The sequence below is a fragment of the Coturnix japonica genome, unplaced genomic scaffold, assembly GCF_054131305.1.
Source record: "Coturnix japonica strain WE unplaced genomic scaffold, WE-NBRP24 Scf045, whole genome shotgun sequence".
Classification (NCBI taxonomy): Eukaryota; Metazoa; Chordata; class Aves; order Galliformes; family Phasianidae; genus Coturnix; species Coturnix japonica.
In genome coordinates this window covers 849,742-1,120,161 of record NW_028188948.1, presented here as the reverse complement: position 1 = coordinate 1,120,161, position 270,420 = coordinate 849,742, and the positions used below count along the sequence as shown (strand labels likewise).

The 270,420-nt window shown below is 43.0% G+C and overlaps 10 protein-coding genes, 4 long non-coding RNA genes and 1 pseudogene across 32 annotated transcripts; 5 read left to right on the top strand and 10 right to left on the bottom strand.

The window, feature by feature from the left end:
- Positions 1-5,397: 5,397 nt before the first annotated feature.
- On the bottom strand, positions 5,398-11,618 carry LOC146752439 (obscurin-like protein 1). Its single transcript, XM_085531876.1, has 4 exons — positions 11,260-11,618; positions 9,343-9,615; positions 7,017-7,292; positions 5,398-5,402 (listed from the first exon to the last, which is right to left on the bottom strand). Exons 1-4 carry the CDS (start codon positions 11,417-11,419, stop codon positions 5,398-5,400), a joined length of 714 nt encoding a protein of 237 aa, XP_085388002.1. The 5' UTR covers positions 11,420-11,618.
- Positions 11,619-12,237: 619 nt separating this feature from the next.
- On the bottom strand, positions 12,238-25,354 carry LOC146752437 (uncharacterized). 7 transcript variants are annotated; one of them, XR_014940637.1, is made up of 9 exons: positions 25,259-25,354; positions 22,042-22,205; positions 21,516-21,647; positions 19,364-19,477; positions 17,852-18,084; positions 17,701-17,777; positions 17,122-17,277; positions 12,653-12,955; positions 12,238-12,458 (listed from the first exon to the last, which is right to left on the bottom strand). It is a non-coding gene; the product is annotated as an uncharacterized LOC146752437 (long non-coding RNA). The 7 variants fall into 7 exon arrangements; XR_014940639.1 differs by having other exon boundaries at positions 17,701-17,756; XR_014940638.1 differs by lacking the exon at positions 17,701-17,777 and having other exon boundaries at positions 19,290-19,477.
- On the top strand, positions 20,740-23,270 carry LOC146752438 (uncharacterized). 5 transcript variants are annotated; one of them, XM_085531900.1, is made up of 5 exons: positions 20,748-21,544; positions 21,628-21,696; positions 21,808-21,879; positions 21,984-22,052; positions 22,161-23,270. In XM_085531900.1, the coding sequence occupies exons 1-5, from the start codon at positions 20,959-20,961 to the stop codon at positions 22,730-22,732; spliced, it is 1,368 nt and encodes a 455-aa protein (XP_085388026.1). In that variant the 5' UTR covers positions 20,748-20,958; the 3' UTR covers positions 22,733-23,270. The 5 variants fall into 5 exon arrangements, with proteins under 5 accessions (XP_085388027.1, XP_085388024.1, XP_085388023.1 ...); XM_085531899.1 differs by having other exon boundaries at positions 21,625-21,696; XM_085531898.1 differs by having other exon boundaries at positions 20,747-21,544; positions 21,628-21,879.
- Positions 25,355-30,642: 5,288 nt separating the features above from the next.
- On the bottom strand, positions 30,643-94,656 carry LOC146752435 (nuclear pore complex protein Nup153-like). Of its 2 annotated transcripts, XM_085531861.1 has the most exons (6): positions 94,136-94,656; positions 35,583-35,913; positions 33,688-34,056; positions 32,111-32,374; positions 31,400-31,559; positions 30,643-30,856 (listed from the first exon to the last, which is right to left on the bottom strand). In XM_085531861.1, exons 2-6 carry the CDS (start codon positions 35,671-35,673, stop codon positions 30,772-30,774), a joined length of 969 nt encoding a protein of 322 aa, XP_085387987.1. In that variant the 5' UTR covers positions 35,674-35,913; positions 94,136-94,656; the 3' UTR covers positions 30,643-30,771. The 2 variants fall into 2 exon arrangements, with proteins under 2 accessions (XP_085387987.1, XP_085387986.1); XM_085531860.1 differs by lacking the exon at positions 94,136-94,656 and having other exon boundaries at positions 35,583-41,885.
- Positions 50,461-51,784, top strand: LOC146752436 (uncharacterized). Its single transcript, XM_085531892.1, has 2 exons — positions 50,461-50,542; positions 50,727-51,784. Exon 2 carries the CDS (start codon positions 50,819-50,821, stop codon positions 51,674-51,676), a length of 858 nt encoding a protein of 285 aa, XP_085388018.1. The 5' UTR covers positions 50,461-50,542; positions 50,727-50,818; the 3' UTR covers positions 51,677-51,784.
- A 645-nt stretch (positions 94,657-95,301) lies between the features above and the next one.
- Positions 95,302-131,700, bottom strand: LOC146752434 (uncharacterized). Of its 2 annotated transcripts, none has more exons than XR_014940625.1 (3): positions 131,183-131,700; positions 100,356-100,466; positions 95,302-95,734 (listed from the first exon to the last, which is right to left on the bottom strand). It is a non-coding gene; the product is annotated as an uncharacterized LOC146752434 (long non-coding RNA). The 2 variants fall into 2 exon arrangements; XR_014940626.1 differs by lacking the exon at positions 131,183-131,700 and adding an exon at positions 116,683-116,788.
- Positions 131,701-132,936: 1,236 nt separating this feature from the next.
- Positions 132,937-253,223, top strand: LOC146752429 (kinesin-like protein KIF20B; annotated as a pseudogene).
- Positions 148,263-166,980, bottom strand: LOC146752433 (pre-mRNA cleavage complex 2 protein Pcf11-like). 6 transcript variants are annotated; one of them, XM_085531907.1, is made up of 16 exons: positions 166,727-166,980; positions 163,399-163,524; positions 161,110-161,298; positions 160,501-160,692; positions 158,494-159,602; positions 158,033-158,222; positions 157,306-157,945; positions 155,500-156,812; positions 154,471-154,558; positions 153,678-153,800; positions 153,045-153,150; positions 152,564-152,747; positions 152,043-152,165; positions 151,452-151,544; positions 150,744-150,779; positions 148,263-150,045 (listed from the first exon to the last, which is right to left on the bottom strand). In XM_085531907.1, the coding sequence occupies exons 1-16, from the start codon at positions 166,913-166,915 to the stop codon at positions 149,920-149,922; spliced, it is 4,827 nt and encodes a 1,608-aa protein (XP_085388033.1). In that variant the 5' UTR covers positions 166,916-166,980; the 3' UTR covers positions 148,263-149,919. The 6 variants fall into 6 exon arrangements, with proteins under 6 accessions (XP_085388033.1, XP_085388032.1, XP_085388031.1 ...); XM_085531906.1 differs by having other exon boundaries at positions 148,266-150,129; positions 153,045-153,147; positions 166,727-166,979; XM_085531905.1 differs by having other exon boundaries at positions 148,267-150,129; positions 166,727-166,978.
- Positions 173,364-177,037, bottom strand: LOC146752432 (kinesin-like protein KIF20B). The gene is made up of 4 exons (XM_085531859.1): positions 176,822-177,037; positions 175,967-176,093; positions 175,287-175,429; positions 173,364-174,272 (listed from the first exon to the last, which is right to left on the bottom strand). Exons 1-4 carry the CDS (start codon positions 176,879-176,881, stop codon positions 174,192-174,194), a joined length of 411 nt encoding a protein of 136 aa, XP_085387985.1. The 5' UTR covers positions 176,882-177,037; the 3' UTR covers positions 173,364-174,191.
- Positions 182,842-185,332, bottom strand: LOC146752431 (uncharacterized). Its single transcript, XR_014940633.1, has 3 exons — positions 185,053-185,332; positions 183,802-184,068; positions 182,842-183,167 (listed from the first exon to the last, which is right to left on the bottom strand). It is a non-coding gene; the product is annotated as an uncharacterized LOC146752431 (long non-coding RNA).
- Positions 206,507-234,939, bottom strand: LOC146752430 (AF4/FMR2 family member 4-like). Of its 2 annotated transcripts, XM_085531857.1 has the most exons (20): positions 234,159-234,939; positions 232,844-232,888; positions 231,815-231,901; positions 227,262-227,298; positions 225,529-225,577; positions 224,199-224,219; positions 223,592-223,646; positions 222,544-222,581; positions 222,042-222,204; positions 220,591-221,526; positions 219,822-219,910; positions 218,493-218,730; positions 216,520-216,617; positions 215,884-215,947; positions 215,599-215,735; positions 215,125-215,196; positions 214,003-214,096; positions 213,445-213,488; positions 212,386-212,606; positions 206,507-211,809 (listed from the first exon to the last, which is right to left on the bottom strand). In XM_085531857.1, the coding sequence occupies exons 1-20, from the start codon at positions 234,909-234,911 to the stop codon at positions 211,691-211,693; spliced, it is 3,360 nt and encodes a 1,119-aa protein (XP_085387983.1). In that variant the 5' UTR covers positions 234,912-234,939; the 3' UTR covers positions 206,507-211,690. The 2 variants fall into 2 exon arrangements, with proteins under 2 accessions (XP_085387983.1, XP_085387984.1); XM_085531858.1 differs by lacking the exons at positions 231,815-231,901; positions 232,844-232,888; positions 234,159-234,939 and adding an exon at positions 229,155-229,377.
- A 1,087-nt stretch (positions 253,224-254,310) lies between the features above and the next one.
- Positions 254,311-259,625, top strand: LOC146752428 (kinesin-like protein KIF20B). Its single transcript, XM_085531856.1, has 4 exons — positions 254,311-254,498; positions 256,942-258,145; positions 258,586-258,724; positions 259,455-259,625. The coding sequence occupies exons 2-4, from the start codon at positions 256,998-257,000 to the stop codon at positions 259,608-259,610; spliced, it is 1,443 nt and encodes a 480-aa protein (XP_085387982.1). The 5' UTR covers positions 254,311-254,498; positions 256,942-256,997; the 3' UTR covers positions 259,611-259,625.
- Positions 259,626-260,563: 938 nt separating this feature from the next.
- LOC146752427 (myosin-binding protein C, fast-type-like) lies at positions 260,564-262,431 on the top strand. The gene is made up of 3 exons (XM_085531875.1): positions 260,564-260,897; positions 261,108-261,334; positions 262,169-262,431. The coding sequence occupies exons 1-2, from the start codon at positions 260,564-260,566 to the stop codon at positions 261,281-261,283; spliced, it is 510 nt and encodes a 169-aa protein (XP_085388001.1). The 3' UTR covers positions 261,284-261,334; positions 262,169-262,431.
- A 3,670-nt stretch (positions 262,432-266,101) lies between these two features.
- On the bottom strand, positions 266,102-268,104 carry LOC146752426 (uncharacterized). Its single transcript, XM_085531874.1, has 4 exons — positions 268,086-268,104; positions 267,892-267,978; positions 267,579-267,647; positions 266,102-267,487 (listed from the first exon to the last, which is right to left on the bottom strand). Exons 1-4 carry the CDS (start codon positions 268,102-268,104, stop codon positions 266,340-266,342), a joined length of 1,323 nt encoding a protein of 440 aa, XP_085388000.1. The 3' UTR covers positions 266,102-266,339.
- A 16-nt stretch (positions 268,105-268,120) lies between these two features.
- On the bottom strand, positions 268,121-269,073 carry LOC146752425 (uncharacterized). The gene is made up of 3 exons (XR_014940624.1): positions 268,922-269,073; positions 268,546-268,636; positions 268,121-268,294 (listed from the first exon to the last, which is right to left on the bottom strand). It is a non-coding gene; the product is annotated as an uncharacterized LOC146752425 (long non-coding RNA).
- Between the last annotated feature and the right edge of the window lie 1,347 nt (positions 269,074-270,420).

The following is a 270,420-nucleotide window of genomic DNA, read 5'->3' as shown; positions in this document are numbered from 1 at the left end:
CAATCAAGTATAGGGGAAAAACCTCAGCACAGCAACTGGATCACTGTATAATAGAAACTAGATTTTACTTTACTGATCTCTGCTGTATTTCAGACAACACCTGTCTTACCTGTGACATGAATCTTGAAGGTGAGTTTCTGGCCAGCAGCCTCGCAGCTGTACTCCCCTGCATCTTTCTTCTCCACCTGGCTCACCACCAGCCGACGCTGTTTGCCCTCTGACTCCACCCTGAACTTCTTGCTCGAGGTGATCAGTTTCCCCTCCTTGTACCACTTCACCTCCGTCTTCTCCTGGGCCACCTCGCAGCTCAGTGTGGCATTTTCTGTTGGTTCAGCCTTTACCTCCTTCTGCACCTTCTCCTTGTTGATAAAAGCATCTGCTTCTGGAATTGAAGGCAAATGGGCACATTTAAGACATGAATCTTTTCTACACAGCCTTCCCCAAATGCCCAAATTAGTCTTTGGACTGTACCGTTGAGGACAGCTTTCCCACTCACATTTCCTGACAGTGCTATGAACTGAATGCCAACATCTGAACTATATCAATTGCCAGTGAAGAACTTCCTCCCTGCCAGACCAAAACAGCTTAGATAGCCCTAAACTTGTTTTCATTTCCACCAGTATCATGTTCCAAAATCTTCAAAAATTAAAAAACACCCCTTTCCCCACTGTCCAGCAGCACACCAGCATACGCAGTCATTGAAAAGTCTGTTTCATACAAGGGGACAGGCATTAAATTGTCCAAACAAGCTGACAGCTGTAAGTTGCTTTGCCAGCAAAAGCCAGGTGAGGGGTCAAGGTTAAATTCTGTTTGTGATTAAGTCATAGTGAGGAAATGTATTTTTCTCACCTACTTATTTCTGAAAACAATTCTAATATCTCCTGAGTTTTCAGAGGCAGTAATAAAATGGTTTCCCCTATGGAATCATAGAACGGTTTGGGTATAGAAGGAAGCTTTAAAGATCATCCAGTCCAACCTCTTGCCGTGGTCAGGGACATCATTCACTAAATGAGGCTGCCCAGGGTCCCCATCCAGCCTGGCCTTGGACACTCCAATGATGAGTCACCCACAACCTTCACTGGACAATCTGTTCCAGTGTATCACCACCCTCATCATAAAGAACTTTTCTCATGTCCAAACTGAGTCTACCCTCTTCACTTTTGAAACCATTGCCCCTTCTTATGTTGCTACAGACCCTGGTAAAAAGCCTTTTTCCACTTTCTTATCAGACTCTCTTCATAAATAGAACGCCTGTCTTCCTCCATTTTGGAATGAAAAGCACCAGCTTGAAGCCTTTCTATTTTTAAGCATTTCTTTTGTACCTGCTATAGAGAAGAAAACAAAAGAAAATACTGGAAAACCTTTTTAGTTGCAGGTTTCTTTAATTTAATAGAAACCACCAATGCCGCCGTCTAGCATTGTGACCAAATGCTGTCTCTGAGACTATTTAGGAAGAAGCATTTGCAGGGGTGTGCTTGTGCCCTGAAGATATCTTTAATATTCTTTAATTTCCCCTGAAATTATTGACTTCTCATTTTGCTATCATTGCATCTACTTGAGATCCCCAGGGAAATTCCCAAATTATTTCCAGCCTGTCTTAAGCTGAGGCTACCCAAGTCCTCTGTGTTCATAGCTTCAGAAGGCAAACAGGAATGTACACAAATTAAACAGAATTTAAGCACCGTCTACATCACTGAATGCTGGGGTTGAATGTGTCAAACCACTTAACTTTCCCCTCCTTCTTTGTTGGGGGGTTCAATACAGTCGAAACAATTTCTCTCATCTGTGACATGAATCTTGAAGGTGAGTTTCTGGCCAGCAGCCTCGCAGCTGTACTCCCCTGCACCTTTCTTCTCCACCTGGCTCACCACCAGCCGACGCTGTTTGCCCTCTGACTCCACCTTGAACATCTTGCTCGAGGTGATCAGTTTCCCCTCCTTGTACCACTTCACCTCCGTCTTCTCCTGGGCCACCTCGCAGCTCAGCGTGGCATTTTCTGTTGGTGCTGCCTTCACCTCCTTCTGCACCTTCTGCTTGTTGATAAAGGCATCCTCTGCTTCTGGAATTGAACTGGAAAACATTGGGTAAAATATACATTAGATATGAGCAACTTGTGACTGGAAGACATTAAAAGTTGCTTCTATGTTGTATTGGACCATTTCCTGGAGCAACTCTGCTTCACAGTGTTTATCACACATTATAATACATCCTCAGCACAGTCCCTATGGTCATCCCATCCCTCTGGGTAGTCTTTACTATCAGCTTGGACTCCTAATTTTCAGATTTCTTCTAATGAAGACAATGACAGATCTTCATCTGTCTGTCTTTTTGATATTGCTCCACTCTGCACTGGATATCAGCCAAGTACAGCTCAATTATGAAGACCTCAAAATCAGGAAACCATAGAAATTTAAGAGCAGAAAACCATCTTTTGACTCTACCCTTTGGTAATGATATAGCCCTTAATATGGTGAATATTTGGCCTACATTAGATTTTGTAGCTCAGTTTTATGCATAAAGCATGGTTTTGTACTCTCAGCAACCCCTGATTCTTCAGAGAACTGGCTGAGGTCATCTCCTCTTAATACCTAACACATATAGAAGAAAGTGTTTAAAGCCCACCTTACCCTTTGTGTCAACAAATGGAGTTAGCATCAGAAAGATATCAAGTGTAATTAGTTAGGCATACACACTTCAGTTAAAGTGATTCAGTTTATCACTTTGCTAAGTGGGATCGATTGATACATTGAATCTTTTATTGATTACTTTAATCACTGTTTTATCTGATTCTCCTTTTACCAACAACTGGTTGCTGAGAGCGTTCATGCTAGTTCCTATTTGAGGCGTGGGAGAACAGATAAACCCTAAATAAATGGGCTTCCATTTCTATTCCATGGTTTGCCCTACAAAAGGCTGTAGAAGTGCAGAATATTTCTGACGCACTTACATCATGGACTTCTCTAGTGCTAGCCAGCTTCTAACAGCAGAGCAATTTTGAATAAGCTTCCTATGCTTGTTTGGGTCCCAGGAAAGATCCCAGGGTCCTGATGCTGATACCAAGACAGAGGCTCCAAGCATGAATGCAGGACTAGCAGTTGTGAGGGGGATTGACATTGTCTTTTATTTGCAGTGGAGAAATGGAAGACCACTCATTCAGATCATTCATGCAAGCATATTCAGGCATACCCAGCTCAGGTGACCGGGAAGGCTCCTGCTCCCCAGCAGTCATGGCAAACCCTTCCATGACCTGTCCCCTATCTCCTTCCTCCCCGCTGTCACTCTGTGAAGCCTTCTGCTGCCATCCCTTTCCCTTCCTTCATGACTTTCTCCTCTGCATGCTGTCTGAATTCTGAGTGGCAGCAGCTGCCCAGGACGGTAAGTTCAGCTCAAGTTCCTGTGCTGCTGACCGTTGCAGTATGTGCAATCCCAGGATTCACACCACAGCTCTACCACCCGCACTGCAGTCCACTGAAGGCGAGGGAGCAGGGCAGCAAGCCAATGCAAGAATGCAGTTGATACACTCTACATTTGATCTCCCTGCTTGTATTGACTGCAGAAGCATCATTCTCTCTGCCCATCTTCAACAGCCCCTGTTTTGACTGATGATTTTCAGAGAAGGTTCAAGTTGGATGTTAAGAAAAACTTCTTCTGAAGAGGAGTGGTGATGTGGTGGCACAGCTTTGCAGGGAGGTGGTGGGGTCACCATCCCTGGGAGTGTTCAATAACCATGGAGATGTGGCACTGAGGGACGTGGGCAGTGTGCATGGTGGGATGGGGTGAGGCTGGATGTGGGGATCTTTGTGGTCTTTTCCAACCACAATGATTTGATGAAGATCAGAAGGGTTGCTTATTAGCAAGACAACAAACATGGCCTAGACCAAACAGGTGATGCAAAACTTCTCACAAATGCAATGGAGCTTTGGCCCACTTCAAATAAGGATTTCAGCATGCACCACAAATACTGAGATAATGAGATGGCAGAATCAGCCCTTTTTACTCTAGTTTTCTATAGGTTTCCAAGGTGTGCAGCACTTGTTTCTTTTAAGCAAGAAGGTCTAATCTGCATCCCATAATGCTCAACACTCAGCACCTAACATTCAACATGTCCTTAAAATGGGATTGTTCTGTGCTACCAGTGGAACCCTGGCGTAGAGGAACCCTGAAAATCTTTCTGAGTGCAATGGTAAGAGGAGAAATTAAGACTCAGGAAGCCATTGCACTTTGGGAGAAGCTAGTAAGATGAGGATTTCTGTAGTGAAAGAGCCAACCACTCCAAGAGTACTCATAATCCCTCCTGACTTTCACACCACATCATTTTGCAGTGAGGGCTGGACTTGCACGTCATGTTACAGTGGTACACATGAGAAATACAGCAACAGTAGCTAGGCAAGCACTCTCCACGTATGGCAGAGGAGGAGGTATTACATTACCCTGTGTAGCCATGAGCTCATCCGGCCTGAAAGAGAACAGAAAACCTTTGGTTTCTGAGGCAAACAGCTAATAATAGCCCTCAGCTAGCAAAATTCAAGTGTAAAAGCACTACGTTTCTGGGTTTTTTCCCTACACCTCTGCAATAAGATGTGGACTGGCTTTGGCTGCTGAGGATTAACTTGGTAGATTCCAGCTGTTTCCATAGTCTTTCTGTCATCGTTCATATTTCATTTTCTCTGACAGATACCTCCCAAATCTACCCTGTCTGTAATCCACTCTTTGCTGAAACTGCCAGTTTCCTGAGCCAAAAGCATGAGCTACACAACTCACGGAACAGATCCAAAGGCCCCAGAATCACATCCACGGGGTGTGGGAACAGTAAGAGCTGATGGTTTAGAGTCTACACCACAGGCAGCAGCAAAACTGTCTACTACAGGAGCAGAGATATATTGCACACCAGGGACTGAAGGAGCAGAATGCCCCAAGATGGAGAGAGCAAAGACTGCAACCTTTACAAGGGAACAGAACGCAAGCTATGCCCTGCAAGGACACCAGGTCTGTGTGAGCAGAAAGGCAGTAGACTCCCAGTACAGTTGCTCCTCCACATAGCTGACCAAATGCCAAACCTTGACCAGGATTAAGCTCCAATGTGTTCACTGCCATAGGAAAGAAGAGGAGAAAACAGATTCCCTGTCCTGATCAGCTCAGAATACAAGACAAGAACTGTAAAGTTAACAGAGAACAAGCTGACTTATGAGCAAAAACCAGCAGAGTGCAGCTACAAATAAAACAGAAGACAAACCCTCGTCATCAGCCAGCTCACTAATGGTCACTCAGAATGCAGCTGATGTGCTCAAGGCTATCTGGAGTCTAAGTTAAAATTTACCAGATCTTGTGCAAAATATACTGACACCAGAGCAATCTCTACTGCAGCTGGAGTGAGAGATCTGCCTCCGTGCTAAACCCTCAGACTAATGAGAAACGTACAATTAGAAAGGTATCAATGGATTCATGACTGGTCATTACATTTACAGAACATGGAACGAATGGTCGTCAACGTGGGATTCAACAAGCCAAAGGCAAGTGCAATGCCTCTGACTAAAAGTTCTTAGGACACCAACAACCAAACCTCAGTGCAGCCACAGTAGAGAACTGTAACTACTACTGTTGAAATATCAACTGGTAGAGCAGTGTTGCACATTGTACAAATCACAGTTGGACATCCATGGACAGCTCATTATAAAAGTAGTCGTTGGGGAAGAGCTGGATGAAACACTGTTAAAAACAAATAATCATTTTAGCTGCACGTTTGTAAGCATTTCTTTTCATCCTCCCCAAAACAGTTTCATGGCAGAATAAAGAGGACACATTCACACAGACGTTTCCACATCCAGACTATGGAATAATCAAAGAATATCAACCAAAATGTGTTTCCTACCAGTTACATGAATCTTGAAGGTGAGTTTCTGGCCAGCAGCCTCGCAGCTGTACTCCCCTGCATCTTTCTTCTCCACCTGGCTCACCACCAGCCGACGCTGTTTGCCCTCTGACTGCACCTTGAACTTCTTGCTCGAGGTGATCAGTTTCCCCTCCTTGTACCACTTCACCTCCGTCTTCTCCTGGGCCACCTCGCAGCTCAGCGTGGCATTTTGAGTCAGTACAGCCTTCACCTCCTTTTGTACCTTGTCCTTGTTTGTAAACACGTCTTCTTTCTCTGCAGGGACATCACAACAGTCACACCGTTTTGCTGTAGTCTGCTGCAGAGCTTACTCCAGTTCCCCGTTTTCACTATACTTGCCCTTCACAGAGAGCATCGTGATGCCTCATTAAGACAGGAAAATACTTTCCCCTCTATTTTGCCTTGGGAAATGATAAGCATATCATTTCATATCACATCATATCACATCATATCACAAAGCTAAACATTTCTCAGTCTGATAGCAGATTTGGACATGAGATTTAGAACACCTGCATGCACTGCTGAACCTCCTCCCTTCTCTTTTTTTCTTCTCATGTCTCTATACATTTCCAGTAAATCAGAAGGGAATGGCCCTCTAGAACAGGTTGCCCAAGGAGACTGTGGATGCTCCATCCCTGCAGGCATTCAAGGCCAGGCTGGATGTGGTTCTGGGCAGCCTGGGCTGCTGCTTGGCAACCCTGCACATAGGAAGAAGGGGGTTGGAACTGGATGAGCACTGTGGGGCTTTGCAACCCAGGCCATTTATGAGTCTGATTAGTGGCATTTTCCACCTAATTGTGTCATTAAAATTTTGTAACCAGATCTCTTCAAACACCTCCCCTTTTCTCACTCCTTGCATGCCTGGTGTGCTCTTGCACTGTAACCCTGCAGACACCAGCTGACTACAAGAGCTGCACAAGTTACCCTCCTTGCCTATTGTTTGTTGCAGTAATTCATTCCTGGATGGAAAAGCACATGTAGAAAAGTGTTGCTATGACACTAGATGACAAAGAAAGTCCTATAGCCAAAATGTTTTGCACCAGAGAGGCTGTCAGTTGATCCTCCAAATGCAAGACACACCAAATGAAGCGTTCCTTTATCTCTGGGATTCCAAGCATTTTCTCACCTCTGACTTTCACTTGGAATGTTGCTTTGTCATCTTTTGTTTCACAGCTGTAGCTCCCTTGGTCTTTCAGGGTCACATTTTTGACCATGAGCTTGAGGTGCGTCCCCTGGGAAATGATGGTTGTCCTCTGGTCCTGCTTCACCTCTGTTTGATCTTTCTTCCATACGACAGCTCCGCTTGCAGCTGACACCTCACACACCAGCTCCAGGTCTTCAGAAGGACTGACTGATATTTCTGGAGTTGTTTTGGGCTTGTTGACAGAATTAATGGCTTCATCTGAAGAAAAAAGAGAAAGTGGTTTACATCCTGACTCAGGCTTACTCAGCACAGCATTAAGATACAGTTAGAGCTGATTGTAATGTCTCTGCTCTTTACATTTGGGTGATTGAGTTTCACCTCTGGAGGTACTCACATACAAACGTCTGTTTGATTCTCCTCTGTAAGGAAAGAGTAAGTTCTATGCAGACAGTTCTTATTTCTTTTAATCAATTCTGTATTCTGCACATGTTCTTCTGAAGCTAAAATGAAGGCAGCTAAGTAACGTGTTTGCAATACATGATCAAACCTATTTAACACCTTGTCTCTAAGCTAACAAGCAGCGTTTGATGAGCACATCAGTATTTCATGCCCTTCATTCCATCCAGACAGAACCTGCCTGAGGAGCAAGCTGATGGCTGTTAGCTACAGGCAGACCTAGCTTAGTATTGCATTTCTTAGAGCAACAGCTGTTGCTTTCATTCACTGAATATACCAAGGCCAATTGCTATGCCAGGCACATTTATGGCATCAGTGAACAAATAATTCGTTAAAAATTGTAATAGACAGGAGCCATCTATTCTTTTAAAACTAGGTGACCAAAGAAGAACAGTCCCTCTAGAGTCAAGCTGTGAAGAACTAATAGCACCAACCAATATCACATACATAGATTACTTCCCTGCCCTAAGACCATCTTGTGACCATTTGGTGCTATTAATTAAGCCCTCTTGATGGCTTTTTTGTCTGAGCCATGTGACATTTTGTGATAGGAGTTACTGCTAGTGTTCCCTTAACCCTACACCAAAGTAGGAGGTATCCATTCTCAGGGAATCATGCAGGCTTCCTCTGTATTTGATGCTCAGAGACAGCCCCAGAACTTTTAAAATCTTAGCTTAGCTCTCATCCAATAATGTTCATCAAACAGTGCAACTTGTCCTTTGGGGATGCCTTTGTTCTGCATCAACCAGTTCCAACGGAGTCTTCTTGGCTTGTTTTAGATCAGTTTTTCAACAGATAAAGCCAGGGTCTTTGAATTACAAAGTGAAATTGCAGAATGCATGATTCTCAACCAAACAGAACGGGAGGTGGGATGCAGGGTGAATACCTGAGCCAACACCACCTGCAAGCAATCCTTCAATATCTTAGGAATCTCTAGCCATCCCAAATCCAGTGTTGTGCTTGATCTATCATCTCTGCTGAGTTTTTAGCTAGCTGATGGTGAGCATCATGGTGGTGATGGGTGAGCAGTCAGACTAGAGGGTCTTAATCAACCTTAAGGATCCTCTGATCAGAGGAACGTGAATGTGCTGTTAAAGGTCACAAGCGCTGCGCTGCAGCATGAGCATACACAGCGAAAGGCTTTCAGTAGAGCTTCAGTTCATAAATGAGGACTGGGTTATGGAAAATTGGCTCAAGATATAAACCAGAAAACAGATCTTAACGCCAGGTTCTGTGAATGCAGCCAGCTGAATTTCACAGATATTGAATTTCAATGACAATTTCTTGTGTTATTTTACCCTCCAGCTCCACCCTGAACAGGAACATGTCAGTGACAAGCATTACTCCTCCAGGCTTGACCTGACAGTGCTTTACTTGTACTATGAGCTAATGGCTGTGCTTACAGCACCTCAGGGAGACACCTCAGAGATCAGAACATCCTTTGGGTACAGCAGGAGACACTCAACTCTCCAAATGTGGAGTTTAATTTGTCCAAAGAGGAGACAGGATTCCCATGCTAATAACTTAGGACCATTTCAGTCATAGGTTTAAAGATGATGTAAGCGCTGAGGCAATTCATGAACTAGAAGAATGAAGCCCAGATGTCAGGGCTCAAGTCGTGACTCCAGCCTCAGCTGGAGCTAAGGCTGTCCTGAATTCATCACAACACAGTTACATTATTTGCTCATCCTGTGGATTTGCATAGGGACAACAGTAAGATCAGAATTGCTTCAATAGAGCTATGCAATCTTTGTCCTAAATACTGGAAACCCACAGCGTTGGACAAATAAAATGAATTAAGTCTGAAGTGCTTTACATGGATTGTGATCCTGTGTTTGCCTCACAAACTTACCTGAGACATTCCAATCAAAAATCAGAGTGTCATCTCCAATTTTGCAGATGTATGTTCCCTCGTCTACTTTCGTTACAACTGAAGCCACAAGCTTATGCAGTTTCCCTTTATCTTCCATTGTGAATTTCTTAGTGGTTGTGATTTCTTTGCCATTTTTGTACCACTTCACCATGACATTGGCTTCAGAGGTCTCAGAAACAAATTCAGCTTGTTTTCCAGCAACGGCCCTGATAACTCCTCCAGTTGTCTCTTTGATTACAAAGTTTGCCAGTGCTGAAACAAAATATGAAGACACAAAATACATATGATGGTAAAGAACTGCAGGGACATTGGTGACCATGAGGCATTCATTTATCATAAGACCAAACGTACACGTTTAATCCTAGTTCTAATTGCTAGATTCTAATTCAGAAGCTGGCAAATTGGCAGCTTTTATAAACCACGTACCAGATTACCTTATCTCCACAAGTTGAAGGACATACACTGGACAGGGGACAGAGCCAAAGGAAGAAGCCCAAGGCTTCAAGAAAATGTCTAAAATAGGAAAACTGAGGAAAGAATTGGAACAAGCAAACTAGAAGGAAATCAATGGAGGGGGTATCTATTACTGCACTGTAACCCCCTGGCAAACAAATCGAGCCTAAAAGATAGAGATATCACTTAGGACTGAAAAGAAAAACAGAATTCCTTTATGGAAATTAATTGGAGTGCAAAAGTTAGATGACAAAACTGGCCCCTATTAACACACAGTGGAATAATTGACTTCAAAGATTCAAAATCTCACCACTGTCTTAGCCAAAAGTATAAGCCTAAGGCCACGGTCCTATTTTACTGAGGGTAATTGAGCTTGTTTTCCAACTTCTTGTTAACATATCATTTCAAAACAGCGCACACAACTGAGTTGGGTCTGTTGAGACAGCACAGTCAGAGCTGCTAAAATCAAAGTCTGGATTATGCATGGATTTGTTCTGCAGTTCCAAGAACACGCATGTATAATACAAATTCAACAACGTTCTACAGAATGCCTGTATTTAGGAGCTCGAGAGCCAGCTGATGGACACTGGGATGACTGAGATCCTGTCAATACATTTAACTCCATCCTATCATACAGTCAAATTTCATTCATTTTTTCAGGAACTGTCTCTTATCATTGTAGTCCCCTCACCACTGCTGCATGTGAGCCCAGCCACACAAAAGCAGCTGCTGGTTTTCACTGCAGATACTGCAGTAAGGAGGAACAGCCTCCGGACTGGACCAGCTGAGTGTGGCCCTACCAGGATTTGCTCCAAAGGTCTTATTACCAGTAGTGCTTCCTGATGAAATACATGGGGGTCCTCCTTTGATTCCAACCCCAACCCACCCCACCATGTCCCCTGATAACATCCATCAGGGCCACATCTCGACAGCTCCTGAACACCTCCAGGGATCCCACCACCTCCCTGGGCAGCCTGTGCCAGTTAATTCTGTGGGCAGACCTGCCAGTATGAAATATTATGCTAACATGACAAAGAGAGAGAAGAAAAGCAAAATTAAGACTAGCTGACAAGCCTTGGCAGGAAGTTTTGCTCTCCATCAATTTAGGCCCTGTGACTCTTCACAGGTGTTTTCTACATTTTGGGTCACTGCTACAAAAAGAGCTGTTGACATAATCTCTTGTGGCCACCCTGACAGAAGAGCAGGAAGGCTGGGATGCTCTTTTTCCTATCTTTCCCTTCATTTCCTCTATATCTTAGGGACGAATCACAGCACAGAACACAGAAATCAAATGGCTCTACAAAGCAGATTGGCCAGTTCAAGTCAAAACAGCCACTGAAAACACCCCAGATGCTGTCTGACAACAGCTGGACTGTCGGGGAGTCAGGTGAATGCAGTCTGCTGGCCCTGGGCCGGAAGAGGACAGCCCAGACTGTCACATACCTTTCACTGAAAGCTGATAGAGCATTTTATCCCCCTCACAGATGCACTGACAACTTCCAGCATCATCCATGGAGTCATTGTGAATTTTCAGGGTGTGTTTCTTCCCCACAATGTGCAGTTCATATTTTTCACTGGCCTTGAGATCCTTCCCATCCTTCATCCACTCCACAGTAGCGCCTGTGTCTGAAAGCTCAGCCTGCAGTTTGGCTTCCTCACGCAGCCGAGCGCAGATCTTTTCTACATCTTTGCTCTTCTTGGTAAATCTCACTGCAGCACCTGTCAGGAGCAAAGGCCTCGTTATTTCAATTGATATCAGGCTAACGTGGTCAGTGTTTGCTGCAACATCTCTGAAAAAGTATCACCTTCTGTTCCTGCACTCATCATTGTGTCAGTGCTGAGCAATTCAAGATATTTCATTTGGTCTTCTTGCCAGATTTACTAAGTAAAAAACAACCAAACATCTCCTTCTACTGATTAAGAATGCTCTAAACATGCTTCTGCAGAGGTTTCCACCCAATGACAAACAGGTCCTCCCATAATGAATGTTTATTTGTTCTATTTTGTCATGCAAAGCTGATTGATAGAGATATTATTGGAATGATTGCTCCCCTACTTCTAAACTATTCCAGTGCAATCAGAAAGGCTGTCTGAACCTGGAGCTGAAAGTACTGCTCTATGGTGATGCAGTGGTAAACCTGCTGACTGAATGCACTGGCCAATAGCTGTGAACTGCAGACATTCATCAGCTGGATTGAAGCAATCTGGTTCACATACCAAGCAGCTGGGTAGACTGGCTTACCCTACACTCAGTGCTATCATGTTTAGGTCATTACCAGGACTCACGTCAGTCCATGGGATGCAATTTCAGGTATTTGGTACAGTCAGTGAATGCCTGCAGCCCCAGTTCTAATCATCAGATCACAGCAACTATGCCTTGACTGTAAGAGGAAAGGAGAAGGATCAAAGCAAATACCTCTCACTCTCATCTTGCTGCTGACATCAACATTTTTGGCAACAAATTTCACTTCTGCTCCATCATCGTTCTTAGTGACGTTCTTTATCATTAGGCTGTGAGTAGTTTGGGTTCTCTTGATGATCCAGGTCTCGCTTTCCTGTAAGACTTTACCACTGAGGTACCAAGTGCCGCAACACGTTGTTGTAAGGTCAATAGTAAACATGGCATAAGGATATTCATGTCTCTGTCACAGAAACATAACTCGTATCACTCTAGTGGTAGCTGGAGGTTGATATAAGATAGGAGAACTACGAATAAAGGAAAGCCTTTGGTGTGTTAATGCACTACTATCCTTAAAGTCAAAGGAAACACCTTTAGGGAACCAACACAGCTGCTCAGCACACACTGACCCATTTCCATTGGGGTTTTTGTGCTTACCAAGGTGCACGCTCCCTGGGAATTCCAGAGACGGGCTCTGTCCATGTGCATTGACTGCAGACACTCGGAACTGATCATCAGCCTCTTCAGACAGATTGCTCACCGTGAACTCTGGGACGGGGACATGAGTCTCGTGGCACCTCACCCAGGTGAAGCCAGTTAGTTTCTTGCATTCCACGACGTAGCCATCGACAGGAATGGGGCGGTGCATCTTCGGAGGGGACCATGCCAGCATCACTGAGGTTTCTGTTTTATTTTTCACCACGGGGTCAGTTGGGGGCTGGGTGGGAGGTTTTCTGGGAGCTGAACAGAAATAAATACAGAAATATTAGCATAAGGTCATGTAGGCTGGAAAAGACCTTCAAGATCAGCAGACTCAACTTTCAGCATGACCTACTGAGTCCCACCATTAACTACTGTGGTACCTGAGGACATACATGACAAGCTTATTCCTGCAGGTATTTGCATAGTGAATATATTCACCCTCTGGCTGCTTTGGAACATTTTAGAGGTTAAAATCCCATCAGACTTTTTCACTGTGTGCAGCCACTGATACAGGCAGGAGGCTGGGAATTACCTGATGGGCTCTAGTTGCAGACTACTGACACATTAAAGGATTGATTTCATTTCATTTTGGCCATCAGAAAGTTTGGTGTCTGGTTTGAGTCAACAATCTAGACTCTAATTATAATCATATGGAGAACAGTGCATTTAGGAGACCTCATCTCATCTTAATAAACCTGAATGAAATCACAGAATCATAGGATCACAGGAGGGCTTGGATTGGAAGAAACCTTAACGATCATTGAGTTCTAAACACCCTGCCATGGGCTGGCTGCCCACTAACCAGCTCAGGCTGCCCATCACCCATCCAACCTCGCCTTCAACACCAAGGACAGGCACCCACAGCTTCTCTGGGCAGCCTGAAATGGAAGCAATGAGCCACATGTTGAAGATACTCAAATATTCATGACTGTAGAGAGAGCCAAATACTCCATACATATTGCCTGACTGGTAAATGGTATTAAAATGCCAACAACAGACTCATCCAGCTGATTGAAAATGGTGTGAACATGGCGTACAGGATTCTTCCAGCAGCTAGTTAGATCTGCAAAGAGTAAAAATAGGAAATCTCAATGCGATACAATTTTCCCTCATAACATAAATAGACACATAACTGTTTTGGGGTGCACTGTTACCAGCCTGTCAGTTGCTGTTGGTCAGTGCTAGATGCCAAAGGTCCCACTAACATGGCATGAAGCCGAAAGCTAGACGCTGGAATCAGATCTCCTGACCTTACCATCAGAAATTGAGATGTCATATTTTGCTCAGAGGTGCCTGCTTGTAGGAGGGACAGCTTCCAAGCTTTTTCTGCTCCAGGAACCAGCTTGAGCTCCAGAATTTAAACAGCAGTCAGAAATTAAACTGAGCTTTGTCACCTCCATCAAATAGAAGGAGTGGTTGGGTGGTACAGCTTTCCAAATAACTTAGAAACTGTCACAACAATCAGATGCCTACCTTTAATTTTTAACTTGTTAATACATAGAGCTTAATAGCATCAGAATGCTGCAAGCACTTCAGATAACACGACAGCTGTAAACCCTTCTTTAAGGATTCCTTTGTTTAACCACTGAGTAACTGTAATTCAGTGGTGCTGGTGGGAGAAGGGAAGTCCTAATCTTCCCAGATGGTGAATAGAGCTGATGTTCACATGCAGACTGGTGCTGCAGCAGAGCCAGAAACCACTCATTTGGGAAACACAGCACCAAGAAATTAATGTGAATAGCTTCATAAAATCAGGCAGCTTCACCCAAATTTCATGGCAGGTCCATTATTCTTCCTATTTTCAGGAAGAAATGTTTTCCCTTATTCTTGTAGTTTTATTTTCTTTTCCTTTCCAGCAAGCAGCTTTGTAGCTTACAAATTGTTTTCTAATCACCTCCTGGTGTGGACAAATCACTAACCCTGTGTAAAACATCAAACAACCTCCCTGGGCAGCCTGTTCCAGGGCCTAACCATTCTCCTAGTGAAGAACTTCCCCCTAACATCCAACCTAAATCTTCCCTCCTTCAACTTAAAACCATTTCCCCTAGTCCTGCTATTGTCAGCCCTTTCCAAGAGTTTACTCCCCTCCTGGGAGTAAGTTCCCTTCAGGTATTGAAAGGCTGCAATGAGGTCACCCCGCAGCCTTCTCTTCTCCAGGCTGAACAAACCCAACTCCCTCAGCCTGTCCTCATAGGGGAGGTGCTCCAGCCCCCTGATCATCTTCGTGGCCCTCCTCTGGACCCTTTCCAAAATCTCCATGTCTTTCTTGTACTGAGGGCTCCACACCTGGACACGGTACAACAGATGGGGCCTCACAAGAGCAGAGTAGAGAGGGACAATCACCTCCCTATCCCTGCTGACCACCCCTCTCCTGATGGAGCCCAGGATCCCATTTGCTTTCCGGGCTGCCAGAGCGCACTGCTGGCTCATGTTAAGTTTCTCATCCATCAGGACCCCTAGGTCTTTTTCTGCCGAGCTGCTCTCAAGGACAACTCCTCCCAGCCTGTACAGGTGCCTGGGGTTCTTCCGGCCCAAGTGCAAAACCTTGCACTTTGCCGTGTTGAACCTCATTAGGTTCACCCGAGCCCAGCTTTCCAGCCTGTCAAGGTCCCTCTGAATGGCATCCCTTCCTTCCACCGTATCGACCACACCACTCAGCTTGGTGTCATCAGCAAACTTGCTGAGGGTGCACTCCATTCCCTCATCGATGTCATTAATAAAGATGTTAAAGAGCATCGGTCCCAAGACAGACCCTTGGGGGACACCGCTCGTTACCGGCCTCCACCTGGACATTGAGCCATTGACCACCACCCTCTGTCTGCAGCCTTTCAACCAATTGCTTATCCATCGAGTTGTCCACCCATCAAATCCACCTCCCTCCAATTTGGAGATGAGGATGTGATGGGGGACCATGTCAAAGGCCTTGCTCAGGTCCAGGTAAATGACATCGGTCGCCTTCCCTTCGTCCACCAACACCGTCACTCCATCATAGAAGGCCACAAGATTAGTTAAGCATGACCTTCCCCTGGTGAAGCCATGCTGGCTGTCTCGGATCACATGCTCATTCCTTATGTGATCAAGCATGTTGTCCAGGAGGATCTGTTCCACCATCTTCCCAGGCACGGAGGTGAGAGTCACCGGCCTGTAGTTACCCGGGTCCTCCCTGCTCCCCTTCTTGTAAATGGGAGTGACGTGACCCTTCCTCCAATCATCCGGGACCTCACCTGACAGCCACGACTTCTCAAATATGATGGAGAGCGGCTCAGCAACCACCTCAGCCAGCTCCTTCAGGACCCTGGGATGCACGCCATCTGGCCCCATAGACTTGTACTCATTCAGTCTAAGGAGGCACTCTCGGACTTGCTCTACCCTTACAGTGGGGAGGGATTTACCTCCTTGGTCCCCACATTGAGGTTTGGGGATGCAGGGCTTAGGGACGTGAAAAAGACTAGAATCCTGGCAACCAGTGAAGACCGAGGTGAAGAACTCATTCAGCACCTCAGCTTTCTCTTCATCTGTTGAAGCCAGTTCTCCTTTTAAATTAACCAAAGTAGGTACGCCCATTTTGGCCTGTCTCTTCTGGCCAATGTACCTGTAAAAGGTTTTCTTATTGTTTTTCACGTCCCTCACCAAGTTCAGTTCTGCCTGCGCCTTGGCTTCCCTGATCCCACGTCTGCAAGTCCGGACGGCATCCCTGTATTCTTCCCAGGTGACACGGCCTTGTTTACAGAGCTTGTACGCAAAGCCAAAATCTCAGATTACTTTTGGAGTTATCAGATCGCATGTGCAAACACTCATTGGTCAGGTCCTGTAGAGGTAACTGATTACCTCCTTAGACAGGTTTGATGTTTTACACAGGTTTCCATGCAATGCAGAGATACATTGTGTTGAGGCCAACACCAGGGCCTACAAACCCTTCACAGAATGAAGGAAAGCAGTAAAACTCCCGAACACCGCACTGATTTCCAAGCCTTGGTACCCCCAGAGAGATGGAAGGGAGGGCTTTCAGTATAGCATTGTATCATCTGTTATAAGTCATTAACTGAAATTTCAATATCTGACATAGACATTAAAACATTTTAAATGAGGAGTGTGCATCTCTGTAGGAAAAACAAAGATACAGTATTACACATAAAATACAAGATAAATCACCAGCAGCAATAATAAAAGACAGGCTGAAACGCTCAAGTTGACACTGAACATGACACTTCTTCAAAACAATGGCTCTGTTTTATAAATGACAAATTAGCCATTGCACCTGTCTGCTGGGATTAATACCAACTTGGTAACTGTTGTTCTGCGTTCATTACTATATCCAAAGTCTTTGCAAAACAGGCTGTCTTGTTCTACTCTCAAAATAAAATCAGTCAATCTATACATGAATCTGAAAACATATGAACCAGAGCAATTCCAAGTCCCTTTACCTTCAAACACTTATCCTGGATGTTGGTTCTTCCACTGGACTAAGGCTACACACCGTCCTGTCTTTCTTCTTGTCTTTTGAGTACGCTAAGGTGCTCATCTGAGATCCAGTCCATAAGAAGAGTCAGGAGTCCATAAACTTCAGAGTTCAGTGGTAGCTGTAATATATTCACATATATTCACAAAGCTATTTCAGCTTTCAACTTGATGATCTTATAAACCTCTAGCCTCGCTCCTATTTAGAAATGCTCTACCAGAAACATAAAGCCCATTTTTACAAAGCTTTTATGTGTCTCAAACCCTTACTGCAACAAAACATTCACAGCCAAAACCAACTAGCTGTACACAATCTATGGGAATCAATTCAGAAGCTGTCTAAAGGCTTGCTTCATATATTCCCAAACTGAAGAATTCTTATGTTGTATTTTTCTGCATAAGAGTACAAGCAAAATGGTGGGCAATCCTGCTGAAAACAATGCCATGCCTCCAATCCTTCCCACACCTACCATCCTCACAACCTAAAACTCTCAATGGGGAATTACTTTTCACTTCTTTCAACTCAGACATTTCATTTAACATACCATGCAAACTAAATTTAGCCTCTGAAAAGTTCAGCCGGCTGTGGCAGTGTGTCTTTCTGCAAAAGAAAACACAAAAGCTACTGGGACTTGGAACTACTTTGTATATCAAGATCAGAAGGAACTGAGAAGTTTTCAAGTAAAAAGAACTTACTTTTCCAGATTGCTTTTTCCAGACTGCTTTTCCAGCAGTGACAACAAGCGCAGGCAGCCCGGAGGACATCGCAGACATTGATGATCTGCTGGCATGCATCAATGATGATGAGTTTGGGCACAGCAGAGCTGGCAAGGGATGCTGGGGTGGCTTCAGCAAGACAAGAGCTCCTCCAGTCTGAAGATCTCCATCACCATCGCTGCTGTCAACAACTCTGCTGCCTTGTTTTCTTCCTGGCTAGGAGAGATGGTCATGCACTGAGCAAAGGCTGTGTTGATCTGGGGACACTGGGCAGTACTGCTGACACTGGGAGGTTCACTGGGGAGCAATGGGAGGCTATTGAAAACTGCAGACAGCACTGAGGTGACACTGAGGTTGCACAAGGACAGTCTAGACAATACAAGGAGGCAGTGGGAGCTTATTGGGGAATGGCAAAGAGCACCAGGGGGCACTGGAGAGCTTTGGACAGCACTTGCCATGAGGGAGGAGGTTCAGACAGTACCCAGGTGGCACATTCTAACCTCATTCATTTCCTGCTCTCCAGCATCTCACCCCTGACCCCACGGTGCTTGGCTCTGCCCAGGGAGATATGTTCCGTTCATTCCCACCCTGATGCCGTCACTCAGTGGCACATTTGTCACCAACAGGCTCGCCGTGGGTCCTGAGGAGGGCTGGGGGTGTCCTATGAAAGCAACCCCAGTGACAGACCTGGTCCTGAGCCCTGGAACACACGGATCCTGGAAAACTACCTTTAATGCTGCCAACGTCAGCTTTATCTCATCCCCTTGGGACTCCATTTGGGGGCTTTGTGGGAGCTAACCGCTTCCCCTGTTTCAAGCTGGTGCTACCCCTTGCTTGTTGATGCTTTGTGCACTGGCAAACACGCCCATAAAGGCTAAAGCAACGCTGCACCCTCACTTTAAGTCAGACATAGTTCAACCAGTTCAAATATTCCCAGAAGCAGAAATACAAAGTAGAAATCCTTTGCTAAGCAAGCACACGTCTACCTGCCTTTGCTTCACAAGCACCTTCCTTTCCCCGACCTCGGAAGATGTCTGCTCTTTCATTCTTAGCAATGCCCCTGTACACAATTGAAAGCCAAAAGGGAGAGTCCACGCCACATCTGTGGTCTCAGCAGAGTTCACAGTTACCTCAAATGCACAGAGAACCTACAAAAGTGTCACAGAAGCTCCAACAAGGAAGGAAAACAAATCCAGGACACAGCAGAGGGCTCCCAGCTCTCCGTAGGTGACACCTGCTGCGTGGGCACAGGATGCACAGGAATTGCACCTCACCTCTCCCCCATTTCTACAGGCATTGAGAGGTATTGCAGAAAGGCACCGTAAGGCTGGTGGAGAAGACTGGCTGTACATGAGATTTCTCACTTCCCTGGTGCTACAGCACTGCTTATCTAGATGACGAATATCTGTCTACAGACCTGTCTAAACATCTCTCCTCAGAGACTTGCCCAAGAGGCCAGAGCCATTATTCCTGCGTGGCAGACAGACTCACAGAACAGCAGGCTTCTCTTCACGGCACATCACGTGGACACAAACAGGCTGCTGCTGCAAGGAAGGGAATTTCTCCTGAGCGTCTCACCACAGATGCTTCCTCTGCTCTGCTTTCCTGCAAAGACACGAGGATGAAAGCATCAGTTCCTCCGTGCAACGAATGGCAGCAACTCCAAAAAATCCCCCATTCAAAGACAGTTCCCAGAGACGCACAATGGAGTCCTGCACAGTTAACACAAGCTTTCGCTGCGGCCTTTGGAGAAACAAGCAGCCTTGGTGGTCCTGGTTCCCGAGGGCTCCATTTGATCACCTTTCGGGCACAGTGTGAGAGCTTCTCTCCTACAAATCTATGCCCCGAGTACCTTTCTCCACCCCAAAACTAATTCCGACATAGAGCTGCGGTGCAGGCATTGGATGCTGACCAGAACAGGAGAAGAGCAGGGAATGGGAAGAGTGGATACAGGTAAGACAGAACTAAAGGAGCAGAAAAGCAGAAGAGAGGAATGAGAAAGGATGCAGGTAAGAAAGAAGAGCAGCAGACAAAAAGGGCAACACAGGAAAGGACCAGAGACAGGCAAGGCAGAAAAACCACAGGAAGAGGAGAAGAGCAGAAGAAAAAGGAGAGGGTGAAGGTAAGGAAGACGTGCAGACAAGGAGAAGAGCAGAAAGGGAGATGAGTGGATACAGGTAAGGCAGGAAGGCAGAAGTGGAGAGGAGCTGAAGAGGAGAAGAGTGAATGGCTGCATGGCAGAAGGACGGAAGACGGGAAGAGAGGACAGCGGTCAGTGAGAAGTGCAGAAGAGGAGAAGAGCAGAAGGGAGGAAGAGAGGGCAGAAGAGCAGAGAAGGAAAAGCAGCCTGGAGCAGAAGAGCAGAGAGTGGTCAGAAGAGAAGAACAGTAGAGAATGAGAGGTGCAAAGAGGATGCAGTGAAGTGGGAAGAGCAGATGAGAAGAACAGGAGAGGATGCGGGTAAGAAAGAAAAGCAGAAGAGGAGTAGACGTGCAAGAGAGGAGTGAGAATCCAAGGAAAGAAAAAGAGCAGAAGAGCTGAAGAGGAGAGGAGAAGAGTCAGGGAGAAGAGCTGAAGGTTGGATGGTGGATGAGGAAAGGGAAGCAGCCAAGAGGGAAGAGCAGCAAAGACAGTGCTGAGTGTTCTGCCCCAAGATACGTTGGAAGCCAGGAGAAAAGGTCCACGCTCTCAGGTTAGAGATGGGACGGGAAGGATGTTTGGGTCTGACAAATGGAACCATGGCAAGCCTGGGGGAAAGGGGCTGAGCCCAACGGTCACAGAAGCCCCGTTGGGGGAGGGGCTCCCCTAACTGCCACTCTCCAGCTGTCATGGCAGGTAAGGCAGCAGGCTCCCCCTGCTCCTGTGCTTCAGCTGGCCCCAGATGAAGCCCCAGATCCCAGCTGAAGCCCCACATGCCACCCTTGTGAGCCACATCTCAGCCCAGCAGCCCAGCAGCCCAGATCTCAGCCCAGTGCCCCTTCTGGCCTTTCCCCACAGAGAGAATCCCTCGAGGAGCGCTGACGGTGCCTCTGACACCTGAAGCCACTTTTCCACAAGCCACTGTGCCGCCACCGGACCCCGCCTGGATGCAGCCCACCATCCGCGGACCGATGCCGGTACCACCCCAACCCCTCCCTGTCCCCAGTGCCACCCACCTGGTGCCTCAGGCCTCTGTCTGGCCTGGGGTACCAGGTGTCTGGGGACAGGCAGCACAGCAGCTCCCACCTGGGGGGCTGCCCCCAACTGCGGGGCTGCACTCACCGCTGCTGCAGCTGCTGCCTGGGGGGCTGCACCCACCGATGGCTCCCCCCGCTGCCCCTGCTCACTGCTGGGGACATCCCCTGCTGGCAGGGACGCTGCTGCCCCAGCAGCCCATGGGGCTGTGGCCTGGGGCCGTGCCCCATGCAGAGCCCCCGCAGCCCGCAGGCACCTGCCTGCCGCAGGCCCCCGGCCGCCCCGGCCCCCCGCCACTTCTTTTGCAGGTACCAGCACTGCAGCAGCACGTGCTCCCCGTGCCCTGCACCCTGCCCGCCAGCTGGGAGCTGCCCATGGAGCCCTTGCAAGACGCCGTGCTGCTCATGGAGGACCAGGGGCACCCAGCGCCAACCGACGTCTGCCCCCATCCCAACACGGCTCCGCTCACCTGCAGCGCTGCCACACCGCAATCAGGCCGTGAGTTCAGAGGCTGCACAGCGGCTGGCTGTGGGAAAGCTGCCGGCATTGCCCCACTGGGGATCTTCTGGCTTTTCCAGCAGGGACAACAAGCACAGGCACCCTGCAGGACACAGCAGACATGGATCATCTGCTGGCATGGATCGACCACGGTGAGTTTGTTGGCAGCAGAGCTGGCCAGGCTTGGTGGCACCCAGTGCTCCCAGCTGTGGGAGAGCTGCCAGCATTGCCCCACTGGGCAATGGATTTTCTTCCTTCCCCAGAAGTCACATCCGAGACGGCCATTCAAGACGACAGCGCAGACTTTGACCAGCTGCTGACATGGATCAGCCAGGGTGAGTTTGGGGGCAGCAGAGCTGCTGGGGGGGTGTCTGCACTGAGTGGCCGAGTGGGAAAGCTGGCACTGCCCCACTGGGGATTTTCTTCCATCCTTTTCCAGAAGAGACACCCAACAGCAACAGATGTGAGAACGACATGGAAATGGACAGTTTCCTCACCTGGATTCTTGGTGAGTTTGTGGCTTACAGAGGTGATTGACGGGTGGCTGTCTGCACCCAGCAGGTGTGGGAAGGCTGCCATCATCCTTCTGCTCTGGGGGATGCTCTTGCTTTTTCAGAAGCGACGAGTGCTCTGGAGGTCCCCCAGCACAACCAGGGCCTGCCTGCAGTCACAAGAGAGGGGACCAAAGAGAATAAGAACAACACAGAGCACCCTGACTCCCTGGGGGCCAGCAGGGAGCTCAGCAAAGAGCCCGATCCTGAATCAGGGCTCCTTGCAAACCCGCTCTGGCGGCAGCCAGCATCGCCTGAGCTGCCTGAGCCGACCCCCCTGGCTGCCCCCGCACCTCCGTCGCCCCGCACCGCACATCTGATGGAAGAGGCGCGGCGGAGGCAGCCCCGGGTGCATCTCAGACGCCTGGCACTGCCACCCGGGTGCATCTCCTGCCGGCTGGCAGACAAGGACAAGCAGCACGGGGACAGCAGCCAGCCGGCCAAGCACCCCGTGCCTCCTCTGATGCAAACTGGACAGCTCATGGAGGAGGCACGGCGAAGGCAGCCCCGAGTGCTTCTCACCCGCCTGGCACTGCCCACCCCCCTGGCGGCCCCCGCACCTCCGTCGCCCAGCACTGCACACCTGATGGAGGAGGCATGGCGGAGGCAGCCCCGGGTGCTGCTCAGCCGCCTTTGACTGCCACCCGGCTGCATCTCCTGCCAAATGGCAGACAAGCAGCACAGGGACAGCAGCCAGCCGGCCAAGTGCCCAGCACCCACCTGCACCACCACAAGAGGCCAGAGCAGCGGGCACAAGCAGCACACTGGCAGCCAGTGTCCCCGCCACAACCAGGAAGCCACCGCGCTGCCAGCACGTTCCAGGCCACAACCACCGGCGCTAGGCGGAGCAGCCTGTGTCAGCACGGCGGCCAGCAGGAGGACTCGGTGCCCATCACACCCCAACAGCGGCTCCAGCGGGAGCAGACCAGGAAACCGGCCCACTTGATGGAGCAGGAGACGTGGCCGTAGCCGACCAAGGCGCTTCCCTGTAGCCCTGGGCTCCTGGCCGGCCCCCACTACACCCAGAGAGCAGCGGCAGTGTTCCAGGGGCACCAGCACCAGCCCCAGCCCTACCCCTCCCAAACTGGGCTGTCCACAAACGGCATCTTGGACTGGGACACTGTGGGGCTCTGAAGCTGATGGACCGACAAAGCGTTGCACTGTCAAAGCTCCGGGCTGGGAAATGCTGGGGGGGGGGTGGGAAATGGTTGGGGGGGGAAGGGGTGGGAATTCTTGGGGTGGCCAATATTAGGGTGGGAATTGGGGGTGGCTGGTGGGTGGGAATTGGGGGTGGGGAATTTTTGGGGTGGGGGAGTGGTTGGGGGGCGGGAGTTTGGGGTGGGAATTCGTGGGAATTGGCGGTGGGACCTTTTTGGGGTGGGCAATGAAATGGCTGTACTCTGCTACTGGTGGGGTGGGAATCTGGGGGGCCGTTGTAATACCAGAAGAATTTTACAGAGCAGCAGCCATGCATCAAGAGAAGGGCTTCACAGAGCAGCAGCTGTGGAGGGAGAAACAGCATGAGAACCAAGGACACCTCTAGGAAAAGAATGAGTAGCTCGCGGCTTTCAAGGGGGGTCTTTGAAGGGGGGTTGTTATTGCAGTAGCTTTCCTCCAATTGGTGTGTATGGTTTTAAACGCCCTCGTCTGTCTGCTATAAAAGCATGGCTTTTCGGGCAGTCGATGGACGCAGCCATATTTAACCATATTGCTGTCTGGCTGTTTGTCCTAGCACGCTGACCTTTTGCCTTCAGGTTCACCAACTACTGTCTCAGGAACCAGAGTTATTAGGCATTATCCAGGTTATCGTGTGCTTCTACTAATTTAATAGATTGGATGTGAATCCAATGGGGTCTGATGTTACCAATGGTGCTGGAATCTGCGGCAATAATCATTGAATGTATTAGTAATGCTCGGTTATGATGCTATTACCTCTCTTATATCCAACTAATTTGGATTTTTCAAATATGACCACGCATCACTTGAGAGGAAGGCGCACGCTCATAGAACTGAATGGGAGAGTTGATTTCATTTTCCAAGCAGGTGTTCCACTTGGGCTCTGTATCACGCACTGGCCATGCGGATATGGAGTACAACTGGAAGAAATCCTTCAGATCCTGAATGCAGGAGAGAATGTGTGGTGGGTGAGAGAGGAAAGGTGCACTTTGAAGCAGGGGACGCCCTGCTGGCACTGCCTGTCGCATCCACCACCAACATGGTTTGCTCTTTATCCTGCTCCACAGCTGCTGCTCTGTCAAGTCCTTCTCTTGATCCATGGCTGCTGCCATTCTTCTTGGATTACAACAGGGGGCTGGGAGGTTTTTTTGCACAGGGAGGGACCTATTGGTGGGAGGGAGCGGGGGGGGCGAGAAGTTGATTGGGGGTGGGAGTTTGAGGGGGTGGGATCAGAAAGGATTGTTAGGGTGGGAAATGGTTGGGAATATTGTCATTTCTTTACTGTTTGGTATGTTCAATTATTAAATGCCTTGCATTCACTTTGCTACACCTCTGCTTGCAGCTGCTAGTTCAGTTACAAAGCCCACCAGGCCCCCAGGCCCACCTTCAGGGCAATGTGAAAGGGCAGCAGAAAGGGCAGTGTCCCAGATCTGCCACCACCATTGGACCCATCCCTCCCCTCCTCAGTCAGTTCTGCGTGGGAATGGAGGGATGAGAAAGGGGGATGGACGGGAATTCTGGGAGAGCTGAGTGGCTCAGCCTGGAGTGGAGGAGGCTCACTGCCATCCCAGACACAGCCATCAGTCCCCAGGTGCAGAGAGGACTGAGCCAGGCTGCACCCTGCAGCACCCAGCAGCAGGATCCCAGTCTGAGGCCTGCCTAGGTCGTGTGGCTGCGCTGCAGGCTGAGCTATGGAGAAAGCCCCACTTGGAGATTTCTTCGCTCCCTGAATGTTCCCCCCTTTCTCCATCTTGCTCTGCTCCATCCCCAGCCGCAGCCCGGCGTCCCCGACATGTTGCTGTGCTTGCAGAGCTGGACTTGGCCCTTGACCTGTACAGGCCCCTGTCCCCACCTGTCGGATATCCACCTTGCCTTCTCACCCCTCTCTCTAGATCCAGTTCATGCCCCATCTATCTCACCTCCATGTCCCACCTACGTCCTCTCTACGTCTTTTGGTCTCCCCCAAACCACCCTCACGGTGCCTTACCTCCTGGCAGCCTCAGGGAAGGAGCACCCGGTGCCCTGAGCCCACAGGCCCAGCCCTGCACAGCACTGCACACAGCACTGTCATGGCGGCGCCCGGTGCTGCCGCACAGCATCCTGGGAGTGGTAGTTCCTGCGGGGCCTGCAGCTCCCAGCAGGCCCTGCAGCTCCCAGCAGGCCCGGGCGAGGGCAGAGGGGAGCAGTGCTGTCAGCCGGGAGCTCGCCCAGAGAGCCCGATGTTCGGAGCACTTCACACCAGGAACTTTGGACTCGGCTGCTTCTGTCCACAACGTCCCTGAGCTGCTCAGGAAGCACAACTGTCTCACCCTCTGAGAGCTGGGCTGTGCAAAGGAGGCTGCAGTTGCAGGCTCAGCTCTGCCCTGTTCCAGCAATGCACTTCCTTACAACTGGAGCACTGTCACGCTTGCTTCTTGCTTCAACGGAGCAATCGCCCACCGCTTTGCACACCTCTGTGCTCGTGCAAATGGCCACCACCCCATCCCTGCACACACACACACACACACACACACACACATGTACCACCCCATCCTTGCACACACACACACACACACACACACACACACACACACACACACGTACCACCCCATCCTTGCACACACACACACACACACGTACCACCCCATCCCTGCACACACACACACACACACACATGTACCACCCCATCCTTGCACACACACACACACACACACACACACACGTACCACCCCATCCTTGCACACACACACACACACACACACGTACCACCCCATCCTTGCACACACACACACACACACACACATACCACCCCATCCTTGCACACACACACACACACACGTACCACCTCATCCTTGCACACCCTCCCACATGCATGCACTAATGGACTCACCCATGCACACCCACATGTGTGCAACCCCAGCACTGTCCGCAGCTCCGTGCACGCTCATTTGTGCATGAAGATGTGCACAGCCTTGCTCACAGCCATGTGCATACACACAGGTGGGCAAGAACACACAGTCCACTGGCGTCCCTCTGTCTGTGTCTCACCGGCTGTGTCACCAGAAGAGAATTCAACACTCAAGAATGAAGAACTCACATCTGGCTCCAAGGAATGTAACTCTCCTGTCTCCCAGGGATCTCCACTGTCTCACCTGGTCATGAGCGTCCCTCACAGGCAGCCAGAAAAGCAAGCAGAGGCTGAGACCAAGAAACCCCTCCCTGACGTGCAGCTCTCTGACAGTTTCTCTTTACACAGAGTGCTGGCCGCAGCCGTGTGCATTATCAAATGCACTTGTATGGGCAGTTGGTGTCTAGACGTGAAGGAGACTTGCTAATTGCCCTGCTGACATATAGGGACAGAAAGAAAATTTCAAGGGGGAGCTGGAGCATGTATATAAAGGATGTACGGACCTACAGTTAAGGATGTGGATTTGCATCTGAGTCCGTGCCTGCAGACGATGCAAGCGCTATGCATTGTCACCCAATGGAAATGATCAAACAGCTGCTTTGAAACAGACTGTCTGTAGGGCTCAGGAAGTGTGGCCTTCCAAGGTACTTCAGGTGTCCCAAAGAACAGAGGCAAGCAGTGATGATTCCTTTCTCTCTTGATTCCAATACTTGTAGGTAGAGCGCTTGAGAAAGACTTTGGAGGCTTTCCTCAGCCTCTACCTTTCCTTGTACCTTTACAAAAGCAGACTGTCTAAAAACAAGAAGACTGGACACACATTTTGGGTTTGGTTATTTTTATTAGAAGTTTTTTAATATTATAATATATATAATATAATATTATTTATTATTGTATTTATTATATTATATATATTATGTATATAATGTATATTATGTATATTATAATATATATATTATATAATCATATATTATAATATATATAATATATAAATAATATATCGTATATAAATTTTGTAAAGTTCTTTTGGTGTTTTTGGTGTTTTTGGTTGTTTTTTGTTGTTTTAGTCCAGTCCAGTGTAATAAATTCTCAGTCTTACAAGGGATGAATTTTTAAGGCCTTCCTGCTGATGGACCACACTCCACTTGAACATCAAGTGGAGCATGAGGTAGCCTTCATCCAGAAAGGTGGAATCTTGATGGGATGTTGCTGTCTTATGGAGAGGAATCTCGGCGTCCCCCAGGCTGAGCCAACACACGGACACAGATTTCTGGATGGTGACCATCACTTTCTGCCCCTGCTCCTGCTGCCTGGTCTCTCTTCGTCATCGGTATCCAGCAGGAGATCATGAAGCCCTGGAGGCACGGTGGTATCCAGGTCATCATCTGAAACTTCTTCCACCAGATTGGAAGGGACCAGTCCTCTTGTGCCATCCGTCAGCTCTCCCAGAAACCAGCCATCCTCATCCATGTCTCCACAGATGTAAACGTATTGTCCAGGTGTCAGTGGAAGCTCGTTTTCTGGGCCCTCATTAGGGCCCTCATAAGGATTTTGTAGCTGTGATGAGCTAAGAATCTTCGTTTTGGTGGTGATGGTCTGCGAAGATGTAGATGCAGACTGCCACTGGCCACACTTCGGACTCCCCCGGCTTTTCCTGGGGATCGGGGCATTCCTGTTTGGGATTTCTGTGCGGCCTCAGCTTTTTCCCCATCTCCTGGAGCTGTGTGCATTTTTCCTCCAGACGCTTGCTGAGCGCTCCAAGCTTGATGTCAGCCTGCTGGAGGTCTCTCAGCATGTGGTTCTGGGCCTTCAGGGCCTGGCAGTGCCTCTCCAGGTTGCTCAGGGCTTGTTGGAGGTAGCTGCACTGCTCCAGCAGCTTGCTGCTTGTGCTGCCTGGGAACCCCAGGTCTTCCTTGGCCGTCTCATTCTCCTTTTCCAGATGCTGTCCCTGAAGCTGGTTGACGTCCTCTCCCTTCTCTGTGGCCTCTTTGGATGTGGAAGAGGCCTCCTTGAGCTGCCGGACTCTTTCCAACAGCTGCTGAGTACGGAGGCAGAGCATACGCATCTTGTCCTTGAGCCGCTCTACCTTCTCCCACATCTGCTGAGAGCTTCTGCTCCTCAGCAGGCAGCACTTCTCTCCAAGGAGGCTGCACTGTCTATGCAGCTCCTTCAGCGTACTCAGCAGGTGGGTGTTCTGCTCCTGCTGCTCTCTGTGCTCAGGTGGGCAGGCCTCTTGTTGCTCTGCAGCCTCCTTTTCCAAATGCTTTCCCTGCAGCTGGTTGACCTCCTCTGCCTTCTCTGTGGTGTCTTTGGATGCAGAAGAGGCCTCCTTGAGCTGCCAGACTATTTCCAGCAGCTGCTGGGTACGGAGGCAGAGCGTACGCATCTTGTCCTTGAGCCACTCCACCTCCTCCCATATCTGCTGAGAGCTTCTGCTCTTCTCTTCAAGGAGGCTGCACCGTCTCTGCAGCTCCTTCAGCTTACTCAGCAGATGGGTGTTCTGCTCCTGCTGCTCCCTGCGCTCAGGTGGGCAGGCCTCTTGTTGCTCTGTAGCCTGAACACCCACCTCTGCTACAGCCCGATGGCAGGCCCTGGCCCTGTTGAAGAAGACGCGTGGCTGCCCCTCCACGTGCTCCAGGATGTACTGCAGGAAGTGTCTTCTCTGCTCCTGCAGCTCACACTGGAGGCGCTTGCTCTCCACGGCCTGCTCTGCACGGGACTTCCAGCAGAGCTGCCGCTGGACTTCCTGCTGCATTCTGCGGTCCGCTCTGCTGCTGTCGCTCCTCAGCAGCGCCTCCGCCAGCTGCCGCTGCAGTTGCCATGCCTGGCGGATGGTGTTGTTGCGCCGCTTCTGCAGCAGCTCCGTCATCTGGCGCAGCTGGGCCTCCTTCTCCTGCAGCAGTTGGCAGATCTCTGCTTGCCACTGCCTCAGGCTCTGCTCCTGCAGGCGCTGCAGCTTTGACACCCGCACCCGCTCCCACTTGGAGCGCAGTTTGTCGGCCAGCAGCTGCCGCTCCCGCTCTGCCGCCTCCTGCCGCTCACGTCTCTCAGCAGCGCAGCGGCGCTGCAGCTCCTGGGAGCGGAGCCACTCGCCCTCCAGCTGGACCTGCAGTGCCTTCAGCTCCTGCCTCTTCTCCTCCCGCTGCGCAGGGCAGGTGGGGGGCTGTGCCGGGCCCTGGCGGGGAGAGGGCCGGCTGCCCGGGAGCCCCAGGTCTTCCTTGGCTGTCTCTGGCACCTAGAACCAGAAAATCATAGAATAACAGAATGGTTTGTGTAGGAAGGGACCTTCAAGACTCTCCCGTTCCAAGCCCATGCCAAGGGCAGGGACAACTTCCACTAGGTCAGGTTGCCCAAAGGTGCGTCCAGCCTGGCCTGGGGCACTGCCAGGCGTGTGGCAACCACAGCCTCTCTGGGCAGCCTGTGCCAGCACCTCTGCCCCCTCATGGTGTCCTGTCTTCTTATATCTCATCCAGATCTCCCCTCTTCTACTTTCAGGGCATTGTCCTTTGTTGTATCACTACCCTCCCTTACAACCAGTACATCTCCAGCTTTCCCCAGTTCTCCTTCAGGCACTGGAGGGCCGCTCTGTGGTTTCTCCAGAGCCTCCCCTCCCCAGGCTGAACAATCCCCACTCTCTCAGTGTGTCATCTCACCTGGACGTGAGCGTCCTTCACGGCAAGTCGACTGGAGCCCTGCTCTGCACGGTGGCGGCGCAGAGCTCCCTCTTTTTCCTGGGAGCAGGACATTGCGTTACGGAGCACGTCTGCCCAGCTCCCCACGATGTAATAGGTGAAGAGCCTCCTCTCCAGCTCCAGCTGACGCTGGAGGTGGCGGATGCAGGCAGGCTGCTCACCATCCGTCTCCCATCGCAGCTTGCTGAGGACGTCCTGCAGCTGGGCATGGGCCGCCTCGCTGCTGGGGGGGTTCCTTAGCACCTTGGCCAGCTGCTGCTGCAGCTCCCAAGCCTGGCGCAGGGCTGCATCGCAATCACGCTGCAGCAGCTCCTTTGTCGCGCGCAGCTCGGCCTCCTTCCAGAGCAGCAGCTGACGGGTCCCCGTCGCCCGCTGCCGCTGCACCCACTCCTTCAGCTGCTGCTCTTCCTGGGCCTGCTGCTTCTCCCAGGCACAGCGCAGTTGGTCGGTCAGCAGCTGCCGCTCCCGCTCTGCCGCCTTCTGCAGTTCACATCTCTCGGCAGCCCAGCGGCACTGCAGCTCCTGGCAGTGGAGCCGCTCGCCCTCCAGCTGGGCCTGCAGCACCTCCAGCTCCCAGCTGTTCTCCTCCTGCTGCACAGGATGAGCTCACATAGTGGTGCAGATGAAGAGGTATTGTACAAGCCATTCACTGTGCGGGCTATATTCATCTCTATAGCCGAACCATGCCAAGTCAGTGAAAGAAGTAACTTGCTGGATTCTAAAATAGTTTTGCTTGAGAACGGTGCTGTTGCCAACTCTAGTTGTTACAAAATGAACTACACCAGAGAGAGAAGGAAAGGGCAGCAAAGTTTTATATTTGTTTAGGCAGATCTGACTTCAGCTAACCCAGCACGAGGTACGATCCCAACAACTGAACAATGCAGGGCAGCAGCTGCTTTGAAAGTTGCTTTACCAATCTGCCGATTACTTTTTACGTCTAATTGCAGTCTTTATCTTCCGACCGGGAACTGAAGATCCGGAGGCAGAGAAAATATTTTTTCCATTAGTCCTATGAATAGAAACCGGTAGCACAGAGTTAGGACAACGCAGAGTTAGCGCAACGACACATCATCAGTAGGGTAAAACTAACCTGTCTCACGACGGTCTAAACCCAGCTGACGTTCCCTACTGTTAGCTGACAGTTCAGTAGCAGCACTGAGCAGATATTCCAGAACAACTGTTTTATCATCTGGCTGCTCACTGCTCAGCAGCTGGCAACAGACAACGTATGATGAACGGGAAGAGAGTTCCAGAAACCAAAAGCAATGAAATCTCTCTCATTCAGCAGGTAAGCAGCAGCGTAACAGCTCAATTCAGATCTTATTTTTCAAGAACACTTCTCATGGCTGCATGATATTTCTGAGAGCTGTGCTGCTATAAAGCCATCGTTGACTACTTAGCCAGTCACACTAACAGAGCGAGGAGAGATGCTGTCCTTAGACATAAATTCCGAAGTACATCTGAGCACCTCACAATTTAACATCAGTAGAGGCTGCCTGCGCTCTGCAGATAGTACCAAAAGCTCAAGTGAAAATCTGATTTGGTCTCTTACCCCACTGTAAACGTTGCAGGTTGGCTGAATGAAAATCCTGAAGAGCCGGAAGGTTGTACTGATGCTGCCGGTGCAGGAGGATTTGCACCAAAAGTAAATACTTCTGGGTTACTCGTGAAGTTGAAATTAGAAGTACTACTCCCAAACTGGAATACGGGACCTGAGAAAGACAGGGTAGAAGGAGAAGGGAATAAGAAAGTTGAAATTTGAGTTTGTTCTTTCCAGGAAAGTCCTCCCCTCCTTCCTCCCACCACCTCTAACATACATTGCTTAGACCTTGCTCAAGGCGGCACAGCTTGGGGTGGGAGGGAGGTTTACCAGAAATGCTAAGTTACAACAGGAACAACACCTAGACAACATCATTTGTTTCAGTAGAGCATCATAAAGAGATTTTTAGACTGCTGGCAAATTGCTAAGGAACTGTCTGCTGCTACCTGTACTGCCATTAGTCTATGGCTGCATGCACACAATATACAACAATGTACAACCTATTGGTGAAGGTAGTGTACCTCTCCGGCAGTAAGGAATCAGATGCAAAATACTTAACCCTGTGTCTACTCCCTCTATGGAGGGCAATTCTTACAGTAGAGTATGTACAAAAGGCAGAAGTAATTTCATTCACTAAACTTCAGCTGCACTTCATGGAAACCAACTCACTGACTAACCAAGCTCTCTTTGAGACCTGAAACGAAAAGGATGGTCAACACTCACCAGCATTGGAGGCGCCGAAGCCAAAACCTGGCTGTTGGCTCGATTGCTGTCCAAACACAGTACTGCTTGTCACAGAGCCGAAGGCAGGAGGCGCAGGCTGAGAGCCAGATGAAAACAGTGATGTCAACAAAGATCCAAAGCTGGGAGCATTTGGCTGGCCAGGGCCCTGGCTCTGGCCAAATGCTGGTAGCTGACTGGCACCAAATGCTGGTCCAGCAGCAGGCGCTGAAGACCCAGACCCAAAGACAAATGTAGAGGATGACCCTAAAGGAAAAGAAGAGAAATTTCAGTATGTGCTGAGTTGTTTTGTTTGTTACAGAGCTTTATGTTTGCAGCCAAGTAGGTAAAACAACAAACAGCACCTCATTCATGATAGGAATCCTACCTTTTCTTGTAAGTTACATGAAAAACAGCATACTTAAAGGAGTCAGACAACGCACACCTCAAACACGGGTTGTCTAGACTCAAATTACTGTTAGCCATTCAGGCTCTAGAAGCAGGCTCCCACAAATAGCACAGGCTAATTTGTATTACTAAGATTATTTATACCACGGGTAAAGAACACTCACTCACTTATTTGTATTATTTTAAGCGTTCAAAACACAGCTCCTGATCTACTAGAATGAGGAGAACGCCAATCTTTCCTCTCATAAGCAACTGCACCCCTTCCTCATCCAAATGTTTACAATTATCAATTTCTGGAGACCACATCAGGCTTGCAGGGACCTAACTGAGCTACCAGAATAATTCTGTCTCTCCATATAATAGCAAACAAGCTCATTCAATTAGCTGCTTTGGTTCTGCATGGCCAGCAGAAATAATGAGAAAAAAATACAGGACTGAGCTGTGACTTCAAACATACACACTTCTGCTGAGCAAAAAGAGACCTTCTAAATAGCGCTATTAATCTAAATGCAATTTAAGCAGACGTCACGCAACGTAAAAATACCAACTGCTGCAACGTAACTCGGAATGGCTGATTGTTTTTCCAGGAAGGAAAACAGAAGTTAAGACGGACTAAAAGGCATTCCAGTACTTTTATGAAGATTTGAAGATTATGAAGACCAAGAAAATGAAGGACTGGCTATCGTGCTCATTAGAAGTCACGCTTTACAAAGCAGCAGCTGCATATATCAATACTGTGTTTGTAATATACACTTGTGAAGGGTGGATAGTACAAATCTTGATGTTATTTACAACGCTTGAAGAGTTTTAGGTATGGGAGAGAAAAATTCAAGTTAAAACTAACTTTTAACCTTCAGCACTGGATGGATACTGAGAAGAGGGAAATTCATTCTCACAATGACAAGTTCCTATGCAAATGAAAGCCAGTAAAGGATTATCCAATGCACAAAATATCACCACAGCCAGTTGATCCCTAAACTGTATTTCCCAGACTGCCTCAAAACTTGACCTGAGCCCCAAGCAATAGCACTGTTTATATATTGTTGGATGTAAATATTCACTACTTTTCTCAATTTCCACGCATTTTCCCTACCTGTTCTCCAGGAAACACTCTTTCCCTGCTCCACTTTTGTGATCTAAGTGCAAAAACAAAAGCACCTGCTTAAATGTACCTGTTGAACTCGATGTGGCCGTGGCTCCAAAGGTAAAGCCAGAACTTGCTGCATTGCTACTGTTGGCTCCTGAACCGAAGACAAATGGATTAACTGCTGCACCAGTGGTGGAAGATGTTGTGGTGGGTTTGTTTTCTTGAGAGAAGCCAAATGACTGAGATGCTGTAGATTCTGCAGAATTGCCAAAAGCGGTGCTGCTCACAGTGTTGCTGGCTTGCCCAAACACAAAGGGAGTGGGAACTGGTGCAGGGTTGGAGGAAGAAGTGACGCTGCCAAACAGGCTGCTGCTGTTGGCTGAAGTGGAAGGTACAGCTGCGCTGGAGGAACTAGAGCTCAAGAAGCTGAAGGATGGCTTTGCTGTTCTTTGATCTGAGAGGGAGAACAGAACATAAAACACTGCAAGACGGCAAACCAAGCGCAACAGAGAGACCCTGTTCCAGCCACTGTACAAGGAGAAATGCTGGACGATGTCTCAACTATTATCCAGCTACTGTGGATTACATAAAATCCAGGTTTAATACACTGATCGCTGCCATGTGCAATTAAAGGAATGGGAGAATTGTGAAGAATGATGACACCACCACAGTTCTAGGCTTTAGTAGTTACGGACACCAAGCACTGGCTATAACAACTGGAACCAGAATGAACCAGTACATCTCAGCTCCTCAAACAAAACTATTCTTCAGATGCTCTGAGAAGAACAACATGCATTACCTGCAACACTTCTGTAGTTTGCTAAATAACACAGCAAAAAAAAAACAACCCACAGTGGTACAGCTGCTTTTGTAGCCTCTCCTGAAATTACAGCCCTGTGCCTACAGCCCTAAAGCTGGCTAAGCCCATCATCCTGCAGCCTCACTCTTTTGGCTTAAGCTCACTGTAATTCAGTACTTTCAAGACCTGCTTTTGGGAGCCACAGAGAACAGCCCCCTGTTACAGAACTGTCACAAAGTACTGAGTGCAATTTTACATTTAAAGTTATCTTTTAAAGTATGCAGTTCTTCAGCTTTCCCTAAGCTTCTGCTCTCTCATTATTACACCTGACCCTGTTCTTGATTTCCCACTGCTGTTTTTCCAGAAGTTACGGACCCTTTTCATCTATGCCACTTTTAAGGGACTCTCTACTGTGCTGAAGAAGGCTCGTTAAAATCTCATTTTTACACAAGGTGTTTCATCAAATTTCCATGGTTAAATCAAACTCCAGAACTTCAACTCAATCATAAGAACCATAACCCCATGCGTTGCTTTTATTCTCTCTGTTCCTTCCCTTATAACTTCCAAAGTTAGTAGAAGTGAGTAATGAACGCTGTTCTGCAAACCATGGCTGATAAGTCATGAAATCAGAATCAGAATTCTTCCACATGGCAATTGTTACTAAAATCTTTCAGCCCGCTCTTTCAGAAGGTTAAAGATGCACAAAACTGTGTAGTACCTATTAAGCAATTTCCACACCTTCATGGCAGTAAATTGCAGCAGCACAGCTGCAAGAACACATGAATGAGACACCTCCTCACATCCCCTTTCACTATGAAAACCATCGCATGAGGCCTCTGTCACCACGCTAAAGACTGTACCACCAACTATGCTGCTAGCACAGAAACCATACAAACCATCCATGCTCATGTGGGATGCAATACAGGTTCCTTAATGTGTGACAATATGTATATATTTTTTGTCTAAACCTAGTCTTAAAACTCACTGAAATCAAAACAGGAATTCTACTAATTGTCTATACGTCAACAACTGGAACACAAATCACACTGCACAGAGTAATTAAGCTTTTTCTAAAGCTCCAGTACATGAACCCAGCAACTCCTACAGATTCTGTAACTTATGACTTCAGAGATACCATCTGAGGGACTTAGACAACTGAAGACAAAAGATATTCTGCTTACCTGAAGTATTGGCTTGGGCCCCAAATGAAAAAGTTGGCTTTGCCTGCTCAGTTTCTTTCTCCGATGGTTTAACAAAGCTGAAGTTGAACATAGGTTTTGCTGTGCTTTCTTCTTTGGTACATTCAGGCTGCCCAACGGAAAAGACAGGTTGTGCCTTTGACTCTTCATTCTCAACTTTCTTCCCAAACAGTAACGGAGGAGCAGAACTGACAGAATCCTGTTTCTCTTCTGTCCTTCCCAAAACAAACTGCGAGGCAGGAGCCGACTCCGCGTTACCAAAAGAGAAGCCTCTCTTTGATGCAGGAGTTTCGTCCTTTTTCTCATCTGATTTCTTAAATGCAAAAGAAGCTGATGCAACTTCATTTTCTGCCACAGTTCCAAAACCAAACCAGACATTTGCAAGTCTAAGACTGACAATCAAAAAACTGCATTTTTCTCTCCAAACTGCAATACAACTCTGACTTACTCAACTCAGTATGAACTAACACCAGTTAATTTCATGAGCACCACAGAAGTTAACTTGCAAAAGAGCAGATACAGACTCATACAGGAAAGCATTTATAGCATACAACATAGATTCACCTTGTTCATCACTGATGTTGAAACAGTGCTTGGTGACGATGAGACAGTACTGCTAGTCAGAAAACTAAAGTTGAATGGAGCCAGAGATGCAGTACTGATGGGTAGGGATATTTTTGGGAGTACCGGTCCCTCCACTTCCTAGAGTTGTAAAGTAAAATTTTTCTCTTTTACAAAACATGTTACTTTCTCATCCTGCTCCGCTCTGATTCGCTACAACAGCGAATTTGGAACAAATATAACATTTAAAGTATTGTGTACTGAACCCACACAACAAAACACAAAATACCTACAAAGAAAACTACAGATGAAAGAACATTTACTCTGGTAAATCCAGCCTATTCCACATGTAAGGATGCAAATCATATATCAGTACATCTTAAAAACAACAGCGTTTGTTCTTGCCTTTTAAGCTATTTGATAACCAAGACTGAATGAGTTAGGGTTTAAATGAGAACTGCCAATCTAATCACAGGCTGCACAGAAGCACCAAGATCTAAATAGAAATGAATGACTAAGCAGAGGGATAAATTGGTACTACAGACATTCAAGCGTATCCTACGACTTACAAGTGTTTCACTATTATGGTCTGAAAAGTTAATGGAACTTAGCTATTTTTATCTGCATCACTATTTTATTTGAATTACATAAACATACTCCATTGTTTATGATTTCTTTATATTGCATCAGCTAAAAGACCAACATAAAGACTGACACTAAAGATACAGTCATAGGCAGCTCAGATAACATCCAATCAGAAAAATAATCTTGAATATTTGTGGCTACAGTTTGATAAAATAGATCTTTTCCCCTTAAAACAGGAAAAAAAACCTTTCACTACAAGTTCAGTAAGTATCAGCAATCCTAAGTCATCATTAGCAGACATGCAGAACACCATTTTCTAATTCTCTTTTGGACTCCTGGCCCGTACAAGACTTAAACAGGAAAGAATAAATTCAATAAACTTTGTTTACATACTTGACACTTGTTTCAAGTATCGCTGCATTATAGAAACCATACAAACCTCCACCAAAACATTCCTACTCTTTGGATACCTTGAAAATTGTAATACCAGGCAGAGGAGAGACATGGTTAAGCAGATAAATCAGCATATTCTTTCATATAATTTAAACTATAGAAATGAAATTGCAGTGAAATTCATGGCTTCCATAGCAGTTGTTACAAGATTTCCTCTTCTTGTATGGTATTCATGGGAAAAAGAAAGAAAGGAAAAAAAAAAAATAGTGTGTTATTAAAAGCAATGGGAGATTTAGTTGAGCAGTGAAAATATTTAGTTCAGCATCTTGTTATGCTACACACTATTTTTGAGTTCCCTCTAATCATTTCCTATGGTGGAACATAATGAAGAACTGGGCCCCCTACTTAACATATTTCCCATTGCTACCAAGGTAAAAGGTCACCAATACACAGGAATGTTCACCTAACAACATGAGTCATGCAAATATCATCCTTTACCTGAAGGCAAATTCCTGCCCCTTAATATTTAAATCCCATCTAGCTTTCACTGATTTCTAAACATCACATCCTTCAAATATTCAGAACACACTGAGGGACAAAAGGTCCCTCTCTTTTTTCCTTCCCCTGTCTAATAGGATTTTTCACTTATTTTACCAAAGCAAAATGTTGGCAGAGAAAAAAAAGTCAATTAAAACAAGTTCCCTCCTTTGGCAAAGATGTTCACACTAAAGACAGAGCTGAAGACAGCCACTACTATATCTGACTTTAGAGACCTCAACTCTACTGAGACATCTTGTCTAGTACATGGTGCATTTAATGCATAATAGCAGTATATAATGCACTCAAGCTCACTAACCAAGGGACCATGTAAAATCCACTCTCCTCCACCCTTAGCTAACAACTATTCAGTAAGGACAAAGTAATTCTTAAATCTGCATTCTCCTCCCACTTTGTCATGGCCGTAGTTGATGCCACTGTCTCCTTGGAATTCACAGCTCAAAAATTTCTCTTTAAGACTGGTGCCCTTTCTCTCTCTTCTGAAGAAATGAGACAAGTAGGTTTGATTGTTTTTAAATCGCTGCCAAGTGGTACAACTTTTCAGATGACCTTCTTGGAACAGGACCAATATGGGAAGTTGGTTCAGAGCCTTGTCAGGGTAGTCTGCTCTTAGACAGGTGAGGGAGAGCAACGAATGAGTTGAATTCCAAAGAAATATTCCATTTACCTATATTTGTCCCCAGAAGCTCTGTTCTTGTTCTGACACTGTTAGAAACAAACAATAATACAGCCACAGAAGCCTGCTGGCATAAACACATCAGATGGAGAGCAGAATCAAGCCCACTGAATCTTTTATTGCAGTCACTGAGATGATACAGCTACATGGCAGTGCTATAGCTATCAGCTGCAACAAAGCTACCTGGAACACAGTCATTTTTCATAAAACATTCTCTATCCAAACAGTGGAAGAAAATAGGAACAAAGAACCATTTCTTCCAGATCAGCAGAACTTCGCTTCTACCAGGTCTGAACCACAGTGCAAGTCTGCTTTCACAGACACAAAGGTTAGTCCACAAAATACTAGTCCAGTTTCTAAGGCAGAGACAAAGCTTGCAGTGGTGATAGAGTGTTTAACTTGGGTTTCCAGTATGGTAGCACCACAAAGGTCCAAAGGCTTTTGGCCCTGAAGACCTTTTACTCCATTTTGAGTATAACATACAGAAATCCTTCCTTTAGACTTAACACCAAAACTTTGGAGAGCTCCAAATAGTTCGGGGAATAACAAAACCCAGCAAAGAAAAGTCAGGCCAATTACAAGCACGCCTTGCTCACTGTAGATTCAACCAAGTGCTTGGATCAGATCAAGAAAAAGCAGAACGATACACTTTTCCCCGATACTTCTGTCTGCTCATTCCCTCTCTGCCCTGGAGCAGTCAATTACGCATTAAGAGAGCACAGCAAAGACACCACTCTCAGCTGTAACTGCTTTTGCAAGGCCACATCTTCTGTCTCAGAAATCCCAGGCCACAGTCTGCTAATTGCTAACAGGCTGAAGAGAGCTTTGCAACCCCTTAATGATAATAACCCTGACAAGCCAAAGAACAAGGCCGACAATGAAAGGAAAGAGACCTAAGTGTCACTCGTTTCCTTGCAGAGGCATTGCCAAGGAGAAAGTGTTTAAGAATTTGCAAATGCAACTGAGCAGTACAGCTTGCAGAGGTGTTGGAGAGTGTTCACAGTCAGCCTAAGGCATGGTGGCAGCACCCAGGCAGGCATGGAGGACATGGGGACAGCACCACTGTGCTACGTGGGGCTCTTACACCTCATCCTGAGATTGCTCTAAGGGTCAGCACCACTCATTCCTGCCTTATCCCTGTTTCTGACCACATTTTGCTTTGGTTGTGATGGCTTTGGGATCCTTTGACTGACTTCCAATTGTTTTTCGGCCACTCCATATCTGACATTTTGACTCCTCAGATGTTTGATTTTGGCTTGTATGTTCTGCAATGCCCTATTCCTACATCCACCCTCACTGTGCTTTCCTGTGTTTCTTTGAGTCCTAATCAGGAGGCTGTCTGAACTGATAAATGCCCCCCAAGGCATGGTCCCAGCTGCAGGAATACAGTTCTGCAACCTTTTACTTTTATGTTTCAGCTGCATCCTATTCTGTCTCAACTCAATTTATAAGCCAGTGTTCATGGAACACCTGTGGAATTTCTGAAGTGCATTTACATGTGATTGTTGGCTTGTACTTCAGGCAACAGAAGCAAATAAAAACTGAAATTCATTGCAATGACCTAGAGGTACAGGAAAGCAGACCTTGAGTCTTAATCACTTGAACACGCCATGAATGACTTAACAAATTAATATTAAAAACTGTAGGAAATACAAATCCTTCTCAAAATAATGTTCTAAACAGCAGAGAGTGGTAAAGAAGAGTATTTATGCTTCTGTTCTACACAATTAATATTATTTACTACTTCAAAAGAAAATTACTGACAAAGCTGGCTACAACATAAACATAATCTAAATTTGTTGTCAGCTAATAGAGGCCATGTGCGCCATCACCTGGATGTGAGAAAATGATCAATTTTCCTGTTACTTCTGACTACAATGTCTCAGCAAGATACAGAAAATAAGAAGTTTTCCTGCCTTGTCCTTCTCCTTCAGAGCATTTTCATTTAGTTCATATTCACATTGTTTAAAAACAGAGCAAACTCACGCTGGTCATGCTGGAACCACTTAACCACTCTAGTGTTTTACTGGAGCCTATTCTCCCTCTGCATTGGAGACTTCTGAGCTATAGGGAAGCTGGAAGAAGATTCAAAACACTGAACAAAAACAGATGGTTGAGAATGGTGTGCTAGAATAACTCCCAAACACAAACACATAGGAGAAAAGTCATGTTAGGTTTAAAAAGAGAGAATACTAACCAGGTCCCAGAAAAGTCTGAAAAGCTGTATTATGTTTTTAAGTATAAGAAACAATAATTCACCAAACTTTCCAGACATAATTTGATGATGCTTCTGTCTCAGGTGCAGAGAGAAGAAGAATTTGTTTAAAGTGTGCCAAATAATTCACCATGATATTAAGTTATGCCATCTGGAAATGGGATATAGAACTCAGATTTCTCTCAAGATCAGATTTAGAGAAAGCATCTCATACTTTGATAGGCCATTTAAAAGCAAACATCTTACAGCCAACCCCAGATGCTTTCTCTATTTGTATCAAGTGCTTATTAAAGCTCCTCATCATAAGTAGGTTTTTGTTTTCCAGTCTTTTTATTTCCAAGGGCAAACACAGATGGTGCACAGCAGCATAATGCAGGAAGGACTCAGGCTGAGAATGAGCAGCAGTGTGGCAGAGGGCTGTCCCACGTGGGGTGAAGCTCAGGCCTTGCAAGCAGGAAGATTTCTGGTCATGCAGCATTTGCTAATAAGCAAATGTCCTGTAAGCACAGTCTCGTGGCTTCAAGGTACTGCAGTTTTTCCTCAGAGTCCAATAAAGACCCATCAGGGATAAGCAGCATCAAAGAAAATTCTAGTTAAATAATAGTGAAAAATGTGGATCAGAACTGAAACTGGGGCCCATAAAGGATATGGAATACTCATCCTTGGAGATTTTTAAAACTTGATTAGACAAGAATTCCAGTAACCTGGTTTAGCTTTGAAGCGTACCCTCCTTTGAGCAAGGCATTGGACCAGAGGACCCAAAGGTCCCTTCCAACCTGAATTATTCAATACAGCTAAACGGCACTAGCTGTACTGATGCAGAGCATTGGGAAAAGACAGGCAGGTAAGATTTGCAAAATCTGTCAGCCTCAAGATATCAAACTTACACTTGCAGGGCAAAGCAACAATGGAAGTAAGTTTCATCATCCTTCCCCAGCAACAGCAGTATCACAGGTATCCCACTGATCCTCCTCCCCAGCCTCTGACTCATCCATAGCATGCTCTTTATGGCAGGGCTGAAGTAAGAAAATCCATTTCCCTATACCCTTTCTCTGCTCTTTCCTCCAGTACCTCCCCAGCAAAATTTTCACATTCCCACTGCGTTCACCTGAGCTCTGAATGCCTAACAAGAAATGCAAAAGCATCTAGCAATCATAATAGGTGTTAAAATCCTGCACGTTGTTTTTACCTGGTGTAACAAGCAACCATGAGGCATTATGCAACTGACCCAATTTGAGGCATTTAACATACCAAGGCTTAGCAAAGAGTGCCTGCTACAATCTACAGATTCTGTTCCCGATGAAAATCAGTAACCCTGTTACTGGAGGCAGAGCCAGACCCTACACGTCAGTGCCGCCTATCCATATTTCTAAATAAGTTGTGCAGGAAACATATTAGTTTCTAATCTTGGTGCTTCAGTGCCTAAATGAGCCTCATCACCATAGCAACAGATGGCTTCACAATCTTTAATGCCTTTATTTTCACAAGTCCTCTGAGAAATAGAGGAGGACAGCTGTCCCCATTTCACAACTGTGTAACTGCCAGGCAAAGAGGCAAAGTAATTTGCCCCAAATCCTGCAGGAAATGTATGGAGAGCAGGATGTCAGGGCATCAGGTTTCCCAGCCTTCCTACACATGCTCCAACCTACCCCATCCTTACTGCTAAAAGTACTTCCTACATCTATGGATACAGGAGCATGGCCTTTAAAAAAATGGCTTTTCTATTTGAAAGCTTGGGTCTCCTAAAAGGCTGGCCTGTCTCTGCAGGGAGATGACCTACAGAGGAGGTCCAAAGGGCAGTGGAAAATGGACTTGGCCAATTCATTAAGCCGGAAAGCAGTGATGCCATGTGTAAATCTCACAAGTTTCATAGCGTTTTAAGAGGCTGCTAAGGGTTCTAATTCTGTAATTCCTTTCTGTTGTATTTGGCAAGCATCTGGCTTTTACTCTGTCCACAGTGTGCACTCCAGGGAACAACACATTAAGGAAGCCAGCAAAACCAATACTTGTCCAGTTGTTCTGGATGTGTCAGATCACAGCAGATTTTCCCAGGCAGGCGCAAACTCTGCAGAAAGCCATATCTCCCCTTCCAATGTCATCTGAACTTGTATTTTGTTTTAATTCAGTCTATTCTCCTTCCCAGGCATAAAACTTAAATTTCCAAATTTGGGATATTCTGATCATGTCCTTCTATGTTGAGCTGTTTCAGCACAATTCATTGCCCAATCAAGATAGGTTTCTAAACCCATTTTACGTTGTTCTGTTTCCTCTCAAAGTTCAGACATTCTCTTGATTCTCTTATTTATAATGGCTTATAGGTAAAACAAATTTAACTCATGCAATTTGTACCTCTATTTTATGAGGGGAAAAAAAAAAAAAAAGAAGAAGAAGAAGAAGAAGAAGAAGAAGAAGAAAAGAAGTAAGACAAGGTTCATTTATCAATATAATCTTTTTCGTTTACAATTAGCATCGGAGTTGTATACAAAACATCTCAGCCCTAAAATGCCTCTACTTATCACAGCAGTCTACACTGTTTATATTTATGAGGCAATTTGCACAAATGCCTTCAGATTGATGCGGCATTTATATTTATTTCATTTTTCTACTTCTGGTATTTTGTGTTCCTCTTCCCTTTATATTGCCTTTTTGAGAAACCTGCTTCATTCATCTCTCAGGAAGAACTGCTTTAAGAGAGGCAGATGGGAGCACCTATAAAGTGAAATATCGAAACTGTCTCTACATGACATAAGCGTCCTCCTGGTACTGCTGAATATTACAGCTTTTAAAAGTCATGTTTTACTTTGGAAATAGAAGCAATTACTTTTAATTGTAGTTCTCAGCATGAAAAACTTGGAAAAGGGATGTTTTTCTCCTCTTCAAGTCAGATCCTTATATTAAAAACAGAAACACTTCAGCACACACTGAGAAACAGGCCATAGTTACCCTAGGAATATACAGCAGCAGCACCGTTAAGCATGACTGCATTAAAAAGATATGTTAAGTGTGAAGTTGCCTTAGGTTTATCTTGGCTGTCTTAACTCTGATGAGATTAGAGTTGCAGAAGCAAATGCAAACTGCCTGTCCCTGTTTTACTACAATAAACTTGGAGCTTCTTTAAACTACCAAAACATGTCAGTGCTTCACTGTATTGCCCTGTTCTGAATGTTATAACTTGGTTCTTCAGTTATGGAGAAGGAGTTGAAAACCACGACAGATGCTTTAAACTAAAGATGGATTGCAGAGCTACACCACTCAAGACAACTGATGCTAGGAACAGAGTTCAGCTCAGGCTACGCAATTGACCTCTTCAGTTCAAATATGCTGTGATGAAGTCTATCAAGCAGTCTGCTACCAAAGAAAAAAAGTCAAGGCAGCACAGAGGACAACACGAGGATGCTGTGGCAAAAATAGACATAGAAACCAAAGGATTCATGTCTATGGTGTGGAACAGTTAAACAAATGGACTTCTTGATGGATGTCCCAGCAATGGGGATTAGTGTTGCTTTTGTAACACTAAACTGAAGGTTTAGTTCAAAGGTTGAACGTCCACATGCTCATATACAGAAAGTGTAAAAATGACCTGTCTCCCTTCATAGGGGTGGAAATTAAACAGCATTAACTAGTAACTACTTACTGTGGCATCACACACCATCGAAGAGAGAAAATAGAAGTACTTTAAAACATATGAGGCGCATAACAATTTGATGAACAGGCAAATTCAGCAGTCTTTGCCTGAAGTTGAACAAAACAGGTTTCACGTGTCAGTTTGCATTTATGGTTACTATCAACAGCTATTGGCAAGGATTAGGTCACCAAAAGTAATTTAGATGATAGAGCACGGCTAGAGTGGCATACTCCCAATCCATTTTCATTCCGTGTATTAAAACAAACTTCCCTTAGATTTCTACTTGCATTTCTCTGAAACAGTCTCACTAGAAGATAGCACAATTGAATTAACAACTGCTTATATCAAATGCATTTTTCTTGCATGTTCTACCTGCCCAGAGGTATGTCTGAAAGTGGACCAGAGTTTAATGGAGATGAATTTAAAGAGCACCTAGAGACAAGCAACCACTAGTCACCATTATCCTTCATTTAAATAGGTATTGGAAAACAGTATCAAAATAAATTGCTTATTTGAAAGACCTTGGAATCAGTTTCCTATCCGTATTCCGTACTATTTAATTAAGGAACAATACCATTAAAGTGTGGGTTGTCACCCTCCGACACTGTGTTCAACAGAAAATTGAAAACCAGAATGCCTGCCTACGCTGTTGAAACCCAGTGTCAAACACATTAGAGATTTGCTGATTTATAAAGCAACAGACAGAGAAAAACAAAAAATAATACAATTGGAAGCCTTAGAAACTATCCTATTTCATGAAAATAGTTCTGTGTATCTCAATAAAGAGAAACAATTGTTGTAAAAAGAGATAGTGTCTCAAGAGGTTGCCCTCATTTATATGAGATTGTCATCACAGACGCATTTTATGAAGGAGTAGACAATTTATTCTCACAAACACACAAAGAAAGGATATACGTGGCACTCAGTCTGCCCTCTTGTCTGAATGGGACTGGGAGCATACTTCCAGTATAAGTGGTACAAATATTTCAGCTTTATTACATCTGCTGCTTAGCAATCGGGGAGGTAAAAATCCATGCTTCTTTGGCTTCAGAGTGACTTCGCATGCTGAACTGCCTTCAGTTCTAGTTAGTAGATAGCAAATTTTGCTTTATGTTAATAAAATGGACAGAGTTTTAAGACAAGTAAGACACATGAAGTAAAGGAACTCATCTATAAGGGAGAATTAAGAGCCTCCATAACCTGTCCAAACCACTGGATGACACACTTTTGCTTCATCTGCACTTCCATGCCAGAAACCACTTTGTTAGTCTGCCCTTCTGCTTCTATCTGTCACACAGCAACAAAATGCAATGGAATATTGGTGGGAATTTTCATTCTCTACTGCCGTACCACCACCATCTGCCTCTAATGTTGTAGGCCAACAAAGTAGGAAGCATTATTTTTGAAGCAGACCTCATATTTCACCAATGTGGATGAATTATCATTAGTTTTGTTCAAAATTAATTTTAGGTGGAATATATGCAGCAAAATAAGAAACCTTTTCCTCTGATGAGAACCTTCCTGTGAACTCCAGAAGCATGAAGCTCAGACTGAGCTTCCCTGTGTCGATGGATCAGCACGAGTTCCATACAGAGCAATTTCATACACTGCTGCATCAGATCTCTTAGAAACAGTACACTTGATATCTTAAGTATTTCTTGATAGTGATTCGTATTAGGCAGTAGAACATCCTCCTGAGAAAAGATAAGGCAGCCTTATTGTTGAGAGCATATCAAACCAGGAGAGCACAATACTAGAAACCATAGTCCAGAGAATAAAACCTGTAACGGCCTTGTTGATGACTGAATAAGGCTATTCCATCTTTAATATCTCCAGCGATGCACAAGCCCTTAGGAAAGCAAAACGGATTCATATCTAACAAGTCACAATATTAAATTCATATTTTGGAGGAAAGAAAAAAAAAAAAAAAAAGGGAATTCTTCTTGCTATCCTAAAGATAAAATGAGGTCTATCTAACTACTAGCACTACTGTGGGACTTTAGGACTAAATTTTAAACAATCTGCCATTCTAATATAAAATATGAACAAAACTACTGAATGCTAATTTTTTCTGAACTAATACTTGACATATTTCTCCTTCCTTTATTCACATTTTTCTTCTCCTTCTTTTCCACTGTAAGTGGACTCACATAAATACTGTTCCATTACCTAAATTCCCAGTCCAAATTACAGCAGTTATTCCTCTAAGGAATTGCTGAGTTCTGAATAATAAGATCTTAGTGAGCTTTCAGCAAGAAACCAGAGAACAAGGTGCTCCTCTAAAGCAATATCAGAATTGATTTCTTTACATATGTCAGAAACAACTGGAAAGAAAATGTATTAAGTACAGCACTGTCAGCCACAATCGACTGAAAGCCTGAAAGACTGGGGGAAAGAAATTGCTAATCCAGGACCCTCAGAGTCTTCTTGACGCCTACTTTTCACAGAAGATCCAGCTGTTCTAGAATTCAAGCTGACCAAAGCTTTCAGAAAGAAGACTGCGAAAAACTGTGGCCAACCCAATATTCAGAAATATGGAACAAACAGATGCCAAGAACCCAATCTACCCTTTTCAGAAAACATGCCAAATATCGTTCTCTACTTTCCTGTATTCCCTCCTGTATAAACTTGCTTTTTTTATTTTTATTTTTTTTTAAGAAGGATAAAGAAATGGTTATATAAAAGCACACAGAAAATGGCTTAATTTAAAGAAAAGCTGTGCTCTAAAAGACCAGGAATACTTCACTTATGCTTGTAGAAAAGCATCATAAGCTACTCAAGTAACTCCCAGACCATTTAATTTCAGTAAAAATCACCTGAAGGAAAAACCTGTGAATGAATATCATGATTCCTAGCAGAAACAGCTGGCTTTACACCAGAGCTAAGCCCTCCATCTCCATCCACTACATAGAGTGAAGCAAGACCAAGGAATGCAGATCATGCCCAGAAAACAACCTCAAAATACAAGCGTGAAATAACCACAGCCTATGCCATTTCCTCCCCTTACTTCAATCTTTTACCAACTTCTGATAAATTAAATTAATTTTAAAAAGCAAGAGAAGTTAAAGCATCGGAATGAACATACTGAGTTGATCTCTCTCTTCCCAGATGTACTGGTTGCTACCAATTTCCCGTGAACTTATCTATGTTAGCCAAATAGGCACCTGAATAGCAACAGGTTCTCCTTATGCCACAGCAAAATGAGAGTGCAGAGTGCATAAAACTGTTATTAAATGGAGCCAGAATCTGTCAAACAGTCCTTAGATAAGTGACTCAAGAGGAAAAATGATTTGGGACAAAGGCTATGCCTTTTTTGTTACTGTTGTTCCAAAACACTTTCCTTGTGGGTATTAACAGTTCAACGTGAGTTCCTCCTGTTTCAATCCTTAGCTGTTTTTTTCTTCCTTTTGAAGTTTTGCCCAATCACTTATAATAATAATGAATAATTTACTAAAAGAAAATCAAAGAAAACATAAGTCTGTCTTAATATTGGCATGTCAAATGATGTTTAACAGTTTTAAAGAAATCTAAGGGACTCCTAGAAATAAAGTATAAACTCAAAGGGCATTTGATGGAAACTTCAAGAACAACTTGTGAGTGGTTTTTTCATGTTTTGTATTTGCACCTATGTGGCATATTAACTTGGTACCAGCCTGCACATGCAGACCCCAGAAAATTATGCATGAATGCTCTGTGTCCTATCATTTATAGGGAGCAAGTTCCAAACACACTGCCTACTTTTTTCCTTGTCAAATGGCATACACAAGAGGCAGTGTTTACCATATTTATAACACAATGTTCAGGTTTGTAAGGCTTAAATCCTACCTGTGGCAGCAAAATTTTTCTGTGCTCAAGTTACTCATGTCCCCTCGTTAACTCTTTACTACAATTGGTGCCTCATGGCAGACAAGCAAAAATCTAAATTCCTGCATTAAGGTGTCATAAATCACAGTGTGGCAGACTCAGATTACACCAGGATTCATGCAGGCTTTTAAAAAATTGCATAGTCAGAATGAGCAAGCTAACTGCTGGGAGGTTAAAAACCATGGCATCTCTTTGCGGCAGCTTTTCCTCTTCTGGTCTGTGTCCGGACAGCTTCTTAAAGCTGATCGCACATTCATGTGTTCAAAACTAATAGTGACAAAAGCAAAAAGATAAACAAAGAGACATAGCAAGTTCTCTTAAAGCATTCTGAATTCATAAAAAATTAAGGTGATAAACAAGAAGTACAAAGATCATGCTCCTTTAAAATAAGAAGGCTCATCACGAAAGAAAACTCAAACGACAGTCACCTCACAACAGAAATATCCTGGTTTTCAATGTTTCTTTAACTATTCAAGCGCTCCAACAGCCAATAAGATCAAAACACAATGTATTTTTAGTAAGGTACCCAAATTTGACGTATTTCATAACAAAAACTCTCAGAGAGCATTCTTGTTCTTCTATGTCAGCTACTGCATTTGCATCAGTTTAAGGGCAAAGTTCTTCTAGTTCAGAAGAGAGCAAGCAGTGCGTCATAGAATGGCTCAGGTTGGAAAGGACCTTAAAGAAAATCCAGTTCTAATTCTCCTTAATATTCTTAATATTTTTTTCCCCACTGAAAAGGACCGTGCTTAGTAGAAAAAGGTTTAGATACCAGTCCCATGAGGTCCTTCGACAGTGCTAGTACTTATTTTTCTCCTTCACAAGGTCATTTAAATTTCAAACATTAATTGACGTGGTCCTTCATGTCAAAAGAAAACAAACTTGTTGTCACTCAGTCCATAGGTTTCAGATTACTTCTCAATGAAACATCTTCTTAGACATTTTATATACATTCACCCAAAATGGTACATGAAAAGAGGTAGATGTTCCTATCTTCAAGGAGCTTAATTCATCTTGCATTTTATACCCCTCTGGACAGGAATTAAATAAAAAATACCCAAAAAGAAGCATAGAACTTTCATATGACACGGGAGGAAGAAGGCCCAAAATGAAATTATACTCCAAATAGAACAGAAATACAAGCAAGCACTAGCGAGGGGACAGTTCATCTTTTTGCAGTAGAATTTTCACCTTCAGCCAGGAATTGCTGCCCCTGAGCCTTCAAAGCTAGCTGAAAGAGAGAAGCCTCAAAACCACTTGCTGGGAGACAGCATCAATTCAGCCACAACTCAAATAGGACAGTCCTTATGCAAGTCACAAGGCAAGTCTGATACTCAGTAGCACTTTGAAAGCAGTAACAAAACATCCATTCACTTATGTGGGTGCCATTTTCTACATAGTGCCAGTACAGCATTCAATTGGGCGATATTCTGTGACAGTAGATATGCTCTCCATACAAGTGAAGGTGTAAGAATCATAAAGTACCTTTGTCTGGAGATCAGCTAGAGCTGAACTGTTGTTGGTAATGCACTACATTTTCTCCACTGAGTGCTAATAACTTGATGTATGTGCATTTGACTTCTGTTTTGTATCTCTTCCAAAACAGAAAAACAAGACAATGGATGTAAGAAGTAACTTTTTTACTCTAAGATAAATCTACTCCAAGATGGCTTATGAAAATGGCTAAAGCACAGTGTTATGTACAGGAATAAAATTTATATACTTACTAATAAAAACATCACTTTACTAAAAAACAGAAAAAAAAAATATTTTTAATCTTCCATAATAAAAAACCATGTAACTTTCCTTTACACCAGCAGCATATGTCCAACTAAATACTTGGATAGAAAATTGTTTCTTATTTTACCTTCTTCAAACTACTTGATATAAAAATCTTAAAACAGATTCCATACACTGGCAGTGAAAATTCATTAACAAAGGTTTCCCTCAGCATCTAAATCAGAGTGATCTTGGGTAACACAAAATCATAGATTCATGAAGGCCGAAAAAGATCTCCAAGATCACCAACTTCAAGAGACAGAGGGAAGCAGGAAATTTTATTGAATAATAAAACGTGCAGCACGTGAGGCTGGCGCATAGTGATGAGCAAGCAGTGGATGACGGCGTCGCTGTGGGACGGGTGGTGATGTCCCCCAGTGAAGGCGAGGCCCAGCAACACGGCCAAGCCCTGGTCTGTGACACCTCCGTGCGATGGATTGTGACTGCTTGGCCCACACTGCTCCAATGCGGGCGCAGCAGCCCAGCCCAGCAGTTCGTGCCTGGCCTCCAACCGAGCGAGTGTGCGAGGACTGGAGTGTGGACAGGGCGAGTTTTGGAGCTGGAACGTGATCTGGGTGTTGCTTGCGCAGCACTCAGCCGCCGTCCCAGAGCCTCTTGAGCTGTACCCCGACCCTGCTGGTTGCAGGCGTCTGGGACATCTAGGAGAGGAGCGTGCAGCAGCGCAGGTGGGCAGCGTGGCAATGCCTAACGCCAGAAGCTGGGGGTGCTTCTTGAGGGCCCCTCCCCAGGCCGGCCTATGCCCGTGGGGACATGGCCTCCGCAGTGGCAGGAGGGGAACAGGGACCGGGAGGGTTTGCTGATGAGAGACTGGGACAGTGAGTGACCGTGGCCTCTCTCTGTCTTTTGCAGTTGGTGACACCGTCTTTCTGCCTGCTGCAGCACCTGTGAGGGGAGCAGCTTCCCGACCTCAGCTCTCCCCAGCCCACCGAACAGCCCGGGCCATGGATGCAACATCCGACTGGACCTGCCCCATCTGTGGGCAAGTACGGGAGGATGTGGCTTACGTGACCCCCTGCCAGCACCAGCTGTGCTACGGCTGTGCCGTCTGGTGGGCACAGAAGAAACCGAGTTGTGCCGTATGCGGGCACAAAGTCGCCACCATCCGATACTCGGTGAGGTCGGACGAGGATTACCTGGAGTGTGCTGTCCCGCAGCCCGCAGCGCACTCAGGTGACGGCCTGCAGGACGAGCAGGGGCCTGCAGAGCCGGTGCTCATCCCAGCTGAGCACAACTTCCCAGCCGAGGTCTGGGCTGCCTTCTTCCAGCAACATCCGGAAGACCTCGGACCCCTGCTCCGATGGCTGCAGGGAGAGATCCATGAGGTGTCCAGCGACGACTGGTGGGAAGTCTACGTGGCACAGTGCACCACCGTGAACTTCCTGTGCCAGCACGGGCTGGACCAGGAGGCCTTGGTGCAGGCGCTGCAGATGACCACCAGTGGTGACGTGGTGCCCTTCGTCAGAAGGCTCATCGGCATCGCTGCAGCCCTGTACGGCCCCACCATCCGCCACCAGCTGGACCACCAGGACACCCGTGCTGCTGGAGGGAGGGAGGACAGTCCTGCAGCCAGCACCATCACCAGCACCTCCCATCAGGAGCCTCCTGCCTCGGGCCCAGGCCGCTCCACCAGCACCGCAGGGCCCAGCACGGAGCCAGGGCAGGCGGCCACAGCGGGTCCCTCTTCCCAGGGCAGCGACCGCTCGTCTGGGGGGCCCCGGCGCCCCCCGAAGAGGAAGGCCCGCAGCAGCCCCCAGGACTCTGCGCCGCCCTGCAAGAGGCGGCCCCGGCGGCGGCACTAGGCCGGCACCGCAATGCCGTCACAGCACGGCTCCGGCGGGCCGGGAGCCCAACATCTGCCTCTCGGCCTGCTGCTTATAATACCTAATAAACATCCCTTAAAACTTAGAACAAAAAGTCTCTGTGTTTTTGACAAGACTGCTGGCGTTGCTGTTCCTACCCATGCTGCCCATGCTGCTTTCTCCATATTTCTGTCCTTATAGATAGAGGGTGTTAAATTTCATCTTTGAAATTTATGACCGTAAATCAGCACTCCTGATATTACTAATAAAAGAGACAAAGACCCTAATAAGCAGAAGATGGACCGATTATGATTGCATGTGATGACACTGCGTGATGACATCACAAAATCAGACCCCATCCCAAACCATCCCACTGTGAGTAATGCAGGAACTCATCAGAGGAAGGAAAACACATGGAACACTAAAGAATCAAACTCCAATCCAATAGCAGCACATAGCCTTGAGTGATACCCTTGATTTTTGAAACATTTAAGTTACATCATGATCTTTTTTTACTTGAATCCCCCGATTTTTTTAAAATGGAGAACAGCTTCATATGTGATACCTCAATTTGCTTTTAAAAAAACTCCAAATAGCACGAGGCTCCTGTGGCTGTTCAAGGGAACACAGGAAAAATGAGAATTAATCTCGTATTATTCAATGAAGTGAAACACCGTAGCAAGCACACCTGTAATAGACTTTCTGCCCAGTTCAGCAGCCCAACCAGCTTCAACAGGGATGAGGTGCCAACCATGGCAGAAGAGCTGCATCTATTCCACCTTCATTGTGGATCATGCATCATCTGGTGAGGAACTGGCAGAGCCTACGGCAGGGCCCTGTGGCATCAGCCCATCTGGGGGGGACCCAGTGAGCCTCCCACAGGAAGGCCAGTAACTACTAGGATCTGCCATCACCAAGGAAGACTCCACCCCACCAGCAGCAGCAATACAACAGTGGTGGAGCTGGCAAGACTGTGGCTGTGTGGCAGCTGGGACACAAATCAGCTCCCATGGACTCCTGTCATTGCTGTCCACTTCCACCATGGAAATCAAGCAGAAACAGAGATGCAGAATCGTGTTGGTGCTGCCAACAGCATAGTGGTCATTGCCTCCCTACCCCAAATGCTTTCTCCCCTTTTTCCTGCTGCTGTGCCACTGTTACATTTCAGGCAGGATCCCCGTGGGTCTCAGTGAAGGGAAGAGCAAATTTCTGCAACTGAGGAGAAAAATCACCAGGCTCTTTCATAGATGGTGCCAACCATCTGGACAGTAAGTCAGAGTTCTGCTGGACACTAGGCAGAACCAGCAGGGAGCCCTGGCCACTAAGGTGAATGGTGTCCTGGGCTACATGAGGGCAAGTGCTGCCAGCAAGTGAAAGGTGGTGATCCTGCCCCTCTGCTCAGCTCCCAAATGCTGCACCTAGAGTTAGGCAGCCTAGCACATGATGGGATAAAGATGCCAAATTCTGTGATGTCTCTTTGTGGATCTAGTTCAGCTTTACAGAAAGAAAAGGCCACAAGCGTAAAAACGAATCAAGTTGGCCTAATTTTATTATGAACTTGCATCAAGAGTGGGAGCAAGACAAGAAAAAGCCACCAAGAAAATGTAAGGAAATAGATTCTGGTAAAATACACTTTTCTTTTTGATATCTGCAACATATGCATGTAGTGCAGAGCCAACAAAATCCATCAAATTCAGCAATGGCTGCATACATGACCATGCATATGTTGATTCACAAAATAAATAAGAAATCCTAGTTCAATTCTGCATCTGATGACGGTACTCATATTAGCAAACAACTCTCTGGATACCGAAAATAGATTATTTCCTTCCTCACATAGCCACCTTGGATATTTGAAAAACATTACCACATCCCACCCTGTCACCTTCCCTCTATGCTGAGAAATTGCTTCATTCAGGTGTGTCTTTCCCACTTTGATTATTCTCTTCTGTGAGCTCTCTATAGTTTGTTCACATCTTTCTTTAGCGTGATATCCAAAACTGAGTAAACCACACCAGGTGAAGAGTTTGGCAGTATCTCAGGTTCTCAGCAAAGCAATTACTTCCCATTTCTGCATCCTAGAATTATCTTCTTTTGTTTGTTTGCTTTGTGTGGGGAGGTGACTTTACAAGCTTCCCCTTCCTATTGGTCTGTTTTCCAAAATGCTTATCAGTCTTATCAGTTTGCATAGATCAGCAACTGCAAAGTGCACAGCTGTAAAGAGTATTTTTCCTACTTTCTCTTGAAACTTTGAGACATTTACTTTAACTGTACAGCTACATGATCTTTCAATGTATTCTCATGCACATTTCTCCCTTTCATTCTCAACATGCAATATGTGGATTACTTTATTATTTCACAGATTTCAGCTGACCAATACCACTTGCAGTAAAAGAATCTCCTTACATGTACATACATAGATACTTATACCTATGTACACTCCACATATATGACGCATACAAGTTTTCACATTTATGTATACACGCACTTAGATATTGTGAATGCACCCCTATTCCATACCTTGTATTTGCTTATTATATTATTGCATTGCTGACAGCTCAAATGCAATATTCTTTCCAAAAATTCGCTCGCAAGGGCAATTACACAAGACATTATTTGGAGTCCTGAAGGAGGAAAGGAATAGAGTTAAATATGCTTGAGAAATACATCCATGAAAATAATCAAGCCTGGATTTTTCCATGACAGAAGGCATGCTTAACACAAGGAAGAGTGCAGAGGCTGACATAAATTCGCCCCTAAAGGCCACTTTAAACTCCTTGCTCACTTTCAGACTAGGACTCCTGTGGAAGTTACGTTTCCTCTGGGCTCAGTGATGGCCCTCTGCACGAAGGGAAGTTCAGCCACCTAGGATGACCCCTGTACCACTGCAATCACACCATGCTGTAGAAGCAGCCCAAAGGAGAAAGTCCAAGATATGCATCAGTGGGATTGTTGGGAAAGCAGACCTAACTTAATGTCACTTTGTATAAGAATGAAAATAAAAGGTCTTTCTTATACGTGGTAGCAAAAAGAGAATACAAAAGGGTCCTGTACACTTCAGACACTCATCAGCAGCATGGGGTAAGTGGTTCAGGGCTGCTCTTCCTGGTTTAGAACTGAGGCTCCCTCTCCAGGCATATTTACAGCCAGAGAGAAGAGCTGTAAAGAAACCACCAAATCACTTCTGTTTTGACAAAAATAAACTACCAGAAACTTTCAAACAGCTTTGTTGTATCTTTTCCTTCAATTGCTGCATGCGTCAACAGGAAGACTTATCTCCTCAACTGGGTATTGGATTAAGCTCATATAAGCAGAAATAAAAGAGGAAATCATAATCATGTGAGGCCTAAAATACTTGGCCTCCTGGTCTCTGGAAAGACAAGTCCCATTTATCAACAGGAGGCAGTTTTATAACCCGGAACAAACTTAGGTCAGTGGTAATATTTGTAGGCATGTACCCACACAGCAATAAAAAGGTTAAAATACTTCAGTGGTGCGGCTATAAGAACTCCAACAATTTTCATTTCCCTGGCCTTTCCTTAGAAAGATTCTGGGAGATGTACCCCCTGGAGTATAAATTAAGGAATAAAATCTCTAAGCTTGTACAAGCACTCTCTGGATATTATTGGTACAAGATAGAAGAGGAAACAAGTAATGTTCAAGAGTAAAAACAATGCTGTGGTTAATCAAACTGGGGTGGGGAGGGGAAGAATCCTTCTTGTCTTCAGTATAACTGTGGCATTTACTTTTTTTTTAATGTGAAATATGTCTTCCCCACAAGAGACTTAGGATTGACAATTATAAGAGGAAAAAGAATGTTTTAACACTTTATATTCTTATAAATCAGTGTTTGTCTGTGATGTTAAACCCCTCCTGCCTTATGAATCACCAGCCTTACAGGTAGAGCAGAGCATTCCAGCAGAACCCCAGACTCATCTTAAATTGGACCATAAACCCATTCATGCATCAACTGTATGGAAAATGTCCTCACATAAAGCAAATGAATGGAATAACACTCATTCAGTCATCACAAAGAGGAACTTGATGCATTTAAAATGACAAGCTAACAGAGCCATCAGCAGCCAAAACTAAGAAGCTTAGTTTCTACAAAGTTTTGATCCAAAGCACAGCTCTGCACTCTGTGTGCATTTTCCAAGGATTTTTGCTTTGTGGGAGCACGCACAAGACCCATCTTCTTCAATGAGACACCTCTGCTCAAGAAACTAATGTCAACTCATTCTTTTTTATTATTCTACCTCTCCATCAGTTAATTGGGTCAGGAGGTAGTTAGGAGGGAGAGAGGAAGAAAAAGACATAGCAGCAAGTGCAGCACAAGCGCACGGTTTTCATTTAGTTTTCAGTGATCTTCTACAGGAAAAAGAAGAATTGTAATCACTGTCCTTACTTAGCAAACCACAGAAAACTGAGGAACCATGGTCTGAGCTAACATTATACATTCAGTTCACCAGGTTCACTTAGGAAGACCAGAAAAAGTCTCCTGTACGCTGAAAATAGTAAACAGCTGAGCCCACACGATTACTTTCCCTCTTTCTTGCCTTTCTATGCCTTTCATATCATTCATGGAATATCATTTCCATTCCTGCAAAACCAGCTGGGCTTTGTGCAGCATCAGCAGCAGCTCAAGCAGACAGAGGAAAATCAGCCTTGTTAACAGCACAGGACCAAGGCAAATCTTGGTTTTCATTTGCTCATAAAACACCTGAGATTCACTCTGCAAAGAGAGGCGGAAATCTCAGGGAGCAAACTGTGGGGTCCTATCACCAGGGGAAAATGTATCCTTTTACAATTCATGGGATCTGAACAGATGTCCAGAAAATTAACTTACTAATGTTGTTGGACCCATAGCTGGTTCTTTCACCTCCCTGCAGTCCTACTTTTGCCGTGCCTCTGTGTTTGCCTGGGTAAGGCACTTTGCTTTCCATCTGCAAAGCATCAGTCCCATGCAGTCCCTGCCAGGCTGAAGCCCTTGCTGTTGTTTCTCGCTACATGAAAAGAGTGGCTGGATCCAGAAGACAGAAAATGGAGCAAAAACACCTGCGTGTGCTGTGTGCCAAACCAAACTGCAACAGAACTTCATTAAAAGTTTTCAGCCTGAAAGGTAACTCCCATTTTACCACAGTGTCAAGAAACATTTTTTCAGTAGGACCACAGTCACAGTACCAGGCACATGGCTCAGTGAAACAACAAAATCCCATTGGATTTTGCTGCTTCCCTTGCTTTTTCATTTTTTTAACCACTTTTATGTTCAATGTGTCTACTCTAAAGGGCAGAGATTTGAAACAGTTGGTTCTATGTCCTACTTATTAGAGTCCTTTAAGTTACACAGTATGCACAGTGAGCTTAATTATGAGACAATGATAGGAAATTAAATTTTTCCAAAGAGCAGTAGATGTTAAAAATGAAAATGTGATGTTTAATTTGCAAATGGACTAAAAATGTGAATTATTAATGGAAGAAGTAACTCAACTTATAGTGGTCTCAAAGATAATGGCTCTATTATTTTTTAAAACCGATATACTATTAGTCCTGCATTGGCTAATAAATAAAAATAAGCAGCAAGACCAGCAAAACCACTAACAACCTCCCATTACAGGAAGGAATGCTGCAAAAATAAGATGCATAGGCAAGGATGATAAATACCAGCGTAAGGGAGCATGCACTTTGTGTAGACCTCCACGTTTAGAAGAAACTCTGAACAGTATGGACACCTGTGATATTCTCACCCCAGACAATTAATCAGACCAATGTACTTCAAGAGAAAAATTGACCAGATGTGAAGGGGTCTGGAGCACCAGCCAAAACTGAGAGATTCTACGTACCCAGCAACAGTGTTTGTGCTCACTGGGTCATTCTTGCCAAAAGTTGGAGTGCAAAAGAGCTTCTAATACTAGCAAATAAAAGTTGGTTCACCATAGAGTAAAAAAATATATATATAACAATGACTGGGGAATCTTTGTTGAAGCTGAACATCCTGGCCTCCTTCCCTGTGTTCCACTGGAAAAAGATTGTTTGTTATCAGAATGCCTTTATAAGAAGAGTCATAAATTCATTACAACCATGCAAGAAATATCTCTATCACATCACTGTCTGTAAGCTAATTGTACAATACTCCATTCATGTTAAACACAAGGAAGACAAACCAAGAAAACACTGAAATAGCTTCAAAAAAGAAACAGAAACCCAGTCGCGCCGCTATGCGGTAGAAATTCCTTCAAATCTGATAAGGTACTAAAATCTCTGATAAAAACAGTAATGGCCAGAAGGGTGACAGAATTTCTGATGCACCTGTCACAGTGCACTGAGACATGAGCAAACTACAACCCTGCTCAGTTTAAGACTCTTGGGAAGCAGATCACAGGATAAAAATCCAAGTACATAACGTCTTTTTGTTACTGTTGTCAATCAGACTGCATCTTTTAAAAAGTACATGTAGCTGGTCACAGAACAATTATATCCAATTTTATTAAAATAAAGAGAAAATGCTCCTCAGAATAACACTATCTATAAGCTCTTCAAAAAGTAGTAACATAATTCAAGGAAATACGACTTTTACTATCTTCCCTTCAGAGAAAACCAATGTAGATGTTACTGCTTACTTTGTCCTCGATAAGGAAAACTATGAAAGCACAGAATCATTAAATGCCTTGTGTTAGAAGGGACATCAAGGATCACCAACTTCCAACGCCCCACTGCAGGCAGGGTTGCCAGCCACTAGATGCTGGTAAACGCTTCAGCATCACCGAATAGGTTTCACACATAAAATTCTTTCCAAAAATTTCCCAGAATTTCCAAGGGGAAAGCACTGGAAGTGTCTGCACCAATACTGGCAGAGTTTGATTTCAGTAAATTAAAATGTTTCTCCTCCCTCTGTGCTCACACTCTAATAAAACACATCTGGAAAATAGTGAAAATATTCAGAGAAGCAAAATTTTCTTTGATTATGATGATTCATTGAAAGCGAAATCAAATCTGTTATTAGCCATTAGAGTCTAAACGCTATGATGAATGTCTGGGATTTACATGGCACTTTGCATCTTCAGAGTACTGTAATTAATTACTCTTACACTGTGAGGCATTGTTTTCACACAAGGCTCTCTCCAAGACCAACTAGATGTTAATTATAAGGGCCCCTCTCCTCAGATGGCATAATACAGTAAGACTCTGTTCATGTACCTAACACTGATATCAAACAGTGCTCTACTGAACCCTGCAATGACATAGCAGCACTTCTGATGCTTTTTATTAAAATCTCCCTCTAAATATGTTTTAAAGGGTTTTCTTTCTTTTTTTAATAAGAGAAAGCTCCAGAGGGAGCCCATGCACAAAGAATATATACATAAAATAGCTTCCAGACTAATAGTAAAACTGTGTGCAGAAAGTTCTTCAAATCTATTGTTGAGGTTTCAAGGCAATCTATATAGGGAACTATAAATTCCAATATATGGAATAATGCTCCAAAGAACTTTTACAAAAACAGGGCTTAACATTGTTTTATTTAGTGCACGTATGTCAATAAACAGAAAGAAAAAACACTACAGAGTTGTAATGGAAAGAATCTCTAATATCAAAGATATTAAATCTCAGATAGAGAAGAGCTCAGGATAGCCTGTGGTTAGTTACTCATGGGAGATGAGAGACATCTAAAAGAAATATTAAAATAACAGTAAGAGATTGGGGGCTGAAGAGGAATGGCTATATTGCAGCACCCCAGGACAAGTATCCAGAAAGCCATCCAGCCAGAAAGCCATCCAACAACAGCCTGCCACAGAATACATCAAGGTAATCAGGTGCACAATGGACTGCTTTTCCACCTCGCCTCTGTCAAGAACTGTTCCATGAAATATATCTTACATTCTGTTCTCACATATACACAATTCATCAGCTTTCTCTGGAACTCCTCTTTCTTCTCTAGCCCTTTCTGACACTGCAGATTAGGCCCTCTCCTAAGGCCTCTTCCTCTCTGTTTCAGTCCCCATGGAATTAAAGAACCAAACCCCTCTACTAGCATTTCACTTTAAGTCTACAGAGAATTTGAGCCAGTTTGGAGACTTAATAAAAAGGTTAACCCAAAGGAGAAAGTGCAAGAAGAGTAAAACAGTGAAGACGAAGATATTTCAGACAATGCCACAATGACATTCCTCTAAGGACTGGTGTTGAGAAGGAGCATCTCATTCCCTTCTCCTCCAGCACTTGCATAACATTTCTCATCTTAATCATTGTGAACCTTCACATCTTCATTTTACAGCCAGGAAAACCCAAAGCTAGAGGTTCAGTAAATGAGTTGTCCCAGATTAGAACACACGTCAGGGAACAAATCAGAAGAACTCCACAGTTACTCTCTCTAGATCCCAGCCTGAGCATTGTTGATCTTAGTGAAATTTGGGCTCTTTCTCTTCAAAATATCCACTATTGCTTTGCTTTGGCTAGAAACTACAAATCCTCCAGCAACTAGTCTTAAGACAATTTACCATATGGGTTCCCTTCTGATATTAAGCGTTCTTCTAGCCCCAAACTCTCCAGTGGACTTCAGTTTACAGTTACTGTGGAGTATCAGGCAGCAAGGGCAATAGCAACAGTTCCTCAATGGACATCGATTTTAGCATGCTCTTTGCTAAGAGCAGAGATGCACAAACATACAGATGAACTAAAATAATGCTATTGCTTTGTCTCGTTTGGAAGGGCTACAGGGAAAAAGAAAAAACTACCCGAGTGAAGAATGGAAATATTTGCTATGTTTGACAGGGGAAGCATGATTAAAAAGCACTGACGCTGAAATAATGACTAAACTCTATCAAGACTAACACACACACCAGCTCATACCACAAGTACGTACCACAATTTGTAATGTGGGTAAGAATATATAAAAGCCATCCTGTCTCAAGGCACACCTTATAACTTGTGGCTATTACCATTAAAAAGACATTTCCCAGAATATCTCACAAGACTCAAAGAGGTAGAGTTGCCTATCAATGCATCTCTGGAAATGGGCAGGAATTTAGCCCTGCCAGCAGACGCCCCTACATAACCATCACTTCTCTGCTTGCTTGCTCAGTACTCTCTTGAAATTCCCACCCTACACGAACTTCATTAAGAGTACTTCAACCAGGTGTAGCTTGGGTCAGAACATATTGGGATCCTCCCTTGTGCCTAATTCAGTGGCAGATGAGAGCACTGTCCCTGTAACTCAGGCCTGAAAGGGTCTTGTGGTCTTTCTGTCAGGTTTCAGAAACACACTGCAGAAAATGAACTTAACAGCCCCATTCAAACATGTGAGGTCCCAGGCAGATCAGCAGCAGTGAGGTGAGTCTGGCCCTCCTGGGATCGTTTCAGTGCCCCTCACCTCAAGGCAGCACCTACTGCATTATCCATGAGGTGCCAGCATGAACATCAGAAACAATGTAATACAACTTTCTGATCATAGAATCACAATGTTGGGAAGGACCTACAAGATCATCTAGTCCAACTGTCCTCCCATTACCATTGCTACCACAAGCTACTAAACCATATCTCATAGCTCCTCATCCAGACGCCTCTTGAACACTGCCAGGGACGGCGACTCCATCACCTCCCTGAGCAGCCATTCCAGTGCCTGACCACTCTTTCAGATAAAAAGTTCCGTCTTATGTCCAGTCTAAACCTCCTCTGGTACAACTTATGGCCATTTCCTTGGGTCCTGTTTGTTGCCTGGGAGAAGAGGCCAAGCCCCTCCTCATCACAACCTCCCTTCACAATGAAACCTTCAGGCTGGAATCAGATAACCCCCCTCTCAGAGACAGGCTCCCAGGTCTGCATATAAGAGAAGAGATGCTCTGCAATTTGATATTCCCCCAATCAATGACATTTACATGCCTTTATTCACAGACTCCTTCTGATTGTTTTTTTATAGCCCGCACCAGTACCCATAAAACCCCCAGCTGAACGCTGATCATCATTTATCTTCCCTTTCGCTCTGCCAAACACCAGACGTAATTTCTTAGTCAAAAGATAACCTGCTTCTCTTTTTTTAATTTTTTCCCTTCATTTCTACATTGTTTCTGAACACCTGTGCTTTATGTTGTACTGCAAAACATCAGGCAATTAAAAACTTAGAGAACAAGTGAAAACAAAGCTGTCTGTATACAGAGAATTATACATTAGACAGTAATGGCTACACTGCAGCCATGAGCTAAGACATTAATTTACACGTGTATTCAGCGCTAAAAATTGTTGGGATTTTTTATGTTTAGACTTTAAATTCCAAAGTAAAGAAATTCAAAAGTGAAGTACCCATGGCAACCTTAATTCTATTCATCTTACCCTCGGATGCAGCATTTGTTCAGCAATTACATACTCCTGAGTAAAGCTGTGCCTCCCAGATGATGGTAAAGCAAGGTTAAAGAATTCTCAAAATTAATAAAGTCCTCCCATACACTTGTAAGATTTACAGCTAGGGGCATTCTAAACATTAAAAAGGAAGAAGAACTTTCTTAGTCTTGTGTAGGAAAAACATGTTAATTGCCATCAAATAATTTTCATCTCCACTACACTTTTACTTTTCTTATTCCTTTTCACATTGCCCTCGGTCTCTCAGTGTGAGAAAGAAGCAGCATCTTAGTCATCACAGCACTGGACGCTGGGTTTCTGCGTCTTGGTATGTGCTCCAGTGAGAGCTGAAAAGCAGCATTTGCCATGATCGTTAGGGGATTTTTCCTAACTTCCCCCACTGAATGTTTTTATAATGATTTGTTTAAGTGAGTCAAGTATCATGAGGATGTTTAAGATACAGAGAACCACATCATAAATTCACAGGAATTTTACTATTTATTTCTAGCCTAGTTTTCTAATAGTAGTGTGCTGATATATTCATGCTGTCTGTCCAGCAAATGTGCAAACTGCAAGTCCTCCCCTATCATTTGAGTTCAGTAGCTAACTTCACCCGAATTTGAAAGGGGAGGGTATAGCCTCTAACATAACTGAGTTCTTACAAGTTTAGTGGATGCGTAGGCAGAGTAGAGAAGACAGAAATCAGCACAGCCAGCAACACTCCAGAAGAGAGACAAGCAGAGCAGAGCCGTCTCCCATTCTGCTTTACAGCAGCCAGGTGGCATTAACATACTGACAATGCAAGGCTGCAGGTCAGCCATGGGGTTACTGCAGTAGTGCGGGCAGGAGGGACAAATCACGGGTTTTCCTATTGGCAACATTCTCCAACGCTGCCAATAAGCAAGATTTTTCAGCCATACTGTTTCCTCAGAAAAGTCTAATGCCTCAGCGGATTGAGGTGTTCTCAGCTAAGGGGCACCGTGCTTGATGGAAAGATTTATGTAGCCACACAACAAAGAGCAGCAGAATGAGAATGTTAGGGCAGCTGATACACTTCGAGAAGGGGCTACAGATTACAGAGTTACTGCAGCATTCATCCCAGCAGACACACAAGGCAGCAAGAGGAGACCACTACTCCAAATACACTGCTAAGGCTGAACAAAGAGTTGTATTACTCAAAAAAAAAGTGCATTACTAATATCACAATCATATTAGATAAAAAATAAAATAACAGGATTTTCACTTCTCCCTGCTGGGAAAAAAAAAAAAAAGAAAGAAAAAGAAAAAAAAAAAAAAGAAAGAATAATATTCAGCATTAACTCTGACAATGACAAAATGCATTGGTAATAATTAACATAGTCCTCATTGTAACTTTAGTGACAGTGTGGGAAGTTGCAACTGAAAAATACTCCTCAGCCACCCAATATTCCACAGGACTCTGATCACAGTTTGGGGCACATAGCAGCACTGCTCCAGAGTCTCAAGGAGCTCTTAGATGGCCCAGTTCCTTGAGAAAGAGCATCTGATACTGAGAAGTATTTTGTGGAGATCTTACACATGTAAAGAAATTTCAGTCGTGCTCAGAATCTAGATAGGTCACATCTACATCTGTCTTCTACAGTCAAAGCTACAAGCTCTTTCTGTGGGCGGAAAGAGCTATGAGCAGCCCTCACTATACACCAAAGAGTAAATGAGACCAAGGAGTACACAGAGAGAAACCCATCTCCCTTGCTTCAGCCCAGTGCCACTCAACAATTCTGAGCAAAGGTGTCTTCCAAGAGGACTGCAGGTAGGAAGCAAAGCAAATGAAGTTCTGTATACTCGGACACATTTCTCTCCTAATAACAAATATTTGAGGCCACAAATGCCCATCTCTTCCCCATCCCTTTATCCTCATGATGGGTTCCCACCTAGTGGGACCAGGCTGTGCTACTCTAAATTCTGCTTCAGCCCCCTCAGGCCCAAGAATTGTTCCTCTTGGATGAGAGGGACATTTCCCTCCTGAGCCTTCCCCAGCCTCCTCTCAGCAGCAGCTAAATCCTACTATTGGCCCAAGGTCAAGAAGGACCTGCTGGGGATCTGTTGTGCTAACAGGAGGCTGCTGGACCATTATCCTTGTGATGTGAGGGACTTCCTTGCCTTTAAAAGCCATGCAGAGCCCGGAGACTGCTCGCAGCCTCAATAAGATGGGTAGTTGTGTGGGCTGTTTCACTGGAGTAACCAAGGAGAGGCACCGGAAACCTGATGCAGGAGAGTAAACCAAAAAGCATGGAGATCCTTCTGAAGGTAGACAGGTCAGCTAGGAAGGGCATACAGCAGAGGAGGGTGGAAGGCAGCAGCAGGGAGAAACTTAGAGGGCCAAAGCCAGGATAGGATGCAGAGCATTAAATGTTCAATGGAGTTTCAATTTGAAACCCCCACTTCCCATTGTGGTTTCTTCAGCCATGCCCAGAGGTTGTCCATCAGTTGCTTCTCAGGACAGGGTACATAAGCACTCTCCAGGCACACAAGAAAATGAGTTTCTCTCACAAAACACAGAGTCCATTACTCTCCAGCAAACGCATAAGACTCAGAAAACGCTACCTTGGCTCTGTTAGCAAGTTTATCAGTTTCAGCTCTCACAGAAGCCACACCATTCACATGAGCAGCAGTGCCATTCTCAGACATTTTGTTCTCATTTGAAAAGGGTGATGCTACAGGCAGCTCCAGCTGATGACAGTTGCCAAGCTCTGCGTGCATCACACCTGTGTTCTGAAAGAAGCAGCACTTTCCCCAAACAGGTGAAGAGAGGGAAGCTCACACATCTTCTCTGCTAGCCATCTAGCTGTTAGTGTAGCTGCAGCCCATTCCTCTAAAGTTCCAGTAAAGAAAGCATGTTGAGAGATGTCCTACAGATGAGGCAGCACCGAAGGGGGCCGCCTTGATTAAACCAGGTTGTTCTGCTGAGAGTCCTCAACGCACGCTCTTGGTTATGGCTGTTAGAGCTGCAGCAGGGTGACATGAATTGCCTTTTATCTAATTGGAAAACTCCCACAGAGTTTAGAAGTACTCATTTAGACAGGCAAATCAATAAAGGAAATGGTAAGTGTGAGAATATAGTGAGACTATAGAGTCTATGTGGGTCCTGTATGCTTCTGCTTTAAAAAGGTTAACTCTTGCCTTCAAGAGTTTACTGCAATGCCAGCACTTGGAAAACAGCAAAATGGGTAGGTTCTACCCAAAATTTCAGTGAGTAAGTTGGTGGCTGTATATAAGGGCAAGACAACAAGTTTTCTGTTAGAGACCAGAAATTCAAGAAGAGTCACAGAAATTCAGAAGACACTGCAGAGAAGGAGGGAGAGAGGGAAAACTAATCTTAAATGTTACAGCTCTGAGGCTGGCAATGAGATCAGAAGTTTTATTAAAAGGAAAAGGGAGCAAAACCTGATTTGCAAAATAGTAAGGGCTAGAGCTGCATTTCTACGGAGTTCTGCTGTCACAAGGAACATTGGGATAAGGGAAATGAGCAGAGAAATTACTCCTGCTTTCTCACCTAAGAGCTTTCCTTGTCCTTTCACATCCACCTTCATCAGGGGCTCTGCAAATCCCCACCCACAGAGCCGCTCCAAGACTTCAAAACCATTAAGAATAGTTATTTAGTTGCTTAAAAACTCTAGGTTTCAAGGAAAATCACAAGAAAAAGCCCACAGTTCTTACAGTTGCTTGGTTTAGAATTAGTTTTGTTTTTCTTATTTCTCTCTGGCATTCCTTCTCCTAAATCTCCAATCACTTTCACAACAGGCTTATGCTGAGTAGCTTCAGGTAGCTGAGGAAAAAAAAAAAAACAACCTGTTTAGCAATGTAAGTTATCTCTTCTCCCACCAATGCTAATAGGAGTTTTGTGCATAAATCAGGCACACACTGATGGGAGGAGAGATCGTGAAATCTATGTCTGTTTTTTTATCCACTGCAGTGAGGGTTTTATTCTCCTCTAATTTACACCAAAATATTGGTCTCAGGAGGAATACTTCTGACACACCTGGTATAAGACAGAGGAGAACTAGGCCCATGGGGTGATAGCAGATAATTCAACATCTTCATCCAGCGACAAAAGGCAAGTATATTAGAGTACCACAGACTGACTCATAGTGGCTTCTTAGAAGCCAACAGCATGGGATAGGCTGGGATTCATGGTCCAGCCTCATCCATCCTTGCCTTACCATCCCTCTTCTCCACTACAGTCTGGCAACCACACGTTCAGCCCTTCCACACATCACAGACATACAGATAGCCTGGTACTGCCTCACTGGAGGACAACTGGTTAGAGAAAAGGTCTGAGAGGGAGTAGACAGGACTGACAACCACTTCAGACTGAGTATGAAACCTCTGCTAATAACCACTGCATGAGGCACGATTCCACAGAGCTCACTGTGTATTTTTCAGTATAGGACTACTAAAACAGGACATCCCTTGCTTCCTTCTTGCTCCTACTTAGAAACATCAAGAAAGTCTTCATGCAGTGACCTCTCCAAGCCAGTTCTAGGGAAAGAGAGTGCACAAAACAAATGTAACACTGACCATTTTTATCTGGCAAAATTCTGATGCCTCTGGACTGCCAATAGCATCTTTTAACATTGGCTTTCATGATGCCCTCCAAAATATCTGGTAGGTCAGAAGGCAGTCACCTCTGCCAAACACATATCAGGGTTTGCAGCATAGGTCACTGAGGCCAGTATTTCTTTTTCCCTAATGTGGGTAACTGGAGGCAGAACAAATGTCTTAAGAGAGAAATATCATGACCAAGAGAGCCTAATGGAATACAACTACAGCTGGGATGATCAGGAGCTTCCTAATTGGCATATAAGTGCACAAAAGTAATCTTTTGGGGAGAAGGACTACTTTCATAACAGTAGACCTACTAAAGATTGTGAGAAAACACTCTGTTTTTTAAATATATATGTATATTATCAGGATTTTATGTAAGGTTTTATATATGTATACGATATATGATAGCTTGAATTCCTTTGTTCATGTTTTCTTTAAAGCCAAAGTTTTATTGATCAGCATTAACAAGCAAAAATAAACAGCCTCTTTAAAAAAAATAAAAAGGTACTTTTTATTGTACTTATGTTCAGTTGGAGAAGGAAACACATAATAAAATTAATTGATTTTTCATGAGTTTCGTTTCTTACTGACAAAGTGCGTATTTTAATAAGGACTTTATCTCCCCTTCCTTGATCCTACACTGAAGTCATGATCCCGTACTTTGGACATCAGTCTGTTGCCATGGAAATGATCATAATATCGCTCAAAAAAATGAAGTATTATGATTTCACTGCAGGATCAAGGAGAGATAAAATGATAGGCTGCAAGGGATCAAGTCTTCAAGCTGCAAAAGCCTTAGTTACTAACAAAAAGAACATTTACCGAAAACGTCCAATGTAAATTCCCTTACATCTTGCAATGTTCAAAAATTATTTTTCCCCCTATTTATTTTTTAAAGCACTAATTTCAGAGATCATAAGCACTCCGTTTCTCTTCTTTTGATCTGCGGTCCCACCCTCAATTTGAAATGCACCTTTTCTATGAATGGATCCTGGTCATCTTTCATTCCATTCCTATTCAGTGCCCACATAGAACCTTCCCACCCAATGTGTTGTACCACATTATTACTTAAAGGACTGACATTTTATTCAGAAAAATTAATGCAATTGAAAACAATCATTTAGTTCGGGTGATGTGTGTGATGGGAAAGGTTGGCACATGCCAGATCTTACTTCGAAATGGAAACAGTACATGGCTAGCGTAACACAGATATCATTAAGTTCCCTCTAAACCTCAAAGCACATACTTTTAGACACAAAGTATTCCCAGTACTGTAATTTACCTCTAAGGAGGTAAAATGAACCCTCCTGTTCATTTTCACCATCTGCCACAGCACTTCTTCGTAGTTGTTAAGAACAATGTTAGATCTTTTCCGAGAAGTTCAGGGAGCCAACCCGAGAACACACTCTTCAGAGATGTCCAGGCCACTTTCAGATGTCACACAAATCCAAAGGTCCAGACTTTGAGGCCTTCTCTTGTATCAAACACTTACTGAAACCTGAAGCTTCGTCCCCAAAGGCCTGCACAGATGAATTAAAAACTCAGAATAAGTTTTCAAAGTCTCAAATTTTAATGGCTCACAAGGGGACCTGCAGGAAGGTAGGTTCTACTGTACTTCACTGATGTCATTCCCGATAGGAGCAACAACATCACAAGGGCAACAAACACACTTTGAAAGACTCCAGAAGAGAGTTGTGACCTTAATAATTTGCTTTCAGGCCTTATCTGTTTTGACGAGCTCTGTTCTAGTGACCACTTTGAAGGGTTGCCAAGAGCCAGAGAAGGGAAGAGAACAGGTGCTGCTAACAGAATTCAACTTTAGACTTTGAGCTTTAACAAGCATGACTTTCTCCCAAAATCTGTCAGCTTTGGCAGCTCTCTTAAGAGCTCCTTTCCACATATCCCACATCAAACAGTTTCCCCTACAACCCTGTCACAAGAAGAAAATAGGATTTGTAGTGGTAACAGACAATACAAAAGGTGCTGGAAGAAAGATTAGGGAGAAAGGAGGAAAAGAAATGGTTGAGATAAGAGTGTTCTCCTTCATGGGTTCTCTCATTTTCTTTGGGATGGAAAAAAAAGTCTTTATTTTGAACCCCAACATAAACACTTAAACATAAGCATAAACAAGCTTATGAGCTTGTGATTGCTTCTGAATTCACACGAATACAGCTTGAGTTTCTCAACATTACTAAATCTTCCAAGTGAGAAAGCCTAGAGCATCTGTATTACATACCAAAAGACTATTCACTCCCATTAAGAAATCACTGATTTTTTCTGCCTCCAGATGTGTTTTAAGCTGCTGGGAAGCCTCAGAATTGAGCAGATTAATGCATTCTAAATGTCATTTGACAAAGGGCACTGCCGCCAATGGTTCATTCACACTGTACGGATTTAATTATCTAAATGAAGTACACTCCAAGAAGTGCACGTTGGGCTTTTTTTGTTCTTTGCAGTTGTGTTTTATTGTTGTTTTTTCTGTTATCTTTTAAAACAAAAAAACACTCCACTTCAGTTTGTATTTTTCCATTCTAATTGAAATTAATTTCCCTGGCTGTTTTATTTTTGAAAACACCTGGAACAGGGCTATTATTTCAAAGAGGTAATTATGAAATTAGAAAGATAACTACGATACTTACTTCTTTAATTACGGATATAAATAGGGACTTTAATGCAGAAATTGCTTACAGACATCTTCCTGGATTGCGCTGGAAGAAAACTGCAGAATCTGCTGCTCATCTAATTCCAAGGAGATACGAACCAAGATGAAATGAAGAGGTTGCTATATCTGCTGGAGTTCTGTCTGAAACTCTGACAAGGCCCTTGCCTCTCATCGTTCTGCTTTGGCAACCAGAGCAAAAATTGCTGGTTTTGGTTTTGCCACACAGGAGTGTGCTAAAGGAAGGTGACACTGGTGGTGTTTAAGAGCAGGTGAGATAAGTCCACCCCAGGCACAAAATGGCCACAGTTGGTGTGGGGCTGCCCAAGGCCTTTGGGTCTTCTCCCAGGCCCACAGCACTGTGCATTTGGGTCTCCAGACCAGGAACACCCAGCATAGACCTGAGAGACAGCAGCAACACAGCCAACAATCAGAGCTAAGTGCAGTTATTCACCAGTCCTGTTCAAAGCCCTCTGTTATTTTAGCCGGCCGTAGCAACAGCGATAATTAGGCACTCTTAACACAGCACAGTGCTTTTCAGAAATCAAGGCCCTTTCCTCCTCCACAAGAGCCGTGTCAAGGGGCAGCTTCCACTAGTGCTGGCTGCTGACCCCTCTCTGACATGACTTGATCGTTTGCAGTTATTGATCTCAGCTCTTTTTTCTCCCAAGCCACCTGCCAGGTAATAAAAATCTGCATCAGAATGCAAGGCACACAGGGTGCTGAGAGCCAGCAGCAACATTTGTCTTACAGACCTGGAAACCTGGCAGTGTCGATAGGGGCCAGTTATCACAGCGCTGTGTGATCTTTCTGCTGAGGCTGTAAATAACTTCCATCAGCATCCGAATAGGGACAGAGAGAATCTGCCACATTAACTACAGAAGCGAAGTGCTGCTTTGTCAATGGCAGAAGACACTGTTAAGCAACATAAACAGCGTTGACAAGATCTCTAAAGACTCCCTGAGTTTAAAAGGGAAGGTTTAGGATGCTGAACTTTTGATGCACCATCATTAATCGAGCCTTGCCTTTCTTCTGAATGTGTTTGTATGCATGCCCAATGCAAGCATTTCAAAATGTTTTAATTGAGTCCTATAAGGGTACATGACATTTCACTCCTAGTCTCACTCAGATGGCAAAATTCTGGATCCTTTTGCTCTCCAAAGCACCTCCATATGCCAGTGGAAACAAACAGATCCACTGTTTGAGATAAAAGCATGTGCGCGCTACAGGGATCTGCCTCTTTTCCTACTTACTCTTTCCTCCAGTGTGCAACCCCAGCAAGTGCTTTACATGGCTTTGTACCTGCATTAAACCCCACCTTCCAAAAGCCCACACTGTGCCAATTTTACACTGAAAAGTCAGTGTAGTAAGCCAGCATAATGATGTAATAAAAGTGATGAAGAACTAGAGTTAGTGCCAATGCTTTTGCCAAAGAAGTAAGGCTTACAGATCTGACTGACTGCTTTTCCTATTCCCATTCCAGATCTCTAGCCCTGAATGAGCTAAAGTAAGCTGCAAGAGAAGACAGATTCAGTAAAAATTAGGCAGAAAAATAAGGGGGGGGGGGAGAAATAAAGGCAAACTCACAACAGCTGTTCTTCAGCGTGGCACACAGATTTACACAGATCCAAAGTGTGGAAACCAAAGCAAAACAAAGCGAAGGTCCATGCTTACAGAAGAAACTAGTTAGTCTGGGTCTTTGAGGGACAAACTAGACCATACATTTTACAAGGAAAACCCAAACTCCAAATGCATTTTGCTAATCCTCAGACCTTCAAAGATCTTTCCTGCAGTTCTGCCTGTCTCATCACCTGGAGTCTATTAAACATTGTTCACTGAAGAAACTATTCGTCATGAGGGTGAAATTTGCTGAATTTACTAGTGTTTTATGAATCTACAAGAACCACAATCTAGAAGACACATCAGGACACCTTTGATCCCATTTTGCTACCTTACATAAATCAGCTGTAAGCTCAAAGGTGGAGTGGTTTTGTACAGTCTCTTCATTTTCAGCAAGATACATTGAAAGTAAGCCTGGAATATGAACGTATTTTTATGCCAAGTGTATTGGCTAGCTTTGGGAACTGATAACACACGTACCAGACTTCCATTTCATCTCAATTTCTTTATAGATAGTGATTAAAGCCTGTTGTAGTTAAAGGGGTTTCTGAACGCACATATAGAATGATTGAGTGGTTTCGCTCAAGTTTTTGGATGACAGTGGTCCATTCTAATACCACTAAGCTCAGGAGGGATGGGGCAGGGGAAGAGGGAAGTAAACTTATATTTAATCTCCATGAGTAACTATCTCTCAGTAATTGTCACTGAAGCATCCCTGGTGGTGTAGACACAGAAGTTGACAAGACAGTGGGCTTTTTCCTTATTAATACATTCAGATCTAGAGGACCTTTTCTTGCTATCCCAATCTAGTCCCTTTAATAAACAGTAAATTATCTGTTTAGAAATAATCTTTGCTTCAGTCTAGTTGTTTAAAGCATTGCATCAGGAGACATATTACTCATCTTCTTACTTCAGATAGATCTACGATGCACAGATAAATGGATGGTCATATATTTAAGGAAGATTTTAAATGCATTTTTTAGTAGATGTCAAAAAGGATAGCATTTTATAACCAAAAAATGAACACTGGAAAAAAACAGAAGCAGACATGCTGAGAAAAGTCCAGTCTGCTGTTTTTGTAGATCACACAATAATTTGACATAGGTTAGGAAATTTCTTTTAACCACTGTCTGTGCCTCCCTTAAACCTTAATGGAGTACAAAGATTACCTTCCAAAACTTAGGACCGCATATTACTTAAGCTTTTCTGGCCAAGTTTTTTCCCCTTTTCTTCAACGTGATTAGAAATATGAAAAGATTTGAACCACTGGAGCTAAGGACTGAGTTCTCCTTTACACAAAAGTAAAATGAGGCAGAACTCCAAAGAGAACACATCTCCAAAACTGAATAGATTGCACCAAACAATCCTTATCTTGAGGTTATGTTTTCCTACTGAAAAACAATAAAAAAACTCACTTATCTAACAATTTCAAATGGGTAGCTTATGAGATCCAGCACTTTGGGGCCACAGAATATATATATTTTTTAAATGAACTGAATTTATGAAAGTACTTACATTGCATCATTACTCTCAGAGCTAAAATCCTTAACTTAGAATAGAGACTTGAAGCTAGATTTGCTCCTAAAAGCAAGATTTTTCTGGGGAATGTAGTTATTAGTTATCTCCCTGGAAAGTTGCAACTCAGAAAACTTCACTCAATTGCAGCCTTCTCCTGGAAGAAATTAAGCTCCTTATTCATTTTCTTATTTGACTGGAAATTGTCATATCTGAAATTATTCTTCAGAGACTGCCCAGGAAGGCCACAATGGTAATGGTGCAAAGCCAGGCTGGAATGAGCGCAGCTAAGGCTGCACCCCAGCTCTTCTTTCCATTGTCTCTCTTTAGGGAGATTCAAAACTAATTCTCCAAAATGAGTGTTGCAGACACCTGCTTAAATGGAAGGCACCCAAAGCTCTGCCTCTTGAAGCTGTGATACCATGCAGGAAGGAGCCCTCAAGACATCAAGGACTCAAGTCCCTGCCCTGTCCTCCACAGAACCTAAGAGGGGTATCTTTTCTGTATTCTGTTACAGAGGCATGCAATGCCAGTTTTTTTAGTCAAGAATCCTCCCACCATCATCCCCATTGGGAAAAATAAAATAAAATAAAATAAAATAAAATAAAATAAAATAAAATAAAATAAAATAAAATAAAATAAAATAAAATAAAATATAAAAAAATCACATATAGCATTAGTGGAGGCCTCTCCACCAAGTACCCAATCCAGAACCAGTAGAAGCAAAAAAAGCACCTTCTCTCCTAGACTTTTTACTCAGATGTAGCAAAGGAGTTTCCTACAGCCTGTCACCTAATGCAGAACTCAGCAATGATGAAGTAACACAAATCAGTATCACCCAAGGATTCTACCTTGTTTATCATACAAGATCTACAAATTCTGCAAATTTAGACCGATTTCAGTAACTGCATCTTCAAAAGCCAAGATGGTACACATACTACACTGTCACATTGTTGCATGACCTCTAACACCCATTGTATTTCAAATTATTTTCCAGCATTACTAATGCTGAAGAGCACATATTTTCAAGTTCTCATTCCCTTTTTCTTTTGAGATACTTTGATGACTCATATTACGAAGTTTTATTACAACACAAGTATGATTCTGCTCTATCAACACTTGCGTTCAAACTGGATCCCCAGTGAATTAAAAGTCATATACTTCACATACAGCTGCAGAGCCTGATACAGCTCCTCTACTGAAAACTGAGTCACTTCCAGATGAGACTTGAAGCCAAGACAGTGTTCTGTGCACACACACACAACCAGACACAAAGCTCTCCCAGTTTCAGCACTATTCTTTTTATAGGCATTTTATAAAATCATTGAGCTTTGTTTTTTTTTAAGTGACATTTCTGACACCAGCAGCCAAGAAAAAAAAATAAAACTGAAGTTAAAGCTGTTGTTCTACATTTAATGTGCTGCATTGTGAGGCAACACGGGTCACACATCTGCATCTGTCACTTTGAAATGCGTCTGGCAGGTCTTGACAAAAAACAAAGATCAATAAGGTAAAAGGCATAGCTGGACATTACAAGCAGTGCTGGCCATCACCGCCTGGTCCCCAGGCTGACAACACTTGTGCACTCTGTGAAATGTCCTAAGTTGCAACAAAGCCTCCTATGCAAGCATGGTTTTTGTTTTAGTTTGGTTTTCTGTCTTTGTTCACTTTTCAAAGCTCATTCTAACATGGTTTCATAACCAAAAAAATAAAAAAGATAAAGTTTCTTGTTTTGTATAATTTGGCTTCCTCAGATTTGCTAATTCTGCTGAATTCTCCTAGTAACTGCCTCACTATGTAGCACGCAGCAGAGGTCTGATACCTTCCCTACTGAGACAAGTAGCATTGCCTTCTCCTTTGGGCTCTCCATACTCTTCCAAATTATTCTGATTGATATAGACCTCGATCCATGCTAATTATGCAGAGCTTCCCTTATAAAGTGTAGTTGCCATAGGAACAGTACCGGGTGAACAGGTGCGTGGAAAGCTGTGATATATTAAATGACAGCTACCCTCTGCCACTGCGATGCAGATTGCCATTCTCAGGGTTTATTTATAGCAGGTAGTAATTAATCTGTGTGAATCTCATTTCATTGAGAAGGAAAAAACAAAAACGCACAGAATCATTAGCAAGATTCCTAATTACATCCATACCTTTGATTCTCAGAATTTTGTTGCCATCAGACAACCCTAACACAGAACTACTGGATTATTATTTGTGTGGAGCTGTCATTATGAGAAACTCTAAGCTGTCGCCTGTAACAAATACCTTCTTACAGCTACCACATTAAAACTTGCATTAGCGTTGCTGCAGTGGAGCAACAAAATAGTTTTTACCCTTTAAAAAAGTAAAGAAACAAAAAGGAGATATAAGCTTTAGTTGGCTTTTAAATGGAGGCTCCTAATTCTGGAATGGGAATCAAGTGTACAGAAACCTGAATTTAGCCCAGTCACCAACTGTTTCTGTGCCTGAAGCAAGCCCCTTAACCTCCGTTTCTCAGTCACTGTCTCTCAGGTGTTAGGTGAACTAAGAGCAAACAGTCTGAAAGCACTTCAAAGATGAAAAAACGACTCGTTATGCTATGAAAGGGATAAGCACTGTAATTTAAATGACTGCATGAAGTAGACTTATCTACCAGGCATACCAGGCATGACTCAGCCTGGTGTCTTAGAGCTGCTTGCGTAAAGTAGATAAGCTTGAGAAGACAAAACTAAACTACATTTTCTGTGGCTGATGAGAACAATGATTCTCATAGCGAGGCAATACTAGCACCAGGTAGAGTACGTGGATCTTGCCTGTGTCTCAGTTTTCATCCTCTTGCTTTCTTATTATTATGTTTATGATCACAGTTAGCAGCAAACACTCCAAGAAAATAGAAGTGATAGAAAATGATCACATTCTCAAAACACTCTTCTAAAAGTTTTGTCAGTACACATCTCAGATGAAAACATACAGTGATTCCCAGTCGCTGTTAGGGATGCCATTGGAAACATTCTTACAGGCAAGTGTTAGAATCACAGCAGTGTTATGGGATACCCTGCAGAACATTATTCTAGAAATCATGCAAATGATCCACATCAAGATTTAATTTCAGCTACATTCCAAAACAGCATTTCGTTCGTGGTTCACCAGGTTCATATTAGAACCCTGTAGGCAACAGGTAAACTTGCAGTTCTAAGATAAAGCAAAAAATCACAATGATGTAGCAATTACTCATTTCTTGAATAGACCCAGTTAAATCACAGCATGAAAAATGAAGGCTACATTGGTATATGCCTAACCTGCTGGGAAATCCTCCCATGATAAAATCCTTCTTGAGAATATAAATATTTCACAGAAATGGGTTACACATGGTCTGAACCCTGATATTAATCACTGCCTACTCAGACCCTGACCTAGTTTTTAAGCTAAGCACATTCCACCTTTGCAACAGGCTCTACCAAGCTTAGTTCTGATGCTGGATAATACAGGGCAATAGAGAGAACATAACTCCTGCTATTGAGAAACTAAATCCCCTTTAACTGAGTCTTATACTAGACCTGCCTATATTTGATCAAATCCAAGAGATCTGATGAACATGAATTGAAATTCATTAGCAGTGTTTCCACATCATTATAGAAAATGAGGTCTCAGAACAATGGAAATGAGTTACTCTTGCAGACGAGACTGTTTCCACATCCAGGCTTGCGTGCTAAAGCTTTCTTCCAACTGGCCAGGAAGACCCACACCATTCTTAGTCTCAAGCAGATATTGCCCTGTTAGACCAGGCACAGCTGGAGAATGGGATGCTGTAACTTTAACTGCTGCTTGTATCCAGCATGAGTCAGGGACACTGAGCAGCCTGCAGACAGTTTGTATGTGCTTTGTACCAGTTAAAATGTTGCTAAACTGGGCAAACCCAAACAGATTTCATCCTACTTCACGCAGCAAGAGAGGCCTGAGTATTAATGCAAAACTTTAGTTGGCAGGATATCAAACCTGAACCTCTCAAATCAGCTCATTGCTCAAAAATCCCCATTCAGGCCAATTTTTTTCCTAAGTGTTCCCTGCCTAATTAAAGATCCCAACCTAATTCACAGGTCAGAATTCCTCATGTTTTCCTACATCTGCCACAGGCCTCAAAAAATGAAAGAACACAGAGGCCAGCTTGGCAATTGGGAGCTCACATCTACTGGATGTTAACATGTAACCTCACAAGTTTCATCAGTTCCTTCAAAATCACTTCTTTTATCCCCAGTACCTGAATTGTCAGCTAGGAGAAGCTGCTGATAGCTTCTGAAGCTTACTGCATTACGTACTTGGTCTTCAAAACCAAAACCACATGGAGAACTGACCTTTGTAAACATGCTTTTTTCACTGTCTCTTCCTGATGCTGCTCCTTTGCTTACTGCACCTCACCATGGAGTCTAGTCCCAGTCAGACTGCAGCTTCCCCCAGTAGGACCTCTCTCATTTTTAATCACACAACCACAGAACAGCAATAGTTCATAATGTAGTATATATCAGAGTTATGGTCAATCAAGGACATGGGCAAGAAAAGCACTGAATGGAAAGAGAAAATACTTCATTCTCCCCACCTCTCGCTAAGAGATGTTGGGAGGAAAAAAAAAAAAAAGACAAATTCTTTTACAGCCAGGAGCTTGTCTTTTTTTTCCTTCCAACTCTACCCATTAGTTTAATAAAAGACAGTACTTGCTTTGCCTAATAATTATTAGGTCTAATGTCAAGAGAGTTAAGGTCTTAGTTAAACTCTATTTAAGCAGGATTTTAAATTTAAGCATGCAAACTTAGCACTCTTTACTGTGAGAGATCCCTTGTGTGCCTGTGTAAAAGAAGAAGGTGGACTGTATGGGTCACTGCTAGAACTCATTTAGAAATAGCAACCTGGATTATTTTTTTCTCCTCTCCCTTAGCAAAACCAGAAATATTAAAATGCAACACATGATTTCCACTAAGGCATTGGTTTTTACTTGAAGCATATCAAGTACTCCATTTTGAACGCCTCTTCAGGGTCTCCCTTCTAAAGAAGCATCATGCAGTTCTAAGCTAAGGACCATACAACAGCCCTCTTCTGCAAATTCACATTCAGCTTGTGATTACTGTGTCACTTTTTCTAGGTGACACGACGTTTCTGCATCCAGAGGACAAGAGGAAAAGTTTTTCTGTTCTGCTAACGCAGGTTCCAAAGGTCTGATTCCTTATGAATCCATAAAAACAATCTCACAAGAGTTAACGCAGAATCAAAACTTATCACAGACTGATTACACCGCTGGGAAAATTGTCAGTAAAGGAAAAAGGGGCCCACTATAATAACCCACATTCAAATTCCACTGCATGGCTGAAAAAGAGTCAGCTAGAATGACATCCAAACTAAACTTAGATTTGTGCAATCTGTGGAAAATACGTAATAGCCATCAAGGTTTGGGTCCAGCAAACTTCTGGACAATTAAGGAAACCTTTTGTTGTTGTTTTGTTTTTAAATCAACAGGATTAACAACACACAGGAAATGATCTTTATGAAGAAATCCAAGGCCTGCCTATCCAACTGTCTGTACAATTCATTGTCCGGTTTACTTCATGCTAACTTTGTCTTTCAGCCAAGCCAGCAAAGAGTTTCTCTATAATATTTACAAGAAAGCTTCGTTTCATTTCTGTCCTTTCCCCCAATCCCAAAAGGAAACTTCTCTTTTCTTCATTGAACACACTCCCCTTTTACATTGCTTTGATAATTCCCACTTCATCGGCCTTTGTCAGAACTGTCATCTTTTCACTTCTGGAAAACCTTACTGGGATGTATCTCGGGACATGGCATCAGTGACACTTTAGTGACCACAGAGTTTGCTGTTGAATGAGCCCAACCTGCTGACCCTCAGATTAGAAGTTAGGTACCACAGCAGGTCTCTGCTAGAGCTTCAGAGCAAGCAGCAAAACAGTAAAACATCTGGTAGGGAAAGGAGAGGTATCATCAAATAGCACAAACTTTCAATATATGCAGAGACAGGAGGAAAGCTATCCATTGCAAATATTGTATCATTTCAGTTTATTTTCCAATCAGCCTCATCTTTCTCTTGCTTACCAGATTACTGCAAGGCACGGCTGCAGTTGTCCCAGGGCTCCCAGGCTCTGAAGGCAGCTTTCACTGAAGAGAATGGATTTTCCTCATAAGGATCCTCACCCTGCCTGGAAACTCTCAGTCAAGCATGCTCTGTGTGCCATGCACCCTGAACCAACTAGTTTAGACCATGCTTGTTTAGACAAAGAAAAAGGAAAGATCAGATCAAATTTCACTGGGATGTTTGAAGCCACTGAGGACTGCCAGTCCCACAGATGGCAAACCTAGAAGAAACAACTAGCAGAAAAAATTAAGGGCACAATTATCTCAGAAGATACAATTGTTACAAGGTACGAGTGCACTGTATCCTAAAAATTTATGAAGAAACTTAAATTTATATTTATATACATGTATGTATGTATATATGTATATACATACATACATAAAATAGATATTCAAAGAGAAGAGATGAGAATTCAGAGCCATCAGCTGCTATGGGACATCGATAGTCCATTGTGATGCAATTCCTGATCATTTTAGCTAATAAGCCAATAGATTGATCTACCCATGCAATCCCTGCAAACCCAGCTCTGTGCTCAGCAGGCATTTTGCAGAGGATATTGCATCTTTTTTACTGCAGCTTGAAGTAGATCAAAATTCAACCTCAGCAGAGGCACAACCAACAGCTGCTGCTCCCTAGCACAGAAAAAAGCCATTGGAGTGCTTTTCAAAGCTAACCTTCTCAAGCTTGTGCCTGTGACCTGCTCCCCTCTCCATTCTGACCTCACCCAGGAAGCTTGCCTTCCTTGTAGCACATTCATTTTGTCTCTTTTGCATGGGTTGTACAGGCTGCTGTGTTTTCTTTTCCATCCACATCTTCACCCTCATCCTTCCCCCTACCTTTTTTTTTTACTTCTTTTTTTATACTGTGCAGGCAAGCTGCCAGCATTAACACTTTGGTTAAGGACTAAGCTCAATCACTGGCCTGTTTCAATACAAATCCCTGAGCTGCTCTCCTGGGGGAAACAGGTTCTTCACTCCCCACTCCTCATTCAGTTTTCCCTCAGGAAACACCCGGCAGGGAACAGGCAGGGACTGGCACTGTACCCCGGAAGGACAGAGGAATAACTGGCTCAGACACTGCCCTCAGACCCAATGCACCTTCATTCAGTGAGAAATAAGGTAAGCAAATAAAAAAGCAGGGGAGAAGTTTCTCACCGCTTGCCCTACTCTGCTTTTGGGACATGCATCCAAATAGCTCAGAACTGTTCATACAAACACCTCATAGTGTGCACATCTCCATTAAATCAACACAGAAGCTTTTCCAGATAAATCTTCTCTGGAGAACAAACTTGGAAAACACGTGATTCTATTTCTTTCCTCACCTCATTAATTAATGTGGGAGCGTTGTCTGACTCCCACATCCAGATCTGCTGCTGAACTGGTCTCTCTGGGCTGCTCTGCACATTGAGGCTCTTCTCACACATTACCACATGCCTCCTGCTCATCGAGATTCAAGTGCAAAACTCACACATCTATTTTTTTGTCTGTTTACCGATCAAGACGAAGGTATCCTAAATTGACCTTTTCAGGAATTGCTGTCTTTAATACAGTTACTCCTCTAAGAAGCCCAGCCCTACACAACCCTATCAGAGTAGAGAAACAAAACAAAAAAGGGAGAGTGGTGCCCAAGGTTCATGTTCTCCTCCACCTGCATACAAACCATTCTCACTGGATTCTGTCCTTGAAGCAGCTTTTACGCCAGCCTGCAGCCCGCTGTCTCTTGGGCAGAGTGCTTGTACTTCCAAACACAAACACCTTCCAGCAGGAGAGCAACTCTCAGCAGTTCTCCTCTACTCTTGTTGTCTCAAGCATAGCAACCTTGTTTAGTACGACTGAATATTAAGACAGTCTTAAAAACATGTTCTTATCTTCCTCCTTGCCCCACAATTGCTTCTAACTAATGTCTTCACTGATGTAGCAAAGTTATAAGCAATTAGTAAGTTCTAAATAAGGTGATTTGGCTTGCTGCAGGTTTTTGTTCTGAATTTAAAACTTAAGCATTTTTTCAGTGCCAGCCCGTTGCCTCCAACAGTCAAGACAAACAACCAAGGAGCGAGTTTTAGGACTGAGTCTCCCCTCACCTTAAGAATTCTAATCCACACCTTTTCACAGCACCCAGGTATACCTTGCCAGTGCCTGATTATTCCAGGTCACTCAAACCCTAGCTAGTGTGCGCACAACTCACCAAGGCAGACTGCTGGCTTCTTGCCCCCTCAAATCATCTTCCCAGCTCCAAGGCAGTCACAGGACACACTCAAGATGTGTTTCATGAATAAACTTGTTTGGAGTCACAATGCCCAAACAGGTCACAGAATTAGTCCAAGAAATAAACTGATGTGGGGCAGAGGGAGTGACGTCTTCTTTTTCACCCAGGTCATCTCAAGAGTCAGCTTTCCAGCACAGACCTGCAAACTGCAGCACAAGGCACCTGAACCACATGCCAGCTTTCTCCCTGAGGAAAATAGATAGCAGAGCCAATCCGACTCCTTCAGAGAAGAGCAGCTAGTCAGACAGAAGGAGAGAAGGGACTACTAAAAGCTGAGCCAATCCAGCAATAGGAAGCCAAGTCAAATCCATAAAGATATGTCCTTGGTTTTGGATTTTGGCTTGTTTTAAGGATTTTTCTCGGTGGTGTTCATGTTTGGTGAACTTTTTGTTGTTGTTGTTCTTGTGTTTTGTTTTTTAAAGATAGTGTTCTTGAAGAGTTAAACTCACTCAAGTTCATTTTACAATGAAATCGGAATGTTTTAGATGGAAACAACCTCTTATAAGTGTAATCCTATATTCCTAATAAGCAGAATTAACAGTTCTAGGACCACTGTTCTCTCACACACTGTAATGGAGAGCATTATACCAGCAATGGACCATCTGGAACAACAGGCAGGGAGAGCCTTGGAGGATCAGAATGGATAACCATTTGCAGACTACATGGTTTTGGGGGAGTGAGACTTTAATAGCAGAGTGCAAGCATCTGTTTTCCCAGATACATGATCTGATTTGAACCATGACTCTTTGATACTGGTACCTACTGTTTTACTAGAGCCAAGTGGCTCTAAACAATGTCTATTCAGTTACTGCTAAAGAGAAATAAACAAATTAACAAGCTTATTTTCAATAAAGTTTAGAATTGGAAGAAGAATCTACTTATGTTGTGTAAATCTCCAGCTAGAAATTAAAATATCTGGACTTGGCTTAATTACATTTTGAATGTGGCCCCCAATAGGACTCTGTAACCTTTAGGGTTTAATAACTTCAGCTCATTTAATGTCCTTTCATTACATTACTGTAGCAATCCAAGAGTAAGGTTTGAAAACTAAAACTCTGTGCTTCCTCCTGGGCTTTCCCATATGTTCACCATCTTTAGCTTAGACTCCCAGGATACTCACGCCAAGTCTTACAAAATTGCCTTAGCAGAACAGAAAAATATCTTCTTTCACTTTATTCTATATACTTATTCTTTGTAGAGGAAGGAAAGGGGAAAAAAAGTTTGCCAAGCAATGCTCTGCTGAGTACCTACAGAAGATCCTGCCTAACTTCATGGAGAAAATCCAGGCAGCTCTCCTCATCCAGCCCCAGGAATAGGTCAGATAGCAAGGTACAGGCCCAAGACTGGCTGCTATGTTATGACCTGTTAAAAGACAGATTGCCCGACTTAAAACCTGCCACTAATAACCATGAATTTGAAAAACTCTGGATGAAGAGTCATAGAATTAACCAGACTGGAAGAGGCTTTTGGAGGTTGCATAATCCAACCATGCTCAAAACAGGGCTAACTTGCCCTAGTTGTAACAGCAAAGGACCCATTTGACAAAGTCTCCTACAGCACCTCCACTTCTCTCCTATGCATTATGTCAAACGAAGTGTTTTAGAATGTGGTTCTTGTGCTGACAGGCAGACTTAAAACATCTGGAGACTACATTTTCACATCTATGAACTCTAATGTCAAGGCAAAAATCATACTGGTGTGCAGGAAAGCAGAACCACAGAAATGCAGAGCGGGAGGCCAGTAGATGGGAAGCACCTCACTGCAGGAACCACTCTGTGCTGACACCACAGGTGGGATGCACATCACTGAGCTTCAGAGCTGATGACTGTGATACAAACATCTACTCTCCCTCCATAATCAGTGGAAAGAAATAAACCTCTCAGGCACAATTAATCTGACCTATTTAAGTGTTGCTTTAAGATAGCAGGAATTGCACTCGAGAATCTACTGACTGTCCTGATGTGATCTCCACTGACTCTAAAGAGACATAGTTGTAAGGAGATGAATCCTACCCAGTGATTGCTTTTACTCACAGCAAACCTTAAAATAGAAATAATGTGCATATGTGAACAAAGCAGGGGTGGAATATACCTTTCAAAGCCAATACCACTCAATGGAGACTGTAAAAGGATAGCGTTTCTCTTACAGTGAATAGATACAAATCTGTACAAAAGACTATCTAAAAATACATAGACATACACTTATAAGTGTTTCTCAGAGTTCCTTTCAACTACAATTTCTGCATCTCCAGGCAGCTGTCCCCCTTCATTAACAAGTGCGAATACATATCGAGATGCCTCTGACTCCACAAACAAACTGAATTCATGCTTTTACTTTACAGGGTGCTTTAAGAAAAAATATATATGTGTATATATATATATATATATTTTTTAATGACACTTCATTAATTTTTTTTCCTAAATCCTGTTCATAATAAACTAATTTCTCATGGCCCAATAACAGTGTGGATAGGAGGATGTTCTCTCCATGGATTAACATCAGGACTGTAAGTCCCAGTGCCACAATTTGGCCATGCCCACACAGACAAGTACTCTTCCCTCATTTGCCACTAAGGAAAGATTAGGACATCGTTTAATTTCTAGACTGTTCTAAATCCAGAACTGCTAGAAACAGAAAAGACCAAGATTCTTTTGATTCAGAGGTACTAGATATTGGAAAACACTGTGAAATTAATGCAACAGCCCAGAAAGGGAATGCAGTACATGGAGTGCTAACGCACAGATATAGAGTCTGCTGGCATATTTTTTCTTGTCTAAAAGCAGCCATAAGGAAGAGGAGCTCTTCAAAGCTCAAAGCCCAAGAGGACATAGCAGTTGCAATGCTCCACTACGAAATGAGAAATGCATGCAGGACATTTCAGCCCTATTGTGAACCTATTTCCTAAGAGAAGGTCAACTCAGAGAGGCACGGAGGGTATTCAAAAGGCAAAAGCTTTTGACCCACAGGAGCTGTTGCTATGCCTGATATGGCTCTGAACAAAGACAACTGTTAAATCCAGGTATTATACACATATAGAGCACTTATACTTGAGTGCATAAAATAGCCACTAGGGCAATTACCATTTAAAACCATAAAGGCAATGTTATAACAGAAGTCTAGTGTTGAACATCCTCTAAATATTATGGTTAAGGTTTTAAGCCTGATACCTACTCCACTACAAAATGAACGTGAAAACTGCAGCACCAGACTATAATCCGACGTAGGTTTAATCAAGACTGAAATTTGTCACTACAGACCTACATTTAATTTAACAAATACATAGGTGAAACATCTGTGAATCTACCACGGCAAGTTTCAACTTGATGTTATGCGCCCCATGTTTAACACAGGCCAAAAAGACAAAGCTCTGATGATGGAAAGTCTCAAATCAGGAACAAACAGCTCCAGATTTGTATGGCTTTGTACTGCTGCCACAGCACCCATTGTCACGGGTTACTTAGATTTACCTATGCCCGTGACAGGGGAAGCCACCCCGTGGGCCCCCCTCCCGGGGCCCGGAAAGGAGGGGAAAAAAGGGAGTGGGATAAAACAGCGACAATCTAAGGAGGAAAAACTTATTTTACTAAATATGATACCGAAATACAAGATAACACAATATAATATAATTGAGGCTAACAAATTGAACGAAACAGAGAGAGAGAGTCCCCGAAAACCGAGAGGCCTACTGTGAACTCTAGGCGACACGGCTGGAACACTTCCCCCTCTCCGAGAAGTTCGAGAGAAGAAGGAGGGCACTCCAGCCTGGGAACGAGATTATACAGCGTCCTGGTCCCGTGACTTATCATTAACCCTGTTGTTCTCTGGGATATGTAGTCTTCTTCTGTGGACTGCACATTCAATAGAAGTATCCATACTTTACATGATGTTATGATGTGGAATACTGATACTGATAGCAAAATTACAAAACCATGACATTCCACCCCTTATTCTACATTATTACATCATGGTAAATATATATATACATATATATACACGTATGTAAAATATTGATAGCTAAACAGTAGAATTACATGTAACATAACTAAATGTACAACTATAATAACTAAAATACACTACACATGCAAACATATATACATATAAATACATAAAATTATTGACTGCACTCCCCCAGCATCAAATTCCCTTGTGGTACACATTGAACATCCCCATCCTTCTGCATTACCCACCAAGTGCACCCAGGTCCCTGGGCAAAGACAGTTCCACGGATAGGTTTGCCCTTTCCAGAAGCTGGAAGGACCCAAACAGCTTTTCCCAACATGTTCTTTACATGTACAACAGGGACCTTATCTCCTTCTACAGTGTGTAGGGGGCTAGATTGACTAGGACCATCACGATTGACAGATCCTCTAGTATTCACCAACCAAGTGGCTTCTGCCAGATTCTTCTCCCAGTGCTTAAATGTTCCGCCACCCATTGCTTTCAACATAGTTTTCAACAACCCATTATATCGTTCAATTTTACCAGAAGCTGGTGCATGGTAGGGAATATGATAAATCCACTCAATGCCATGATCTTTGGCCCAAGTATTTATAAGGGAATTTTTAAAATGTGTCCCATTATCAGATTCAATTCTTTCTGGGGTGCCATGTCGCCACAGGACTTGTTTCTCAAGACCTAATATGGTGTTTCGAGCAGTTGCATGGGGTACTGCGTATGTTTCAAGCCACCCAGTGGTTGCCTCTACCATGGTGAGTACATAACACTTACCACTGCGAGATCGTGGCAAGGTGATATAATCAACCTGCCACGCCTCCCCATATTTATACTTTTGCCACCGCCCTTCCTCCCAGAGAGGTTTCATCCTTTTGGCTTGTTTAATTATGGCACATGTTTCACAATCATGAATAATCTGCGCAATAGCGTCCATGGTTAAGTCCACCCCTCGGTCTCTGGCCCACTTATATGTCGCGTCTCTTCCTTGATGACCTGAGGTCTCATGAGCCCATCGAGCTAGAAATAATTCACCCTTATTCTGCCAGTCCAAGTCAATTTGAGCCACCTCAATTTTGGCAGCTTTATCTACCTGATGGTTGTTTTGTTGTTCTTCAGTAGCCCGACTTTTGGGCACATGTGCATCCACATGACGCACTTTTATAACCATATTCTTTGTTCGGGCAGCAATGTCCTTCCATAATTCAGCGGCCCAAACAGATTTACCCTTCCGTTGCCAGTTGTTTTGTTCCCACCTCTGTAACCACCCCCATAAGGCATTTGCCACCATCCATGAGTCAGTATAAAGATACAGCATTGGCCACCTCTCCCGTTCAGCAACATCTAAGGCCAGCTGGACAGCTTTTACCTCTGCAAACTGACTTGATTCTCCCTTACCTTCGGTGGCCTCTGCAACCTGTCGTGTGGGGCTCCACACAGCAGCTTTCCATTTGCGATGCTTCCCTACAATGCGACATGATCCGTCTGTGAATAGGGCATATTTCTTTTCATTTTCTGGTAATTCGTTGTATGGTGGGGCCTCTTTAGCACGTGATACCTCTTCTGCTGGTGATGTTCCAAACCTTTTATCTTCAGGCCAGTCCATGATTACCTCTAGGATTCCTGGACGATTGAGGTTTCCCATTCGCGCTCGCTGTGTAATCAGCGTAATCCACTTGCTCCAGGTGACATCGGTAGCATGATGAGTGGAGGGAACCTGTCCTTTGAACATCCAGTTCAGCACTGGCAGTCGAGGTGCCAAAAGGAGCTGTGTTTCAGTCCCGACTACTTCGGAAGCAGCCCGAACCCCCTCATACGCGGCTAAGATCTCCTTCTCAGTTGGAGTGTAGCACTCTTCAGACCCCTTATATGATCGACTCCAGAATCCCAGGGGTCGGCCTCGGGTCTCTCCCGAGGCTCTTTGCCACAAACTCCAAGTGGGGCCTTTCTCTCCAGCAGCAGTATAGAGGATGTTCTTTACATCCTGTCCAGTCCGTACTGGCCCCAGAGCTACAGCTCGGGCTATCTCTTGTTTAATCTGTTCAAAAGCCTGCTGCTGCTCAGGGCCCCATGCAAAATCGTTCTTCTTCCGCGTCACCTGATAAAGGGGGCTTACAATGAGGCTGTAGTTTGGAATGTGCATCCTCCAAAAGCCTACTGCACCCAGGAAAGATTGTGTCTCTTTCTTGCTAGTTGGTGGAGACATGGCAGTGATTTTGTCGATCACATCTGTTGGGATGTGACGACGTCCATCCTGCCACTTTATACCTAAGAACTGAATTTCCTGGGCAGGTCCTTTTACTTTGCTTCGCTTAATAGCAAAGCCGGCTTGTAGAAGAATTTGGATGATCTGCTCTCCTTTTGTGAAAACCTCTTCTGCTGTATCACCCCACACAACAATGTCATCAATGTACTGCAGGTGTTCAGGAGCACCACCTTGTTCCAGTACAGTTTGGACCAACCCATGGCAAATGGTTGGGCTGTGTTTCCACCCCTGGGGCAAACGGTTCCAAGTATACTGAATGCCCCTCCAGGTGAAGGCAAACTGTGGCTTACATTCTGCAGCCAAAGGAATAGAGAAGAAGGCATTGGCAATGTCAATGGTGGCATACCATTTGGCTGCTTTTGACTCCAGCTCGTACTGGAGTTCCAACATGTCCGGCACAGCAGCGCTCAATGGGGGTGTGACCTCATTTAGGCCACGGTAGTCTACTGTCAGCCTCCATTCTCCACTGGCTTTACGCACTGGCCATATGGGACTGTTAAAAGGTGAGTGAGTTTTACTGATCACTCCCTGATTCTCCAACTGGCGAATCAAATCATGAATGGGGAGCAAGGAATCCCTGTTGGTGCGATACTGCCGTCTGTGCACTGTCTTTGTAGCAATCGGTACCTGCTGCTCTTTTACTCGTAGCAGCCCCACAACAGACGGGTCCTCTGACAGGCCAGGCAAAACAGACAGCTGCTTAATGTTGTCCATATCTACAGCAGCTATCCCAAAGGCCCATCGATAGCCCTTAGGATCCTTGAAATGCCCCCTTCTGAGGTAATCAATACCCAGTATACATGGAGCCCCTGGGCCAGTCACAATAGGATGTTTTTGCCAGTCTTTGCCAGTGAGGCTTATTTCAGCCTCCAGCACAGTCAATTCTTGAAAGCCCCCAGTCACTCCAGAAATATGGATTGATTCTGTCCCTTCATGACTGGAGGGCATTAGGGTGCACTGTGCACCGGTATCCACCAGCGCCTTATATTCCTGTGGTTCTGATGTGCCAGGCCATCGAATCCACACAGTCCAATAAACTCTATTATCCCTTTCCCTCCCCTGACTGAGGGCAGGGCCCCTCTATTGGTTACCTGTGATGACTGGAGCAACTCCACTGGTGGTTGGTATGTCTAGTAGTTCTTTCACCCGTGCTCGTAGTGCAGAAGTGGGCTGATCATGCCACTTCCTCATGTCTTCTCCACGGTCACGTAGGTAGCGCCACATGGAAACACGCGGTGCAATCGTACTGTTGTTCTTTGCTCGAGCTGGGAAGCGTGTGCGTTTAACAGCTGAGACTTTTGATGATGCAGGTGAGGAGTAGGACTGGAATACTTTGATCAGATCCTTCATTAGACCTGGTGGCCCGTACGAGGATTGACCTTCATCAGTTGCTTCTGATACTATTACGGGATCATCATTACGATTAGTTGATGGAAACAATTTCTTGCACATTTCATCTACTCGGTTTTCTAGCCGTGAGATGGCAGAAACTGCGGCATGCAGTTGAGGGAGCTGCTGATCAGTGGTTTGAAGCATTATAATCAGCTCAACAACTCGGGGCCATCTGTCCACGAACCCTTTAGAACCTGTTACCAATGACTGTGCCATTCTCTCTGGTGCTGTACTTGTGATTTTCTGCCACATGTCAGGATCGGCCCTCACTCTCTCAGGGTCAAGTTCGCTTGGATCAGGGCTGTACAACATTTTCGCCATGGCCAATTCCCTCAGGCGCTGAATACCTTTTTGGACGGTATTCCAACTATCAAATTTAGGCTTCAAAGCATCCTTATAGGGGTACCTTTCTCTCACGGCTTCTAACAGCCGCAGCCAGAGAGTGGCAGGTCCATCCGAACATCTGCTAATCCCTCTGTCGATACCTGCATCTTGGGCAATGTTTCCTAGTTGGCGAGCTTCATTACCATCTAGAGACAAGCTGTTGGCCCCGTTGTCCCAGCAGCGAAGCAACCAAGCAAGGATACCTTCATCTTGACGCCGTGTGAACTCCTTTCTTGAGCCTTGGATTTCAGTCAGCTTCAGAGGTCGACAATAGGTGATTTCCTCCTCATCATCAGTCTCTTCTTCATGCCTCTTGGTTTTCGCCTTTGCTTTTTTCGGTACTGCTCCATGCCCGGCACCTGGGTCTTCTGCAGCCCCCCCCTGTGCTTCTCCTTCTTTTCGTTCTAGACGCGTGGACACCCGTTTCCATTTCTTGCCTTCCACAGGGGCAACTGATATTGCTACTGATGCCTCCTGTGACTGATCAGAATTAACTTGGGCTTGAATCTCAGATCGGAAACTCTCTCTCTCCAGAATAGTATAATACAAAGCACGGTATGCATAAGCCAAACCCCACATAAGGTTTACCTCCTTAGATCTCTGACCCAAATACTCACTTAATTTCTTAGGGTCCTTTAGGTGTTCAAGAGTGAAATCCCATGACACTGCGGGTCCCCATGCTTCTAAGACTTTTCCTAAACCTTTCCATATTCCCTGCCAGTCATCATTCTCTGGTTCTGGAGGAGACTTCCGCATAGAACGAATGCATAGGAACATATATGCATTCATTAATAGTGATAACATGGATGCAAGTATGAACCCTATCTCAGTTATTGAAAGGCGTGTGGAAATCTGAGAGTACAACCTAAATAAAAAGGGTTTTTTTAGCCTGTACAATGAATTAAACATGGTGGTGTTTGTAAAATTGCCTGTTCCATCTGGGATGCAAGTATCTGTAAAATTGCCTGTTCCATCTGGGATGCAAGTGTTTGTAAGATTCACAATTCCATCTGGGGTGTAGATGCCAAAATTCTGACCATACCACATCTCATAAAAGTACCAGGCAGGTGTCTCCATCACTATCCACCTTATTAGGCTATATACCTGCACAATTCCACAACACCAAATTATGGTGTTAATAGTTGACCAATACTTTAAGAAGATCATAATTGCTTTCAATCCCTTAAACAGAGCAACTGGGATGAAGAGTGGATTCATAGCTGGCAGGCTCTGTAAAAGTCAGAGCTAGCTAGCTTTGCTCTAAGGGAGAAAGAAATCCCTTTGTTTTCTACACAAAAGTTAGATAGCAGTGCTGAGAATGTACAGCAGCCCTTAATGTTGACAATTTGTCTGGTATTTCAAGGTCACGTTCTCAGTGAGCAGCTACGAAAAGATAACACTCCCCTAACGAAGCTCTTTAAGAGTAAAGAGAGAGTTGTTCTAAAAGCTAAAAAGCTCTATGCCCGCATTCTCCACCAAAAATCTGTCACGGGTTACTTAGATTTACCTATGCCCGTGACAGGGGAAGCCACCCCGTGGGCCCCCCTCCCGGGGCCCGGAAAGGAGGGGAAAAAAGGGAGTGGGATAAAACAGCGACAATCTAAGGAGGAAAAACTTATTTTACTAAATATGATACCGAAATACAAGATAACACAATATAATATAATTGAGGCTAACAAATTGAACGAAACAGAGAGAGAGAGTCCCCGAAAACCGAGAGGCCTACTGTGAACTCTAGGCGACACGGCTGGAACACTTCCCCCTCTCCGAGAAGTTCGAGAGAAGAAGGAGGGCACTCCAGCCTGGGAACGAGATTATACAGCGTCCTGGTCCCGTGACTTATCATTAACCCTGTTGTTCTCTGGGATATGTAGTCTTCTTCTGTGGACTGCACATTCAATAGAAGTATCCATACTTTACATGATGTTATGATGTGGAATACTGATACTGATAGCAAAATTACAAAACCATGACACCCATATATGTCATTTATGTATACAAATCCACTCATACACACTGCTGAGCTATTACCAAATCTTGAAAGGAATTTCCCAGCTGCACAAAAATGAACTACCACTTGGGCTAGCAAATGAATTTGTATGTGCAGCAATAACATCTGATTGATGTCACTGTCACATTCTCTTTAGTTTCAGAGAATTTGATAACCCCATCAGATACTGCTGCTGTGAGGAGAATCCCTATTTGTTAATCCAAATGGCATCTGTTACTGGAAAAAAGTAGAGACATCATTCCTCAAAGATGCAGTTCATATACTGTTGTTCATATATTCCCAGCTAGACATGATTTCAAGTACTCTGAAGATTAAAGAGGAGCTGTTTTGTGTTTCAATTAAGAAACAATTTGAATCAAACAATCAGCTTGCCTGCTCCTAAGGAATTATATTCTCGGTACATATATTTATGCCTACACAAATTACCTTTTGTGCATTCTCCTGAGTGTGTGTGGCATGTAGCTGTGTGTTGAGCTGCCCAGTGGGTGCTGGCAGACACCATACCTCTGTACTCATATTTGGGAGGAAGACGTACCAGCAACTGCCCCTAAGAAGTGTATTTATTGATGCTTGTACGCAACTATGTCATGATGACCCATCGCTTCAGTTTTTCATTCTGATCTCTTCCCCTCCCCTGCAAATCTCTGCTGAAGGCATAACAGTCCTTGAAGTATAGTTTTAAAGCAGATAAATGATTTCATTTAGGACTCGCCATAGATCCCTTTTTGTACCCAAGCTATCAAGACCAGACACTATCCTCTTCAATTCTGCTAAAAGAGCAGAATGATACAAGTACAAGAACAGAGGTAAAAGTTGAATATGACAAGATTCATGTTATAGTCAGACATCAATTATATTACAAAAGCATTTTCATTTGTGTCTCTAACAGCTCTAGAAATAAACAAAAGGAAGGCACATATGATTTAAAAGTTACATCCGATTTTTAAAAGCCTGCTTTAAAAGTTCTGATTCCTATAACATATGTAAGAGCATTGAAAGTGGAAGAAGCACATGACTCTAAATAAGTACACGAAGATTTAATGCAATACAGGGTAGGCAGTGTAACTGCCATTAGTGAAGTTGCAAGAGCAATTGACCTTATAGGACAATGATATTTTAAGTGTCTATAAACTGGTAGTAAAGATGTTTCAACATTAAGTGCCCATATAAGACTTCAATAATGTTTGCGGGGTTTTGTTTGAGTACTTCATGTTTTACTACACTGCATTTCTGGTAATAACAGAGCAAGTAAAACACAGCTTAAGATTTATAGCTTAAGATGGTCAAGAAATAAAGTCAAAGTTTTCTTTAAACGTAAATTATTTCTGCTCTCAAAAAATAACCTTAAATATCCATTGTTCACTATGCTCTCAATAAAGCAGTCTTTAATGAGACACTAAAATTTGTTTGTGGAGATTTGTTTTGTAACAGCACTGAGGACAAATCTATTCTAGCGTCATGTACAACCGTAACAGTGTTCCCTTTAACTTATCATCTTACACTACATTTTTAAATTAGAAAGACCAGATTATCTTTAACTAGCTAGTCAGCTGCAGCTGATGCGCTGAGGACCCCACAACTTCAGGTTTCTCACTCATATTGTGAGAATGGCTCTTCCTTACAGTTTCAAGCACCCAGGACTGACGAATGAAAACCTAACATGATGCACTCTGCCACAGCTACTGAATGAAATCTTGAGTGTGCAAAGCATCTGACCCAAAGCCCAGATGTAGACATGAGAGGCATGCAAAGCGTTTCCATTCAGAAATGAGCATAACAAAGCAACTTTGATTTCCCATGAATCTGACGTCCAGGATGATCAGAAGGGTGAGCGAGCACAGTGATTTTCAACCTGAGATCCATCATCCAGAGACACTGAGCCTGTTGGCCCAAGCCCCATCATCAACTAAAGCAATGTGGGACTCTTACAGATGCCATGAATTCTGCAGGTTTCATTAAATGCCAGCAACTGACCAAAACATTCATAGGACTGCTCGTAAGTGTGGAATTTTGAAAGGCACAAGTTTCCCAGCCAATCAGACTAGTTTTCATATCTCCTGAGCATTATGTACCAGCATTTCCTATTTCCCTCTGATATTTTTATAATAGAAATTTATTACAAGAATTTAAATTAGCATCAACAAGATTAGTTAAGAGGTTTGTGACTTTACTAGTTTCTAGAGCATCCCCCTCATGTGATTTGACACGTGGCTGAAATTGGTTAAATTAAGTCAATGAAAAAGGGCTTGCATTACATATTTTGTTCAATTGCATCTATGCAGATTCACAAATTCTTCTTGCTTATAAAATGAAAGAGTCTGAAGTTAAATTGGATTTTATGTCATTTCCTTTAGGTTCTGCCCATATGTTAGTACAGTGAGGTTACAAGAGTGTTCATGAAGAGCAAAACTGCTTTCCAGTTATGATTCTATGAGACTGGGCTCTTCCTACCTCCTCTCTTCACAGCAACAATGTGAAATTTAATTTAATCTATTTCAGAACTGCAAAGACAAGTACTTTTTTAGCAAAGCATAAGAGGGTTATCACTTTGAAGAACCACATTAGGCACTATAGTTCAGTCTTACACAAGAGATTAATTGACATGTGCTGTAGATTAATCAGAATAAGGCTTTTCATTACGAGTGGCCAAACATAACCAAATCACTTTGGAAGCAAATTACTGACTTGCCTAGAAATATATATGCAACAATTGCAAGTTTATTATTGCTGCTTGAGCAAATGAAACAGGCTTTCAAAAACATTTACCTTGATTCTACATGAACCTCCTCTCACCTGCAGAATGCCTACATTAAAACTAAAACTAATCAAAAGCTACTCCACACTCAACAGAGTACTAAGTTGTCAAGCACAACTGGCATTCTCCTCTCAACAGCAGTGCTTGAGTCAAATTTCTGGCTGAAAAGGCTGCATCCTTTCATATACATCCAGTTGATAAACTATGTTCTACAAAGAGAAGTTTAATGAACAGGAAGAAAAGAAATGGAAATAGGAAAAAGAAACCACAGTTCTCCTTTTGTAGTATAGCCTTGTAACAAATAGTGCAGCGAAGAATATAGAAATTCTGATCTTTTGTCACCTGTCAAGGAATCCAAAGGAGGCAATACATGTTGTTGACACTGTGAAACCCAAACTTTTTCGTCTGACTCTCACACCCACTTTGCCCATTTTCCATTTGTTTTTAAATAAGGTCTGGAAAAAGCCCATAGAGCTACCACAGACTAAGAGCACAATTTAGGGCTGTAACACAACAGAAAGCACAACTACAACAGCAGAGGAGCAAGATCACAGGCTGCAACAAGTGAGGATTTGCTCAAACACAGCAGACACAGAAATAAAGAAAAGTAGCTACTTACTTTGAGAAGGCCTCAGGTATACAGGAATCTCCAACAAGATATCCTCACCTTCACCACCAACCCTCAAATGAGGTGTTGGAAAGGGTAGATCTTGGCTCCAGCCCTTCCAATCACTCAGACACATTACATGCACTTAAGCTCCCCTGGGTAGGCCCTGCCTTCCCACCAGGAGCTCCGTCACTGGTGCAGGCTGTGACTCAGCAGTTCTGCTTCAAGAGTATCTATGGGGAATGAAATAGAGAGAAACTTACCAACCACTGCACCGTGAAATTCCACAACATGAAGAGTATTTTCCTGAGTGCCACACCACAAAAGAAAAACCTTCATACACGTGTCCCATTTTTTCATAGGCTATTACTTTTGTTACATGCTTCACCCACCAGAAGGCAAGTTCTAGTTCAAATTCATTTTGATTCAAGTTAATTAGCATCCTTTTCATGGAAAATTATCCTGTGTAACTGCTGACATGTCAGTGCATCACATACTTGTTGATCTTTGTTTGGAAGCGGAGAAAATACATTTTTATGGCATTTCAAAAGAAAAGTACATCTACGTGGAAAAAAAAAAATCACACACTTGACTATAAAACACAAAAGAACTTCACGTGTACCAAAGCAGCAGCATCTGTACACTCAGCCCAGAAAATAATGTTTCTTTCCTGTGTTAAGTGCAAGTTTCTAGCACAAATTTACTTGGTGCAATTTTGTTCTGGAAAAAAAAAAAAAATGTTAAAAACTGTTTGGATACACAGTGAAATCAGATGCAGTACATCTTTATTTTTAATGGAATAATAATTGTACCCAAATTTCATATTCAGCCTTTGAAACATTTACCAGGGAAAAAAAAAACAAACAAAGGTGTGCTGTGAAGGTTTTTTCAGCATGACTCATATTGCTGTCATAAGAGTAAAAAAGTTTGAATTGATTTTGGTTGTATTGTTTCTTTATCTATAGCAATTGTCTGTCCTCTACTATCTATCTGGCCACCTACTACTTGTGTCAAACAAAGAGATCATCTAGCAAGTGACCCCTGACTTTGATTAGGACACTGATTGCACTATTACCTGATTGCATATTTGTATTCCTTGTAAAAGAGTCTGAACTACAAGAAGAAAGTATCTAAGCTCAATTTTGAATGAAATATTTTTGGTTTTTTTGGCAATAGATTCACCTCTCCTAGCACCTATATCACACCATCTTCTAGAAGTAAACAAGTGTAAGCCTTAAGTGAGATCTGATTTTGTCACTTATCATCTAGACACAAATGGACACAGAGCAGTCTTGTAAATAAACTTACAGATAAACAGGTAAAGGGCAAAGACCAAAGATTTCAAAACAAGGTTTATATGAATAACGTGTCCTCTCTATGAACTCTGTTTGACAGTGGATTGTGCACATATGGGTTTTCCAGGGCATAGGACAGGATATGTCAGTCAGAATAAGGTCATGAGCCCAAATGCTGACAACTACATTGCATGTGGAACACAGAGCTCAAATGCCAAGACTGGGACTCACTTTCTGGCATAAACCACCCACGAATCCCAGAGCCAGCAACTACCAGCAACTCATGAGAAATGAAGCTTGCCAGCACGGGTACAACCTGGAAAACAAATCAAGGACTGATTGGCCAGAAATTTATTCCCACGTAAGGAGTATGTTATTTGATTTCCATGCCATTGTTCTTCTTTTCAGAGGAGAAGCTGAGTTATTCAAGCTCAGTTTCTCTTTGTACTTATTCAGTTCATTAGTTAATGAAGGCTTCCTTATATTAGTTAAATTCAGCCACCATTCATCTACCTGTTCCAGAGTTCACAACACATGCCCTCTGGCACTTCACAAAGACCAGAATCTGCCTCAAAACAGGAATAATATATCTTATGAAAATGGAGATGCTATTGTTCATATGCTTTACCCCTGACCTATTTCCTCTGCACTCACAGGGCTGACCTGTTCTCTATAATTTTATACTGACTAAAGCAGTAAAAGGCTGAAGTTTATTGTAATATTCCATCAGTCTTTGTTTAGCCAGAAAGGAGGAAACTGCATTCAATCTGTTTGGGTTCTTACTGAATAGTGAAGAGCTCTGTACTCATCCAAAAGCTGCAGGTTCCTCTTCCTCACTAGCAAACACTGATAGTCAGTTCCCTTCCTCAGGTCTTTTAATCCCTATTCTGCTACTACACACACCAGCTTCATTTATACCCCTACAGGTCACCTTCAGCTCTTCTCTTTCAGTCTTAATTAAAGCAAGTGGGTGCTGCCTACCTGTAAATCTTTCCCAGACTCAAAGCTGCTTCTTCTTCTCTTATTTTAGAGATGCTGATGCACACATTTTCATACTCCCAAACTGACTATCCTTGCTGGCAATCCTAACTCATTGTTTAACAGTTTGTACGGAGCAAACTCTGAATAACGCACTGATGTGTCAATTATGTGGGGTGGCCACAAACTGCTTGCTGACATTCTTGGCAGTGCCAACACACTGCCTGCCTCTTAGCTAACTTAAGTGCTGCTGATTGTTAAAAACTCCACACTGACACCATGAAATGTGGGAAAAGGTACAGAGCTGTGGACACCACCTCACTGTGGGAGCAAAGGGGAGCCCTGCTGGTGGAGTCTTACTGATATTCAATCCCCACAAAAAAACAGAGCTTATTCCTACTCAGAATGTAACTGATCCAAGGCTTTGCAAACTTCCTACTTAAAGATTAGAGACTGCCTGACTCTAACATGGGCCATCCCAACCGTCTCAGTGAATAATGGTGCTGATTATGGATCAAAGTCTGGTAACTCAGCTTTTCCATCAGCAAACCCACAGAGGGCTGCTTTCAGTCACCTTTCTGACCAGGGTGTAGGATTGCGCACCAGAAAGTTACCACGTCACTCACTTTCCGTGCTTGAATGTGAACTTCAGGATTCTGCCTTAAATATCCCCAGCTTAGGCATAACCCACTGCTCACTTGTTTTGAGAGCTTCTCTCCTGATTTGCTCAACACAGCAGACATAGTTATTTCCTAATTGCAGACAAGCTCCAGATGTAGGTCAGGGAGTATTTAGCTAGAGGAGGCTAATAAAACAAGTCCCCAAGTGATGGGCTTGTCTTTGTTTCCCTGACATTGCTTACTTTTGAACATCAGAGACTACGAGACTGTTTTGGTACAGGAAGTATGTTATGGCTGATGTAGCATAACAAATACTAGCTCTACATCCTTCTATTTAGGCTTCAATAATGTCAGAGGGCAGAAGTGACAATCAATGTATTTTGCATTCAGCAGAGATGACAGGCAGCTAAGAGCAATGGACAGACACAACATGGCAGAACAGAAGGTACTTGCCTGGAATAAATATCATCTTTGCTCCAGGCCTTCAAGAAATAACATTTCCAGTTTAGATTAATTCGTAATGCACAATGTATGATTGCAGACCTTGCTTTTGTACACAGACCTGGCCTTAAACATTGTTTGAACTGGTGCTGTCAGTCCTTTCTTGATCATTAAATTTATTTCCTAAAACTTAAGAAGCGTAAATGAAAGGCAGCTTCTGAAAAACAGTATTCAACATTTTTATGGAAAGTAGGTTTCTGGCTCTGCTCTTACTAATGCACCCTTCAATCATAAATAATAAAACTGGTGAGTTCTATCTCTTTTTCAGAAAAGTTAGACGGAACTATCACCCAGTGTATACAAAATAGGGCTTCAAAGACACCTGCTCTGCAACATAATAGAAGAAATGGTGCTGAATGATGGATGGGAATCAGTTAAACTGATTTCTGGGACACGTTGTGCATTAATAAATCAGAGGCTGTGTGTTCACTGAAAGAAGCGTAGGAGGCACATTAAGAACTTTTACGGGAGTAAAGAAAAAAAAAGTTAACACTGTATTTCAAAGGAACCTACAGGAGGATTAGTACTAAAATCTTTTTATGAGCACTAATTCTGAGCACTTACATGAAGATCAAGAAAATAGTCAGCTCCACAGGAAATCCTGGAAGTTAATTTTTTTAGAAGACCCTGCCGCATTTCACTGCATTTAATGACAACCATGCGCTATTTCTGAAGCGCTCTTGCCCAGCTCACAGCAAAGGTATTAGTTCCAACACTGATTGCTAATTCTAACACTACAAAAACACCTTCCTGCTTAGCAAGAACACAGCTTCAGAAACCAAGAGAAAAGCACTGAAACTAGAATCAAATATACACCATCATGGATCCCAAGAAGTGCCCGCTGCAACACTATATTGTGAGCAGAGAGAGAAGCCTACAAGTCCTCGTGACTTGAGTCTGCAGACAACCTCAGTGCTATCTCATCTTCACCTTCCAAGTGGCTGGCTGAACTACATTTAAAAAGGAGGAAGAAAAAAAAAGAAATAAAACTCCTCCCAACCTGAACCAAAGATTGACTCCTTGCAGCTCCCAGGGACACAGAACTTGTGTAGGCAGAGAAATTTCACCGGAAAAAGGAAAAAAAACAGATATTTTGTCTTATTCATTTACAGAACGACCCTGCTGCTAATAGCACATTGAGGGTGCTGTTAGAGGCTACAGAGCAAAATGATTAAGACAACCATAGAACAGCTATATGCTAGGGAAACAACATTTCAGTTAATAAGACAAGATGGTGCAGAAGTCTGTGAACACAGAACCACTCTTCTGTCAATAAACTCTTACCCTGTTTTCCTACTTTATTCAATTACAGACTCTTAGAATAGATGTACCACCATATAGTGGGCTTATATACCATTCAGTTAAGGTAACCTAACCATAAATACTTCCATGATTTCAGTAAATTGGAAAAAAAAACACGGTAAGTGAATACAAAATATGTCCTTCATTTACTGTCATTGTAATATAGTCGAGCTACAACACAATCTTCATTTAGGCAGCTCTAGGTACTAGACCACTTTCAGCAATGGACATGTTATAGCACAAAGAAATACGGGTTTCTTGAAAGCACTCTTGCATCAAAAGCTTAGCATTGTTATGGTGTGTGCATTTTAATGGAGTGGATTGTGTTGTGTGTTCATCCTACAGCTCATAGGAGACACATTTTCTAGAAAGCTAGAGGTTAGACAGCATTCTTAAGATGAAGAGCAGGCTGTTATGAGAAAACATAAAAACATGATTTGAGACAACTAAACTAGAAATTTAGAAATATATTGTAAGGCTTATAAATAATTGAAAAGAGAATGTTCCAAAGTTTTGATGTGTCATAAAAGCTTAGTTTAGAAGGTGATGAAATTATTTCAATTAAACAGAACAAATGTCAGCCGTGAATGCCTAAGCATTTTAATGTATTCATCCTGTAAAAGTACGGTGCATGCTGAGGCACGGAGGTGGTAGGGGCTCGCACAAAGGCAAGTTATTTGTGAATATAATTTGGACTGTACAAGAAATACGTTCCCAGACTGAGGAAGAGTTTCTCAATACAAAATCTGTAAAAGCTCCAGTGTTGCAGTAGAAAACACTGACTTCAGAATGACAATATACAAAGATGAGGATGCAAATGGTCCAAAGCTACCGAAACAGTTTGGTCATAGCAACAGAAAAAAAAACTTCTTTAACTTGATCCTAATGCATATAAAACAGTTTTGGAACAGACTGATTCCATCGTCTTAAATGGTAGCACTCCCCACCCTGTAAAGGATACAATATTTCATCTAACATAGGAGAAATATCTAAGTACCTAGTCAGTCCAAAGACAACATTCCCCTCAAGCAAAAACATGAACAAGGCAAAGAAGCTACGCACAAACAAATACAGTGGGTAAACCTGGTACTCAGATTATTTCCCTTTAAGAAAAAGTGACCAGAGAAAGAAAATAATCAGAAGGCAACAAGCTTTAAAGTAAACAAAAACAACCTGCTGCTTGGGCACTTCAGAAACTATCAACTGTAGGACCCCAAAAGCACTTCAGAATACAGCTGGTTTTGATACCATTTCTTCTTCTTTGAGCCTGATTCCCTCAACCAACCATATCATTGAACTTGATACCAGATTTATCATATTTGCTAAATAGTGAGCATACATTACATACAGGTGAGTAAACAACCTGTGATGGTGCCCAATACTCCAACCTGTGGAATCCAGAGATCCCAAGCTACAGACTGTGTCATATGCATGTATTCAGTATGCTGATGTACAATGTGCATTGTTAGTTATGATACATTTTCAATTTGGCTGCATCTAACAGCAGCACCATGGACTCAGCTGATGTTATATTACCTGTAGATGAAGGTCTTAGGAAGGTGGCTTTGTCACATTGTAGAGTGAGAACCAAAATCAGTACTTCAGGAAAGGTCTCTTTCAGGCAACTTCGTATTCTTACACATCTTCCTGTAGGAGAGCAAATAAATGGATGATACTTGTAGCTGCTCACAGCAGTTCCTAAACACCTAAGAACAAATGGATTTGAGTTATGACAATCATATCAAACAGACAAACATACAGAAAAATATAATACAAGCTCAAAGCACTAAAGAAGAGTGTTTATTACTGGTATTTAGCTTCTGCCAGTATCTTCCAGTCATTCTATCCAGCCAAAAACCAAAGCTTCCAGATCATACAAATAAAACCTGATTCCTTTGCTCCACAGTAATAATAATGTACTGGACTATATTTCATAGAACTTATTTGTGTCCTGCGAAACAGACTTTTCCATGACTGCCTGTTGTTAATAACCTCTCATGGGCTCACGGGAAACCTCAGTTTATGGCACAGCGGGAGAAATGTCTCCAAATAACAGTTTCATTTTAAACTTCTTTGGCAATCCAGCCAGGTGCACCAACCTCACTAAGGAACAGGGATAGAGTTCCATCTAAGAGACTGTCAGATGAGTGGTAACTCACAAAGCCAAGGAAAATGGGTATTTGGTAGGTAAAATCAGGCCTGTTGGAGACTTCACATGGGACAACTGGAAATATCAAAGGCTTGCTGAAGTGCAAGACTGAGCACAGCAAACTGAGAACAGACTACAGTAATAGCACTTAGGGAATGGTGGAAGCTGTTACACAATCATTACAAACAGAAAGAAGGCAAAACACTGCAGGTATTCAGCAATTTGTAAGAAACAGCAGCCTCTGACAGGGTGTGAGCTATGTAGACAAAGAATGATTATGGATCTTCAGGCTACAAATGAAATTCATTCCTAGGATTCAAGTGGAGAGCAAGCCAAACTTTTGTGAAGAAAACTAGGAGGAGGTCTCTTCATCACACAGAGAGAGGAACAAATGGTGATACTTAAAAAAAAAAAAAAAAGTCATGAGAAGCATAGAAAAGGGGGGAAAAAATCTTTCAATAATAATAGATGAGTCCAGAATAATCAAATGAAACACTTGGAAAATTTAGATATATGCAGCCATAAGCATAAAGCATAAGCATAAAACTACTTAAATCTGCTTTTAATTTCTATTGTAATTTTTATCTGCCCAAAATGGCTATTAGAGTTTGCTGAACAGCACAGTCATTGATATGTTGATACATGATTACACAAGGCACAATGTCACATTTGGCAATCCAAATCCTAATTAATGAACAGTCCTTGAAATAATACTAACTCGAATGATCAAAATTTAAAGTGATGAGCTTGCAGAAGGAAGCAGCATCCCATGATTTCTTTTCCACTGAACCATGAGATCTACAGGAACAAAATAGAAAATGAAAAATAAGGTTTTATGCAATCAAATTAAAGACAAAAGCAGAGAAGAAGAAAAACAATAACAGTTTCTTTATCATCCCGAGCACTGGTAGTAAGAGTAACTTATTCCTCATAGCCTGGAATGTCATGGCTGAAGCTGGAATCGAGAAATCAACAAGTCACAATCAGCATCTGGTTGATGGCCAGAAGGATGCTCAACATGTATTCCGGTATTAAAGACAATCTACAAGCAGATAATAACGTTGCAGCTTGCCTTGCCTAATGGTGTCCAGTGAATCCATATTTCACATCCCAGCCACACTTCTTGCACAGCCATCCTTTACATGAGGATTTCATACATTACAGAGGTAGTTAATCCGATACCAGCAGAAAGCACTTCCAGGCCTCCCATACATGCAGCAACCTATAGTAGCAGTAGCTGCATTCAACTTATAAAACTAAAACCAAGAGCCTCCTATTTCTAGGAATATATTATATGGCGAGGTACAGAGTAAATGAACAATAACTTGTATCTTTTCCTATGTATCATGGATTTAAGTTTTAACGAGAGCGGGGGAAAAAAAAACACTTTTATAGAGGATTTTACTAAGATGAGTGACACTGTTCTAATTACATTGAATAATCTTGAACCAAAGAATTTTTTCCATTTCATGCCTTTAATGGATTTAAAGAAAATAAAAAATAAAAAAGAAAGAAAAAAAGAAACCCACAAATTACCTTAAGAACTGAATAGTTCTGACGATTAACAATATTTAACCAGAAAAATACTTCAAAGACATTAAGCATCTTTCCAAAATCCCATTCACCCAGCCAACAGGAACAAACAGGTTGGTTCTGCAGAACAACTAGCAAGGATATGGCCTGCCTCACTGATTTCCACAGCAAAGCTGACTTATCCCAAGGAAGACAGTGAAATGGCATCTGAACTCCTTACAGAAATGTGAAGGAGAACTCTACGGGTGATTTTAAGGAACTCATCTGAGTTCAGACTCCTTCCACAGCATCCTGCTGAAGACCAAGGAGATTTTTTTGCCTAAGGCCCTGAAGCCAGCTGCTGTGACAGCCTGTGCAATGGGGCAAAGACATATCTGATTGCTCTGGATCTGGATCTTCAGGATGTTAGGTCTCACAAAAACTGCTCAGTTGCCTTTTTCAAGGGGCAGGAAAACCCATAGGAATGATACCAAAGCTTTGGTCAGTTACCTTGACATTCCCTATAATACAAGCCAGGTTAAAAAAAAAAATAACAGGAAAAAAAAAAATTAACAGAAATCTAACATTTGCCTTGTTTCTAATGTTGAAGGACAAATGAACAAAAATAGAAGTGTGGTTTTCTCTTTAATCTTCTCATTTGAGGACCAGACCTAAGAGGTTTCTCACTCTATTCTGCAGTTTTAGACGAGACAACCCTGTGATGAAGGCTCTGCTCTTTGAAGAATCCTTCAGACCTCACATTCTCAGAGGAGAATACAGACAGAGGGACACATTTGCTACAAAATCCTCCCCCTTCTGCATGGCACTCCAGCTACTTTCAGATCTTGGTCCTTTTCTCAACCTTTGGGAATACCCTATTTAGCTTCAATAAGGATGCAGTTTGGGTAGTATTTCCTCACTACCATCTTCTCCCCTCCTCTACTGAGTGCCCCAATTTCACTGAACATGCTTGAAGTATAGATGTCTCTGTGAGAAAGTTATTAAAAAAAAACCAAACCAAATCACATTATATCCACAGTCAGGTCACAGACTGAAGAGGTAAGATCTGGACTAGAAGCACTGCTGACTTCCTAAATCAGTTTCACAAACCACACCAAGCATTCCACTGCTCTGCGCCAGCCACCCAAAAGATAAACTGAGGAGGGAAAAGAGAAATAAAGATAAGGCGTGATCACCACGAAGAGGAGAACTGTACACTCAGACACAGAGCGCCTCTACAGTGACACAGGTTCATGCAGATAAATGCATTTCCTCAGCACTTCAATAGAGATCAATAGCAGTCCCTTGAGATAAACACCGCAAACAATATGCCACCACGGGAATAAATCAGAAGATTAGAAGCAGAAAGGATTATTTATGTAAAAGAGCTGCATTGCGTTTATTCCTTGGTTTGTGCAGCAGGTTTCTGAACGTCTCTGAGGAATTCTAAACTGTTCACTTAAGGACTGCTCATTACTTATAGCACTGAAAGGCAGCCACCCCAGGCCCGCTCTCTAGCCTCCACTAGCAATAGAGCCAGCATTGTTATCGTACATTGTGCTTTCCTTGAAGATGTGGCCATGGTTTTCAGATTATACAAAGAAAAGTCTCAGTCCTTTATTGCATAAGGAGAAACGTGAATGCACCCTTATGCCAAAAAACTTGATAGCTACAGGACTGACAGCTCGTGTGAGAGCATGATGACACCACTCACTCACCACCTCCCCTCCAGTTGTTTCACCAAATACGACAGTCTTAGCAGACCCTGGCCTGTAGCCTTGGTAGAGGCAGATTTGTCCAGGACAGGTTTATGCAAGATCAGGTATTTCCACTGGATGTAAGACACTTTCAAGCTGGCATCTAAGAAACGCATCCTATGGAGAGAGTTTATCAGGGCTCCTAAAGCAGTTTACAGTAATGGAAAACCAGTTCCTTAAAAGACAATAAAATAAAATAAAATAAAATAAAATAAAATAAAATAAAATAAAATAAAATAAAATAAAATAAAATAAAATAAAATAAAATAAAATAAAATAAAAATAGAAATAGGAAGAAATCACACACAGCACAAGTGTTCCTCATGAAAGGTGCTAAGCCTTTGCAGTGCTGCAAGGAGTGCTGTTTCGTACAGTCCTGTTTTTAATTCAATTATCTCAGGCTCTGCTGGAGGTAAGGAAATGCTGTTTTGACACAAAGGCTTTGACTTCATATGGTATACAAGGCTAGAGATGGTAATGTTGGGCCTTCAGAAAGCTTCAACTAAAGTCACAAAATTCAATGAAAAATAGTATGGATTTTCCTTTTTGATAGGCGCAAGGATTATCTTCCATCACTAGAAAAAGCTATAAAGTTATATTCTGTGAGAATACCTTGAATTGATATTTCAAAGGGCTTCTTTTGAAAGAATGATTTATAGATCACAAAGATCAATGGGTCTTTTATCAAAGAAAATGGATTCCTTTTCTGAACCACAAAGAAAAGAATAATGACATCCTAGACCATATTTTTGAAAGTTGTGTACAGCCAAGAAGACAATAGCTACAGCAGGTTACCACTTTACAGCAATGCGAACAACTCACTAATTACAGATGAAGTCCTTACGGTGCTTTGTGGAAGCCAGAAAGCAAAAGTTATAGTGCAGGAAAATTCACACTGAGAGTTCTCTTACTCACTCAGCACATATTAAAAATTACATGGAGGTTTTCACTAATAAGTGCATATGACATAATAGAAAAATGGATACAAGTGTTCCAGTGTGCACACTTCATATCTTACCAGAACTCAAAACATGCATTTATGTTAAAGCATGCTCCCTGTATGAATTTTAAGTTACCTACTTCTTGACCACATCCCCTCCTCAGCTCAGCAATGAAATTCCTATCAAGTTTTTATTTGGATAGCCTGGATAGACAGGCTTTCCAAAATTATTTTCAGTGCTCAATGTGGTGGTACAGTTGATCTGTTTCCATCATTTCATGCGCATCTGCTAAAGCATTACTCATCACAGCAGACATGAGATTCCCCCATTAGTTTCCTATAGAAAGTTCCTCCAACCCACCAAGCCCCAACCTTTTTCTGCAGCTCATGAGCTCACAGAACAGTCTAACCCATAACCCTTGGCACTCGACAACTGAGCTAAGTCAGGCTTAGCAAGCAAGAAGAAAAAGAGCATATTAAAATAACATAATGCAACCTGCAGCACGGTTTTTTTATTAGCTTAATCAAATAGACATGATAGTAAAGAAGATAAAATTAAGAGTAAATCCTTACACAAGTTTATCCCTTAGATTCCCAAGATATCCAAGGACAACATTATTTCTACAATATTTTTATCAGTGCTTATTCCTCTAGTGCAGCATCACATTGTGCAAAGGGTACAGTCACAGGTAAGAAAAATCTTACTTCTTTGCTGCTTCCCTTTGTCTTTTTACTCTTCTTGTCGTCGAAAGCTTTGTTCTTTTGGGTTAATGTGGCATGTCTCCAACACAGCCTTGGAAAATGACTATAATGTGATTTGGGTTTGGTGTCATTAAACCTGATTACCAGGGAGTGCTCATGAAAATCCATAATTACCACACAAAACAAAAGAGACTTTTGTTTTTGTTTTGCTGGGGAACAACAAAGAGCTTCACTTCAATTTAACTATTTGGAGTACTCAAGAAAAGTTAGTCATATTTTTCTCCCTCTGCACTTCTCTGGGCTTTGTAAATATCATAAAATACCAAAATCTGCTGAAAACATCAATCTTCTCTCAAAACTGATTTCTTATATAATGCCAAATATACAGTCTTTATTTAAAAAAAATAAATAAAAATAAAAAGCCCTAGAGAACATAATGCGTCTTGATGGATGTGCTAGTGCTTTGGGTACAAGCTGGACTTTATGATTAGATCTATAATAGTGGAGGAAAAAAAGAAAAGTTGGCAATATCAGTGTAGTAAGCATTCAGATAATCGAACTGCCTCACCCCCCAGAACAGCAGTGTTGCAGGAGACATTAACCAGTAGCATGGTTCTCCTCCCCAGTTTTGGGGCAGTTCTACTACCATGGCTGATGGACAAGTGATGTCCACAAACCAGGAAAAGCTGGTTTAAGAGGCTTATAGTCTCTCCAGTTGTGTTAGATTAGAAGTTTATGTGGCCACAACCCTGGTTTTAAGCTAGTGGGTGTTCTTGAGCTACAAATGCCACAGACTCCTCCCCAAGCAGCTGTTATATCTGCATCCAGGGTTGTTCACCACAGGGTAAATACTGCCCCATTTTGACACTGAGACACACCAGGAATACCTGTGCAAAGCTTGCTGAACTCCATTCAGACACTTGATTAACTGTCCTCTATCTACCTGAACAGCAGGGTCTGTAGGCTGGGAAGCTGCCCTTGAAGTGCTCTTGCATGCAAATTCAGCGCTGTAGGTGGAAACACTTGCTGTAAAATAATATTTGAGGAACTATCCAGCCCTAGGCAGTGAAGCTAAAAGACACTGACAATCTCAGTTGTAAAGTGAGAAATGTAAGAGGTAGACCAAAGTCACCTTCACGTTGTATGAGAGAAGTAAGCAAACTCTCTGTTGATTATATTAGAAGCAGGTAAAATTCCACTCACACATTTGCCCTCCACATGCAGGATGATCATGCTATCTAAATATGTGAAAAATAGCAAGTTTACTGCAGAAGCTCTTGGCTTGCCTCTCATGCACAGATTTGTAGGTACATGCAAGTACAGCTGATAGATTAGCTAGCTAAAAATTCCACCACTCCCTTCTGATCCAGTTTCGATTAATTCATTAGAAACAAATACCTGCATATCCTCCCCCTGGCCAGTTCCTTTTCAGCCTCACTGTATCAGAGACTTAAACACTGGGAGCCAGGTGAGAGCTTCCTAAAGCTGGAAACTGTCAGCAGTTCAGACTGAAAAAAGCCAGACAAACGGCTCCCGCATTTTCTAACCACTGAGAAGCTTTGGCTGCATGAGAGGTATTTAAGGCACCAAAAAGCTGTATGGTCATGTACAAAAGCACCAAATAACCCAGAGCTTCCATTTGCTTTCCAGTGAAAAAGAAAGCAGAACCTAGCTTACAATATGAAGGTGCATACAACAGACCTGGAGAGCTTTATCACACAAATCGAGTTGGTGGAAACAACCTCTTACACTTGCCACTTCCCCGTCATCTAAGAGTATTAAAAACAAATGAAAACCCCACCTGTTGGATTAACATTGAACCCGGACAAGGGACAATCACTTAATTTAGTAGAAAGTTTAAAACAACCTTCAAGTATCGTCAGCAAAGGCAGTGTAGAAATTCTCCTTTTTGCATGACACAGTTCTGCCAATTAGCCGAAAACTGCAATTACCAGTTCTTTGCTTTATTATTTGTGAAGAACCTAAACTTTCTGAGGATGATAAATGGCCTCGTGGAAAATGCAATGCTCAGTTCTGCTAAATTTGCACTTTTCTGTTGGGTTTTTTTTGTTCTTGTTTTTTCTTTTTCTTTTTTCCTTTAACTATTCTTCCATGTCATCTTTGAAGAGAAAGAGGCAGGGGCTGCTGGGGGAAACAGGGCAACAGGAAACATATCAGGGCAGAAAATGGCAGGGAATGGTTTAGAGAAGAACACAGAGCTGTTCTCATTTAGCTCGCTGACCAGGGCCAAGGCATATTCCTACACCTTCATTAATTAAACAGAAAAGTTAACATTGTTAGCAACATTAAGAACAAAACCTCATTTAAATTGTTCTGAAACAAAATTAAAAATAAAAAAATAAAAAAGCCGATATATTCAGAGGATGACCTTTGAGAATTCTGGCTTCATTAACATTTCAAACAGCAAAGCACAAAATTAAGACAGGAAATAGAATTACAGAGCTATTTGACTGCAGAAGTATATATCATTAGCATGCCCATAATTAACAGGATACCAGTGTTTGTCCCATTGTCTCTGCTAATAATGGTGTAACATGCAAATGGGATTTCTTCTAAGAAAGTTAAAGGGGATATTTAAGTTCATTCCACGTTTCAAGCATACAAGCACAGCCAGACAAGCCCCTTTCTGCTCTGTGAAAGGGATGTCTCCATGCCTGCCTGCCCGCCCTCCCAGACTCCCACAAAACAATTGCAGAGGGAGGGCACCAGCTGCTGTGCTTGAGGCACAAAGGCCAGCTATCCAAGGTCAGACATCTTTTCCCACCTCACCACAGCAGTTAATTCTTTGGGGAGCTACCAGTGACCCACTCAAGTGTCATGAAAAGCAGTTCAGAGGCTAACATCACCCATCAACATGATGCCCTACAGGATAGCAGATATCATTCCTCTTACGGGGATCATATTCCTTAGACATGACAGCACAGCTCTGCCTGTCTCTTGTTCAAAATGCTGAGCTCCCATGACATCTGTCCATGACAGTTGTAAGCAGCCACACATCTCCACCGCCCTTACAGTGCTTGTAACTGAGCCTGCTCTTCTAAATGCTTCGGGACTTGGGATCCTGAAGCAAAAGGAGAAAAAGGCATAAAAAATAAAGCTTTACAGGCAAAATACAAGTGACCACCCTATGTTAACAAAGGACTCCACTCTGGCCTAATTCACTAGAATAAGACATGAGTGCAACACACTGAAATCAGACTGAGCTGAAGTGCTACCAGGAGTCTTCCTCTGGCATAAATCAGTGAAAATGTCCACCTTTGGGCAGCACACTTGGATCCTTCATTAGACTGCAAACAACCAATTGATGTACAGTTTCCCCACCAGGCAGATAACAAGCTCCTCCTCCTTTACAGGGCAGTGTGCATGGGTTGGTTCATAGTTATCACCCCACTCTTAAGATCATTTCTGCTGTTTTCCCAGTCATACTCAGTAGTCCTCACTGCTGTGAAACATTGCTCTGATATTCTGCCCAGTCTCAATTTCATTCTCTTTCCCTGTGTTAGATCTTCTCAAACAGATGCTCTTCATGGTGTTTGTACTCCCAAGCTGTGGTACCTGGAGGCTGCCTGATTGTAAACTGACAGGATGTAGCATTTTTCCATCTCTCTTTCATCAGATCAGCCTGAAAATCTGGTAAGATCCATCTCTGCCTTGTGATAGAGAGGCGAGACTCAGCTCGGAGTTTCTGAAAGGATCCTGCTTCTTCTGAGGGCACAAGTAAAGGCTGGGTGTGAGGGAGACTTGAAGCATTGCTGCCAGCCCTATAATTCTACGATTAAACAAGTTACATAATTTCAGTCTATTCCCTCTTTACCTCTTTTCCATGCAAACAGCCTGAAGTAGCACGGAATGCAGCTTATTGACTTGTAAGGAATGGGATGGAGAGGGGTAGAGGATTATCCATCACCTCCCTTTCTTTACATTACATCAGGGCATCATTTAGATTATAAGTTTGCTAACAAACTCCTTGATAAAAAAAAATCAGACAGATACTTAGCTGGTCAGCTGCTTTGGTTGCATAATAAACATGGACAGAATTTCTCATCCTCAAGCCACTGTTACAGCACAAACAAACTAAGGGCTAAGGAAATAATTACTGTGGGGCTGAGAGACTCAATAAACAGCAGAAGCTGTGGGATGAACCAGATTTGTTGATCCCAGCAGATAACTACAATTAGGATGTAATATTTCCTTAAGTTTTTGTTTACCCCTTTATTGTTTATCAGTATTAAAAAGGCAATTTATACTTTGCAGTTCTCTAGATCGACCAGTGTATTTCACAGCAGGCAGGTGAGATTAAACTGTCCATCACCACAAGCTGTCCTTTCCCTGTTCTTATATTATCAAAGCCTATTGAGATTAGAGCCATAGGAAACTGGAGGAAATGCGTTCATTTGCTTCAAGTTCATAAGCTTATGAAGTTTGATTCCTACACACCTGTAGTCTTCTTTAATAAAAAAGCAAAATCCCAGAAGTTCCTTCAATGGTAATGAAAGAATTTAAGACTGAGAAACATTATATGCATTTTCTGAACTTTTCCGAGACATCACAGAATGTCTTCCCAGAGTGCCCTAACACAGCAGCCAATTGGAAAAGAAACCTCCTAGAGGCTGACCTGTTTAAATGGGGAAGCCATTTATCCCGCTTGGCAAGATCACAAGAAAAGCTTCAAGCTGCTTTACTTTTCACAGATCCCTTACCCAGCGTCTCCCTCACAAAGCAGTCAGAAGAGTGGTCTGCAGGTGAGGGACGCTTCAAAACGCTTCACTGGCTCCACATATGAGCACCCAAAAAAAGTCTTTCCATGACACATCAGAAAGCTGAAGGGATTTCTGTCTGGAGAAACTCTCTGCACTTTCCTAGGGGTCTGAACCAAAACTTTGAAGCCAGGGAAAACCATATATAAAATAGATTAGGGCTATAGCTGAGTTTGAACCCATGGAACAGAAAGATAAATAAATAAGAATACACTGAAATAAATAGACTCATTATAGTTGCAACATATCTTGTTCTAGTCAGCTTAGGCTGTAGGATTAAACTGACCAATAGACCTTTTTAAGACTCTGGCAGTCTGGAGCCATGACCACTGAGCTGGGGAGCCTGTTCCAGTGCCCAGCCTCCCCATGGCTGAAGCCTTTTCCTGATATCCAACCTGAACCTCCCCTGTGTTATTATATAGTTAACATTCAGGTAAATTACTTAGCATGAGCTAATTCAAGTCATAAAATCCACAGGACATCTTGACACCATGACAAAGAGAACAGCATAAGGAAGCAAGGAAAGAATAAGAAATTGCCCACAGAAAACTGCCCATGGAGCTCTGTGTCAGAACGTAGGCATATTGCATAGCTTTATTTCTAGTGTAGGCAGAATCTGTCTTTTTCTTTCTAGACCTCTTGTCAAGACCAGAGAAGTGGCTCTTCCAACCAGAGAAACTTGGGGAAAGAAGGCACTCTGGGCTGCCACATCCTTTTCTGCTCTCTGTGCTGATCAAACTTGGCCAAACTTTACCTTTGGATGCTCACTGACAAGTCCCTGTTAGCACAGAATTAGAAGAATTTATGTGAGCATTTTTCTTAGAAGCCTCTACTAGATACCCTTTATAATTCCTGGTCAAAACCTTCTTTCTTCCCACTAAAGCCCCCTGCCACTTAAAAAGGAGAATTGCCTCAGGACAGATGTATCCCTACTGAGAAACCACTGAACACTTCCTGTCCATCCCTTAACTCATGAGTCACATCCTCTGGGGTGTCAGTCAAACACACTGAAATTAAAAGCTTTCACAGCTTGGAGAACACAGTGAAAAGGCAGAAATGTGAAAGAGTGAAGGACTGAAAATAGTTGCTCCTCAATATGATTGATTTTTAAATCCCCCGCTTCACACATATTAAGCAGCAGTCCTGCATATCCAGATGTATGTTTCAGTCAAGATGAATGGGCTCAATAAATCCAGTAAACAGGAAACTGTTGAGGACAGGTGGGCATAATTCTTTTTTCCAGCTCCAGTCTGCTAATTGATAAAGTATACGACTGTTGGCAGTTCATTTTTCTCACCCATTTACAGGAACTACAGCTACATATTCTTATGAAACTCCTCAGCAGCTTTAGACTGCAGAAGCAGGGGATGGGGGAAGCAAAACCTTGCAGTCTGATAAACATACTGGAGCTAAGTGAAGATCTAATCTGGTACTATGATGGCTGACATTTTTGCAGGGTGAGACCTTTAGACAGAATCTACATCCAGATGCTTCTGTTTTCAGAAGTGGCCAAAATACACATCCTTGTGCTTTGCCCTCCCACCCTCAGATCTGGTAGCTCACAGTGCAGGATGTGTTTGAGGACATCTTTGGTGGGATCAAAACCAGAAATCACAATAATCACATTCAAGTTAATTGCTGCTATTGTGCTTGAGCACAACATCGACTGGAAGTGTCCAAATAAGTACTTTCATTTGGTGCTGTGCAAACTTAAAATTCATTGAGAGCGTCTCCTACCAATGACTCATCAGCAGCTATGGCGAAAACAAAAGGTGCCACATGGGTTTCATTGTCACATTTTCTAAAGGGAGAATTGCCCAAGTGCAAAGACGAGACCAGCTTTCAAAAATAGTACAGCAAGATGTATCAGTGAAAAACACTGTCAGCAAAGTATTTGTTTCCCAGAGCAGGCAAGGACTAACACTACAGAAGCCATCTTATAAAGAAGACTATGAAGAATAGCAGACATTCTTCCTGGCAGGATTCAGAAAATGATACGTTACTGCAATGCATGGCACAAACAGAAATGAAGAAGCACAGCCAAGATGAGATTCGGAGTCTATGTTTGCAAGGAGCTTTTACACAGTAAGGGGACACGCTTGAGATTAACAGAGAAGCTTATTAACAGTAAGCCACCTTTCTATACTTACAGAAGTATCAAATCTAATGAGCAGAGGCAATGCCACAGCAGCAGTCCACAGAAGGACCTCAAGTCCCAGGAAAGAATCCAGACTTCAAGGGGCACATGCTGAGTGTGTTCCAAAACTTAGCACTAACCCTGTCTGCTCATCCAATATTGTTCAGCAGCAGCAGCCATCACAGTAGTCTGTCTACTTGTTAAAGTTCACAGACAGCAACAGGAGAACCAAAATCAGTTTCCAGGAAGATATATTACAAAAAGAAACAAGCCCAGCAGTAAGAAAAAAAAATCCCCATCCACTGGTACTGTTGAGTACCAGTCTCCCTGCATAGATGTTAATGGGCAATAACAAGGAATTTTCATTCCCACAGACTTCATGTGTTTGAACCTCATCAAGTATACTTACAGCAACATAAGTAATGTGAAAGAAAAGGCAAACCCTGCGTTGTGACAGACATCCATGTCACCTTTCTGGTCAGGCTAACAGCTGGGCAACCAGCAAAGAAACCAGCTGGGAGGCAGCCAGGCTTGTTATCCTGCAGTAAAGATGCCATAATTTAGCAGGCACAAAGAGAAATCAGAAAGATTTATTTGAGACACTTGAGAGACCCCAGATAGTTTGTGGTAAAGGAGGAAGAAAAAAATAACTGATTTTTCAGTTCTTAAATGGAAGGGGTAAGATTGGGCCAAACACCTGCAGACATGAGCAGCAGTCACCCCTCTTCAGAGGCACAAATTAATCCACACAGAGCCCACGTGCAGCAGCAGGAGATACAGCCAGAGCTCTCTAGCTCTAGAAGGAAACTGTAGATGACTAACTGAGGGCCAAATAGTATTATCATTATTCACGTTGCCTGGTATATTACGCTGTGAGCGGTCCCTTTGGTTTCAATTAGTTGTTATCCTGATGGGTGCTGACTTAATAGCAGATAAATGCCCTTCCTTGGCAAGTGCTGAAATACCACCTTACGTGTTCCTACTGGATGCCTTATTGCTTTGCAGCTCATCAGTGCACTTGAACTGATCTCAAATAGGTCTCAATGCTATACCTCTTGCTTCAGAAGCCAGCTTTTTCCAGAGATGCATACCTTGACCATCAGCAGGACCCAGAGGAGCAGCTGGCCCAGGAACAACCCCAGCACTGAAGCCATAAAGTTCATGGATTGCTATCCCTCATCTTCTGCAAGGTACATGTTGGTGAAGTGTGGCCAGGAGGAGGAGGCTGGAGAAAACATTTTTGATGTCTCAGTTTTAAGAGAGAGATAGAGAGGTGCTGCAGTGTTAGTTACAACAGAGCCAGTGAGCTCAGAAGCCACCCCACGTGTTTCAAAATGGAGCTGTTCTGATTTTATATATGCCCTCTGCACAGGGCTGTGTGAGGGTCAAACAATCCTAAGCAAAAATACTGAAGATAAACATAAACCTCCAGGAAGAAACATTTGTAAGAATCAGCTGCTACTTTTTCATTTCATAGCTTTTTAGGAGACTTTTACTGAAGGTTTTTTCATGGCTTCAAAAAAGTATGTTAAACACAGACTGGATGCCTTGTATTTATTATGCAGCCACTCTAGCTTGCATGGGAACAAGACATTGTTTTGCATTACATTTTTCTCCTAACATCTCCATTTGTATACAACACTAATCTTGCTCCGTAGCAGGAACAGACTGACATAATGTCTTCTAAAACTGCATGTTTTTCAATTCCAGAGAGGAAAAAAATAAGAAAAAAGAAAGACCAACTTATTATTTTCTCCTCCTCCACCCCCATCTTCAACAGACAAAGCAGTTTTCCTATGACCCCAAGGAGCACAGGCCAACAGAGAGTCATCAGCAGAGCAAGCCTGGGGGCAGCAACATTATAGAAAAAGTTGAAGCCTTTGATGAGAAGTTCCCTTTTCATCTGTAACTTTAAGCTCTATCAATTGCTCAAACTGCTTTTTTCACCTCTGATGACTTTGCTGAGCAGAATGGACTTTTCAGCACCAGAGTGCCTAGGAAGACCCCAGAGGTAAAGCTCCAGGTAATATCTCCTACACAGGAGAAAGCAAAGCATGCTCCCAGCAACACCCGCAATGGTCAGCAGGGATTGGATGGTCATGCACAGCTTGTTTTCTTCTTTCCAGCTGCTCTGTTGGGCCTACCTGACAGGTGGGTAAGAGGATTTATCTCCCCTGTGGTAAGTAGGAAAGTTACATAGGAGTTCAAATTACAAAAGTTTTGACTGTATCATGTGCCTGTTCCAGCCTAAGTCTTAAGTAGCTGTCTGACAAACAACAGGTGCTTCTGCTAGCAAAACACATGAGGAAAGATGGGAAAAACAGTCCAAGGGAAATAAGAGGGGAAAGGCTTTACATCTTATGTGCCTTCCTCAGGACTTTATTGGTTGCAGGCTCACCATTAGATGCAGACTGGCTAGATACTGGGGAAAGCAGCCTAGCTCACTATGTCCACCTTGGAGCCAGTGACTTGTATTTTTACTCATGTATTTTTTAATGACTGAGGCCAAAAAACTGCTGGTGTAGATCTAGGAGATGCCAGTGACACCAGCTGGGGACAGCTAATAGAAATGTGTCTAAGTTCGTCTGCAAGAGACCATCAGAAGCCGAGGGAATGAAGAAGAGGAAAAACACAAGTTATTCACAGCATGAACTAGGCACTTCCTACGCAGTCACTCATGGAAATAAATAGTCCCATTTTGACTCTCAGCCATTTATAATCACAGAAGAATTGAAGCCTTGTTACCTTAGAAGCTTGTAGACATTTAATCACTCTAAACCTCATCATTCTTTGAAAAAGCAGCTGACTGGCTCCTTTCCTCTTAACCTAAATGCTGAACCTTGGTCTATGCATGCATAGCTCAGTTCAGAGCAGGGAGACCCGCACAACCCCAGCAACATCCAAGCATCTTTTCTCACACAGGGCTTTGGATGACCCAGAAAAGCTTGTAAAACAAGCAGAGATTTTCCTAATTAAATGGAGAGCATCAAAAGCAATCTAAGTTCTTAGAGAAATGTTACAGTGTTTATAAAGGGAAGATGATGCTGTTCAAACTGCTCCTGTGAGGACCATAGGAGCAGCAAGTTTTCAGCATCTAGAGTATGTTTGTCTACTAGATACTTAGTAATATATCTATGTACACTTATTAAAAGTGAAAACATATACAAGCCTTGGCAGTCTAGACACCCGCTGTGGATTTAACACATACTGCTTCTATGCCCATTTATTTTCTCACATGCCTAGAGCGCACCCAACAAAGCCCAGAAGGCTTCAAGAAAAACCTTCTAGGGTGCAATACCACTGCCATAGGCAGAGGCAGAAAATAAATGACTTCAGGTGCTTTGGGAACATTAGTGGTGCTGCAGGCAGAGAGGCAGGCAGTGGAAAATAAATACAGCTAAGCAGCGGGAAGTAGATTACTTCTGCTCCTTCAGGTTTCCCACAGGGGAAGGGGATGGGAAATACAAGGCTAGAAAGGACTCCCAGAGTTACCAACACCCCTAGTTTCCAACTGAGGAAGTTATCCTCTTTCCTTTCAAACTCTTCAGCTCACCCTGCTAACATTGGGAAAAGCAAGCAGCGAGCTCTGGTGGAGTCCTGCACACCGGCTACCACCCACACCCCAGCTGGCAGCTCCAGGGCTGAGATATCTTGGCCAGAGAAAGGAAAAGAAAGACTCAGGTGGAGCTCCTCTTGGCTTGTAAAGCTGACACAACAGAGACTTGGCTAGCTTTAGCACATCAAGCAGGCAAGTTCCAGCCATGTGTCCTGCATAGCGCAAGTCTTGCATGGTGGAGCAGGAGAGAGGAGGCACCCAGACATCTTTTGCCAACCAAACTTGTGTTAAACAGAGCTAGGTACCCACCAAAACAGCATACATACACATACCTGCATGATCTGTAGCAGCTATCCTTTGGTGCAGACCTCAGAAGGGCTGAAACAGGGCCTGGGCAGGGGTGGGTAAAGGCCACAGGTGAGGCCTCACACAGCTGTTGGGGCAGAGGGGCCAGCGTGGCAGTGGGAGGGGTCTTGCAGCCACCCTCACTCTCTGATGTCCCTCCTTTGCTCACACCAAGGAGTAGTTCACCACTTTTTCAAGTTAGTAGTCAGAAAAAATGCCGCCTCTAAGCATGTCCTTACCAGCTGTAGGCCCGCCCTTGGGGAGGCTGTTGGAGAGCCCGGATTGCCAGCACAGTGAATGTATGGCACCTACGAACTGTTAAATCACTCTTCATCAATGATAATCTCTGCAATTGCCTTAAACAAGAGCAGCTTTTGAACAGTCCTCACAGGATGAAAATGCACGAAGACAAATCTTTGTACACTAACAGCCTTCCTACCCACCTGCCTGCACATTCTGCATTGTGCAGGGCAATGACTGCTCCCGAGGATTCAGACTTCCCTCTCTTACGGCTTTTTAAGCCACATAATCCCACAGGAAATTTAGCTATCTTTTAAAAAGCAAAAGGAGAGAAGAGAACACAAACCTCCAGCCCTCCAGCCCTTAGAAAATAGTCCCACAGACACCTCAAAATTCCAAGATAGGGTGAGGAGAACTAATTTGTTTTTTCTTGTTTAAATCTCACACTATGACATTTTTTGCAGCTGGCAGTGTGCTCAGCACTCTTCAGCAGAGCAGCCTTTCTGCATGCTGCAGTACTACCTCTGTGTCACAGGCAAGAGAAAGGCAGAAAGAAATGCATAAGCCTCTCCCCAGTTTCCTCCCATTCTCCTAAGACCTGTGGGTGAACCATTGAACCAGTTGTTTGGAAAATTTCTGCTCCAGCAGGCTTATTCAATCATCCCAAAAAGAGACAGAGGCGAATCTTCAGCTCTCTCATTTTGAATTCACTGGGGCATTCCCCTGTGGAATGTCTCAGAGTACCGAGGGACACAGCCTCTATTTTATCATTATACCCCAACAGTAGTGAGCCCTTCCCCCTTTTCCTATTGGCTGAAGTACTTGGGGTTCACGTTCTTCTCGGTTTGCCTGTCAGCCATCACCCCCAGTAGGTACCCCCCCTTGTTTCCTTTGGTTGTACAGACTTTGCAATCTGGGTTCAGAGTTTGTTGTTTTGCCCAGATTCTTCATTAACATCATATGAAACTAAAAAAGTTTCAACTCACATTTGATTTTTAGCTTTCTTAGTGGAGATATTTTTTGAAATAACACTGTGAAAACATAGGAAATAATTTTTAAAGTAGCACTTGGCTTTTTAACGTGAATAAATTTAAAACTCCAGATTTACTTTTAACTTCTTTGCTTTTTCATTATTAACTTTCCCATATGCTGTACTCATCATAGCCCGATGTAGAAATATGAGGAAGTAATTTAATATGAAGATGGAAAAGGCTTGGATAGATAGAGCAAGTTCAGTCAGTCTGTAGAAAAAATGATCTTGCAATCCTTTTTGACAATGAAGAATGAAAGAACATCCTGGCATTTATTCTTGTCTGGATATCTGGAAGCTACTGAGGGTCTAGCGAGATCGAAGAGAGACTTGTCAGACACGATGCTCTCAGAAGAGAGTGGAAAGTTGTACAGCCTGCACTCCCAGGAGCAGCGTGACCCTTCTTTATGCAGGATAAAGCATATCACTCTGTGCAACAGGAATCTGAACAAAGGGATCTGCAAAGTAAATGTGTTAGGTACAGCAAGCTCTGTATTTGGGGTTACTGTATTTTCATTGCATTGTGAGCACCCAGAGGTCACCTACACTTGCTCCAAATGAGCCCTGATTCCCACTGCACAGTGCACAGCACTAGCGGGAGGTGAAAAAGCCTCTGTGCAGGTGGAGAAGACCTTCTGTAACTCAGGAAAACAGGGCTTCATTGCACCCTGCTGCTAACACTCAGCAGCAGTGAGGCAGGTACAAGTCATATGTATTTGTAGACCAAAGGCTTTGAATTTTGTTATGAGAAAGGAAGGAAATACTCGATAAAATTCTACTTTTAAGACTACCTCTCATCCCAAAGTGGTTATCTAGCAAGCAAAAAGGTGTCTGTATTGAAATGCCAAAGCAGGCTGAATTCCTCTGCAGCTGTCAGAAAATGTTTGTTTTCTGCATAAGAAAAAGCTTAAAAGCCTCCATATGGAAGCAGGAAGACTTTTTGGCATTTAAAGAATTAGCACAGAGAAGAAATCTATGCTTCAAGATATTTCTAGGGCTGACTGCAGCAGAACTGCAGGAGGGAAAAAAAAGAAGGGAAAGCAAAGAAGAAAACAAAAGCATTAACAATATGCACATTGACAAGCTACCTGGACAGTGGAACAAAAGTATATTTGGGAGTGCCACTGCTGTGGCTAAAATAATTAAATGAATAAACTGATGTCTTAAACAGTGCTACACTAAAATGGAGCAAACACAAATTAGTGGCCGTTCAAGAATTGTACACAGAAGATGTTAATTGGAAAGGGTATTCAAGTAACGTAGCACAGCTTGTACTAAGTTGTTTAGGAAAGATATTAGTTCTTTCCTTTAGGTTTATAAAAACATACACAAGGTCTGCAGCCTAGAAGCCATAGCCCACCTATGGCTCAGTCCTTGGGGAAAAAAAAATGTGATACAAGCCTTCCAAAACTGGAGGGATTCTGAAGACCACTGTTACCAAGAATAAGATGTTACTGAGCTAGATTTGCAGCCTCAAGTGAGTCACAGAAGAGAAGCATCAGTATGCTCCAGTTGGAGCAAAAGTGTTGGCTGCTTTCACAAGAGGCTGACTCCAATCTGAAATACAACACTGCCATTCTGCAAAACGTGTTTCTCCCTTCAGTCTTGATGTGATTGCAGCGTGGTGATATTCAGATACTATGAAGCTTAAATTAAGAGTCCATTTGCAGATGGGATGTTATTTGATAATCTGCATCTGTAAGCAAGAAGTTAGAGAAAATACAATGCAGAGCCAAGTTCAGGCACTGCAAACATGCTGTAGCAGTAATATAAAGGAAAACGGGGCAGAGGAAGAGAATATCTCCCCTCAGGGGAAAAGCAGTCTTACTGATGAACGAGATAAGACGATTAATAGCTAGAAGAGAGCAGATCAAAGGCTGGAAACTAAAATCAGTGTTAATATAAGCTGTCCACGCAGGTGACAAATGCTCAGATCATGGTACAAAGACCAGATCAGATAAGAAAGAAGGCAGAAAGCTAACTTGCTTTTGACCCCTCTTTAAGATGGAAGAAGAAAGAAGCCTAAATGTCAGGCTGCCACACAGAGGGCTGCAGGAAGGCTCACAAGCCATAAAATCCAATCTAAGCATGCATGCAGGTAGCATTAAGGATCTTGTCTCTGCCAGCTCATAGCCAACCCAAACAAGGGCCAGAGCTTCACTTAGGAAAAGGCTTTTCAGGATCTTTCCTGAGGACAGAAAGCATTTGAGCCTCAGGACACTGGTACGTGTGTGCTTCATCTTGTGCCCACGGGCACGCTTTAGGAAGCATGAAGACCTGCAGGGGAGGAGCAGAAAGTCTGACTCCAAAGCTGGAAAGAGATGCTACACAAAAGGTCTTGAAGCACAAATATCCTTTAAACAACAATGGTAACGTGCACTGGTCTGCTCATAGCAAATATAAACCAGAGACAGGAATTTCTTCAAGGCTACTAAGGCAGAAAGCTCTGTAAATATTATCAGATGCAACAATGCGGGTTACAGTGAAATTTTCACCTCACCGAAGACAAAATACAGAGGTATCTTCAAGGGAGAAAAAAATCAACTGTAAGACATGGAGCCCTCATACCCTTCACTAAATACCCCATTGGTATTGAAGTTTAATAGTGCTGCTGGAGCCAGATGCAGCTGCTCATTGCTCTTGAGTTTTTTACTCAAGGGGTACAAAAGCTAAGGAATTGCCTTGCCAGGTAAGCATCCCTGCTAAGTAACCCTGATTAATCTATCAAATGATGACAGTGCTCTGAAAGGATGAGCAGCGCTGCGATCTTCATGGTTCAAGGCTTCACAGTTGAATGAAATCATCTCTTGTCAGCTTTCCGCAGGCTCTGTCAACTCCACAGATACTGCATCACACAGGTTGAAATCCTGTCTCAGTTAACAAATGCCCTTGCTATCTGGGTCTAGAAGCGTGCCTGGGAAATTTTATGAATGAGGTATTACGTGCTACTACATGAGGTACTACATGCATGGGGGTACACAGAGAATGCAAGAGAAGGGCACCAGTATCTGGAGAAACAGAATATTGAAAGCAGCCTGCAAAAAAGAGAAATCAAAGGTCTACTCAAGGGGAAAACAGGACGACATGGCACATGGGGTGGGCTTGCAAAGAAACCACTAACTCCCATCACTGCTGGATTTCCTCTCCACAGGTGGCACAGCCCTAAGCAGAACATCTGTATAGGTTGGTGACTTGTGACTGGTCGTGGACACCCAGTGCTACCTGAGCAGATGTAGGAAAAGAAGAAAGCCAACAGGGAAAGATATGAACAGAGACTATCTGGCTGGACTGCATCAGATACAGAGCTCTAAATCTGCTGACAGCCAGAAAGTCTGTTCTCCCTTTTAGCCTACACAGATGTTTTCGTTAAGGTATTAGGTACAGCTCATTATAACAGCATCAAGATGTTTGATCGAGCATTACTGTTTATGGCAGAGAAAGAGCACTAGCTAACAGGGTAATTGGAGGCTCTTTTTCAAATATGCTGTGACTAGCAAATTTTAGCAACCTATGCTGCGAAAACCCTATTTTTTATTGAGGGAACAACATGACCCCATTGTGACAGTATAGGTGTTTACCCATTTTTCCTGGACTGCAGACACAAAAACAGCTTTCTGTACAACAGCACTTATTGTATTTCAGATTGTTCCAAGTCGCCTTTTAGCAGACATACTGCTAATGCTGGAGATGCTAGATACACTGAGGTACAGCAAGGAATCAGTTAGCTGTAGCTCTTAGATATCCCATAGCCAATAGAGAAACACTGCCAACAGGACCCTGCTCTAGGCTCTCTGATGCACTGATGGTAACGGCAGTTTATCGAGATGATATGCCGAGTCTCCAGAGCAGTTCCCAGGTCCCCAGTTTTCCTCCTGTCTTGTGAGTCAGTTTACAAAAGCTGATTGCATTTACAGCTTTGATGAGCTCTGTGCATTCGTGAGAGCACAAATTAAATATTGCTTCAGCATATATGGGGATGTACAAAACCCCTTTGGTACACTGATGTTTTACCTCCACTCTTGCTGGAGGATTACATTTCCACCTCTCAGATACCTTCCTTCCCAGACCATACACATTGCACTAGGAACTCATTCCTGGATCTACAGCAACTTGTAATGTGTATGTAAGGAGAGACATCTGCTGTGGGGGCTCTCAGCCTAGCCCCTTCATGTGGTGAAGTGGTATCAGCCCTATACCAGCCCACACAGGAGCCCCCAGGTGCAGCCAAAATGATGCTCCCTGACGTCCCTTCCTATTCTGGTACTGAACCACCTTACAGCCTCTCTCCCTTGGGCCCCTTTCCTCAGCCCACACAGACACTGGCCAGCACAGAGAGCTCATGGACCTGTGGAAGCAATGTTTCTGCACCAGCTGATCCATGGGCAGCACTTGCTCATATGAAGAGCCTCCTCCTGCAGCCCTGTGCAGACAGCTGGGAGCTGTCACCCTTTGCCTTGCGAAGGCCTAAAACAGACGAAGTCTATTTGCTGCTGTAGCATCACTGAAGTAGCAGAATCCTCAGCAGGGTGATGGGAAAGCAAACAGTGAACTGATGGGCAGGACATCCACAGCCTCTCAGGGCTCTGTGTGAGATGCCTACTTTGTTGTCTCAAGGGAGGCGTGCTGCCTGAGGAGCCCATCTTATAAGAAAGCTGTATTTTTAAAAGCTATTTAAAAAAAAAAAGTCTTTCTAAAAAGAATGAGGGATCAGTGAAGTACAAAAAAAGGAGCTGTAATGAAAAGTGCATGAAAAAAACGGGATAGTAAGGAACAGAGAAACTATGCAAGCTCATTGGAGGTTGCTTTTCTTACCACATGTGAGTCTCCCATGGTTTGTTAGTAGAACCTATACCTGCAAGCAGGCACGGAGAAAGCCCACTGTTGTTAACACTGGGTAACCTCTTCACCTGTACTTGAGTTAGATGAGACTTCACACCAAGAACAAAAGAGAAATACCTTTCTGGCACAGCACAGCCGTGCACTTGCATGTCTTGCCTGCAGCCAAAATGTCAAGCACGGCTGCAATAGGCAACCTCTAAGATCACCTTACCTTGAAATCTGGTTTCCTGAAAAACAGGGGGGCAAAATTTACCAGATGCTTTGTCAGATACTCGCTAAAATAACATCATCTCACAATTGTCAAATGCCCACGGATTGAAAGGGTGAGCAGCAAACTCAGCTGGCTCTATTAAGAACCTTATGGAATTTTTGCATGAGTTTGTCCTACTGAAAATAGGGCTTTAGTTATGCTTGGAAGGAGGTGAAGAGATTGTTGTTTCTGCGTTTCATGCGGAAGAGCCTGAAGCACACCCAGTGACACTGCATTTCACTTACCTTTAAGCTCTGAATCTACCTCTGGGGACCATAAAGTTCACGCTGAGAAACAAAAACAGCAGAAGAAAGGCACTTCTGAGACAACATCAGAATATTTGAGAAACTCGATGGGGAGGCAGAGAGCACAGGAGTTTGCCATGCAGTCCTCTTGTCAGGAGTCTTTCAGAGAGGGGTGGATCTAGCAAATTAATGTTACTGGGATGATAAAGTTTCTATCACACTGGGAATGAAAAGGAAATCGCCCAGTAACAAAAACAGAGATGGAAAAAGATGCTAAGAGAACTTCACTGCAGCACTTTGCTTTCCTGTAATGCTTTCCCCTTGTCTCTGTGCTGGTTTCTTTTGATCTGTGGGTCTTCCTTTGTGTCAGCTCACAGTGGGCTGCCAGGAGGCTCAGAGAGTGGAGCAAATCAATTGGTTTGTGTGCAGGCTGGGAGGAGGTGGCAAGGTGGTTTCCAGGGACTGGCACAGCGAGAGAAAGAGTTGCCTTGGCCTTTCTCTACTGGCATCCCAGTGCTGCCATAGCAGAAAAACTTTGAACCAGAAGGTGTGCCAGCAATGCCCATGCTGTAGATCTGGCCAGCTTGGAAAGCACCAAGTAGGCTGGCAAAGTGTTTGTGCCATCTCCTTGGCATCATTGCCAAAACAGTAACGCAGAACCTAAAACTGGTGATGCTTCAGAAAAGAGAGAACAGCAACAGCCCACCAAATCTGTCTTCAGAGCACGGGAAGCCATACCCAAAATTCTGCTCCAGCTGACATCGCAAAGGGAAGCTTCATGTCTCTCTTCAACTCCTAACGCCCCACACAGGGAGAAGGAAGGGAGGCTGCTGCCCATCCCTATGAGACTTGGCCTTTTGCCTAGGTGTCACAGTGCTGCAGAGGGAAGAAGGACCTTTCCCAAAATGAACTTTCTTATTATCACTATGACTTTTTAGAAATAAGCCAGTGGTTTCTGCTGAGAAATATTGCACTTTTTGTTAGTCAATAAGAAAGGCAATTGAAATCCCATTGCAGCCTCCAGCATGTAACACTCTGAAGGTTAGCTTCAAATGTTTCCCAGTGCAGAATTAACCAGAACATACATCATCGCTTTTACAGGCAGCATAATTTCTGATATCTCCAAAGATAACAGTATGGATCAGGGGGATTATCGTGGCATTAGCTGCTCTGATTACCTTCCCTACAGTTTAATAACAAGAGCACTTAGACTGTAGGTGTATCAACAGAGTTTTAGATTTGCGAGCAAGGAAAGTTGGGGGTTATTAGCAGAACAAGAGGAAAGAAAAGGTCACGCACTGCAATGTGCCTCTCAGGATGCAGCTGACATATTCAGTGGGGCAGGGAAGTGATTTTTCACTACAGCGTCATTAGTATTTTGACGAGAAGCAGTAAGGACTTTGAAGATCCATCTTGTCACATCCGGGCTGCTTTGGCTGCAAACTTAACCCATTAGAAAATAAGGCAACCACATTTGGCAACATCACCGCCTTTTAAAAACCTTACCTACGCTCTGCACACAGTTCACTTTGCTCCTGTTTATCTGCCTCTGTCTACAGTGACAATCCTGGATTGCACTGGTTTTATTTTAATCAGGAAGCAGACATTACTTCCCTGGGAATAAAAAGCCAGAAGATGGGGTCTCTGAAAAATGGTGTCTACTAGCTCCACTATCACTCCTCCTGCCCGACACCTTCCCCACGGAGCTTCACTGCTCTCCCCAGAGGAACCACAGAATCACAGAATGACCCGGGTTGGAAGGGACCTCGAGGATCATGTAGTTCCAACCCCCCTGCCTAACAGGGCCACCAAACATACACATTTACTAGATCAGGTTGCCCAGGGCCCCGTCCAACCTGGTCTTGAACACCTCCAAGGATGGGGCAAGGAACCAACTGGTTGGTATTTTACTGTGGAAAACAGAGGGGTTGCTGAAGAACCTTACAGCTAAAATTACAAGCTACCAATGAGATTAAACATTTTTCCCAGGCGCACTTACCAGAGATAATATAGAATAAGTTTACATTTCTATTGTTCCTGCTCTCTCTGCTTGTTAAAGTGCAGAAGACAATCCGTGGTCGCTTATTTTGTATCTAAGCAACTGTCAGACTCTATATCTACTAATAAGAAAGGGTATAATTATATGCTGCTACTTTAATTAGCAGCAGATGCCTATGTTTATGAAGTAAAATGTAAGATTTTCTGAAGTGCAGTCTTGCTTATATGCAAATTGCAAGAGCACTTTCATGGGTTTTTAAAGCTTTTAGTGGGCCCGGGCAGCTCAAGTGGGGAAGGGCACGGGGTTCACACAACACACTGTTGGTGCTTCAGTGCTTTGCTGCCCCAAAGGCCTGTTTGGGAAAGCTGTGAGGTGAGGGCAGATCAGTGCCTGCAGTGCCCTTCCGACACCACCAGCACTGGAGCAAAGCAGGTGGCTGCCCTGAGCCAAAGGGCAAAAGCTGCCTGCTTTGGGCACCTGCTATAGTGCCCTGGAGACGCAGCTGCAAAGCAGCTGAGATGGGGAAGAATCCTTAACGTCAATTCTTGATCTCATTGAGGTGCTTCAGCAGCACATATTGATGCAATGCAGCATTTCTTTTCAGAAGAAATAACAGCAGGACTATTGCTGAGGGGCTCTGCATGTAAGAGCAGACGAGAGCACCAACAAAACAAAATGAAACCCCGTCTCCATGCAAACATGTGCAGGCACAGTATATAAATGAGAATAACCTTGTCCAGGATAGAAAATACTTGTTAGATGAGACTCTAATTTCTGTTATTCTGTATTTTTAGTCTTGTTTCCATAGAAACAGCACTTGTGATGATACTGTCCTGCAAGGTAGCAAATGGATATACATAAGTGTATGTTCGTATATGCATTCCCTCCTACCTCCTGAAGCTTTGAATGTATTTGCCAGCAAAGTTGGAAGTTCCACGGATAGCCAGATGCAACCAGTTCTGGGAGAGCATCTGGGTAAGGAAGAAGTGATTGTGCAGTTCCCCAGCCAAAGAAATCTCATCAGAGGGCAGAGAGCCTGCCAAGAGGGGAACAAGAGGTGGGCCATGCCATTACTGCCGCATCTCCTTGAGCCTCTGTAGCAAAGCTCATCCTCGCATGGACACCAGCCTTACTGTCAGCCGTGAGCCACATGTCCATGGGAAATCTGCTCCCATGTCTGGAAATCAAGACTCCCGTTCAGACGCTGGGAAAGTGCAAGAATCCCATGTGAAGGCTCAGCGCACCAACATAAAAACTGATGTCCGTCTTCCTTCTTTGCCCATCTTTTGGGGTCTCTTGCCTTGCTATGCGTGCAATTCACAGATAAAAGGTGGAGCAGCCAACCAAATTTGGCCCATTTCTTCAGCAAAATCCACTGTGCTACCTCTCATGGCCTTACATGCTAGATAAAGGACAGGTCAGGGTCAGATCACCTATCTAAATTAGAGAGAAATGCTGATTGTCTGCACTCATATTTCTCATTCTAGAAAGTTACTGAATCCTTTAGCATACCTTTATATTCCTAGATCTTACACCCCTCTGTAGTGGGTGTTATTCCAATCACAAGACTTAAGTTACACAAGACTGCACCCTAGCAGGCAGCAAGGGCTTGCAAGCACACAGCCCTTGCCTTTGTCTTCTCTTCCTGCACTTTCTAATCCCTAATCCACCCTCTGTGAGAGTTGGCAGCCACGGCTGTGCTTGCTGCAGTGCAGGCTGGCAGCAGAGACTCACGCCAGATGCTTTCCCACAGAGCCTGGGTTTGCTCTCGCTCTCACTCCTCAGTTGTCAGTTCTCACTGAAGGTCACCCCAACAGAAAATGTCTGTTTGTGCTTGGCCTTCACGCATGTGGTGTTGAGGCAGCGCTCCTTTAGCAGGTACTGCTACGCGGTGGAGAAAAGCAGCAGTGAAAGCGAAAAGAAAGATTAAAGAGAAAAGCAGCAGTGAATAGGAAAAGCAAGACTAAAAGGGAAAAGCAAGACTAAAAGGGAAAAGCAGAAGGGAAAGTGAAAAGCAAGACTAAAAGGGAAAAGCAAGACTAAAAGGGAAAAGCAAGACTAAAAGGGAAAAGAGAGACTAAAAGGGAAAAGCAGCAGAGAAAGGGAAAAGCAGCAGTGAAAGGGAAAAGCAGCAGTGAAAGGGAAAAGCAAGACGAAAGGGGAAAAGCAAGAATAAAATGGAAAAGCAAAATCAAAAGAGAAAAGCGGCAGTGAAAGGGAAAAGCAGCAGTGAAAGTGAAAAGCAGCAGTAAAAGGGAAAAGCATCAGTCAAAGAGAAAAGCAATACTAAAAGGGAAAAGTGGCAGTGAAAGGGAAAAGCAAGACTAAAAGGGAAAAGCGGCAGTGAAAGGGAAAACACCAGGGAAAGGGAAAAGCAGCAGAGAAAGGGAAAAGCAGCAGTGAAAGGGAAAAGTAGCAGTGAAAGGGAAAAGCAAGACTGAAAGGGAAAAGCAGCAGTGAAAGGGAGAAGCAGCAGTGAAAGGGAAAAGAAGCAGTGAAAGGGAAAAGAAGCAGTGAAAGGGAAAAGAAGCAGTGAAAGGGAAAAGCAAGACTAAAAGGGAAGAGCAGTAGTGAAAGGGAAAAGCAGCAGTGAAAGGGAAAAGCAGCAGTGAAAGGGAAAAGCAGCAGTGAAAGGGAAAAGCAAGACAAAAAGGGAAAAGCAGCAGTGAAAGGGAAAAGCAAGACGAAAAGGGAAAAGCAAGACTAAAAGAGAAAAGCAAGACTGAAAGGGAAAAGCAAGACTAAAAGGGAAAAGCAGCAGTGAAAGGGAAAAGCAAAACTAAAAGGGAAAAAGAGCAGTGAAAGGGAAAAGCAAGACTTAAAGGGAAAAGTGGCAGTGAAAGGGAAAAGCAAGACTAAAAGGGAAATCCAGCAGTTAAATTGAAAAGCAGCAGTGAAACTGAAAAGCAGCAGTGAAAGGGAAAAGCAAGACTAAAAGGGAAAAGCAAGACTAAAAGGGAAAAGCAAAACTAAAAGTGAAAAGCAAGACTAAAAGGGAAAAGCAAGACTAAAAGGGAAAAGCAAGACTAAAAGGGAAAAGTAGCAGTGAATGGGAAAAGCAAAACTAAAAGGGAACAGCAGCAGTGAAAGGGAAAAGCAGCAGTGAAAGGGAAAAGCAAGACTGAAAGGGAAAAACAGTAGTGAAAGGGAAAAGCAGCAGTGAAAGGGAAAAGCAGCAGTGAAAGGGAAAAGCAGCAGTGAAAGGGAAAAGCAGCAGTGAAAGGGAACAGCAGCAGTGAAAGGGAAAAGCAACAGTGAAAGGGAAAAGCAAGACTGAAATGGAAAAGCAAGATTAAAATGGAAATGCAAGACTGAAAGGGAAAAGCAAGACTAAAAAGGAAAAGTAAGACTGAAAATGAAAAGGAGCAGTGAAAGGGAAAAGCAGCAGTGAAAGGGAGAAGCAGCAGTGAAAGGGAAAAGCAGCAGTGAAAGGGAAAAGCAGCAGTGAAAGGGAAAAGCAGATGTGAAAAAGAAAAGCAAAACTGAAACGGAAAAGAAAGACTGAAAGGCAAAAGCAAGACTAAAAGGGAAAAGCAAGACTAAAAGGGAATAGCAAGACTAAAAGGGAAAAGCAAGACTAAAAGGGAACAGCAGCAGTGAAAGGGAAAAGCAGCAGTGAAAGGGAAAAGCAAGACTAAAAGGGAAAAGCAAGACTTAAAGGGAAAAGCAAGACTAAAAGGGAAAAGTAGCAGTGAATAGGAAAAGCAAGACTAAAAGGGAACAGCAGAATTGAAAGGGAAAAGCAGCAGTGAAAGGGAAAAGTGGCAGTGAAAAGGGAAAAGCAGAAATGAAAGGGATAAGCAAGACAAAAAAGAAAAGCAGCCGTGAAAGGGAAAAGCAGCAGTGAAAGGGAAATACAAGACTAAAAGGGAAAAGCAGCAGTGAAAGGGAAAAGCAGCAGTGAAAGGGAAAAGCAACAGTGAAAGGGAAAAGCAGCAGTGAAAGGGAAATGCAAGACTGAAAGGGAAAAGCAAGACTAAAAGGGAAAGTCAAGACTATAAGGGAAAGTCAAGACTAAAAGGGAAAAGCGGCTGTGAAAGTGAAAAGCGGCAGTGAAAGGGAAATCAAGACTAAAAGACAACAGGGAATTGGCTCTTGTGCAGATGTCATGGTTTTGTAATTTTCATTAAAAACCAGTCAAGACTAATGTGGCCTCATAGCGCTCAATGGAGTCCCAAGGGAGATAGTGGGAATGAATAGGGGTTCACATCTGTATGCCCCGAGGCTGTTGCTCGCCTCTCTTACTGTGGCTTTAGGCTCCAGAGCTGATGTTGGCTTCCCTTACTGTGGCTTTATGGGCAGGGCCAGTGCCGGCCTCATGGGCTGGGGCTTCTACCAGCTGGATACAGCTGCTGGCTGAACTGGCCAGGATGGAGCCTTCCCTGCGCAGCCTCCCATGTGCATATCCACCCCAAGAATGGAAGTCCTCCTTCTATGCGTACCCCATTACACCACAATGAGGAAACCAAACCATTTAGGCACCTGAAATGCTTCTGCTCCTGCAGTCTGGCAGAAAGCAATGCCTCATGCCATCTCTGCACAAACTGGAAGGGAATGGGGATACATATGTCAGATCCAATGGGACAGGACTTCACTGGCTGCAGTTTAAAAGCAAATCACCCCAGCTCTTGTTGCCCTCTATTGCTGGGTACCCCTTACCCCTGGCCACTGGATTTCCACGCATGCATCCTTCCTTGGAGCTAAGTGTGCCTTTCCCAGCAGCAAGCAGCAAGCTGGAGTCAGCACAAAACCCAAAACCTTATTGTGCCTTTCCCAGTCCTTCTTTCACACATCGTCTTTTAGTTTCAGAAAATAGGGCCAGACCCCAACGAAACAAGAGCTCTAAGACAAAGCAGCTGCTTTATTTTCCTCCTCCCCTTTCCTCATCTACACCCCACAGAAAGACCATTTGCCAAGTAAGGGATGCAGTGATCAGGTGTATGAGGGGCAAAGTGAATCAAGCTTAATTTCAAAGGCTTGTCTCTTCCACGTGACTTCCCTGAGGTCTGATACGTGACTTCCCTGAGGTCTGATACAATCGTACAGCCATAGACTCATAGAATAGCCTGGGTTGAAAAGGACCACAGTGTGCAGGGTCTCCAACCAGCAGACCAGGCTGCCCAGAGCCACATCCAGCCTGGCCTGGAATGCCTCCAGGGATGGAGCATCCACAACCTCCATGGGCAACCTGTTCCAGTGCATCACCACCCTCTGTGTGAAAAACATCAACCTAATATCCAACCTAAACGTCCCCGTATCACTTTAAAAACATTCCCCCTTGTTCTATCACTATCCACCCTTGTAAACAGCCATTCCCCTGCCTGTTTATACACTCCTTTCAAATACTAGAAGGCCACAGTGAGGTCTCCCTGGAGCCTTCTCTTTTCCAAGCACAACAAGCCCAGTTCCCTCAACCTGTTCTCATAGGAAAGGTGCTCCAGCCCTCTGATCATCTTACTGGCCCCCCTTAGCATTATCTGCATTTCTCTTTTGCCTTCCTAAAAAGCACACCTGCTTCAGGGCACATTTCATCCCACTGTTAGGCCTTGTAAGAAGCACTATGGCAAGTCCATATGCAGAAAACACTGGCATTCCATTCACTAACAGAGAAACTATTCTGCCCTTGCTCCTGACTCTTGTCCCTGCCTCCTCCTGCACTGGGCAGTGTTTGTGGGCAATGAAAGAAATACCCACATTCTGGAAAATACAGACAAAAAAGAAACAGGCAGAAAAGCGGCACTAATACTTTGTCACTGGTGGGAATCTCCACAGAAAGTGCTGCGCTAAAGGTGTGAGGTTAAGGGATCATCACTATCAAGATAAAAGTCACAGCATGGAAGATTTAGCGATGGCGTGCTGACTAGAAGGAAAAAACAACACTTACCTTGGAGCTTGTTCATTTTCTCTCCTATCATCGGATATCTTCTCATCATCTACGTAGCTCTGAGGTTGGCCAAAGCCTGTTGCCATGAGCTTTGCTAAACGCAACAGTGCTGTGGCTCAGAGGTATTACACCGGCACATAGCATAGGAGAACTCCATAACCCAAGTGTCGAGGGAAGAAGGAAGGGGAACTGTTACAATTAATTACGTTCACTAAATTGATAATTGTAGGCTTCTTGTCACACACTACTGCCTACAGCAAAACAGCACAGATGTTGACAACTGTGATTTCTGCATACAAGCAACCACTCGAGGCTGAGCACACTCTCCTGTCCCTTTGCCATGTCTAGAAAGACCCAGAAGAGCTCAGTGTTCTCTTGCTGTTAGTTTACATCCTCCAAGCACTTCCAAAGGCACGCTGCTCTGTAGAAAAAGCTGAGCTGCCCAGAACGTTTGTGCAGGAAGAAGGCAGCAGTGTCAGTGCACGTCATCCTGGGGGATCTGAAAGCATTTGTGAAGAGAACAGGGAAAGAAGAGGGAAGAGAGCAAAACCAACAGGCACTAGCACTGCTGCCCACAGGGGGCGGGGCTTGAGGCAGGGCCTGTGCCAGAGGGGGGCCTGGCACAGTTAGGGCCAGCTCAGGGCCCAGAGCAGAGGGGGAGCAGGCAGAGGCAGGGCCTTGGGGCCCAGGATGGAGGAGGACCAGGCACAGCTGGGGCCAGCTCAGGGCCCAGAGCAGAGGGGGACCAGGCACAGCTGAGGCCACTGCAGGGCCCAGGTGAGAGGGGAACCCAGCACAGTCGGGGCTGCTTTGGGGCTTGGGCCGGAAGGGGGCCAGGCACAGCCAGGGCCTATCCCCCTTTTTTGCACATATGAAATGCTCCCAGCTGTGCTGCACAGCAGAACATCTTTCAATGGAGATGAAAGCCTGTGAAATGAGAGAATCCTTTCTTATTTCTTTCACATTTGTGTTTGTTGACTGCAGTTCCAACCAGGTGGACTCGCAGTGTCTTGCAAGTGACACTTGGAAGCAGGTACAGACTGGAGACACAGCACCCTCAATGTCCAGGTGAGTAACAGCAGCCAAGGAGGCCTTTGGGCTCTGCAGGGTCCAAGTGTGGAGCTTTACACACAAGAACAGCTGAGTATAAAGACAGTGGCAGAGCTGCAGAGCTTGCCATAGTAGGGAGGCACAGTGGCTCAGCTCATTTCCCACAGTAACACAGGAAATAAGAGCCATGAGGGAAATGCAGATGCCTTCTGCCCCCATCAGAGGGGAGGAATGAGCTGCACTTCCACAGAGACATTCCTCTCACAGCCACTCACACCTCAGGTGTGGAGGGACGAGCTGGGGCTGCTGGTGGCAGCTGTGGAACACTGCCATCTGTGGTGCTCCATCCTGCCCTGGAGGTGGGCATGTAGAGCTGAGGACCTTTGTCACTGCACAAATGACTGCAAGCAGAGATGTAGCAGAGGGAACATAAAGCATTTAATAACTTATACAAAGCAATGAGTAATAGAAATGACAATATTTCCAACCAAATATCCCCCATCCTAACAGTCATATCTGATCTCTACAATCCCACCCAAACAATTTCCCAGCCCCCTCCAATTCCTCCTCACTATCCCACCCCTGAATTTTCCTCCCCCAGTTCATACACAGTAATTGCCCACACTAATTACCAGGATGCAGGGCATAGAGAACACCTGTTCCTTGTGTGCAGACACCTGGAAAAAAAAGAAGTGGCAGGGAACTGGAGGTCTGTAGCACGTTCTGGAGGCTCTGCATAGAACGTAACCCCAGACCACAACCCCATCAGCTGCTGGGGCAGCATCATCCCTGTCATTGGGGGATGTTGCCAGTGGTGGACAGGGACACAGGGAGAAGCCACACCTTGGTGTAGCTCTGATCTGCTCGTGTCCAGTCCAATCCTCTATAGCACTTTCCATCTTCTGTCCTTTGTTCTTAACCGTATCCTTCCTTCTCTTCTGCTCTTTTCCTTTCTTTTAGGTGTCTTACCTGTATCTGCTTTTCCCCTCTTCTGTTCTTTTACTGCTCTGGTCAGCATCCAGTGTCTGCACCGCAACTCTAGGTTTTGGGATGGAGAAAGGTACACAGGGCATAGATTTGTACAAGAAAAGCTCTCTTGCTGTGCCCAACAGATGACAAAAAGGAGTCCTCAGGACCACAAAGGCAGCTTGTTTCACCAAAGGCCACAGCGTAAGCTCGTGTAACTGGGAAGGACTCTGTTATACATCTCCTAAAAGTGCCTTTGAATGAATAATTTTCTGGTCTTGTTTCCAATTGTTGCTCAGAGGAAATGAGGTTTTTATCCTTGTATCTTTGCAGGAAGACAGAGAGGAGGGAACCTGTCTGGTGAAATGCTCAGGTGCTGTTTTCTTCCTTGCACCAACAGCCTGTTTGTGTCCACACGATGCCAGTTGTCCTCCTGACAGTTTCTACCGGTCCTTCTCCGAGTCCTTCTGCTAAGCACTGCTATTTCTGTATCCTCGGGGCCCTATTAGGACTAAAAAGAGGAGCGGATAACAGATGGAAGGATCTGGCCTTCTGCTGGGTGAAAGCCGCCTGCATGTCCTGTTCCTGCTTTCTCTTTTCCCCAGGTGGCATTGTGCTTCCCAAGGAGCATATGGACCTTTTAGATGGGAGTGTGCAGCAAGGAACACGTGGGGTCTCATCTTCCTCCCTGCTCTACATCTGAGTGAGGGACACTGTGACCTGCTCAGGAGGCAAGATGTCATGTCAGGGAGGTGTGTTTTCCTTGTTGTTTTTTATCATCTGTGCTTTGCTTTGCTGTGTTATTTTTTTTCCTTTGCAGTTCTATGGTTTTCTTTCCTATTTGGTGTTTTCTATGTCGTGTTTTTTTTTTGTTTTTTTTTTTGTTTTTTGGTTTTTTTATAAGTTTTTTTCTGTTTTTCCTTGTCTTAGTTTTTTTCTTTTGTTTGAGTTATTATTTTTTCTTTGCTTTTATTATTATTATTTTTTTTAATTCTGTGTTATTTCCTAAAATCCTTCATGGTTTATTTGTTGTTTTGTTTTTCATCTATGCTTTGCTATTTTTCTTTAGATACACTGTATGAGAACTGTTGAATCACAGTCTGAGCCACTGATTATCACCTAGGGAAGGGACCTGGTCAGCCCTGGTTAGTGCAGGTGAGGCCAATGCAGCTGAGAGACTGGAAGGGATGGAGCCTGGCTGCACCTCTCTTACAGCTCATTTTTGAAGGCTGACTGCCCCTGGGTGGAATTTTTTTTGATGGTTTCTCCTCTGTGGAGTTTGTTCTGTGCACTTCCATCCTCAGTGGTGGGTGAGCCATTCTTTCCTTACCTTTGTAGTATATTCACACTGTGCTAGTCTTTCTGCTGTTACAGATAGTATGTGTTTTTTTTCTGTTTGTTTTCTGTGGTTTTTTAAACTTTGATTCCCTGGTTTTTGGCTTGCTTCTTTTCTTTATATTTCTTTTTTTTTTTTTTTTTTTTTCTTTTTTTTTTTTTTTTTTTGCTGTGTCCTATTCTGCTTTACGGTGACATTTGCAAGAGACTGTGAATTCTCCTGGTTCAAATTGCAGTTGGCTTAATCAAATGTGTAAGAAATATATAAGGGCTGCTGAGGCCAGGCTGGAGTTGCATTTCTTTATGAACCTGGGTGTTGCTGCGGATGCGTTTCTCTCCTGTTTTGTCTCTTTTATGGCTGTTCAAGAATATTTGAACGTGCTATGTCAGTGTTTGTTGCCATCCTGCTTTCTCTTCTCTGTCTTGCAGGTCAGCTCGTGCTAGAAGTCAGTGGTATCACTGTATGAATGGAGGTCAGTTTAGGAGCAGCTGCTGATGGAAGGAATCAAGACCAGGCTAATAAATGGAAGCATCTCCTGGTAAGGTGTCAGAGGTGGCAGTAATGATTGTCATCGTTAAAACCAGAGGGCAGGCTCATCCGAGTGCTTGCTGACTGATACTTCGGACTATCTCGTTCTCCAGCTGAACGATAAGAAAGCTAAATATGCTGAGCCATTACAGCTTGTGCTGAAGTTGTGAATGTGCCCCCAGATGTTTCCTTTAGTGGTAAATCATGTTCTGGCACTGTGGTAGCCCTATCTCTGTCATGATCTGGAGCACCGTGTCTTGTTGCGAGCCTTGTGTGCCTGTTTCCATGAACCTTGCTTTCTTTCTCTCTTCAGAGTAAGGGCAGGGTGCTTCCTTGCTTTTGGTGGATTCATCCAGGAGGCTGTTAGAAGGCCAAATGCAATGTTCATTACATGGAGGGACAGGATGGGAATGGACTGTCGTTGCCACCAGGCAAAAGTGAGTTTCTTATGTCATGAATGATATAATTTTGATTATTCTGAGCAGTTGCAGTGTGGTAGAGGATGTCACGAAACCATTTATTTGGGAGCGCAGGGAAGAGTCATGAGAACAGAAACCGTAGTTTCTGTTTTGGCTGTCAAAATGGTGGAGTTTCTTTGGGAGGGCAATAGCTGGGCTTCCTGTTAGCAGGCCCCCTCTGAGAGATTGGGCTTTGCTTGCTGCTTTGCTGTGCCTACCTGCCTGCTCCCTGTGCTTGTTCCTTTTACCTTTCCGTGCTTCTTTTCCCTTGCTTTGATGCTTTTCCCTTTCAGGGCTCCTTTTCTCTTTCAGTGCTGCCTTTGCCCTTTATGTACTCCTTTTCCCTGTCAGTGTTACTTTATGCTGTTCCATTCCCTTTCGGGGCTCCTTCTAACTTTCAGGACTGCTTTTTCCTTTCAGGGCTGCATTTCTTTGCTTATTTTCTTTTTCAGGGCTGCTTTTCCCTTTCAGGGCTGCTTTTCTTTATCAGTTCTCCTTTTCCCTCTCACGGCTCCTTTTCCCTCTCACGGCTCCTTTCTTTATCAGTTCTGCTTCTCCCTTTCAGTGCTGCATTTTCTTGTTCCTTTTCGCTTTCAGTGCTGCTTTTCTGTGCTCCTTTCCCTTTCCCTGCCGCTTTTCCCTTTCCCTGCTGCTTTTCCCTTTTAGTCTTGCTTTCCCATTCACTGCTGCTTTTCCCTTTTAGTCTTGCTTTTCCCTTTCACTGCTGCTTTTCCCTTTCACTGCTGCTTTTCCCTTTCACTGCTGATTTTCCCTTTTAATCTTGCTTTTCCCTTTTAATCTTGCTTTTCCCTTTCAGTGCTGCTTCTCCCTTTCACTGCTGCTTTTCCGTTTTAGTCTTTCTTTTCCCTTTCACTGCTGCTCATCCCTTTCACTGCTGCTCTTCCCTTTCACTGCTGATTTTCCCTTTCACTGCTGATTTTCCCTTTCACTGCTGCTTTTCCCTTTCACTGCTGCTTTTCCCTTTCACTGCTGCTTTTCCCTTTCACTGCTGCTTTTCCCTTTCACTGCTGCTCTTCACTTTCACTGCTGCTCTTCACTTTCACTGCTGCTTTTCCCTTTCACTGCTGCTTTTCCCATTCACTGCTGCTTTTCCCATTTAGTCTTGCTTTTCCCTTTCACTGCTGATTTTCCCTTTCATTTCTGCTTTTCCCTTTCACTGCTGCTTTTCCCTTTCACTGCTGATTTTCCCTTTCACTGTTGATTTTCCCATTCACGTCTGATTTTCCCTTTAACTCCTGATTTTCCCTTTCACTGCTGATTTTACCTTTCACTGCTGATTTTCCCATTCACTGCTGAATTTCCCTTTCCCTGCTGCTTTTCCCTTTCCCTGCTGCTTTTCCCTTTCCCTGCTGCTTTTCCCTTTCCCTGCTGCTTTTCCCTTTCCCTGCTGCTTTTCCCTTTCCCTGCTGCTCTTCCCTTTCACTGCTGCTCTTCACTTTCACTGCTGCTCTTCACTTTCACTGCTGCTTTTCCCTTTCACTGCTGCTTTTCCCTTTCACTGCTGCTTTTCCCTTTCACTGCTGCTTTTCCCTTTCACTGCTGCTTTTCCCTTTCACTGCTGCTTTTCCCTTTCACTGCTGATTTTCCCTTTCACTGCTGATTTTCCCTTTCACTGCTGATTTTCCCTTTCACTGCTGATTTTCCCATTCACTGCTGATTTTACCTTTTTGTTTTGCTTTTCCCTTTCATTTCTGATTTTCTCTTGCACTGCTGATTTTCCCTTTCACTGCTTATTTTCCCTTTCACTGCTGCTTTTCCCTTTTAGTCTTACTTTTCCCTTTTACTGCTGCTTTTCCCTTTTAGTCTTACTTTTCCCTTTCACTGCTGCTCTTCCCTTTCACCTCTGATTTTCCCTTTCACTGCTGCTTTTCCCTTTCACTGCTGCTTTTCCCTTTTAGTCTTACTTTTCCCTTTTACTGCTGCTTTTCCCTTTTAGTCTTACTTTTCCCTTTCACTGCTGCTCTTCCCTTTCACCTCTGATTTTCCCTTTCACTGCTGCTCTTCTCTTTCACTGCTGCTCTTCTCTTTCACTGCTGCTCTTCTCTTTCACTGCTGCTTTTCCCTTTCAGTCTTGCTTTTCCCTTTCACTGCTGTATTTCCCTTTCACTGCTGCTTTTGCCTTTCGCTGCTGCTCTTCCCTTTCACTGCTGCTCTTCTCTTTCACTGCTGCTCTTCTCTTTCACTGCTGCTTTTCCCTTTCAGTCTTGCTTTTCCCTTTCACTGCTGATTTTCTTTTTCATTTCTGCTTTTCCCTTTCACTGCTGCTTTTCCCTTTCACTGCTGATTTTCCCTTTCACTGTTGATTTTCCCTTTCACTGTTGATTTTCCCATTCACGTCTGATTTTCCCTTTAACTCCTGATTTTCCCTTTCACTGCTGATTTTCCCATTCACTGCTGCTTTTCCCTTTCCCTGCTGCTTTTCCCTTTCCCTGCTGCTTTTCCCTTTCCCTGCTGCTTTTCCCTTTCCCTGCTGCTTTTCCCTTTCCCTGCTGCTTTTCCCTTTCCCTGCTGCTTTTCCCTTTCCCTGCTGCTTTTCCCTTTCCCTGCTGCTTTTCCCTTTCCCTGCTGCTTTTCCCTTTCCCTGCTGCTTTTCCCTTTCCCTGCTGCTTTTCCCTTTCACTGCTGCTCTTCACTTTCACTGCTGCTTTTCCCTTTCACTGCTGCTTTTCCCTTTCACTGCTGCTTTTCCCTTTCACTGCTGATTTTCCCTTTCACTGCTGATTTTCCCTTTAACTGCTGATTTTCCCATTCACTGCTGATTTTACCTTTTTGTTTTGCTTTTCCAATTCATTTCTGATTTTCTCTTGCACTGCTGATTTTCCCATTCACTGCTTATTTTCCCTTTCACTGCTGCTTTTCCCTTTTAGTCTTACTTTTCCCTTTTACTGCTGCTTTTCCCTTTTAGTCTTACTTTTCCCTTTCACTGCTGCTCTTCCCTTTCACCTCTGATTTTCTCTTTCACCTCTGATTTTCCCTTTCACTGCTGCTCTTCTCTTTCACTGCTGCTCTTCTCTTTCACTGCTGCTTTTCCCTTTCAGTCTTGCTTTTCCCTTTCAGTCTTGCTTTTCCCTTTCACTGCTGATTTTCCCTTTCATTTCTGCTTTTCCCTTTCACTGCTGCTTTTCCCTTTCACTGCTGATTTTCCCTTTCACTGTTGATTTTCCCATTCACGTCTGAATTTCCCTTTAAGTCCTGATTTTCCCTTTCATTGCTGATTTTACCTTTCACTGCTGATTTTCCCATTCACTGCTGAATTTCCCTTTCCCTGCTGCTTTTCCCTTTCCCTGCCGCTTTTCCCTTTCCCTGCTGCTTTTCCCTTTTAGTCTTGCTTTCCCATTCACTGCTGCTTTTCCCTTTTAGTCTTGCTTTTCCCTTTCACTGCTGCTTTTCCCTTTCACTGCTGCTTTTCCCTTTCACTGCTGATTTTCCCTTTTAATCTTGCTTTTCCCTTTTAATCTTGCTTTTCCCTTTCAGTGCTGCTTCTCCCTTTCACTGCTGCTTTTCCGTTTTAGTCTTTCTTTTCCCTTTCACTGCTGCTCATCCCTTTCACTGCTGCTCTTCCCTTTCACTGCTGATTTTCCCTTTCACTGCTGATTTTCCCTTTCACTGCTGCTTTTCCCTTTCACTGCTGCTTTTCCCTTTCACTGCTGCTTTTCCCTTTCACTGCTGCTTTTCCCTTTCACTGCTGCTCTTCACTTTCACTGCTGCTCTTCACTTTCACTGCTGCTTTTCCCTTTCACTGCTGCTTTTCCCATTCACTGCTGCTTTTCCCATTTAGTCTTGCTTTTCCCTTTCACTGCTGATTTTCCCTTTCATTTCTGCTTTTCCCTTTCACTGCTGCTTTTCCCTTTCACTGCTGATTTTCCCTTTCACTGTTGATTTTCCCATTCACGTCTGATTTTCCCTTTAACTCCTGATTTTCCCTTTCACTGCTGATTTTACCTTTCACTGCTGATTTTCCCATTCACTGCTGAATTTCCCTTTCCCTGCTGCTTTTCCCTTTCCCTGCTGCTTTTCCCTTTCCCTGCTGCTTTTCCCTTTCCCTGCTGCTTTTCCCTTTCCCTGCTGCTCTTCCCTTTCACTGCTGCTCTTCACTTTCACTGCTGCTCTTCACTTTCACTGCTGCTTTTCCCTTTCACTGCTGCTTTTCCCTTTCACTGCTGCTTTTCCCTTTCACTGCTGCTTTTCCCTTTCACTGCTGCTTTTCCCTTTCACTGCTGATTTTCCCTTTCACTGCTGATTTTCCCTTTCACTGCTGATTTTCCCTTTCACTGCTGATTTTCCCATTCACTGCTGATTTTACCTTTTTGTTTTGCTTTTCCCTTTCATTTCTGATTTTCTCTTGCACTGCTGATTTTCCCTTTCACTGCTTATTTTCCCTTTCACTGCTGCTTTTCCCTTTTAGTCTTACTTTTCCCTTTTACTGCTGCTTTTCCCTTTTAGTCTTACTTTTCCCTTTCACTGCTGCTCTTCCCTTTCACCTCTGATTTTCCCTTTCACTGCTGCTTTTCCCTTTCACTGCTGCTTTTCCCTTTTAGTCTTACTTTTCCCTTTTACTGCTGCTTTTCCCTTTTAGTCTTACTTTTCCCTTTCACTGCTGCTCTTCCCTTTCACCTCTGATTTTCCCTTTCACTGCTGCTCTTCTCTTTCACTGCTGCTCTTCTCTTTCACTGCTGCTCTTCTCTTTCACTGCTGCTTTTCCCTTTCAGTCTTGCTTTTCCCTTTCACTGCTGTATTTCCCTTTCACTGCTGCTTTTGCCTTTCGCTGCTGCTCTTCCCTTTCACTGCTGCTCTTCTCTTTCACTGCTGCTCTTCTCTTTCACTGCTGCTTTTCCCTTTCAGTCTTGCTTTTCCCTTTCACTGCTGATTTTCTTTTTCATTTCTGCTTTTCCCTTTCACTGCTGCTTTTCCCTTTCACTGCTGATTTTCCCTTTCACTGTTGATTTTCCCTTTCACTGTTGATTTTCCCATTCACGTCTGATTTTCCCTTTAACTCCTGATTTTCCCTTTCACTGCTGATTTTCCCATTCACTGCTGCTTTTCCCTTTCCCTGCTGCTTTTCCCTTTCCCTGCTGCTTTTCCCTTTCCCTGCTGCTTTTCCCTTTCCCTGCTGCTTTTCCCTTTCCCTGCTGCTTTTCCCTTTCCCTGCTGCTTTTCCCTTTCCCTGCTGCTTTTCCCTTTCCCTGCTGCTTTTCCCTTTCCCTGCTGCTTTTCCCTTTCCCTGCTGCTTTTCCCTTTCCCTGCTGCTTTTCCCTTTCCCTGCTGCTTTTCCCTTTCACTGCTGCTCTTCACTTTCACTGCTGCTTTTCCCTTTCACTGCTGCTTTTCCCTTTCACTGCTGCTTTTCCCTTTCACTGCTGATTTTCCCTTTCACTGCTGATTTTCCCTTTAACTGCTGATTTTCCCATTCACTGCTGATTTTACCTTTTTGTTTTGCTTTTCCAATTCATTTCTGATTTTCTCTTGCACTGCTGATTTTCCCATTCACTGCTTATTTTCCCTTTCACTGCTGCTTTTCCCTTTTAGTCTTACTTTTCCCTTTTACTGCTGCTTTTCCCTTTTAGTCTTACTTTTCCCTTTCACTGCTGCTCTTCCCTTTCACCTCTGATTTTCTCTTTCACCTCTGATTTTCCCTTTCACTGCTGCTCTTCTCTTTCACTGCTGCTCTTCTCTTTCACTGCTGCTTTTCCCTTTCAGTCTTGCTTTTCCCTTTCAGTCTTGCTTTTCCCTTTCACTGCTGATTTTCCCTTTCATTTCTGCTTTTCCCTTTCACTGCTGCTTTTCCCTTTCACTGCTGATTTTCCCTTTCACTGTTGATTTTCCCATTCACGTCTGAATTTCCCTTTAAGTCCTGATTTTCCCTTTCATTGCTGATTTTACCTTTCACTGCTGATTTTCCCATTCACTGCTGAATTTCCCTTTCCCTGCTGCTTTTCCCTTTCCCTGCTGCTTTTCCCTTTCCCTGCTGCTTTTCCCTTTCACTGCTGCTCTTCCCTTTCACTGCTGCTATTCCCTTTCACTGCTGCTTTTCCCTTTCACTGCTGCTTTTCCCTTTCACTGCTGCTTTTCCCTTTCACTGCTGCTTTTCCCTTTCACTGCTGATTTTCCCATTCACTGCTGATTTTACCTTTTTGTTTTGCTTTTCCCTTTCATTTCTGATTTTCTCTTGCACTGCTGATTTTCCCTTTCACTGCTGCTTTTCCCTTTTAGTCTTACTTTTCCCTTTTACTGCTGCTTTTCCCTTTTAGTCTTACTTTTCCCTTTCACTGCTGCTCTTCCCTTTCACCTCTGATTTTCCCTTTCACTGCTGCTCTTCTCTTTCACTGCTGCTCTTCTCTTTCACTGCTGCTTTTCCCTTTCAGTCTTGCTTTTCCCTTTCAGTCTTGCTTTTCCCTTTCAGTCTTGCTTTTCCCTTTCACTGCTGATTTTCCCTTTCACTGTTGATTTTCCCATTCACGTCTGATTTTCCCTTTAACTCCTGATTTTCCCTTTCACTGCTGATTTTCCCATTCACTGCTGAATTTCCCTTTCCCTGCTGCTTTTCCCTTTCCCTGCTGCTTTTCCCTTTCCCTGCTGCTTTTCCCTTTCCCTGCTGCTTTTCCCTTTCCCTGCTGCTTTTCCCTTTCCCTGCTGCTTTTCCCTTTCCCTGCTGCTTTTCCCTTTCACTGCTGATTTTCCCTTTCACTGCTGATTTTCCCTTTCACTGCTGATTTTCCCTTTAACTGCTGATTTTCCCATTCACTGCTGATTTTACCTTTTTGTTTTGCTTTTCCCTTTCATTTCTGATTTTCTCTTGCACTGCTGATTTTCCCTTTCACTGCTTATTTTCCCTTTCACTGCTGCTTTTCCCTTTTAGTCTTACTTTTCCCTTTTACTGCTGCTTTTCCCTTTTAGTCTTACTTTTCCCTTTCACTGCTGCTCTTCCCTTTCACTGCTGCTCTTCCCTTTCACCTCTGATTTTCCCTTTCACCTCTGATTTTCCCTTTCACCTCTGATTTTCTTTTTCACCTCTGATTTTCCCTTTCACTGCTGCTTTTCCCTTTCACTGCTGCTTTTCCCTTTTAGTCTTACTTTTCCCTTTTACTGCTGCTTTTCCCTTTTAGTCTTACTTTTCCCTTTCACTGCTGCTCTTCCCTTTCACCTCTGATTTTCCCTTTCACTGCTGCTCTTCTCTTTCACTGCTGCTCTTCTCTTTCACTGCTGCTTTTCCCTTTCAGTCTTGCTTTTCCCTTTCAGTCTTGCTTTTCCCTTTCAGTCTTGCTTTTCCCTTTCACTGCTGTATTTCCCTTTCACTGCTGCTTTTGCCTTTCGCTGCTGCTCTTCCCTTTCACTGCTGCTCTTCTCTTTCACTGCTGCTCTTCTCTTTCACTGCTGCTTTTCCCTTTCAGTCTTGCTTTTCCCTTTCACTTCTGCTTTTACCTTTTAGTCTTGAATTTAGAAAGAATTTATTCCTACCATTTAATCTCCTTTTTTATTTTTAAGTTGTTCCCTTCTGTCTTACCAAACCATTATCATCCTATCAATGCTGCTTGTGTGTTTTATATATGATGTGCTAGAGTTATCACATCCACAACAAGGGCTGAAAAACCAAATGATTATTCCTGACATACCTGGAAGGTTTCCATCAGTATCCACATCACCTATGCATGCTCCCCATCTAACAAGAAGCTGCAAACAGCCCAAGCCACCATGAAAAGCAGCATAATGAACAGGCTTCCAGTCATTCCTGTCTGCTGCGTTTACATTCTAAAACGAAAGCTGCAGGTTAGTTTGTTTATGAAGCTTAGACACGAGACATTCCATAAATAAGTATCAACAGTTCATTGTGCTACTTTATTTAAACAAAATCAAATATTTCTCCAAATTCAAGCCACGAAAGCAGCATAAGACGTATTTCTCACAGGTTCGTGGCTTCATTGAAATAAAACACACATAAAAGTTGTGTTTTCAGACATCTACCACCATGTTAGTCGTTATATAATACACAACTGGATTTTTTTAACATCTTACGATTAAAAAAATGCAAATTTACACTACAAATAAATTCACAGCGTCACCAATGAGAATGTACCAACAGAGGTTAATCTATAGTCCCAAACCTCAGTTAGTGAGGGGTTTGGTATGGAAAAGGATACCAGACTCTGGCTCTGCATTAGGGAATTGCAGGTAGAAGGCTCTCACCGCTCCACTTCGCAGTATGGTTTGCAATGTGTACGACTGCCCATGGGCTGCAGCCAGGTGTGATGGAGTGCACCCGCGGTCATCTTGAGCTTCTAGGTTTGCTCCATTTATTAACAAAGCCTACAAGAAATGCAAAGCTCACAGGCTGAAAGAGCAAACACTGTCTCACAGGGTGACTTGAGATGGTCAGCTGGGTTCCTCTGATAAATCTGATAGCACAGAGGGAACAAACGAGTGCAGTCATTTTACCAGTGACTTGGTTTCAGCTGTAAAGACACAGAGCCAGCTCCAGTAGGAGCACTTCCACTGATCTTCATAAGGAAGTGTCCAAACCAAAGGCCTGCCTTCCTTTTGCTGGAGAGTGAATATCTCTACATACCTGCATGCAAGCATCCTGCCCACGGATTGCCGCAAGGTGAGCTGCTGTCCAGCCTCTGACTGTCACACGTGTCACATCAGCTCCATGCCAGAGCAACTAGTGAAGGCACTGTGCAACCAAAAACAAGCTCTTATTCATTTAATAAACTCTTATTCCATAACAATTCTTATAACTCATCTGAGGCAAATGCTAACTATAAATCAACAGTAGATGTTACATTTCAAACAGTGTTAGGAAATGACATGGTCTCAAGGCTTCATCCAAGGGCACAAAAAGCACAACCAACCTACTAATTGCAATGACTTGCAGTGTGCCTTCTTTATCTTACAATTCCATACTTAAAATGCAGACTGTGAGAGCGTTCATGTGGCATGAGGTAAAAACACTGGGGAAAAATGGTGCAAAGATGCTCATTTGAAGTCCAGCTAAAATGAACAGCAGGAAAGATGCCATGAATCAAAAGTAAAGCCTCAGTTCATTTATTAGGCTTTCTTGAGTATATGTAATCCCATCTCTCCTCTCACCCATCACAGATTATTTTAACTTTATTCACCTTTTTTTCAGCAGGTGTTATTGCTTTCCATGGAAAGCTTAAAGAACAATTAAGAAAATAATAAACTACAAAACTAGTTAAAGCTTTTTGTTACACATCATTACTATTTACTGTCTTCTTTTAGGCTAGTCTCCAGCTCTCTTTCCTTTGGGACTTCATTTTTTATACGGTTATTTACAGCCTTGCTGTTTCAAAGTAAGATCGCTATAAACATTGCACAAGGAGGCTGTAACAGGAAGGTGAATGTTGTGCTGAATGCAGCAGCTCAGTCCTTCTGGAAATCAAATCATTTCTGCATCAACAGTCAGTGTTCTTGCTTATGAAAATGAACTGTATTTGAACTGTTTCTGTAGAGAATGAGGCATGGGACAGAACACTGGGAAATGAACAAACATTTCTGTGTCACTTCTCGCTTGGCTCAGTCACTTTCAGAATATTAAACATATCCTTATGGATTTTCCAAGTGTTCTGAGTGAAGGGGAAAACAAAAGGACAAAAGAAGGTAATGAGGCTAGAAGGGGAGACCAGAAGGCACACCTTGTTTGGTGTTAGAAAAGCTCTGATTTTGTAAAATCTGAGAACACTGATTACATAAACTGCCTGGGGCTTCAGAAAGGTAAAATGTAGTCCTAACAAACTGCACATCTTTCCTTAGTGAATACCTTAAATCAGAAAAAAAGAGCAGGCAGAGATTATAGATCTAGCTTGATCAAAGCTAGCAATGTTGTGTTCAGCCTCTCCCCAGAGGAAAATGTTAACCCATAAAACCTTGCTGTGTCCAAACACTAACATAAACAGGAGAGGAATGGCTGTTTTCAAGGGTAGATATTTTTAGGACAAGGGGGGATGAATTTAAACTGAGACAGGGGAGGTTTAGGTTAGAGATTAGAGGGAAGTTTTTCACACAGAGGGTGGTGACAGGTTGCCCAAGGAGGCTGTGGATGCCCCATCCCTGCAGGCATTCAGGGCCAGGCTGGATGTGACTCTGGGCAGCCTGGTCTGGTTGTTGCCAACCCTGCAGGTGGCTGAAACTGGATGATCATTGTGGTCCTTTTCAACCCAGGTTATTCTATGATTTTATGATTTTACCTCCAGGCTTCCAGAGTGTGCAGCACAGTGAAATGGTGTGAACTTGTGGACTAAATCCACCTCGTTGATAGAGGCTCCACGTTTTATCATTAATGCAAGCTGTTCTACATCACCAGCTTTCACTGCCTCATGTACACTGGTGTAAGTTTGCTTCTTCCTGACATCTAGTGAGGGATAATAAAAGCATTAGCCAGCTCAGTCACATTTCAGAGAGATGAAAGAAGTGATGAATCAAATAAGCATCAGGGTGACAGTTTATAAGAACCAGACAATAGTGTAACCTATGAGAGTGTAACTTGTATCAGCACAAGTCTTTAGCCCTTTGTGTTTCCCATAAGCAAACCAATGTTCAAGAACCTGAAAGAGCCACGTCCCCTCCAGCCACAGATAAAGAACAGGACAGCAGAGCAACTCCATCTATGTATACAGATGCTGGATCAAGTCCAACCCAATGCTGGCTCTCTTCCTAAACTGTTTCATCAATCACGCCTTCAGGTGTTCAGCCATTGCTCCTCAGGGGCTCTGCATGGCCACACTCCTTACTGCCACCCAAGGACACGGCACACCAAGGGCCCTTCGCTAAGTAGGCAAACCTTGCTAATAGGACATAAGGTCACGCAGATGCTCTTGACTGAGCTGAACCTATCAGTTAAAGCTGTTACATAAAAGCAATGCTTTATACAATGTGTTAGTCATCCTGCTCTGTTTTGCTGCTATACCCATAGCACTGCTCTGGCACAGGTTACTTTGTTAGAAACCTAGTATTTTTCTCCCACCAAAGTCAATAGTGTTTTCATGGACTTCAGTGGCTCAGAATCAAACTCTTAATGTAGACACAGCGTGGTCCAAAAAAAAAAAAAAAAAAACCATCACCAGGCCATGGGATCAAATAGTCTGTATTTTCCTTCAGGCCTAGTTACTGTTTGACACTGTAACTGTAAACAATGGGAGCTGGATATCTAAATCCTCTTGCAACATTTTGGCATTTTGCCTATATTTGCCAATAAAAATAAGTGATGTAAGTAGTTTTAATGGCTGGGATGGCTAACTTGAGATAGCTAAGCATATGAGTAAGCCAAAACAATTGATAATCACCTTCTGGAGTAGTCATCATTCTGGAACCAAAACGCACCAACACTCTTTGATTAAATTTCAGGCTCTAAGAAGTCTTGAAGAGGCAGGTTGTTGTTCTGCAAGTCAAGCATACACAGAAATATTGGTCTTAAGTTATTAGAGCCTCAGTTTTCCTGCCCATGGAGAAGAAATTGAGGCAACAGTTCAAATAGTTATAAATGTGAGATCAAAAATGTTAAAGCATATCAATGAGTTGCTGCTCAAAGGTGCCTGGCGTACATAAAAGCAGAAATTATGATGAAAACAGCTGACGTTGTTTACCAGTACTTATACCTGTTCCCATGTAGTCTGTAGCATGAAAGTAATGCTTGGCCAGATTCAGCACTGCCACAGAGAGGAAAAGAGGGTGTTAAACTGTTTCATTAAGCAAAGATGAGTGTTGTATCACACCCTGGTGTACCATCACTTCACTCCCACTCCCCCAAGCGCCAGGCTGTACCACTGCCCTGCACAGAGGCAGCAAAACAGTGCATGAACCAACACCAGCTGCAACTCAGAACAGCTCATGTTGGAAGGGACCTCCTGGGGTCCATGTTTTTAAATAGAACTTAAGTACATGCAGCATTCTCGTGTTGTGTTTTCTAAACAAAGCATCACTAGGACCTGATTTTCCCCCAAGTGAGAGACTTCTCACGATGCCAGGTGAGGGTTACAGACTTCAGCACGGTGATGCAGGCTGACATCAGAAGCATATCTAGCCAACCAGACTGCTTGCCAGAGCACAAATGTGCTTAACACCACGTACCAGTGCAATGGGTTCAAGGTAATATTTACTGTTTTTTAATCCAGAACAATTTTGCCCTCTTTTTTCTTCCGGAAGGGGCAATGAACTACAGCTGTGTGCAGGTGGGTGCCAAGCTGCAGCCCCATGGCTCAGGCACCACGAGCACAGCTGGGACTGGAGTTTAATGAACAGCTGTTAACACAAACTCCCTACAAAACACAACTGGTTTTGAGAGCAAGTGATATTTTCCATAACTTCAGTGCACTTTGTTATCAAATGCTTGTTCCCTAGTTGCCCTGTAGAAAGAAGTAGATAAAAGAGTGAGTGTTACAATGGTACTTAACCAGAATTCACCCAAGAAATTACTCAGCCTGAGGGAGGGAGACAGTGTTAGGTTTTCCCTACATCTCCATAACACACAAAAATAAGCCATTGTGGTGCTTTTTGGCAGCAGTTGAAGGGGATGAGGCACAAAACCACACAGTGGGCAAAGACCGAGGTCCTGAGCCCTGTGTGGGGTTATAACCCCATCCCGGCAGTGCCCGTGGGGGTTATGCCACCTTTCTCCGCGTGTTTGGCAAATATCGATTAGTCTGGGGTATTTTAGGTGGGCCCAATATGAAATATGAAGTTAACTAACGGGCAAAACAACTGAGGAGAGCCGGAAAGCGCGGGCACAGCCGCCCCGCGGGCGTCCCCCTCACGGCCGATGGGGGGAAGCGGGACAAGGAGCAGCACAGCCCGGCCCGGCCGTCAGGGGAGGACGTGGGGATAAGGCCGCGGGCGGAGCGGTCTCACTGGCCGGAATAGGGCTGGAGCCGCGTTCTCCTCTTCTTCCAGTCCTTCCCCCACACCGCAGCAGGGTTGCTATGGGCGCAGTCCTTGCAGGAGGAAAATGGCAGGCGGCCATGGCGGCTCAGGGGGACGGGCCCTGCCCCACAGTGATGCGGGAGGTTGCTGTGGCTCCTCTCAGAATCATGAAGGCCATGTCCCTCAGTGCCACAGCACTTCCCCAGCAGCCTGTGCCAATGCATCACTGCTTTTAGACCGGATTTTCCCTATATCAAACCTCTCACTGCAGCCTTACATAAAGGTGTGGGTTATTGCTTGAGGTCTGGTTGTCAAAGTTCACAGCTGATACTTACAACATGCACTGGGATGAATTTGGATTTTCTGAGTACCCGACCTTGCAAGAGCCATCTATCCTAAGACAGTGACATTTCCTCTGACTTTTAGATGAAATCCACCCCTGCCCCTGAAATCCACACCTGGCAAAATGCATTTTTATCCCAAGACAAATACCCTATGACTTATGCACACTTACACTTCCATGCATACATACCTATGCAGCTTACTGCCCATCCCACAAACACACCCAACCACACAAACCCACTACAGAAAGAAAGAGACTGACACAAACATATGCTTCAATTTTATTTATTACATTTAAGAAATATTAACATCTCAGGATATCTGGTTTATCACCTAAATTCAGTCATAAGCAACGAAAAAATTAAAAAAAAAAAAATTAAAAAAAAAAACTTCAAATGAGCATTCTTAGATTCATACCTCCCCTGTAAAGAAAAGTTTGTCCAGCTGTATTAAACTCTTATGTGTGACTAATGGGAAAATTTATCATTGAAGATGTCTCAGCTACCAGGCATCCTGGTTTGTTAATGGTCTGTTGGCACTTGTGTTCACAACTGAGCAACTCTGGTTGCTTTGTTAAATTCTGGCATTTCTACCCAAAACAGTCTTATGGTTACTTGTTTTAACATCTGGATATGTAAAAGATTGTTCAAGTTAAGGTTAAGAAGAAATCTAGGATTTTATCTTGAGAAGTCCCAGCATTGCTTCCCTTGATCACCCGCTTATGAAATAACTGAAGGAAGTTGCTTGCTTTCACTTTTCTGAATCTGATTCAGCAACAGGTTTAAAACTGAGGTCTTTTTATTTCCATTTAAACTGAAAAAAGTACAGAAACGCTGTCTTTGTTTGATGGTGTGCATAAACATTACACTCCCCGTATATAGCAAAAATAGGTTTTATTTATAATTTACATTTCCACAAGTAAAAATTGTACATTTTTTACATATACAATTTCATTCCATTAAATTTTCACGCATCTACAGAATTTTCACACAATGACACCTGAAACAGTGCAGGCAATAAGAAATTTAAATACAAAAATGTATTTATTAACCAAACAGTCGCTGAGGCCCTGCCTCAATTTGAGTGCTTTTATTTCCTATAAAAAGTATCTGCTTTCCAGAATTAACACAGGAGCTCTTCTGTAAAAAAAAAAATCAAACCTCATTCTAAACAGACTCATCTGGTTCTGTTTTAACATCTATAGAGGCAGGTGTGCTCTCTTCTGCACAGGCAGCAGGGGTGTCATCAGGTTCTTCTTTCACTTGAGGTGAGTCACAGGACTCATCCGTTTCCTGTTTAACAATGTTCAACATAATATTTAGGGGATCTTCTACAGGGGTCTTGCTGGGAGAGGGTGTGCAATCAAATGATGATGTCTATAAAACAAACATTCACACAGCATTAACACATTGTTCAAACAACCATTTTTTTTTACCTTCTTTTCCTTTCTGTCTCTTTCAAAGCGCAAACACGTGGGCAAGCAGAGCACTCAAAATCCAAACTTCCACTTATTACTTTCTACTTTATCTAATAATACAAAGTTACTATATCATAGCATTACTTTTCCATAATTACTATCAAACGGTATTATCCTCACAGCGATGAAATGCTTAATATGTTACTGTAAAATATTCCCAACTATTCCCCCCACTGTTAGCTCCCAACTCATAACAAATTTAACATATACTAACACTCATTTTCTCCGTTTCTTAAAATTCTTAAGATTACACATGCTAACAATAAAATCATAATGGCTTCACTTTAGTCTCACCTATATAACACGAAAGCTGTCATGGATACATCATAGCTAACTCTAACTATACATTACAAACTTGCCATTCCCAAGGCATTCCCTCTGATTCTTTGCCTAGGCACATGCAAGAGGAACTGATTCTGCAGACCTGCTCTATATAAAGACAGTGATCAAGCAAACAAACTGAAAGCAAAATAGTTTTTAAAAATATATATATGAAAGTAAAGGTTTTCTTACGTTTTGGTAATCTTCATAGCAGGATGGATGGAAAATCTGGAAAATAATTGTTAACCATTTAAATACATTAGGGATACAGTAAAAGCACCAGTCATAAACAGAACAAATCCAAATCACACTATTCCTCCAGGACAACAATGTGTAGAACAAGTATGGTGTCAAATGTGACTGGGAAGATATCTGGTGTATGCTTAGTTAGGAAAAGCCATCATATAAAAACCTTGTTTAGCACAGGGAAATAACTGGACCAAAACCAACACCCACACTCACAGGACATTCACAGAACAGAATGGGTGGAAGGGACATCTGGAGCCAAGCTGCCCAGCACCACATCCTTTGGCTTTTGAAGGCCTCCAAAGAGAAACAGGCTCCACCACTGGGCTCTTTCCAGCACGGTCTCTCTTGTAATGAGGGGCCCAGAAGTGGACCCAGTAATCCAGGCAGACTCAACAATGCTAAGTAGAGAAGATCACCTTCATTCATCCTTTAGCAACATATTACGAGGGAAGCCTATTGTGCCTGTACTAATGATCCCAGGACTTCAAGCATGTCCAAAGGTTGAGATATTTATACAACTAGAAGCAGGAAAACTAACAAGGGAGTCCTTCAGAAAAGATGGGTCACTGTGGTCTATTTCTGTAATTCTTCTCTTATGCTTTTGTTTTGCTTTTTAATATAAATGAGTGCCACGTAACAAGATTGGATTACCTTCTCATGCATTCTGATAGCATTCTTTAGATGCCACTCTTCCTCTTCCTCATCCCAGTACTGCTCAAACTGCTCCCGGCAGATTTCACACCTCTGAAAGTTATTGAAGTAACATGATAGATACATGGTGTTATTAAAGCCATTACTGAACATCAACATCAAGAACTTGGCTAGTAACAGTCACATATATATATACATTAAGATAACACGAAAACTACATTTTACCTCCACGCTTCCAAAATATCTTTAAGAAAATGTTAATAGAAATTATTTGAGTACAGTTGGTAGAATGAGCAACAACATTTGTCAATTGAAAAAGTTAAGTCTTGTCCCTTTAACAAGGAAGTCTCAGCAAGACACTCTGTAACAATCTAATGCTGTTTTACTGTCAATTAAGACAATCTGGTGCAGGGATTTAGTTTATTTCATGGCATCTTCCAAAACTCAACTCTGAGTTAGAGTGAGAACTGCACAAAGCATTAACACCCTTCACACTTCTCTGCAAAATAAACAGCGACCTCTGAGAACAAGGCACAAGACTTGAATCTACTTACAGACCATATGGGTTACAGCAGGAAAACTGGAACTCACCTCAACTGCTCCAGCTGGTCCAGCAGGCACACTCTGAAACTGCTTTTCTTTTGCAGCTTTTTCAAAGAACTGGCTTTTTGCACGCTCCTCTAGGTCGGCTATTTCTTCAAACTCAATCCAATCCTAAGGACAAGAATTCAATCACAATCACAAACAGCCAGAAATCATTAAAAAATACGTTTGGAAAAAAAAAAAAGAAGAAGAAAAATGGAATCCCTGAAGTAACAGATATAATCAGCCTTAGTTCGTTAAACTGAAACAGTCTGTGAAAGGCCATTATACTTCAACTTCCATTTCATTCTTAGTCCAACCAAAGCAGTACGGATAACTCCAAGCTGCTTATTGTTCACCACATAACAGCCTTTTCTTTTGGCAAGTATGTCTGATATATCAAGTAGTTTTCATACATCACTGATCACCAAACTCCAATGGTAATACAACTTCAATCTCAATCCCACTCCATGTATGTGAAACACCAAACCCAGCCCTAATTAACAAGGCCCAGGTCCTGCATTGCTCACCGTTACGCTGTAGTACCACCTTCTGTGTGTAATTTTTCGGCGAACGTCTTTTTTCGAACGGTTCTGGCGATAGTGCCAATCTAAATGGTCTGCATAAACGTCTGTCTTTGAAGTAGTAAATCTCATTCCACACGAGCAGCACTGAATTCCAGTGTATAGTCGATTTATAACACTATCATAACGCCTAGAAAAACAAAAAGAAGTTAACATTTCTTTGGAAAGAAATTGGAAGTTTCTCAGTAAGTTGTTTCAAGTGACCTCAGGAGTAGAAGAAAAGCATGATTGTCCTATAAGGTTAAAGCATTTGACAGTCAAAGCATTCATGTAAGTACATTAAAAAGCATTCAAATAAGCATGAACTACTCACAGTGAACACACTAGCATTGTTATATCACACCTACTCAATTGCCTTGGATTAACCGCCTAGATACCACCATGCCATTATTCCTAGTGCAGAGTAAGCTCATGCTGCAATACGCACTGACTGAGTTCTTCAACTTTAAAGTTCGTGAGGTCTGGGACATCGTGATCACCCTGGTCATCATCCTCCTCTTCAGCAGCTGGCTGCGCCGATGTTTCATTCGCTTCTTTAAAAGAAAGAATTTCATCAAAATTTCAGCTCATTTTCAGAACAAAATAAGGTGCACCTGGATATTATTTTTATTCAAATACTAATAAATATAATCTGACTACATTAACCTGAATGTGCATAAGAGCTGAGTCAGTCTCATAGCTTTAAAAAGCGTACAAAAAACAGTATACAACTCCAAATGGCAATTTAACATGACTCTACTTCATCTAAGCTTCTGGCACTAAAATTCAGTATTTAGAGAGAGACAAATATTTCAGAGACTGACAGGAATCTGATTAGAATCACTGACAAGTTATTGAGGTGGGGCACCAAAAAAAAAAAAAAAAAAGAAACGGAGGCTCTAAATAGCTTAAAAGATACATTTAGAAAGTTAATAATTCACTTTATCACACGCACCAAATGGTTTCCCACAAAGATCCATTTAAGAAAAAAGAATGCAATAGTTCACATAGTTCTTACATTTCACTTTACACTTTAGCTACGCGTAAACTGGTGAGTCAGAATGTAATGAAAGCTACATACGTGCTGAAGTGGAATCCGTTTTTGACAGTTTGAGGATTCCTGTCGACAACAGTTTAGCAAACAATTCGTTGACATCGAGCTGACCAACGTGGTTATCAGGATATGAATGTGGAACTGCTCCTCCTAGGAGAGGGGAAATAAGATCACAACACTCAAGGAAACCAAAGGTTAGCATAAAAAAAAAAAAATCACCTCCATCAGCATTTCACAACACTCTTTTCCTTCTACCCCTTTTTACTTCCATTTTTAACTTCAATCTACTCATCCACTTCAGTTTGCCTCATACGCAGCCTTTGCCTCATTTCTGCCCCTACAACTTCCTTCCTAATGTGTTTTGAAATGCCATCTACCTGTTTTCTACTGAAATTCCCATGGAAAACGTAGTATTTTCTTGTTCTGTGCTTAAAGATCTCATGAGAATCTATCTACTTGTATCATTTACAACTTGATACAAGACTTTTATTACTAACAATTAATATAGTGGGAATGTGTATTCAGCCTGGCCAATTGAGGTGCCCTTCTGCTATGTGAAAAGCAATCCAAAAATTGGTTTCAGTGGTTCTGTTTTGTTTTAAAGTGTAACTACATACCAAAACCACGCAGTTAAAGCACTCACTGCTTGAGAGAAACCCCTGGAGAGTACTCCTGAAACGCCACCTACTGCCATCTCACAGAGAAGGATGCCCTTTAGTGTACAAGGACCCACGGCACCATCACCGTACAGCACTAATTTTTGTGGTCATGAACAGAGAACAGTCCAAAGGACACAGAAGGAAGTTAACTATTACAGTACCTGCAGAGTTCTGAACAAAGCTTCCAGGATTTGGTAGATACTGTTGACCTTGGCCATAAGGTCCTGTCTGAGCAGACATGTGCGAAACCTGTAAAATTAAGCATTTAAGCAATCTTGGCAAGGCAATTTGTTTTTAATTATTCCATCATTAACCTCTACACACTTCTCAGTACAAACTTTTCTTCTACTTGCGCATCCTTCAAGCACATTTTCCACTTAAAGTATTTCAAAGCAATCCTTTTCACCAAAAAAAAGGGCTAATAGCAAAAGAAACTGGTAAACGTTCACCAAGATCACAATGAGGTTTTATCTAATAACTGAGATAGTACCCATGACATGAAATGCATCCTGAAAGATGGATTTTCAGCAAGCCAGCTGCAAGAAACTTCAGAAAGAAAATAAATTTTTACAGCACGCTTGTAGTATGTCCCCTACAACCTCCAATCTACTGGGAGAACAGACATTGTTTTCACTGATTTACAATTACTTTCTCCTTTAGAAGAGAGCGCTTCCAAGAAGCAAACGCAAGGACAACTGACACCATAAAGCCTGCCAGTGCCATGATCATTCTTCAGAAGCCATAGCTTAAAAGCCTGCATCTTTCTCAACTGCTCCCAAGTTATGGTTGTCTCCAAAAAGACTGCAATTATTTTGGTTCATTTTAATTCTAAACCTCTCAGAAAAAGTAATTACGTATATTCGCTTCAATAATCTCTCATGATTTGTAGGTAACATGCTTTGTGTAAGAGAAAACATCGCATTCTTCCTATTACTTAATTCATTTTCAAATAAAAGATACTGATGTCAGTGCAATATCCTCAGCTATAAAATGGTTGCAAAGAACTGGCTTTTAATTTCTAAAAACAAAGACTTAACAAATAGCAATGCCTGCCCCTTTTTCCTTGAATCATCCAGATACTACTTAAGGGTATTTTTAGTCTGCAAAAAAATGCTTTTAGAGGAAAAACTGCTAATTTTCTACACAAGAATACTTCTCTAAGTAAATTATTTACTAGAATCAGTTCTTACCTGATGACCTCCCATTGACATATTATTGAAGTTTCTGTATTGTGAACCTTGAAGTTTGTCATCAAAGTAATGTCCGGATGCTCTCAATGCAAAATTCTGTGCTCCTGGGCCAGCTGGCCCACTGAAATTTGGTCCTAGTGAACTGTCAAACATTTCAGGCCTTTGGAACTGCATTCCATGAGCTGGTCCGCTGTAGCCCTGTCTGGGATGGTCAACAAACGGACCACTTTGTCCATATGGCGACATCTCTAATCGTGAGGCAGGATGGCTAGCTATATTTTCAAAACGTGAACCATGAAGGCCAAGGGGCAGGTCAAATCTTGAGGCAGGCTGGTGAGGGCCATCAAATCTTTGAGGTATGGCTGCATCAAATCGTAGCTGTGCGGGCTGGCCAGGAGCCCTTTCAAATCTTGGGCCGGGCTGTCCATGAATTCCATAAAATCTTTGCAAAAGAGACAGTTGTCCAGGTTGACCATCAAAGCCAGCATGACAGCCATCAAATCTCGGACCGGTCCGTCCCATAGGACCATCAAATCTAAGTCCACCAACGCCCTGGTGCACTGGTCCATCAATCAACCTGGGCCCTACACCTGGCTGCCCATGTGGCCCCTCAAATCTGAGGCCGCTTCCAGGTTGACCATGGGGCCCCAATGGCTGTAAATGCGGACCCTCAAACCTGAGACCACCTTGACCATGAGGCCCCAAGGGCTGACCATGAGGTCCCTCAAACCTGAGACCACCTGAAGGCTGACCACGGGGTCCCTCAAACCTGAGACCAACTCCAGGTCCTTTGAATCTAGGACCACCAACAGGCTGGCCTGCAGGCCCCTCAAACCGCAATGGTCCAAGAGGTCCCTCAAGCCTCAAAGGACCTTCCCCACCAACCTGTCCGTGAGGTCCTTCAAACCTGAGAGCCCCTGCCAGCTGCCCTGGTGGCCCATCAAATCTTAGGGATCCAGCTCCCCCTGCTCCTGCCAGGGGCCCATCAAACTGAGAAGCACCTGCCCCCACCAAAGGGCCCTCAAATCTCAGAGCAGCTTGTCCAGTCGGTCCATCAATTCTAGAACTTGAACCAGCAGTAGGGCTATCGATAAAAGGACTTCCTTGTCCATCTGCCCCAACTCTTGCAGCAGATGGTCTAGATGAGCCATCAAATAAAGGTCTGTCTTCCATTAGTGCACTTATTCTCGGCTTTGCTTCTATGCCTCCAAATCTTGACCCTGGACTGTCAGGAAATGGTTCTTTATCTGGATCTTCGTATCTAGCTCTTTTGAAACGTTCATTGAATGGTGATCTTGGTTCATCTCGAACACCTGAAAGAGGAGAAAATAAAAGATAAGGCACTGTACAGAGAAGGACCTAGGTGTCCTGGTGGACAAAAGGTTGACCATGTATCAACAGTAGGCCCTTGTGGCCAACAAGACCAATGATAAACCTAGAGTGCGTTAAAAAGAGCACGGCCAGCAGGTCAAGGGAATAATAGATGAGGTCAGGCTCTTTTCAGCAGTGCTCAGCGACAAGATAAGGTGCAATGGGAACCAAACTGTAACATAGAAAGTTCCATAAAAACATAAAGAAAAAAGACAAAACACTTTACTCTGAGGGTTAAAGAGCACTGGAACGAACTGCCCAGAAAGGTTTTCCTTCTCCAGAGATAATCATAATCTGCCCAGACACTTTCCTACTCTAAGGTACTTGCTTTAGCACTGGGGCGTTGGACTATGTATCTCCTACAACTCAACAATAACTACTTGCAAAAAGATTGCAAATTATTTGACATCTGTAAAATAAGGCAAAAATACATACCAGATTTCCCAAGCAGCTGTCTTTCTTCACGGTTATCAAACCTACAGACTGCATCACCATCGATCTTCTGGAACTCTGTTGTACCTTTTCCCTGCTGTCTGAGAGCATCTCTGAATTCATCTGATTCTCCCCAGTTGTCGTAAGGGTCGAAGTTTTTTGAACCTCTTCCTCCTTTACTAGCATTTCGTTCCTCAAGCCTTTGTCGACCCTCCAGAGGTGAAAGGTTATCAGCAAAGGGTCTGCTGGTGCCACTTACAGGAGAGTGCCATCTTGATCTTTCTCCAAAGGGTTCTTTTCTTTCAAACTGCACTCCACACTTTGCTTTCCCTTGCTCACAGTTCACAGAGAGCAATGCATCAGGTACATGATAATCCAAAATATCATCAGGATCCAAGAGATCAAGTCTTGACAATGAATGCTGAACTTGTGTCCTCTTCAGTTTAGTTTTATGCTCATAGTATGTTAACTCCGCATCCGACAGAAGAGGCTTCCTTTTCAAAGAGCCTTTTTCATCTGTAGGGCTATCCCACACATTACATCTGTGCTTTCCTTCCTGGTACTGGCACAGCTGTCGAATCTGATGAGCTACCACAAGGAACTCGTCTTGTGTTATTTCACCAGATGCTAAGCGGTCATTGGCCTGTAACATAAAGTTTGGATTTCTAAGAAGAAAAGCAAAGCACAACTATATCCAAGACACCTCTACAAATCAATCAATCAGTATTACCTTTTTAAGTAATTCTCTCTTGCTTGCAGACGTCAGTTCTTTGGGAATTTGCAAATTGGCATCCACACTTAACCGGTGTTGCTGTTTCGGTGCTCGGGGTGACAGAATTCCTTTAGCAGCAGGCCAGTTTTCTCGGTGTTGTTGGTGAGGGGATTTACCAACTGCTTGGTGTTCTTCAGTCTGCTGAGAGCTGTGAATAGGAACACGTTTAAAACACAAGTTAGTTATTTATTCAGGATGTATTACATCTCTATCAGAACCGATCATGGTAAAACATCACTATCGATTTAGAAAGTATGCATAATTGCCATTTTTTACTACAAGCAAATTATGAATCTCAATCAAGAACTTCTGTCAGCATGGGCTGTCTGAATGTTTCCTCCCAAACCTAACTGTACTTCAGCCAAGAGCAGAATTTCCACTTACTTCAGAGAGAATTTGTTTGAAATATGGTAACTTACTATTTATTTTCCTCCCAACCGGGTTTCCACCTCTTGCCTGCTTTGGATCCCTGCCAATTCTCTGCATTCTCCTTTGGATCAGGAGAACCTTTTGTCGAATGCTGGCTTGCTGTTTCTTGGGGCCTGTCTTCTTGGCTTTTTTTCACCCTCCTTGGATCTCGCACCTCTTGTTTAACATTTCGCTTATTAGAATTTCTTTCATCTCTTGCCCCTTGTGAGGCTTCTTCAGCAGGAGACTGTTCAGCGCCAATCTGGCATATCTTTCCAATTTTAGGAGTTGAAGAAGTGGGAGATAAACTCCTGAGTCTTCTTTTGGGTGATCTCCTCTCTCTTCGTTTTGGAGAATGTGTAGATGGTGACCGTGACTTAGGAGAACGGGATCGTGACCGTTTTCTATTACTGGATCTCCCTTGTTTTCCACCCTGTTTTTCTGATTCTTCTGTAGTCACATCTTGTTTCTGGACAACACCATTAATTGTTTTATTCCTGCTGCCTACTGGTCTATGCTCAGATGTCTTATGCTCATCTTTTTCTTTTTTCTCTGTATTTCTCCTCTTTTCTTTCACCTCATCCCCTTTGCTCTCTGGCTTTTCTTGAAGATGTTTTTTCAGTCTTGGATCCCGTTTACTCATTTCAGATACTTTTGTGCTTTCAGATTCTTGGGTTTTAGTATCTTTAGTATTGGGAAGCTTGTTTTTCAAAGGAGATGGAGATTTAGACTTCGTTTCCAACTGATCAGGTTCTTTCTTTTGTGGTTTTTCACCTGCTTTCATTTTCTCTGGCTTTGTTGAGCTTTGTTTTTCAGACTGGGATGTTTTGCTCGCCTTGGTATCAGACTGACCAGATGCGCTTGGTGGAAATTCTTTCCTATGGGACTGATCTTTAGCATGAGAAGAATGTTGTGACATTCTATTAAGTCGAGGATCTCTATTTACTATTTTGACATCGTGAAGTGGAGGACTTGGGGATGGTTTGATCTTCTCAGACTGTAACGAAGCCTGAGTAGGCGTCTTAACGGCCATGTGAGGTGTCTGGGACACATGTGGCTTGGAAGGTGCTGGAACTGAAGGTATAGAAGATGATCCTTGCTGAACACTAAGAGAAACAGCCTGAAATAAGGTGACAAGAAAAAAAAATAGCATTAATCTGTGTGATACAACACCTGCACAGAGATGATCATGTTCTGTTTTGAAAACAAAGATGAAAATAGAAATGTTTTGAAGTAGTTATCAGACTAATCCATTTAACTGAAAATGACCCATTCATTCCTCATCGCAGCAATTAAAATAACATAGTACCAACACAAAAGGCGAAGATCAAGTACAAAGTCAATACTACAAGGTCAACGCAGCAAAAAAAATCAACGAAAGCACACCTCAATACAGCTTTAGTTTTTCTATACATTCCTCATTTCCAAGACAACTAAACGGCCAAGCATGTTTATATATTTTCATTTCTACACTTCTACGATATTTCACTTTAGTATCATCAACTTTCAACACAAGATGACTTTCAATTATGAATGTAAAAACAAAACAGGTTTAACTGCCACCGCCTTCAGATTGTGACAGCCACCACCCTCAATGTCACCCTCAGATTGTGACATCAAACCAACCTGACGTAATGAAGACAGAAACTGCCTTGACATTTCCAACAATCAGGATTCCCCGTTCCTTATGGAAATACTCAATTTTCTAAGCACAAATGTATTCAAAAAAAGCCTTGTTTATGGTGAGCCACAAAAAGAGGTGGAAGACACATCACAGGTAGACATAATTTTCAAGATGAGAACAAAAGACCACAAACATTTTTAATCTGTTCTGAATGTAATCCTTAAGATTTTTATGTAACAATTACTGGTCTAGAGGACCAGATCAACTTGCACTACTCTAGTCCTAAAACAGCTCCTCTTGTCTAAACTTAACTGCAGTTACCAGTATAGACGCTAAGGTACGACCAAACAAAGTGAGACCAAACTATGGACCATTCACCAACTATCCTACTCACCAACTGTGCTTTAGTCTGTTCCAACTCCAGCTCTAACTTTTTTTGCTGAAGTTCTAACAACTGTTTTTGCTTCACAAGCAATTGCTGCCTTATCAGTTGCTCCTGTGTCAAATTCTTTTGTATTTCTGGAACAGCTGGAGGAGTAGAGGCACCAGAAGTGACAGCAGAGGTAGATGCAGTAGATTCCTCTGGCTAAAAAATAGAACATAAGGTTACATTCAACATCTTAATGGATCCAGCTAACTCCATCTCTCTTAACTGCTAGTGTGATACAAAACTGGGACTTAGCTTGCACAAGTTAATGACTGCATTTTTTATGCAAAATACAAACAAAACAATTTCTGCTCCTCTAGGAATTGCCTACTGTCATAGGATTAACTGTGCCACCATGACAGAATATGGCATTTAACATAAATGTTTGGAAATCTAGAATTCAAGTTATAAATACTTACAATAAGCCCCTTAAATACTGAGTCCATAAATTCCTCTTGCCTGTCTCCAGAGATCAGATGCTTTATTCTTATCACACTACGTTTGTCAAAAGCAGCATACAAACAACAAAAACAACACGTACTGCCATCTGTTCATACAGTAGGTATAGAGACTTACCGATTTATTTAAAAACTTAGGATTCACATGGATGCTAGAAGTATTCACATTTAGGGGCAGAGGTTTAATTGGCCAAGCAGGATCTAATGAGTTGACTCTGACGTCAAGTGCATACAGTTTCTTCAAAGGAAAAATATCGTCCCATGTGGAGCGTAATTTAAATAAACTTTTCCTAGTATTTGCATCCACCTAAAACAATAAAACAATTCTATGGCTTGTTAAGTTAATATAAAACAACCTATACTTTTTTGTAGAACTTAAGATCTCATATGCTTTATATTCTTACCAAAGTTATCATTTTAACACAACGAACTGGCTACAAAGAACTTGTAAGTGGTGTAGATTGATACATCTACACCAACAGAATCGGTAACAGAAGTTCAAATGCGGACATGTGAAGGTTTAATTGTGTATTACCGTTCTCTGAGAATTTTCTTTCAGCTTTTCCATTACCAAAATTCTCATTTTACTTGGCCAATTTCTGTCAAAAAAAATACAGCGACAAAAATATCCAAAGAAAATGCCTCTGAAACAATACAGTAACTCAAATGTTCGTGCTGAGCGGCACACAGCAACAACAACCAAATCAGAGAACAACAAACTTTCTGAACAGAGAAAGTGTTTTGTTGAGCTGTTTAATCACTGAAGGTTTTTTTCCCCCTAATAAATCCCCCTAATAAATCCAACAAAAGGTGTATGAGTCAAAACGAACTCAAGTACATTTCAGTTCAACTGCAAAATCAGACCCATAAATCAAGCACTAATAGTGCTACAACCCATTTTCTCTTTGCAATCAGATGTAGCAATTAAGCTCAAAACTCACATTAAAGAAAAAATTCAATTAATCTCATAACTCAAGTAGTTAATTTAAACAAATGGAAAACATCTGCTGACAAAACACATGCTGCTGCTAACTCAACCATTACACATTGACCCTTTTTTTTTGGCTTTTCAACCTTTTTCAGGCTACAGTTTTATTTTAGTTGTCACATTAAGACACGTTGTCCAGAAAGTTCAGAAGTTCTTTGAAAAAGAGGGCAGGAACTTCAATAAAAGTAACTCATACTTAGCTAGTATGGGTGGGAGGTGCCTCTACACAACTTTCAGTGTGAGGGTATCAAGTTCACCGCTGCCATGACTGAGCCAGTTTCTGACATCGCTAAGTGTTTAAAGATACCTTCAGTGATCATTTACTGATAAAACAGAATCTCTAGCAATGTCAGGGTGAGAATTTCATCTTGCGATATCATGAGTTATCTAAAGTGACTGACACTTTACATATTGAATATCAATTTAATAGTTCTAGTTAGCTTATTGGACAGTTAACTACAAAACTCAGCAAATGAATTACCCAGAGCTTCAGCTGCAAGTTTAAATGCAACTATGTGAAAGAACACAAACCAATATTGGAAAAATAAGTAAATGCCTGCCTATCTACTCTATACAAAGGAGTTCAATATCTCTGAGCTCACTATTACAATCTACCCCTTATTTAGTCACTCATTGTACACCTGAAAAACAGATATAAAACATTCTGGGATCACAGATCCTCGCTGCTATGCAATAACAAATACACCAAAGCTCCACTTATCTCATTCAGATGCAGTGCCACTTTGTTATGTTAGGGCATAAAGGAAACCACAGAAATTAACCATTAATTCAACTTAAACCCATTCAAGTCCAGTCTTTCAAAAGCCGGACTTGGATTTGCCATTCTCATTGAGGAATAAGCACAATTACTTCACTGGGTTTAAAGACTTAGGAAAAAAAAAAAGTGAATACATTTGGCGGCAATTTTCAACACTGAATGAAATTAAAATGGGTATCTTTAATGTAACAAAGCAATAATATACTCTCACAACCTCCCCCCCTCGCCCATCATGTTTTTTAATCACAGACCACTTGAAGAATATCAGCTGCTAGTGGTATTTGTTGCAATTTAAGCACCCATTTTTCACACCAAAAATTAAGTGAATCAGACAAATCTAACTCAGAGAGCTCAGAAAACCTCTAAGAAACTGATTTTCAATATATTCCTGACACAAAGACTAGGTACTTCCTTAAAAAATAAATCAGCAATTCATAATTAACTGTTCTACTAACTTAACTTACAGGCTTGACAACAGCAGGAATGCCCTTCCACATTATAGATACAGTATTTGCCATTCATAAAAAGCAATTAGTTCTTCTGGTTCGGTACCCAAGAAAACCCAAAGCTGAGAGCATGTATTTATTTTACCAGGAACAACTTTGCTTAAATACAGAACTTTTCTGAAAGTGTAAATATACCTTTTCAAATACACAAATAAATGTTGCAACTAGGTTTTTAGTAAATGCAGTAAGATACTCTCTTCCAACTTTCTTGACAATGGAATCCATAAGGTACATAACAGGAAGCTTCTCTGACGCAGGAGCCTGGAGTAAGAAGAAGAAACTGAGAAGTTTAGTACAACAAAGACATACATTAAACTATATATAAAGGGATTACCAATCCCAGAAATACAGACCTCTCTTTTGGGTTGCCACTATCAACACCAAGGGATTTGCTTGGGATTTTGGTTTTGGTTTATACAAAAACTTAAAAACTTAAATCTGGAAAATCAATACTCAGTTCAAAGTATAATGCGGTGGGTCTACCACAGAGAAAAGGAACAACTTGGGTTAATCCTGTTTGTCTCAAAGCTTTGGGGTGAAAAAAGGGGGGGAAAAAAAAAAAGAAAAAAGAAGCCCACAAGACAGTATTACTGCTAGTGTACTGAGTGCAGCCTTTCAAAACCCACTGGAGAAAGTAACTTGAAATGAGCAGGAAGCCATCGCTAGCACTTCAAGGAACTTCTAAAAAATAGTTTATCACTTGGACCTCCCGAATGCTGCTTTTCTCCATCTCACAGAACACAAATCAGACTTCCTGTGAACAGCCCGAGTTAGAGAACTTCGGTAGTAGCAGATTATACGTTGAACATCACAGTCCTTTCACAAGCCACACGCAGAAAAGGTCACAACTATATCACTGTAATCCAAGGGAACGGAGCAAGCAGTCCCAGTCTCTGATGGCACTTCATGTGTTTGGGAGTAGTTAGAAGTAATCACACAGAAATTAAGGAAGCCTACTTCAAAACGTGACAGCATTAGTTTAGCAGTGCCCTCCTTCCAACATCAGCTACTCAGGTGGCACAGTCTAAGAACCGTGACTTCAAAAGAGTTGGGTTATTTAAGTCTTCATTTTTTGGTAATGTTTATTATGTTCTCTAGCCCACGTTCCAATAACCACACAAATGGAATCCCAGATTTGAACCTCTTGTTTTCAGGTGATCTAGACAGTACCCCCTAAGCAAAGAAAGAGACCCACACAGAGCTAAACCAACAGCAGGGAGGCTCCGCATACCACCAGAACACACAGAATGCTAACGCTGAGCTCATCACCACAGAATTCCCACTCTTCTTTCAAATAACGTATGAAAGCTATTGTTGGAAATGTGTGGCTTTGTTTTTTTTTTATTAGTTTCCTAAAAGATAACTTAAAAAAAAAAAAAAACAACTGAAAATCAAACCATAATCAAACCCCGAGTCACAAACTTGCAAAGAAAAAAAAGATTTTAAAAACCAACTTTGTACACAAAATGGGTCTCAGAAACAAACTCTGCACTATACAATGGTAAATAAAAAGACAAATACATATTTCACACTTTTTATTTACATATTTTTTTATCATAGCAGTCACACATTTCAGAGCCATTTATTCAGTCGTAAAGCAGAGCACTCCAGTTTTACACTAAACAAAACTGTCTCCAGGCGACACTTTTTAAAAGTGGCTTAAGCAAAGGAGAGCACTTTCCCCCAAAAAAAACAACTAAGAAAACTTGCCTTGAATAAACCACAGTCACAAATAGTAACTAAGGCAAAACTAACCATTGATACAAGATTAAAGACAGCTTTCAAAAGAAGGAGGAAAAAAAAATTAAAAACACACTTCAGGGCAGGCTCTAAAACACCCAGAAATGAAGAAATTTGACAGCATTGATATTTATCACATGTTATATACATCCACCACTGCCCTTTAGGAGATATAATGGTGAGATCTATTCGATTATGACGTCACCTCCCCAAGGAATGGCAAAACTTGGTCACTGGTACCATTTAAAACTAGACTGGAAGAGGTCTGTGGAACGCTAAAGAGCCATCCTGCATTGGTAGAAAGACAGATTAAATAATGTAAGAGATCTTTCCCTCCCCAGCATTAAGACAATACAATTCTCACCATTATAAACAGCGATTTAAAGCCAAAGGGGGGAAAAAAAGGCCTATATTAGAGGGAGCCTGGTATTAGAGGGAGCAAGGGAGACAATGGGGAAGGGGTGACTGGCAAGAACACACGGTGGATTGAAGAAATAACCCTTTTCTTACAGAAAGCTGCAATAGAAAGGTACAGTAACCCCCTACCCCACCCCCATCCGTGTTCTGAGGCTGACTGATGTCAGCAACTGCCTGGGTTGGGCTCAGAGGGAGCCTCCTCTTTCCCTTCCTTTTCTATCACAAGGCTTTCAGACGCCATGTTAGGATCCTACAGGCTTTTCTACACAGTCGGGGAGAATTTCTTCTTCCCATCCTCACCAAATCAACCTCGCTAACCAAGACAGGTGAAGATAACACAGCACTCGCTTTACTTAGGGCAAACAGCCACCTGCAAGCCAAACGGGTTACCCCAAGCCCACATCGCTTTCTCTAAGCAGAAAACACAAGAATCACCCGACCAGCAACACACACACTTCCCTACTAAGAGCAGATGATCGCCTTTCACCTCAAAACTTCCCTGCAAGATCAGCCCCCCACCCTTACTCCTCCAGTTAATATCTCACTGGGAAAATAACCTTATCTTTCAAACTACAAACAATACTTTAAAATAAATCATTATACTTAGCCTTTCTAAAGCGGACGATTTCCGTGCTATAAACTCAACCTTATTTATATTCCTTCACGCTACCTGGATATAAATTGGGGGGGGGGGGGGTGGACGACAAGAAACCTGCACAAGGTCAGGCTCTCACTAACGAGACTTATAAAATCGTTATCTACGTTAGAAATCGCTAAATTCAACGGTTTTGACACCAGTTTAAAGGGGAAAACTCAGTTCCAAGGGCGAGGCTCTGCCCAGTCACGGCCAGGCCGCCATGTTGCATCTGCTACCGAACCCAAGGGACCCCAACCCGTCCGGGTGCCCTCGGGTCCCCTGTTCCCTACGGGGTGTGGGAATAAGGGGCAGCCCTCAGCCTGGCCAGGAAGGGAGGGGTAAAAGGCCGCTTAGGGGAGGGCCATGCTCCCTGCCGAGCCACGCTGTCCTCCGCTTGCTCCCAACAGCGACCCCCAGGCCTGCTGCCCCCACCCCCCCTCCCTCAGCTCTCCCTGCTCCCCCCATTGCCATCTCTGACCCTGGGAGCACCTCACTTGAGGCCCCGAGCCCTGCTCCCCTTCCCTCCCCCTCCCAGCCTCGGCCCCGCTGCCTCCCTCTCTCGGGCCCTCCTTCTCTCCCTGCCTCCTCCGTCCCTCAGCCCTTTCTCCTGACCCCGGCCGGTCCCCCCAGCAGTATAGGTAGGAGTAGTAGGCAGTTGAATATAAAAACCTTGGCGATTTGCGCCTCGATCAGGGAGACGATGTCCTTGGCGAAGGGCACGTTCTCCTTGGCCAGGATGGTCAGCATGTTGATGTGAGGTTTGCTGTTGAACGTCAGGTCCTCCAACGATGACTGGTAATCGCGGCACACATCCTCCCGGGCCTCGCTGCTACCAGTGCTGCTCTCCGGGGCCGACATGTTCCTCCAACCGGGGCCCGCACCAGGACCCGACCCACCGACCGACAGCCCCCTCTCTGCGATTCCCCTGCCGCCTCCGCCACCGAGCGACGCTTCCCCCCCTCCGCTGCCGCTGGGTTCCTCTACCGCATCCTCCGAGCTGCGTCTCCGCTGCTTAATGACGCTGCTAATGCTGTCCGGATCGCCAATGCGCTTCCGACCGCCGCCGGCTCAAGTCTCAACGCTCACAAAATGGCGGCGGCGACTACGGCTCGCGAACCGCTTCCTCCAACCGTTGCGTCATGTGAAATTGGGCTGAGGGAAAAAAGGGGCCGGCAGCTTGGAATGCCCCTTTTGTTCGCTCAGCGCGTCCCCATTGGGTGATGCTCAACCGCTCCGCATGCGATTGGCTCGACCTGAAGAACATGAATGTGATTCGCTGGACCATCTCAATCTACAGATGATTGGTTGCTATGGCCAAAAACCCGCCCTCACCTCTGCGTTCAGACTTACGATTGGTTGTTTTTCCCCACTCCCCTCCTCTAACTCCCCGGGCCAATCCCTCCCGCCTTCCCCTTCAGCCCTCAGTTCTGATTGGTGCTCCGCTGCGATCCTGCCTTTCCTCCTCACCTTCCACAGAGTCACACAGAATCAGTCACAGAATGACCCGGGTTGGAAGGGACCTCAAGGATCATGTAGTTCCAACCCCCTGCCTAGCAGGGCCACCAAACATAAACCTTTACTAGATCAAACATACACATTTACTAGATCAAACATAGATCTTTACTAGAACAGGTTCGCTATTGGCCAGCCGTTGTTGTGGTAACGCGGCTTTCTGTAGTCGTAGTAACAAAGCCTGCTCGTGATATTCTCCCAAAGATAATAATAAAGCTTGTGGAAATAAACTCGGTGGCGAAGTGTTTTCTCCACAGCCCTTCCAAAATGCTGCTCCTTTATGAGGAAACGAAACTGAACTTGATGCCTCTATGAGACAGGCAGGGCAGCCAGGTCTGATAGATAGATAGAAATACTATCATAGAATCACCAAGGTTGGAAAAGACCTAAAGCATCATCCAGTCCATCCACCTACCACCAGTATTTGCCCACTAAACCGTGGTAAGAAGCCATTCAAGAATTAAGTACTTTCCCAAACATCTAAGGTTGCAGATACTACCAGAGTCAAACACCGTAGGTTTTCAAACATCAGTTTAATTACATGTAGATTACCTCACTGTACTGTAGGTTTTCGAACATCAGTTTAATTACATGTAGATCACCTCACTGTACATGAGCTCAAGTCCTTTGTTCTCCAGCCCAGATTCACTTAAGGAAGCAGATGGTGTTTCTCTGTGGTTCACAGAATCACAGAATTATCAAGGCTGGAAAAGACATGGAAGATCATCCAGTCCAACCATCACCGATACTTCCTGGCTAAATCATATTCCTCAACACCACATCCAAGCATTTCTTGAACACTCCCATGGTCGGTGACTCTACCACCTCCCTGGGCAGTGAATTCCAATGCCTGACTACCCTTTCCGAGTAGTAAAATTTCCTCCCAAAGGAGGAAATACTGTTTTCCCCAAAGGGGAAAAGGAGCCCTGCAAGGGGAAAAGGAGCCCTGCAAGGGGAAAAGAGCAAGGAAAAGCAGCCCTGAAAGAGAAAAGCATTACAGAATTGGAAAAGGAGCCCTGCAAGGGGAAAAGGAGCCCTGCAATGGGAAAAGAGCAAGGAAAAGCAGCCCTGAAAGAGAAAAGCATTACAGAATTGGAAAAGGAGCCCTGCAAGGGGGAAAGGAGCCCTGCAAGGGGGAAAGGAGCCCTGCAAGGGGAAAAGGAGCCCTGCAAGGGGAAAAGAGCAAGGAAAAGCAGCCCTGAAAGAGAAAAGCATTACAGAATTGGAAAAGGAGCCCTGTGTAGAGAGTGTTTTTTACAGCTAGCTGAGAAGTGTCGTAAACACGGTGCAGTTAATCAAGCAGCCATGCCACCTGCAAGGACAGTGAGATCAACAGGATGCCCTGGGATGGTGAGAAACTAACCATGGTTTTGTGAACTTGGCAAGGGAGTAACTTTCAGGATGATAACAACAAGCTGCAAAGATACTCGGGGATGGTATGTAATTTGGAACCAATGAAGAGCTCCACTTTTGCAATATGTATGAGCTAATTATCCGTATTATAAAGGTACACGCAGCCAAGGAATAAACGAGAATAGCTGATCATATGTCAATGACAGGTGTGGTCGTCTGCTTTTCTCCCGCCATTCTGCAACAATTGGTGACCCCCGACGTGGCCTACCAGGAAGGATCGCAGCAGCGAAGGTGTTCGGATTCTTAAGCAGCGTGGATAGCATACACCAGGAAAAGAAGGTGCAGGTGCTCTACATGACCTTATAGAAGGGCCTAGCTGATACGGGCCGACGACGTCCTTTAAGGCTGCAACAGCGCGCTGACAAATAGGTATGGGAAGGCAAGTGGTTTATGAATTATTTTCTTGCTTTTTTAAAAAAAGGTGTCAGGTATTTTCTTGTTTTTTGAAAAGAAAGCGTCAGGTTAAGGGGACAGACTTGCAAAAGGAACTCCCCGAGTTATTAGCGTATGGGTATGCTAAATGGTTATTTCAGAATCCGCATTTAGTGCATGATCTTTTTGAGTGGCGTAAATTTGGAAATGCAATTTTTCAGGGAATATTAGATGGGGATAAAACAGCTAAAAAATGCGGGAAGTGGTGGCGTATGGTTTATAATGATTTGTTGCTACATCAGGCAGAAAAGAAAGCGGCAGAGCAAGCTAGTGCTGTGCAGGGGAGGAATAAGAATTATAATGAGTGGTTGGATTGCCCGGTGCCCCCTGCTGTGTCCACTGTACAGTTGCCGCTGGCCGCCGAGCCTGCATTGCCGGTGGCTGCGGAGCCGAGTGCCCCGTCTCCGTCTCCCAACACGTCTGTATCAGACGAGCCGCCTGCATCGACCATGGCGCTACAGCCGGCCCCCTCGACCCCCCTTTGCAATGAGCCGCTCCCTGGGGCACGGAGTGCCCTGGTGGAGGCCGTCGCGCAGGAGTGGGAGGGGGCTTGGGCTGCGCTGGCGCGGGCTTGTTTAGAGGCGGGAGACGGTGAGGCGTTGGAAGCGGTGCAACAGATGGTGCTGCCGGGGGGGTATTCGCCTAATGTTGCAGGCGGGACAAAGGCTACTATCAGTGCTTTAGATTGGAAGTTGTTGTCACAATTGCAGTCTACGGTCAGTCAGTTTGGAGTAAAAAGTGAGCCAGCGAGACAGATACTGGATTATACCTGGAGTACTCAGGTTTTGTTGCCATCTGATTGTCGTTTGATTTTTTCGCAGCACCAACAACTGCTATTTAATGCTTATTGGGAAGAGATGTGCCAACAGAGTGCTGCAATACTTAGGCAGCCCGGAGATCCCTTGTATAATGTCGCCGTTGAAGAACTTTTAGGGGTGGGTCCTTTCATCCGGACGGAGGCCCAGGCTTTATTAGGACCAGTTAAATGTAGGGAGTCAATGTATCTGGCCAGGCAGGCTATGGATAAGATCAAGGCACCAGGTGGGCTGCCGTCTTATATGGGAATCCAGCAGGGAAGAAATGAGGATTTTGGAGCGTTTCTAGATAAGGTAGCTGGAGCCATAGAGAAGGCTGGAGTACCAGAGTACATGAGGGAAATAATGCTAAAACATTGTGCACTTCAGAATTGTAATGCTACAGCTCGTGGCATTCTAAGTACTTTGAGGAGTAACTGGACAATAGAGGAGGCGTTAGACAGATTATCGAGTGTGCCCACAGGGGCTCAGGCTTTCATAGTTGAGGCTATTAAAGAGCTAGGGGCAGGATTAAAGGCACAGGCTGAGGCTTCTCAGAATCAAGTGTCAGCAGCTCTTGCACCCTTACAAGCATCTGTGGTAACCAGTGCAGGCCCAAGCACCTCTTTTAAATGTTTCCGGTGCGGCACTAAGGGACATTTGCGACGGAATTGCCAAGCTGTCGGTGTGTGGTGCCAGAACTGCCGCTCGGACAACCACACCACCGTCACCTGCCGTCACCGGTCAAGAAACCTCCAGCCCAGCGCACGAAAGAACAGCGGCCGCGCTCCGACACAACCAGCCATTCCCAGCCAGCGGCCGCCTGCCGCCCCCCCCACATCGCTCACCGCGTTGTCGGTCTCTACGGCCCCCCCGCCCTTCAGTCCGCCTACGTCGCTCGTCGCGCCCCCGCCCTCTGCTCCGCCCACGTCGTTCTCTGCGCCTCGCCATGCCACCCCCCCCTCGTCGTGCACGGCTGCGTCTGTGCAGCCCATGTGTAACGTAGTTAAAGACACGGACGGACCGAAACCAGAGGATCATTGTGATCCCGGTCCAGTAGATCCAGAAAGAGAATCGGACGCATTTCCTCCTGATGATACTTTGAAGGGAGCAGGAATGACAAATTTCCCTACAGCGTACTGTGATGTCTTAGAGCAGTGCAGAAAAGAAACTATATTAAGGGGTGATGCTGACACGTTGCAAACCTTTCCTAATCAGGTCCCCCATTTGGAATCCCTGCTTTGTGAGGCAGTGAAGGAGCTAAGGGAGTCAGTGAGAACATACGGAGTTCAGTCAGCCTTTACATACAATCTTTTGGTTGCAAACAGTGACAGTTACTCTATGACCCCTCACGATTGGAAAACTGTGTTAAGAATGATCCTCTCTCTTATGCAATACACCATGTTTATGACTGAATACCAGCTACATAATTTGACTGATATCTTTTTGCCTCAAATTGGGACAAATCCATGTGGCACAGCACCTCTTCAACTGTGTCAGACAGATGTCACTCACGTTCCTGAATTTGGCTGTCTAAAATATGCACATGTAATAATAGATACTAATTTTTCTTACGTATTTACCACAGCACATACAGGTGAACACAGTCATGACACCCGTAAACACTGGTTATCTGCTTATGCTGCTATGGGAATCCCACATACTACAAAAACAGATAATGGGCCTGCGTATACCTCTAAGGCCACTCAAACTTTCCTCCAAGAAGGGGGTGTTAAACATACTACGGCCATTGCTCATTCTCCCACTGGACAAGCTATCACTGATCACATTTATCAAACATTGAAATCCATTCTTATTATTATTAAACAAAAAAGGGGGAATATGGGAGACATGCTACAAGAAATATTATGCAAGGTTTTGCTTGTTTTGCTTGTGCTGAATTTTTTGAAAATATTATGTAAGGTTTTGCTTGTTTTGTTTGTGCTGAATTTTTTGAATCGTGATCATAGAGATACAGCTTATGTGGATTGTCATTTTGAGGCTTCCCCAGTGCTAAAGGAACAGCCTATGGTTAATGTTTGGAATATGGCCACAGGACTTTGGGGCTGTCCCCTACCACTGACAACTTGGGGTCGTGAATATGCTCGTATTTCCACAGGGACTGGCCCTATGTGGGTTCCAGCATGATATCTTCGGTCTCATCTGAAGTCAGAAAATAGCATCCAGCCTTCATAGTAATTGTAATTGTGTGTTTCTTACTTAGTGATATTGCTTTGTAACTTGCTGTGTTATAGATAATATTAGTAATAGTTTGACATAGTGTGTGATTTTCTGTTTTACCAATGCAGTCTCAAGATTTAGAGTTTAAGGCATTAGCTAGGATGTTGTGTGCTTCTTCTATTTTAGTAATAGATCAGATGTGTATTAAACAGGATTTGATCTAATCAATGCTAGAATCTACAGGAATAGCTCTTTTAATGTTTTAGTACTGTTTGGTTATGATATTATTAGCCTATTAATTAGCTTTTCTTAATTTGCAAAGACAAAACCTGGAAAGGAATCCCAGGCAAAGAGATGACCCTGTATCATAGAATAGATACCTCTCTTACATCTAACTAACTGGGATTTTTGAAATATAACCATGCATCATTTTAGACAAAAGTGCACGCTAATAGAACTAAATTTGATAGTTTATTCTGTTTTCCAAGCAGGTGTTCCACTTGGGCTCTATATCACGCACTGGCCATGCGGATATGGTGTACAACTGGAAGAAATCCTTCAGACCCTGAATGCAGGAGAGAATCTGTGATGGGTGAGAGAGGAAATGTGCACCTTGAAGCAGGGGACGCCCTGCTGGCACTACCTGTCGCATCCTCCACCAACATGGCTTGCTGTTTCTCAAGGGTCAATAAGTAATAATGCCCCTAGTGATACTCTAGTACGTTTGTCCTCTAAAATTGGTTCTATTTGACATGTTACTTCATAAAATTGCACGATCATTAATCAATTATTAGCCCAGATAACTCAGTCGGTAGAGCATGGTTATGAGCATCTTAAAAGCATTTATTGCACAAATTTTAGTGGTCATTAAAATCAATATATCAGAGTATATGAAAATTGAAGACTTTTCCTGATCAGTTACAGATTAACACAATTGGACCCTCATGGATTTATTTTCAGTTTACAGAAACTTAGGTTGCAGTACAAACATGTTTGTTCTTTTTAGTGGGTTTAACAGTAATGTTGTTATGTTGTATTTGACTTGTATCTTTTTTCACTTTTAGAGTATTGTCAATCGAGGCCTTGATTGAGTTATAATAGTTATGTTATTAATTTAAGTAGTGTTGCTATTCTATAGGCAGTATTGTAAGAAGAATTCTATGGAGCATCCGTCATGGATCCAGATGAGAAGTTCACAGAACAGCAGCTACGAAGCAGGATAAAACTACATGAGAACTGATTGAACAAATGAACTGAACTGCTTGTTAAATATGATTAATCAGTCGTTAAATCAAACCCCTTTTCAGCCTAAAAGAAAACGGGGGAAATGTAGAGAGTGTTTTTTACAGCTAGTTAGCTGAGAAGGGTCGTAAACATGGTGCAGCTAAGCAAGCAGCCATAACACCTGCAAGGACAGCAAGAACAACAGGATGCCCTGGGATGGTGAGAAACTAGCCATGGTTCTGGGAACTCAGCAAGGGAGTAGCTTTCAGTTGATAACAACAAGCTGTTAAGATACTCGGGGATAGTATGTAATTGGGAACCAATGATGAGCTCCACTTTTGGAATATGTATGAGCTAATTATCCGTATTATAAAGGTACACGCAGCCAAGGAATAAACGAGAATAGCTGATCATATGTCAATGACAGGTGTGGTCGTCTGCTTTTCTCCCGCCGTTCTGCAACAAACATCTATATACAAATTTAAGAACACAAAGGAGTAACTGTTACTGTTTATTAACAACCAGTTTTAATAATACGATAAAAGTATGTCCTGAGAAAGGGGAACAAACATGCTTCTTCAAGGTTTTTTAGCTGTTCTGGATCTCAGCCGTCGCTTGATGATCAGATGATCACTTTCCTTCTTTTGTTCCTCAGATTCCTGAAGAAAACATTTCAAAAGTTACTCATCTTTTCACACAAGACTGACAAGCTCTTCTTGACCCACGCAAACATATTTCTTCCCCTAAATGGATTTCAGAATGGCATTTGCTTATTATATTTTATTCAGAAAACTATGGGATACCGAGATCATTTTAATGCAGCTTAATCACAAGGAACAAATATGGAGAATGTACAAAATCCTGTTTATCTTAAAAAAGCACACACATCTGAGGAAAGCCTGAAGGCAGCTTTCATTTTGAAATACTTGTTTTCAAAAGAGTATTATAATACTTGTTTTGTGAAACATGAAGCGTTCAGAAAACATTTTTAGCTTCAATCCCTGTAGCTATGACTTGCCCAGAATTTCAGTTCTCGGTTCAGTTCCATGTTCTCAGAACTACAGTGAGAAAAGAAATTCTCATCTTCTTCATCCTCTAACAAAAAAAAAAAAAAACATTTTGGTTTCTGCCCCTATCATTCGTCAAATCATCAAAAAATTCAGAGGGATATTACAGTATGGGCAAATGATCACTATGCTGAACAGAAAAAGGACTCTAATATAATTAAAAGATGCAGTTCCAACAGAGCAAGAATGTTCTTAGCACAATAGCTGCCGACAGAGTCATGAAACTGGCACATCAGATCCTTTGCAAGTTGGCTTAGACAGGAGATCATAGTTTAAGCATACCTAAAAAGCTGTCTAAGTTGTGCTCTAGAAAAGCGTGTAGTAGAAAAATCCCACTCCGACACACTGAAATTATCTATGACTCCAAATTAGAAGACATCTCCGTGATTGCTACATCACCTACTTAGTAAACTGTAAGCCAGCCAAACACAGAGATCTTTGAGGACAAAATAAAACAGAACAGCAGGAAGACCAACAAGAATGACTTGGTAGAATAAAGAAATACCTCAGTACTTTCAACCTCCCCCTGCAAATAGATGAAACCTCCAGTCTGTTTGGACTCCTTAGTAGTTTATTTTAAGCCAAGACTACAGTATAATCGCTTACCGAAGAAGCAGGTATATTTAGAGGGCCAGAAACGACAGTGGAATACAGCTTCCTTTTGCATCGTTTTGGCTTGGTCTCTCCTTCTTCGAGACTTTCAGGTTCGTTTGATTTAGGAGAACTTACTGCTGACATCAGCTTCTTGGCTAGAAGAAATTTGTTTTGATACATAAACCAATCAACTTACTGGTTTTGTGAGTCTTTAAATCAATGAATGCAAAAAAAGCTTTGTAACAAACTTGGTTTATAAATGACACGTAAAATTTAAGTGAAAATACTCAGAAATTGTATGTGTTCATCGAGGTTCTTTATTGCTTCTATAGCTGAAACTGTTTATAGGTTCAGGTACGGCAGCTTAAAGCACGCATTAAAATGGAGTATGAAAGACAATCATGGCTCAGAAGTCGCTGGAAGTCAGAAACTTCAGCAGGAGTTAAACAACAGGCCTAACTTTCGTGCTGACAGAAGCACAAGACAGAACCAACTTTCTCTGTATACTTGTAGGTTTTCACAAATGTAATAATGAATCTCTGAAGAGACGAATAAATGCATTTACTTCATAAATCAAAGGACAACTTAACATGGCAGACAAGTCTAAGAACACATACATTAATAGCCTACAGCAGAAACAAGCCATTCTACAATTTCTAGAAAACATGGAATAAAACTTATTCTACACCAACCTTTAGAGTGTATAATAGAAGTAGAGCTTTGAATAAAATCTCCAACTTTTTGCAGTGTTTCATCCTTCTTTTTAGTCAGTCTTGAAGCATGTACTCGCTTTCTCAGGAAGTAGTCTTTTCCGGATTTCTGTTCAACAGAGATGTGAACATGTGAAACAAGAGCATTGTTTAAACTTCATTTTAGTTCAACGTTATTTTAAGTTGACATTTTGAGCTTTACTACTGACACCTCTGTTCATTATGCTGATGATACCACAACGGCAAGTAATGTAGACAATTTTATACCCTTTAGGGAGTTGTCAAAATCTCAGCTATTTCAAGGCATACGTTTCTTAAAGTTTCTTAATAAGGCAGTAGTTTCTTTAAAAGTAGCTCCCAAGCTGTGGAGTTGTTTCTTACATAAGCTGTTCTAATTACATAAAATAAACAAACATACAAAACAGAAGACAACAAATGGGAAAAATCTACTACTCATACTCTGACCATGCCAAGGATACTGCTATCACATGTGAACATCTGTTTTTAATAACTGCCATGCATATTAATGATACGAACCTTAGTTTAATACAAGGGCTTCACTTACAAAAGCACACGATAATACACTAAAGCTTCTCTTCCCAACTATTCAGTGTGCAATATCCTTCCCTCCAAATCATTACACAGTACAGCCATTACACGCTCTGGGGACAGACTGACTTGCCCTTTGGTTAGCTTATGGAATTTAATAGGAAGAGCTCATAAGCATGTAAGATTCCCATTCAGGTATACACATAAGGATAAGACACTGCTTCTTTCGTGTGACCACACAATTACAGGAAGTCCCAAGCTAGCTTCAAAACTAGAACAAAAACCAACCATTTTCTCGTTACTTGCAGAGGGTGAATTAAAAGCCATGACAGATTTTGTATTTTTCATGTTCTCACTTTTCACAAAATCCTGGGAAAATAAGACAAGTTTCAGCCATGATTCTTTTGGAAAGAACAACTGATGTCACAAAAGTGAACACTTTAAACACTTTTGCTAATAGTAGGGAAGTATTTGCTAGTGGTAACTATTCCACTGTAAATCAAATAATAAATAAGCATTCAATTATAAAAACAGGACATTAAGATATCAGTATTAGACATCTCATGATGTCTAAAAAGCTGATTTATGTCTACAGGTTTCAAAGAAAATACACAATGGAGTTAAGAGAAATTAAAAAACCATGGAATTGCTGAACCTGAATATACACAAGGAACAAACTATCACTTATCTACAGGCTATGGTTCCAAAGGTAGAACATCTCCTCTAATTCCTACTCAAACTGGTTATTTCTCTTTTAGATTAATGAACTATTTCTGTCTTCTACCTTTCACATCGCATAACTCACCTTTGTTCTTCTGCATCAGCTCTTCTTCAGTTTTAAGTGGTTTGGTGTTTTTCTCTGTTAGCTCTTCTTTGGTCTCCATCAGTTCAAAGTTAGTTTTCTCCAGCTGCTTTTCAAACCAGCCAATATCTTCCTTCGGGTCCTCCAGGGATACAATGGAACTATGTGCTGCCTCAGCTTGCTCTTTAATATCCATGACATCATAATGCACAGAATCAAGAATGCCCTCAGGATCAACACAGGTGTCAGGCACTATGCTATGTTCTCCACCCTGAAACGTAATTTATAATCAGTTAAAACTGGTGAATAGCTGACTACATAATAGCTGTTATTTCTACAGATAGTCTGGATAGCCACTATGAAGACAGCCATACAAGAAGTTTTTAATTTCAGCTTCAAAACCCACCTCACAAATTCACATACAACATGACAGTGATTCGTATGGGGGGAAGATAAGTGGCATTCTAGTAACAGCTAATATATTTTATAGTATTTGATGACCACACTCCCCCTTTTCTTTTTTTTTTTTTGTTTTTCTAAATATTACCCCAGATTGATCTCCTTCAAATTTAATGTACAAGTTCGGACTCCCCTTTTCTTTGTATACAGCGTAAATTTTCATTTTGTGTTGCAGAAACAAGGAAAACGCCCAAATTCCCAAAGCTTTCTGAAACTGTTCTTAAGGCTCAGCAACTATTCCTGCTAGATGAAGAATAGATGTATCTTGCTCATCATACAGCAACACAGCATGCACTTCTTTGTAAACAGCCTTGTGTTTCTATAAGATGTGCCCATAACATTTAAATAGTAAAAAGGAAAATATTTAAGGAAAAAAAAAAAGGAAAATATTTAATAAAAAAAATATACCAGGGTGTCATGGTTTAATAATTTTGTAATTTTGCTATCAGTATCACTCCTGTTAAGGAGCTATCTTAGGTTTGCGATTCTGCACCTGTGAGCTTGACCTTGAAAGTCCAGGCGGACTGCCAATACTCCGGTTTATTTTATAAACACTGCTGAGCTTTGGTTTTTTTTTTTCACTTTTTTTCCCTCTCTATTGAAAAAAAAAAAATAAATAAATGTTCCCTCTACTAAGTGTGCATTATAAGGTACTGCATTTCATTAGTTCCTCTTTTACGATGCTCCAAACATATTGGACCATGTTTAAGCTAGCCTATTTTTCCTATGAAGTTATAGGAATGTATAATAGATTGAAAGCATGGTTAGCAACACTTATTTGGTATTTGCATGCAGCTCCAGAGGGAGCAACTAATGCAACCAATAGTATGGATATGGTGGTTTTTGAGCGTGCTTTTCCTTTTTTCTTTGCATCTTTTAAGCAGTCTTCGACTGACCAATTGTCCTAGTGGACCACACTGTCAATCGTATTAATCTCCCTCAATTTGCTGTTGGTTATTGTAGTGATCTCACTCGGTATCTGGATTTATAACATCAGGAGGAAGTCTTCCTTAGAGTCAGAGAATACTGAGTGGCAGGGAGTGTGGAGAAACTTTGGAGAGACTTTTAGAGGACAGACATCTTTAGTGTCATGGAGCTTTACTCCTGAACACTTAAAGAATCCTGAGAGTTTGACTGCATATTTGAGACAGGAATGTTGTGGCTCAGGCAGATCTAAGGAGGCACAAATGACTTGGGGCCTAGCTAATGCTTATCAGGCCTTATTCAATACCATTCCTGAGAGGGAAGATTTTGAGGTTGAGAGAGTCTCAGGGCTGAGAATGAGAGTATCCAATCCAAACTCGACACTCTCCAGTCCGAGCATAACGTCCTCCGGTTCGGGTACAACACTCTTCAGTCCAACTACGACAGCCTCCAGACTGAGTTTGGTGCTGTCCAGAAATATAAAGCCTTGGTGGACATTGGTGCACAATGCACCCTAATGCCCTCAAGTCACCAAGGGACACAACCAATATATATATCCATGGAGTAACTGGGGGTTTACAAGAACTATGACTATGTTGGAGGCCGAAATAAGCCTCACTGGTAAAAACTGGCAAAAACAACCTATTGTGACTGGTCCAGAGGCTCCATGTATACTGGGAATCGATTACCTTAGGATGGGATATTTTAAGGATCCCAAGGGGTATCGATGGGCCTTTGGGATAGCTGCTGTTAACACAAACGGTGTTAAGCAGATGTCAGCTTTACCTGGTCTGTCAGATGATCCTTCTGCTGTGGGGTTGCTCCAGGTAAAAGACCAAGAGGTACCAATTGCCACCAGAGTGGTTCACAGACGGCAGTACCGCACCAACAGGGACTCATTGCTCCCCACTCACAAGCTAATCTGCCAATTAGAGAATCAGGGAGTGATTAGCAAAACTCACGCGCCTTTTAACAGCCCCATATGGCCAGTGCATAAAGCCAGTGAAGAATGGAGGCTGACGGTGGATTACCGTGGCCTAAATGAAATCACACCTCCATTGAGTTCTGCTGTACCAGACATGCTAGAACTCCAGTATGAACTGGAGTCAAAAGAAGCTAGGTGGTATGCCACCATTGATATTGCTAATGCCTTCTTTTCCATCCCATTGGCTGCAAAATGTAGGCCACAGTTTGCTTTTACCTGGAGAGGTATTCAGTATACCTGGAACCGTTTAACTCAAGGGTAGAAGCACAGCCCAACAATTTGCCATGGGTTGATCCAAGCTGTCTTGGAACAGGGTAATGCTCCCGAACACTTGCAGTATATTGATGATATTGTCGTGTGGGGCCATACAGCAGCAGAGATTTTCAAGAAAAGAAAACAGATAATCCAAATTCTTTTGCAAGCTGGTTTTGCCATTAAGCGCAGCAAGGTGAAGGGGTCTGCCCAGGAAATCCAGTTCTTAGGTGTAAAATGGCAAGATGGGCATCGACACATCCCAGCAGATGTGATTGAAAAAATAACTGCTATGTCTCCTCCCACCAACAAGACAGAGACCCAATCTTTTCTGGGAGTAGTGGGCTTTTGGAGAATGCATGTCCCAAACTACAGCCACATAGTGAGCCCCCTCTATCAGGTAACACGGAAGAAGAATAATTTCTCGTGGGGTCCTGAGCAGCAGCAGGCTTTTGAGCAGAGAAAACAAGAGATAGCCCGTGCCGTGGCCTTGGGGCCAGTACGGACAGGACAGGATGTAAAGAACATCCTCTACACTGCTGCTGGAGAGAAAGGTCCCACTTGGAGTTTGTGGCAAAGAGCTTTAGGAGAAACCCAAGGCCAACCCCCGGGACTTTGGAGTCGAGCATATAAAGGGTCTGAGGAGTGCTACACTCCAACTGAGAAGGAGATCTTAGCTGTGTACGAGGGGGTTCAGGCTGCTTCTGAAGTAGTTGGGACAGAGGTTCAGCTCCTTCTAGCACCTCGCTTGCCTGTGGCCCCCCTGTCACGGACACAGGTAGATTTTTGTTTAAACCGTGACAACTACCCAGAATGCAGCATCAGGGAATTTTTGCCTAGAACTCTGGAGGACTATTTGTAACTCAGAAAGGTCAGAGATAGAAAGTTCACACTGATTTCTGGGTCACCAGCCTCACCGTACATCAGCATTTTTGGTTTTTAAATGATACATAAAGTTCTCAATGGCACTGCTCTAGTCGGTAGTTCTTTTTCTTTCCGTGCAGCTTGCTCTGTTCATGGCTTGTGAACCGCTGTTCAGGCCAGACAGCTGCAGCCCCAAAGACCTGCCATAAATGTACAAATTCTACCAGGATAATGTCTTGGTAGTGGAGAAACAGGATGCGCAGTCATATGGCTCTCACACATATCTTGTACAACCAGCTTGGCTCTGGACCGGGCATCACCAATGTCACAGGTGTACACGTCACTGTCACTTTTCTCCAGATTTTTTATGCACAGCTGCAGGTCTCGTCCTTTCTGTGCCCTCTTGTATTTCCTGCCAGGCCTGAGCTCAGCAATGCCTTTCCTCCATATGACGAAGGATGCAGCTTTCTCGCTCTGACATGTAAAAAGTGCACTTCCACTTTCTTCAATTTTCACATCTGAAAGTTCCTTGATAAAGTAATTAGGTTTTTCTGGAAGGAAAAAAAAAAGGATGAGGGTGTAGGACAAAGGGATTTGTTACCCCAACAAGTCCCAAGCATACAGAGGTGTCCTGAATCTCCTTTGCCCTCATTTCAGAATATCACATAGAGATGCAAAGAGTCTAAGAAGACCACAGAGTCCACCCATTTACATAGGTTTGATAATTCCAGTAGATATCTGGAAAGTTCAATACCATTATACATGCGCTGTTAGGATCTCATCTGATAAACTGCATATAGTTTTGATTACACATATTCAATATAGACTAATTCAGATTGCCATCTTTTCTTGGCTCACTAACACCCAAGATCATAGAATCATAGAATGATCACAGAATCATAGAGTGGCCTGAGTAGAAAAGGACCTCAAAGATCATCTAGTTTCAAACCCCCTCCAAGGGGTCACCAACCACCAGACCAGGCTGCCCAGATCCACATCACACTGGAGAATCATTCAGTTTCCAGATTATTTTAAGGAAAAGATTTTAATCCATCATATTTTCTGAAAACTAAGAATTGATCCTGCTCAAGGAAACAGAAGAGAAAAACATCACCCACAGGCTGCAGATATTTACCTCGACTTCTCTACATGCCATCCCCATGTGCTTTTCAACTCACCTTGCACAGTGACCCTGGCTTTTGTTATGGAGTCCTCTGTCTCACAGGGGTACTCCCCACTGTCCTTGGCAGTAGAGTCATGGATGATCAGAATGGCCCCAGTTCCCTCCTGCTGCAAGTCGTACTTCTGGCTTTTTCTGATTGCTTTGCCATCCTTGTACCACCTGATGTTCAAATCCGGTTTTGACAGCTCACAGCTCAGGCTGATGTCCTGCCCTGCTGCTGCTGTCTTATCCTCCAGCTGTTTTGAAACCTCAGTAGGTTTTCCTGGAAGAAAACATTGCTTTTTGAGTAACATACACTTAGGGTAGGATGCCTCTCTCAAAATACATGCATCTACATGCTGGAGATAAGTTAGAGAGGCACTTGCAACAGACGCCATCCTACAGCCAGCAGTAATCTGCAAAGTACAGACAATAGAATTCCAGGAAGCATTTATTCTCTCTTAAATCTACCCAATTGAGGATGATGAACCATGTCTGAAAACTGCCTCTCCTCTCCACTCATCACACTGGGAGCCTCGGATGATGCTCTCAGATGCACATGCTCTAGATAGGAATTTGTTGTACAGCTAGATGATGTGAAGGCCATCCCTTCAGCTTATACTTAGAGGATATTTGCTCCCACAGTTCCCTCAACAGAGCATTCCTGATTTACTGTTAATGAAACAAGCTGTAGTCAGATGCCCATTTCCAACACTACCCCAGTGCTTTGGGTAGTTCTCACATTTGTGTAAAATGTTTTGTCCTTTTACTTATTTTTAAGAGAAATTCTCAGTGCTTTGAGGTTCAAGTAGAAGGTTGCTATTCACTTTAACCATATTATGAGTTAGATCTCACGACAATCTTATCAGAAGACAGTTGAAGGAATCAGGCCCCAGAATCTCTCCCATCTCATTACCTTTCACAGACAGAGAGGCTTTGGAGGTTAGACCACGGGCAGTAAAAACGACTTCCCCAGCGTCAGTAGGAGTCACACTTTTGATAATGAGAGTATATTTCCGACTCACGTTAGAAGCTTTAAATCGCCCACCATTTTCCACTCTGCTTCCATTCAGTGTCCAATTGAACTCATCAATGCTTTCATGGGACAGAATGCATTCAAAAGTACAATCTTCTCCCTCCTGGATTTCAGTGTTTTTCAGCCGTTTGGTAATGCCACTATTCAGCTCTGGAAGGTAAGAGATAGGTTAGTATGAGGTTTATATGGAGAAAAGGCATTTGTGACTGACATGAGTAGCTGTACTGGTGTTTTAACTCAGGATTTGCAGAACATGGCTGCATTCCTTACTGATGTATTCTCTAAGACATTCTCCACTCAGAATTACCAGAAAGCTATAAAAAAAAAGAGACGTGAATCTCTTGTCTTTGCTCTGGAAGAACTACAATTAGAGCAGCTCAGTCCATGGAGCAGAATGAAGATTCAATGAGCTACAGAGGGAAAAACCTAACAGAGAGGACAACTCTAGGATGCTGCGTGAGAAAAAGGGTTTTGCCTATGACAAGAAATTAAATGTTTCTATTAGCTAATTTCTTACCATCCTGCCCCTACACCATTTCTCCATTTTAGGGATGTTTAGAAAGGAAATATTTCCAGGACATTCTTGATGTGTTTGGTGATTTTCAAGGCAAAATGAGATACATTTACATGAAAAGCAATGGGAATTTTCCAGACATCACTGTGCTAAATTGCAGTAATACACTTCTATTGTAGAAACTATTAAGGCTCGTGGGGGAATAGGTGTAAGACATAGTGACCACACTGAATGTGCTTTCAGCACTCCTTTACTTTCCACAGTACTTACCCTGAATGCCGACCTTTGATTTGGCAACATCAGTGCCAATATCACAGGTATAGAAACCTGCATCTGACATCTCCAGGTCATGGATAAGGGGACATAGGGTCTTCCCAGACTGTACCAGCTCATACTTGTTGCCAGAAGTGAGCAGAACACCGTCCTTCTTCCACACTGGTTTGACCTTCTCTTTAGAGACTTCGCATTCCAATTTAATCACACCCCGCTCCTCACCAAAAACATCATCCAAGGACTTCATGAAGACAGCAGGCTTCTCTGCAATTAAAAAGGCAAAACAGAACAATGTGATACAGAAGTTGAGACATTTCCAGTTGCTTTCAGATTTTTAAAGAGGGATAAATAAATCTTTACCAGCACTGAAGACACCAATATAGAACATAAAGCGGTTTCATGTGTGTTGACTGAATTCACTTTATGGAATTCTGAACTAATGAGTAGGAGAATACAGGGAACAGGAGGGACAGCCTGCATTGCCGTGGGTGGGACTGATATCATATGAAGTAATTGGGATGCAGCTCTTCTAAAGCTGGAGAGCTGGCATTGCCCTCACGTGGAGCAGAGCTCATACAGCAGGCCACAGGATTAAGAGGATAAGCTGCTGAACACTTTTCATTTTCCTGTTTTATTGACTCCTCTTATCTATCTTCTATTTCACACATCAGATGTTTATACTGGGGAAAAAACTTCCACCAAATGCAAAAGAAAGGAGAAAGAGGAAATCCTTCAAACTCTGAGCGCATAGAGTAAAAGAGCTTAATTGCTGGGGAGAGCAGATTAGAATCACAGTACCCTTAGAATTGGAAGAGACCCTTCAAGGCCATCTAGCCCAGCTCCCCTGCAATAAAAAGGGACATTCACAGCTAGATCAGGTTGCTCACAGCCTGGTCATTAGTCATCCCAGAGGCAAAACACACACTGAATGATCTCTCGCTGCAGTCATAAATCCTTGGAGACAACAGCATTGACACTGCATGTTACTGAAGCAGTAAAAGAAATTGCTCCTGTAACTCTCCTTGTGTTAAGTAAAATGATGATAAAAAGCAATGGAATGCTTTGGCAGGACACCAAAACCATCCTCCTCCGTTGATATCTGCTGCAATGGAACCTTCCACTGGAAGAAAGCCTCTGATGACTTGTCACCCCATAGAGGTGAGCTTTAGAAGCAGGACTGCTGCACAATAGAATGAACTGGAGCTCCTTAGCATCTCTTACATCCAGGAGGGGTGTGATCAGACCCACCTATCACTTTCAGGTGCGCTTTCTGACACCGTGTCTGACTTCACTGTCACTGTGCCAGCATCCTCAGGCTTAACCTGCTTCATTGTCAGTGTGCAGCAATTGCCAACGTTCTTGATGTCATTGTAATTGTTGGTGTAAAGGAGGTTGCCATTCAGGAACCATTCCATGTCCTCGTCATTATGGGACAGCTCGCAGGAGAAGACAGTAGAGCTCTCTTCTTCAATTTCCACATCCTGCAGGTGCTTCGTTACTTCTACATTGCGGGCTGTGGGGAAACAAGGTGAACTGTTACCACTGTTACTATAAATCATACTGGGATGTGGTAGAATGGTTGGACTAGATGATCTTTGTGTAATCTTCTCAGTGAACATTATACATTTATAAAGTTAGCAGGAGAGAACGGCAGAAATCAACCTCAAGAAGAGAAATCTGAGGTGAAATAGGACATGGAAGAGGCCACCCTCCCTGCTCATACCTTCAGCTGTCAGCGTGGCCTCAGTCTCTGCAATTCCTGCCTTGCACTTGTACACACCAGCATCATCGGGCTTCAGCTTCAGAATCTGGAGCTCTGCTGAATGCTTATCCCTCTTGATCTTGTACTTCTCAGAGGGCTTGATGAGTGTGTGGCCTTTGAACCATTTCACAACCTTTGGAGAAGGCCTGAAGTCACAGGACAGGATGACAGAATGACGTTCCAAAGCTGTCTTGTCCTCCAACTTCCTGGTGATTTCTATATGGTAATCTGCAAAGCAGGGGTGGAAGAAAGGATGAGGACAATTGGAAGAAGAGGAAAGTCTCTTGCGTGTATTCCATTCCAATTAATGTCATGTTCACAATGGTTCTTTGAACCACTCTAAAGATAAAACAAACGATTGTCTATAGGGAATGCCATTGACTACATTTCTATAAAGTAATACTGTATATTATCTACCAAATGCAAGGTCCAGCTCTTGTTCTGTGCTTATTAAATTGCTCCCAATTGTTGAGGCTTTTATTCAAATAAGAGTGAGTTGAAAATATAACAAGTCCTTTAGGATGTGAATGGAGACTCTTATGCTGGGGACAACAGCAGATAAAAAGCCTGCAAGTTTCTTTCAGATGAAATCAATGACAAACTGCACCAAATTTAGGTGCTACCAAACTTAACCTTGTCTAGTTCAGAAATACAATTAATTTCACCTGATTTGACTTCTTTGGTATAGCCAAAGACAAAACCTCAGCTCTGTAGATCTGAATAGTAAGCACATCACAGCTATTCAAACAGATCTTTTACTGAGATGCAGCTGTCTTATTTAGTGTCCAACGACTTTTAAAAGGAAATGGAGCAGACCCTCCAGACACACACACAATATTTCAAAGACCCCAGTGAAGGAAGGCTGTACGTTAATTAATTCTTCATCTTCATGATGTAAACCAAGCCAGGATATGTTACCTCTGACAAGCAGACTGGCTGTGGATTTTGATTTGCCAATTGAGAACTGAACGGTGCTTGTCATATCAGTGGTGGTTTTCGGTATGGTCAGCTGGTGGATGGTGCCTTCTTGCTGCATAATCAAGTTTCTGCCAGCCTGTAAGACTTCCCCACGTAGATACCACTTGGGAGGTTTCACAGATGGAATGGATATCTCGCATTCAAATTTGGCTTCTTCAGGCTCAGTCACATCCTCATCACACAGCTCCTTTACTAGATTAATGGATTGCTCTTTAAGAAGGATGGAACAAGAGAAAGCAGAGATTTAGAAGGAATGTAAAAAACCCTTACATTATCATCCCACTTACTCATGTCAGCATTACTGCACATGAACACTACACCTATCAGCTCAGAATGCCTTGAAACATCATAAAAAATAATAGAAAGAAAGGAATGTTGTTAAGAAGTCAGACAATAAGATTGACAACCTGAAAAGAGCCCAGATCTTCTGATTCCCAGTCCAACATCTAAATCAAACCATGACCTTCCCATCCCGTTATCAAACCCCTCACATTACAAAATGGAAAAGAGGTTCAATGAAACACGGACATTGACAATTACTTTGGTTAAATACAGCATCTTAGCTCTGAACAACAAGTTTTCACCTAGTAAAGGTCTCTGTAGCTCAAATGTAATGACTCTACTTAGGAGAAATTCATTTTCCAGGAAGTTCTTGCCCTTATAATGGTAACAGTGGCAAAGCTGGGGACTGAACTCTTGAGTAGTGTGCTAACTCAAATGTCTCCCTTTTCTTTATCACACTTAACATCATATATATACCCTAACATTGTATATATTAAAAAAAAGAACCAAAAACAACCCTGTGCTCTTTTCAAACAGCAAGAGAAAATGAAGAAAAAGTCAAGCTATGTTTTTTATCCCTCAACGTTCAAACACAAATCTGAAGTTTAAAAGTAGAAAATCAACCTCATAAGAAAATAATCTGTTCTACTTAGCAAAAGTAAATTCCAAAAGAGAAGCTGGATATTTTGTGGGCAGAAAGGTAGGTAGGTAGGAGTTTTTATTTCTGTGAGAGGTCCTGGTGGCGTTCAACTTTTTTGACATTCTTGCAAATGATGTTAGCTGGTCCATATCACTTGGTCCACCCTAACCTCAGTCCCAAAACAAAAGGGGAACTCCCTTCTGAACCTTCTTCACTTCATTTCAGATGTCCTTTCTGCTTCATCTCCAACCCACCCCCCACTCAGGAGAAAGATCTCCGTCTTACACCCTACCATCTTGCCGCATTCTGATGTTGTCATCAGCCTTCAGCTTGTCATCTTTGTACCACTGGCTCTGAACTTCATCTTGTGAAATCTCACAGACAAAAGATGCACTCCCATATTCATTCACTTCCACATCTTCCAGTGCTTTAACAATCTTGATATCTCCAGCTGTGAAGCACTAGAGATATATTTGTCAGGGTATTTCCAGAACTGAGTGCAGAATCTTTTCCTTACACATATTTGCATAGAAAATAAGTAGGATTATGTTTTATTCTAAACCATCATCCATTCCTGAGTCATTTCCCTTTTCAACACAGTCAATGCATTATTGCCCGTGAAATTAAAGATAGACTTACTAGCTACAATGGAGCTCCCTGCAAACAGTTTTCATGGAAACCAGAACCTCATTTATTCTAAAAACTTTCAAGCAAAATTAAGGGTAGAAAAACAATAGAACTGACTGAATCTTTAAGGTCATTTAGTTCCAGTCCCCCTGCTATAGGCAGGGACACCTCCCTCCACACCAACTCTTCTCCTCAGGGTCAAGGCTTCTCTCAAATCATTCTCCTCTAAGCCTGTGCCTGTGCTTGGGATTGCCCTGACCCAGGTGCAGGGCCTTGTACTTGGCCACACTCAAGTTCATGAGGCTGCCAAGGGCCCACCTCTCCAGCCTGTCCAGGTCCCTCTGGGTAGCATCCCTTCCCTCTAGCACATCAACAGCACCGCTCAGCTTGGTGTCATCTGCAAACTTGCTGAGGCTGCATTTGATTCCACTGTCCATGTTGCCTACAAAAATATTAAATAACACTGGTCCCAACACCACCCTCCACCTGGACACTGAGCTATTGACTGCAGCTCTCTGAGTGTGACCATCCAGACAGTTCCCTATCCTGCAACTGGTCCATCCATCAAAACCATTATTCTCCAGTTTGGTGACCAGGATGTCATGCAGGACGGGATCAAATGCTCTGCACAAGTCCAAGTAGATGATGTCAGTTGCTCTCCCATTATCCACTGATGCTTTTACTCCATCATGAAAGGCCACCAAGTTTGTCAGGCATGGCTTGACCTTGAGGAAGCCATACTGGTTACCACCATCACCTCATCTTTATTTTCCAAACTATGCCAAGGAGAACTAGACAGAACTCTACAGTGTCGTGTCACTACAAACCTGTCTGAATCATTGGCTTCTCTGCATGCTCATCACTCGTCTCTCCTTAGCTTGTGTGCCCACAATGCATGGGGAATGTCAGCCACAAATCTTACCTAGGGGACATCTTTGCTTCAAAATCCTTTGAACATCACACAATCCCTTTTAACTGTCCAGGTCTGCACTTATTTATGTCAGAATCAGACCATATTTCTGTGCTGCTATTTCCCTTTCCTTCTGAAGGGCCTGGATACAACTTGGATTAACCTCAGGAGCAGAGTTCCTGCATAAAACAGCCAGTACTGAAACAGCAACCCAACCTGGTTGCAGACTGAGAGAGAAAATGAGAGTTCACCACCTGTGAATAATGAGACTTCTCTTATTTCCCTGGGAAGTAATGCCCACTTCTTTTACTGTGACAGAGCTCCTTCCCATCCTAGAAGGGAAAATATCAAGTCAAATCTACATTAGTCCTTCCATCTCTGCACTGGGCAAAGGCAGCCTTCAGATCTATGCTTAATTCACCCAATTCCCTAGAATTAATGGAACTGTGCTTACTGGAACATATGCTGAAGCTTAAGCACAGTGCAGTGTTTTCAACATGTAGGAATGGCTATAGAACATGCATAAATTCTGGCTGACATATGACAGCTTAAAGCACTGCAGAGGACTGTTAATAAGCCCGTTTGGACATCACCTTGAATAAATGACGTTATCCTCAAGTAAGGAAAGGAACAGATGAGCACCGGGGAGGTACACAAAGGGCCAGAGCAAATTCTCACACTGTCAGGTGCAAAGAAAACTGAGATTTCACCCTAAAACCCAGTTCACAACAAGGCTACAAAATCCTGGCTGAGAATTTCTGAATGCTCACCAGTTGTTTCCAGCTCGAAGGTCATCTTCTGGCCAGCAGCCTCGCAGATGTATTCTCCAGCATCTTTCCTCTCCAGCTGCTCCACAACCAGACGCCGTGTTTTGCCCACAGATTCCATTCTGAACTTTCTGGAGGAGGCAAGCAGTCTTCCATCCTTGTACCATTTTACTTCAGTTGGATCCTGTGCTACTTCACAGCTGAGGGAGGCACTTGCTGCCAGGGCAGCACTCACCTCTTTCTGCACCTGCTCCTGGTTTATAAACACAGGTTTTGGCTCTGAGGGAAGAAAAGAAAAACAGAAGGACTGAAATGAGACCATCTTGCAGGTTTTTATGTACAGGTTGGAACAGGTTTAGGTTACCACTTGTGCCCAAACTAATAGCCTTCATAGAGAATATCAGCTCTTCTGTTGAAACAAAGTGTCAAATCTAGGCAAGAAAGAACCTAGGAACTGAAGGAACCAAGAGGGTCCTTGAACACCAGTCCCATGGTTGCAAGTCACTATGCAGACATATTGAACCCAAAAGAACATCTGTCCTGCAGGCAACCAAAACCTGAGTTCCTTTTACTTAAGACCCACTGTGAAACATCAAAACACATAAACATGCGATAGTCAAACCACTGGCTGCCTTTTCATGACCCAGAACAGTACTCCTGGCTTCCTGAACAGACTCCTCATGGCCTCTACCATTGCCACAACTGTGACTGTCAAAGGCACAAAGGAAATATGCTCACCAACGCAGTCCTTTGTTCTTTGTGTGTGATTTGCAGATATCTATCTTACTTTGAGCTCTGGGAATAGTCAGCTCTACCAGGTCTCTTACTGTGAGTAGCAGACTCACCTATCCAGATGCAGCCTCCAACATAAAGGCATAGTAAAAAGGCAGTGTACTACTAGGAGAAGTTCCTGCTTCTCCTGCCATGAAAGGCTGCACGTAGAACATGCACTCCAGCCTCACTGCACATACTTATCTTAGTCAAATGTTTCTGTGAACAGGAATTACAGTTTGGGATCTCAGGCACAGGAGAGATTTGAATAATATCTTGAATATTGCTTCCACTGTACATATATCAGTAATTATTATTCTACAGACAGACTGAAACAGGTCTTTGTGCCATACTAAAACCAAATACTTTCTACAAACCCAGGCAGTCAAGTATAGGGAAAAAACCTCAGTACAGACTACTGCACCTGGATCACTGTATAATAGAAACTAGATTTTACTATACTGTTCTCTGCTGTATTTCAGACAACACCTGTCTTACCTGTGACATGAATCTTGAAGGTGAGTTTCTGGCCAGCAGCCTCGCAGCTGTACTCCCCTGCATCTTTCTTCTCCACCTGGCTCACCACCAGCCGACGCTGTTTGCCCTCTGACTCAGCCTTGAACTTCTTGCTCGAGGTGATCAGTTTCCCCTCCTTGTACCACTTCACCTCCGTCTTCTCCTGGGTCACCTCGCAGCTCAGCGTGGCATTTTCTGTTGGTGCAGCCTTCACCTCCTTCTGCACCTTCTGCTTGTTGATAAAGGCATCCTCTGCTTCTGGAATTGAACTGGAAAACATTGGGTAAAATATACATTAGATATGAGCAACTTGTGACTGGAAGACATTAAAAGTTGCTTCTATGTTGTACTGGACCATTTCCTGGAGCAACTCTGCTTCACAGTGTTTATCACACATTATAATGCATCCTCAGCACAGTCCCTATGGTCATCCCATCCCTCTGGGTAGTCTTTACTATCAGCTCGGACTCCTAATTTTCAGATTTCTTCTAATGAAGACAAAGACAGATCTTCATCTGTCTGTCTTTTTGATATTGCTCCACTCTGCACTGGAGATCAGCCAAATACAGCTCAATTATGAAGTGAAGACCTCAAAATCAGGAAACCATAGAAATTTAAGAGCAGAAAACCATCTTTTGACTCTACCCTATGGCAATGATATAGCCCTTAATATGGTGAATATTTGGCCTACATTAGATTTTGTAGCTTGGTTTTATGCATAAAGCATGGTTTTCTACTCTCAGCAACCCCTGATTCTTCAGAGAACTGGCTGAGGTCATCTCCTCTTAATACCTAACACATATAGAAGAAAGTGTTTAAAGCCCACCTTACCCTTTGTGTCAACAAATGGAGTTAGCATCAGAAAGATAGCAAGTGTAATTAGTTAGGCATACACACTTCAGTTAAGGTGATTCAGTTAATCACTTTGCTAAGTGGGATCGATTGATACATTGAATCTTTTATTGATTACTTTAATGATTGTTTTATCTGATTCTCCTTTTACCAACAACTGGTTGCTGAGAGTGTTCATGCTAGTTCCTATTTGAGGCGTGGGAGAACAGATAAACCCTAAATAAATGGGCTTCCATTTCTATTCCATGGTTTGCCCTACAAAAGGCTGTAGAAGTGCAGAATATTTCTGACGCACTTACATCATGGACTTCTCTAGTGCTAGCCAGCTTCTAACAGCAGAGCAATTTTGAATAAGCTTCCTATGCTTGTTTGGGTCCCAGGAAAGATCCCAGGGTCCTGATGCTGATACCAAGATAGAGGCTCCAAGCATGAATGCAGGACTAGCAGTTGTGAGGGGGATTGACATTGCCTTTTATTTGCAGTGGAGACATGGAAGACCACTCATTCAGATCATTCATGCAAGCATATTCAGGCATACCCAGCTCAGGTGACCGGGAAGGCTCCTGCTCCCCAGCAGTCATGGCAAACCCTTCCAGGACCTGTCCCCTATCTCCTTCCTCCCCGCTGTCACTCTGTGAAGCCTTCTGCTGCCATCCCTTTCCCTTCCTTCATGACTTTCTCCTCTGCATGCTGTCTGAATTCTGAGTGGCAGCAGCTGCCCAGGAGGGTAAGTTCAGCTCAAGTTCCTGTGCTGCTGACCGTTGCAGTACGTGCAATCCCAGGATTCACACCACAGCTCTACCACCAGCACTGCAGTCCACTGAAGGCGAGGGAGCAGGGCAGCAAGCCAATGCAAGAATGCAGTTGATACACTCTACATTTGATCTCCCTGCTTGTATTGACTGCAGAAGCATCATTCTCTCCGCCCACCTTCAACAGCCCCTGTTTTGACTGATGATTTTCAGGGAAGGTTCAAGTTGGATGTTAAGAAAAACTTCTTCTGAAGAGGAATGGTGATGTGCTGGCACAGCTTTGCAGGGAGCTGGTGGGGTCACCATCCCTGGAAGTGTTCAATAACCATGGAGATGTGGCACTGAGGGACGTGGGCAGTGTGCATGGTGGGATGGGGTGAGGCTGGATGTGGGGATCTTTGTGGTCTTATCCAACTGCAATGATTTGATGAAGATCAGAAGGCTTGCTTATTAGCAAGACAACAAACATGGCCTAGACCAACCAGGTGATACAAAACTTCTCACAAATGCAATGGAGCTTTGGCCCACTTCAAATAAGGATTTCATCGTGCACCACAAATACTGAGATAATGAGATGGCAGAATCAGCCCTTTTTACTCTAGTTTTCTATATGTTTCCAAGGTGTGCAGCACTTGTTTCTTTTAAGCAAGAAGGTCTAATCTGCATCCCACAATGCTCAACACTCAGCACCTAACATTCAACATGTCCTTAAAATGGGATTGTTCTGTGCTGCCAGTGGAACCCTGGGGTAGAGGAACCCTGAAAAGCTTTCTGAGTGCAATGGTAAGAGGACAAATTAAGACTCAGGAAGCCATTGCACTCTGGGAGAAGCTAGTAAGATGAGGATTTCTGTAAAGAAAGAGCCAACCACTCCAAGAGTACTCATAATCCCTCCTGACTTTCACACCACATCATTTTGCAGTGAGGGCTGGACTTGCACGTCATGTTACAGTGGTACACATGAGAAATACAGCAACGGTAGCTAGGCAAGCACTCCCCACGTATGGCAGAGGAGGAGGTATTACATTACCCTGTGCAGCCATGAGCTCATCCGGTCTGAAAGAGAACAGAAAACCTTTGGTTTCTGAGGCAAACAGCTAATAATAGCCCTCAGCTAGCAAAATTCAAGTGTAAAAGCACTACATTTCTGGGTTTTCTCCCTACACCTCTGCAATAAGATGTGGGCTGGCTTTGGCTGCTGAGGATTAACTTGGTTGATTCCAGCTGTTGCCATAGTCTTTCTGTCATTGTTCATATTTCATTTTCTCTGACAGATACCTCCCAAATCTACCCTTTCTGTAATCCACTATTTGCTGAAACTGCCAGTTTCCTGAGCCAAAAGCATGAGCTACACAACTCACGGAACAGATCCAAAGGCCCCAGAATCACATCCACGTGGTGTGGGAATAGTAAGAGCTGATGGTTTAGAGTCTACACCACAGGCAGCAGCAAAACTGTCTACTACAGGAGCAGAGATATATTGCACACCAGGGACTGAAGGAGCAGAATGCCCCAAGATGGAGAGAGCAAAGACTGCAACCTTTACAAGGGAACAGAACGCAAGCTATGCCCTGCAAGGACACCAGGTCTGTGTGAGCAGAAAGGCAGTAGACTCCCAGTACAGTTGCTCCTCCACATAGCTGATCAAATGCCAAACCTTGACCAGGATTAAGCTCCAATGTGTTCACTGCCATAAGAAAGAAGAGGAGAAAACAGATTCCCTGTCCTGATCAGCTCAGAATACAAGACGAGAACTGTAAAGTTAACAGAGAACAAGCTGACTTACGAGCAAAAACCAGCAGAGTGCAGCTACAAATAAAACAGAAGACAAACCCTCGTCATCAGCCAGCTCACTAATGGTCACTCAGAATGCAGCTGATGTGCCCATGGCTATCTGGAGTCTAAGTTAAAATTTACCGGATCTTGTGCAAAATATACTGACACCAGAGCAATCTCTACTGCAGCTGGAGTGAGAGATCTGCCTCCGTGCTAAACTCTCAGACTAATGAGAAACGTACAATTAGAAAGGTATCAATGGATTCATGACTGGTCATTACATTTACAGAACATGGAACGAATGGTCGTCAACGTGCGATTCAACAAACCAAAGGCAAGTGCAATGCCTCTGACTAAAAGTTCTTAGGACACCAACAACCAAACCTCAGTGCAGCCACAGTAGAGAACTGTAACTACTACTGTTGAAATATCAACTGGTAGAGCAGTGTTGCACATTGTACAAATCACAGTTGGACATCCATGGACAGCTGATGATAAAAGTAGTCGTAGGGGAAGAGCTGGATGAAACACTGTTAAAAACAAATAATCATTTTAGCTGCACGTTTGTAAGCATTTCTTTTCATCCTCCCCAAAACAGTTTCATGGCAGAATCAAGAGGACACATTCACACAGGCGTTTCCACAGCCAGACTATGGAATAATCAAAGAATATATTATATATATATCAACCAAAATGTGTTTCCTACCAGTTACATGAATCTTGAAGGTGAGTTTCTGGCCAGCAGCCTCGCAGCTGTACTCCCCTGCATCTTTCTTCTCCACCTGGCTCACCACCAGCCGACACTGTTTGCCCTCTGACTCCACCTTGAACTTCTTGCTCAAGGTGATCAGTTTCCCCTCCTTGTACCACTTCACCTCCGTCTTCTCCTGGGCCACCTCGCAGCTCAGCGTGGCATTTTGAGTCAGTGCAGCCTTCACCTCTTTTTGTACCTTGTCCTTGTTTGTAAACACGTCTTCTTTCTCTGCAGGGACATCACAACAGTCACACCGTTTTCCTGTAGTCTGCTGCAGAGCTAACTCCAGTTCCCCGTTTTCACTATACTTGCCCTTCACTGGGAGCATCGTGATGCCTCATTAAGACAGGAAAATGCTTTCCCCTCTATTTTGCCTTGGGAAATGATAAGCATATCATTTCATATCATATCATATCATATCATATCATATCATATCATATCATATCATATCACATCATATCACAAAGCTAAACATTTCGCAGTCTGATAGCAGATTTGGACATGAGATTTAGAACACCTGCATGCACTGCTGAACCTCCTCCCTTATCTTTTTTTCTTCTGATGTCTCTCTACATTTCCAGTAAATCAGAAGGGAACAGCCCTCTAGAACAGGCTGCCCAAGGAGACTGTGGATGCTCCATCCCTGCAGGCATTCAAGGCCAGGCTGGATGTGGTTCTGGGCAGCCTGGGCTGCTGCTTGGCAACCCTGCACATAGGAGGGGGTTGGAACTGGATGAGCACTGTGGGCCTTTGCAACCCAGGTCATTTATGAGACTGAATAGTGGCATTTTCCACCTAATTGTGTCATGCAAATTTTGTAACCAGTTCCCTTCAAACACCTCCCCTTTTCTCACTCCTTGCATGCCCGGTGTGCTCTTGCACTGTAACCCTGCAGACACCAGCTGACTACAAGAGCTGCACAAGTTACCCTCCTTGCCTATGGTTTGTTGCAGTAATTCATTCCTGGATGGAAAAGCACATGTAGAAAAGTGTTGCTATGACACTAGATGACAAAGAAAGTCCTATAGCCAAAATGTTTTGCACCAGAGAGTCTGTCAGTTGATCCTCCAAATGCAAGACACACAAAATGAAGCGTTCCTTTATCTCTGGGATTCCAAGCATTTTCTCACCTCTGACTTTCACTTGGAATGTTGCTTTGTCATCTTTTGTTTCACAGCTGTAGCTCCCTCATTTTGACCATGAGCTTGCGGTGCGTCCCCTGGGAGATGATGGTTGTCCTCTGGTCCTGCTTCACCTCTGTTTGATCTTTCTTCCATACGACAGCTCTGCTTGCAGCTGACACCTCACACACCAGCTCCAGGTCTTCAGAAGGACTGACTGATATTTCTGGAGTTGTTTTGGGCTTGTTGACAAAATTAATGGCTTCATCTGAAGAAAAAAAGAGAAAGTGGTTTACATCCTGACTCAGGCTTATTCAGCACAGCATGAAGATACAGTTAGAGCTGATTGTAATGTCTCTGCTCATTACATTTGGGTGATCGAGTTTCACCTCTGGAGGTACTCACATACAAACGTGTGCTTGATTATCCTGTGTAAGGAAAGAGTAAGTTCTATGCAGACAGTTCTGATGTGATGAGCACATCAGTATTTCATGCCCTTCATTCCATCCAGACAGAACCTGCCTGAGGAGCAAGCTGATGGCTGCCAGCTACAGGCAGACCAAGCTTAGCATTGCATTTCTTAGAGCAACAACTGTTGCTTTCATTCACTGAATATACCAAGGCCAATTGCTATGCCAGGAACATTTATGGCATCAGTGAACAAATAATTCGTTAAAAATTGTAATAGACAGGAGACATCTATTCTTTTAAAACTAGGTGACCAAAGAAGAACAGTCCCTCTAGAGTCAAGCTGTGAAGAACTAATAGCACCAACCAATATCACATAGGTAGATTACTTCCCTGCCCTAAGACCATCTTGTGACCATTTGGTGCTCCTAATTAAGCCCTCTTGATGGCATTTTGTCTGAGCCATGCGACATTTTGTGATAGGAGTTACTGCTAGTGTTCCCTTCACCCTACACCAAAGTAGGAGGTATCCATTCTCAGGGAATCATGCAGGCTTCCTCTGTATTTGATGCTCAGAGACAGCCCCAGAACTTTTTAAATCTTAGCTTAGCTCTCATCCAATAATGTTCATCAAACAGTGCAACTTGTCCTTTGGGGATGCCTTTGTTCTGCATCAACCAGTTCCAACGGAGTCTTCTTGGCTTGTTTTAGATCAGTTTTTCAACAGATAAAGCCAGGTCTTTGAATTACAAAGTGAAATTGCAGAATGCATGATTCTCAACAAAACAGAACAGGAGGTGGGATGCAGGGTGAATACCTGAGCCAACACCACCTGCAAGCAATCCTTCAATATCTTAGGAATCTCTAGCCATCCCAAATCCAGTGTTGTGCTTGATCTATCATCTCTGCTGAGTTTTTAGCTAGCTGATGGTGAGCATCATGGTGGTGATGGGTGAGCAGTCGGACTAGAGGGTCTTAATCAACCTTAAGGATCCTGTGATCAGAGGAACGTGAATGTGCTGTTAAAGGTCACAAGCGCTGTACTGCAGCATGAGCATACACAGCGAAAGGCTTTCAGTAGAGCTTCAGTTCATAAATGAGGACTGGGTTATGGAAAATAGGCTCAAAATAGAAACCAGAAAACAGATCTTAACGCCAGGTTCTGTGAATGCAGCCAGCTGAATTTCACAGATATTGAATTTCAATGACAATTTCTTGTGTTATTTTACCCTCCAGCTCCACCCTGAACAGGAACATGTCAGTGACAAGCATTACTCCTCCAGGCTTGACCTGACAGTGCTTGACTTGTACTATGAGCTAATGCCAGGAAGAGCAGGAAAAGAGTTTCATCCACGTGCCTTCTCCTTCCTTAGTAAAACCAGTGTGAAACTGCAGCCACGTCAGGCTGAAGGAGACGTCTCAGATGTCCTGCCTGGATGCAGGAGGTCACGTGTCAGAGGATGTCTGGCACGTCAAGTCTCATGGCAGTGCAGTGCATGACAAACTGCAACAACACTTTCCTGTGGGCTCCTTTGGGCACGAGGCCCAGCGGGTGACACACCTCTGGCTGCAGCTCTTCAGAGCCTCCCAGCAGCCACGTGATGCCCATGGGAGAGACACAGCTGACCCGCACAGCAGACGATTTACCAGCTAGCTCTGGTTTACAGCAAGAGAAGATACAAGTGGCGATGCTGAATGGTGAAATACTGCGAGTGTGTGGCATGGGTATAAGATTGGTGAGCCTGAGGATGTTCAAAGTCAGGCTGGACAGGGCTCAGAGCACTTGGTGGAGCTGCGGTGCCCCTGTTCATTGCGGGGGGAGTCCAACTAGCTGACCCTTAAGGGTCTCTTCCCTATCTATGAGATACACGAAAGCTGATTCTGCAGTAACCAAGCTACCAACACCAGTTGTTTGTCTTACAGCTTGCCAACACAGATTTTAAAATAACAGCATTGATTACTCATTTGATAGTCACATTACAGTGCAAAGCACATGGAAACGTCCATCACCTAATTCAATTCTGAGGGCAGACCTGCCAGTATGAAATATTATGCTAACATGACTGAGAGAAGAAAAGCAAAATTAAGACTAGCTGACAAGCCTTGGCAGGAAGTTCTGCTCTCCATCAATTTAGTCCCATTATTCAGTTCTGTTTGGAGCTGTCTCCATGCCTCTCTGGAGTTTGTTCTTTGAGAAGAAGCAATTAAGTAAGCTCTCCAGTGCCAAAGTGCATACACTACTCTAGGGCTTTGTTGTTTCTCCATGGACCAACAAGGGTGACAAGCCAGCAGAAGATGATGAAGAGCCTCATGCATACTCAGTGTGAAAAAAAAAAAAGGCAGTTGTTGCTGGGAAGAAGGTGCATTTGCATTTGTGTCATCTGCAGAGGGTACTGCAGAAATGGAAAGTCTTCCACTGGAGCAAACAAAGGGCTCTCATTTATTGCAATCAAGGCCCAGCGTGTGGATCTCAGAGATCAGACCTACACCCTGCAGCAAAACAGAGACCTGCGTGGGAAAGTTCAGTTTCTCTCTACATCTGTGCAAGAAAAAGCCCACCATGGAATGACAGCTAAGTAAACATCCCTGTGATTCTTCACAGGTCTCTTCTACATTTGGGATCACTGCTACAAAAAGAGCTGTTGACATCATCTCTCGTGGCCACCCTGAGAGAAGAGCAGGAAGGCTGGGATGCTCTTTTTCCTATCTTTCCCTTGATTTCCTCTATATCTTAGGGACGAATCACAGGACAGAACACAGAAATCAAATGGCTCTACAAAGCAGATTGGCCAGTTCAAGTCAAAACAGCCACTGAAAACACCCCAGATGCTGTCTGACAACAGCTGGACTGTCGGGGAGTCAGGTGAATGCAGTCTGCTGGCCCTGGGCAGGAAGAGGACAGCCCAGACTGTCACATACCTTTCACTGAAAGCTGATAGAGCATTTTATCCCCCTCACAGATGCACTGATAACTTGCAGCATCATCCATTGAGTCGTTGTGAATTTTCAGGGTGTGTTTCTTCCCCACAATTTGCAGTTCATATTTTTCACTGTCCTTGAGCTCCTTCCCATCCTTCATCCACTCCACAGTAGCGCCTGTGTCTGAAAGCTCAGCCTGCAGTTTGGCTTCCTCACGCAGCCGAGCGCAGATCTTTTCTACATCTTTGCTCTTCTTGGTAAATCTCACTGCAGCACCTGTCAGGAGCAAAGGCCTCGTTATTTCAATTGATATCAGGCTAACGTGGTCAATGTTTGCTGCAACATCTCTGAAAAAGTATCACCTTCTGTTCCTGCACTCATCATTGTGTCAGAGCTGAGCAATTCAAGATATTTCATTTGGTCTTCTTGCCGGATTTACTAAGTAAAAATCAACCAAACATCTCCTTCTACTGATTAAGAATGCTCTAAACATGCTTCTGCAGAGGTTTCCACCCAATGACAAACAGGTCCTCCCATCATGAATGTTTATTTGTTCTATTTTGTCATGCAAAGCTGATTGATAGAGATATTATTGGAATGATTGCTCCCCTACTTCTAAACTATTCCAGTGCAATCAGAAAGGCTGTCTGAACCTGCAGCTGAAAGTACTGCTCTATGGTGATGCAGTGGTAAACCTGGTGACTGAAGGCACTGGCCAAGAGCTGTGAACTGCAGACATTCATCAGCTGGCATGAAGCAATCTGGTTCAGATACCAAGCAGCTGGGTAGATTGGCTTACCCTACAGTCAGTGCTATCATGTTTAGGTCATTACCAGGACTCACGTCAGTCCATGTGATGCAATTTCAGGTATTTGGTACAGTCAGTGAATGCCTACAGCCCCAGTTCTAATCATCAGATCACAGCAACTATGCCTTGAGTATAAGAGGAAAGGAGAAGGATCAAAGCAAATACCTCTCACTCTCATCTTGCTGCTGACATCAACATTTTTGGCAACAAATTTCACTTCTGCTCCATCATCGCTCTTGGTGACGTTCTTTATGATTAGGCTGTGAGTAGTTTGGGTTCTCTTAATGATCCAGGTCTCGCTTTCCTGTAAGTCTTTACTATTGAGGTACCAAGTGCCGCAACACGTTGTTGTAAGGTCAATAGTAAACATGGCATCCCCTCCAGGTACAGCTTCACCAGTTGTTAGGGGGGATTTCACAGCCAGGACTGGTCCTGAGGAAGAACAACATGGATGTCTTAATGCTCTTTAGATGCAAGTCTGGTATCTCATTTAGAGATGGAAGATTAAATCATAGGTACATTTCTACTTCTCCCTTTGCATGAGTGCTGGAAGAAGCACTTCTGTGCTTAAGATCTGTTACAGAAAGTTCTGCCTCTTGCACATGTGAGATATCAAAAGATAAGGATATTCATGTCTCTGTCACAGAAACATAACTCGTATCACTTTAGTGGTAGCTGGAGGTTGATAGGAGATAGGAGAACAAAAGCCAGAGGTAGCAACCTCACAGTGTTGCCAACAGAACTGCTCAAAATGTAGGGCATTTTACTCCTAAGTATGTAGAGAATATTTCAAGACTTAGAATTTATTTTCTAACTCGTGCAATGGTCAAATAGTTTATAGTCTTCAAAGCCTGGGCTCAAACAAAATTATTTGTGCTGTAAAGGTTCCATCCCTGTTGAATTCTGGTAATAATACAGAGAATGTTGAATTCACTTATGCACTCTGCTGTCCCAGCACCATGAAAAACATGAAGGAACTTTCCTTTTGAGGTGACAGCTTGCCTGTGGCTGTGTGGTTGTTCCCACACTTGGCTACATTATGCAATACTGTATGTGTAATGCTGGTTGCAGCAGTGCAATCAGGAAGTATGCCTTAGGATTGCCAGGGCTGTTACATCTGGAAGGAGATGTAAGCAGATGTGGCTTGTTCTCATCTAGATAACATGAAGAGTATTGAGGGGATAGTGCAAGAAAAAGAATCTTTCAAAAGCAGTCAAACAAGTGCTTTGCTGCATGACCTGAAAGGGTGATGGTACCAGATTGTCTTGGTGTGAGCACATGGTAAGATTTTTGTGTTAATAACTAAAGACCGTTAGATACGCTGCTGTTCTCTGAGCTGAATAAACATCAGCTGGCGGTACCTCATGTCTGAGCAGAGGATGGGTGAGAAGGTGGTGTGTTTGGAAACTGGGGGTGGCTGGGATCTAGAAGATGCAGAGTGAGCTGACAAAAGGTAAAGGTTGAAAACAAAATGGGAAAAGAGTTTTGCCAGTTCCTCAGCCGGTGACCCTCCTGAGAACTGAGAGTGGGGAAAAATTAATCAGATGAAATTCCAGCTCCCTCCCTTGAAGACTGACAACGATTTTAGAGGCACATGTTCATGTTGGACTACACCTCTTTTCCCCTATGAATAAAAAACCTTGCTGCCTCAAAAAACAGGGCACCTTACCCTTCTTTGATCCAGTCTTGCTCAGATCTGGAGGAGCTGGAGAGAGCTGCAGCATAAGTATTCACATATAGTAGTACTGTTAAGCACAACCTGTAGGTGACAGCAGGGCAGCAGCACCTCCAGTGCTGTGGGCTGCTCATGGGTGTGTTGCTCAATTCTATGCAGCTGGGAGCTGCTTGCAAAATGCTGAATGTGCTGTGACCAGCACAGTGCAGAGCTTTTACTCTATCTCACTTTCTGCCTTCCCTCGGAATAATGCACCTACTCTATCACAATTGCATTTGTGTAAAAATGAATATTTGAAACCCTGTTCTTTTGGTTACTCGGCTGATCTCCATTCCCTTGTTAGCAGTCCTGTGTTTTTTTATGGCTTGCACCATCATTAGTCATCTGCCTGTGCTATAAGATTCTCCTTTATCTCTCGTTTGCCTACGCCATATTCAAGCATTTCCAGGAAAAGCTCAGGGTATTGAAATATCCTTGAGTGGTCTAAGTATTCTTTCAGAATATAGGAGGAAGGAATGTGCTTTAAGCACCCGCATCTAAGTAGCTTCTGCTACACTCATAAATTAGATCTAATCCAACACCTGTGAATAACAGCTCCCCTCTGCTTTATAGTTTAGCTGTTCTTTTGGAAACCTTAATTGTGAGTATTGTGTGAGAAACAATTGATGCAATTACATTTGCTGGAAAGAATAACGACTGTCACTTCCTTTGGAACAAGAGGAAGTACACCATTTTGTGCTTTTTCTGTCTAATACAACAGCACATGTGAGATAAGTAGTGACTAGATCTAAGGGAAGACATGTAATATGTTCTCTCCACAAATAATTCAGCTTCAGCAGATCCACTGCAGTTACATTTTCTAAGGTACCTCAAACGAGATCAAGGCTTGGCTTTTCAAAAGATGCGTTTGCATGTGGGAGGGAACCTCTGAATGTTGTGCAATGAGCTGCAGCCTCTCTTCAGCCCCTAAATTAATGAAGATCCGTGTAAGTATGTTCAGCACACAATCAAAGTGCTGCCAAAACAGTCCCATTTAATGCAATTATCAGCTACTTTGCACTGTCCGTGCTTTCCCTTTGTTGGCACCTACAACACAATGCTGTCACAAGGGGAGCACGCAGGCACACAGCCCTTGGCAGCCCTTCTACATGATGCTGGGCAGAGGTGAAAATACAAAGAGGCTCAGTGAGGCAGGCACAGAGTGCCAGTGTCAGGTGCTCAGGTGGGGCTATGGGCATTCTGGGGACCTTCCCTGCCCAGAAAGTGTCTTTTTTGGCTCAGTGAGAGTGTTTTGAAGGCCCTCCAGGAAAGCATGATTTGGGAGTGGAAGATTGGTATGTCATGCTGGTCACACATCCATCCTAGTGCAGAACAGAGAGCATTCATTCACACTCCTACTACTGCTCCTTTAAGCTCTCCTACAGTCTGCAGTTCTGATTTACCAGCAGTCAGCAAAGAAATCATAGCTTCTTCCTACTCATTTGTCTCTAGCAGTCAAATAAAACCATTTGTGTCAAACCTTTCTCTCTGTAGCACCTGCTTTGGCCTGGAGGCGTCTCCCTCAGACTCACAGATAAGCATGCTGGCCCTGAAGGATTCCAAACCATGGCTCTCACCACAGCTCCCCTCCCCCCAAGTTGAAACATACCTTTTTACAGTTATAAACTGCATGTAAAGATCATCATACTCGAATAGAATGCACATGATTTGACTTAGCCAAATGGAACTGTGTGGTAATAGTTACTTGCAAAGAGTTTGCTCTGCTCTCCAAGCCATTTTCAAAGCTGTGTGCCTTGAAGGCCAACTGCTCTGATTTTAATGCCTCTTTTATCCATATTTCTGTGTCTAATTCAGTCATACTGCAAAAGTGAAGGTAGTTATATGGATTTACAGCACCTTTGGGTCTCAGCAGCAGCCTGGAGACACGAAGCACATGTGCTTGGAGACTCATACTGCCCAAGTGCTCTTTTCTTCACCAAAGGTCCTCTTCCTCAGTTAGAAGGTTCCATGGTGGAGCTGCAGGATCCTTCTTCGGGGAGATTTTATCACCAGAGTGAGGAGATGATTATACAGAATTTGTCCACATGGGTGTGTGTGCATGATGACACTAAGCTGAGTGGTGCAGTTGAAGGAATGCCATTCAGAGGGACCTTGACAGGCTTGAAAGGTGGGCCTGAGTGAACCTAATGAGGTTCAACACGGCAAAGTGCAAGGTTTTGCACTTAGGTTGGAAGAACCCCAGGCACCTGTACAGGCTGGGAGGAGTGGTCCTTGAGAGCAGCTCAGCAGAGAAGGACCTGGGGGTCCTGATGGATGAGAAACTTAACATGAGCCAGCAGTGCGCTCTGGCAGCCCGGAAAGCAAATGGGATCCTGGGCTCCATCAGGAGATGGGTGGTCAGCAGGGACAGGGAGGTGATCGTCCCTCTCTACTCTGCTCTTGTGAGGCCCCATCTGTTGTACTGTGTCCAAGTGTGGAGCCCTCAGTACAAAAAAGACATGGAGATTTTGGAAAGGGTCCAGAGGAGGGACAGGAAGATGATCAGGGGGCTGGAGCACCTCCCCTATGAGGACAGGCTGAGGGAGTTGGGTTTGTTCAGCCTGGAGAAGAGAAGGTTGCGGGGTGACCTCATTGCAGCCTTTCAATACCTGAAGGGAACCTGTAACCAGGAGGGGAGTAAACTCTTTGAAAGGGCTGATAATAGCAGGACTAGGGGAAATGGTTTTAAGTTGAAAGAGGGAAGATTTAGGTTGGATGTTAGGGGAAAGTTCTTTACTAGAAGAGTGGTTAGGTCCTGGAACAGGCTGCCCAGTGAGGTTGTGAATGCCCCGTCCTTGGAGGTGTTCAAGACCAGGTTGGACGGGGCCATGGGCAACCTGATCTATGGGGTCTCTATGGGGATCTATGGGGTCTCTATAGGGATCTATGGGGTCTCTATGGGGATCTATGGGGTCTTTGGGGTCTCTATGGGGATCTATGGGGTCTCTATGGGGATCTATGGGGTCTATGGGGTTTCTATAGGGATCTATGGGGTCTCTATGGAGATCTATGGGGTCTTTGGGGTCTCTATAGGGATCTATGGGGTCTCTATGGAGATCTATGGGGTCTTTGGGGTCTTTATGGGGATCTATGGGGTCTTTGGGGTCTTGTGGGGATCTTTGGGGTCTTTGGGGTCTCTATGGAGATCTATGGGGTCTTTGGGGTCTCTATGGGGATCTATGGGGTCTCTATGGGGATCTATGGGGTCTCTATGGAGATCTATGGGGTCTTTGGGGTCTCTATGGGGATCTATGGGGTCTCTATGGAGATCTATGGGGTCTTTGGGGTCTCTATGGGGATCTATGGGGTCTCTATGGGGATCTATGGGGTCTATGGGGATCTATGGGGATCTATGGGGTCTCTATGGGGATCTATGGGGTGTCTATGGGGATCTATGGGGTCTATGGGGATCTATGAGGTCTCCTGGGCAACCTGATCTAGTAAAGGTGTATGTTTGGTGGCCCTGCCAGGCAGGGGGGTTGGAACTACATGATCCGTGAGGTCCCTTCCAACCCGGGTAATTCTGTGATTCTGTGATTCTGTGATTGTGAACACCCACTGCTGTTACTGCTGCCACGGCTCAGCTCTACTTGTGACGTATTTATTGACCACTCAGAAGCTATGACAGCAAATCAGCAACAAGTACATTCGACTTTCCTGCCACAGGAACTGGTAAAAGGACTTCAAAAAGACGGAGAGCATTCGCTCACCGGGGTTGTACCCCTGCAGCACGCACTGAGGATGGCCAAGCTCAATAAAAGGACTCTGCATCTCATGTTTGTTTTGTTTTGTTTGTAATTGTTCATATATTTATATTTATTTTAAGGTGCGTATTAAAAGTTTATATTCCGCAAACTACCTGGGTTTTTCCTTGCATCCTGTGACCACAGTGTCTGCTGACGGCACATCAGGCACTTCAAGCAGAAGTGCTTATTTCACAGTGGACTTTAGACATTTATCGTTCAACCTGGCAAGTGTGTAAAGTTGATCACGCTTCTGTCTCATTTCAGTCTCAATAGCTGAACTCTGAGCCGGACTTCAAATAAAAGCCTGTTAGAAGAGAGAGCAAACAAACTGATAATAATAGTGCTAGCAGATTCAATATACTAAATATATCTGGTGATAACTGGAAGAAGTATTTACTTTTAAATTATTTCTAATCAAAATTGCCTACGTCCCAAGCTGACCTCCCCGTCTGAATAATCCCATTATTTCAACATACCTCACATACTGGACGGTATCTTCCCTTGTTATGCAGAGTGCTGAGGTCAAAAAAGAAACCTCTGCTTAAAAATACAGCAGCAGGGAGCACGCAGCCCTTTCAACAGACAGGACCACTTTGAAGTTTAATACAGAAAATCTATTTGATATTTATTAAACTTAGTTTCTCCAGTTACAGTTTTGCATTGTACAAAGCATTTTAATGACACAGTAGTTAAAAAGATCTTTACAAATTGAAATGTGATACCCTTTTCTCCAAATATTTTAATTGCCATAAATTTGTTTAAAAATACACATTAAACGCATGTTTCAGACACTAAACGTTCTATAATCTCAATACCACAAAATACATAGAATATACTATACAGATGTGGAAAAAATCTAGTTAGTATATAATACTTTGCTCACCATTAACAGCTTTATTACGTGAAATGCACATACTGACTTAGAAATCCTAATTTGAGCCCCAAAGTACCCTTTGAAATTTCAGATGTACTGCAACAAATAAAATCACAGTTGGTGTGTTTCTTTAGGTTTTGGTTGAAGACGGACGCTTAAATATTCCCATAGAAACAAAACATAACACATGGACTCGTCATGTACAAAGTGTGAAACAGAGACATCCCATTAGTTACTAGCAGTACCTTTCTGTATGATTCACAAGGGCTTCATTTATGAGAGACAGGTGAAAAGTTACCTTCCCTCACCCACAAACCCTCCCCCAAAAAAACCCTTCTTCATCAAATAATAATTTCAATTAAGATAAAGGATTTTTAATAAATATATAAGCACTTTATCCTCCATATACAAAATTTCTTAAAACAATTTAAAAGGGGGACCAGATACAAATGTCAGGAACTGTGCTTGCAAAAGTCACGCCTGGTCCTTAGAGTTGAGTTTTCAGATGTGTAACATCAATGCAGCCGAAAAGAAGTGCTGCAGAAGTACTGTGCACCCAACAGCACCGATTCCCCGGGCTGCATATAAAAACCAAGTCGGGGAACACTGCATTCCAATTTGCCCGTATCAGCTCCAATAGCAAACGCAGAGAGGTATGACAGGAGTAGGTACGTTTCCATTAAGTTTCCAGATGAAATTAAAACTTTTACATAAAGATGGCCTATATAAACCCTAACGCTGTAACACAGCGTTTCAAATTGTTCAGTATAGTGTATTCGATTGAAACTCAGCTGAGATCGGCAGAGAGCAAAGAACTAATGCTGTCGATAGCTGATCTAGCAACGACCAGAGCTCGTATTGAGAGAAAAATGCACTTATTCCATCGCTAAGCCCTCCCTCCCTGCCTCCCCCCACCCCAATACCGCTGCTTTCAAATGGCATCATGGCATCAGAAACCAATTCCTTGAAAAGTAATGGAGTTTGACATACATCACGATTCCCTGATTGATTGATTGCTTTTAGGTAACTTTCACACTGTGGAGATTTGCCTCCTGGAACAGCTCTGTATTTGTCTGAGTTGGCCACCAAAAGCTTTGGCTAGTCTTCACACTTCAAGATATCCAGCATTAACATACAGGTTTCCATAACACTGTTTCATTAGATGGAATAATTTAAACCCTGACCAAAATTTTTGTCAGAAATCTAGAAATTTGGAAGTTGCTTACTCCCCAATGGGTAATTCAAACTTGACTTGCTCAGGCCCTTAACATAAACGCTGCGGTGACAGTAAATATCTGTTAGGTAACTGAAATATTAAATACAGCAAAGGTAGTCTCTTTTTCCAATAGTTTCCCATTCTGGAAAACTACATCATTATCTGCCTACGGCTTTATTTTACTTGCCCCAGGCAAGCACATCATTCCCATAAAGTACTGACTCTGTATGTTGGGGCCATTCATAAATACATTTCAGGGCTTTTTTTCTTCTTCTTCTTTTCCTTTGTTATCACAGCAATCAAGCCTCAGCAATCTAAAGGAATATACATTGCACTCCTGTATAATATGCAAGATTTATCACCAGTAAGATGGTGACTCAGCACTCAATAAATAATATATCAATATAGTCAGTTGCACCATAATCTAAAAACAAGTATAACATATACTTTGGACAGACTGATTTCATATATATATACATATATATTAAAAGACACATACAATACAAATTGCATACTGCCATCAAAAGCCAAGAAGAGCCATTCACACGCTCTACTTTATGGCTAATAGTTTCAAATCAAAATAAAAGTATCGGGCTGTTTTACTCTGGTGTCCTGAAGATTTGTTTGTAAGTATAAATGGTTGCACCTTACCATCTAGGAACCTGCAAGTTTCACAGCAAATCCAAATAATAGTGATATCTGAGCAAGCCTAGTCTGATTAAGCCATTTTTAAGATTCACCAACTGGGACCACGTTCGGTAAGGGAATTAAGATCTCAGTGTTGATATGTGCTTAAGATCCAATCGTCTAGGGAATCGTTGAGGAACCTGGGAGTGAGGGATCCCCTCCTCAGCCACCAGCGCAGCCTGCCTTAGTGCTGACGCTGTCTGCATTTCCACTGCTGTTGTGTAGAGGTTAACAAAAGGACAGAGTTGGACTGTTAGTCTGCATCGTGGCACCGGGATGGAAGCATATTCAGTATTTGCATTTTTTTAATTGCTAAGAAATCTGACAAAGTACGCAACTTCTGTCTTAGAAACAATGGTAAAGCCCAAATCAGATATGCTTTTGGAAGCGTGAAATTTAAGTGTCTCTGATTGAAATAGCCACAGATGAGTAAGGCATTTTTCAAATAACAAGACCACTGTGTATCTCCCATACAGACAGAAAACCTGGGCAGCACTCCAGGGAATGTTTCCCTGTGACGGATTCTGTCAGCCATTTCAGGTCCACATTTTAACACAATGTAAGAAGTCTTTCAGTTACCCAAAGACCCATTGACCTGGGGACAAGCAAAACATTTTTGTAAGAGACAACTGCGTGTAACACCAAAAGGTATTTGTGGGACTCTAAGGAAATAAAAAGAGAAAATAAATTCCCAGAGATGAGACCATTCCTGCTTACAGTCATGGTCACGGTGCACAAAGGAGCAAGCTGGAAGCAGCCGCACCGGCCGGTGCAGCACTACACAAAAAAAAACCAACTATGAATGCAACTCCTACAAAGGTATTTTTTATATAGCGTCAAAAGAGTGCTAGGCACTTTAGAGTATTAAAGGAAAAATTAGTTGACAGTGTCCTATTAACCAGGATGCAGAGTCTGAGGGTACAGAGTTTTGTCTCTAACAGCAAACACGAAAAGAATGCGATCTTGCACAGTGATTTAATAAAAAGGATGCTCCAACCAACAGACCTGATCAGTGATTCAGCTCTAACGGGAAAAGTCACAGGTCCGCTAACCAAACACATGTTGGTTCGTATGTAGCAAAGCTCTTCTGGAAGTACAAAACACGCTGGAACACAAAGGAAGCTCTACGAATATGCAGCTACCTTTTAGTAGGTTACTCATTTCAAAACTTCTAAACTCTTAAAGCCCATAGGACATACTGCAGTACTAAGTAGCGTAGAATTCTATTCCTTCTTTCGAGGTTGCCATGATTTTGGCACTTAACCACGACGACACAAAAATTTAGTGCAATATTTTTTCCTGAACGTGCACGTTCATCTCTGGTACAGAACTAAGGGTTAAATAGGAGATAAAACAAAGCAGCATTCCACAATCACACTCTAAAGTATTCAGAGCTTGACTCTTTAGAAGACCACTGCAATGAGAAGTCAGTTTGCATGACAGACACTGGTACTTTTGAAAAAGAAATGGAATTTTACCCAAGTACTGCAGAAGACCACTGCATACAGTACACCTGGTCCTGCTGTAAAACATCTTGTAAACAGTTCATAAAATCTTCATCTAAAAGTAAGGCATAAGGCACACCAGACATGTTAGGGGCACTAAGCAATACTGAAAGCAGTAGCATTTTAAACCTTTGACTCAGACAAGCACCTCATGTGGAAAGGTACTTTGGTTTTGAGAGCAGTCGACTGCAACTCCACAAACTGTTTCTGTTACACCAACTCACTTCCCTCTCAAATGAATATTCTGCTCCATCACATGCATCAAACACGAATGGGACCTTCATTAACATGGGGTAAATACAAGTTTTAAATCCATTCTGCATCAAAACGATTAGACAACTTCCCTGTAATAGCAGGTGTGCTCCCCCACCCCACAATGGCTGTTGCACTGTCATGCTGTAGTGTCCATTAACCACCAGACATTTTTTCAGGCAGAAAAAAAAATGGACCTCCGTCTCTACTTAAGATTCCTGATTTTCCAGTCAATGAGAAAGTTGCAAATGGCAGTTCTGGTAGGAATTTAACTACTGTTGGTTTTTTTCACCACAAAACTGCTGATTTTGCAAGTGTCAAAAAATGACAAACAAAATGCGTTTTAAATGAAGAGAGATTAAAAAAAAAGCACAAGATTGTCCATTTCAGAAACCTTTCCTATATGCCTTTCCTATCAGACCGAAGTTCATTCCTACACCATTACTCTGATATTAAACTGTTTCATGATTTGCTATAGTGTTAACCAATGGTTTGAAACTGCCTTGAAAGCAACCCAAGTCAGAACCAGCTAAATATTTTTCCATATAAATTTCTTTAAAATTCATTTAAATGAAGTATTTTAATACGTAGAAGAACATCTGGAATTTTTTCTATTTAGTACAAATTCTGCAATAATAAAACTCTAGCTGTCATTTATTAGTTGATCATAGGCATTAGGCATTAAAAGTATGGTGTTTCTACACGTTAGAACCTATCAATCCTAATTCCTTTTACAGGTTCTACCACCACAAGACATTACAGAGTAACAAAGCTCACGGAGTACTTAAATGAAGTGTCTATGTTTAATTTTTCCTAAGTACTTGGAAGGGTAAAATTTAGGGAAGAAACAGCTAAAAACTGCCCAAAAACTGGGCTTTTCAAAATTAAAATTAAAAAAAATTAAAATAAATAGGATTTAAACCGACTATTTACGTATTGTGACGGGAATTCCAATGACTGATCCATCCATGATAGATTAGCCAAGCTACACCTTTATATGTCGCAAATTTAAAAATATTTAAATAACTTAAAAAGGGAATACTGAAGGAGTTCATTAACAAGATCGTTTTGGGTTAAAACACAAAACACAAATCAAGATGGGAGACATGTGAAAGCATTCTTTGTTTTTAGTGTCAACTAAGCAATGTGTTATGGCAGTCTTCCTTATTGACATGACACAGTGTTGTGGAGATAAATCAGAGGCAGCGAGAAAAATGTGTTCAATTTTCCATTCCTTCAGTTCGAAGTATCACTTGGCATCCAGGCGCAACCAGTGTAGTCCCTGACGGGTGTAACGCACTAGGTCTGTCATGATGCTCGAGTTAAAAACCAGAGGGCCCATAGCTTTATCCAGTTCGGCAAAGAACTCTAAAACAACAGAAACACAAATTAGGCACAGTCGTTCTCATTGGCTGCCGTAAGTGAAATATTGCTCTCCCTAAAAGAACACCACCTCAGCACAAACATTGCAGATCAAGGCAAAAGAAATGAAAGACGGCTGAAGATGGCAGAAGAAAGAGAAAGAGATCCTTTCTAAGCCCATTTCTTTACTGTTTTGCAGAAGGTAAGCATAATTACACTGTGGCCTAACTGTTACAAAGCATTCTTGGCCTTCTCCCTCGAATGTGTATATTCACTCCAGGATTTCAGAAAAGGAAATGCACCAAGTTCTACTTCCTAAAGAGAAAAACTTGCAGGAAATGCAAGACTTATTTATTTATTTTAAGCATAGCTGGTAGGAAATGTTAGATCTCCAACACCACCTGACAACCAGGACAGCCAGCCCAGAGCATTGCTGTCACCAAAGGAATTACTTTCCATCTTTCTTTTACAAAGGACCCAATTATTTATCATTATGCACTGTTAACTCCAAAATTGAAAACCTGTTAGAATTTAACACAATGTATACATCTTAGGTTACAACTTGCCTTTGCCTACCCTTACCTTTCTGTTCTTTAGACAGCTGTTCAGCTTGGTCCCAAATTTCAGTGGCATAGAGGAAGTTGGATGTAACTTGGACGTAGCTGGCTGCCATCTGATGGATCCTCTGGGGGATCGTCACCGAAGACCCACTCCCTGAAGGGTTGGCTGCCCCAGAGGAGTAATTTCCTGAATTCCCTGGAGACAGCTTTGGAGAGACTGGAGACGGCATACCAACAGGCTTGCTGCTTATCCAAAGGAAAACATTACATTGTAAAACACGCACACAGATATGTCAGGTGTGTCATGCAAATGTCTTCCTACAGCTCAGAACATGGGATGCTAAGGCACTCCTACTTCACACACTGAGAACTCAGGACTGGCCCTAAAACAAGTGAGCTTTTGAAAACCTCTCATGTTCCTCCAGCTCCTGTATTTTAGCCTCACAGCCAAATCAACATGCAGCATCTTTCAATCAAATCTGTTGTTTAAATAAATTGAACCTCACATAGTAATAATGAAAAAATTAAAGCAAGGCAATTATACTGCTGTTGTATTTTCAAATAACATGATGCATATCTGAAATGCCCTCCTAAAATTCTGGTTTTTGTTTTGTTTTGATAGAGTAATCTATAAAAAGTCTGTTGTCAGGTTTCAAGAACAGAAGTAAACTGCTGTACCATGGAAGAGCTTACTGTGAAAGCACTTGTAGCCATCTGGGCTACAAGTGCATCACTGCAGCACTAATAAAGCTATTGTTTTGAGAGCAAAAGCATTACATAAAACAACAAACCACTGAGACAAGTGACCTGTGTGTTAAGGACACACTGAGAAGTTTTTTGTTCATTCCTCCCAACAAGGAGTTGCCTGAGAATATCTCTGTACAGCACATTTCTCAACCTCTTATCAGAACACTTACCTGAACAAAGGGATCAAAATCTAGACCTTAGAACAATTAGAAATTAGAACAAAAACAACAGAAGCTCAAGAAAGTAAAAGCTGCTCTTTGAGCACCTCAAACTCACAGTTTATGTGGAGAATGAGCTATAAACATAGAAATACAGGTAAACTTTTACTACCTACCTTCCCATACCAGGTGACGGTGCTTGAGAATTATTATAGGAATTCTGTTGGGAAAAAGTAAACGTATGTTTATACCTCAGCTAATTATATTTTATCTGGTTGTTTAATTGCTCATTTCTGAACATGAGTTCTCATGGCTTTTCTTTTAAGCATATAATAATATCAAAATATCCTAAATAATATCAAAGTACTTTCAAAATTGGGAAAAGCATCCATTTCACTGATGACTAAGACACAAATCAGCAAAGTTTTAACTTTGTTATATCAACAACAAAATTAAAATTCTCTTTGAAGCCAACTAAATTTACTAAAAGCTGCACCAAAATATTAATAGGAAGCTATCATTAGGACCAATGGGTTGATGACATCATAGTCATGCTGTATCCTCCCAGCTTTAAACTGCTCAGCTTGAATGTACTTTCAAGGTCCATTCCTAAATTAGGGCATACTGGAAGTTCACGTGCAGCAATCTGAATACCAGGCAGAGGAATTTTAAGTAATGTAGAGCTTCAATTTGATTAGTTTTTTAATATTTGAAGAAAATATATATCCAATTACCTTCAGATGTTCAGTCAGAGTTTTAGAATATTTCAATGCACTTTCCTTTTTCAGTTTGAAAAGCCTTAGGTATAGTAGAGATTGGCACCGAAGACTAACCAAAGACAGAACAACAAAACATTTCCAGTTAAAGTCAAGCTTATCACAACATACCAAAAGTCAAAAATGGAGTACCCATGTTTTTAAAAGCTTTTCTCTCCCAACACTAAACAGCCAACTGTCAAACTGTAACTAGACAAAGTCCCACACCACCTTTACTTCTCAAGAAAGTAAAGAACAGTTTTGTGCCTTAAGCTGAAACTAGGTTGCAGTGACTTTACTGATACAGCCTTCACTTTTTTCTCATGTCAGGACACACTGAATCTGGTGCATGCTGCTATAGTCCCCCTTCCCTTTTCCACCTGACACAGTCAGCTTTGTTCAACTGCTTGCTGCAGCCATTTAATTAGTCCAGAAGGCAAATGACAATTCTTAACAGCCATTTCAAGTTTTGCCATATCACTGTGTGAACACACAGCAAAGACCCCAAACCCTCCTTCTGCTACTCCTCCCAAATCCAATAGATAATTTCCTTTCCAAGAAAGTTTCAAAACAGAACTGGAAATTCATTCAAATGAGTAAAGCAGTGTGCTCTGATTATGTTATTTTACTAAAATTAAAGCCAAGACCAGACAACAGTTTGCTTGTTAATGTAATCTCAAAGTTTCCCGAAGCATTTAGGTCACAGCCCAACATCAGCTGACCATGCAACCAACTCAACAGTAGTCTGTTATTTTGGAACACTATAATTTACAAAGAGAGCAAATGAAGAGCTCAGTTCATCAACAGTAACTTTATCAAAACACTAAGGATAATGAAATTCACAAAGGCACCTCTATCATTTTTAGCCATATTAACAACGTTGAAGTCAGTCAGTCATTTTCTTAATAGCTGAAAGACTTTGCTGTTGTTAACAAGCCCTTACAGTAATTGATCTATAGCATCAATGGTACTGAACAGTCAAACAGAAAACTCCTATTTGGTTCAAAACACCTGAAAACTCAGTGTAAGACAGCATTTCACAGACTGAAATCTGTGTGTGTAATTAATCAGTGTGTAATATAAAGTTCAGGATACACATACCAAAGCACTGCTAGCCTTTTGTCTGCAGCCGTAGCATCTGGTGCCAAGTAATTCTTCAGTTTCATAGTGTACCTATAAACAAATCACCAACAAGAAAACTATCAAGTAAATGAAACATTATACAATCATTTATCAGCCACCAAGTTCTTATGAAATTCAACTTTCAACTCCTTCACTGTTTCAGGTCTTTCCCTCAGACCCTAAACAGAACGTGGCTAGGCAATAATTGGAATAGTTCTGCTCTGCACATGTCACAAATTGTTAAGACATCACAAACTTTGGAATAAAGGATCTCAGCCCTCAAGAACACACTTGAAGCTTCAGTAACTGGAACAAAGTGGCTAGTGATCCGTTCTTAGTGCAGAGCAAGGGACTCCAAAAGTTAGTGGCAGAACATGAGTAAAATGCAGAAGCTTTGATTTCCAGCCCTCTTCCCCAACCATCTGAGTTCTGTGTGTGCTTTACAGCGCTTACTTGATTAATTCCACAGTTTCTGAATACATAGGGAACGGGGACTTGGATTCCTGAGCATTTTTCTCCAATGCATTCCCACACTCAATGAATGACACCACTGCATCTAGGTAGTACACAGCCTTCTCAAACCTGTCAGACTGAGAAGATTGGATAAAAAAAAATAAGGAAAATATTGAGAGGAAATACCAGAAAGTTCTAGTACAGACAGGCAGCAACACAGCACAAGCAGTAAACAAACCCCAGCATAATGTGCAAATACTGGATAAACATTGTAGATTTGCTTACCAATGCATCTGCATTATGTTTTAACTTCTTTGCTTCCTGTAAATAATGATCAGCTGAGTAAGTCCTACAATAGAAGACACATTTAAGGAGTCAGACCACCTACTCTGTACTTCCTTTTATGACAAAAGTTTGTTAATGTTACAGCTTTCACTTCATCCCCCTCTAACTCAAGTTACAATAACAGGAGGTACTGCATCACAATCCCATTTGGGTTCAAAAAATGAAGACTCCTCTTTGCTACCAAAGACAACAACTGCTCACCATGGGCAAAGCAGACTCTGTTAAAAGAGAACAGGCAGCAGTGATATCCTGAAAGTGTGTGATGGATACATCAACACTTAAAAACAGGACAACCCTGGACTGTTTAGATCTACTGTTTGGTCCATCCACGCTCTGCAGGAACACACAGGGCAGACTAGAGTTTCTCCTCAAGGAGTGCACCATCTGCCAAATATTTGGTGCACAAAGCAGGCAGAGAAGCACGTTGCTGCAGAACAGCATGCAGATCTCCAGAGCATGAACTAGTATTCAGCATCTTTTGTGAAGCAAACAGGACAACCCTTCTCCACAGAAGAGCTCACTGTGCTGCAAGATTAGCACCCCCAAAAAGGGAAAGGCACCCTCTGCTTTTCTTACCTGTCATCAAAAACAAGTTTTGCTCTTCTGGACTTTGAGCTCTCTGTAGATGGAGCAGAAACAGGAGGGCAGTTCGATGAATTGTTCAGAATCTTCTCCTGAAAGGAAAATGGTCACCAAATCGTGTCAAGACTTTTTTTTATTTTTATATTCTCAAAGACAAAGAGGAATTTACTGTACACATTTTTCCCATGATTTCACACTCTGTAAGCAGTAAGTTCAGCTTAGTAGCTGCTTTAGCTGCCATTCACCATACAATAACACTGTTTCCCTGAGGCTTTCATCTCATGCTGGCACAGGGGATGACACAGAGGCTATAATTAAGCTGAGCCCTACTACACTAGGAGATCTCCCTTATTGCTAAATCATGATTTTCCACTCTGAACAAAGAGGCTATATATACTTCTATGACTTCTCATGTCTTTCAACAATAAACTACTGAATGTCTCTGGGTAGAAAAGATTAGTATTTCAGAAACACCAACTTCAAGGAGAAATAACAGCTGTCTTCACAACATGCTGCCCTTGCTCCCCTTAATTTTACATGGCTCAATGTGACACTTCAGGCTAAAGAAGGGACATCAAAACATCTTGTGAATTCTAAGTGAATCTCTTCTCACTAGATCAACAGCATAAGGCAATTTCCCAGCTTCAGTGTGCTTTTAGTTCTTTGGAGTCATCGTGACCAAAGGCCAATTACACAGAGTATTTAATAACCTGCCTTTATCAGATCCTTGCTAATTAGAAGGATCTCAAAGTTGCGAGGCACTGCACTTGCACAGCAATGCCCTAACTACCAGTGTAACATAAAACACCACCAAAACATGCAGGGAAATGCAGCATTTCCAAAGAATGAAAAGAAAAACATCAAACAAGTTAACATCTGGTTTAGGGACAGTTCTATGCTGATGAATAAGGAAAGGCCAGAGCAGCAGTCTATGATGCAAATCTGCTATCTACAGGCTTCCTGTAAGTGCAGACACCGATGCACACAACCTTCCCAGGTTTCTAAAATTTCACAGTAATGGCATGTAAATTAATCCAGCAGGTCTCCCAGTTTAAATATTGCATGGACTCCACCCTAATGACTAAGCTACTTTCTGCCACTGCCGATGGCAATTTGCTGCTTCACTCCTCCCCAAATCAATTACCCTTCCTGAACACTTCAGAGCAATCAAGGAGAAATGGTACATTTGGAATCCCAAAGATAAAGGTGAAATCCCTCCAACTTGAACATATTACACTCAAATCTGGTTATACAACAGAAATTACTCTATGAAGATACCCAGATGTGCTCACAAGTTTACTCCTGTCCAGTAATACACATTTATATACTAATGAAAAAGCACATTACATATCATGACCTTACACTATCATCATCTTATAATGTTTTTGAAACCCTTCAACTACATATGTTCTTAATCTAAGTTGCTTAAAAAACACTTTCTGCATCACCTTTTCCACAGTGTTTTCTCTACTCTAACCACAGAGAGCTCTGTACCATCCTGATCTGGAATCAGATGAACCTTTCTAGAATCCTAGGGTGAAAAATGAGAGCCACAGCTTTGTATCTCAGCACTGTGCACGGACCCAGCTCCTGTTCTCCTTAAAACGAGGACAAGATCTGTACTTGCTCCAGCGACATAAGAGTAACCTCATTAGTCATTCAGTGTGAGCAGATTTGTAGTGATATTTCTCATTAACAAATTAAACAGCAAATACGCAGCATCTGTCATCAAAAGATGACTAAATGCACTTTAGTAATTAACATAAATATTTGGTAGGAATAAACATTAGCATTCGACAATCTCTCCTAAGTTATTTTCCAATTTAGAGTCTAAGCACCATGGTACGAAACAAGGCAAATCTGAAACTAATTACATTTCAACAACTGCAAATTATTTAGATGACAGTGCACGTCAAAATGCAAAGCCAAGAAATAAGTTCAAGGCATTCACAGAACAAGCCCTTTACCTTTGTTTCTTTAGCACTGCCAGAACCTTTTCCCTCTATCTTCCTCTGTTTAGAAGATGAGCAGCTTTTACTGCCACTGATGCTGTCCTTACTAACATTGCTGCTGGACTTCAAGGATGATGACGGACTGGCTGTCCTCTTCCGGGACCCGTGCTCTTGTTTGGAATCCTTCTGAAGGACTGGGGCAGCAGGAGATGGCAGTAAATCCTTCTCTTTAACAGCACTTGGTTTTAAAGACCTGGACAAAATGAATACATTCAGTTTTGTTTTTTACTTTTCAAAATAGAAATAAAACAAAAATCCAGCATCACTTCTTTTTTTCTCTCCACACCCTTCCCCCATTTAAGCCTTTTCCCTCTCCCTTCCCCCCCCCCAAAAAAAATAATAAAACAAGATTTTTAATGTTAAACATAGCAAGACAGATTCAGAGGAAGCAAATTATCACCACAGTAACTAAACGTTACGAAGCCTGATTAAACTAGTTTTCACCACTTTATCTGTTCTGACCTGAAAACGCAGAAGGCAAGTTCTAACCATAAAACCACATCCCTCAACAGTTCTTAAAAACACCCTAAACACTTGTAATGTTAGAAATGAATGCCAGCGTTAGCGCCAGTCTGTCTATTGCAGACAAGTCAGCCTAACAGCTCAGAAAAAAGATGGCCCAGATAACTGTTCTCTAGAAGCCATTGGCCTTTTGGTACAGTCTTACCTTGGCTGCTGAGGATTCCAGTTGCTAATTCTGGCATCCCTTTTCACAGGGAACAGTACACAAAATAACTACTTACATGAAGTTTTTGAAAAACCATCTTGTTGCATTTAACCAAGTGCCCTTCAGAAAATCACACCAGCAACAAAACAAAATATCAGGACTAAAGGAAAAAAAAACATGACAGACGAGCATCCATTTTTTTCTACATTTCTTAACAGAAACAAAGAAGGCATTTAACTCAGAAAGACTTCTAGCATCTGTAGCCAGAAGCTGCAGCTTCTCACACATCAGTAATTCAACAAATATTCGCTGTAGAGAATTTTTTTTCCATGATATAATTATACCAGCTGTCTGTTGTTTGATCTGAAAAAGGTGAACCCTTCATAGTAGGGTTTACCTAGTCAATATTTTCAGTTATGGATATGAATTTCCACCAACAACTAATGGAAACTTCAAACTGAAGAATCAGAAACCATGAAATATTACCCACTGATTAGTAAGGAGACATTTTGTTGTGGAGGAAGGAGAAGAAGGTAAGGGAGAGATGGATACAGGCATGAGTCTTCTCCTTGATCACTCTGAGCCTTCAGTGCTGAAAAGACAGGCAAGATACTCACTCCCTACTGCTAGAAGTCTTGTGTCCTGATGGAGCTTTTTCTTCCAGTTTTGTTTTCTTGCTTTCACTGGCTCTGTTTTCATCCTCATTCTGAATACAGCAAACAAGAAACACATCCAGATAAATGTCTACATTTACAGCTTCACAAAGACAGTAATTTTTCACATTTAACGGATTTAATTCAGTGGGTGTCTTGCAGCGTACAGAATAATACCTGTACAGGCTACAGAAACATCCCCTGAAGCAACTACCTTGTATCATATATTTGAAAAGTGGCAGTCTCAAGTTGTTCATTTTATAACACGCATATCACTATGAAATAACAAAAATCTGCCAAAGGCTTTGGTATGAAATCAGATTTTATGCTGGGGAGTCAAACACAGGTGTCTTATGAATGCCAGGAACTGTAAAACCCATGGAGTCTGTAAGAGATGTTGAAGACCAGATTTTTATATAAACCTAATCCTAAAGTTGAAGAGTTTAAGAGGATACACAATCTGTGCTACCTCCAGGAATGCAAGCTACAGTGCTAACACATCTAAAGGTACAACCCTCTGCCTTTCATGAATGAAAACTCCAATATTCCCTATTACAACGGCACAGGAAGGATCAATTTATTCTACATAGAATAGGTAGGCAAAGTAATCTCCTAAATTACTGAGCCACTGCAGTGAGGTATGACATTGGTTACTGGGCCATATGCTTAACCCCTTTAGCAAGATACTAAAAGGCTAAGATAACAGGCAAGATTTTATTTACGATACTGTTACCTGTTTATGTTTCCTTTTGCCTTTTGTGGAACTCTTATCAGAAGGCTGCTTCTGAGATTCTCTTGCATGCTTCTCTGGCACATTTTTCTTTTCCACTTTGGGCACATCAGCATCCTTGTAAGGCTTCCCTGGTATTCTTGATAAGAGGCTCAGGTATCCATTTTGTGAAGGTACCCACTTCACAATAAGTGGGTACCTTTCATCAGGATCGCTGAGTGGTGAAAGAAGCTCTTTCTCTTCCATAGGAGAGAACATTCTTTGCCGAAAAAAGCTGTCATCCTCCTCCATGGAAGATTTAACAGGAGTCCTATTGCTCTCGGAGTATTTGGGTGTTTGTGATGAAGGAGGCAGGCTTTCATTTTCATCTGAATCAGAGGATGAGGTATCTGTTTCTATGAATTCCCTGGATTTCTGGGCAGATTTGCTTGAAGCCTTGTATTTCTTTTTCTCTGTTGTAGGCCGAGGGGAAGATTTGGGCTCTTTCTTTATATTAGGTTTTCTGGAACCTTTCGTGGCTGCCTTATGCCTGTTTGAAGGTATGTTTGTTGCCATGTCTACTGGGGTTTCACTTTCTATTTTAAGACCTCCTCTAGGCTCTTCAACAGATGTCTTTTCTGCTTTCTTGGGCTGCTTTTTACCCACGGTCCTCCTCTGTGTTGAGCTGTCACTCTGGGCAGGTGATTTCTGCGTGCCACGACTGCTCTCTGAGCCCTTTTGGGTGGGTTTGGAATCTCGCCCTGGTGTTGAAGAAATCGAGTCCTTGGATCCGCTTTGATCAGCGTACCCACTTCCTGTTCCCTGATCCCGTCCCTCTTTTTGGTAGCCTTGTGAGGTTGCGATATTGCTGTCCACAGAAGAAGCTGGTGACACTTTATGTGAATTAACTTTGTTCAACCAGTTATCCAGTTGCCACTTGTTTGTTGGCGGTGGCTCCGGCTAAAAACAAATTTCAATAAAGCACTGTTAGATACAGTGTTTCACGTGGCTTCCATCTTTTCTGCAGCCCTACTGTGCTGCAAGCCAAATCAAGCGGTGCACTCGAGCATCTGAGGTCAGTAACTAATGAAAAATGCATATAACTACAGATAGCAGGTCTGCTTTTTCCTTCAATCAGAAGAACTGCAGTCCACAGGAAGCACTTGCTGCCATGGCATTCCAGACTAAAAGCTACTGGTTTTTAAGCTACTGTTCCCATGTCTTCTGCACTCCAACAGATAACTATGGTAAAAATCACCTCAAATAGCAAATGTGTGCTTATAGAAAATATAGTTATCATGTCAAATTACAGGTACTTTAGCAAAAGAATATGTGGAAATATGTGGAAATAATTCTACACTTGACAAGTTTTTGTTAAAAAAAAAAAAAAGAGACCGAGAACATGTTCATTTTTTTCTGCTTTTAAAACTCAGGATTAATGCCCGATGACAGCCCAAATGCGTGACAAATCCTACCTCAGGGGATGCACTCTGTGATGGTTCATTAGCTTCACTATCACTGGAACTGCTTTCACTTTCAGAGTCAGATCCTGAACTGCTTTCAGACCCACTGTGGCTGCTTGAGTCATCCCTTGAATTATCTGCTCCTTCACTGTTATGTTGTGAAGGTTCAGAACTACTGAAAACAAAAAGGAAGAAAAATAAACAAACATTACTCAGTGCAAAGGCATCCTGGAAGTTCTTCCATTAGGAAGAATAAAATGTAATATTTTAACTAACATTTGCTAAAGAGTTCAACTGAGCACAATTCACCTTGTTCCCCTCCCCCCTTCACAATGTTGTCAGTATAATATTTGCAGAATATGTGTTGGCCACTGATTAAACTCTAATCACCTTCTGGTCTAATCAAAGACAAACAACTAACACTGATTTTAGAAACGAGATCAAGCCAGAAGCGCTGACTGGACCAAACATCACTACCATTGGATTGCAGCATAGAAAGTAAAGGAATGCCTACCTTCCAGGTGTGCTCCTTGGAACTGTTTTATCACAGTCCTGCAATTAAGAAGAAGAGCATGAGGCTTCTAGAAGCATATGCAATTACACTGCAAAGTATTGATATCAAGTCTTAAAGATTCTAAATACTTAGCCTGAAGAGTGCTCTAATTCAGAAATACAGAGGTTTAAATTTGCCTGCCTTTGGCTTGTACAAAAGGAAAAATAAATCACAGTTCTTTTATCCAAGCTTTTACCACAAACGTGTCATCTCAGAACCCTCCATATTCTGACAGTAGTTCTGAGATTTCCTATTTTCTCCACTCCCCCATGCCATGTTTTAGAACCAGATGATACAAATTTTTACTGTGCTATTCCAGAAATGTTCTATGTCCCAGTAATTAAACAACTAAATGCACCATCTTCAAGTTTTCCATGTGAAAAAATAACAAACAGCGGAACTGAGAACAGCAAAAAAAGCAGCATGGACTTCTGCTGGGTAGCACAGACTCAAGAGGTATGTTTAATTCAGCAGGCTGAACACCATCTCTGGCTGGAGATGCACAGAGTTAATATTGCCAAGGAGCAAAAGATACAATAAAAATAAAGGAGCTGCTAGACTTATAGTTACAGAAACAACCTGGGAGTAAAAGACACACACAGCAGCTCTTATCCCGAACAGTTGCTGCATGGACATCTGTGTGCCATGCACTCTTTAGCCAGCACAGAACATGAGGGGCTCTCCCTTAGGTGGCAGCCCATTGTGTGTGTTAGGAAACTGACTCTGTTTCCATTCCACATTTAGAGAAAGCCCATTTGAAATCATCAAAGCATGAGTCCCTAGGTAAAAAAAAAAGTACTGTTCTCACAAAACCAGATCATTTTCCTCACATTTGCATTTTAGAGTACCTGAAGTTTGTTTGAAAACTTGCTAATTGTTTTTCGTACCTCAATTGCAAATTCTCCTTCAGCTGTTCAGTTTGCTGTTGGACTACTGAACATTGCTGATGTAACAAACCATCAATACACTTGGTTTATTCTACTGAATCTTTGGTATCTTGTGAACATACCTGCTCTCCATCGCTGTCTTCGCTACTGCTAAGTTTTAAGTCATCTTTCAACATACTAAGTAAGTAAAAGGGAGAAAGTGAGACAAGTTTTTCCATGTAATTTAATTACATTCAAAGCACTCTTCTATATTCCAACAAGTTACTGTTTATGCTACAGAGCTGGGTGTGTGGGTGAAATCCACAAGTTACCATTTAAAACATTTAATGTCTAAGAATGGCAAGTTAAGTCATTCTTTAAAGAAAACTACGGGCTGTAGTGCTTTGATTCCTTTGTTCGTTCTTTAAAGTTTAGAAAGGAATTCTGACACGTTTTACTAATGCAGGTGGAGCTAAAACAACTGCGTTCAACCTCTTACACACCACGGACAAGAATACTGTTTCCCATTGAATTAAGAAATGTGATTGCTTCATGTCTAGTGGCAAAATCCCAACTGTTCGACATCATAAATTTTCTACTATTCTTCAAAGGTATAATTGCTCCTATTTAGGGTAGTCATACATACACATACTATTTCATGACACTGAAAGTACAGGAACACAAAGAAAACATAGTGGGGTATTTGTGCTTATTTAAAAACACCTTCGTTACAAAAATAAAACGTCTTACTCTGTCTGGTTCGATTCACATCTGGAGAAAGAAGATAAGAAAGGATTAGAATACTTCCCAATTTCACAGTACAGCTGTTCTACTTATAATCTGAAAAGAAACAGCAACCTCGAGAATCTACTTAGACATCTATTTTCAGCTGCTACCCTTATCAAAAGATGCATTTATCTCACTTTTTAACGCTTTCTTAACAGAGCACAATCGCTTTATCGGAAATTCTATTGACACAGCAAACATCTCCTCACCCCTCTTCCCATGCACCTCACTTTAACTAATGTGAAGTGCTAACTCCAGTTCTTGCACCTTCCTACACCCTCCCATTCTGGAACCAGCACAGCCCTTTCATAGAGGACTACACTGCTATAACAAAAGAAAAGCCAAATGATGAACTCCTACTGCTACCACTTATTGAAGTGGCTGTGTATAAACATCTGAAACCTCATGTTTTAAGGAACTGACATAGTCTATAATAAATAAATAAATGAACAAGCCACTCTTCAATTATTTCCCATTTCTTTCTCACAGATGATTTGTTTTTTAATCTTATTAATACTAAAAATGTAAACAGAAAAACTAAACTTCATTTCGTAACTGCATCACAAATACTAACTTAGAATACCTTCAGAATCTGCAGTTGCTTTCAGTAAACATTCCATCAGGTGGAATGGGCATTTTTTGTTTGGAAATTGTATTTAAACAGAATGTAATCAATTTTCAGGTATGAATAGGGCAAAAGACAGTTAGATTCTTCCTGCTGCTTTTTTATTTTTTCTTTCTGATGTCTGATTAATGAAGCATAATGTTAGGTCTGTGTACGCAACTAATAAAAATGCCTGTCAGTCACTTAAGAGAATGAGTAACTACTCGTACAAACTTAACTAGATCTCAAACTTAATTTACTGTCTCCTCTAATAACAGAACAGTTCCTCATCCTATTTGTGCAACTGCAACAAGCTGCTTCCAGCTGACAGCTTACCAATGCACGTTTAGTAAATCCTGTCCCATCCTGCCCATTCTCACACACTGATACACTTCCAGCTCACCAGCCAATTCCTAGGGCCAAACTCCTGCTCAGTATCCTACAGCTGAGAAGAAAGCAGGGGGATGGAAGGAAGGCACAGCGCACCTGTTACACCGGTGTGCCATTATTTGCCCTACTGTTCCTGAAAATAGGTTGAAATCAACTTTTTTTTCCCTCTCCTGTCAGTTAAATGTAAAGCATGACAAAGAGTGTGCAAGAACTGACACATTCTGGTAAAGAAACAGCTACTTCCAGAATCTTTTAAAAGTTGACTGTTACGTGAGAAATGTTTTCTCAACTGCTACTTACGATTTGGATTGATGGCCATTGGATGTTTTTGATGAAGGATTATATCGTTCTAGAAGGAAAAAGAAATAACGCTGTACTCTTTTGAACACAGACAGCAAAACAGTCACTGCAAAGTGGACAGAACTAAACAGGCTTAGCCAAACAAACTCAAGAATGGCGGAGTGAACAGGAGAAAGAGGGACCAGCTGACGTCAGGTGCAGCCTCTCACACATTGACCAAGTGAGAGAGGAGCAGAGACAGACTGCCAAGAGAAGCAATGACCTTAATCAAGAAAATCTAGAAGGCTTTTTTAAATCGTTGCTGTCTAAACCAACACACACTTAATATGTTTCTGAAGGTGTGAAAAACTTCTGCTTCTATCAAGGTAGGATACAAGTGACAATCCTGAAGTAAAAGAGGATAGGTCTAGCTTAGATATTAGGAAGAAATTCTTTAGTCAGAGTGTGGGGAAGCCCTGGCACTGCTGCCAGAGAGCTGTGGGTGCTCCATCCCTGAAGCCAGGCTGGGTGGGACCTGGGCAGCTTGGTCTGGGGGGAAGCTTGGAACTGGATGGCATCTAAGGGACCTTAGAGCCCAAACCCTCCCATGAAAATTATTCTATTACCCTCTACATGCTGAGGAGATCAATTAAATCAAGTTTTTAATCTGTTTCAGCATTCCTACGCAGCTTTTTAGTGAATGAAAAGTCTTTAAATCCAAAAAGCAAACTCATAAACCAAACCCTACAGTTAGAACACTGTGATATAATCTGCTTTTTGGTTTGTCTTCTTTTTCCTTCCCTGTTCTTTAGTTCTAGTAAATTACTAAACATAGCACAACAGAAACAATATCTGAGGTTGTTGGAAGTGTCACAGAAAACTGAAAATGGAGCTGAGAAATGGTTCTGTGTTTTTATCTATTTGGCCTCCCTGATGACATACCTAAAGATCAGCTGTTTCCAGAATGTAACCTATTGGCTAGCCTTATGGAATTAAATTTTAATTTGTTTCCTTAATTCCCCACTGTATTAGGAGTTTAGATTAAGCTGCTTGTGAATACCTAAGAATAAACCATTCCGCTTTTACTATTTAATCTGTTTAATCACTTTGACAGGGACTGGTAAGACTGTTGGAAGGCAACAGCACAAATCTAATTCATTTTTGCCAGATATGTTACCTGGTTAAATGCTTCATTTCAGTAATATTCAAAATGAAGACACAGTCAAATAGGAATAAAAGGTGCATTTGTCCAGACTTTGGAAATACATTCTGGGATAATACACTCAAGAATATTAACAATTCTTGAGCAGTTCTCTTCAATTTTCATATCTATAATGCGAAAGTGGACAAGAAAAAGGAAGAAAATGCATTGTGCTTTTTCTATTAAAATATGAACTTCGTTGCTTTCCAGCATACCCAGGGGTTTTCTCTGTGGGTGTTTTCACACTCAGCTATTTTCAATCATATCAACCAAGGAAGCCTATTTTTCGAGAATTAAAAAAATAACAACAATTTAAAGAAACAATTTTATTTTTTTCCCCTTTTCTAGAAGTTATGAGTGAGTTACACAACAGTTATTAACTTTCCAGTTCTCAGCAAGAAGCCACAAATAAAATCAAGTGTTTATTTCATTCCATTCCATTACCAGCCTGGAGAGGTCTCATGATCTAATGGCCTGACTTCTTAAGGGGTACTAAGAATACTCAGTTGTAACAAAAACACTGCACATAGGAAAGGAAGTTTAATGTACTTACTCTGTTCTCCAGTGCCAAAACTGGACTGTTGAGACTCCTAAGGGAACAAAAGATCACAGGAGTTTTTTCAAAGGGAATTTTAACATCTCAAAAATCATGCCATAATCAAGCTATTGTTCTGACTTTAAAAGATGGCACATATCCTTTAAAAAACAACAACAAAACAAAACCAACACCTACTCCCAAAGAAAACCAACATGCTAAAAACAAAACCCAGTGGTAACAACCAAACAGAAACAGGGAGCCCTTTCCTGGGCCCAAGCTGCCTTCCCCAGCAGTGACAGAGCAGCGAGTACATGGGAAGAGCATCCTTAGCTCATCTGTCCCACTGACCCATCTGTCCCTGCTTGCTTGCTTGGAAGATGGGCCACGTGCAGTTGTCATACACAGTACCTGAATCTCCAGAAACTGTGCAACTTCTGCAAACCCTATCTTCCCTTTCTCACCTTCATCCAAATCCTCATGTAACTGAGCAACGTGGCTGTATAAAAGCCAACAGACAGTGATAAATACCTGCCTCGATATACAGTGGATTTGCTGTCTATGAAACTAGCCTTGAAAGACAGAGCCTCGCCAATTCTAGCACTGGTAAGATCTCTGTATTCCTGTTCCAGAAAACCCAATTCTGCCTCCTGAAACACAGTACGTTATCAAACACTTGAAATGTTAAAAAATAAATAAATAAACAAATAATCAGAGAGTATTGTGTTACTGAAAACCTACTTCTAAGCTAGTGTGCCATTTTAAAATAGGACCTTCCTGACCTCCTTTTAAAATGAGGACAACTGCTGACCTTACGCATAAAAACAGAGAATGTTTGAGTCAATTCACCAAGCTGATAGATGTACTCTGTGACAGTGAATTGCAGGGGTTTGGGGCACAGCTGTACAGCAGTCTTCACAAACAGCCAGCTCAGTGACGTGATGCAATTTATAAATGCAGTTTCCAATTGTAACTTCATAAACACACAAAAGCTCTACCTGGCAAGGCATACTTACATATATCTGACTTCCTTTAACATTTTTATTTCAAAAGCGGCAGCAGTTGAAATCATGACTTGAATGAGTATTGTCAGTGGAATGGAGAAAGAGTGCAATTTTCTCAAAAACAAAACCTCTTAGGGAACTTTAAGATGTTCCCAATGCCCTTCATCTTTACTGACTGAAAGAAGAGACATTAAAATCAACCTATGGTTAAACTGCAAAGTCAAGATCAAGTTGCAGAAGTCTTCTTACTTCAACAGAGAGCAAAAGCCGTACTCTCTTCAGAATACAAACTGATTCTTATCTTTCACACAGGTTCAATGAGTACAAGCATGATTCCTCAGTTTCCTTTTTCCTGTCAACTAAGACAAGTAGGTAAATACTTGATAAAAGTACCTGATAAAATGTAGGTAAAACCAAAAAAAAGACCCTACAGTAATCAAAATACCACATATGCAGAACGACTGCGCTGTGCTGAGCACAAGATGAGTAACTGGGACTGTTCTCATCAATGTACATACCATAAATTCTACAGAAAGTGTCTGCCTCAGTGCTTACCTCAGCCAGCTTCCTATTTCTAAGGCAGTATTCCAGTTAAGGGCACTTTAACGAGGTGTTATGCTTAAATGTGCAACTTCTTCCAAATAACTCACCATCTATTTTGCCTCTGAATACACGTCTCTCAGAAACTCAAAGATTAATAAAGAAATAAACAGAAATATATATTTTTTCAAGTCCAATTTCTTGAGAAAGAAGAAATTAAGAACATTTTGAAGGATGGAAATGCTTTTCACAAAAGCACAGCAGATTGCTGAAGTTAAGTGGAAGACACTTCAACAGGTAAGAAACCATTGCTTGGACTCTGACACAAAATGGTGATTAGAATGGTAGTCAGGTACATAATTCTTACCTGTCCATTTTTGGTTTGGCTGTGGTGAATAGGATCCATTTCCATTTAATATCTGACAACCCAGGTCAGACCTCACTTTTAATTCTCAGAATAAAGTTTCTGGATCACAAGGATCACAAGGGATCGACGCAACTGACTGCTGCCTTCACAACTACTACAGCACGGGACACTGAGCAAACCCAGAGACCAGTGCACCTCTTCAGAGATGTCTGCAGGTCACCGCTCAGGTACACAGACATAACAGCTGTCAGTGACATCACACTCCCTGTTCTATGATGGAAAGATTCCATCCAATAAGAAACAGCTGCATTTCTGAATATATTTTACAAACACACCAGTCCTCCTGCTCTGCATTTTTTGACTGTGAACCCCTGGCTTTAAAGACTTACACAGGATGAAATTACAGAGCGTTAGGTGATGGGATAACATTTTTATCAAGAGTCAGGAATCTGTTTTTCACAGCACCCATAAAACTTTTTATGACCTATTTTCATGAAGTTTTATCTTCTGATTCAAAGACTTCCTGATAATTATAAGATATATTTATAGTAATGCAGACAGGCCCCAGTCAGGATTTTGGGTCCCTGCAAACACTTGCTGCACACAGGAAAAATGATCTTATGCCAGCAATCTTAGACATAAAATCCACCCATCCACCAAAACGAGCCTCATTTTCTACATGTAGGCAAAGTGTACCAGACTTCTGCACACAAGAGAAATGCTGTGAGATGCTGCAGCATATAACTTGTAAATAAATAGAAAGTTAAGGAGAATAAGATTTTCTAGAACAGTGTGGCTTGATTCAAGTAAACCAGCGCTGTGTTCAGCCTTCTGAATTCTGTTCCGGGTCTAGGCTGTACAAGCCTACGGCTCACTAACTTGCTGGAATTTGGAGAAATCCCACTGCCAAGAATGACAGAGGGGAGAAGGCAGAGGAAATTACAGACTTTGGAAACAGAGAATTTGACAAAGTTCCATGGCTAAGATGTACGCACACAAAATAAATAGGCTGGCAGAAAGTTGAAAGGCTCAGGGCAGCCATACATGGAATTTTTTCGCAAACTTTGTGAAGAAACAGAATCCAAGGTTGACAGATTCAGAAAGAAAAACACAGCCTCCCTTTTGTGTTCATACATCAACAAGGCTGTGCAGTATTATGCAGTTCCTATCTGCAGCACAAAGGCCTTTGTATTTCTGCACACTTTCTTTCCCCCCCTGAATCAAACAGCCACTGAGAGAAGAACATAGGCAACACAGGCTGCTGACACCAAAGCTGCCCATAGCTCTGGGCTACCCAGGCAGTGACAGTACCAGGACCATCCAACCTTCTGTCAGCCTGTGGCACTTTGGTGGATGTGCACTTACAACACACAGCCTGGAACATTTGGCCAAAAAGCAACCATGAGTTGTAGTCGGAGCCTTTTGGAAAGCTCCATTCACACACTGCTCTCCTGGTACATCACCAGCTCCAACATCTCTCCCACCCTGAGATAACTGCTATGAGGCACTCATGAGAACATTTACTTGTGGCCAAACAATCTAAATTACAGAACAACTTTCTTTTTAAACTGGATTGTTATTAAAGAGTAATCCAACTTGTTTATTTGGGGGTTTAAAGCTGATTTTCAAATGGGAAAGTAATTTCAAAAACATCCCCATGTTAAGAGGACTAGAAAGTTGACGACAGAGCATTTACGTAACAGCAAAAACTGTTACAACATTTAATTAGAGATCTCAGGGAGAAAATCTTAAAGTATTTCACTGAATGGTTTGGGGAATAACTTGGATCAAACAGGAAACAGAGAGCAGTGAAATGGTGCTTCTAAACCAGGAACAGTGGAGTCTTCATGATTAGGAAGGCAAGTTTTAAAAGGCATCCATAACTTCTGCAATACAGCGTTAGGCCACATCAGCAACCCATTTCAGAGATATGTTGAGTCTTGAGAAGAATTCTATTCTCAACTTAAATCAACTGCTGATAATCAGTAGATACAGGAAGTAAAACATGATTTCATATATTAGTCAGCTGCCTCAAACCAAACTGTACTTGCTAAAGTTGCAACCCACAACTATCTCCCCTGCACACTCATCAGCCAACAAAATACTTCAGATTACAGAGCAGCTTTTCAAGGCAAACAATCACCAGTGCCAGTGTGACTGAAAGCACTGCTGCTGAGGGTGCAAGACCCAGCCCTGGGAGGACTTCGAAACTATGAGGAAAGTTCAGTTTAAGCAGAAAAGTACATTTAGATTTCTTAGTATTTACCACTGCCTGCCAGATAGAGGTAAGCAATACTTGCTTCTGTACACAATGGTACAAAGTATTCCCCCTACAAAGAAAAAGGCTCCATGGCATTTTAAAATTTCACAGTTACCTTTAAAAGGCTTGAATTTATGAAACAGAATTTAATACAAAAAGGAAAGCTGCCCCACATGTGTCTTTGCAAATCACTCTGTGTGTGTAAACCAGAGGAAGCAAAACAACATTCTTTGTAAGAACATTGTTGTGAAGATGCGACAATGTTGTGAAGATAAAAAGATTCCAGGTATGGAAACAAACACAGAACTACACAGAACTCAATATAAAAGAGTTCCAAAATCCTGACCTCTAACAGGATCTATTCTTTTAACAGCATTCAGTACTTGACCACAACACTGACCTTCGTTGGAAAAGGAAATTTTGATGGTTCAGTTTTGCATGGTGTATGAATAGCAGTCAGCGGAGGAGGCCAAGAATGGGTCATCTCCTGTAACCAGAACAAAAAAGAACAGCTATTAGCAAAGCAAAAGCACAAAGATTCCAAGTTACAATCCTGGTTTGAACAGCAACCACCTCTCAATTCGCAGTTCACTGTTCATACTTCACTAAGCTTTATATTCAAATCTTCATTTCCCAAATGTATAATGAAGATTTTGCATAAAAAGAATTTCTACCCATGAGAACAGATAGTTAAGACATAGCAACCAAACAAGAAAGGCACAAATCAATGGAATTGATTTGCCCGAACAGAAACTAAAGTCTGATTACTTCAGGCTGTGAAGAACATATGTGAGACTAAGGGTAAAAAGAAGAAACCTGGAAAAGGGAAGCACAGAAAGTTTGAAGAGAAAAGTGATAAATCAAAAGCTTGAAGCCAGAAAGAAAGTGTGTTGTGTTCACTCAGAGCATCTGCAATAACCGTGGAGTAATGAAGATCAGAGCAAGTCAGTGATGCAAATGCTCACAGGGCATCCAGTGACACCTTTGTGACAGCAGACATGAACAAGGGTCACACAAGGGATAAAAGATTTGAGAAAATAACACAGGTAGAAGAAGAAGGATGTGCTGCTGGATAGAAAAAAAATATTATAATCTAAACTGATACTGGAATGTAAACACTCCACTTTGGAGTAAACTTTCCACTTTGGTGGAAGAAATGGTTAACTCTGGGTATAATAGCAGAGGGCTGGGATAGAAGAAATGCAATTCAACATGGAAACCCAGGAGATGATTATGCCCAGCACACACAGCTCTGCTTCCAGTGTTCCCCAGTCTACCTACTTTAGAGGATTGATTGAGGAGTCCTCCTGTAATGAATTGCAGTCAAACCAATTTGAAAGGTACTAATCCACTGTAGAGCACTTTCCACCTCCTTAGTAACGTTTGTGTATTCAACAAGTAAGTTATGAACAAAGCCCAGAGAACTTACTTTTAGAATTTCATCCACGCAGCTCACATCACCAGATGCTGATGCCTAGAAATCAAAACTCAAGATTAATGTCTCCTATAACAGACCTTCTTTAAAAGATCCCAGGGGTATGAAGCAGTTAAAAATAAACTTCAGTCCTTATCATGATTCATCTAGACTCTATAGAGATACAAACAGATCTTGCTAATTCTTTTCAGCAACATTAATTTTAATATCAGATAGATTCAGATTTTTACAGGATGAGTCACATCCAGTTATGAAAAGCAAATACATCAGATCTATAAAACTGCCACAGTAATCTCTTACTTTTCATTTGACAGTTAAAGTGATCTTAAGCAGTCAGAGACACTAAAAACTTCTGTGAGAGGGGGAAAAAAATCATAGCTTTCAATCATTCCTGTTAAGACGCGACTGGATAATATCTGAACTCAAATGGATGACCATGAATATGCAGTAATGACAAAATGCATTATCAAGTAAAACATAGATGACAGCATGAAACTAGAAACAGCAATAACTATGAAACTATAAATCATTTGCATCCCTGACACTACAAACAGAAAGGAAGCAAAGTTACTGCACATTTTACTGCACTAATGTTAACATGTGAAGTCTTCCAGAATATGGAAATAATTTATTTTTCAGCTCTCCTTATCTGTTTCCTGGATCTTATTTTGCTCTTTATTGAAATTCCAGAAACAAATGGTTGTCAAACAGTACAAGATGCAATGACATTTTATTACTAAGGCACTCTCCTTGTATGTGAGCTACAGTCAATTTCTGTGCCCAACAGTGTTCTGTATTCAGCACACCTTATGAGAAGTCTGAACCTTTTTCAGTTTGGTGTGCTTTGGGGTTACCTTAGTTTGCTTAGGCGAGGCTATCTATAAATTATTACATTCTTCAAATGAAATTCTGAGTTAGGCAGAGGATCTCTTGTCTAGGACAACATGGCTCCCAGAGAAGACAATACACGCATACAGGTTGTCAAAATAGTTGTGAGTATCCTACTATTTTACCAACTTCTGACTATAATTTAAAATACTCTAGGAAAACTTGTTAGTCTGGGTTAGGTTAGCCTTTCTCACTACATCTCATCGGCTTTGCTTAACAAAAGCCACAATCTCCACATGGAAGAAGCATTTGTGCATTTCCCAGTGAAAATACAGGCCTTCACTGTGGAAATTTAAGATGCTTTACTTAACAAAATATAAAATTTACAATAAACTAAGTTTATTGGGATTTTAAAGAAGCTGGAAAATTCCAGCCCAAAGGGACTGACATTCAAGAATCCAGTAAATAGATAACAACTTACATCGAGTGGTTGAGAAGGTATTTTCAGCTTGGTTAGATGTGCCTTGCTGCTAGGCTTCAGCTCATTCACACCGCTGCTGTGAGTCTGACTACTGTAGTGTTTGGAGGATAACTTTGGTTCCATGGATTCCTGTCCATCCATTGGCCTTACATAAGCAGTGGGTTTCTGTAACATTGAACTGGACTTGGACATGAGCGAAGGTGGAAAAGACTGGTTAGAGTGCTGTCCACTTGAAAATGAGGGTACACGTGAAGGGGAGTCCCAGTTGGCATCCGGATCCCGGGGAGATTTTGAGCGTTGATGTTCTTTGCTGTGATGATCGCTTCCATGAGATCTCGAATGACTGGAGCTTAATGAAGAAACAGCAGGAGGTTTCCCAGGGCTGGAAGAACGGGATTTGGAGTGTTCCGATCCATGCTGGCTTTTTTTGCGACTGCTGCTGCTACTGTACGAGTCACAGTCATGCCTCTGGCCACTGCTGCTACTGTTATTGCCACTGCCACGCTGACTGCTGTGGCCGCTCTGTAAACCCGAGGACCGTTTCTGAGATTGCGAGGAAGTGCTAGGTGCTGGTCCTACAGGAGTCCATTTGCTACTCTGATGTGAACTAGTATTATGTCTCTGATCACCAAAGAAACTTTGGTTTGATTTTTCATCTGCTGTTGATGGTACGGTAGGTTTGGGAATTCCAACAGGCTTTGGTAGCGATCTATCTCCTATAAGATCATCCATTTCATCATAATTACCAAGCATGCTCTGAATGCGACTAGATAATTTGTCTTCTTTGCTGGTCTGTGAAAAACATTAAAGAAAATGCAAAACACAGCTTTAAAATACACAATTTCATTTTTGGTTAATTGACTTGACAACTATTGTAATTAATCTAAATTTTAAGGCTAAAATCATGGCTAACATCCAAGTCTTTTTTTGTTAGTGCTCCCAATTCCCAGGTTTTGTTCTTTAAGCAGTAATTTCACTCCCTGTGGCATGAAGAAAAGATGTACTTCAGTAGCACTTATCCTTTTCTTATGCTGATCTCTAATTACTGAAAAATCACACTGGTGTTTTCCACCTTCCCCACCCTTTTATGGGAGAAGCTGTTGCTCCCAGTATGAACTGACTGCCCATAGTTATCCATAATAACAGAGCCATGTAAGGAACAGATCATGCCCCACATTCTTAAACCTTTTAGTGTTATAAAAACAGCACCAGTGTACACCAACACCATCTCAGAAAGATGGCAGATAAGCTGCCCAACTTCCTCTGCTGACAGAAACTCACCATAAGGGTCAACAGCACCACTGAGTTATTTCTCTATTTGACTATCTGAAAATTGGAAGGTATTTATTTTCAAAGTCTGTTTCTGATCTTTATTTCTTTTCATTAATCCTTATTCTCTCCTTTTCATCATGAATTCTTAAATGTTGAAAAGCTGGATAACTTAAAAAGTAGTCTGTCTGTGTGCTTCAAACAAAGAAGTAACTAACAACTCTATTAAAATCTTTGATCAAATTTAAATGCAACTTTGCCCAGTTATCATTTTCTCATTTTATTTCATATGGCCAACAAAGTATCTGTGAAGAAGATTTATCCTTGTCATGGTTTTGTAATTTTGTAATTTTGCTATCAGTATTCCACATCATAACATCATGTCAAGTATGGATACTTCTATTGAATGTGCAGTCCACAGAAGAAGACTACATATCCCAGAGAACAACAGGGTTAATGATAAGTCACGGGACCAGGACTCTATATAATCTCGTTCCCAGGCTGGAGTGCGCTCCTTCTTCTCTCGAACTTCTCGGAGAGTGGGAAGCGTTCCAGCCGTGTCGCCTAGAGTTCACAGTAGGCCTCTCGGTTTTCGGGGACTCTCTCTCTCTGTTTCGTTCGATTTGTTGGCCTCAATTATATTATATTGTGTTATCTTGTATTTCGATATCATATTTAGTAAAATAAGTTTTTCCTCCTTAGATTGCCGCTGTTTTATCCCATTCCCCTTTTCCCCCTCCTTTCCGGGCCCCAGGGGGGGGGGCCCACATGGTGGCTTCCCCTGTCACGGGCACAGGTAAATCTAAGTAACCCGTGACACCATCCAAAGCCAATCTTCCCTCTTTCTGCCTGAAACTGTTTCCCCTCCTCCTATCCCAAGTGACCCTGCTAACAGCTTTAGAAAGCCTTCCTGCAACATGAAAACGTGCCTGTGAGCAAACAAGCAAGCAGCAAGGATTGCTGTTGCACTGCGTCACGCCGCTCACTGCCCTCTCCTCCCTTACAGGTTTCAAATGGAATTGGTCCCCAAACTGCCGCCCCTGATACACCGCAAGTCCTCCGGGAGCTTCTCTGGGGCATGGAAGCCAAAAAAAGATGAGACTTTGCCACCTCTTTCCAAGGGCAGGAAAGGTAAAGTGGCTTCCAGCTCCTTTCCACGGCACAGGCAACCAACTGGAGGTGGGCAGTCTCTTGCTGACCATCATCCCAGGGCTCTCACTTGTTTCAAACCTTCCTGCCGGCTCAGCATGGCTTCTTCCCCTTAGATAATGGTTGGCCTGTCCAAAAGGGAAGTGCTGGGTGTGACGTACCCCCATCCCTGGCTATGGCAGGAGGATGTGGGGATCTCAGGCCCTGCCCTCCCCCAGTGGAGGGCATTCTGCTGCCTTCTTGTCACCAGCCAGGTCCTCTTTCCCATAGCCAGTGTCCCTCCTGCAGCCCCAAAACAGAGCTGAGCTGCAGAAAGGAGGAGTGGGGACAGAGATGGTTTCAGGGCTGGCTCTGGGAACAGGCCTGAGTGCTGCTAGTGAGCGAGCCAAAGGCTTGATGGCGAATCTCCTCTTCCTTCCCAACTGCAGTGAGATTTGACATGACTCCAACCTACACCAGAAGCCTGAGCACTGCAAGTGTTGACAGCGGGCAGTTGCGAAGGAGACGGAGCTCTCTGCAGAGGGAGAGCATTGCCTACAGGTGAGGCTGGAGGCTGTGGGCTGGGATGTGCATGGGGGTGACCCAATGAGAGCCCATTCCCTAACGCCAAAGGGTCGCTGTTTGTTTGTGGCTGCCCGAGAGAGGGATGGGGAGGCCAGGAGCCCCCCAGTTCACAGGGCTGGTCCCTCTCCACGTCTTCAGAGAGCCATGGGGCAGCCCATCAGCTGTCTGTGGGGAAGGCTGCATTACAGCCCAGGCTCCTGGCTCAGGCTGGCGGGATGCGGCCCCAAAGCCATCAGCCACTCAGGCAGACCCCTCCCGCTCTGTCCTTTCAGTCTTCTGCCACCCATCGGGGCTGTGCTTGAAGCCCCACGCCCCTTCCCCTTCAACCCAATTTGGTTCCAAAGAGACCCCCCCGCCCCCCCCCATTAAACTGGGGTCTTAGAGTGCCCCCACTGACTCCAAATACCTCCCCCAACCCACCCTATAGACCCCAAACCCACCCCACTGCACCCTAATCCCACCCCACAGCCCCCAAAAACCCCCCCAAGCCCACCTTAAAACCCCCAAAGGCCACCCCATAACCCCCAGATACCCCCCAAACCCACCCTATGGACCCCAAATCCACCCCTCAGCCCCCAAATACACCCAAAACCCACCCTATGGACCCCAAATCCACCCCTTAGCCCCAAAATACCCCCTTAAACCATGCTGGGGCCTTGGGGGCGGCTGTTGGCGGCCCTCAGCCCACAAACCTCTTCCGCTCCCTCTGCCGTTCCCCCCCCTCCGCCCCACGCAACCAGGTCAGGCCTCTCCGGTCTCCACTCCCCCTTCCCCCCATTATCCGCAATGGGTCCGTGCCGTAACCCGCTCCCCCGGAGGGAACGCGTGCTCTGCGGAAATGAGTCCCCTGCGAAACGCGGTCCGCTTCACTGGCGTTCCGCCCTCGCTTTGGTTCCTATTGCCTACAGAGCCGGAGGAAGGCGATCCTGGGGGGGGGGGTGTCCTCAGAGGGGTGGGGACGTGTCAGCTGTGTCTCCACGGAGGGCTGTGTGTCCCCCCCCTACAGGTGGAGCTGCTGCTGCTGCTGCTCGTGTACCCCCGTGGGCGCCCCCCCACCACCACCCAAAACGAAGGGGGGCTGCAGGGATACCTGAGAGTATTGGCTCAGGCGCCCGGCCCCCCCCGGCCCAAAGCGTGCAGCCGCTACCTGCGGCGTTTGGCCGCCCGGAGCCTGGGGGGGTTACGGGAGGGCTTTGGCATGATGGGGAGCCCCGGAGGGGGGTTACGGCTTTGCCTCCGTTTGGAGCCCTACGACGCGACCCCGCCTCATCGCCTCCACATCCTGGCGCTGCTGCTGCAGATGGGGGGGGGCTCAGGGCTGATCGGTGCGGTTGGAGTCGGGGGGAGCAGAATTAAGGCTCACCCTGTGCCCCTCCCGCTTTCCCCCCCCCCCCACTCCTCCCGGTCAATGCCCTATTCAGCTCCTAAGGCCCCTGGTGGTGGGGGGTGTCTCCAACTCCTCTTTGCCCCCCCTTCCTTTACCCGTAGCGGCTCAATTGCGACCCTCCCCCCCCCCTTGGGACGCCTCCAGGCGACGCCGCATGTTCGACACCATGTGGGAAACGCTGGGGGGGGAACCCGAAAGCCAGTTGGTGTGAGAAGGGGCTCGGCCCCCCGCCATCATCACCCCCTTCGTGTTGGATGAAGGGGACGGAGATGGGGGGTGGGTGGCGGCCGCCTCGTTGCCCCCCCGCGGTCTGGCCATAGGAAATAATTCATCTCGATGGTTTTCTTATGGATTCATTTGCTTCCTCGAGGTTGTCCTGACATTCGGCAATTTCCTTCAGTAGTGTTTCGAGCCTTTTCACTTCTGCATCCTTCTGCTGTAGAAATATCACATTCCAAACAGGACAAACCAGATCATTTTAGAAACAATTACAAGCCAAGTTGCATTTTGGTGTTAAAAACAGCCATAGACTCATAGAATAGCCTTGGTTGAAAAGGACCACAGTGTGCAGGGTCTCCAACCAGCAGACCAGGCTGCCCAGAGCCACATCCAGCCTGGCCTGAAATCTGTCCAGGGATGGAGCATCCACAACCTCCCTGGGCAACCTGTTCCAGTGTGTCACCACCCTCTGTGTGAAAAACATCAACCTAATATCCAACCTAAACGTCCCCGTATCACTTTAAAACCATTCCCCTTGTCCTATCACTATCCACCCTTGTAAACAGCCATTCCCCTGCCTGTTTATATGCTCCTTTCAAATACTAGAAGGCCAAAGTGAGGTTTCCCTGGAGCCTTCTCTTTTCCAAGCACAACAAGCCCAGTTCCCTCAACCTGTCCTCATAGGAAAGGTACTCCAGCCCTCTGATCATCTTACTGGCCCCCCTTAGCATTATTTGCAATTCTCTTTTGCCTTCCTGCAAGCACACCTGCTTCAGGGCACATTTCATCCCACTGTTAGGCCTTGTAAGAAGCACTATGGCAAGTCCATATGCAGAAAACAATGGCATTCCATTCACTAACAGAGAAACTATTCTGCCCTTGCTCCTGACTCTTGTCCCTGCCTCCTCCTGCACTGGGCAGTGTTTGTGGGCAATGAAAGAAATACCCACATTCTGGAAAATACAGACAAAAAAGAAACAGGCAGAAAAGCGGCACTAATACTTTGTCACTGGTGGGAATCTCCACAGAAAGTGCTGCGCTAAAGGTGTGAGGTTAAGGGATCATCACTATCAAGATAAAAGTCACAGCATGGAAGATTTAGCGATGGCGTGCTGACTAGAAGGAAAAAACAACACTTACCTTGGAGCTTGTTCATTTTCCCTCCTATCATCGGATATCTTCTCATCATCTACGTAGCTCTGAGGTTGGCCAAAGCCTGTTGCCATGAGCTTTGCTAAACGCAACAGTGCTGTGGCTCAGAGGTATTACACCGGCACATAGCATAGGAGAACTCCATAACCCAAGTGTCAAGGGAAGAAGAAAGGGGAACTGTTACAATTAATTACGTTCACTAAATTGATAATTATAGGCTTCTTGTCACACACTACTGCCTACAGCAAAACAGCACAGATGTTGACAACTGTGATTTCTGCATACAAGCAACCACTCAAGGCTGAGCACTCTCTCCTGTCTCTTTGCCATTCCTAGAAAGACCCAGAAGAGCTCAGTGTTCTCTTGCTGTTAGTTTACATCCTCCAAGCACTTCCAAAGGCACGCTGCTCTGTAGAAAAAGCTGAGCTGCCCAGAAAGCTTGTGCAGGAAGAAGGCAGCAGTATCAGTGCACGTCATCCTGGGGGATCTGAAAGCATTTGTGAAGAGAACAGGGAAAGGAGAGGGAAGAGAGCAAAACCAACAGGCACTAGCACTGCTGCCCACAGGGGGCGGGGCTTGAGGCAGGGCCTGTGCCAGAGGGGGGCCTGGCACAGTTAGGGCCAGCTCAGGGCCCAGAGCAGAGGGGGAGCAGGCAGAGGCAGGGCCTTGGGGCCCAGGATGGAGGAGGACCAGGCACAGCTGGGGCCAGCTCAGGGCCCAGAGCAGAGGGGGACCAGGCACAGCTGAGGCCACTGCAGGGCCCAGGTGAGAGGGGAACCCAGCACAGTCGGGGCTGCTTTGGGGCCTGGGCCGGAAGGGGGCCAGGCACAGCCAGGGCCTATCCCCCTTTTTTGCACATATGAAATGCTCCCAGCTGTGCTGCACAGCAGAACATCTTTCAATGGAGATGAAAGCCTGTGAAATGAAAGAATCCTTTCTTATTTCTTTCACATTTGTGTTTGTTGACTGCAGTTCCAACCAGGTGGACTCGCAGTGTCTTGCAAGTGACACCTGGAAGCAGGTACAGACTGGAGACACAGCACCCTCAATGTCCAGGTGAGTAACAGCAGCCAAGGAGGCCTTTGGGCTCTGCAGGGTCCAAGTGTGGAGCTTTACACACAGGAACAGCTGAGTATAAAGACAGTGGCAGAGCTGCAGAGCTTGCCATAGTAGGGAGGCACAGTGGCTCAGCTCATTTCCCACAGTAACACAGGAAATAAGAGCCATGAGGGAAATGCAGATGCCTTCTGCCCCCATCAGAGGGGAGGAACGAGCTGCACTTCCACAGAGACATTCCTCTCACAGCCACTCACACCTCAGGTGTGGAGGGACGAGCTGGGGCTGCTGGTGGCAGCTGTGGAACACTGCCATCTGTGGTGCTCCATCCTACCCTGGAGGTGGGCATGTAGAGCTGAGGACCTTTGTCACTGCACAAATGACTGCAAGCAGAGATGTAGCAGAGGGAACATAAAGCATTTAATAACTTATACAAAGCAATGAGTAATAGAAATGACAATATTTCCAACCAAATATCCCCCATCCTAGCAGACATATCTGATCTCTACAATCCCACCCAAACAATTTCCCAGCCCCCTCCAATTCCTCCTCACTATCCCACCCCTGAATTTCCTTCCCCCAATTCCCACACAGTAATTGCCCACACTAATTACCAGCATGCAGGGCATAGAGAACACCTGTTCCTTGTGTGCAGACACCTGAAAAAAAGAAGTGGCAGGGAACTGGAGGTCTGTAGCAGGTTCTGGAGGCTCTGCATAGAACGTAACCCCAGACCACAACCCCATCAGCTGCTGGGGCAGCATCATCCCTGTCATTGGGGGATGTTGCCAGTGGTGGACAGGGACACAGGGAGAAGCCACACCTTGGTGTAGCTCTGATCTGCTCATGTCCAGTCCAATCCTCTATAGCACTTTCCATCTTCTGTCCTTTGTTCTTAACCGTATCCTTCCTTCTCTTCTGCTCTTTTCCTTTCTTTTAGGTGTCTTACCTGTATCTGCTTTTCCCCTCTTCTGTTCTTTTACTGCTCTGGTCAGCATCCAGTGTCTGCACCACAACTCTAGGTTTTGGGATGGAGAAAGGTACACGGGGCATAGATTTGTACAAGAAAAGCTCTCTTGCTATGCCCAACAGGTGACAAAAAGGGGCCCTCAGGACCACAAAGGCAGCTTGTTTCTCCAAAAATAAATAAACTTAATTCTTTTCTTTATAAGAAGCATTAGAATCTTACAGAGGAGATGAAAATCATCTTCACTATGCTTTTAGACTGTACATAGACTAGACCAAGATGTGTGGTGTTGCTTTGATACCTTATGAGGAGCACCGGTATCAGTGGATGAAGCTAACATTGTCTCAGAAGCACAATAATGGAGTACTTTTGTTCATAGTTGGCCTGAATGCAGTACAGGAGTGTGTTGCAGTAGTACTTGTTCTGAAATTCTAGGCTCTGACAAAGAAGTTTAGCAGGGTCCAAAGCACTTGTGAAAACAGTAAAATATTATTACTTCCTGTGTTAACAAATGAGTCTGTTACAATAGGATGATGAAAATAATACTGCTTTAATGTGCTAATCATCAAACAGAGGATCTAGTCAGATTTCTAACTTCCAGCTCTTTAATTTTAGAGGTCTAGTTTGGAGCCTAGGGGACGCATACAAGTTTGCCTGCGTATTAAACCCTTTACGGCACGGGAGAGAGCAAATGGATCGCAGGTAAGGCATTTATTTAATCATAAACAAAAAAACAACCCTTAAAGTATATATGTTTTCTTTCCTGTAAGATGACCTTTTAAAACTTTTTTCATGCCTGCATTACTTGTGCTTCCTTGTAATAGGGATGTGTTTCACTTGAGGACTCAACAAGCATCATACTGAAGTCCCCTAAGAGCTCATTGGGAAGAATGAGCAATAAAACTTTAGGACAGACAACACAGAAGTTCACCTTTTCACGGGTAAATTAATTGTCTTTAAATGATATTAAGTTATTTGTGGAAAAAGTTGCTTGTCTTCTGTTACTTCATATAAAGCAAACAAGTTTTTCTTAACTGTCTTTAGAATTATCAACGTGTATCTGACTCCTTACAAGTACTTAAATATTGCTTAAACAAAATAAAGAGATTAACCAGCTTCTTGGTAACATTCAGGTGTTTGGACCTGAAGCAACTCAAGAAGAATTCTTTGAAGGTACTGTGAAGCAACCAGTGAAAGAGTTCTTAGAAGGATGTAATTGCCTTGTTTTTACGTATGGCGTTACAAATGCTGGGAAAACTTACACATTCCAAGGTATGAGCAGAAATGCTTTTTCCTTGAATTAATTTCTTAAAGTGAGAACTACTTCTAGAAGAGAGAGATGTTATGACTTCTTACCTAGTTACTCAACAGGCCTTGTACGTTGCCTTCTTTTGAATACTAGTAGCCTTGAAAAGTCGTCTTCTTCCATAACAAATATTACTAAATTTACAAGTGTGTAAGACAGCATACACTACAATAACTTTGGTTTTTGTTCCTACTATAAATGCGTGCATCTTAAATGCTGTTCTTTATTTGAAGGCAAAGTATGTCTGAGTTTGTTTGATTTATTGTAGGCAGAAATTAAACATTCTGAAACATTTGATCAAGGTATTTCAATCTTTTTTCAAATTTCTGATTTTAGTAATAACAGCAGCATAGAAGATTGTGTTCCCTGAGCTTTAGTAGTACAGAAATAATACATCAATCTCCTTTCTGGCTGGGAGCAGTTGTTTTTTATGTTTAATATTGTCATAACAAATGAAACGATTGGGTTCACAGGAAACAAATTCCCCTTATTTCTGTTATTTAGTGTTCTGTTACTATGTATTTCCAATAGTTTTATATGCGTGGAGCTGAAGACTTTCCCATAGTAATACCTTTTTAGGACTTAAATATTAAGAATCAACAGGGTAGTATGTTCAAAAATTATCTTTCTATGCACCTTCCATACAGCACTATAGAAATTCTTCTGCGTATTGTCCTCTCTTGTGTTCATGACTGACTTTAAAACACTGAAGCTTGCTTGGTATTTAGTGACAGTGGAAAAACTAAGGCGTGAAGTAGGCAAGATGTGGAGGTAGTTGTGTGCTCCAAGAAAAGGCAATGGGAAAGGAGCTGAGTTACTTTAACAGTTTTTATGAGACTTGTAGATATTTCTAAATAGGGTTTGTGGGACGAACGGGATGTTGTAGCAGAGACATCACTCTGGTTGTTATTTCAGGGTTGTTTCAGAGCGGGAAGGGAGCCTGGTAAACAGTTGAAAATCTGCACGTCTGTTAAATGTGGGAGTTTGCTGTGGGTTATTTTTTCTTCTTAAGGCTAAGCTTATGCAGAATATTCTGGCTGTTTTAAAGTGATGCCCTGTAATGTCTAAGGAATGGGATGTGAGCTGTTGCTTAAAGCCAGTATTTTTCAGGGAACAGTCTAGTAACACTGCAAACATTGCTTCAGACTGTAACTGGCCTCTAAATTCTTTGTGTATACTTTGAGATTAGAATCAGTTATCTTTGTCTTCATTTATGTTTATATGTTGCTTACAATAGTAACCTGGCCCTTCTTTTGTGTATTGCTTACAGGGACAGAAGATGATGTTGGTATTTTGCCAAGGACGATGGATATGTTGTTTAAAACTGTTGGAGGAAGGCTATACACAAAAATGGATCTGAAACCTATTCGGTGGAGAGATTACGTAAAACTGACTAATGACAAAGTGAGAGAAGAAATTGCTCTTAAAAATTTGTTGCTTCATCTGACAAAAGAGGTAGGAAACTACTTTATAAAGAAATGATGAGTACATGCATCTTGTGATAGTTCAGTGTTATCCTTTCCATTCTGTAATGAAAGAGGGTTCTGTATTTACACACAGTTTTCTATTTGTCTTTCTGTTCTTGCTGAAAAAGAATGAAGCATCTTATTAGTGGTGTGCTACACCACACTGGGGTATTTTAGTTGTGGAGTATGTTAACTTGATCTTACTGATGAGGTGGTTAAGTGTGGACTTCACAGTGTGAAAGGCAGGTGGCAGTAAAATTCCTTCTGAATTATTTCAAGAGCACAGCTGAGTATGAAGTCCGGCTCCAATGATCTTTAAGTATTTCGGGGAAAAACAACACCTGTCTTCTACATGAACCAAAGATGTGTAAAACTGTTCTAGGTTTAGTGAGTATGTGGAAAGAAAATGCAGTGAACAGCTATATGCTGATCTCATCCTACTCCATTAGAGAGTTAAGATGTGGTCGTGCGATATAGGTGCCTCCTCTAGTTTCAAGACCCGTGTTCCTAGGTAAAATACTTGACCTTATAAGCTAAGTAGGTACAAGCTTTGCTGACTATACAAAGCCAGATCTGGGTGAGTGTCATGTAGATGAAAACTTCTATGTTAAAAGTTTTACTTCTAAGCATACTGTATCTGGTAGGTGAGATTACTCCTCTTCAGTAGATGAGAATTTCTTTCTACTTTTGTGCTCTATAAAAAAGCAACACAACCTGAAGCCTGGGAACTGAGTATACATCTATGAACATCATGAGATCTACATGTTGGGAGCTATTCTGTATTTTCTATGACCAAACTACTTAAAAATATTATATTTACAAAATTTAGTCATAACTTCATTTGTGTAACACTTTGATAGCCTGAGTTAAGAAATAATAAGCTGCTTATCTACATTAAGTGATCAAGTATTCTACCTTAACTTCCTTTTCTGAGAGTTGACCTAATAAGCCATAGGATATGGAAGTCCTGAATTAAGAAAATCCCAATAAGAAAAATATTTCAGGAGTCCAAGATTCATGAAGGGTAAAATGCAGATTATAAATGGGCTATTGAAAATCATCTTATTAAATAACTCCTTTTCCTGTTGGGGATTCTCTCCCTATTTGTTCTTTTTCTTTCTGAATCAGGAAGCTGAAATGCATCAGATCTTATAGTAAAGGAATTGTCAGAAATGAGTAGTAAGGTGAAACCAGTCAAAATGTGTAGCCAGGATTTTTGTGTTGGCACCTTGGAACTATACTGTATTGTTTTCTGGTAGAGCAATACAGCTGCTTTTAAAATAAATAAATAAATAAATAAATAAAAGCAACCAGTGGTGTATTGGTGCTGTACATCAATAATAAATCCTAAAGTCTCTGTTTTCTTTCGTAGGTAGACCATCACAACAGCACTAATGACAAATCCCCAGCTGATTCTAAGGGTATGTTTTATATTAAACAGTAGCAATTAGAAAAGCTTCTGTAAGGTCAACGACTGGCTTTTTTGGCTAATGCTGATAATAAAAGGATTATTTAGCTTTTATTTGTAACAGAACGGAATAATGGGCAGGACATCTGGGCAGAAAACAGAAGGAATAAAATGGCTAGGAGACTACTGGGACATCTATCATAACCTGGTTTTATGAGGTGAAAGTAAAACAAAGAAAAAGAGTATGATTTGTGATAAGATCCCTAGTGGTTTTCCGACAGGCCTTTAGGGCACTTAAGAACTCACTAAATACTTTTTTTTCCCTAAAAAGTCAGAACGAAGTGTCCTTACTAGTTCAGTTCTCTATATTGTAAAGACTGAAGAGTTCTGAATATTTCTAACCCAACTATAGATGTTAGATTGGGTTTTGGAAGTGAAAAAGCAAGCTTTATAGCAGGCGTGTCTTTGCAAATGTGTAGGGCACGCGTCTTGACTTCCAGATACTTGGTGTTTGTATGAGAGGTGGGGATTCTCTGTGTTTATGTTCTGGGAAAAGTTTTAAGCTGTAAGCTTAACTATTACTTATTTTTAAATGCAGCTAGTTTTACTGTCTCTACATTGACTTGTAATATTTTCTACTTTGCAGGTGCAGAAAATCTCTCAGAAGGATCAGACCAACTTAGCAGATTATCTATAGATGATTTTGTGAAGTTCTCTGGGTTTCATTTTTTGAGATTTACAATGAATGTTTTTATGATTTACTGGCTCCTTTATCAAATGACAGAAAAAAAAGGACACTTCGCCTTGCTCAAGACATCAAGGGATATTCTTACGTAAAAGGTAACTAGAATACTTTGCAAACTGCCAAGCTTGTCATGGAATAGTGTAACATGTTTCTTCTGAGATAGAAAACTCTTAAATGTGTTCAGTGTAGCTCTAGAAGTGTCTGCTTGAATGCGAAGGCAACAAGCTACATGTACGTATCTGCATCTTCAACAGTATTCTCCTTATTCCTGTACTTTGCCCATAAAGCCTGTGTGAACTCCACTGCCTTTATCATCCTTGAAAATGAGAGCCATACAGTCGTTATAATGCAGACAGAATCCAGATAACCCATCCCCAATAAAAACTACAAGCTAAAACAAAAAACTTCTCAGATTGACTTCTGCACCAATGAATACAAACTTTCGGCTTCTGTAGTTTAAGAACTTAGCTTTTGTACTTTCAGTACTAAGGCTGCTTGCTTAATTTGGATGGAACATACTTTAGTATACTGGTAGGATAAACTGTTGTGCTATACTATACCTTGCCCTTTTCTGTGGGAGGAAGAATCTTAGTCTTATCTGCCATCAGCTTGTCGTATGTTTGAGGCAGAGTTAATGAAGTATTTTATTGTCTTAACTAAATGTTCTTAGTTTGTATACCTTATTTCTTGTTCACTTTCTCTTTTGCTAGCAAAGCTTGCAAAAATCACTTTTCCTTCTTTTGAAAGGTTTGCAGTGGGTTCAGATTTCTGATTCTAAAGAAGCTTTCAGACTTTTTAAACTGGGACAGAAACACCAGAGTTTTGCAAGCACAAAGCTAAATACTTGCTCCAGCTGAAGGTGGGAAACTTTCACTAACATTGGGTGTAACATAGTGTGGGGAAGAGGGATGAATGAAAATATTGTTTATGGCTTTTTTTCGGGGAAGAGGCTTTAAAAAGGCTTGATATCTAGTGTTCCATGTGATATTTTGTGACAGTTTGTGATTCTAGTGCTTTGAACTAGAAGGATTAGTCCTTCAAGCAGATAAGTGCATACAAAAGCTAAGTGTTTTATCAAAAACTCTCAACAAAACAACTAAGCCTTCTTCCATGTAAGTAATGGTGGTTCATGAGGGGGAAGAAAAGCAAAATAAACCAAGACGGAATGTCTCTTTAAAAGGTTTAATGCATCTAGTAGAATTATTGTTAATTGAATCTGGAATAAATCCAGCAGTGTTTTGAACAGATGTTACAGATTTTAGAAAATGTGTGTATTTCTGGCTATTGACCTTGCTTCATTTCTCCTTTTAGCCACAGTATATTTACAATTAAGGTACTAAGAATTGAAGACCTTGAAATGCCACGAGTGACACGAGTCAATGAGTAAGTTCAGAGCAGAGTTCCCTTCTTCTTTTAGGATGAAATTGTCAGTTACTTTCAGTATTGATGTATTGATATTGGGCTACGGACACTAGGTTCCCTGATACAGCCTCCTGTATGAGTGGTGGTTCCCCATTTCCTGTCATTATGCAGTACTAAACCATCAAGTTGTAATGCTGTTCTATATCTTGTGCCCACTGTTCCACACAGTGTTCCTTTATCCTTCTCACTCAACTTCTGAACTAAATCCTCAGAAGGAAGAATATGGCAGAAAAATGGAAGCTGTGTTGGAAAAGAGTTTGGCAGGAAGTAGTGTGCAACTTCACTAGGAAAGCAACATTAAAAAGCATGAAAGGGTTCAAGAAATTGTTCCTCTAGGAGGAGTGGTTGTGTTGGAAATGATAAATAATCAATGTACATTCAAAGGCAAGAAAACTTAGTTTTCCTATCTGCCTTCAGATTATCACTGTGTGATCTTGCTAGTTCAGAAAGGAATACCAAGACGTGCAATGAAGGTGACAGACTGAAAGAGAGTGGAAATATCAATGCATCTCTCCTAACTCTAAGCAAGTGTATTAGTGCACTCAAGATCAGTCAGCAGTCAAAGTAAGTCCTTGTACAAACTGTAAACTAGTTGTAGATTTCAGATATCATGTACAATGTTTAAACTATTGTTTAAAATGCAGAGTACGAAACTATGTTATGAGTGAAAACTATCTGTAGGCTTCTGCAGATGTGTGAAGACTTAATGATCTAAGAAAGTGATCTATAAACTTGCCTTCTTTTTGTTGTTGTTTTTTGTTTGTTTGTTTGTTTTTTCAAATAAAACCATTCTAGTTCTAAATTTCTGAATGTGTTATCATAGACTTAAGCAAATTAGCGTTGTGTTTTTTTTTTTTTTTTTTTTTTCTGGCCTTGCCTTCTCAAACAAGTCCTGGGGGAGATTATAAAATTTGTTTTCACTATTTTCACTTTAAATGTGTGAAGTGTTAGACCTTTTCCTCCTTTGTTAGTTAGTTGCATTTATCATTTAGTTCTGCTGTAACAGTTTTCCTCAGGGATATTGCTGTGCTTTGTCCTAGCCAAGAGACATGGTCAGAATATATATATTATATATATATAATTTGGAAAAGAAAAATTATATATAGATATATATAATTACATATATACATATAGATATATATAATTACATATATACATATATATATATTTTTTTCCAAACCTTGATGCAACTTCATCATTCTTTCTGATCTAGCTAACCAAATTCAGAGAGAAGAAAGCCTGCTTGCTACTTCTGTCTGAGGTTGTGCTCTAAATGAGTGCAGACAGAGCTTTCTTTATTTTAAACAATGTAGTATTTATTTACAGTCACAGCTGGATATAATTGCAGAATTCTCTGCTGATTCTCATTTGAAGGTGTCTTTCTGTCCCAAAGATTAGGTGAGCTCTGTGTTCATGAAATGCCACACTGTGCCTGGTAGCCTATTCAAATTCTGTTATGCTTAAAAGTAGATGAAAATAGGCCTTGCTACTGGATTAGTCTCTTATCTGTCTGTCCTTTCTAGGGAAGAAGGATTCCTTAAAATTAGCTGCTGCTTAAAGTGCTTTGATTTATTCAGAACTGTTTTATTTGTTGGTCCTGATCACTTGAAATTTTAACAATAGGGGGGAAATGTAGTGATGACTTTGATAGTAATTTTCTTTAAAATAAGAACTCATTTACCACTCCTGCACTAAAGCTACTTATGGGTCACGTGTGTTGTGACAGGAGCGTAGCTATGTGAAGCTTTTAGCTCTGTTGGCAGAATTCAGTAGCTGTAAAGAGTCCAGCAGGTAACCTCACTAGAGAACAGTGTGTTTAGTCACGCTTTAGGAGTTCTCTCCTAATTTTCTGTACATCACCAGCTGTTTGATTCAGTGGCTTAACCTTGGTTTAGGAAACACCAGAGATGTTGTGATAAGTATATGCTTCTTTATTTCCAAAGTATTTACTATTGTCCTTTCCTAGAGACAATATACTGAGAGAGTGGTTATCTCTGATTTTGTTGGGTACTGTTTTCTTAGAAGTAGATAGGTCAGTTTGCCAGATGTGGTAAGGGAAAGAGAAAGGTGAGAGAGAATTTAAGCTAACGTGAGGCTGTATGACCTATCTTAGGCTGGATGTTGAATGTACTTTTTGTTTTAAATGTTCTCGTGGGTTGTCTAAGAAGATAATGGCTGCATAGTAGCTGGAACAATCATACAACCTGACTGCAAACTAGCAAAAAGATTAAATTCAAAACAACCCACAACTCAAAATGATTTAAAGACTAGTGCAGTTATTAATGTGTTGTCTTCCACTTGGATAGCTCTCACATTGAAATGAAGCTGTTAACTTCTGCTAATGGGATTTGTTGTGGTTTTTGTCTTCAAAGGGTGCAGCAGTACATACCGTTTAGTGAAAGTAAGTTAACACACTTTCTTCAGGGATTCTTCAGTGGAAAAGGGAAGATACACATGTTAGCAAACATCAGCCAGTGTGCTTCAACCTATGAAGAAACACTCAATGTGCTAAGATTCTCAGCTATTGCACAAAAAGTGAGTATGTTGTAGTCTATTTTGTTGATCAGTACTTATGATTTGCATTTAAAGAAAAAATTCTGTTCTTCTAAGAATATGAATCTATTTGTGTAGTATCTGTAGTGAATCTGGGTGTTTGTCTCCATACAGCAGTCAGGTTTTTTAATTTAGTGTTTTAGTTGAGCTTAATTTTCCTACAGAGTTTTCTAAAAATCTCTACTGGGGTCTTTGTGTTTCTTTGGGGTGTGAGGGCAGAAGCATCTTCTGAAAATCTCATTCCTAAAAAGTATTCAACCTAACAAGAAGCAACTTGTTACATCTGGAGGAGATTTTATGCTATTTACTTAATTTTTCTCTCTTCTCAAAATATGATCCCATGTAGGAAAGCAAATCCAGCTACACCATATGTTGCTGCTGTTGTAATTTTGAATATTGTCCAGTTCAAGTGTTGACAAAAGAAGTGGAGCAGTAAAGAGTTTGAAAAGCTGTGTTATGGCCATCAGATGCTTCAGTGGGAAAGTGGGGGTTAAGCGGAATGGGTAGGAGTGAGTGCTATGATATAACACTGAAGAAGTTAAGCTGTCAGATCAGTGCTACAGTCTTGATGGAAAACTTTGAAGTGCTGAGAGTTTGTGTTTGAAGCACAATTGATGGATGTGTGCCCTTGGATTGTGGCCTTATCTGAAAGAGGTTAAGTGTGAAAGTAGAGGGAGCAGCCTATGAGGGTGATGTGGCGCTGCAAGACAAAGAACTGAAAAGATGATGATCAGTTGCATTGAATGCAACTGGAAAGTCAAAACATAAAAAAAGCAGAAATCTATGGCTGCATGAAGTGGCAGTTCTTGTACATTGTTTGCCTAGTGAAACTCTTGAGGTTAAAAGCAGGATTGGAGTCTGCAATAACTCCTTTGTACTTTCTTGAAAACTGGTTTAAGTAGTGACCAAACATCAAATACTATAAAATATATTAGCTGTTACTAGAATGCCACTTATCTTCCCCCCATATGAATCACTGTCATGTTGTATGTGAATTTGTGAGGTGGGTTTTGAAGCTGAAATTAAAAACTTCTTGTATGGCTGTCTTCATAGTGGCTATCCAGACTATCTGTAGAAATAACAGCTATTATGTAGTCAGCTATTCACCAGTTTTAACTGATTATAAATTACGTTTCAGGGTGGAGAACATAGCATAGTGCCTGACACCTGTGTTGATCCTGAGGGCATTCTTGATTCTGTGCATTATGATGTCATGGATATTAAAGAGCAAGCTGAGGCAGCACATAGTTCCATTGTATCCCTGGAGGACCCGAAGGAAGATATTGGCTGGTTTGAAAAGCAGCTGGAGAAAACTAACTTTGAACTGATGGAGACCAAAGAAGAGCTAACAGAGGAAAACACCAAACTACTTAAAACTGAAGAAGAGCTGATGCAGAAGAACAAAGGTGAGTTATGCAATGTGAAAGGTAGAAGACAGAAATAGTTCATTAATCTAAAAGAGAAATAACCAGTTTGAGTAGGAATTAGAGGAGATGTTCTACCTTTGGAACCATAGCCTGTAGATAAGTGATAGTTTGTTCCTTGTGTATATTCAGGTTTAGCAATTCCACAGTTTTTGGTTATTTCTTTTCTTTTTTTCCCCCTCTCCTTTAAACTGCAACTAGCAGCTTTACGCTTTCGTAAGTATGGGGTTAAATGTCTATATCTTGATTTTTACTTTTATATTGTAATCTCTACTCTTCTTTATGTCTTGTTGATGCAATGTTTTCATTCCAAGAAATATAGAAAACTTTTGAATCACTCCCAATAAGTGAAGACCACATGCAAATTAATTAATCTGTTCAAAAGCTACCTAAACATTAGAATATCTGGAAAAATTGATTACTTAATAAACTATCTATTGGCTACTTATGTAATACAACCTTTTCTGTGTGTTACAGACTTTGAAATGCAGATGATTAAATTGGATGAGTCTGTTGAGCAACTTAAAGAAGCAACTGAGGTAACTTTATCAAGATGTTGTGTAAAATTGTTTTAATTAATTAATTAATTAATACCAACTTGTGGTAGCTTAAAATGCTATTCTAGTAGGCTCAATTAATAGATTTCTTACTGAGCTTAGCTTAACTGAATTTGCCTTTAATGCATTGTGTAATTCAGCTACTTAACACTACATTAGAAACTGATGACTGAATTTTTTTTATTTTTTATTTCCAATCTCAATCAAGGTGCAGAAAGATGACATTATTACAGAGCTACAAGACTTAAAATCTCATTTAGAAGAAAAAGTAAAAGATTATGTGAGTTTTACACATCTCCGTATCCTTATACAAAAAAAAGAAAAACACTAATTCTATGCTTGTAATCAACACATTTTTGGAAAACTGATTTTCTGTATGTAGCTGGTACTCGCTTGAAATTGTAAACAATTCAAATTTATCTGAAGGTAGTTGTTGTTAATACAAACAACAAAAATATCAGCGTGTTCCACTAACTCCTGCCTCACACTCCTACATCAGAGGAAGAGCAACAGTAAAAGTATGTTGAGTAGAGTTGGAAGTACAAGTATGAATGGTCAGGATATCTCTACGTTCTATGCAGTCCATAAAACTTTATCCTGACTAATGTACTGCGAGCTACTGAATATGTGAAGACTAGCTTGATTAAGTATGTGTGCATACCACTTCTGGTGGTTTTTGTTCATTTTTTGATGTTTGGTAGCCTGAAGTAGCTCTGAAAACATTTATAGTTAATTCTGTCACTCAGATCTCTAACCTTGTAAGCTTAGCAACTTGACCCTTCTTAGTCTTTGACTGTCTGCATCACTGCAACTTAGTATTTCCATGGTATTAAAGCTGACTGTGATGAGTAGTCATGTCCTCACCTATTACTTCTTCCAAGAACAAGGCTCCAACTCTATCTGTGAGATTGTGTGGCCTGAACACTTCTGAGGCTTTTCTTTTCATAAGCTACTAAAGATGAATAATCAGTCCTTGGCAGTGCCAGCATGGCTTAACAATCGTCATCTTGTAAGTAAGGAAGCTTCACTTGTGGTCAAGGACACAATCTAAAATATGCGTGACAGAGCTGACTAAGCTTTAAGGTTGGATTATATCTGTCACGATGAAAGTGATTTTAGCAGCTTAGCAGAAGTGTGATGTGATGAACTTGTATGAGAGCTGACCATTTGCTCTTTGACCATGTTTGTAATTTTGTTGACTTCTTGGAAACAGGAAATTCTTTGATAAACTGGTAAACTCTTGATTGTGTGCAAGTCTTTTACTTTGTAACCTGCTAGGCTCTTGCTTTCCCTTGTATACTCTACCAAGTATTGCACTTGTCATTATCTGAAGGTGTACTTGTTCTGTCTGCTATTGAAATTTGTAACTGATGTCTATAGAGTCACCGGGTAAATATTTTAGCTGTATGGTTTTGTGTAAATATTTGCCTACAGAAGATTACTGAGACTTAAGTGCTCCTTTTGTTAAGCTTCAATGTAACTGATCTTATATCAATACAGGAAAAGACTACCTACCATTTAACTACCATTAAAGCAGAACCGGCAGAAGAGAACACTAATAAAGGAACTGAAAGCAGCCAATTTTCAGTGCTTTCAGTTAAAGCACTGAAACAAGAGAAAACTGAGTTGGAAGTGGGAAGAAAGCACAGTACTGACGAGGATAAGCCTACTGTGGAAGAGCCACCTCCAAAGAAAGGTACAGTTTCTTCCATCGTTGAACAGGGTGTCTTCCAAAACAATAAATTGCTTCCTATTCCGGATAGGAAGCAAAAGGCTGTGAAGCGCGTACCTTATGGTATAAGGAGAAAAGCCACTGTGTTAAACTGTAAATAGAAGTAACTGTTATGTAAATATCCCTTTTTCAGAAGGTCCTATGCTGTTCATTTTTGAATGCTTAGGAATAAAAGTTTTTTGCACTATTTTTTTCCTTTTTGCTGCTTTTTCCTCATCTGTTGATGCACTTGCAGATTTGGTAATAGTTTTAAAGCAGTTTCTTTAGGATTGTTTCAACTGCTGTTGCTGATCTTCTGAGTAGCATCAGCTGTTCAAGTGCTTTTTTTTGTTTGTTTGTTTTGTTTTTCCTGAAGCAACTATCAAAATTGTTGACGACCTGCTAATTGCTCGCTCATGGGCAATATTTGAGCAAAATGGTTTGGATAAGCTCTGATGCATTTAACTTCACTTCTGGGCACAGCTGAGCATCAGTGTTCCTAGAATTACGGAAGGCATATACAATGTAGAAGGGAAAATCTAAAACTTAGCTGTAGTCCCTTCCTTTCTTGTATTCCTCTTGCAAAATATGTGCAAGGGAGAAAGTCAAGGCCTTCTTTGGATGAGATGCTGTTCTTGGATAATTTGTCCCTGCTGCCTTTATTTGGCATAAATATTGAATCCTAATGTGACCACTGAATGGCATCACATATAAGCATCTTACCAGAGACTGAGGGAGGGATGTGGACTCCTCCATACTCCAAATAGTAGTGGGTTTGTTCTAATCATATGACCAAAGCTCTCATTTAAAAATTAATGACAGCAATGCTCCACATAGGAATTAAAATGGGTAGCTGATAGTCACAATGTCAGCATGAAGTTTTCTGTTAAGAAGTACCGAGTATTCAATCATGTTAAAATTTTCTTCTATTTGTGAGTATTAATAGCATCCAATTTCAAAAACTGCTTAATATATATTCTTTAGCTATGTTAAATATACACAGTAGAACAATGAGCACAGGTATGTTGTGCTGGTTCTTTTGTAGAATTAGTTATATAAGTAGCACGAGCAAAAGTGTTTTAGGAGATGCTAGGTTATCTCAGCTTAAAGTTCAGGGTATTTACACCATTCTCTGAGCTTTTAGGTCTTGTTTCCTATGCTCTGTAATAATGCTTTTTCCCTACTTCCTGTGTAAGGAGCTTCTAGACTGAACATTACACATCTTCTCCCTAGTCTTATTTATCTTGCTTTAGTGCTTGCTTCTTGTTTTCAGCATAAAGTGTTTAGATTACTTATAAATCATATTCCCCTCACTAGTGTTGCTGGGAGCAGCAATCAAACCCAAAACCTGGTTTGGGGTGGAATATGCCACTGCTGTTTCTTCAGTATGACTTTTAAATCAGTTGAGGGCTGTATATAAAACTCCTTAGATGAGTTAAGAGGCTGTTTCCATGCAGTACATGTGAATCTGTATGTAATGCAGGCTGCACGTGGGCGCTATAAAATTCTGCATTTCTGTAGTTGTAGTAATAAAAGGACTGTACAAGAATCACCATGGAATATATTGTTGTGGTGACCCAATCCCTAGTAAGTCTTGACTTATATTTATTTTAATACTTAAAGTATGCATATTATGGAATGGACGTAACTGGATTCTAAAGCAATGATGAAATACAGCAGAAGTCGCTTTTGATAGAAAGAAAATGCATGTGATTTTAGCTAATTGCTCACCAGTTAAAGAAAAAAACAGCCCCAAGCTAACGGAATATTTATGGAAACTTGAATCTGCAAATTTGTACAACTTTATGAGTGAACTTTATATGCAAAAGAGTAAGTGTGGACAGAAGTAGGAATCCTCATATTTTGTTTAGAGATCAACTGAATAAGAGAGACAGATATCAACACTTAAGTGATCAACTTGTCCAGGGTTTTATCTTTCTTTTGAAAGTAAGAGGACTGTGAGTTGGAATGAAATTTCTTAGAGAACTGTTTATCTACCATTTAGATGTAGATGGAGTGATTCCTGGCTGCCTTATAGGGATTGCTGAAGCACGGAAGATAGAAAGAATATAGCTGTGAATTATCTATCTCGTTCCCATGTTTCTTAAATCTAATTAGATTTTCTACTGGTGTGGAGTGGAAGGTTTGAGTAGTGCCATGGTAAAAGTGTTCTTCCAGACTGAAAACCTTTTGCTGTTATTCTGTATAGAAATCTGAGGCACCTGATTACGTGTTCAGAGGACTTGAATTCCTTCACTAGTATCAAATACTATGTGATGTGAGGGTATGGCTTGCATATTACGACAGTGTTTCACTTAGAAGTTGCTACTTGGTGTTGTGAACTGCTATGTAATAATGATTTTAATCAATCTGAGCTACATTCCTTTTCCTCTTTTTTTTTTGGTTTCTTTGTTTGTTTGTTTTACAGTAGTTGTAAATGAGAGAAAGAAAAAGAACACTGTAGAGCAAAGGACAATTGAACACATGAAACAAAAGTGCTCCACGTACCGAAAGGAAGTACTAGCACTGAGGGAAAGAACTGAAATCATGGAACGTCATTTAGCCGTGCTTGATGAACAATGCGAAAGAGAAAAAAATAAAAAAGAAGATTTCAGTAAGCAGGTAACAAGCCTGCGTATTGAGCTTTCTTTTTCTGAAGAAACAGCTGATGCCCTCCGTGAACAAATTCTGCAGGGTCAAGCTGACTATCGGGAAATTGCTTCTGAACTGGATGAACAGAAATCTATAAATATGACACTAGAAGACAAAAATGCCCAACTAACTAACAACATAGAAGTTGCCAAAGAATATATAATTGATAAAGTGTCACAAGTAAAAGAAATGTGGACCAAATTAGATGAATTATACAAATGTCACTTAGAGTTTCACGCCATCGGTACTGACTTTGTCAGTGTAAAGGATTCCTCAGACTCTGAAAAAGATGAGCCAGGGACATCTCAAATTAGTTCTGCATGCATTCAGTCACAGACTTCTTCCATCTCAGATCTTGTGCAGGAACTCTCCTTTAACTATAGTCTTGAAAGGATTTGGGAAGTATGCAGAAGTATTGTTGATGTTTCCTCACAAAAAAGTCAGCACATCAAAGCACTGCTTCAAGACAAGGAAAACCTAAAGGCGGGACTGAATAATGCTGAAAATCATAATCATCAACTCGTAATGAAGCTATGTGAGATTACAACTCACACTAGTCAGGAAGATGATCTTGTGAATCAGTTACATGAGCAAATAGAAAAGAAAACTCAGGACTTTGAAGAAAAGACTGCAGAAGATCAGAGAGTGATTGCACAATTTCAGGAGGAAGTTGCCAACTGTGAGGTAAAAAGAAGAGAGCTTGAATATCTCCTGGAGGCTTCCAAGACAATGGAAGACAATGTGTCAAAACTCAATGAATTACTTAAAGAAAAAGAATCTATTATTGTTAATCTGGAGTCAGTTACAGCAACTCTGCAGGAGAAGTCTGCAAATGCAGACAAAAAGGTTGAAGAGTTAAGTACCAAAGAAGCAAATCTGATTCAAGAAGTTCTGCAGCTGAAAAACAGCTTGGAGCAGATGAAACATTCTCTTCGGGAAAAGGAAAAGAGTGAAATGGAGAAAGTGCAACGTATAGAATCGTAAGTAACCGCTGAGTTAACTTAGAGCCCTTTGAGAATGAACTAGAGTTAAAAATAGTTAATGGGAACATCCCTTCGACTTAATGCATCTGCATGCTTATCAATGGCCAAACTACTACTTTAGGATGCTTTGGTATGCTACTTGAGTTCCAAGGGAAAACAGGAGTGTGCAAGGAAATAAAGAATAATATGGGGATTTCTGGTGGTTTTGTTGTACATCCCTCAGAATAGCATCTGAATAATTTATTGCTTCAGCATCTGATTATGAGAAGCAAGCTGAAATTCGAAAGTAATTGTTTAAATCTTGTCACTGGTCTAGATAGATTTAAGAGTCTATTTACAAATAGAAACCAACAGGCAAGGCATGGATGAAGCTGTAATTGCTGTTTCCATGAGATGTGTAACAGTAATGTTCTTTGTCTCTTTATTTTTAACATAAGGCTAGAAAATATTCTTTCTGAGAGTTCTGCCCTTGTACTGAATTTGAAAAAAGTTTTGCAGAGGAAAGAGGAAGAGTATACAGATCTAAAAGACAAACATTATGATGCCGAGAAACAAATTCAGCAACTACAAAGAGAGGTTTGTAGTCAACTGAGATATTTTTTTCTGTAAGATTATGCTTGGTTTTCTGCTGTTCAAACTTCTCAAACTTTTAACTATGAAGCTGGAAATTTCACACTAGTGTGGCTAGCAGCAAATCTTAGGTAAAGTTGCCATTGAAGCTCTAGAGGGGACCAGAAGTTAAAACATGGTTTCGCATAGATAATGAACAGAGGAAAGTAAAGTTGGTTGGTAGTCTGGAATAAGGTTTGTGAAGAGAATAGCTAATCTGCCTCTGGAGGGGACTTGTTATTATCTCTACGTTACTGGTGACTTGCCATTGGTATCCGTGGTAACTCCAAAGCTTAAAACCTAAGTCTTGTGAAAAAACGCTGATAACTGGGAAGAAGAATGCTATTTACTTGAAGAGAAATAGACTAATTTCCAGAGGCTCTTTAATATAAGCATGTATATTTTTTTTCTTCAATTTCAGCTTCAGTGATGCTAATAGTTAAAATTTAATTATTAAACAAGAAAATATCTTAAAACCCATTTTGCAGGATCTTAGTCTGCAAGTTTATTGGGTGTGCTTGGGGTGGAAAATTGAAGCTTAAAAATGAATTCATGTCTTCCTTGGTAACCTTGCACTTGCTGTCGTTTTCCTACTCAGCACTTGTTTGTGAATTCCTCTTTATTTAACAAAGAAGTATTTGGCCAGGTTGGGTTACAGAAGTCTTTTAATGAACCGTGAGCTGTGCTTACATTACAGGTGTCCACGATGCGTTCTGTGGAGGAATCCCTCAGGAACAAGATGGAAGAACTTGAAAGGATTAATAACCAGTTTAAGGATGAGCTGGATTATAAAGACTATACTATCCAACAACTTAAACAGGTATTTTTCTTGCTCTTAATTTTTATTAAATGAATGATGCAGGTTTTCCAAGCAACAGGAAAAAGGTCAAAAAAAAAAAATTGGAGCAAAATGAAAGTGGCCAACTGAAATTAGCGGTAGACCATGAAAGATATTCAAATAATTAGTCACTACAGAGCACTGGCAGATTGCTTTAAATACAATAATCTGCATAGTAAATACATATATAATACATGCATATAATCTGATCTTGTTGAGTGACATCACGATATGTTAATTGAAATGTCTTACCATAAACTCTTTTTATCAGCTTGAGTCCTTATTTATGCTATATGAAAAACTTATTAATTGTAGGCTGTCTTAAAGATTCTGCTTGTTTCTACTGTGTATGCTTTTCTTTCAACATGAAATATATAAGAATTAATTAACGTACAGTCTTCCTTCACTGGGGTCTTTGAAATATTGTGTGTGTGTCTGGAGGGTCTGCTCCATTTCCAGTTCAAAGTCATTGGACACTAAATGAGACAGCTGCATCTCAGTAAATGATCTGTTTGAATAGTTGTGATGTGCTTACTATTCAGATCTACAGAACTGAGGTTTTGTCCTTGGCTATAGCAAAGAAGTCAAATCAGGTGAAATTAATTGTATTTCTGAACTAGGCAAGGTTAAGTTTGGTAGCACCTAAATTTGATGCAGTTTGTCATTGATTTCATCTGAAAGAAACTTGCAGGCTTTTTATCTGCTGTTGTCCCCAGCATAAGAGTCTCCATTCACATCCTAAAGTACTTGTTATATTTTCAACTCACTCTTATTTGAATAAAAGCCTCAACAAATGGGAGCAAATTAATAAGCACAGAACAAGAGCTGGACCTTGCATTTGGTAGATAATATACAGTATTACTTTATAGAAATGTAGTCAATGGCATTCCCTATAGACAATCATTTGTTTTATCTTTGGAGTGGTTCAAAAAACCATTGTGAACATGACATTAATTGGAATTGAATACATGCAAGAGACTTTCCTCTTCTTCCAATTGTCCTCATCCTTTCTTCTCTTCCACCCCTGCTTTGCAGATTACCATATACAAATCACCAGGAAGTTGGAGGACAAGACAGCTTTGGAACGTCATTCTGTCATCCTGTCCTGTGACTTCAGGCCTTCTCCAAAGGTTGTGAAATGGTTCAAAGGCCACACACTCATCAAGCCCTCTGAGAAGTACAAGATCAAGAGGGATAAGCATTCAGCAGAGCTCAAGATTCTGAAGCTGAAGCCCGATGATGCTGATGTGTACAAGTGCAAGGCAGGAATTGCAGAGACTGAGGCCACGCTGACAGCTGAAGGTATGAGCAGGGAGGGTGACCTCTTCCATGTCCTATTTCACCTCAGATTTCTCTTCTTGAGGTTGATTTCTGCCGTTCTCTACTGCTAACTTTATAAATGTATAGTCTTCACTGAGAAGATTACACAAAGATCATCTAGTCCAACCATTCTACCACATCCCAGTATGATTTATAGTAACAGTGGTAACAGTTCACCTTGTTTCCCCACAGCCCGCAATGTAGAAGTAACGAAGCACCTGCAGGATGTGGAAATTGAAGAAGAGAGCTCTGCTGTCTTCTCCTGCGAGCTGTCCCATGATGACGAGGACGTGGAATGGTTCCTGAATGGTTCCTTTACACCAACACTTACAATGACATCAAGAACGTTGGCAATTGCTGCACACTGACAATGAAGCAGGTTAAGCCAGACAAGGTGTCAGCGCGCCTGAAGGTGATAGGTGGGTCTGATCACACCCCTCCTGGATGTAAGAGATACTAAGGAGCTCCAGTTCATTCTGTTGTGCAGCAATCCTGCTTCTAAAACTCATCCCTCTCGGGGGCTCAGATAGCCACCAAAGTCATGAGGGGCTTTCTTCCAGTGATTTATGGAATTAAGGATTTATAACTGCAGGGAGAGATCATTCAGTGTGTGTTTTGCCTCTGGGATGACTAATGACCAGGCTGTGAGCAACCTGATCTAGCTGTGAATGTCCCTTTTTATTGCAGGGGAGCTGGGCTAGATGGCCTTTAAGGGTCTCTTCCAATTCTAAGGATACTGTGATTCTAATCTGCTCTCCCCAGCAATTAAGCTCTTTTACTCTATGCGTTCAGAGTTTGAAGGATTTCCTCTTTCTCCTTTCTTTTGCATTTGGTGGAAGTTTTTTCTCCAGTATAAACATCTGATGTGTGAATTAGAAGACAGATAAGAGGAGTCAATAATACAGGAAAATCAAAAGTGTTCCTCTTAATCCTGTGGCCTGCTGTATGAGCCCTCCATGTGAGGGCAATGCCAGCTCTCCAGCTTTAGAAGAGCTGCATCCCAATTACTTCATATGATATCAGTCCCACCCAAGGCAATGCAGGCTGTCCCTCCTGTTCCCTGTATTCTCCTACTGATTAGTTCAGAATTCCATAAAGTGCATTCAGTCAACACACATGAAACCGCTTTAGGTTCTATCTTGGTGTCATCAGTAGTGGTGAAGATTTATTTATCCCTCTTTAAAAATCTGAAAGCAACTGGAAATGTCTCAACTTCTGTATCACATTGTTCTGTTTTGCCTGTTTGATTGCAGAGAACCCTGCTGTCTTCATGAAGTCCTTGGATGATGTTTTTGTTGAGGAGCGGGGTGTGATTAAATTGGAATGCGAAGTCTCTATAAAGAGAAGGTCAAACCAGTGTGGAAAAAGGACGGTTTTGTGCGCCCTTCTGGCAACAAGTATGAGCTGGTACAGTCTGGGAAGACCCTATGTCTCCTTATCCATGACCTCGAGATGTCAGATGCAGGTTTATATACCTCTGATATTGGCACTGATGTTGCCAAGTCAAAGGTCGGCTTTCAGGGTAAGTACTGTGGAAAGTAAAGGAGTGCTGAAAGCACATTCAGTGTGGTCACTATGTCTTACACCTATTCCCCCACGAGCCTTAATAGTTTCTACAATAGAAGTGTATTACTGCAATTTAGCGCAGTGATGTCTGGAAAATTCCCATTGCTTTTGATGTAAATGTATGTCATTTTGCCATGAAAATCACCAAAGACGTCAAGAATGTCCTGGAAATGTTTCCTTTCAAACCATCCCTAAAATGGAGAAATGGTTTGAACACCAGTAGGGGTAGGACGGTAACAAATGAGCTAATAGAAACAGTTAATTTCTTGTCATAGGCAAAACCCTTTTTCTCACGCAGCATCCTAGAGTTGTCCTCTCTGTTAGGTTTTTCCCTCTGTAGCTCATTGAATCTTCATTCTGCTCCATGGACTGAGCTGCTCTGATTGTAGTTCTTCCAGAGCAAAGACAAGAGATTCACGTCTCTTTTTTTTTATAGCTTTCTGGTAATTCTGAGTGGAGAATGTCTTAGAGAATACATCAGTAAGGAATGCAGCCATGTTCTGCAAATCCTGAGTTAAAACACCAGTACTGCTACTCATGTCAGTCACAAATGCCTTTTCTCCATATAAACCTCATACTAACCTATCTCTTACCTTCCAGAGCTGAATAGTGGCATTACCAAATGGCTGAAAAACACTGAAATCCAGGAGGGAGAAGATTGTACTTTTGAATGCATTCCGTCCCATGAAAGCATTGATGAGTTCAACTGGACACTGACTGGAAGCAGAGTGGAAAGTGGTGGGCGATTTAAAGCTTCTAACGTGAGTCGGAAATATACTCTCATTATCAAAAGTGTGACTCCTACTGACGCTGGGGAAGTCGTTTTTTACTGCCCATGGTGTAACCTCCAAAGCCTCTCAGTCTGTGAAAGGTAATGAGATGGGAGAGATTCTGGGGTCTGATTCCTTCAACTGTCTTCTGATAAGATTGTCGTGAGAGCTAACTCATAATATGGTTAAAGTGAATAGCAACCTTCTACTTGAACCTCGAAGCACTTAGAATTTCTCTTAAAAATAAGTAAAAGGAGGAAACATTTTACACAAATGTGAGAACTACCCAAAGCACTGGGGTAGTGTTGGCAATGGGCATCTCACTACAGCTTGTTCCATTAACAGTAAATCAGGAATGATCTGTTGAGGGAACTGTGGGAGCAAATATCCTCTAAGTATAAGCTGAAGGGATGGCCTTCACATCATCTAGCTGTACAACAAATTCCTATCTAGAACATGTGCATCTGAGAGCATCATCCGAGGCTCCCAGTGTGATGAGTGGAGAGAAGAGAGAGGCAGTTTTCAGACATGGTTCATCATCCTCAGTGGGGTAGATTTAAGAGAGAATAAATGCTGCCTGGAATTCTATTGTCTGTATTTTGCAGATTACTGCTGGCTGTAGGATGGCGTCTGTTGCAAGTGCCTCTCTAACTTATCTCCAGCATGTAGATGCGTGTATTTTGAGAGAGGCATCCTACCCTAAGTGTATGTTACTCAAAAAGCAATGTTTTCTTCCAGGAAAACCTACTGAGGTTTCAAAACAGCTGGAGGATAAGACAGCAGCAGCAGGGCAGGACATCAGCGTGATCTCTGAGCTGTCAAAACCGGATTTGAACATCACAGAATCACAGAATTACCCGGGTTGGAAGGGACCTCAAGGATCATGTAGCTCCAACCCCCCTGCCTGGCAGGGCCACCAAACATACGCCTTTACTAGATCAGGTTGCCCAGGGCCCCATCCAACCTGGTCTTGAACACCTCCAAGGACGAGGCATCCACAACCTCACTGGGCAGCCTGTTCCAGGACCTAACCACTCTTCTAGTAAAGAACTTTCCTCTAACATCCAACCTAAATCTTCCCTCTTTCAACTTAAAACCATTTCCCCTAGTCCTGCTATTATCAGCCCTTTCAAAGAGTTTACTCCCCTCCTGGGAGTAAGTTCCCTTCAGGTACTGAAAGGCTGCAATGAGGTCACCCCGCAACCTTCTCTTCTCCAGGCTGAACAAACCCAACTCCCTCAGCCTGTCCTCATAGGGGAGGTGCTCCAGCCCCCTGATCATCTTTGTGGCCCTCCTCTGGACCCTTTCCAAAATCTCCATGTCTTTTTTGTACTGAGGGCTCCACACCTGGACACAGTACTCCAGATGGGGCCTCACAAGAGCAGAGTAGAGAGGGACGATCACGTCCCTATCCCTGCTGACCACCCCTCTCCTGATGGAGCCCAGGATCCCATTTGCTTTCTGGGCTGCCAGAGCGCACTGCTGGCTCATGTTAAGTTTCTCATCTATCAGGACCCCTAGGTCTTTTTCAGCCGAGCTGCTCTCAAGGACCACTCCTCCCAGGCTGTACAGGTGCCTGGGGTTCTTCCGGCCCAAGTGCAAAACCTTGCACTTTGCCGTGTTGAACCTCATTAGGTTCACCCGAGCCCAGCTTTCCAGCCTGTCAAGGTCCCTCTGAATGGCATCTGTTCCCTCCACCATATCGACTGCACCACTCAGCTTGGTGTCATCAGCAAACTTGCTGAGGGTGCACTCCATTCCCTCATCGATGTCATTAATAAAGATGTTAAAGAGCACCAGTCCCAAGACAGACCCTTGAGGGACGCCGCTCGTTACCGGCCTCCACCTGGACATAGAGCCATTGACCACCACCCTGTGTCTGCGGCCTTTCAACCAATTGCTTATCCATCGAGTTGTCCACCCATCACATCCACTTCCCTCCAATTTGGAGATGAGGATGTGGTGGGGGACCATGTCAAAGGCCTTGCTCAGGTCCAGGTAAATGACATCGGTCGCCTTCCCTTCATCCACCAACGCCGTCACTCCATCATAGAAGGGCACAAGATTAGTTAAGCATGACCTTCCCCTGGTGAAGCCATGCTGGCTGTCTCGGATCACATGCTTGTTCTTTATGCGATCAAGCATAAAGTTGGGTTTGGGATGAGGGGTTGGGAGCGAGATTTGGAATAGGGATTGGGATGTGGGATTTAGGACGTGGGACTGAAATGCGGGATTGGGGCGTTGGATGTGGGATGTGAGATTTGGGATTGGGATGTGGGTATATGGATATGTGATGGATATGGGATGGGATATCGGGAACTGGGATATATATGGGGTGGGCTGTGCATATGGGATGGACTTGGGATGCATATGGGATCACGGAATCCTAGAATGGCTCAGGTTGGAAAAGAGCTTCAAGGTCCTGATATCCAACTGCAGCCCAACCGTAGAATCAATGCAATCAATCTCTCCAGCTGCATCTGCAGCGCCTTTCTCCCCTCCAGCAGATCAGCACTCCCTCCCAGCTCGGTGCTGTCTGTGAACTTACGGAGGGCACACTCAATGCCCTGGATGAGATCCCTGATCAAGGTGTTCAATAGGAGCTGAGCCCTGGGGGACACCACTCGTGGCTGGCCACCAGCCAGCAAATGCTGCTCTGGGTGTCCAGGCTTGGCTGAGTGAGGACAAAACTGCCTGGCCTCAAACGAGGCAGAGGAGCCATGATGCCATGTGAGGTATCTTTATGGCTGTCTGTACATCGCACAGCAGGCCCGGCTGCCCCTGCTTCTCCCCTCCATGGGAGCTGGGGGGCTGTGACACGGCACAAATGAATGCAGGCAGAGGGATACGTCAAAGGAAACACAAAGCATTTAATGACAAATCATAGAAAACAATGAGTAACAGAAACAACAATATTCCTAAAATTGCCATCCCACAACAACTGAGTGTCCAGACAGTGTCCCATCCCACTGCAATGATGACTTTGGAGGATGGCTCTGTTCTGCAGGGGAGGGATGGGGCTGCTGCTGGTGCCCCTGGAATGCTGCTGCTGCTGCCTGGTGCTGCAGGGCCGGCGAGGAGCTCAGGGTTACAGGTAGCCGTACATGTCAGCTATGGCCATTTCTATCTCCCGCTGCACCAGGAACTGCACGGGGCCGATCTTCATCTGCTGGGCCGCCCGCTGCCGCTCCTCCTGGGCCAGCCTCTTCATGCGCTCCCGCTCGAGCCGCTGCTCGGCTGTGATGGGCAGCGATTCCTCCAGCACTCTGGGTAGCGCACAGCCACCTGCCCGGGGCCCCACGCAGGGCACAAAGTCCATGGGGCGCTGTGGCCGAGGCTGCTGCTGGTGCAGCTGTGGCAGTGGGTCCCTGCACAGCACGGAGCTCCTCCATGGTGTCTTCTTGGCAGCGTTCTCCTTTCGCGCCGTGCTGCCTGGAGGTGCCGGCACTGCCTTTGCTGAGCCTCTGCCTTGGGGCTGGAGGGCAGCAGGGCTGGCGCTGGGTGTGGGTTGGGGCTGCACAGAGAGTGGCTGGCGCACCGGCCCCACCACAGTCACTCTCTGCCCCAGCGGGTGCACGGCCTGGATGGATTCACACAGGTGCACGTGCAGCTCGCTGGCAGTGCCCTTTTGCCCGCTGCTGCTGGCTCCTGTGTTGGCCCCAGGCTGCTTCACTTGATGTGGGCGTTTGCAGCCTTTTCTTTCTTTTCCTTCCTTGCTTGGCAGCAGCTTCCTTTTCTTGGCTGGAGCGCTGCTGGTGGGCTGCTCCTGCTGGGAACTCTCCCCTTTCTGGGCCATGTCAGCAGGCGCAGGGCGCTTGGCCCGCTTGGTGCTGCCCCTCTTTTTCTTATCTGCCACCCGGCAGATAGTAGAGCCCAGTGACGGTGGAAAGGGAGCATGAAGAACCTGGGGCTGCTTTGGCTGCACCTCCTCAATGAGCTGTGCGGGTTGGGCTGAGGGAGGTGTGGTGACAGCCAGCGTGGTTGGCAGCGGACTGAGCCGGGCACTCGCTGGTGGCACGACAGGGCACAGCCGTGTCATCTCATACTGCAGCTCAGACAGGAACCCAGGGGATGGTGGAAGCCCCCAGAAGGGGTCGCTGTGGGTCCCGCTGGCAGCCTGTGCCTCCGTGCTGAGCTCTGTGCTTTCCCAGGGGTTGTCAGGGAGCTCAGCGATGAAGCATCCTGGGGCAGGGCTTCTCGGCTTCTTGTGAGGCACCTCAGCAGCTCTTGACACATCTGAAAATGCAAGATGATCACCGTTTTGGGGACTTCCCACACACACTCTGTGCAAACACACACCTGTGGGCTGTGCAGCCCCCAAACTCACCACTGATCCAAGAGAGCAAACCCTGAATGCCCGTGATGTCCTCCGGCACATCCGAGCTGGTCGCCACTGCTGGGAAAAGCAAGAAAATGCCCAAGGTTCAATGCCAGCTCTCCAGTACCATGTTCATCTCGTACCAAGGGATCTCTGGTGGACGTTGTGTTCCCATTACAGATCAGGATGGCAAAGTTAAGTGTCAAGCCCAGGGATTAAGACCCCAGGAACAGACAATGAGAACAGTTCCAGGAAAGAATGGACAGAAAGCCAAAGTAGAAAGACAGTGCACCAAAGCCAGACGTCCACTGTGTGTCTGTACCTCTCTTGGGTGCTGGGCCACACTCTGTGCTCCTCCCCTGGCTTTCGGCAAGGCTGCGCTTTGATAGAATGCTGCTTGCATCAGCTTCTGACACGAAGGAGACAAGAAAGACATGAAGAGCATCTCAATGGAGGAAGATTTGAGCACAGCCAACAACAAGCTTCTGGTCTTCAACAGCAGTTTCTTCAGTTTGCCTTTCTGCTGCCACAACATTGTGCCCTTTCTGCAGTCAGCAGAGATCTGCAGAGTCCTTTCTTCTCTCTTCCATCACACACATTGCCCTTCATGCAGCCCTATTTAGAGGCAGGTACCCACACCACAGCTCACAAGAGCTTCTTACCCATGGAGGCTTTCCGTTTCTCCTCTTGTTCCGCACCGTTCCATGGATTTGCGGTCTCCGTCCCTACAACAACAGATCAGGTGTTGATTTCACAGATACCAGCGAGAAGCTGAAATACTGTCCAGTAAGCCCATGCTCCCCCAGAGAACAGAAGGATGCTACTTTGACAGCCCAAACACAATCTGTTTGATCACTTCTCGCTGCGCCTTCCTGCAAATCTTAAGGTTTCTTGACATTCCCTGCAGCACTGCCCCCGCCCAGAAGTAACAGTCAAATATCTCCACACTTCATGACAGAGGGCTGAGGACACTCACTTTTGCCTGGCAGTAAGGACAGGCCATCCCCATCGAGTCCCTCTGTGAGCTGAAAGGCGACGCTGGATCCTTGGCAGCCTGCTGGCTGCTTCTGAAGAGAGAAAGGAAGAAACATGGGAGGGAACGTGCAGCCACGGTTTGCAGAGAGGTTCCAGATGGTGCCAGAGATGGGATATCAGAGTGCTGAGACACTATTTATCACTAAGGGAAAACAGCCTGAGCCACATTCCTGCCATTAGCCCAGGCTGTCAGCAGTGAGCACAGAACCCGACCACTTATTGAGGGCACAAAGGACCAGTAGGGCTCCTCCCGCTCCGTCCCTTCCCTTAAAAATGAGACAAAGGAAGAAGAACCAAGCAAAGAAACCCAGCCATACCTTTCCACTCACAGAGCAGAAATAGGAATAGCAGTCATCTCCTGGCTGAGACATGGCTGGTGAAGTCTCAGAGGAAGCTGAAGCTCCCAGGGCTCTCTCCACAGGAACGTGCCCCGCTCTTGGAAAGAGCTGGCTTCACTCTTCCTAAGACTGCCTCGAACCCCAAAATCTCCTTTTGGACAGGAACCTTGCAGAAAGTTGCAACAAGTGAAAAACTGTCAGGAAGAAGCATTTTCCCAGCTTTCTTATGCACCCAGCCATCTGCGGGGCAGCGCAGCACAATTTGCTCTTGGTGAAGGTCGCGTTTGTCATGTCTGACATGAAGCTGGGAACCCGGCAGCAGTTTTCCAGGGCAGGAATGACATTTCATCATCCTCACCGTAAGATGGGATGGAATTTCCACAAGAACCCATTTCCCTGCAAACAGCCGTGCTGAGGGGCACCGCTGGAGCTGGGAACTCCTCCCCAGCACAGCTTTTCTGCTGAGACACCTCCTGGCAACCACCCAGCACCAAACCCAACTCACCTGCTGGGCCCGCTCAGCCCAAGCTGTGACCAGATCACGCACACGCCGCAGCGCTGCTTCAGATGGGCTCTCACAGGGTGATCAGCTCCAAGGAGGGCCCAGAGCTCAGTCTGCGTGCAGACACTCACCAGAGCACCAGCTCTGCTCACCACCTGTGGTACAAATGCTCCCACCCGGCAACGGTTGTGACCTCAAGCGAGTGTCTGCATCACTGCTGTGCTTTCATCATAGGCGAAGGGAATGGACTCCTTCTAGATCCAAATGGTAGGAAACCAATGCCAGGGTCATCCAGTGGGGTGTTTTTAAGTAAAATAACAGAGAAGTGAAGCTGAGTCTAGTGCAGCCCAATAAAAACCAGTAAAGGCCAATATGGCCTCATAGTGGTCAATGGAGTTCCAGAGGAACCTGTAGGAAACAAAACCCAAGGCCGGTGCAGCCATCTCTGGTTGGGGTTTTAAGCCCCAGGGCTGATATCGGCCTCTCAGACTGTGGCTTTAAGTCCCAGGGCAGTGCTGGCCTCCCCGGCTGTGTCTGCATCTTCAGGCTCTCAGGCTGGTGCCGGCCTCTCTCAACTGTGGCCATGGCTTCAAGGCCCTGGACTGTTTCAAGCTTTTCAAGCTGTGCCTTTAGTCTCCAGGGCCTTTTTCAGCCCGTCTGTCTGTGGCTTTGGCTTTAAGCACCATGGCTGTTGTCCAATGGGCAATACTCCCACATTTGCCAATGACCATCACTTTACAGGAGGTAGTGAATGTTGACAGTTCCCCTTTCATTTTTCCTTGGCACGTAGGTTACAGAGTTCTCCTATGCTATGTGCAGGTGCAATACCTCTGAGCAACCATTTTGATGGTTTCAGCAAAGCTCAGGGCAACAGGCTTTGGTCATCCTCAGATTTACATGATGAGAGAGACAGAAAGACAAAAGTTCAAGGTAATAATCATTTCTCTTCTTCTAGTCAGCGTGCCATAACTAAACC

Excerpts from the sequence above, each read along its gene's own strand:
- LOC146752439 (XM_085531876.1), bottom strand. The coding sequence starts at position 11,419 with ATGAAGGATGGGAAGGATCTCAAGGCCAGTGAAAAATATGAACTGCAC. Across the intron at positions 9,616-11,259 it reads CTATCAGCTTTCAGTGAAAG|CACTGGCAAACTTTGTAATC; the intron begins GTATGTGACAGT and ends ATTTTGTTTCAG. Across the intron at positions 7,293-9,342 it reads TTTTGATTGGAATGTCTCAG|ATGAAGCCATTAATTCTGTC; the intron begins GTAAGTTTGTGA and ends TTTTTTCTTCAG.
- LOC146752438 (XM_085531897.1), top strand. The coding sequence starts at position 20,959 with ATGCAGCCCACCATCCGCGGACCGATGCCGGTACCACCCCAACCCCTC. Across the intron at positions 21,880-21,983 it reads GCTGACATGGATCAGCCAGG|AAGAGACACCCAACAGCAAC; the intron begins GTGAGTTTGGGG and ends ATCCTTTTCCAG. Across the intron at positions 22,053-22,160 it reads TTTCCTCACCTGGATTCTTG|AAGCGACGAGTGCTCTGGAG; the intron begins GTGAGTTTGTGG and ends TTGCTTTTTCAG.
- LOC146752435 (XM_085531861.1), bottom strand. The coding sequence starts at position 35,673 with ATGTTCAACTTCAGCTTTGTTAAACCATCGGAGAAAGAAACTGAGCAG. Across the intron at positions 32,375-33,687 it reads GGCCACATCGAGTTCAACAG|GGTCATCCTCTACATTTGTC; the intron begins GTACATTTAAGC and ends CTTTTCCTTTAG. Across the intron at positions 30,857-31,399 it reads CCTGCAACGTTTACAGTGGG|GACTAATGGAAAAAATATTT; the intron begins GTAAGAGACCAA and ends TTCTATTCATAG.
- LOC146752436 (XM_085531892.1), top strand. The coding sequence starts at position 50,819 with ATGGATGCAACATCCGACTGGACCTGCCCCATCTGTGGGCAAGTACGG.
- LOC146752433 (XM_085531905.1), bottom strand. The coding sequence starts at position 166,915 with ATGTCGGCCCCGGAGAGCAGCACTGGTAGCAGCGAGGCCCGGGAGGAT. Across the intron at positions 154,559-155,499 it reads TGTCAATGGGAGGTCATCAG|GTTTCGCACATGTCTGCTCA; the intron begins GTAAGAACTGAT and ends TTAATTTTACAG. Across the intron at positions 151,545-152,042 it reads GACCAGCTGGAGCAGTTGAG|AGGTGTGAAATCTGCCGGGA; the intron begins GTGAGTTCCAGT and ends AATAACTTTCAG.
- LOC146752432 (XM_085531859.1), bottom strand. The coding sequence starts at position 176,881 with ATGAAAAATACAAAATCTGTCATGGCTTTTAATTCACCCTCTGCAAGT. Across the intron at positions 176,094-176,821 it reads CTGCAAGTAACGAGAAAATG|AAATCCGGAAAAGACTACTT; the intron begins GTTGGTTTTTGT and ends TCTGTTGAACAG. Across the intron at positions 175,430-175,966 it reads TTCTATTATACACTCTAAAG|CCAAGAAGCTGATGTCAGCA; the intron begins GTTGGTGTAGAA and ends AATTTCTTCTAG.
- LOC146752430 (XM_085531857.1), bottom strand. The coding sequence starts at position 234,911 with ATGCTTGGTAATTATGATGAAATGGATGATCTTATAGGAGATAGATCG. Across the intron at positions 225,578-227,261 it reads TTTTGGCACTGGAGAACAGA|AACGATATAATCCTTCATCA; the intron begins GTAAGTACATTA and ends TTTTCCTTCTAG. Across the intron at positions 215,948-216,519 it reads AAACTTGTTTTTGATGACAG|GACTTACTCAGCTGATCATT; the intron begins GTAAGAAAAGCA and ends CTTCTATTGTAG.
- LOC146752428 (XM_085531856.1), top strand. The coding sequence starts at position 256,998 with ATGAAACAAAAGTGCTCCACGTACCGAAAGGAAGTACTAGCACTGAGG. Across the intron at positions 258,146-258,585 it reads AAAGTGCAACGTATAGAATC|GCTAGAAAATATTCTTTCTG; the intron begins GTAAGTAACCGC and ends TTTTAACATAAG. Across the intron at positions 258,725-259,454 it reads TTCAGCAACTACAAAGAGAG|GTGTCCACGATGCGTTCTGT; the intron begins GTTTGTAGTCAA and ends CTTACATTACAG.
- LOC146752427 (XM_085531875.1), top strand. The coding sequence starts at position 260,564 with ATGCAAGAGACTTTCCTCTTCTTCCAATTGTCCTCATCCTTTCTTCTC. Across the intron at positions 260,898-261,107 it reads GGCCACGCTGACAGCTGAAG|CCCGCAATGTAGAAGTAACG; the intron begins GTATGAGCAGGG and ends GTTTCCCCACAG.
- LOC146752426 (XM_085531874.1), bottom strand. Across the intron at positions 267,648-267,891 it reads TGGCCCAGCACCCAAGAGAG|CAGTGGCGACCAGCTCGGAT; the intron begins GTACAGACACAC and ends TGCTTTTCCCAG. Across the intron at positions 267,488-267,578 it reads TTTGCTCTCTTGGATCAGTG|ATGTGTCAAGAGCTGCTGAG; the intron begins GTGAGTTTGGGG and ends TTGCATTTTCAG.